The sequence below is a fragment of the Leucopleurus acutus genome (genome assembly GCF_964270905.1).
Source record: "Leucopleurus acutus genome assembly, chromosome: 8".
NCBI classification, from domain to species: domain Eukaryota; kingdom Metazoa; phylum Chordata; class Mammalia; order Artiodactyla; family Delphinidae; genus Leucopleurus; species Leucopleurus acutus.
This window is the reverse complement of record NC_139151.1, coordinates 72,072,863-72,312,873: the sequence shown is the minus strand read 5'-3', so window position 1 is coordinate 72,312,873 and position 240,011 is coordinate 72,072,863. Positions and strand designations below refer to the sequence as shown.

At 40.1% G+C, this 240,011-nt stretch overlaps 4 protein-coding genes and 2 pseudogenes across 12 annotated transcripts; 4 read left to right on the top strand and 2 right to left on the bottom strand.

Annotated features, from left to right (window-relative positions):
• The first annotated feature begins 20,823 nt into the window (after positions 1 to 20,823).
• SPTY2D1 (SPT2 chromatin protein domain containing 1) lies at positions 20,824 to 42,074 on the top strand. Its single transcript, XM_082845341.1, has 6 exons — positions 20,824 to 20,977; positions 31,159 to 31,273; positions 32,509 to 34,266; positions 36,077 to 36,248; positions 37,714 to 37,791; positions 38,753 to 42,074. Exons 1-6 carry the CDS (start codon positions 20,918 to 20,920, stop codon positions 38,844 to 38,846), a joined length of 2,277 nt encoding a protein of 758 aa, XP_082701467.1. The 5' UTR covers positions 20,824 to 20,917; the 3' UTR covers positions 38,847 to 42,074.
• Positions 42,075 to 58,275: 16,201 nt separating this feature from the next.
• On the top strand, positions 58,276 to 104,993 carry UEVLD (UEV and lactate/malate dehyrogenase domains). 5 transcript variants are annotated; one of them, XM_082844604.1, is made up of 12 exons: positions 58,276 to 58,382; positions 65,344 to 65,428; positions 68,767 to 68,832; positions 74,391 to 74,554; positions 78,216 to 78,351; positions 79,089 to 79,207; positions 82,863 to 82,965; positions 89,385 to 89,555; positions 90,829 to 91,002; positions 99,222 to 99,285; positions 101,430 to 101,553; positions 102,371 to 104,993. In XM_082844604.1, the coding sequence occupies exons 1-12, from the start codon at positions 58,341 to 58,343 to the stop codon at positions 102,536 to 102,538; spliced, it is 1,416 nt and encodes a 471-aa protein (XP_082700730.1). In that variant the 5' UTR covers positions 58,276 to 58,340; the 3' UTR covers positions 102,539 to 104,993. The 5 variants fall into 5 exon arrangements, with proteins under 5 accessions (XP_082700730.1, XP_082700731.1, XP_082700732.1 ...); XM_082844605.1 differs by lacking the exon at positions 82,863 to 82,965 and having other exon boundaries at positions 89,411 to 89,555; XM_082844606.1 differs by lacking the exons at positions 101,430 to 101,553; positions 102,371 to 104,993 and adding an exon at positions 100,462 to 100,562.
• Positions 104,994 to 106,571: 1,578 nt separating this feature from the next.
• Positions 106,572 to 175,061, top strand: TSG101 (tumor susceptibility 101). Of its 2 annotated transcripts, none has more exons than XM_082845351.1 (10): positions 106,572 to 106,711; positions 112,726 to 112,810; positions 115,085 to 115,150; positions 118,848 to 119,011; positions 129,262 to 129,388; positions 133,144 to 133,210; positions 138,759 to 138,850; positions 161,313 to 161,515; positions 162,802 to 163,041; positions 175,016 to 175,061. In XM_082845351.1, the coding sequence occupies exons 1-10, from the start codon at positions 106,670 to 106,672 to the stop codon at positions 175,046 to 175,048; spliced, it is 1,119 nt and encodes a 372-aa protein (XP_082701477.1). In that variant the 5' UTR covers positions 106,572 to 106,669; the 3' UTR covers positions 175,049 to 175,061. The 2 variants fall into 2 exon arrangements, with proteins under 2 accessions (XP_082701477.1, XP_082701476.1); XM_082845350.1 differs by lacking the exon at positions 175,016 to 175,061 and adding an exon at positions 164,330 to 164,640.
• Positions 167,915 to 209,342, bottom strand: LOC309965691 (L-lactate dehydrogenase C chain-like; annotated as a pseudogene). Its single transcript has 5 exons — positions 209,217 to 209,342; positions 204,393 to 204,510; positions 198,360 to 198,533; positions 169,097 to 169,269; positions 167,915 to 168,310 (listed from the first exon to the last, which is right to left on the bottom strand). The product of its transcript is annotated as an L-lactate dehydrogenase C chain-like (transcript).
• Positions 185,022 to 186,709, top strand: LOC309964876 (WW domain-binding protein 2-like; annotated as a pseudogene). Its single transcript has 3 exons — positions 185,022 to 185,379; positions 185,504 to 185,742; positions 186,650 to 186,709. The product of its transcript is annotated as a WW domain-binding protein 2-like (transcript).
• A 2,879-nt stretch (positions 209,343 to 212,221) lies between the features above and the next one.
• LDHA (lactate dehydrogenase A) lies at positions 212,222 to 223,594 on the bottom strand. 2 transcript variants are annotated; one of them, XM_082845131.1, is made up of 8 exons: positions 221,587 to 221,664; positions 221,206 to 221,355; positions 219,046 to 219,163; positions 217,903 to 218,076; positions 216,910 to 217,083; positions 216,127 to 216,244; positions 214,008 to 214,131; positions 212,222 to 213,308 (listed from the first exon to the last, which is right to left on the bottom strand). In XM_082845131.1, the coding sequence occupies exons 1-8, from the start codon at positions 221,647 to 221,649 to the stop codon at positions 213,144 to 213,146; spliced, it is 1,086 nt and encodes a 361-aa protein (XP_082701257.1). In that variant the 5' UTR covers positions 221,650 to 221,664; the 3' UTR covers positions 212,222 to 213,143. The 2 variants fall into 2 exon arrangements, with proteins under 2 accessions (XP_082701257.1, XP_082701256.1); XM_082845130.1 differs by lacking the exon at positions 221,587 to 221,664 and adding an exon at positions 223,504 to 223,594 and having other exon boundaries at positions 212,227 to 213,308.
• Positions 223,595 to 240,011: the final 16,417 nt, after the last annotated feature.

Genomic DNA, 240,011 nt, shown 5'->3' with positions numbered 1-240,011 from the left:
TCCCTACTATAAATAATGCTATAATGAACATGCTCCACATAAATCTTTGCCCACATCTTTGATTATTTTCTTAGGAAAGAATTTTAGAAGTAGGATGATTAAACCAAAGGAAATTATTATATTTATGATTCACAAACATCATTCCAGATTAATTGCCAAATTACTCTCCAAAACAGCTTTTGCTTTTGTGATAGCTATGAACCACATTAGTTCATCTGGGAAATAAACTTGTAAATTCTTTACTTAAGCATGATATAAAGATCTGTTTCTATTAACTTCCTAGAAGCTCTACTTCCTGTATTAATAATAACAACTGTTTTCTTGTGTTTGCTATATACCAGACGCTGTACTGGGTGCTGTGTGTATATATAAATATATATATATATTTTTTAAGTAATTCAGATTATTTATTTATTTGTTGTTGGTTTTTTTTTTTCGGCTGCCCCGCGTGGCTTGTGGGGTCTTAGTTCCCCAACGAGAGATGGAACCCATGCCCGTTGCAGTGGAAGCGTGGAGTCCTAACCACTGGACCGCCAGGGAATTTCCTCCCTATATATTTTTTAATTCTTACAATATCTTTATGATACAGGCACTATTATTGTCTCCATGAGGAACTTGAGGCTCAGAGAGGCTAAGGGACTTGACCTAGGTCACATATGAGGAAACAGAAATGATAAACCCCCCCAAATTCTTTAATCAGCATTGGCCAGGAATTATATCTGAAGCCAGAAGCCACAAGCCTTAGTTCCCCATTTAATGAGGAATCTTGAAAAGCATAACTTGACTGTTGACACAGGTGCTTGGAGACAAAGTTTTTAGCTGGCCTTACATCTTGGATAGATAATAAAAAGAATAGAGAATATTTACATATCAGTTATAAAATTTACGTTAAATCTATATTTACTTATAGCCTGTCATTATAAAGTTGAGCTTCTAAGTTTGTTTACTAAGAGGCAAAGAACTTCCTTGTGATATGACACATTGGTTTTCACGGTTTCCAGGGATTGCTGGCTAACAACCTTGAGACCATAAATATTTTTTATAGGAAATTACTTCTGTTTAAATGGTTTTTGTATGAAATTGGATTGTTTACTCAAGATTGTATACCGGGCTTATCATAAGACACTGTCCTCGTTTGTCAACTTGTGATAATTAACTCCCTATGACTTCCTTGACTTAAGTAAATTTACTAGCAAAGGTGACTGAACTTTGTTGGACAACACCGTGACCACCGCCTTTGATATTTGTTCTTTTAGAGATGTCACCTCGATTTACAATTATGAGCACAATTAATGAGACTATTTGATTTTTTTTTTCCCCTACCAGATTAGAAGTTCCATAAGAGATGAGACCATGCCTGTTTCTGGCCATTATTGTATCACCAGTGTTTAACACAGAGCCTGACACATAGTAGATGCTCAATACATATTTGGCAAATGAATGAATGTCTGATTAAACATGCCATATAGCCTGTAGGGAGGAGAGCTAGAAATGATGAAGAGGGAGAACAAGAAGGACCGGATATTGTGGCCACAGGAAAAAAAAGTCCACTGGTAATGAGGCAGTTAAAGGGCTAACAAGAATGGAGATGATTATACAGTAAAGCAATGGCTCTCAAACCGTATTCCTGCAGAACTTCAGTGGTTCCTTAATGTTCTGGGAGCTGGCCTGAACATGGCTTTGTACCACTTAAAAAAAATAATCCTAGGCTTGTTCTCAATTTTAATTTTCTCAACCTTCAGTTTTAATTTCATGTATTTTTCTTAATTTTTTGATACCTGCTGTCCCTTATCTATATGAAGACCTAGTGTATTGTGGCATGTTATATAACATATAGTCAGCAAAAATTTAATATAAAATGCTTCATAAAGTCCACAAATAAGATGACAGCCTATTTGAAAATACCTGGGGAAAAGGGTTGCAGATGGCAGGATTTGTTTTGAGGTAGCAGGGTCTGGGAGACCCCACACTAAAACTTCAAGGCACCTTAGAACTGTGTTGGGGAGGTTGCCCAGATATAATGTTGTCCCGGTAATGTCTGCACCTGACCAGAGGAGAAAAGCCAGCTCTTTTGGTGACCATCTTGTCCCACCAGCCTGGGCTAAGCTTCTAGTTAATTAAATCCAAAATATTTTCTTCCATCCTTTGACTTTGTAATTTTTTGCATCTAAGTTTAGGACTTGGTATTTTTCCTATTATGTTTTATCTCTGTTGATTCTTGTCCGTGGCAGCTTTGTGGATCCAGATTCTGGCAGTAAGCTCCATAGGTCCTGTCCATCCTCTCTGCTGTGGACTGAATTGTGCCCCTTCTCAAATATAAAAGCCCTAACCCCCAATATGATGGTATTTGGAGATAGGGCTTTGGGGAGGTAATTAGGGTTAGAGGAGGTCACTGTGGGTGAGGCTCTCTTGATGGGATTAGTGCCCCTATAAGAAGAGACACCAGAGAGTGTGCCTTCGGCCTCGCCTTCTCCCTGTCTCTCTCTTTCTCCCCACCATTGATATCACAGCTAGAAGACAGCAGTCTGCAATCCAGGAAGAGACTTCTCACCAGAACCTGACCATGCTGGCACCCTGATCTCAGACTTTTAGCCTCTAGAGCTATGAGAAAATAAGTGTCTACTGTTTAAGCCCCACAGTCTATGGCATTTTGTTACAGTAGCCTAAGCTGATTAAGACACCCTGTTTACCGCATTATCTCATGACTCCATTATCCTCAACTCTCTCCTTCTTTGCCATCTAGTTGTATCACCAAGTTACATGATTACTCACCTTCCAGATGCCCTTGCATTTGCTCCACAAGCTACCCTAGGTCCCACCTGTCCTCTGTCCCTGCCAACTCCAACAAAATTGAATATGCCCTCTTCTGGGTTCTCCCTCCTCTATTAATCAAAATATGGAAGGCAGAGAGAGCCACTAACATTTAGCAAATCAATTAAAAACATAGGCTCTGAGGCCAGAATGTTAGGGTTCAAGTCCAAATTCTGCCATGTTAACTTCCTGACCTTAGGCAGGTAATCCAACCTACCTGTGCCTCAGTTAGCTCATCTATAAAACGAGGTGATTACATGAGTTAATAAATCTTTAGTACTTGGAATGTTATCTAGCACATAGGAAAGACTCAGTAATTGTTACCATTATTACTACTCTGTCCCAGGCACAGTGCTAAGTGCTTCACATGTTGTATCTTACGTAATCTTTATATCAATCCTGTGAAGTAGGGATTACCATCTCCTTCTTCATGTAAGCAGCACCCCTGCCCACTCTATCCCTCTACCCTATTTTATTGTTTTTATAGCATCTACTACCATTCCCACACGACATTATCTATTAGTTTTCTTGCCTGTTGTCTGTCTCCCCGGCACCCCTTCACACCTGCTAAAATGAAAGCTCTTGGAGATAAGGGACTTTATCTTGTTCACCATGAAATTCTAGTACCTAGTAAGTTCTCAATAAATATTTTTGAATAAATGTATGATTGAGTGAATGAATGAATGAAAGTAAGGAGCTCAGGCACAGAGAGGCAAAGTTGCTAGGCCACAGTCACATAGCAAGTAAGTGGCAGAGCCAGGATTTGACATCAGGTCTAGATGGTTCTAAAAATCCATACTGTCTCTGTTGCTCCCCAGAGCAGCAGAGATGAGCGCAGCTGGAGGAAGAAGTCAGGGGGAGAGAGTTAGATAACATTCAGCTCCCTAAGTCAGAGCTTCCCCTGTCTCCTCCCACTGGTCAAGTCACACTTCACAGCTGGTAAAGTCCATGTTGACATCCAGGGTGCCTTCAGGACTTATGACCCAGCTCCACCTTGCATCTATGAGAGGAATGTCTGGGATTTCACAGAGAGAAAGCCTCAAGTATAGGAATGGCCCCAGTTCAGGAGTCCAGAGGCCAAGGCTACAATCCCAGTTTAGCAAGTCAACTACCCATTGAAGTAACATGCCAATTTTTTTTGGCCTGCGCCGTGAGGCTTGCGGAATCTTTAAAAGCTACACATGCCTCTCTCGGCTAAGATGAGTGACTGTTACTTGTCTTGTTTATCAATGACAGATTTATTATCCCTGTAGTCAGCTATCCCTGAAAATGAGATTTATTGAGATATTCTACCATAGAATTTCTATCACTTTCTCTTTTTATTTAATTAATTAATAATTATTATTATAATTTTTTTGGCCATACCATGCAACTTGAGGGGTCTTAGTTCCCCAACCAGGAATCAAACCCAAGCCCTCTGCAGTGAAAGCGCAGAGCCCTAACCACTGGACCACCAGGGAATTCCTGAGAACACTCCGCTTAAACTCTCTTAACCTTTCCTCTTCCTTTTTTTCATTTGTGCTGATGACATGATTTTATTGACACAAATTAATAAACAAATTCACCAGAAAGGGAACGTACTTTAGTACCAATTAATTGTCAGAAAGGCTGCCTTAGCATTAATTATGCCTAAATTTTAAAATGCTGTATTTGGCAGGAATTCTCCAAAATTTAAGTGAAAAATATATGCTGAATGGCCAACTAATTTGCTACTCTGGGTACCTTTGAGAGTACATTTTTGGGAAGAGATATAAAATGATTTTTTCTGATAATTACACCAAGGCTCAGTTTTAGTAAAAATTTTTATTCTTTGTTAAAGTAACTGGCTTTGTAATATTTTCACTTAACATTTTAGATCTTCTCTTATAACCTTTATATGCAAAATGGTGGTATTTCAGCACTTTCCTTGAATTTTAGTCTCTTCCCTTGTAAAAAGGGGACAATAATCCCTACCTCACAAATATGTTAAGAAATTCACATGGAATAATGTGTGTTGAACACTTGGAAGAGAGTGTGATACATAGTAAGCTTTCAACAAATGGTCCTTCTGTTAGTTTTCTTTTTCAACACATTAACCCTAAACTTCACACAGCAGGCATTTCTTATCTCATGGTTTCCAACGGCCAGGAATGCAGAAGTAGCTTAGCAGAGATGGTCTGACTCAGCCTCTCAAGAGGTTGCATTCAAGTTGTCAGCTGCTGGCCTAGGGCTGCAATTATCTCGGGGCTCAAATGGGGCTGAAGAATCCTCTTCCAACCTCACTCACAAGGTTGTTGACAAGCTTCAGTTCTCAGCTGCACAGAGGCTTCTATTCCTTGCCTCACAGGTCTCTCCAAAGAGCTGTTCACAACGTAGAAGCTTGCTTCTCCAGGGTGACAGATTGAAGAAAGACAGGGAAAGCGGGCCCCCAAGGTGGATGCCGAAAACATTTGTAACCTAATCTCGGAAGTGAAATCGCTTCACTTCTGCCAGATGCTAACCCAAGTACCATGTGGGAAGAAACTACCACGGGTGTGACTATCACAAGGCGGGAAGCAATGGGGCCATCTTGGAGGCTGGCTACTATAGTATTTATTATTATTTCTTCATCTGGTTAAAATTCAATTTCCTGACCCCACCTCTAGAGCTTCCCATGTAGTAGCACTGAAGTAGCCATCAAAAAGCCAGGCAAGTGGGGGCTTCCCTGGTGGCGCAGTGCTTGAGAGTCCGCCTGCCGATGCAGGGGACATGGGTTTGTGCCCCGGTCCAGGAAGATCCCACATGCTGCGGAGCGGCTAGGCCCGTGAGCCATGGCCGCTGAGCCTGCGCGTCCGGAGCCTGTGCTCCGCAACAGGAAAGGCCACAGCAGTGAGAGGCCCGCGTACCGCAAAAAAAAAAAAACCCAAAAAACAAAAAACTCCAGCTATCTAAATCACAAGTTCCATGTATTAGCAAATAAGGGAAGCAGAAAGATGAGGAAAGGATTTTATGTTTGGTATTTAAAAGATCAAAACAGTCACAGTGGGAAAATTCAGAGCTTAGAGACATCCATACCTTTTTTCTTTTTTAATTACATATGTGTTAGGAGGTGGAGTCAGTGTTTTTCAATGTTTAGGGCCTTGTCTGGAGTACACACTTTGAGAGCCACTGTTCTCATTCTAAATTCTCTCTCCCGGACTAAACTTCTTGTTTTTCCCGTTTAGCATCTGCCCCTACTTCTGGCCTCTTTGCCTTTCTCTTCTTGCTACTGTTAATATTCTAGGCCTCTCCTATCAGTAGCATCAAAAACCGCAATGACTAACATGACCACAGGCTCTTTCAAACCAAAAAAGTGATGTCTCAGACTGTCTTACTTGAAGTAAAGTACCCAGGTGAGGAGAGGCTTCAGGCCCTGCCCTCTGCTGGTCTTTCTCATCCACAGTTTGTATGAATGTCATCTTATGCTCCGGCTGCCTGAGAAGCGGCCAGTGGTCAGGGTCCCTCCACAGCAGCTCCTTGAGTACAGAGGTTGTGGGCACTTTTCTAGCTCACACCAAGGGAGGCCAGGCATTCTAGGAACCATAGGTTTTTCCATGTGTTCTGGACAGAACTGCCCAGCTTGCTGCTGCCTCATGACGCTCTCAGTTGCCCAAGGACTGGACCCATTTCCCTTTTCCCATCTCATTTTTGGACACATTACCTTCTACCTCTTAGTCTGACTTCGACATTCTTTGTTTCTTCTAACTTCTACTTTATTTTAAATTGGTAAAGGTAATATCGACACGTGGTTTAAAAAAATTAACAGGTGGGCTTCCCTGGTAGCGCAGTGGTTAAGAATCCGCCTGCCGATGCAGGGGACACGGGTTCGAGCCCTGGTCCGGGAAGATCCCACATGCCGCGGAGCAACTAAGCCCATACACCACAGCTACTGAGCCTGTGCTCTAGAGCCCGCGAGCCACAACTACTGAGCCCGTGTGCCACAACTACTGAAGCCCGCATGCCTAGAGCCCATGCTCTGCAACAAGAGAAGCCACTGCAATGAGAAGCCCACGCACCACAACAAAGAGTGGCCTCCGCTCGACGCAACTAGAGAAAGCCCAGGCGCAGCAACGAAGACCCAACGCAGCCAAAAATAAATAATAAATAAATAAATTTATTAAAAAAAAAATTAACAGGTAAAACCCATGCAATGGGTAGTAAACTTCCTTCCCATCCCGGACCCCTGCCTCCCTCCATCATGGAACTAGTGTGGACGGTTTCTTGGGTACCCCTTAGAACTGGTTTATGGATTCATAAATACATCTCATTCCCTCTCTGTTACACACAAATTAACAAATTCGTGTGTAACAGAGAGGGAAGGTCTGCACATTGCGAGACTTGTCTGCACATTGATTTGTTCACTTGGCAAAATACCCTGGAATTTTTTACTGATCAACATATAGATCTACAGCATTCTTTAAATGGCTGCATAGTATTCCATTATCTGGATATGTTACCATTTATTAATTACGTCCCTTTGCGTGGACGTTTAGGCTGTTTGTTTTATTTTTATTTTTTTTAACATCTTTATTGGAGTATAATTGCTTTACAATGGTGTGTTAGTTTCTGCTTTATAACAAAGTGAATCAGTTATACATATACATATGTTCCCATATCTCTTCCCTCTTGCATCTCCCTCCCTCCCACCCTCCCTATCCCACCCCTCCAGGCGGTCACATAGCACCGAGCCGATATCCCTGTGCCATGCGGCTGCTTCCCACTAGCTATCTATCTACCTTACGTTTGTTAGTGTGTATATGGCTAGTACAACAATGAACATCTTCATGTTTCCACATATATGTGAAAGCAAATTTGTTTGATAGATCCCTAAAAGTTATATCACTGGTTAAAGGCTACATGCAATTTAAATTTTTATATTAATCCAAAGGTGATCTGCTAGTCTCCACCCACACAGTATTTCCTCACACTTTCAGAACATTGAGTATTATTAATCCTTTTGATATTTTTATTTTTGCCAATTTGAGAGTTGGAAAATATCTCATTTTAATTCAGGTTTATTCATTTAATTATGAATGGAACTGAGCTTCTTTTCATGTTTATTAGTCATGAATAAGCTGTTCTTTTTCTGTGAGCTGCCTGTTCCTTCCTTTGTGATTTGATTTGAAATTCTAGCCATGATGGACAGCAGTCCCAAAGCCCATTCCTCGGCCTGCTCTGCAGCCACCATCAGCCCCTCCCCCTGTCCTGCTCAGTCCTCTACTGCCGCCTAGTGGCAGGGGTTGGATTTATCACTGGCCCTCACGGACGCTCTAAGTGCGGGCTCCTGGCTGGGGCTAACTCCCTGCGCTGAAATGGTGCCCTTGCTTCCTAGGTACCTCTTTAAGCAAATTAAAATGCAAGGCCTCCAGTTAATATGAATATCAGATAAACAACAAATAACTTTTTAGCTGGTACATACTTGTACTAAAAAATTACTCAGGGTTTATCTGAAATCCAAATTTAGGTGTTGTGTAATTTATCCGGCAACCCTATTCCAGGGCTTCACTAAATCCAGGTCCGCAGCCCCACCATGCCTTACCCTCTTTATTCTCAGCAAGTTCTGTTGTATCACGTTCCACCCCAGCGGTTTTCAAGATGGTGGTTTCAGGTGATATGTAAATTACTGTGGCTCTGGATTTAGAATCCTAGTTCCAGCCCCTTACAAGGTGTGAAAGCTCATGAGAGTAACATCCTCTCTGGTGCCTCTGTTTCTTCATCAGAAGGGTAAAAATAATATTTTCCTCATTGCGTTACTTTGATGATTTATAAAATTAAAGCTACCATTTGTTGAGCACTAAACACTTTACATGTGTCCATTCCTGTTATCATTATTAGAGTAAAAAAGAAATTATAAAGATATTGTTTACGGGACTTCCCTGGTGGTCCAGCGGTTAAGACTTTGCACTCCCAATGCAGGGGGCCCAGATTCGATCCCTGGTCAGGGGACTAGGTCCCACATGCCGCAACTAAGAGCCCCCATGCTGCAACTAAAAAGATCCCATGTGCCGCAACTAAGAGCCGGTGCAGCCAAATACATAAAAAATAAAATAAAAAGAAACTTTTTAGACATACAAAAGTTAAATACTAGGGAGGCATCCAGAAGAATTGAGGGTGGTGGCCATTGCGGGGGAGCATCCTGGGGAGTATGGAGAGGAATGGTATAAAATACTATTCTTATTAAAAATAATTTTACTGGGACTTCCCTGGTGGCACAGTGGTTAAGAATCCACCTGCCAATGCAGAGGACATGGGTTTGAGCCCTGGTATGGGAAGATCCCACATGCCGCAGAGCAACTAAGCCCATGCGCCACAACTACTGAGCCCACGTGCCACAACGACTGAACCCTGCGCACCTAGAGCCCATGCTCCACAACAAGAGAAGCCATTGCAATGAGAAGCCCACGCACCACGACGAAGAGCAGCCCCCACTCACCACAATTAGAGAAAGCCCGTGCAAAGCAACAAAGACCCAATGCAGCCAAAATTAATTAATTAATTTTTTAAAAATAATAATTTTACTATTTAACTTTTAAAACCAAATGCATGGGGCTTCCCTGGTGGCACAGTGGTTAGGAATCTGCCTGCCAATGCAGGGGGCACAGGTTCGAGCCCTGGTCTGGGAAGATCCCACATGCTGTGGAGCAACTAAGCCTGTGTGCCACAACTACTGAGCCTGCGCACCTAGAGCCTGTGTTCTGCAACAAGAGAAGCCACCACAATGAGAAGACCATGCAAGGCAACAAAGAGTGGCCTCCAGCTCGCCACAACTAGAGAAAGCCCACCCCACGTGCAACAACGAAGACCCAACGCAGCCAAAAATAAATGAATAAATTCATTAAAAAAAAAAAAAGGAAGAAAACCCAGGGCTTCCCTGGTGGCGCAGTGGTTGAGAGTCCGCCTGCCGATGCAGGGGACACGGGTTCATGCCCCGGTCCAGGAAGATCCCACATGCCGTGGAGCGGCTAGGCCTGTGAGCCATGGCCGCTGGGCCTGCGCGTCTGGAGCCTGTGCTCCGCAACGGGAGAGGCCACAACAGTGAGAGGCCCGCATACCGCAAAAAAACAAAACAAAACAAAACAAATGCATGCATGCATTACTTGGTTAAAAAAATTATTTTTGTTGTTTTTTTAAGCAGAGAGGCATAAGGGCTCAGAGCTCTGATTGCATATTTCTGTAATTTTTTAGTCTGTTTTTCTCTGTTTTCTTTAGGGTATTAGCTTCCCTTGTAATAGAAAAGTAGCTGCAGCCGTTCCAGGCCTCATATCAGCACACCTAACCATCCAAAGCAGTCTTCTTTCCTTACCATTACTCTAAAGGCTTGCACCAAGAGAATGTTAGGGCCTGATTGCAGGGCCACATTATGGCTTTTATGGGCCTCAGACACTTTTGACTTCATGGTTCCCTTCCCCCATTAAAACAGGTTTTTTAAATTACATTTTATGACTGCACTGATAGTAAAGATGGATACACAAATATTACGTATTATATTCTTCTGTTCAGGGGCCATGACAAAATACATGGCCTTTCTTCTATGTAGACATGGAGTGAGAGAACTGTTTGGTGTCTCAACCTCTCCTTATAAGGGCACCAGTCCTATGGGATTAGGGCCCCACTCTTACAACTTCACTTAACCTTAATTACAATTACCTCCTTAAAGGCTCTATCACCAAATACAATCACATTAGAGATTGGGGATGAATTTTGGGGGGACACAATTCAGTCCATAACATTTATAAAGTCATCTTCTTTAACCTAAAAGTTCATTTCTTTTCTTTTGATTTTAGAAGAAATTAAGATGTTTTCATGTGCTCATGAAAAGACTGTGGGCCCTAGGCACTGTACCTACTATACCTGAGGAATACACATTCCTGCCTGATTGATTTAGGCCTTTTAATTTAATCACTTGGAAAACAAGGGTGAGATTATGCTGATTGTGGCACTCAGTAGAGCTGAGAGTAGGGTCACACCCAGATGGAATTTCTCTTATACTCTGGGAGAGGGAGTGGACTGGATGCCAGCAAAATAATCAAAATATCCACTGCAAATGTGAACAATTTACAGAAGAAGAAAAACAAATGATCAATTAGCATATGAAAGATGCCGGCTAGTAATTGAGCATAGGAAAAATCAGACAACAATGAAATATTTTTAAACCACTAAATTGGCAAAATTTAGGTTTGACAATATCCAGAGCTGATGTATAGAGAAAAGTGTGCTTCAGTATATTATTGATGGGAATCTAAATTGGTACGTACAATTAAATAGTAGGGAAAACAATTAAATAGTAGCTATCAAAATTTTAATTGTGCATACACTTCACCCCAGCAATCCAGTTTCTAGGTACCTAAATATCTAACACAGGGGGCTTCCCTGGTGGCACAGTGGTTAAGGATCCACCTGCCAATGCAGAGGACATGGGTTCGAGCCGTGGTCCAGGAAGATCCCACATGCTGAGGAGCAACTAAGCCCGGGAGCCACAACTACTGAGCCCGCGTGCCGCGACTACCAAAGCCCACGCACCTAGAGCCCGTGCTCCGCAACAAAAGAAACCACTGCATCGAGAAGCCCACGCACTGCAACTAGAGAAAGCCTGTGGGTAGCAACGAAGACCCAATGCAGCCAAAAATAAATAAATAAAATTTAACAACAACAAAAAATCGAACACAGGAAAACATGAGGAATATTTGCACATTAAAATATGTACAAGGAGGAAATTCCCTGGCAGTCCAGGGGTTAGGACTCCGAATTTCCACTGCAGGGGGCACAGGTTCGATCCCTGGTCGGGGAACTATGATCCCGCAAGCCGTGAGGCAGGGCCAAAAAAAAAAAGTAAAGCACGTAAAAGGATATTCATTGCAGCATTGTTCGTGATAGTAAAAATTTATAAAAAGCCTTACAGTTCATCAATAGTAGTGTGGTTAAATAAACTCTGCTAAATACATACTATGGAATATGATGTAGCATCCATAAAAAATAAAGTAGATCAATATGTCCTGTTAAGGAGAAAAACCCAAAATGGCGCCATTCGTTCCTGTGATACTAAATCTAGATTTAATACCTAACCTAATTGTAGTTTCAACCTTCACCAGAAATGAAATCTTAACCGTCTCTGGAATTTTCTGGTCAGCACACAGAGGTGATCTGTCATCTGTGCCCTCTTCCTTCCCATCCTCCTCCCCGAAGTAGAGATAGTTTGCATGATAAAGACCTTGCCCGTTTCCCACCCCAAAAGAAGACATCCTGGCCTTAAAAAACCTTTTATTTTCATTTGCTAATAGCTCCCTTGCCCCACATTTCTTCCTATAAAAATCTTCCAGTTTATACAACGCCCCCTTAGAGCTCCCGTCTATTTACAAGACGGGGTGCTGCCTGATGCGTGAATCATTGATTAAAGCTAATTAGATCTTCAAACTTATTCGGATGAATATTGGTTTTTAACAGTACTGACATGAAAAGAGCTCCACAATGTATTTTAAACTGAAAAATAAAATTTACATATACATATATTCACACATAGAATGATCTCATTTCTGTAAACAAACCAAATTATGTTTCCAAATATACCTATTCTCTATTTGTATTAATATAAAATATTATATATTCTATGTATCAATAGAAATCTATATTGTATCCTGTATATGTATATAACCTATATATTGTACCTTACACATAATGGTGCGTATCAAAACACCTCAGAAAAACCCCAGTAGCATGATATGGTACTTTCCTCTGGTAAGGGGGGTGAAATTAAGTGGGGCAGATGGGGGCTTTTATGTTATTTATATGGTTCGAAATGTTTTTACATCAAGCACTGTGTTCAAATACTGTGCAACACATATATACAATGGAATATTACTCAGCCATAAAAAGGAATGAAATTGAGTTATTTGTAATGAGGTGGATGGACCTAGAGTCTGTCATACAGAGTGAAGTAAGTCAGAAAGAGAAAAACAAATACCGTGTGCTAACGCATATATATGGAATCTAAAAAAAACGGTACTGATGAACCTAGTGGCAGGACAGGAATAAAGATGAAGACGTAGAGAATGGACTTGAGGACATGGAGAGGGGGAAGGGTAAGCTGGGACGAAGTGAGAGAGTGGCGTGGACATACATACACTACCAAATGTAAAACAGATAGCTAGTGGGAAGCAGCCGCATAGCACAGGGAGATCAGCTGGGTGCTTTGTGACCACCTAGAGGGGTGGGATAGGGAGGGTGGGAGGGAGACGCAAGAGGGAGGAGATATGGGGATATGTGTATATGTATAGCTGATTCACTTTGTTGTACAGCAGAAACTAACACAATATTGTAAAGCAATTATACTCCAATAAAGATGTTAAAAAAAATACTGTGCAATACACACATTTAAAAAATACAAAAAATAACTGTCCTAAGGACACATAGCCCTTCCAAGGCAGAGCTAAGATGACAGCCTAGACCTGCGATTGGCAAAGACAGCTCGTTCCATTATTCCCTGCTCACACAACCTTTCTGAGTTTCTTTCTCCCAGGAGCCCCCACCCTCCCCGCCTCATTCCTGCATGTATCTCACCTTTTCTTCATCACCAAATGTCTTCACCTCCCAAAATCACCCATTCTTCCTCCCACTCATTAAGCCCTGGTCACTCTGTTCCCCTCAGGTCATATGGATGAAACTGCTTATCAAAGCCCTGCTGTCAGGTTGGATTTGTATAATTACTGTAGGAACTCTGTGTGCTGAGACAGCTGAACACACAGGCCTGCACTGCTCAGGCCTCTGCCTCTCACGAATGACAATAAAAGCACCACTGCTGTAGCTCAGCACTCTAGAGAATCCATTCCAAATGGCGGTCTCTGGTCTCTGAAAGAGTATCTCATGTCTATAACATGACTCTCCAGAAAGGGGTCAATAAGGCTTTCCTCTAAGATCACTTGAGCATCAAAGAAACTCATGCGTATGAGTGCACATTATAAAATGGAGAGCGCTACAAAACCATTGGCTATTATAATCTCTTTTTTAAAGCCTGCAAAAAAATGGTGTATTTTGAAAAAGCAGTACATGCACAAGGAGAAACATTCAAACAGCACCAAAGAGAATGAGATGGAGAGTAAACCTTCCTCCCTCCCACCTGTGACTGAGTTCTCTCCTCCACAGAAGCAATCATTTTCTAGCTCATTTTCTTGGCAACCATCCCTTCAGAGATAATCTTTGTATATACAAGTGTATGTGTGTATCACATCTATATTCGCTTTTTTTTTTTTTTTACCCCAGTAGGGGCACAATTCTATGTCTTGCTCTTTTCACCCAACACTATGGCTCAGAGATCATTCCATATGCATACTTATAGATCTGCCTCATTCTTTCTAAGGGCTGCATAGTTTTCCACTCTAAGCCTGTACCAAAATGTGTTTAATTAGTCTCCTGCTAATGGACATTGAGATTGTTTTTCAAACCATGCTGCAATAAATAATGTCGTTCAATTGTCTTTGCACACATGTGTGAATATTCTGGTAGACCATTTTCCTAGAAGGGATATTTCTGTGTCAGAGTAGTTGCCTTTTAGATTTTTGACTGATAGGGCCAGGATATTGTAGTAGAGCACAGACTGGAGCCACGTGCTGTCTCGTCCTCTTACCAGTTGGATGAACTTGGACAAGTCCCTTAACCTCCTCATCTCTAATGCCACAGTTTCCCCATCTCTAATAGGACCTCCCCCACAGGCTTGCTGTGAAAATTCAATGAGTTAATATACAAAGGAAACTGCTTAGAAGAGCACCTGGTATGCAATAAACACATAGCATTAGCCTTTATTATATGATATTATTTTCTTACTTTGTCACATTGCCTTCAAGAGGTTAAAGTAACATATTCCCACCATAGTGTCTTATTTCCCTGACCCTCACCAACATTGCTCATTTTCAAACTTTTGAACTTGGTCAATCTGATGGGTGAAAAGCATATCTCATTATTATTTTAATTTCCTTTTTTTTTTTTTTTTTTGCGGTACGTGGGCCTCTCACTGTTGTGGCCTCTCCCGTTGCAGAGCACAGGCTCAGGACGCACAGGCTCAGCGGCCATGGCTCACGGGCCCAGCCGCTCCGCGGCATGTGGGATCCTCCAGGACTGGGGCATGAACCCGTGTCCCCTGCATCGGCAGGTGGACTCTCAACCACTGCGCCACCAGGGAACCCCCTCCTTTTCTATTTTTAAATTTATTTTTTGGGTATTTAAAAAAATTGAAGTATAGTTAATTTACAATGTTGTGTTAGTTTCAAATGTACAGCAAAATAATTCATATATATATATTACAGATTTTTTTCCATTATAAATTATTACAAGACATTGAATATACTTCCTTGTGCTATACAGTAGGTCCTTGATGTTTATCTATTTTATACATAGTAGTGTGTATATGTTAATCCCAAACTCTTAATTTATCTCCCCCACCCCTGCTGACCCCTTTGTTTTCTATGTCTGTGAGTCTATTTCTGTTTTGTAAATAAGTTCATTAACATCTTTTTTTAGATTCCCCGTATAACTGATACCATATGGTTTTAATTTTCATATAAAAACTCAATTGCTAAATTCAGTGACCTTCTGAGTCTTATTCCTACTGAACCTCTTGGTAGCATATGACATTTGAAGCCTAGACCTATTAGATTGTCCTCTCCTGAACAAGTCTTCTCCAGGGCCTGCTGGAACACTGCACTCTACTCCTGGGGTTCTTCTCCTGCCTCTCTGACTGGTCTTATTTATTTATTTATATAAATTTATTTATTTATTTTTGGCTGCATTGGGTCTTCGTTGCTGCGTGCGGGCTTTCTCTAGTTGCAGTGAGTGGGGGCTACTCTTCGTTGAGGTGTGAGGGTTTCTTATTGCGGTGGCTTCTCTTGTTGCGGAGCATGGGCTTTAGGCATGCGGGCTTCAGTAGTTGTGGCGCACGGGCTTCGTTGCTCCGCGGCATGTGGGATCTTCCCGGACCAGGGCTCAAACCCGTGTCCCCTGCATAGGCAGGCGGATTCTTAACCACTGCGCCATCAGGGAAGCCCCTGACTATTCTTTGTTACTTCTTCCTCTTCCTCCTTTTCTCCTGCCGTGGCTCTCAAGACCTTCTCAACGTGGGTTCACCTACTTCTCTGACCTTATTTTCTTCTAAACACATCTACTTGTTCTCTGAACACATATATGCTTTCGTGCTTCTCTGTCTTTGCTCATGTTCTAAGTGGAACTCCATCACTGTTAGGGTTGCCAGATAAAATACAGGACACTCAGTTAAATTTGAATTTCAGATAAACAACAAATTGTTTTTAGTGTTTATCTGAAATTCAGATAAATATCTTATTTGCTAAATCTGGCCACCCAACCCCCAGTACTTTGTACCCCTAATGCAGTTAACACTTTGTCTGACATCATTGTTACTAGTGTTCATACAAGAACTAAAGCCCTGGCCAGGCAAGAGCTGGGTCTTTGTATTGTACATAGCGCTGGGCACACAGCAGTTTCTCAGGAAATATTTGCTGAATTCAGTGATACAAATTTTCTTTGGGTGCAGGAAAATTGCTCCTTTCCTCTTATTCCTTATCTCACTCCCACATTCAGCAATTGTTCTTGGTGATTTTGAGTAACCATATATTAGTTATGTAATCCAAGCTCTCTTAGATTATCTATAATTTCACGTGTATATGTTTATACCTGTTCATGGATTAATTGAAATATAAAGAGGCAGTCTAGCATGGTGGCCAGTCTCTCCCAGATTTAAGTCTTGGTTCTCTTATTAACCTGTTGTACAATATTAGCCCAGTTATTTCATCTCTTCAAACCTCAGTTTTTCCATCTATAAAATAGGAACAAGTGCCTTACTACAGGCACTTATGATTAAATCAGCTATTATGATATTGAATATTGAGGGCTTTCATTTGGCCAAATATGTGGGGTTTTTTTGGCCATGCCATGCAGCTTGCGGAATCTTAGTTCCCCAACCAGGGATTGAACCCAGGGCCCAGCTCCTAACCACTGGGCCGCCAGGGAATTCCCCAAAAAATGCTTTCTTGTTTTTTTTAAATGGTAGACCTTTTCCTTTTTCAAATTGAGGTAAATTGACATAAAATATTATATAAGTTTCAGGTGTACAACATAATGATTCAATATTTGTATGTATTGTGAAGTGATCACTACTGTAAGTCTAATTGACATCCATCACCATACTTAGTTACAAAAATTTTTTTCTTGTGGTGAGGACTTTTAAAATCTACTCTTTTAGCAACTTTCAACTATGTATCCCAAAGTGTTTATTGCAGCTTTTATGTGCATGAGCTGGGAACTGAGCTGGTGACAGGAATAGTAATGGATAAAATAGGTTTGGTCCCTGTTCTCAGGGACCTTACAATCTAACACTAGAGAGAGCCAGTAATTAGAAAGAAAAAAGCACAAATACATAATTACAAATTGTGATAGGTTCTATGAAGCAAAATGCTGGGGGCTGTAAGAATTTATGAAACAGGTCCTGAGCTAGTTCAGAGAGACCTTCCTTGAGAAATAATACCTGACATTTATTGAATAGTCACCATATGCCAGTGTATTAGCTTGCTAGGGCTGCCATAACAAAGTACCACAACTGGGTGGCATGAACAACAGAAATTTATTTTCTCACAATTTTTTTTTCTTTTTCTTTTTCTTTTTTTTTTTTTTTTGCGGTATGCGGGCCTCTCACTGTTGTGGCCTCTCCGGTTGCGGAGCACAGGCTCCAGATGCGCAGGCTCAGCGGCCATGGCTCACGGACCCAGCCACTCCGCGGCATGTGGGATCTTCCCGGTCCAGGGCACGAACCCGCGTCCCCTGCATCTGCAGGCGGACTCTTAACCACTGCGCCACCAGGGAAGACCCCAATTTTCTCACAATTTTTGAAGCTAGAAGTCTGAGATCATGGTGTCAGCAGGGCTGATTTGTTCTGAGACCTTCCTCCTTGGCTTATAGATGGCCATCTTCTCCCTGTGTATTCTCTCTGTACCTCTGTCCATATTTACTCTTCTTATAAAGACAACCATCATATTGGACTAGGGCCCACTCTAATGACCTCATTTTAACTTAGTTATCTCTTTAAAGACCCTATCTACAGGGAATTCCCTGGTGGTCCAGTGGTTAGGACTCTCGCTTCCATTGCAGGGGTCACAGGTTCCATCCCTGGTTATGGAACTAAGATCCCGCAAGCCGTGTGGTGCGGCTAAAGAAAAAAAGATTAAAAAAAAAAAAAAGACCCTATCTACAAATATGGTCATACTCTGGGATCCTGGGTGTTTGGATGGAAGAAATTTTCTCATATTGAGGTGTGGGGAAGTCATCCTGGTTTATACATGATTTAACTTTAAACTTTATGCTAACTAGAATAGCCTGTTTTGTGGCGTATTAAGCATACACTGTACATCTGCTCTAACCATTAAAGAAAAGGGTGCATTGTCCAGAAGTAAAGAATGTCTCTTTTGAAGATAGAGATAAATACCTCCCTTCCTGGAACATCAACGCTACACTCCTTTGATGATAAGACTCTCTTTGCAGGCGCCAAGACCAGGCTGATTTGCTGTGTACGTGCTCATCTATCTTCTTTGAAATTTTGAAGGAATGTACCCTGTAATGTTTGATGTTCTTTGCTCTGACAAGATACAAAGCTGTGCTAAAAACCATGTTTCTTTGGAACAGTGCCTCAGAGCTATCTGAGAGACTGTCTCCTTGGCTATAGTCCTCAGTTTGGCTCAAATAAAACTCTTTTCTAGTCCCATTACAGATTTTTTATTGCTTATTTCTGTCAACAATATGAATTTGAGGGCACAACTCATCCCATAACAGCCAGATAGTAATCTATAGCACTTACATGCATTATTTTACAGCAATCCTATCATTGCTACTTTACTATTATAGATTAAACTGAGGTGCAGAGAGAGGTTACGCACTTGCCTAAGGTCATACAATACCTAGGAGTCATGAAACCTGGGGCTTGAACCCTCATAACAATCACCACAAGCTTATGGAGTGCTGAACGAGTTGGAGCTGGTCCTGCAAAGGCTAGGGGGCACATACCAGACAGACGGGATTATATGTAAAGGGCCTGGAGTAGAAGAGAGCTTGGCAATTCTGACAGAATGAAAGGGTCAAGTTGATGACGTTAAAGAAGAGGGCCAGAACCTAGGGGCAGGACGGCAATAAAGATGCAGACCTACTAGAGAATGGACCTGAGGACACGGGGAGGGGGAAGGGTAAGCTGGGACGAAGTGAGAGAGTGGCATGGACATATATACACTACCAAAAGTAAAATAGATAGCTAGTGGGAAGCAGCCACATAGCACAGGGAGATCAGCTCGGTGCTTTGTGACCACCTAGAGGGGTGGGATAGGGAGGGCGGGAGGGAGACGCAAGAGGGAGGGGATATGGGAACATACGTATAACTGATTCACTTTGTTATAAAGCAGAAACTAACACAATATTGTAAAGCAATTATACTCCAATAAAAATGTTAAAAAAAAAAAAGAAGCCGGGGTAACTCATAGCAGTCCTTTCAGGCCACGATAGGACTAAGATTTTGGTCTTCATCCTAGGAACAATGGGAAACCATTGACTCTACCCGCTGAATAGAGAGAGAACCACTTGAAGGAACTTTTAAAATCTTAGTTTTAATTTTTAATAGATGAGGAACCTGACATCTGTTAGTTTTTTCAATATATTACACCCAAGATTCCATATAACTTACAATCCTGTGAGGGGGAAATATTTGTAGAGTTGGCCTCCCGCAAGTGTGAACTACTTAAAATAGATGGGTATGTATTTGAAAGGAACTATGGCATAAGTTACAGTATGCTATGCTGGGCTCCACAGAGGGCGTAAAATCATTGAGAACTACAGTTCTGCCATTGGACAAAGGCTTAATTTTGGTCTGTTGTTTGGGCAGCCTTAAATGGAGAAAGGTAGTTAGGGCCACACATCAGCGTTAAACTTCGGTTGAAAAAGGAAGACAGAGAGGCTTTGCCTAATATTTTTAAACAGCTTTATTGAGATAAGTTACATACTGCAAAATTCACCTGTTTTAAGCGCACGATGATGTGCCATCAGCACATCCAGTTTTGGAGCATTAAAATCACACCAGAAAGATCCCTACTGTTTGTAGTCGACCCGGGCCTATTCTTACCCACAGCCCCAGGCCTGCCTAATTAGTGTATTTTACTGAGTAAAAATTACCCCAGATAACCTTAAGAGGAAATCTCGACTGGACTCCCAACGAATATGAATATGTACATATAAATATATGTACATTTTGATCAGTGGGCCTAGTATATCCAGGCCGGGGGTGTATGTGAGAAATTCTTCCATTTACCCACTGAGCAAAATACACAGTTCGCTGCCCTACATGGGGCTTATTATCTGAATGAGGCACAAGCTGTAAGCGGGCGCCTCTATACACGGCACGCGTGCATGTGTGTAGGAAGTGAGCACACACGCCCTGTGCCAAGACGCTTTGAGTAATGTGTACCCAAGACAGACGACCAGTCGGGGCGGTTTGCGCCTGCGCAGCTTGGCGAGTGCCTACAAACGGGTAACTGAAACCCCCTGCTCGAGACCTGTCGGTTCTGCTGTTGGGACGCCGCCGTCTCAAACCTGAGCGTCCACCCGTGACACCCAGCGAACCCAGGCCTGGTAGGTAACCCCTCACCTCGCCCACCCTACCGAGGGCTCACAATGAGCATCATAATTGTCACGCCTCAAGCCAAGGCCCTCAGGGTAGCGATTCTCCCTTGGCCACACCCCACAGTTTACTAGGCCGAGTCTCATTGGTCGGTGAAGGGCTTAGTCCCGCCCCTTCGAGCAGACGCCAACAGCCACGTACTACGTTTCTACGTGTCTCAAGCCTGAAAGCGGAAGTTACGCCAAAGAATCGCGAGGGAAGCGGCGGACCTGGAAGGGTACTGGCCGCTGGAGGAAAGGGGGTGGGCAGACAGCTTTGGAAGGCTCCGGAAGTGGTTGTGCAGAGGAGGGGTGGGAGAGGGGCTGGTCAGGCAGTTCGTTCGGATGTTGCTGGTCGCCTCGCTAAGGCGCAGATTCACTCTTCTCCGAGAGGCTGGCCCAGCCCTCCGCCTCGGCCAGAATGGACTTCAGGGAAATTCTCCTGATAGCTTCCAAAGCACAAGGTGTCAACAACGTGCCGGTAAGTACCAGCCGGGGCGCGACTGTAGGAGATCCTGGACTTTCAGTTCCGAATGTGTGGCCCATGGAACTTCCAGGAATCCGTCTGTCGGCTCCGGGAAAGGAAAGACCTGGACGCCGTTTTTGTTTGTTGGTTGGTTGGTGGTTTTGTTTTTTTCTCTTGGACATGTACTTCTGAGTACTGGGGGTGAAGACGGGCTTGAGATGCGAGGCGGGAGCCTTCTGACGAGCGGCTTGTTTAGGCTGTTAACACCCTGCAACTTTGCGCTGGTGAGTAGAGCCATGCCTGGCACATAGTGGAATCTAGCGCTAGTAGTTTCTAGCTTCGGCGTAAACTTCAACCCAGAGGTTGGGGAGTTCAGGAATTTTAGGGACTTGGCCTGATAGCTTTTGAGGCGATTTCCCGCTGATCTTTGGGTCAAACGTTTTGTGATTTCCCAAAAAAGTTCTTTGACTTGTGGTCCCACCCACTCCCAACCAACCAGGTGATTGAATTATCACCTCCCAAGGCGGGAGTTGAGTGGATTCCACGAAATCCTTGGCCAACAGAATGAGTGAAATAGTTTCAGCTTCCATTTATTTGTGGTCTTCCAGATTTGTCTTTGTTTCAAATCTAGGTCCCATTTACTCACTAAGGTTTGCTAATTCGCTAATATTCGCAGAGCGGTGTAAGACTTTAAATGAGGTAGTGAGTGAGAGTGCCTGCTTTGCGGGGGTGTAGCTGTTTTGCATAAACTAATCATTTCTCTATCATCAGAGGATACCACAGCCCAGCTGTAAACCGATAGATTGCATTGTGTTACCTGCAGTTTGAGCGATGAGGTGTAGAGCTCAAATGGCTCTCTTTTAAAGTCAATTCAACTGGACCTTATTGAGCTCTCACTATTCATTTCTTAGATTTTTGTATATTTGCAATATTTTTTTCCCTCCCCTGCGCTTTTCTTGTCTTTTGAGGCTGGCTCATTCTTTTTACTCTTTTGAAGATATTGATCTAAAAATAGTAAAATAACTGGTAAATAAAACTGATATTCATCAGCTTATTATATATATTCACATCCCATCCCAAATACTCCGAATGATCTTGAAGTTATGAAATCTTGAATGACAGAATTACTTTCTGCATCTGTAAATTTCCTAGACAAGTCGATATTGGATCTAGTAACATTCATATTTGCATAAATTAGGTCCATATCTCATTCTACATCTTACTCAATTTCAGTGGAGGTCAGAGATAGGTAATACTAGCCCTGATGCCGAAGACTATTCTGTGGAAGAATCAGAACCAAGTTACTTGTTTCTTATTCTAAAAACCAATGGTTGCTGAGAGAAAAGTACATATTTCTAGAGCAGAAGTTTTCAAACTATGTATTTCAGAATATATATATTATCGATTTATCTATGATTGGAATAACAAAGATTGAAAGCAAAAAGGGAAATGGGTAAATTGGCGGTCATTTAAAATTTAATAGATGAACATAGGCATGTACTTCATGAAAGCATGCTTTTCCCTCCCACCCACCCCAAAAGCTAGTAAGCCTGGAAGTTTGATTTAGTTATCAGCATTATAACTCTTATCTTTTTACTTCAGATGAAAGTAAGTAACAGAAGAAACTATTGAGGAATAGAGCAAGATTGTATTTAATTTAATCCATTATCTTGTTTTTACTCGATTCATCTAATTATTTTAAGTTATTGAATATTTGCTTTATCAGCTCAAAGTAAAGCCTTTTAGAGCACATTATCACTTGTGAAATCTAACACGTATTGTACAGTGTAAGACTGTTACAAAGCAAGTATCCTTATCACGGACACACACACACACACACACACACACACACACACACACACACCCTGCTTGACAAAAACTTTATTGATTGAATTATGGTCTGAGAACCACAGAGGCTTTGCAGTAATTGCAGATAACTCCATCCCTCTCTAGTGCTTGGTTCATGTTTCTCTTTTAGCCATCTCTTCCCCCACCTTCCATTTGGATCCTATCGGAGCTGACTTTTGATTTCAGTCATCAAGTTCCTGTGTCACACCTTTGCTACAGAAAAGAAGTACACTAGCATTGATTGGACTAAAATCCAAGGGAGGCTAAAAGCTGAAACACCTGTACAGCCATTTGGAACTGTTTGCAGGGCTTTTATTTTTAAGATGTGTCTACTGTATCTGACTTGAAAAGCAATGAACAGTTCCCATTGAGACAGCTTTCTTTTACATTGTTTCTTTTTAAGAGAAATAGTTACCTTTATAATGTTTTAGTTAAAATAAAAGAAGGATTGCATCATGCCTAGAAATATTAGGCATGCTATCATTTCTCAGTGGAAAACTGAATACAAAAAAACAGCTGATCAAGGTGATGTAACCAGTCACTGTTATTAGCTCTGTTTATTTTAAAGGAGGAAAGATATTTTTGGTAACCTTGCCCTTAATATTTTTCTCCCTGGGTTGCTCTAACAAAAACAAAGTGGTTGTCTTGTTTAGTATAATAGAAGAGCTTAGAATCTGGATTCTTACAGGTTACAAGTAACTATAATTGATGGCTTGTAGTGCATGAGGCAAGTTAAATGGTCTTTCTCACAATCAGTCTGAAAATCATCCCAGACAAGATACTGTAGCTCTGGTGTGACCCTCAGATCAAAAAGTAAGGGGAAGCCTTCATATAAGGATATAAGGATTTGGGGAGCTATAGACCCTTGAGGGTAAGAATATAGGTACTTTATAGTAGTAACATTTCCTTTTTTTAAAATTGAAGTATAGTTGACTTACAATATTGCATTAGTTTCAGGTGACAATATAGTCATTTGATATTTTTATAGATTATACTCCATATAAAATTATTATAAAATACAAGCTATATTCCTTGTACTGGTTATATTTCCTTTTTTATTTTTAAAAAGCTTAAAATTTTTTTAAAATTATTATTGGAGTATAGTTGATTTACAATGTTGTGTTAGTTTCTGGTGAACAGTAAAGTTAAGCAGTTATACATATACATATATCCACTCTTTTTTAGATTCTTTTCCCATATAGGCCATTACAGAGTATTGAACAGTTCCCTGTGCTATACACAGTCGTTATTATCTATTTTATTAGATAATAAAAGGTCCTTATTATCTGTTTTATATATAGTAGTGTGTATATGTCAACCCCAATCTTCTGATTTATCCCTCCCCGCCCTTTCCTCTGGTAACCATAAGTTTGTTTTCTACATCTGTGACTCTATTTCTGTTTTGTAAATAAGTTCATTTGTACCATTTTTTTTTAGAGTCCACGTATAAGCGATATCATATGATATTTGTCTTTCTCTGTCTGACTTCACTCAGTATGACAGTCTCTAGGTCCATCCATGTCACTGCAAATAGCATTATTTTGTTCTTTTTTATGGCTGAGTCATATGCCACTGTATATATGTATCACATTTTTATCCACTCCTATGTCAGTGGACATTTAGGTTGCTTCCATGTCTTGGCTATTGTAAATAGTGCTGCAGTGAACATAGGGGTGCATGTATCTTTTCGAATTATGGTTTTCTCCAGATATATGCCCAGGAGTGGGATTACTGGATCATATGGTCATTCTATATTTAGTTTTTTAAGGCACCTTCATGCTGTCCTCCATAATGGTTGTACCAATTTACATTGCCATCAACAGTGAAGGAGGGTTCCATTTTCTCCACACCCTCTCTAGCATTTATTGTTTGTAGATTTTTTGATGATGACCATTCTGTAGTTTTGATTTGCATTTCTCTAATAATTAGTGATGTTGAGCCTCTTTTCATGTGCTTTTTGTCCATCTATACTTCCTTTTAAAGAATAGTATAGGCCAACAAAAAAGTTTCTGCAGGCAGTCACTTTGTAGCCCTTGATGATAGTTGATTATAACTGGATTATTTCCCACTCTTAGATCTGAAGATGACTTTTGTAGTGCCTGGGGCAGCTTTAGATTTCTAGCCTGGAGCAGTACTTCTGAACTGGTGTTTTAGGGAAGGGGTCTTTTAGAAACTACTGCCCCACAGAGATTCTTTCTCTTCCCCATCACTACCTAGACAATCTCTTTATGAATAATAAGGATAAGAGTAACAACAATTAACATTTATAGTGCTTCCTTTGTGCCAGGCACTGTTCTAGGCACTTTTTGTATATTAATTAATTTAATCATCATAATAACTATATATGGAAGCTTGTTTTACAGATCAGGAAACTGAAGTCCAGGGAGATGAAGAAACGTTCCCAGAGTCACACAGCTAATAAGTGACAGGGTTAGTCATGGCAGAGCAGAGAATGTAGTCCAGGCAAACTGGCTTCAGAGATCTTGCTCTTAATCACCACCCTGTGTTGAATGAGGAGAGTCTTTTGGAAATGGAGTGGTGAGGAAGGTTGTCTTCTATAAAGCCTGAATCCATCTAGCTCCCTACCCCCAACTCCAGCCTAATATAGCCTTGGGCAGTAACCCTATTGTTTTTTTGATGACACTTCTCAGTGTACAGTAAAGTCTGATGGGAGAGAAATTTAAAGACCAAACTAACAGCATATGGAAACTGGAAGATAGAGATATACAGCCTGTTTGGGAGAGTGCCAGCATAGTTAACAGAAATAGAGTCTGAGGTTGAGGGAAAGTTCAGTGGTGGACCTGTTTGGGGTAATGGCACGATCTAAGAGGCAGGTAGAAATTAGGGAATGGCATTTAAGAATGAGGTTCGAGCTAGAGATGAAAATGTTGGGGTTAGGTTAGAAGTGAAGCATGTTGTAGTGGGAACACTTTTGCCCCTGAGTCAGGAGACCTAGATTCTAATTCAGACACTGCTACAAATTGTGTGAGTGATAGACAGTAAATACACAGCTGTCTTTTGGGGGCCATTTCTAACATGAGGTTGGACTAGAGGCTCTGAGGTATCTATTTGATACTATTAATACATCTTATATAATCTGGTATATTTTTTAAACACAATAATAGTAAAATTTACATTTGACCCCATAGCAGTCTCGAATAGCATGCTTTTTGGTGGTTTTATTTTCACCCTCTTAGCTACCCAGCTAAGCAAGCCTAATGCAAATCAGTGGTTTTCTAGGCCTGCATTCATTCCCTGAGTATGATGTTTTGAGAGGATTGTAGAAGTTGTGTAGTCATTATTAAAGTTAAGGATAAATTCTTTTTTTTTTTTTTGGCTGCGTTGGGTCTTCGCTGCTGCGCGCAGGCTTTGTCTAGTTGCAGCGGGTGGGGGCTACTCTTCATTGCGGTGCGCGGGGCTTCTCATTGTGGTGGCTTCTCTTGTTGTGAAGCACAGGCTGTAGACGCACGGGCTTCATTAGTTGTGGCTCGCGGGCTCAGTAGTTGTGACTCGTGGGCTCTAGGGCGCAGGCTCAGTAGTTGTCACGCATGGACTTAGTTGCTCCATGGCATGTGGGATGTTCCTGGACCAGGGCTTGAACCCATGTCCCCTGCATTGGCAGGCGGATTCTTTTCTTTTTTTTGCGGTACGCAGGCCTCTCACTGCTGTGGCCTCTCCCGTTGTGGAGCACAGGCTCCGGACGCGCAGGCTCAGCGGCCATGGCTCACAGGCCTAGCCACTCCAGGGCATGTGGGATCTTCCCGGACCGGGGCACAAACCCGCGTCCCCTGCATCGGCAGGCGGACTCTCAACCACTGCGCCAACAGGGAAGTCCTGGATATATTCTTTGAATATTTCTAACTCCTATTTGTAACCAATGATAAACCTCTAATTTATATAAAACCATCAGGAAATTTATATTTTCTACAATTACAACAATATATTATCTCCTGAGTAAAGAACAGCTTTCAAGAAGGAATTGACTATTGATTCTAATACAACATATTTGGTGAACATATATTTCCAGACTGAAAGCTCCTTATTTTCTTAATCTGACCATGACAGTATAGTTTCAATGCAAGGAACACATGTGTTTAAAAGTGACTTAATATTTTCTAGGTCACTTGGCTTCAGAATTACAAATATTGGCAAAATCTCTGATACTGTATTTCGATGGCATGAGCTTCACTGTTGTGGATCGTTCACTGGGACCCAGCAGAATGACTGAGTCGGCTTGCAGTATAATAAAATGGATACACTTAGGATAAAAGAAACTCTTGTCCAGCTGCTTTTCATGAAGCTCAAACAATGAAGCAGCCTGGTGCCTTGAGTCAGATACAGAATTGGTGGATGCATCTTGATGTGTTGCTGCTAGAACTAAATGTGACCATCTGATGTGGGAGAAAGTGCAGACAGTTGTCCTGCCTTATTAAATGGAATATAATGTAATCCCAGCCTGAAGCTTTCTTTTCAACACATGGTTCTCTGCTGGGCACCTCTGTGGGGGAAGGAGACTGTCTAATAAAATATTCTGTTACAGCAAGTCTTCTAATACCAGGGTCTGACTGCAACCCCTTTTTCAAAAGTCTAGCCAGCTCAATGTTAGGAATGTCTATAGTGATAGACCCAAGAGAAAGGAAAATACACGTTCACAGAAAAACTTGTACACAGATGTTCACAGCAGCATTATTCATAATAGCCAAAAAGTGGAAACAATCTAAATATCCATTAACTGATGATTAGATAAATGTGGTATATCCATACAATGAAAAATTATTCATCCATAAAAGCAATGAAGTACTGACTACGTTACAACATGAACCTTGAAAACATTATGCTAAGTGAAAGTAGTAAGATAGGAAAGACCAATATAGCAGTCAGGCTTCTCCAGAAAAACAGAACCAGTAGGATATGTCTTAGGGAATTGGCTCATGTGGTTGTGGGGGCTGGCAAGTCTGGAATGTGTTGGGCAGGCTGGCGCTCAGGCTGGAGCTACTGCTGTCCGAAGTGGGGTGGTGAGGAAGGTTGCCGTCTGTAAAGCTCAAATCCATCTAGCTCCCTACTCCGGCTCTCCAACTCCAGCCTAATAAAGCCTTGGGTAGTAACCCTGTTGGTGTTTTGATGACACTTGTAAGTGTTCAGTAAAATCTGATGAGAGAGAGTTTCACGTAGAAATTCTGGAGCAGATGAAGAAAAAAAAGTTTTTTTAATTGAAAAATCTTACCTACTTTGTATAATCAATTATCTACATAATCATTTACCTACGGCTTCTAAATTTTACCTTATTTTATGATGCATCTCAGTCACTATGTAATGGTACACTAGGTGCATGATTTCATTTATATGAAATGTCCAGAACTGGCAAATCCATAGAAACAGAAAGTAGATTAGTGGCTGCCAGGGGCATAGGTGAAGGGGGAATGGGGAATGATTGCTGAAGGGTAAGGGATTTCTTTTTCGGAAGGTGAAAATGTTCTGGAATCAGATAGTGGTGATGGTTGTACAACTCTATGAATATAGTCATACATATTAAATGGGTGGATTTTATCGTATGTGAATTAAATCTCATTAAAAATGTTAAAAAAGAAGATCATTATTATCTCTGGAGACCCAACCCTTTTTTTTTCCTCCCCAGATTTCTAGGTTTTGATCTCAACTTTGCCTAAGAGAATATTTTAATACTCTCCTGGTATCTGCTTTTGAGTGCATCAAGCTACAGAGGATGTAAGAAACTATTAATTATGACTCAGCTCGTGTCAGTAAATAAGATTAAGCCTCATCAAGTAGGACCTTGTCCTACTTAAATTGTTTCCCAGCAGGCCCGCAAAGTAAGACGTCGTATAGATTTATTGAATTCCTTCTCCATTATACGGACAGGACAAGGACAGCAAAATTGTTGGGTTAAATGTGAGGCCAGCTTAATAAGTATCCTTAAGGGATACTTAGCAGTGTTTAAAAACAAAAGCTGAATTTGAAATTGGCATGTGAATTGATGAAAATAGGTGTATACTTTGAAAAAAGCTCAAAGTAGTCTTTGGGATTCTTTCCTGAGTGAATCCGAGTTCCTGAACCCCCTCCCTTGTTTCTTTATTGTGTTCTGCCTTTCTTGTGCTTATGTTTCCCAGTCGGTGTTTCCCAAAGTGCAGTACACGTAGCTTTGGCTGTACCATGATTTTAGGTGATACATAAATACGTTTTATTCTCATAGTTGCATTTTTTTAAGTTATATATTTTGATAGGATTTGGAAAAATATAACTAAAATTCAAGCCTGTCATTTTATGGGTATTATTGCTTGAGGTAAAGCTGTAGTAATAAGTCATGGTGTTTGATCTACATGTTTTCTTAAAATTAGTAAATAATAATACAAGTGGTATACTATAAAAGGGCAAAAATCATGAAGGTGATATGCGAATGATTGAAGCTTAGTAAACAAGGCATTAAACTGCCCCATTGACACTGTGGTTTTCTCGTTCAGTGCTTGTATTCAGTCAAGAGTAGCTTTTCTGCTAGTCATATCCCATTACCTACCTCTTTAAGTCCCAGGTTAGGAAGAAAGATGTCTACCCTGAAATCAAATTAGGAAGTGCTCACTTGCTGCTGTCATACCTAGGTAACAAACCAATCCTATTTTAAATAATTAACACTAATGTGTATATCGGCATTTTGGGGTAGGGGGAGCCCTATGTAAGCTCTGATTTGGCAGGTGAATCTCTGGGCTATGTAGTTGGCAGGGACAGAAAAATCTTGAGCCTTGGCAACACAAATCCACCCTTCCTCTTCTCACATATCTACTTGATGGGATGGGGTAGAGTGAGTGTGTGCCTCTGCTTATGAGTCTATGTGTCTTATGCAACTTGAATCATCTTCATGGTAGCACTTCTGTTAAGAAAATGTGAGTTTCCTGTGGATAAGGCCTATGTTTGAGGTTCTTGTAAACCATGATAAATTTTATATATCTAGTTAGGTAAGCAATATTCTTTTTCTCCTGTCTTCCTTTCCCTTTCCTTTCTCCTTTACATATTGGGTCGCAATCCACTATGGAAAGGATTGCAACTAAATTTGCAAAGATATGGACTTCTTAAAGGATTTTATTATGACAGCCAAGGGGACTGGGAAAGGAATCTGGATGTTCTCTTTTGGAATTTCTCTCTATGTGGGATGTGTCAGGTCTCAAGCATTGCTATCACGTAGGATTTTCAGGTTGGATTAGGGCCTGCTTCCTTGGCCAGCTGCTTTGTTGGTAGACTAACTTAGCTGGAACTTCCAGCCTGCTTCAGGATGCCTTCTATTTGGCAGCTGTGTAGTAAGCATGAGTCCTTTGGCTTTCCTCCAGGAATTTCATACACATTTTGGGAGTCACTTTTTTGGTTCCTAAGTAGCTCAATTTGTTCTCATAGGTTAGTGTTTCTTAACTAGCACAGCAACAGGTTGAGTGGATAAGAATGTCATCTGCCTAAGACGAAAGAAGGAGGGCATTAAAAAATTCTTATTTCCTAGCCCATAAATTTAATTTGGAATGGTCCTAGAGATTAATCATCCTGGTCTGAGTTATTAGCTCTGTTTATCATACTTCTCTAACGATAAAATAAAAGGAAATATTTTTCCTTTTATAGTTTAAATGAACATTATTCTAGTTTTAGTCATTTCCCAATGCAGTTAGATAAAAATCAAAGCCCTGAGAAATACCATCTGTTCCAGGATAATATTAGTACTTTTTGGGTGACATGGAAACCTGTCTAAAAGGGTTTGTGTGGCAAATTAATATTTTTTAACGAACACAGAGCTGCACTTAAAGGTTACGGAGACTTGGGCCCTTCTTGTTGCTTAAATTTCTTTGAAATGCTTTTTGGCTATGGCTGGCCACCAGCTTTGCCCATGGTCCAAGTAGAATCTCATTATTTCATGTTGAAAGCAAAGTAACCTATGAAGCAGCTATGAAAATCATCTGGAGTAGGGTACTCAGGAGGAAAACAGTTGTGATAGTAGTTTTCTCTGTTTGGAAAGTTCTGAAGAAGGCTAAGCTTTTAAATCAGAATTCTAAAGCACTCAATCTGTTTTAGTGGTGATTTTTTTCAGTTCCCCCAGTCCAGGTATCTTTTTGGGAAAATAGCCTGAAAATAGTGTTTCTCTCAATTGTTCATTTATGTATTATTGAGGATGTTGAAAGAAACTCTGCACCTAAAAATAGTCATGTATAATCATATTTAGCCTGAAATTTTATAGCTAAGTTTTCATGTGGGTTATGTGATCTCTTAATTATTCAGAATAGATTTTTCAGTCAACATTTAAACCTCTCTATTGCTTCAAAGTTAATTGTGTATAACTTTTCCTCTGTTTTTATTTTTAGAAAAGATACAGTTTGGCAGTGGGGCCTCCCAAAAAAGACCCGAAAGTTAAGGGTGTCCAGTCGGCAGCTGTCCAGGCTTTTCTCAGAAGAAAAGAAGAAGAGCTCAGGAAAAAAGGTATGAATCTATAGCCTTATTCTCAATTTTAAAGTCTTCTGTCTTCACAACTAGCTTGTACCTAACCAGTGGATGTTTGTAATATCATAACAGGCTGATGGATTTGTTGTGTATGTGTCTGAGTCAGCTGTATTTATAGCATTACGTATATTCTTATGTTGATCATTTGTATGGATGTTATCTTTTATTTCCTCTTAAATTAAAAGCTTTTTGGGTATAGTGACCATATCTTCTAATTGGCCATATTGGCTCTCCAGTAAGAACTCCATTCTTTGACCTTGGTTCTTTTCCTGTTTGTTTGTTTGTTTGATTTTTGGCTGTACCATATGACTTGCGGGATCTTAGCTTCCTGACCAGGGATTGAACCCGGGACCACGGCAGTGAAAGCACCGAGTCCTAACCATTGGACAACCAGGGAACTCCCCCTTGACCTTGGTTCTGAATCTGCTTCTACCTACTTTGTATTTTAATTTTTAAAAATATGTTATTAAGAGTGCTATCTAGCGACTTCCCTGGTGGCGCGGTGGTTGGGAGTCCGCCTGCCAATGCAGGGGACACGGGTTCCAGCCCTGCTCCAGGAGGGTCCCACATGTCATGGAGTGGCTAAGCCCGTGTGCCACAAGTGCTGAGGCCCGCACGCCTGGAGCCCGTGCTCTGCAACAAGAGAAGCCACTGCAATGAGAAGCCTGTGCACAGCAGTGAAGAATGCCCCCCACTCGCCGCAACTGGAGAGGGCCCGCGCACAGCAACGAAGACCCAACGCAGCCGAAAAGATTAAAAATATAAATAAGAGTGCTACCTAAAAGGTTAAAATAGGGACGCTTTTGTAAAACGAGTAAACTCAAGCAGTAGGTTTACTTTATGCAAATGACAAGGAAACTAATTCAATAAGTTTAAGTATCCACTGATTCATAATTAATAACAGCTGTTAAGTGGGTACGAATATTCTCTTAACTTGGTATATTTATTTGGTATGAACTATTTTCTATATTTAAAGCTAAAAGCCAAGACTCTCCCTTGCTTAGTCATATAGAAAAACCCATATGTGACCCACTCATTATGTAAAGATGACTCAAATTGATACTTGTTTAATGACTTCCTCATTTGATTCTTAGATGTCTTCAAACTTCTTCAAACTGTAACTTGAATGTTGCTTGGTTTTGGCCACCTACTGATTTCAGATAAACATACTGTTATCGAGACCCTGAAATAATATGTTGTTTTGCCTCTTTTAGCTTTGGAAGAGAAAAGGAGAAAAGAAGAACTAGTGAAAAAGCGAATTGAGCTAAAACATGACAAGAAAGCAAGAGCTATGGCCAAGAGGACAAAGGATAATTTCCATGGTTACAATGGGATTCCTGTTGAGGAGAAGTCAAAGAAGAGGCAGGCAATGCAAACCCACACTAGCCAGGGAACAGACCAAGAGTTTGAGATGGAGGAAGAGGATGAATTCTTAGAATACAATCAAGCAGAGTCAGAGCAAGAGTATGAGGAAGAGCAAGAACCTCCCAAAGTGGAGAGCAAGCCAAAGGCCCCCCTTAAAAGTGCCCCACCACTCATGAACTTCAATGATCTACTCAGGCTGGCCGAGAAAAAGCAGTACGAACCGGTGCAGATGAAGGGAGTGAAGAAGACAGAAGAGCGGCCTATGACTGCAGAAGAACTTAGGGAGCGAGAATTCCTTGAACAAAAGCGGAGGAAAAGGAAAGCTGAGATAGATGCAGGATTACCACCAACCAGAAAAGTACCCTCTCAGAAAGAAAGTGTGGGCACAAAACTTAGCAAAGCTTCCAGAGACACGCATCCTTCTTCCAAGGGTACTCCCCTTCCTTATGCTGAGAAGAAATCCAGACCCAGCACATCTAATGAGAAACACTTGCGTTTACCTTCATCCAAATCCATGCCAGGAGAAAGGACCAAAGTAGTATCTGGCAATTGCGCCCAACCCTTGCCTTGTGAGGGCCGTGACAGACCTGTTTTCAATGGGGCTGGAAAGCCCCACTCCAGCACCTGTTCACCAAGTATCCCAAAGACTTCTGCTAAAGGGACTCCAAAATCTGCTACTGAGCACAACGCCAAAAAATCTCCTCATCCTAGCCGTTCCAGGCCTGGAGCCATGGCCACCCCACACAATAGGGCCAAGAGCCCAGGTGTCAGGCAGCCAGGCAGCAGCCCCAGCTCGGCCCCTGGGAGGCCTAGCACAGGAACTGCTCAGCCCACAGTTAGTTCTGGCCCCATGCCCAGGCGCCAGAATGGCAGCTCCAACTCAGGACCCGAGCGATCAGTCAGTGGGACCAGGAAGCCAACCAGTGACTTAAATCCCCCAGGACGGACAGTCAGTGGTACAAGTGGCCTTGGTCGACCTGCAGGCAGTTCAGGTTGCCCTGGGCGACCTACCAGTGGCTCCGGTGGCCCTGGACGGCCTGCGGGCAGCTCTGGTGGCCCTGGGCGGCCTGTGGGCAGCTCTGGTGGCCCTGGGCGGCCTGCGGGCAGCTCTGGTGGCCCTGGGCGGCCTGTGGGCAGCTCTGGTGGCCCTGGGCGGCCTATGGGCAGCTCTGGTGGCCCTGGGCGGCCTGCGGGCAGCTCTGGTGGCCCTGGGCGGCCTGCGGGCAGCTCTGGTGGCCCTGGGCGGCCTGCGGGCAGCTCTGGTGGCCCTGGGCGGCCTGTGGGCAGCTCTGGTGGCCCTGGGCGGCCTGTGGGCGGTCCACATGACATTCGACGACCAGTGAGTGGCTCAGGGGCCCCTAGGGGGTCAGTCAATGGCCCTGGCCAATCAGTAGTTCCAGCTGGACGAATTGTCAGCAGTTCAGGCCCTGGTAGACCAGTGAGCAGCTTTGGACCTGGGCGAACAGTTAGTACCTCAGGTCCCTCTCTGAAGCCCAAATGCACTGTTGTCTCAGAAACGATTTCTTCCAAGAATATAATCAGCCGATCCAGCAATGGACAGATGAATGGAATGAAGCCTGCCTTATCTGGCTACAGATCTGCCCAAGGTAAAATTTCCCCTCCCCCTAAAATTGGAAAGAATATTTTGTTTTATATAACCAAAGACCCTCTGAACTCTTCTATGTGCTTTCAAATGTATTCTTGTGTTGATAGAATCCTGATGTTTTGTCTGTCCTATGCCAGAGAGTTCCTTTAGTAACCATGGCTTGGAAAAGTCTCTAGAAAGAGACTTATCTAGGGCCTTCTGTGTTTACTCCTGTAATGTCTCCAAGTGCAGTAAACTTAGCTATGGGGTTTGTAAGACAGGGTGAGTGTATATGCCTTTTGTGGTTCAATGAATGAGTTCATCTTTACCTCTTTATGAAGACTATGGACACCTGTCTTCAAGGACTGGCGTGTATTTGTAAGCTTGAAGCCCTTTGTTGCATTATTTGTCCATTAAATATTTGTTAAGCACCCACTATGTGCCAGGAACTATTTTAGGTGGCCTTGTGTTTCTGCTCCTTACAGTGGCCCTAGCTACCAGTCCTGTAGGATTCTGCCGTCCCAAGGTATGGGATCATTGGTGGTACCTACTAACTGCTAGGTCAGAGTTTCTACACAGTATTAAGGATTTGTTGAAGCACTTGTTAGGCACCATGGAGAATATAAAAATAAACAAAAGATGAGATTCCATAGTTTAAACTACCTAATTCAGTCAAAACATTGGTTCTTAACCAAAGACAACTTTGGTCCCCAGTGAACATTTGGCAATGTCTGGAGACATCTTTGATTGACACAACTGGGTATGGGATGCTACTGGCATCTAGTAGATGGAGGCCAGGCTGATATCCTACACTGCACAGGACAGCTTCCTGACAACCAAGAAATATCTGGCCCAAAATGTCAGAGTGCTAAAGTTAAAGAAACTCTGAGCTAAGGAGACAAGCCACGCATATTAAAAACAACTGTAGAACAACAAAGGGAGTGTCTGTAATCAAGGACTAGAAAGCAGTTGTTCCCAGATACTGGTCTATTGATCAGTGCCTGTCTTTTGCAGAATTTTTAATCAGTCTTTTGACAAAATGACAAAAATTAGGATGATGCAGTGAGTTTTTCCTTAAAGTCAGACTTGCTCAGTTTGAACAATTATCCATATCTGAGAATCTGTCATACTTCATTGGACTTTTTAAAACTTTAATGGAATTATGGTGATAATAGATGGTAGATTGTTACCTTTGGCGTCTTTTCTTGGCATGAGTAAAATTAGTGATCCTTTAGTGATTTGTAATTTTTTTTAAAGAAATTGTACTAGTCTTTTAAATCCAAAAGAGTAGGAACTACTAAGCTAGAAAATTTAACAGTTCTAATAAGCCCTGGGATAGACAGGAATTCTATTACTTGTGGGTACCATGAAGCAACAGGGATGATGTAGTAATGAGTTCATGCTGGGGGCCAGTTGGTGGCTCTGGTTGGTTGGTTGGTTGGTTGGTTTATGGCTGCGTTGGGTCTTCGTTGCTGTGCGTGGGCTTTCTCTAGTTGTGCTGAGCAGGGACTACTCTTAGTTGCAGCGTGCGGGCTTCTCATTGTGGTGGCTTCTCTTGTTGCTGAGCACAGGCTCTAGATGCGCGGGCTTCAGTAGTTGTGGCGCACTGCTCAGTTGCTCCGTGGCATGTGGGATCTTCCCAGACCAGGGCTTGAACCCGTGTCCCCTGCATTGGCAGGCGGATTCTTAACCACTGTGCCACCAGGGAAGACCCTGGCTCTGGTTTTCGAGGCTACCATCTTAATGAGTTCTTAAAATCTCAGCTTACATAGGACTTTGTTGGGACTACTAAGTTTTAATGATCTTATAAATAATGGCTTTTCTATTCTTAGGTCCTCAAAGGCTTCCCTTCCCTGGTAGTTACAAAAGGCAGCGAGAATATGAAGAGGAGGAAGATGATGATGAATATGACTCTGAAATGGAAGATTTTATTGAAGATGAAGGAGAACCTCAGGAAGAAATATCCAAGCACATTCGAGAAATCTTTGGCTATGACCGAAAAAAGTAAGGCTAAAGAAGATTTAGATATATATACTTTTTATTTTGAATAATCCCATGCTATGGGGAAAAAAAATAAACATTAATAGTAGAGGCATTGAATACAATTCTTAATTAGGAATCCTTGCATGATTGTTTAGATTTACTTTTTTGGCACTTAATATTTAAGAATTAATGCAGAATTGTGTAGTTACTTGTATGAGGGCCAAAAAATATCGCTTTTTAACTGTTCTCCTTATAAGATATATATTTAATGAGAGTGAAGCAGCATGGTGTAGTAGAAATGGATTGGCTTTGAAATCAGAAAGCCATCCACAGAGCTATGTTGAAAGCCAGTTTGATCTGACACCTGCTTTTCTTTGATGTAAAAAACTTTGCTACTCAAAAGTGTGGTCCCTGAACAGCAAGCAGTGTGGGACCAACAACATTGACGTCACCCAGGAACTTGTTAGAAATGCAGGCTTTCAGGCCCCAGCTTAGATCTGAATCCAGATCAGCTTTATAAGGTTCCCAAGTGATTCACATGCACATTAAAGTTAGAGAAGCACTGATATAGAGCAAAGCTCAGGGTTTGAATGGAAGTTCCACAGCTTACTAGCTGGGTAAACTTGAGTAAGTTATTTTTTAAATGACATTTGGGAGGATTAAATGAGGTAGTATACAATTGACCTGTGAACAATATAGGGGTTAGGTAAAATCCATAAGTAACTTATAGTCAGCCCTCCGTATATATGGTTCCTCTGTGTACCAGTTCCTCCCTATCTGTGGTAAACCACATGTGTAGATTCAACCAGTCATGGATTGTGTAGCACTGTAGTATGAAAAAAAATTCTCATGTAAGAGGACCCATGCAGTTCAAACCCATGTTGTTCAAGGGCCAACTGTATAAGTAAATCTGTCAGCACTTGCCCTCTCCTTTGAAGTCATGGATATTAGAAATTAGAAGGCAATAGTAAGAAAAGGTCTTTAAAAAAAATTTAGCAGAAGAAAGAACTGGATTAAAAATCAGATCTAAAAACCTAATCTTAGTACTGTCATAAGTTAGCTATATGCTTTTGGTCAAGCTGTTATCTGCCTCAATCTCTGTTCTGAATCCATGAAACTCAAATGAGATTAATATATATATAATAATTTTCATATATATTGTGCTTTCATGATTTTAATATAAACTGTCATGTAAATAGAGGTGAGTGAGTTGAGCAAACGTTGTTGGATTGGTACTTTGATCAAAATTAGATTCAGGAATAGTTGCCTTCTGGAAATATTAAGGGGCCATTTAATTTATCTTTACTTTAGAATCTCCCCTTTACCCAACCTCTGCCCACCTCACTGTCTGCCAAACAAGGAGAAATAATCCTAAATGTATGTTTGATTTAGCTATAACGATGTTGATTTTAAAAACAGGAGGATGTAGCTCCTTTAGAAAATTGGGTTTTTCTTTTTTTTAACAACTTTGATTTTCTCTTATCAGATACAAAGATGAAAGCGATTATGCCTTACGTTACATGGAGAGTAGTTGGAAAGAGCAGCAGAAGGAAGAAGCAAAGAGGTAAGCGCAGATGTCACACGTTTGTGCAGAAATGTCCTAAAAATTCTCTTCTGTTCCCTCCTTCAGTTGCATCATCGGGAGCAGGGGCTTTGGGCCATGCTGTTTGAATTCCAATCCTACTTACTTGCTGTGGGGCTTTAGACAAATTCCTTAGCCTTTTAAATCTGTTTTCCCATTTGTAAACTGAGAATATACTGTTTTCATTCATTGAGGTTTTGTGAGGATTAAGATAATGTGTACAAGTTGCCCAGTGCGGTGACTCACCCATGTAGGCACACAATAAATGCTAGAGGCCTCCCCTGATCCCATTGTAGCATGTTATTTTTCTTTCCCCATCCTTAATTCCCTTTCCACATCAGATACATCTCAGTCTTGCTAACCTGTACCACCGCTGGCCTCAAGGACCTGTTGAGGAATATGAAATTCCCTATGTCTGATTCCTGTTTCTCGCCACCTGATATCAAATAAATGATCATTTCTTGCGTAGGGGTTACAAATGATTACTTTGTTTATAATGTTAACTTGGTGAAATAATTCACCTCATTCTCAGCTCAGAATATTAAACCTCTTTCTCCCTCTTGCCGTCCCTCCTCTAACTAGATAAAATAGCAAACTAAAGTGTTGGGGAGGGAAAAGAAAAGAATGTTATTTATTGAATAAATGTTTCTTGTTCTTTATTTTTTAAAGCTGATGAGATGGTTTATATTTATTACTGTAATGGGAATATTAAGGTGTTGAGGTTACATGTAAGGTCTTTTTTCCACTATAACTTGAGGCAGTGGCAGTGGCTCCTGGTAAAAAGTATTCCTGCTTAGTCTGTTTTCAGTGGTAAAGGCTTGAGGCATTTTGAGTGCATCAGCACATTCCATGTAAGCTCCCAGTTGAAATTTCATTTTTGCTTTTTTAAAGAGAGCGGTAATTTCATGTATATTGATAAATACCCCCTTTTTTTCCCTGACAGTTTAAGACTAGGTATGCAAGAAGATTTAGACGAAATGAGACGTGAAGAAGAAGAAATGAGACGTCGAAAGGCCAAGAAGCTGAAGAAGCATTAGCTGCTGCTTTTATTTATTTTTGTGAAATTCTGAAAACAGTCTGCTGCAAGGAAGTCCTGCCTTCAGACTGAAGAAGCCCCTTATTTTAGAATTCTACTTGGGTACTCAAGGAGAAGGAATGCATACTGTCATCTATCTGCAGGCTGTCGTTAGAGCATAAAGTATTTTCAGATACTTTCCAGGGTGAAATCTGTAATGCAGATGACATAACACCCAGTGAGTGCTCTTACGAAGCTAACTGTTCACAGGTGCCACCCTTGATCCTGATGAGCTATGCACTCTCATGTGGGGCCGCTCACAAGTCAGCCAATCTTACGTTATTCCTTTGCTACTCTAAAAGGAAAAAACAAAAGGATTGCTCCTTTACTTCCGTAATTCTGCTGATGTGTGAGTACGGCACTGCCTGGCTGCCAATCAAATCTATTTTGTCTTGATGAGGAAACTGGCCCTTGCATTAATGCTGCCAGCAATAAAGTGACCTGTCCTAACCTATATGTTTGGATTGAGAACTTGAAAATGTAGAGTAGCTGTTACAATTATATGGATGTCATTTCTGTGACTTTGAAGTAAAAAGTAGAATAAATTGTATTCTGCATTATTCATGGATTGGATGCTGAGCATTCTTATTCACTAATTTAGGTGATCAGGCAATTAACAAAAATTTTTCCAAGTTAAAATACAAGTTATGCCATTTTATATAAGAATATTCTTTTCCAGGGTTTACTTTCAGATTTATTGTTACGTTGGCTTTAGTGTAAAATAGACAAGGTCACTGTGCTGTTTGATTTTTATCTAAAAATTTCATTTTTATATTGAAGAAAAATACTTATTTTATTCAAACATTAGATTTGGAAGAGTAATAATAGTTTAAAAAATAAGGAAGTGACATGTGAGGCTCCCCTCCTCCCCATTCCGCTCCCCCATTATAGAGATATTTTGGAATCCAAGGTGCCCTGGACCTTTGCATGTTAATGACTTTGTATTTTTATCTTAAATTCTTTAGTGATTAACGGTAAAAAACCAAAAACTAAATTCATGTGTATCAAGACCACCACCTTCTCTCTTTGCCCATATTGCACTTTTATTTCAAACTATGCACTGTGAAGAGATTTTTTTCCCATGTGGAAAGGATGTTCCCTGTTACTGGTATTTACTAGGCTGTGGAACTTCTTCATTCTCACCTTTCTTCAAGTCATATCTATAGACTTGTTATATCTCTTAAGCCTCAAGTCCAAGCACTTCCAATCGGGCTGACCTAGGTTCTGGCTGGAGAGAAGCCAAGTCTCAAGTAAAGTCAGCAACAGAAAATGAGGTATGATGATGCCAGAGAGCATTTGTCCTTGACTCTGAGGGTTAGGGACAGTGGGACATAAGCTTGTAGAACAATTCTATAATAAACATTGTGGCTATCTTAAGCCATTGACTGGTGGGGATTAGGAAGTAGGTGAGGTTATCCTACAAGAATCCTTACTCTTCAACAGGTCTAAAAGTTGTTTTTGTATATTCTTTTTATCCGTAAAGCTTTCTTTATTCTCAACTTTGGGTGTTATAGATTATCACTATTAGCCTTCCTTAATGGGATGACCCATCCTTAATGGGAATACCAGTCCTTTTAAGACTTTTGACTCATCTTGAATTGAGTTTCAAACTTTAAAAATGCAAGAACTTAATTTTGAGGTTGAATCCTATGAAAGGTGTCTTCATCACTAGGAATAACACCCTTCTAATGATCACATAGAACTGTTAAACATTGGTGGCAGAAAAGCCTATTGACTACCAATCTCAAATACCTTCAGTGAAACTGATTCAAGGGTAGTGTGATATTCCATGTAATAAAACAGGTTTGGAACATTATTTCTTTTGCTGTCACTTATGTGATTTTTTTTTTCCCCTTCAAAAGTTTGCTTGAATATATTTTTTTCACTATTCAGACTCGTTGAAATCTGTAGTTGCGATCAAGTGCTTGTCACAGCTGAAAGATTTCTGGTGGCTTAAAGCTTACTAGCACTTTACTCAATGATATTGTGCAGTTATTTGTACAGAAAGGCACCATTGTGCTAGCTAAAAGTTCCAGAACTTGGTAGAAAAAGTCAGGTTGTGTCCTTATGTGTCATCACCTCTGGGTGCATTTCTCCTTCTATAATACAGCTGTTGATTTCAGTTTTCTTCAGCATCAGCATTATAAAAGGGCACTCCTGCAGCTCATTAGAAAAAAAAAGGTTCTGAATCTTTTAATCTTAGCCTTGTTTCCAAATCCTGTCTTCCATTTTGTTCTGCATCTCCTGACCACTCTTACAAAAAGCTCACAAACCTTTGAAGAAACTGGAATAGGCTGTTATTTTATCAAGTTTACAAATTAAGTGCTTGATTTTTAATGTGTCCTCTACTGTTTTGATTTTCAGATTTTATTAATATTTGAAGATGTGCCTTTTATTGGATAATGTTAAGTCACGAATGTAGTAATGTTATTTCAGTATTGTAATAATGTTACATGATCATGGATGCGGCATCCTCAAATACGACGTGAAGGGAAAGTAGTTTTCATAAAACTCATATAGCTCTGATTGCACAGTCCCACTTGCTTTAGGTATTGCTATGTCAAAGCAGGGGGGACTTTCTTTAAAGGCTACTTTCAGAACTTGTCTTTGTATTTTCTCTAAACTGTAAATGCAATTATGTCCATTTGGAGGCCAGGGTTACCACATGTCACAGGCAGCCTTACATGTGTGCCGTGAGAAGGTTCAAAGACTGTTAACAAGAAAGTCTATGGGAACTCGAAATTTCATTTTTTAATGTAATCCCCAAGATCTTTTCCAAGAAATACTGTTTTGTATTTTATAACTTAAAAGCAGCTGTTAGTACATTTCTGAGATATAGCAGGAGACCAAAACATGTTTGGAAAGAGAATAAATATATGAAGAGAGACTGGTTGTATTATTTTCAATGTGCTGAATATATTAGACTACTATTTATTTTGTGAATGGATGTGATGAAATAAATATTCAGGTGTTTAGTGTATGATTAAGAGTGGAATATAGATGTCTTTGGAGTTATTAAATCCATGTCTTTTACATAATGGACAAATCAAGTTTAAAGAAACATTTACATAGCATAGCTTGTTTTCTGGTGCTGTTGACCTGCAAGAGAATCTACTTTTGCATATACAGATAAAAGTTTTGCAATTTATGTATAAAAGATATTGTAGGCATTAAAAATATTTTATTGATATTTTCACTGGTTTGCATTTATTTACTAAAACTCATATTCCTTATTTCATCACCCTGAACATTATTCCAGCTAGAAACCCCAGTAGACTCATCAGACTTCAGAGATGGGGTTTACCTCCTTACACACACCTCTGTTCCTTCTCCCTTACACATTCCCGTCTGCTCAGCCCCTGCCACTGCCACCTCTCCCCTCTTGCACCACCAGCTTAGAGAACTATTCTAGTATCAGACACCCAAGTTAGGAGAACTGTTTGGAGGTATAGTCGGGGAACAAGGGAAGAAGAAGAACTGGGTATATAGTTCCTCTTTTCAAGAAATTGAGTGGTTCTAATCCCCTATAATACAAAGAGCCTGAGATAGCTGGGAAGATGAGTCCTTAGGAATATATGAGGCAAGTGGGCACAGCCATGCAGCCAGAGAATGTAGGCACTTAACTCAATGGAATGTGTCGAGTCTAGGTCATACAAGTATCATAAAAGATGCCAGTATCCTAGATTTATAAATTATAAATTTTTGCTTATGAATTTTGAATTCACTTTTTCTATTAAGAAAAGTAATCCATACAGTGCATAGAGGCACTTAAAAATACTTTAGCAAACAAATGCCAAATAGTCATCAACAATATGCTGTCTGTAACCGAAGATCTACTTTGTTGGTAAGTGTGTACTTTTGAACAATGAAACCATTGGTCATCCCAAAGCAACCACAGAATGGGAGCAGTTCCATATAATTTATTTTAAAAGTATTTGCTCCTGTTAGGGTTTCTTTCTTTCTTTTATGGTCAGAAAGCTCAAACCACTTTTAGAGGGCTCATTAGGAATATCCTAGGGCTCAGACACCCACATTAATTGCATGGGTCTTATACCTAGGTTCTCATTCTTGGTCTCATGAACTCAAACTGCATCATACTGAGGACTGGGCGGTTAGCTTTTGTTTCTACACATGCTGCCTGGATCAGCAGCAGTCACTGCTAAAAGAAAAGGCAACTTCTTGTTTATTCAGGTGAGGAAGACTTTTGAACCAAGAGGTAGTCAAGATCTTGGATAACCCAGCCTCTCTTGCGTGGCTCCTTCCCTTGGCATGTAAAAGCATACCAAAGAGAAGACCTGGACCTTAATTTTGACTCTGCTACCGAGAACTGTGTGGGTTGGTAAGGTACTTAAGCCTCTCAACTTCATTTTTGCCATTTTGTAAAATGAGGCTGAGGTTACTATAAGGATTAAAATACTGTATAGTTTAGTATCTAGCACCCAATATGAAAATGCCCTTTCCCCACATGGTGTAAGCTTTGGGCTTAATGATAGCTGTGAAAAGGCCACAGAGAAATACCCCCAGAGAATAGGCTTAAAGTTGCTGCAATCTCTAACCCTTTCTGTAACATTTACATTTTTCACCCCTGCCTGGACCCTGGACCTTGGACCCAGGAGAAAGGTATTATGTGGGAAACAGGTCTAAAGAGCTCTAGAGGATTTCTATGTTCAAGGGTACAGAATAGGGGACAAATTGAAGTAGGTATCTTAGTCTTAATGCCACTCTTACAGACTATGAAGCAGAGGGGACCCAATCACTCCCATCCACCCAACTACCTCCCGACCCTCCATCTCCCTGTTTTGAGCTAACAGAATACCAAGTCTTCATCTTTAAAAGTGTGGTAACTTGAAAAAAAAAAAATAGTGTGGTAACTTGTTACATAAAATGTGACAAAATGGTATGCAATTACTTTATGTGAAACCAACAGGAACAGTACAGCTGGTCAGGAAAGCTTCAGAGCTGCATTACTTCACCAGGATCATCTTTGCTTATTTCCACCGGAATCTGGGAAGAAAAAAGTATGTCAGGTAGGTCTTGCCTAGTGCTTGCTAGGGTGTGGGGCTGAGACAGCTGCCCTCAAGGGCAGGCAGGGGTAGCTGTGTCCAATTCTGTCTCACCTAATGCCTCCAATCCCAGTTGCCACAGGGGCTTAGCAGTGTGGGAGCTGACAAGAGGCAAAGAAAAGATGAACATCCAAGGTCTTAACAGGAGGAGAGAGGAAAGAGACCTCTGCCACCAGAACCGTTTTACAGACCAGTGTTTACCTGATGAGGGACAGTTAAGCGTGGGTTGCTGGTGTGGGCTAAGTGGTATAGAAGGCTGAACATATAAAGTGTCCCACGAGCATGAGACTAGGTCAGCACTGTCAGACAGCTTTGAGTCTGGGCCTGAAATATCTTTATACCTCCAGTTTTTTTGAAAGACACTGAAGAACTTAAAAAAAGTAAAGACTCTTAGGAAAAGATGTATAAAAGATCACATGAAAGAGGGAACTCTCTCAACTCTAAGTAGATAGTGAATAAGAATAGAAGTAGGTATGCTACAATAACTTAATAAAGAAGAGAGTATTTGTTTCTAAAGTTGGATTTTGATATTAGTTCATTTATCTCGGGGAATACATTTCAAAGTGGGAAGAGAGAACACAGTTGAAGGCACATTTACCCCTCCTGGGGGATACTTATATCCCTTCCACATCGTTCCTGCAATGAGAAGCATCCAGAAGACAACGATCATTGTGGGGCTCCTTGCTTAGCTGGTGGTGTGTGCAGGGGGAAACAGGCGGTTCTGAAAGGTGTGGTGTTCTATTCCCTGAGTCCTGGAAACTGGGCTGTCTTCATTCAAGACCAGATGGTGGATGGTCCAGCATGATAGCCCCTGGCTGAGGAGCTTCGTGGTCTAGTCTGACCTGAAGTGGCTCGCCATGGCTATTTGGTGGTCAGAGCTCAGACACCAATTGTGACATCAGCTCCTGTGACCTTGGGGATCAGAGTGAGTAGCTATGGGACAGTTGGCCAGGATGCCAGATGTGTGGAGGCTGAAGAGCCCTTAGCAGGAGGGCCCCATTCTTTAGTGACTCTGTGTGGTTAGGATCTAGCTGATATCTTTATTAACTCATCATCTGCCAAAATTTTGACTACTTGCTTTATGCAATCAGATGCAAAAAAAAAAAAACACTGCTGTGAACAAAGCCAAATAAAACACACCCTGGATTAACTGGGAGGAGTGACTGGGTATGTACGCTATAAGCAATTACTTAAATACTATTGTTAGGCTATTCAAAGAAGAAAAATCTTGCACTTTGCAAAATGGCACAGTTAAACCCTCATCGTGCAGGGGAAGCCTCCTATCAACTTCCCTGAGAAGGGAAGAAAAGGAAGATGGGCTATTATGCCCATTTCATAGCTGGAGAAACCGAGGCACAGAATAGTTTCAGTGGTTTGGTCAGGATCACACTGTGGCAGTGGCTCAAGCTGAACAAGTGCCCAGTGCCTCCATCTGCATCCCCACCCCACACAGGTCTGACTGTTGGGCCAACACTCTCACAGAAATTCTGGGGCAGATTGAGAAAACAAACAAACAAAAGAACCACCATCATGCCTCGCTCCTAGTATGGGCCTGGGACTTGATAGATAGCCATGCCTTCCGGAGGAGCTTCCCAGAAAACCTGCTCCTGTAACTGGCATATTACTAAGACTCTTAGAGTTAAGTTTAACAATGGGAACATCTTTGAAAAAACTGGTCTGAATGACACGGGGTGGGATTTGAGAAACCCAGGAAATGGTTTGCTAAACGGACACGGCTACTAATGTTTCCTATCGGCAGGCTGGTCTAGTGGAATGAGTGAGAGAGGTATTAAGTCCTGAGATCTATGATTGCACCCCAGCTTCACAAATGGGTTGGTTTGTGTGGCCCTAGGTAAGTATAGTCACCAGTAACTCTTTGTTGACTGGTTCATTATTTTGCCTAGTTGTTAAGTTAGCATTTACTAAATGCTAATTGTCAAGCTTTGCAATAAATGCTTTACATGAATTCCCAAATGTAATCCTCACAAAAACAGAAAGGTACTGGAACATCTCCATTATACAGAGGAAGAAACTTGAGGTTCAGAGAGATTGAACGTTCTCAAGGTCACATGGCTAGGAAGTTGCAAGGTTAGGACTTGAACTCAAATTTACACTAACTCCAGTTTCAGCGTCTGCCAAAGAGGGCATTAAAAATGCTGGTCTAATTTATTACAGAGTTTGCATGGAGAAAATAAGTTAATAGATGGAACAGTCTTTGAAAAGAATACCCATGAGGTATGGTTATTGACAAATCTTCGAACCAGGGCTTGCTGTCCTCAGCAGTACTCCCCCAATTCTTTTCCCTTCCGCAGTCTATTTTATTTTCCAGAGGAATGTAAGCTTTCCATTGAGATTTCAGGGTGCCACTGAGTTCTCTTGAAAGGGAAGAATCCAGCCCAACAGACCTTCACGCCCACTCACAGCCGCAGATCTTCATCCAAAATCCGGCTCCTCAGGTGTGTCTTGCTCTCCTGAACAGCCTACCTCTCCTTCCATTTCAGAGTTGGAGGCTGAGGAAGAAAGAAACTCAAAGGCAGAGCTGGCCCAACTCGTTGGCTCTGTATGTGACTGGAAGGGCTGCTGAAAAGGTCCCACCAATGTCCACATTCCCTTTCCTCCCAGCAACCACTGATCCACTTGGCCTGAAATCCAGAAGTCAGGCACTGTCTCCACCAGACCCCTTATAAATTCCATAGTGCTTTGAAATAAGTGATGTTAAGTACCGAAGTGGAGGGGGAAAGGCTTAAAGATGTCCCAATGGGATGGGAAGTAGCCTGGGAAACTTTGTTCCCACCACATCCTGACCTCTTATTAGTGGTGAGACCCCAACTATCTTTCCTGTTTGGTCAGAAACGCCAGCTGGGAGGGTTAGCCAGAGCCAGGACTGACTACGAGGGATTAACAGGCAAGGTCACTCCTTACCACAAACTCTGGAAATGTGCCCATGTAACATGCAAATCCAACAGAAAGCATCCAGCCAAGCACGATCATGATAATAAGTAAAACAATTTCTAAGACACGATTGCACAGCAAAAGACTATTCACCAAGATCTTGACAAAGGAGTATGCTCATGAAACCCTCAGTTGGGAGAGGTCTCGCATGTCAGTTCCAGTCCTTAGCTCCAAAGGATCTGCAACTCCCTAATAGAGAAGCTGGAGTCTAGTAGGGCATTGTGACGTCACTGATTATATGGCCCAGGCCACAACAGGTCAGAGAGACTGCCCCCAGACCAGCAGTTGAGCAGCAAACTAAGCTCTTTGAATGCGTTATCTCACAACAACAATATGAGGTAGGTACTATTATTTATCCCATTTTACTAATGAGAAAACTGAGGTTTACAGAGCCTGAGTGACCTGCACTAGGTCACACAGGTGATGCTCCAGATCAGGGCCCAGTTGCCTGTTAGGAAGTTGGGCTCTTTAGACTAGAGACAGGGATTGGGAAAGGTGTGTTCCTAGGTCTGTGACAGCCGTGAATGAATGAATTCTAGGGAAATGAGAACTCTTTATTTCTGTCCTTGCAATCCCTCCCCTCCCATCTCAAGGGCTGTCTCACCACCATTTTATACCATTCTTCAGTTCCTTTGGTCAGCTCCTGTCCACTGGTTCTCTTTTCTTTTCTTTTTATTATTTTTAAATAAATTTATTTATTTATTATTATTATATTTTTGGCTCCATTGGGTCTTCATTGCTGCGCTCGGGCTTTCTCTAGTTGCGGCGAGCAGGGGCTACTCTTTGTTGCGGTGTGCAAGCTTCTCATTGCAGTGGCTTCGTTTGTTGCGGAGCACGGGTTCTAGGCACGCGGACTTCAGTAGTTGTGGCTCGCGGGCTCTAGAGTGCAGGCTCAGTAGCTGTGGCACATGGGCTTAGTTGCTCTGCGGCATGTGGGATCTTCCCGGACCAGGACTCGAACCTGTGTCCCCTGCACTGGCAGGCGGATTCTTAACCACTGAGCCACCAGGGAAGTCCTGGTTCTCTTTTCTTGGCCTTCAAGAAGCCATAAGTATCCTTGTCCTCTACTCACAAAAACCTCCAACTGTTGCTGTGGCTCCCTTCTTAACTGTCTGTTTCTTAACTGCCTTTTACGACCAAACTTCCTAAACAAGTGGTCCATACCCAAAGCCTTTCTTTCCAGTCCATGCTTTTCTTCCATGCACCACATCCTGACTTCTGCCCCCACCTCACTACTTAAGATGCTCTCTCGGAGGTTACCAAAGATCTCCTTTTTGTCACGTTTAATGACCTTATCTTGATCCCTGTGATCTCCCTGCACTGGTACAGTGGACCTCTCCCTCCACCAAAGTTCCTCCTACATACACATCTCCCTATTATTTTCATATTCCCTTTATTTTCATGATAAATCATTGTAAAACATGAAACTATCCAAAGATGTATAAAGAAAAACGTAATACTCTCCCCCTCTTTCTTAGCCACATGATGTTACCAGTGTTACCAGCTTAGTGTGTGTTCTTCTGCCCAAGACTTCTCTACAAGCTTGCAAATATCACTACACATATAGAGGGATACAGAGGGGTTTTTTCAGTGTTGTTTTATTTAAGGTGATCACACTACATGTGCTACTATGTAACTTGCTTTTCTCCTATAACAATACATCACGGACATCCTCCTGGGTCAATTGATAAAAAATCTAAACACATTCCTTTTTTGTTTCTAATAATAAGCTTTATTGAGGTATAAATCCCATGTGATAAAAGCACACTCATTTTTAGTGTACAGTTGATATGTATTTTAAAATGTGTCATTCTTGTAACTACCACCACAATCAGGAGAGAAAAAATTGTGATCATCTCAAAAAGCTCCCCGTGCGCCTTTGCAGTCAATCCCTTCCCCCTAAATCCCTTGGCCCCTGGCAACCACTGATCTGCTTTTGCGTTTTCTAAAACTTCATATAAATGGAATCATAACCTTCTTCCACTGGCTTCTTTCACTGAGCATTAATGCTTTTGAGATTCATTCATGTTGTACAAGAGTTAGTTCTTTTTTATGGAATATTATTCCATTGTATGGATGTATCGGTTTATCAATTTACCTGTCAAAGAACAATAGGGTTTTTTCTAGTTTGGGGCTATTTTGAAGAGAGATTTTGTTTTTTGAATAGAGATGTTATAAATATTTGTGTACAGCTTTTTAAGGGAATATAAGTTTTAATTTTTTAGGGTGAATCCCAGGAGGAGGATTGCTGGATCATATGAAAGGTGTCTGTTTACAAAAGACCCTGAATAGCCAAAGCAATCTTGAGAAAGAAAAACGGAGCTGGAGGAATCAGGCTCCCTGACTTCAGATTATACTACAAAGCTACAGTAATCAAGACAGTATGGTACTGGAACAAAAACAGAAATATAGATCAGTGGAACAGGATAGAAAGCCCAGAGATAAACCCACACATATATGGTCACCTTATGTTTGATAAAGGAGGCAAGAATATACAATGGAGAAAAGACAGCCTCTTCAATAAGTGGTGCTGGGAAAACTGGACAGCTACATGTAAAAGAATGCAATTAGAACACTACCTACACTACACACAAAAATAAACTCAAAATGGATTAAAGACCTAAATGTAAGGCCAGACACTATCAAACTCTTAGAGGAAAACATAGGCAGAACACTCTATGACATAAATCACAGCAAGATCCTTTTTGACCCACCTCCTAGAGAAATGGAAATAAAAACACAAATAAACAAATGGGACCTAATGAAACTTCAAAGCTTTTGCACAGCAAAGGAAACCATAAACAAGACCAAAAGATAGCCCTCAGAATGGGAGAAAATATTTGCAAATGAAGCAACTGACAAAGGATTAATCTCCAAAATTTACAAGCAGCTCATGCAGCTCAATATCAAAAAAACAAACAACCCAATCCAAAAATGGGCAGAAGACCTAAACAGACATTTCTCCAAAGAAGATATAACGGCTGCCAAGAAACACATGAAAGGATGCTCAACATCACTGATCATTAGAGAAATGCAAATCAAAACTGCAATGAGGTATCACCTCACACCGGTCAGAATGGCCATCATCAAAAATCTACAAAGAATAAATGCTGGAGAGGGTGTGGAGAAAAGGGAACCCTCTTGCACTGTTGGTGGGAATGTAACTTGATATAGCCACTATGGAGAACAGTATGGCGGTTCCTTAAAAAACTACAAATAGAACTACCATATGACCCAGCAATCCCACTACTGGGCATATACCCTGAGAAAACCATAATTCAAAAAGAGTCATGTACCACAATGTTCACTGCAGCACTATTTACAATAGCCAGGACATGGAAGCAACCTAAGTGTCCATCGACAGATGAATGGATAAAGAAGATGTGGCACATATACACAATCGAATATTACTCAGCCATAAAAAGAAACGAAATTGAGTTATTTGTAATGAGGTGGATGGACCTAGAGTCTGTCATACAGAGTGAAGTAAGTCAGAAAGAGAAAAACAAGTACTGTATGCTAATGCATATATATGGAATCTAAAAGAAAAAAAACCGGTTCTCATGAACCCAGGGTAAGGACAGGAATAAAGACACAGACATAGAGAATGGACTTGAGGACACGGGGAGGGGGAAGCATAAGCTGGGACGAAGTGAGAGAGTAGCACTGACATGTATACACTACAAAATGTAAAACAGATAGCTAGTGGGAAGCAGCTGCATTGCACGGGGAGATCAGCTTGGTGCTTTGTGACCACCTATGGGTTGGGATAGAGAGGGTGGGAGGGAGACCCAAGAGGGAGGGGATATGGGGATGTATGTATAAAGAAGTGAATCAGCAGAAACTAACACAACATCGTAAAATAATTATACTCCAATAAAGATGTTAAAAAAATAAGAAAGAAAAGTGCCTCTTTAAAAATTTCTCTCTCACTAATTTTCAGCAATTTTATTTTCAGGTTGCTTTGTGTAACTTTCTGGATATTTCTTCTACCAGGGGTTTGGTGAACTTCTTGAATCTGTGGGCTTATGGTTTTCATCAAATTAGAAAAATATGTGGCTACTGTTCCTTCAAACACTTTTTCTGTCCCCGCTTTTCCCCTTCTGTGACCTCCACTACTTGTGTATTAGACCAATAACCAGTGTGATTCTGTCCCACAGCTTGCTGGTACTCTGTTCATTTTTCTTCTCTTTGTGTTTCATTTTGGATAGTTTCCATTGCTGTCTTTTTCAAGTTCACTCATCTTGCCCCCTACTCTTCGAAACTTCTGTTAATCCCATACAGTGTATTTTTAATTTGATTTTGTATTTTTCATCTCTAGAAGTTCAACTTCTTTTTTTTTTTTAATTCTACCTTCCATTTTTCTCCACATGGTGTTCATGTTTTCCTTTACATCCTTGAGTATATTTATGAGATCGATAATAAGCATTTTAAGGAAGCTGTCTGCAAATCTATCATCTCTATCATTTCTGGGGCTGTTTCAATGGTTGATTTTTCTCTTTGTTGTGGGTGATATTTTCCTGTTTCTTTGAGTGCCTGGTAACTTTTGGTTGGATGTTTAACATGGTGAATTTTACAGTGTTGAGGGCTGGATTTTGTTGTATTCTTTTTTTTTTTAATTAATTAATTTATGGCAGCGTTGGGTCTTCGTTGCTGCACACAGGCTTTCTCTAGTTGTGGCAAGTGGGGACAACTCTTTGTAGCAGTGCATGGGATTCTCATTGTGGTGGCTCCTCTTGTTGCAGAGCACGGGCTCTAGGCACACGGGCTTCAGTAGTTGTGGCACGTGGGCTCAGTCGCTGTGGCTCGCGGGCTCCAGAGTGCAGGCTCAGTAGTTGTGGCACACAGGCTTAGCTGCTCCACGGCATGTGGGATCTTCCAGGACCAGGGCTCAAACCCATGTCCCCTGCATTGGCAGGTGGATTCTTAACCACTGCACCACCAGGGAAGCCCTGTTGTATTCTTTTTGATAGTGTTGGGTTTTCTTCTGGGATGCAATTAAGTTACCTGCAATCAGTTTGAGTGTTCTGAGGCAAGTTTTAAGCTTTGTTATGGTGGGCCAGGAGCAGCCTTTACTCTAGAGATAATCATCCCCACTACTGAGTTATGACCCTTTTAAGCGCTCTCTCTGATGCCAATGGTATTAGGTCTTTCTGATCGGTGGAATTTCCCACAACTCCCAGCCCTTCTGGAAGCTCCAAGAAATGTTTGGCCTACTGTTTCTGGGTGGTTCTTTTCCGGGCCTCATGGAATTTTACCCCATGTGTGCACAGACAGAACTCAGCTAAAGACTCACAAGGGTCCCTGTGGAGATGTCCAGAGTTTTTTCTCTGTGGAATTGCCTCTTTTCAGTACTACATCCTGCAAATTCCTGGCACTTTGGCCTCCTTGGTACGCCACTATCTTTCTTTTCAATTCAGCTTCGTTTGGGTAACCCCTCTCTGTGCTGCAGTCTGAAAACTGCCTCTGGGCAGTAGGCAGGGGCTTTTAAAGCTCATCTCTTTTGTTTCCTTTCTTTCAAAGTTCACAGTCTGGTGCTGGCCCTTGTGCCAGATCTGAAAATAATTAATCATATATTTTATGCAATTTTCTATTTGTTTATGGAGAGAAGACAACTCCTGTAGCAGTTGATTCTTTATAGACAGAAGCAGAAGTCTAACTTATTTTTTTTTAATTCCTGTATAATATTCCACGTGTATTTCTTCTTTCTCTCTCTCTCTTTTTTTTGGTCGAGCCGCATGGCTTGTGGGATCTTAGTTCCCCGACCAGGGATTGGACCCAGGCCCCAGCAGTGAAGGCGCCGAGTCCTAACCACTGGACCGTCAGGGAATTCCCTCATCTTTCTCCTAATAATGGGTATATCAGTCAAGATCTAGTCAGGAGATAGAAACTACACAGTAATTTGAACAGAGAATGTTCGATAAAAAGAATTATTAACTAGGAACAGGAGATTAAAGGAAGAGGTAGAAAGCTCTACATGTCACAGGAATAGCATATATAGGGAGCAGCCACCACCACTAGAACTGAGGCAAAGCATCCAAGGAAGGAATAAACTTGAAAGAGTCTCTGCCCTTCCAGGGTTGAGATCCAAAACTTGGACAAGTGGTGGTCATGGTAGGGATATCCAATGAGCTGCTGTAGGCCGAGCCTGGTACGTAGGGCACCACCCTCTGAGATGCTGGTGGAATTTGCTGGGAAGTCTCCATGGGGGGTGTCTGTCAAGCTTACTGATCATTGCTGAGAATCCCCTCTGGGGATACGCCAGTAGAATGTACTGGGAAGCCACCTTGTTGGGGGTGGTAGAACTCATTGAGTAGCAGGAGCATCACTGAAACTCAATGGAAAGCACCCTACACAGGGGCCACTGAAATTCGACAGAGGTGAGCACTACTGGATATCCCGACTCACGCCACTGGCAGCCACACAGTAGGACCAAGAACAAAAGCACACTGGAAGGAGGAAGTCTCTTCCTCCTTGCAGTATCACCCCCAGGCCCTCTATTGACAAAACTTAATATTGTGCCCACTAGCAAGAGAGAAATGCTTAAAAGGTCCAGCTCCACAATAGCAGAGCAAGCAATAAATGGTGTATTTGGAACTGAAAGGTAATAAATTAGTAACAGGCACAATGTGCATTTAGATTTTTTTCCCAACTTTTTATCACCATAAACAATGCTGTGATTGTCATAAACAAAATTTCTTGGACACATTTCTCTTGCACGTTGCCAATTTTTTACTTAACCAGAGAAGCAGCAAAATGACCAAAAAAATGCACGCCAGTTCAGACAGAGCATGAAAATTGAGAGGCGATATAAAATCCTTAGAAAAAAGAACTAGTTTAAGAAAAGAAAGATTGCAGTTTCATTTCACAAGGTCAAAGGACATTTGTGGAAGGATGGCCTGAGATGCAGCATATGCTGTCAGTCAATGAATAACAATATAAGCTCCACACATCTAAAGAGTAAATGATACTGTCTTGTGTTTTTGGTTTTTTTTTTTTTTTGGCCGCGCTGCACATAGCCTGTGGGACCTTAGTTTTCCGATCAGGGATTGAACCTGGGCCATGGCGGTGAAAGCACTGAGTCCCAACCACTGGACCGCCAGGGAATTACCAATACTGTCTTCTGATGAACAAAATTTCAAAATTTTCGTGAGGTCCAATCTGTCTATTTTTTTCTTTTGTTGCCTATGTCTTTGGTGTCATATCCAAGAAATCACTGCCAAATCCAATATCATAACGCTTTTGTCCTACATTTTTTTCTAAGAGTTTTATTGTTTTAGGGCTTACATTTAGGTCTTTGATCCATTTTGAGTTAGTATTTGTATATGGTATTAGATAAGGATCTAACTTCATTTTTGCATATGGATATTCAGTTTTCCCAACACCATTTGCCGAGAAGACTGTCCCTTTCCCACTGAATGGTCTTGGCACTTTTGTCAAAAATAATTGACCATATATGTGAGGGTCTGTTTCTGGACTCTCTACTCCACTGGTGACATACTTAGAGTAGTCAAAATCACAAAGGCAGAAAGCAGAATGGTGCTTGCCAGGGGCTGGAGGGAGGGAAGAATGGGAAGTTATTGTTTAAAGGGTACAGAGTTTGTTTTACAAGATGAAAAGAATTATGGGGACAGATGGTAGTGATGGCTGTAAAACATTACGAATGTAATTAACACCACTGAACTGTATACTTAAAAATGCTTAAGATGGTAAATTGTACATTATGTGTATTTTACAATTAAAACTTTTTTTAAAGAAGTAAATGATAAGGATACATTTGTCTGATATTCAGAATACCGAGGTTTTATCCCTAAACAATGTGTCTGATAGGACACATAACTATGAAAGCAAAGAGTGTAAACAGAGATCAGAGGCAGAGGACCAAGAAAAACCATTCTTGTGTTTTTTCTCAAACTATAAACAAAGGAGCAGAATATACACTTTTCCCATTTCTTAGCCTGAGGACTTTTTTTCTCTTTTAATATAATTAACATCTTTGTATAATGCATACATCCTGGGTACTTTTATTTCTTTAAGACAAATTCCCAAAAGTGGGGTTAAAACTGGTATGTATATTTAATTTTGTAAACTTTTCTCCCCAGAACATTGTCAGTAATACATCTCTTATTCAACAGGATATCAGAAACAAGGAAATAGGAAATACTTCACTAAACCTCAGTTTGCTCAACAGTAAAAGTGAGATAATAATTGATAATAATTCCATCAAGGGTTTTGTGAAGATTAACTGCAATGAAGCGCATAAAACTCTTAGCAATGTACCTTCCACATGGGAACTGATAGCTACACACATGCATGTGTGTGCATGTGCGCACGCACACACACACACACACACACACACACCAGGCGTAGAGTGTTCCTAGTGCCTATAATTCATCCATAGTTATTAAACCAGAAGAGAATTGGTAGTTTGGATGGAAGGCCTCTTCCATAAAAGGTTCTTTCATAAAAGATGGAAGAACCTTGTTCAGGCCTTACTTCTAACTTGATAGCTTTTCCTTGATTAATGGATTTCTGATAGGATCTGTTAAATCTTAGAATCTCTGGAAGTTTCAAAGTTTCTGAGGTGTGTTAGATCTGGCTGAGGTGCTCTTAACAAGCCTCTTATCCTTCAACCGTCTCACCTCCTACCTTGTCTCCCGGCTTCCACTCTCCACTCCCCACCCCCCACCCCAAGTCTCTTCACAACTCATCTGTCAGACTTATTCTTTTTCAACTCAGTCAGATTGTGTCACTCCTCTGTTCAAAACCCTCCAGTGGCTTCCTCTCTCTCAGAGCAAAAGCCTAAGAAAGAAAAAAGCAGCCCCTTGCATCTGGGAACCGGACTGACCTAGCTAGGTCTCAGTGTTGCTACAAGCTGACCTGGCCCTCACAGCCAGGCTCCTGTTGTCTCCTGTTGGATATAAACCATCTCAGAACACTGACATCAGACAGGGTCACTCAGACCATGATAAAATGAGACCAAACAAGGCCTCGTCATAATTTCTTCTAAGCAGAGACAAAAACAAGGTCACTGTGCAACCCAGGAAATACCCAAACATCCTCTTCTCTCTGCTAATGCGACTACTGGTTCTCTACCAATTACAGCCTTAAACTTGCTCTAGTTTACCCATCTGAGAGATAATATATATTGAGATACCCAATCATAGAATTGTCCCTGCCTTCTGACAGCACCCAATCCAAAGTAAAGCTTTGATTCCTTAAGCCCTCTCCCAAATCACGCAGAGCCCAAATCCTATAATAGGTTCTTTCCACACTCTTACTCAGCTGTCCCAGTGGTTCTCCACAGTATCTGCTCCCTCACGGGAAGGGGTAATCAACCCAACTTGTTTAAGTATGGGTGTGTTCCTGATGGTCTCTGGTGGGAGGGCATTGACAAGCCAGAGTCACAGTTGTCCGCAAAGTTCTTATAGTGGTTAGAATCACCCAGGCTTGTTAAAACAGATTGCTTGACCTGATCCCCAGAGTTTCTGATTCTGTTAAGTCTGGGGTGAGGCCTTAGAATCTGTATTTCTAACAAGTTCCAGGTGATGCTGAGGCTGCAGGTCTGGGGACCACACAGTAAGAATCACTGTCCTGAACCATCTGTGGCTCCCCCTTATTTCTCTGACGTAGCCTACTTCTGGTTCCTCTCCTCTTCTTTGGACTCCAGCCACACTGGCCTCCCCGCGGTTTTGACTCTCCCCAAGCACACGTCTGTCTTAGGGCTCTGGTTGCCCTCTAATACGGAATGCTTACTTTCTCACCTCTCAAGGAGACCTACCCTCACTTCCTTAACCTGCCTTTTAAAAATTATACCCCACAACACTTAATCAGTTCTTACATACGGTCTAATTTACTTACTATTTTTATTGTTTTGCTCTCCTCCTACTAATAAAAGAATGACAGCCTTAGGACTGCTGATACTTTTGTCTATTTTGTTTACTGCAGTATCCTCAGACCTAGAAAAATATTGCAGGGGAGCAAAATTTGTCACCCTAAAATGTGTCTCTTTGGCAGGAGGGTTAACTTAGGATGTCCATTTTTAAGGCCCCAAAGACTTCCCCCTAACTGCCTAAAAGGATTTAGAGAGAAGGCCCGTTCCCCTAATTAAGGTGTCACCAGAGATATCTGCAAAGAATATGGGATAGGTGTGGTGGCGGGAACTCGGCAGAGCCTAGAAATCAGAGTCACCTAGTCTCTGCAAGGGCCAGCAAACATTTGTTTACCAAGTATTTACTTTCTCCATGTGAACTGCCTTTCTCCCCTTTGAAGTCTCAAACCACAACCCCCAACATCCTCTTTTGCCATAGCTGAAGATGGTATTTAAGGTGAGGGCTTCGGCCATTAAGGCGAGTCACTCAGTTCTCCTGGGTCTCTCCCAGGTATACATGCTATTAACTTTTGTTTGATTTTCTCCTATTATTCTGTCTGGTGTCAGTTTACTTCTTAGACAGCCAGAGGAAGCTAGAAGAATAGAGGAAAATTTCTTCCTCCCCGACAATATCTAGCAAGTAGCCAATGCTCAACAAAAGTTTGTTGAATAAATAAGTGCTCCTTCCAGTCTTTCGCTTTCTTCTCCCAATAGAATCACGGCATTCCTACCTTTGGCTCTTCCTATAAATACAATCACCTTCTTGCCCACCCAACCTCTTGACAGTTACAATAGCCAGCTCCCAGGACTTTTTACGCCCACGGACTCAAACCAGGGATGCAAAGCAGGTAAGTAACTCATTCAAGGAAACCAAACAAGGCCTGCAAATTGCATCTCTTCGTCTTACTTCTCCAGATGACCTTAACCACCAATCTACCTTTTTTGTCTTCAAACTCTGTTGCCTGACTTTTTCCTCTCTCGGCCACCAACGCTGTTATGCTCTGCCCCGCCCCGCCAAAGGCACACCACCCTCACTCGGCTGTCTTATTTCCCAGTTCTGACAATTCTCCTCCTGCGTCCGTTTTCCTATCCAGCCCCCCCGAAATTTCTCTTTTGAAGCTCCATTACCTCTTCCTTCCTAAATCCAACCACAATTTGGGGTCTTTCTTGATCTTTCTCGATACTCTACTGAATTTATCATATCCTTCTCGAAACTCTCTCCCAGAACAGCGCCAATATCTTCTACCTCCTTTACTGCTTCTCCTCGGGTCCTTCCTATTCCTGTCTTCACCGATGTCCCCAAGTTTCCCTCCAGCAAGCTGGGTCGTGGTTTCCTTGGCGCTCACGCGTTTCTGAACGCGCTCAGGGTTCGCGGAGGAGCGGTGGTGCGACTCGGGGCGGAGCCTCGCTGAGCCTAGGGCGTTGGACACCGGTGGACTTTCGAGTCTGGGAAGGGGCGGGGCCTTGAACCTCTCGGGAAGTTTGATCCTCGGCAGCCCCCGTCCAGGACAGTGCGGAAGGAGATTCCCGGGCTGGGGTCTCAGAACCCGACTCACGGTCCTGGCTGGAGATGGAGTTCAGCAGTGAGGGTGTGAGGCGACTGCTTGGCAAGGTGCGGCTAGCCCGCCGGGCAGGGTCTGGGGCGCCGGGGCTTGGGGGCGTTTCCACCCCTGGCCGGGCCACCTCCTTGGGGCGTTTCCCCGGCTTGTCGAGGGGCTTGGAGCGGGGGGTGGGCTGGCCTGAAGCCGGCTGCGGGGAGTGGCCGCAGGGAGGGCGCGGACCTCTCCTTCCCGAGGCCGGGGCTCTGGCTTCGCCTGCAAATCCGACATCCCCCAACCTCCACCTGCTGTGAGACCTTCTCACGCCACCAGCTTCTCTTGGTCTCAGCTTCCAGCCCTCGCCAGTCCCTTTAACCATGCCTTTCTCTCTGCAGAAATGGCCTGCCCTCACCCCACCCCCTTTTTTTAATGATTCGCGTGGCTAATCCTTTGTAGGACTCAACTCAGATGTCACTCCCTAGAAACAGAATCACTACCTCCTTTACTTGCTTTCAGAAATATCGATTATCACATCGTGGAGTAATTATTTACATACAAACCTTACTCGGGCGGTGAACTCTGATGGCAGAGAGTGCTGTAGAATTCCCATCACCTAACCTGACACGACGGAGTGCTGAGTAACTGTGCAGTGAATGAAAGACCTGTGTAGACTTAAGAATGAAGACAGGGTTGGAAGGCCCGGAAGAGATCCTCGTAATGTTGAAAGGTTGAGGTGGAGGGCTGACCCGGAAGTCTGACCTGCGTTTCTCGGGCATGCCTAACGCCAGTTTCTGTGTTACACCAGGCTCTTAGTTCAGGCTTTCTGATTCCCCACCAGTGTACAGTCTGAGGCAACCACCTTTTCCACCAGTTTCTTAGTTATATGATTCATAATGCTTCTTAAAACTTCCCTATGCGGAAACGGTACGTTTATGCCGTTTTTTTGTTTTGTTTAAAATTTTATTGAAGCATGATACATTCAGAATAAAACAGTAGCAAAATGTAATGGCAGCAGTTAAATATGAATCATATACATGCACATACTTTTCTGGTTCTTTTGATTACATTTTCCTTTCAAGATAAACTGCTCTCTCTTTAGTTGGGTTTGCCTGTGTCTTTCTTTGTTGGGGCAGTTTGTACACCCCTTCGAGGTTTTGAAGCCTTATGATTGAAATTGTTTATATACTTGATTTGAATGATTTTATCTACTGTGACAGGTGTGTAGGTCTTGTAGGAAGAGAAGTATCATCGTCCTTAGGATTACACCCTTCCTGTCTCCTCTTCAGAGAACATGAAATTAAAAGAACCACTCTATCAAGTTTTTCAGTGACGGAAGCATGGTGTATTGTCCAGGGGGAAGAATTGCTAAAGCTGAGAATAGAAAAAGAACTTCATAATTTTGGTGGAACTGGAATGCAGGAAAAAGACAAAAGAGAGACAATAATTTTCTCAAGGGTGGGACCAGTATAGTTGAGGAAGGTTTTTGTTTTTGTTTTTTATCATCAGTGCATAACATGGAATCTGGCACTTAGGTGCTTAATAAATGTCTGTTGGATGTGTAAATTAAGGAGACCATTTAGAAACACGTTAGTCCAGCAGATATTTCCAAAGTTCCTTAACCCTCAAGGTAGGCAAATAATATAACTTAATACTTAGAAATAATTTTACTGCTGAAAAATTTGTGAAGTGAACAATACATTAAAATCAAGCAACTGTAAGGAGAACATGAAAAATCTTATTGAAAACAAATGAAACCTAATAAGTATTCCAACCTAGATAAATATTCCAGCTTCATGGATGTGAAGATGTCAGCTCTCTCCAGATTGATCTATAGAGCCAATGCAGTTCCAATCAAAATTCTAACAGGGTATTTGGGGAACTTTTCAGACTGATTCTAAAATCATTTGGAAGGGCAGAAGGCCAGGAATAATCTTGACATTTTTACAGAAGAAGAATAGGTGTGGGACTTGCTCTACCAGATGTCAAGACTAGTAATGGAGGCTTAGTGTGATGTTGGTGTAGGACAGACAAATTAACCAGTGGAACAGACTAGAGGGCTTAGAACCATGTTCACACGTGTTTGGAAATGTGATATAAAACAGAAGAGGCATTGCAGATAACTACAGAAAGGAGAATGCAGAGACAAATGATTATCTATACAGGCGAAAATGAAATTGGACCCTTACCTCTGACCAAACATAAAAATTCCCCGTGGACTGAAGATTCAAGTGTAAAAGACGAGCTTTAAAACGTATAGAGATAAATGTAGGAAAGAATCTTCATGGACTCAGAGTATGCAAACATTTTTTAAACAAGACGTAAAATACTCAAAGAAGAGTGATAAATTTGATTGCATTCAAATTAAGAACTTTCATGTATAAAAAGACACCATGAAGAGAGTGAAGAGGCAAAACACAAACTTGGAGAATAACATTGTGATGCATAATTGACAAAGTATTGGTATCCAGAATATATAAATTAGCCTACAAATCAATATTGAAACCAATAGAAAATTGGACAAAAGACACGAATAATCATTTTTTAAAAAACAAAAGAAGAATCAGGGGAATGAATGTTTGCTCAACCCATTAGTAACCATGGAAAAGCAAATTGAGAGCATGGTAAAACACCATTTTCTCTCACTAGATTGTCATAAATTAAGGTCATTTCAAAGGGTTTGGAGGATGTGGATGAATGGGAATTTTAAACTCTGTGGTAGTTACCATAGAGAATTCATAATATATGAAGCAAGAGACATTCACAGAATTACTCATCATTAAAAAGTAGAAACAACCCAAATGTTCATTGACAGAAGGAAGGATAATTTGTTCTGTACTCATTCACACAATGGAAAACACTATGCAGCAGTGAAAATGAGTGAACTACAACATGCAACAATACAAGTGAATCTTAGAAACATTATATTCAGTGAAAAAAATTGGAGGTTATATGCAAGATTATATTTTGATTAAAACAAGAAACAACGAAACAACAGTGTGGTGTTTAGAGATGCACACAAATGCGATAAAAACTACGGAGGGCAAAAGCAAAGGAGTGTGACCACACAATTTAAGGTAGGCAGTTGAATGGTTAAGAGGAGGAGCACCCGGACAGGTGTAATGGAATTGGAAAGGTCTGTGCTGTCCAGTATGGTAGCCACTAGCTACATGTGGCTCTTTAAATTCATCAAAATTAGATAAAATTAAAAATGAGTTTCTTGGTCACACCAGCCACATATTAAGTGTCAGTAGCCACTTGTGGCTACTGTATTGGACAGAACACATAATGATCTTTTCCGTCATGGCAGAAAGTTTTGTTGGACAGCACTGTTCTAGATCAAACATGGGTGAGTTGGTGCCTGAGTGTTTATTCTTCAAAATGTATATATATGTACATATATGTTTATATGTATATATATTCTTTTTTTTTTTTTTTTGCGGTACACGGGCCTCCCACTGCTGTGGCCTCTCCCGTTGCGGAGCATAGGCTCCGGACGCACAGGCTTAGTAGCCATGGCTCACGGGCCTAGCCGCTCCGCAGCATGTGGGATCTTCCCGGACCAGGGCACGAACCCATGTCCCCTGCATCGGCAGGTGGACTCTCAACCACTGCACCACCAGGGAAGCCCTGTATATATATTCTTTAGTTGTATTAAATATTAAGTTTAGAAAACTTCTCTGGTTCCCTAATTCCTATTTCCCACTCCCCTGGCCAAGTTACCTTGGACAGGTAACTTAACCTCGATTTGCTCAGTTATGAAATAATAGGATTGGATTTGATCTGTAAGATTCCTTAATGTTTAATTTTTTTTTAATAAAATGATGCCACAAAGTATTCCTCAGGGTGTCCAACATTTGAGCAATGTCATACAGGAGTACTCTTGATGTTCGTAAGTATCAGTCTACTAAATAAACATACTGTAGTATAGTGGATAAAGTTAAAATTTTAGTAACTTCTCAATTTTTCAACTGATTTTTATGATAGTATAATTGCTTTAGTTTTAGGATCTCATGGGCCAGTTTTCCTCTTTAGTTCCCTGCCTGCACCCTTTAAGCAAATGGCATTGTCTGAGGCATATTCCTTGGAGAATGTTATACAAGCTTCTCTTAGGTGGTATAGGAACAGTAATGGAATATATGTCTTAATATTACACTAAGAAGATATTTTGTTTCATACATAGTGAAAATGATGTGCTTTTTATTTTTCTAGGACAGATAAAATAGGTCTTTTTCGTCAGAAAGGCAAATCACATATTCGACCAGTAGTGATGTTTGGATTTTCAAGCCCTAACAAAGAGTGCTTTTGACAAACTTTTATGTCAGTTTTGCAGTTAGATCAGTTCTGGTATATAGCCCTATGCAGCCATTAATCATTACATTCTCAGAGGATGTTAAGGATGTAAAAACAGCTTATAACATGAAATAGAAAACAAAACAAAAATTATTTGGTTCATAATAAATATATATTCCAGGTGACAACAATGCAGCCTTTTGTACATTTGTGTAGTGTCTGGAGTTGGGATGGTTTCATTCACTTTTGTTTTCACTGAATCTGGGACTCATTTTTACCCTGCTGTAGTTAATACTGATCGATTCTTAGTTTTAGTGATCTTAGTGATCGATGCTCAGTCCTTTGGATCATAATTGCTTTCTATATCCACTCTACTCATATAAATCTGCCTCTTTGCTAACTCCCATCCAATTAGCCTGCATTTATTGAAGCCATACCCTGTGCTAAATGCTATGGGGAAATAAAAATGAGTAAGAGATGTTTCTAGTCCTCAAGTTGTTAATTATACACTTTTTCTTCTGCCAAATTCTTTCCCATCTTAAAATGACCTTCCTCCTTCCCTCTAATTTTCTGTACCATTCTAGGCTCTAATGTGAATTGTAGACAGCTCTTTTCAGAGGCCTTTCTGTAACCTAGGTATGCTTTGTCGATTCATCGTTTCCTGTCGGTACTTACTATTGTATACATATTTTGTTTAATATCTCACTTTTACATATGTTAATCATGAGATCTTCATACATACCTGCTGAAGTTGGCAGGCAGTAGAGCTATATCTCTTTTGCCCATGAAAAACTTAAGACTCAGAGAGAGGAAATAGGATCTCTTAGCAGTTATTTTATTTTCTCCCAGTCTCCTCCAACCCTAGGCACCCACTAAGCTACTTTCTGTTTCTATGGATTTGCCTATTTTGGGTACTTTATACACAAGTCATACAATATGTGGCTTTTTGTGTCTGTTTTCTTTAACTTAGTGTAATGTTTTTAAGGTTTATCCAAGTATGTATCAGTTCTTCATTTTTATGGCTGAATATTCCATTTTATGGATATGTCACACTTTATTCATCAGTTGATGGACATTTGGATTGTTTTCACTTCTTGATTGTTATGAATAATGCTGCTATGAACAATTGTGCACAAGTTTTTGTGTGGACATGTTTTCATTTTTCTTGGGTATATACCTCAGAGTGGAATTGTTGGGTCATATGGTAACTCTGTGTTTAATCTTTTGAAGAACTGCCAAACTCTTCCAAAGCAGCTGCACCATTTTACTACCAGCAGTGGTGTATGTATATGAGGGTTCTGATTTCTCCACATCCTTTCCCACATTTGTTACCGTCTTTTTGATTATAGTATGAATCCTCCGACTTCTTTTTTTTTTTTTAATTTGTTTTTGGCTGCATTGTGTCTTCGTTGCTGCACTCGGGCTTCCTCTAGTTGCGGCAAGCGGGGGCTACTCTTTGTTGCGGTGCGCGGGCTTCTCATTGCGGTGGCTTCTCTTGTTTCGGAGCACTGACTCTAGGCGCACTGGCTTCAGTAGTTGTAGCACATGGGCTCAGTAGTTGTGGCTCGTGGGCTCTAGAGTGCAGGCTCAGTAGTTGTGGTGCACGGGCTTAGTTGCTCCGTGGCATGTGGGATCTTCCCCTGCTAGGGCTCAAACCCGTGTCCCCTGCATTGGCAGGCGGATTCTTAACCACCACGCCACCAGGGAAGCTCTTTTTAATTCTTTTTTAAGATTGTTTTGGCTGCATTCCTTGAATTTCCATATGAATTTTAAGGTCCGTTCGTAAATTTTTGCAAATGAGCAAAAAAAGTCAGCTGGGATTTTGATATGGATTGGTGATTGTTGAATCTGTTGGGGAACATTGCCATCTTAACAATATCAAGTCTTCTGATCTATCGACAAGGGATACCTTTCTATTCATTTAGATCTATTTTAATTTCTTTCAACAATGTTTTGTAGTTTTTAGAGTGTAAGTTTTGCATCTTGTTAAATTTATTCCTAAGTATTTTATTCTTTTTGATGCTATTGTAAATGTAATTGTTTTCTTAATTTCATTTTCAGAATGGTAATAGACTCTTAACATACTTTTTTTTTTTTTCATTTAATGCCTAGCACAAGTCCAGGAGGTGGGTATAATTTCTCTTTGCAAATGAGAAAATAAGTTCAAAGAAGTTAAATGATTTTGCCCACAGGGCAACCAAGGTAGTATTTCTGAGACTACATCTGGATGAATGAGGAGGCAGGTCACTCAACCTGACTGCAAACCTTTGCATGCTTTCTGTTTTCCCTTTGAAACCTAGCTGCGGTACCAGGTAGGGAAATTCAGGGTGTCTCAAGTGAATGAGATATTCAGGCACGAGAGGTGGATCTTACAGTGATGACAGGGGTGCTACATCCTGCCCTACTTCTTAAGCCTTCAGGAAGTATTTGGAGGCATTTGATATAGTGATTAAAGGCCCAGGCACTGGGTTTGAGCTCTGGCTTCACTACTTAACTTGCTATCTACCACAGCAAGTTATTTTGATTCTCTAGCTTTCATTTTCATCTTCTATAAAGTCAAGCAGTTATAAGCCCTGCCTACTTCATAGGGTCATTATTAAAAGGATGACGTCAAATACTATTCATGTTTGTAAAACTCAGAGCCCAGGGCCTAGCACATAGTAAGTGTTCAGTTAAATGTTAATTTGTAATTGTTCTGTTGCTTATAATTTTATTCTTATTCCGTGTTCATTTTTCTCTCTTCAGTACAAGTTCAGGGATCTAACTATGGAAGAACTGAAGAATGTAAATACGTTTTTCCCACATTTCAGATATTCCATGGATACCTATGGTAAGAATTGTATCCTCTAGTTTTTGCTACATTAATTATTTGTTCCTAGAGATCTACAAACTTATTATAATTTCTCATTTCTCTCTTTTATCCCCTGATTTTGAGCTACGCTTTATGACCTGTGGTTTTTGAGGAAATTTAAGTTAATAAAATTTATATGGTATTAGTTTTCTATTGCTGCTGTAACAAATGAACACAAATTTAGTGGCTTAAAACAACACAGGGACTTCCCTGGTGGTCCAGTGGTTAAGACTTCGCCTTCCAATGCAGGGGGTGCAGGTTCAATCCCTGGTCAGGGAGTTAAGATCCCACATGCCTCGAGGCCAAAAAACCAAAACATAAAGCAGAAGCAATATTGTAACAAATTCAGTAAAGACTTTAAAAATGGTCTACATCAAAAAAAAAAAATCTTAAAAAAAAAAAGCAACACAAATTTACTATCTTACAGTTATTTGTCTAGAAGCCCAACACAGGTCTCTGTAGGTTAAGTGTTGGCAGGTCTTAGTTCCTTTTTGGAGGCTCTGGGAGATCATATATTCTCTTGCTTTTTTAAGTTTCTAAATGTCACCCATATTCTTTGGCTCAAGGTCACCTTCCTTCATCTTTAAAGCTAGCAATGTTACATCTCTCTGACCATCCTTCTGTAGTCACATCTCCAGAGAAAAGGTTCTCTGCTTTTAAGAACCAAATGTGATTAGCTTAGGCCCACTCTAATCATACAGGATAATTTCCCCATGTCAGGGCCCTTAACTTAATTGTATCTGAAAAGTTTCTTTGCCAAGTAAGGTAACATATGCACAGGTTCCAAGGATTAGGATATTGGACATCCATGGAGGCTATTATTCTGCCTACCACATATATGGTTGATAATAAATTAATAACAAAGTTTTAGTTATCTTCTTCACTTAATATAGAGGGTCTGGTTACCTGAGACAGATTTTACTTTACTGTCTTTCAAAATTTCTGACCACAACCCACACTTGGAAATGTGTTTTATATCATGACCCCATATACACACAACTAAAGTATTATGTACACCTTGGTGTTTTCTCTTCTATTCCATTCCATACCGTTTAAAAAAAAAATGCTGATTGAGACTCACTAAATTGATTTCAGGACCCACGAATTAGTCAAAACACACAGTTTTGAAAAACTTCTTTATTCTACATGGGTATGTTTTGTATTTGAATTCGCTTGGGTTACAAAAATATGTCTAATTCAGAATTATATATTAGAAAATTTGAGGCATTATTGGAGTATTTCTTAGGAATAGCTAATTTTATGTGTGGAAGAAATGATTAGATTCTGGCTTACCTGTGTCTGGCCTCTCTTGATTAGCACCCAGGTATTTGGTGCTGCATAAATGCCTGGGATGGGGGATTTAACAGCTGCTATTTATTGAACACCAGATATACTTCCAAATGTTTTATCTATATTATTTTACATATTCTTGTACAACCAAAGCTGTGAGGTGCGTATTATCAGCTTCATTTTTCAGAGAAAGAAACTGAGGCTCAGAGAGTTTAAATAACTTGCTTAAGATTACACAGCTAGTTAGGCATGGAGTTGGGGCTTGTACTCATGTCCATCTTGCCCTCTGCTTGAATAATACTTGTTCTTTTACAATCTATAAGTAATCTTATAGATTTAAGCCTTTGTTATACCAGTTAATTCTCATTTCCCCCATCTAGAGGAAGTAGGCTGTGGTGCCATTAAACCCTCAAGCTATAGGATTAATATTGTCAAGGTGCATTTTATTATTGAAGACAATGTTAGTCAGGTATTATAATCATTTTTCTTTTGGCTTTTTGAATAATTTGGACAATGACTATGTACACCTGTAGTTTCTCTACCACATTTTCAGGTTCTTCTGTGTCCCTGAGAAACAATCCCTGTTCCACTCCTCTGTCCATTTTAGTTTTGCCTTAGAGTGATCCCTTCACCCATTGTTACCTTTCACTCATATAGTTCAAGGTAAATATTTGTACTTATGTACACTCTTGGCCTTGAGTTTTCTGTCAGCCTGGCTTTTCCTCTTCTCCCTTTCTGATAGGTCATCAAATCTATTTAGACTTTTTTCTTCCCCTGCATAAATAGTATAGTAAGCTACTGAAGTCCTTAAAGGACCACATTCCAAGGCAGTTTGACAGTTTGAAACCAGATGTCGTGTTTTCGGTATTCAGTTCAGAAATTAGGGCATTGATTCTCCATCAGTGTGTCCCAGATGGATAAGTTGAAATGTCAGGGATGTGAAGATTGAGAAAAGGTTGAGAATAATGGAGTTAGAGAAAGCAAAGATAATTATTAATCCTTCTAAAAGGTCACTTTCAAAAGTAAAACTAACTTCTTTTTTCTGATTATAAAAGTTATAATCTGATATCTGAAAGTGCTTATAACTGATGTTACATGTGGCAGTTATTTGATAATGTCCCCACATTTTATAATCCTTTACTTCTTATCAAGGGTTTTCACATCATCTCATTTAATCATTGTGACAACTTTATGATGCAGTCTTTATAGATTTTATATCTTTATTTTATAGATGATGAAACTGAAGTTCAAAGAGGTTAAAGTAACCAAAAGTCACATGCCTCTGTCGACGGAAATAATAAACAGTCTATAATAGGAATAGAAAAGAGTTTTATTTGAGCCAGTCTGAGCACTATAGCCTCAGATAGTTCTGAAGAGCTTTCCGAAGAAGCATGGTTTTCAGCACAGTTTTATATCTGTCAGAACAAAGAACATCAAACATCACAGGGGTGCATTCCTTCAAGGTTTCAAAAAAAGACAAATGAGCATGCACACAATGAGTCAGCATGGCCTTGGCGCCTGTGAAGGGAGCTTTATCATTGAAGGAGTGCTAGCGTTGATGTTTTAGGGAAGGGAGGCATTTATCTCTGTCTTCAAAACAGACATTCTTTACTTCTGGACAATGCACCCTTTTCTTTAATGATTAAAGCAGATGTACAATGTATGTTTAATGGGCCACAAAACTGGCTATTCTAGTTAGCATAAAGCTTAAGTTAAATAATGTATAAGCTAGGATGACTTCTCCGTATCTCAATGTGTGAAAATTTCTTCCATCACCTCTAAGTAGGAAAAGTCGGCCAAAAACTTGGGATTTCAGTATCTTAAGTCCTGTGTTCTTTCAACTACCTGCTCTGCTTTCTAAGAGAACATCATTTAGTTCTTTGCCCTTGTCAACATATTTACTGATTCCTAGATGATGGTTTTTAGAAATTATGTGTGTTTCTGTATGTGTGTATGTACATGCACACACTTTAATACAGTTCTTCCTACTTCTGATTGTGCATTCTGGGGCTTTTTTTTTCTTCCAGTTTTCAAAGATAGTTCCCAGAAAAACCTGCTGAACTTCACCGGCACTATTCCTGTGATGTATCAGGGTAAGTGTGGAAGTTGAGAAAATGTGGGAATTTTCTAAAAGAGCAGTTTAATTAAAACTTATATTTGTTTAGTTCCATAACATTCTCAAAGTGGTTTTGTTTTTTTTTTTAGAGAACATTTTTACGAGCTGGTCAATTTTTTATTTATTTATTTTTAAAATATTTATTTATTTATTTATTTATTTTGCGGTACCTGGGCCTCCCACCGCCACGGCCCCTCCCACCGCGGAGCACAGGCTCTGGACGCGTACGCCTAGTGGCCACGACTCACAGACCCAGCCGCCCCGCAGCATGCGGGACCCTCCTGGACCGGGGCACAAACCAGCGTCCCCTGCATCGGCAGGCAGACCCCCAACCACTGCGCCACCAGGGAAGTCCTTAAATATTTATTTTTTTGGCCACGCTATGTGGCTTGCGGGATCTTAGTTCCCCCAACCGGGGATCAAACCCGGGCCCCCAGCAGTGGAAGCTCAGAGTCCTAACCACTGGGTTGCCAGGGAATTCCCCTCAAAGTGTTTTAACATGTATATGATCTATACTGAACCTTACTGGATGTGGCAGAATGCTGTCCCAGTGAAGGAAGGCTTAGGTTAATACCAACAAATTCAGTTCAGTTCAACGAATATTTATTTATTGAATGTCAACTATCTGCCCACTACTCTGCTAGGTTTTGAGGTACAGAGGCGAGCAAGACAGACATAGGCCTGCGCTTGTGGAGAGTTAACTCTGCTTTCCATAGCAAACTGCAGGGATCCCACCTTTTTATCCCATTACCTGAATGTTTTGTTCCCCTCCCTTTCCCTCTATATGATGTAGCATTATCCCCATTCTGTTGGTGAAACTGAGTCCTGGTCACGTGGTTTACCTGAGTCCACACAGCTGGTATCAGACGGGAACTTAAAACCCAATAGGAAATTTTTAAAACACAGGTGCCATTAAAGCTCAAAAAAAGCAACATATTTTCAGATCACCTGACAGGTTAAAATAGCTAAGTGTTTGCCCAAAAATAAAAAAAAAATCACTAACTTCCCTATAATTAATTCTGTTTGTCTAGACCTACTTCCTTCAACGTTTAACAGGACTAACCTGTCAGATGGGTGTCATAGGAGCTTGCTTATCTAGTATGATTTGAAGAACACCAGAGGAGCATTGGTTCCAATTATTTCTCTGAAGTGGTGCTTGGAATTCCACCATTAAAAATCCATTCCCCTTTTAAAATGCAAATAATCTCAGGAGGAATAACATCCAAAATCACTAATATACAGTGCTGTGCTTATAGAAAATGCTCGGTAAATATTTGTTGAATGATTGAGTTAGTTTCTTTGATTACTGACTGAAAGGCTTAGGAATAGATGAACTTACTGGGTATTTGAAAGAGGAGGTGCACTGAAAAAGGGCTGAGGAAGATCTGGAAACCAAATGGGGAGAGAGCAGTGCAGTTTGCTGTCTCTTACAAAGGATTCATCGCTGTATTATAGGAGCACATTGCCCAACAGACACCAAGAAGATGTATTTTGGGGGACTTTTTTCAAAGTAAGTGCTTCATTATGGTAGTGGCTAGACTGTTACAAACCCTCCTTTATTGCTTCCCCCTGCCCCCATGATGACTTACTGCCAGAGGTTCACTCATGTTTTATTCTTCCTCTGTGTATGTCCAATCATAACATCTCCTTTGCCACAGAGAATGCTTAGAAATCCAGTTTGGTTTTTATGAATAGGAATGTGGTTGGAGATGAAAGTAGGTAGCAGTGGGCTCTGAAAAAATTGCAGTGAGGTAAGCAGAGCAGGTATAGAGTCGATTTTTATTTTCTTTCCTTGCTTCTCCCTTCCCAAGCTCTCAGACTGTTTTCTGGCTGCCTAGAGAATTTTACTGAGACCTGTTTCCCATTACTTGTATTCTGTGTTTATTATGGTTAGATGTTAGAGAGAGAGAGAAAGAATTCTTACCACCCCAATGATTGATTGATTGATTGATTGACTGATTCCATAGTTCTTACCAACCCCAGTGATTTCAAGGGTAGTTGCATATTGACAGAGGAACTTACAAATTTAAATGAATCATTGCTTAGTAGCCCTCAGTTTCTAGGACAATGTGGGGAGGTTACAGGAGGGCATAAAAGTTATCTTAAGATGCCACTCATTGGCACTCTGCATCTTCCTAGAGCGGTGGAGTCAGGTCATTGATTCTTATGCTGGTAGTAATTCCAAGGTAGTAATGGTACCTGCAATATCTTTTGTTTTTTTTTTTTGGTAGTACACTCTTTTTCCCCTTTGCTTTTGACTGGAATTATAGCAACTCCTTGTGATGCATACTAGTTATTTCCTGCTGATCAGAAGGTCAGAATGTATTATCTTTCTCATCTGTAAAATGGGCCAATGATAGAGCCTAACTCTACAATTTTGAGGATTAAATGCATTAGTCTAAGTAAAGCTCTTAGCATAGTTCCTGGCACATAGTAAGTGCCTAATAAACGTTGGCCATTATTATTTGCATGCTTTTGTTACTTTTATCTGGTTACTAGTTTTGTTAGTATAATAATAGTACATGCTCATGTTAAAAAATTTTTAATAATTGAAAAGAGATGAGGTTAAGCTTATATCTAACCTCCCACCCAGTCCTGTTCCCCAGGTGAATCTTCTGTTGATATTTCCTTATATATACCTGCAGAAATTTTCTGGATTATTTCTTATCCCTCCAAGATTGTGTCAAGGTTGTGATGACACTTTTCCTTCACCCACCCATTGTTTAGAGATGTGTATCATCTTAGTAAGATGATACCCATCTGAACTTTATTTACAACTAACTTAAATTATGTCCTTATGATATAATTACTTTAAATTTGAGGACTCTACCAGGAGTCCTGACTCTTTGCTAATGAATTACTGAAATTAAGTGGGCAGGGTAGGAGGCAGGGCATTTGCTGACAGAAAAGAATGAGAAAGAAGGAAGAAGGGCACAGAGAATACCAGTAGTGAAATCTTACAAGTTATAGACATGGGAATCAGGCTCACCATGCGCTTTGCCAGGAGTGTGATATTAAAATGCATGAATGCTGCTGGGGAGAGGCATTGATTGAGGCAGCAGATCCTTGATCAACCAGGAAGATACCTTCAATAGACATTCCTTTCCTTTTCTTTAATGTGTAGTGATTAACATTAGAAAATGGCTCCATCGAGATTGGGACTACCACTCCAAAACAAAAAAAATTGCATGGCCTAGGACTTCCCTGGAGGTCCAGTGGTTAGGACTCTGCACTGTCAATGCAGGGGGCATGTGTTCAGTCCCTGGTCAGGGAACTAAGATCCCACATGCTGCACAGCGTGGGAAAAAAAAAAATTGCATGGTCCAAACAGTGGCTTATAAATGTTTGATTGTGACCCACAATAAGAAATACTTTCGTATACATAGTTATATATGTATATAACTAAAATTAAATATTATTGTTTGCAGCCTACTAAATTAATTTCATGACCTATTTATTGTGACCAACATTTGAAAAACACTGGTCTAGAGTATATAACATTAGACAGGGTGACTTCTGGAGGAATGTGATGATGTGTCTCAATACCTGTTGGTCACTCTGTGGTGCTGTGATCACATGACTTTATAATCATAGAGTACCAACAGCTATGCCTGTATCCATACTGTAAGTACTTAGATACTATGTATGGTGATGGATGTTAACTACACTTATTGTGGTGATTATTTTGCAATATATACAAATATTGAATCATTACGTTGTATACATGAAACTAATACAGTGTTATATATCAATTATACCCAAATAAAAAGTTTTTTTAATACTTAGATAAAATTAGAAGAGGAATATGGTTCTGAAAACTGCTGATATAAAATAGTAGAAATAGTACTAGGACATTTCTATTATGTAGTGACTTTCAGTTCTCTAGAATTACATGGGAAGCTTTTAAAAAATGTTGTCCAGACCCTGTCCCACTGAATCAGAAACTTTTGGGGAGAGGCCTGGATATTGGTATGTTTCAGAGTTCCTTAAGCATTTCTAATATGCAGACAGAGCTGAGTATCATTGTGCTTAGGGCAGGAGGAAGCAGGATGAAAAAAGTAGAGTATTTCCATAGTAAGAAAAAGATTGCAGTGGAGAAGAAAACTTTTTATTTATACCTTGCTTATTTCCAAAGTGGGTTTGAGGTAAATTGTAAAAATTGCCAACCCGTCATGGTACTTACCATGTCATGTACTGTTCTAAGCATTTTATGTACCTTAACTAATTTTATCCTCACAAGAATCCTATGAGGTAGGAGCTTTTATTATTCTCATTTTGTAGAGGAAGGAGTTGAGGCACAGAGAAGTTAAGTAACTTGCCTAAAATCATATAGCTAGTAATGTGTGCAACTAGGATTTGAACCTAGGCATTTGTGCTCCTGAGCAGCCATGATTTTAAATATATTGAAAGACATATGCATTAAGACTGTGAAAGCAGGAATAAATATCAGGAGATAAAATAGAACAGTTAAGATAATTGATCAAATTTCTAGTTTAAGGTTAGTTTTTGCATTTATATTAGGTTTAGCTTTGGGCTTCCTGTAAACCAAAACAGTCAGAGATTTTGGCTCTCAGTAGGCATGACATACATGGTTACATAGTATGTGGTACAGGGTTACACAGTACATGGTACATGGTTACATGGTACATGTACATGGAAGAGCTTTCATTTGGGTTCCTATCTCAGTACACTAAAATTTAAGAGCCACTGGACAAGGTGACTGTTAAGGTTATTTTCAGCTCTAAGTTGTATGTATCTAACCCAGCTTGTATGTTACACTATCTGCAATTAATGAGCAACTTGAGGGCCAGTATCAAATGCATCTTTCATTTGTTCATTCATTCACTCATTAAAAAATATGTATTTATTTATTTATTCGGCTGCACTGGGTCTTAGTTGCAGCACGTAGGATCTTTAGTTGTGGCATGCGGGATCTTTGGTTGCAGCATGTGAACTCTTAGTTGAGGCATGTGGGCTCTAGTTCCCTGACCAGGGATCGAACCTGGGCCTCCTGCATTGGGAGTGCAGAGTTTTAGCCACTGGACCAACAGGGAAGTCCCCATTCATTCATTCTTATTTATATAAGAAATTTTTATTGAGTATCCAGTATGTTAGGCACTATACTTGTTGTAGGGGACATGGAAATAATAATACATAATCATCTCTAGACGTTTATAGTGTAAAAAGAGAAACAGACTTGTAGGCAAATAAATTGGGTGGAGCAAAGAAGGTTACCTAAAGAAGATGTATCCCATACTCCTAGCACAGTAGGTCCTATAAATATTTATTGAATTGAATTGAATAAGCTGGCCATTGTCTTGATTATATTTCCTTAAACGTTATACTGGTGCTTTAATGGGAGCATATTTCCAATGTGAATGTGGATGAAAATAGGAAAATAGGCCTCAGTTTACATAAATCCTTTATCTATAAACTTGACTAGACTTGTGTTTTAAAATGCCACCTAGCTATACCATAAATATAATGTGTGTGGTTCATTATTGTTTGAAGATGTGTTTATTTTGTCTCAAATAGGTAATACATATAACATACCAATTCGTTTGTGGATTTTGGATTCTCACCCTTTTGCTCCCCCCATTTGCTTCTTAAAGCCAACTGCAAATATGGGAATCTTAGTTGGAAAACATGTGGATGCTCAAGGCAGAATATACTTGCCGTATCTCCAAAACTGGAGCCATGTAAGATCAATTTGGATTTTCTTTTAAAAGTTTTTATTTTTCTGAATATTTATCTTTGATCCTAATGGTAGAAAAAAGTTAGTGAATTTTCTTTCAATGATAATTCTTCTTATGATCTTTAAAAATAATTTGAAATTGAGCTCCCCAGAGTCACCCAAGACCCAGAACCCTGCATGAAGCTGCTCTCTCCAGGTCTGGGAGGCAACCATTGTTTGCTCCCTGTCTTTTTATAGTTGTTTGCCGTTTGATAAAGCAAATGAAGAGCTACTAGCAAAATATTGGGCATTACTTCCTAGTTCCTCCCCAGTAAAGATTCTTATGTAATATGTGTATTTATTTGTAGTTTTGCCTGTTTTTAACCTTTATGTAAATTGAATCATATTGTATATAATCTTCTATTACATGCTGTGTTTTAACTGAGCATTAAGTTTTAAAAATTCACCCACAGCGATGCATGAAACTGTAACTTATGTGTTTTACAAGCCCTCACAGGGACTTCCCTGGTGGTCCAGTGATTAAGACTCTGCGCTTCCACTGCAGGGGGCACAGGTTCGGGGAACTAATCCCACTAATTTGGCATGGCCAAATAAATAAACATAAAAGTAAAAAAATAAATAAATAAAAATAAATGGCCCAGACTTAAAAAACAGAAACAAAACAAAACAGAACAAAAATACAAGCCCTCACATTATGCAATTTTGTATTCTGCATATTTCATCTATCATTATATTGAGCATTTTTCCATATTAAACAATATTTTCAAAACACATGGTTTTTAATGGTTGCCTGATGTAGATTGCTCTGTTAGAAATTTAATAATGAGCATCCTTAAATATATATGTAAATATAAATGTATATATCTTATAAATCTTTAATAATTTCCTAATGATAAATCTCTAGGAATGGAATTATTGGATCAAAGTTTTAAAATGTTTTGAAGGCTATTCTTATATATTCCCAAATTGGCCTCCAAGAGGTAGACAAAATGTTGTAATTCTACCATCAATAGAAATCAGTATGGGGGGTACCTGTTTTACAGCACCTTTGCTCTAAAGGGTGCTATAAAAGAAGGTACTATCATTAAAACAAAACAAACCTTTGCTTATCTCTATGGTTCATTTACTTAGAAGGATGTAGAATCTGCTCTCATTTTTGTAAGTAACTACAACTTTTATGAAAGGATAATTTATAATATATTTGTATATACCCAGAAAGTTGTAGGACAGGAGGACAGGGATCTGTCAGAGAGGAGTGAGGTTGACGTAAAGGATGGCATTAGGATTATCACTTCTTATTTCATATACATATTGTAAAAGGATATGCAATTGTGGATGCATTTCATATTGTTTTATGGTTTTCTATTTTTTTCATATAAATAAAACTTTTATAAAGAAGAAAAACAGAAATAGAAAAAGAAAAGCTGCATACCAAATTGTCAGTAGTGGAGTTTAGGTGGGGAAACATTAATCTTTTACTTTATGAACCTGTGCATTATTTGCATTACTTGGTGATTTAAATAAGATTACCAGTTAAATGTGACGAATAGGGCATGATAAAAATTCGTTAGTTGGAAGGACAAAAATTATGTCTTAACCTTAATGTTTAGTTCTTTGGTTATTTGAGAAATTGAAATCTTATCATACATTTATTTATCATGTACGTTTCTTCTTTTTTGAATTGTCTGTTTATCTCTTTCATCCATTTTTACAACTTTAAAAAAAAATACTATCCTTTAACAGTATTTTGACATCTGTGCCCTATTGTGGGAATTTATCTTTCCTGTTTCCTCTTTCTGGTTTTCTTTGGCATCTCTTTTCATACTTTTGTTTGTTTAATAAATACTCAGAGATAGTCCTATAATCTAGTCAAGGTTGTGCTTGATTTCAGATCAGACAGTATTGATTTCATTTTACTATTCTGAACCTCTTTATTATAAGCTAAAACTAGTCTTAAGAAGATATTATATTATTTAAATGGCCCTATTTAGAAGAACTACATTTGGGGGAGGGGGAGGGATTAATTAGGAGTTTGGGATTAACAGATACACACTACTATATATAAAATAGATAATATGGCACAGGGAACTATATTCAGTATATTGTAATAACCTATAATGGAAAAAAATCTGAAAAAGAATATATATATATATATATATATATATATATATATAAAACTGAATCACTTTGCTGTACACCTGAAGCTATAACACAACATTGTAAATCAACTATACTTCAATTTAAAAAAAGTATGATGTTATGATTTTTAAAAGTACTACGTAAACTTTAAGTTCCACGTGCAGTTGGAATAGTATAACTCTACAGAGTTTGGAGCTAGAAGGAATCTAGAGGTCATCTAGGCCAAGGATTGCAGACATTTTCCCCAAGAGAGTCAGTGTGCTGCATTAGGCCTACAGAATTTTGTTTGAACAGCACAGTGGTTTTATTTTGCTTTGTTTTGTTCTTAATATGAATTTGAATGACTATACATGTACTCTTTGCAATTTACCACAGTGACCATCTCCCCAAATTTTCTTACACTTGACAACTTCACACATTATGTTATCTGCTTAGTCTTTAAAGGTATATGAGTTTTTTTATTCTAATAAAAATTTTATTAGAGTGGGCTTCCCTGGTGGCGCAGTGGTTGAGAGTCCGCCTGCCGATGCAGGGGACACGGGTTTGTGCCCCGGTCCGGGAAGATCCCACATGCTGCGGAGCGGCTGGGCCCGTGGGCCATGGCCGCTGAGCCTGCGCGTCCGGAGCCTGTGCTCCGCAACGGGAGAGGCCACAACAGTGAGAGGCCCATGTACCGCAAAAAAAAAAAAAACAAAAAAAATTATTAGAGTGAAACCTAGACTCTGAGAAATTAAGCAATTTTTAGAATGAGCAAGCCACTGAATATTCCTAATAATAATAAAAAACGTATTTTACACTTACAACATACAATTTGCATACATTAGCTCATTTGTTTATCATATTATTGGGATTTATTATTCACATTGTATTGCTAATAATACTGAAGCTCAGAGAGGTTAAGTGCATTTCACTAAGGTTGCTTAACCAGTTAAATTAAAATGAACGGTACTGGATTAGATAAATATCAGTATTAATTTTATGATTTGATAGTGGTTATATAGGAGAATGTTTTGTTCTTTCTTTTAGGAAATATATGCTAAAGTATTTAGGGGTGAAGGGGTATCATATCTTCAGTTTACTCTCGGTTCAGAAAATAGAGGAAAAGAGACTAAGAAAGCAAACCTGATAAAATGTTAACATTCGAGTAATCTGGGTGAAGAGTATATGGAAATTCTTTGTACTATTTTTTTGCTACTTTTCTGTAAGTCTGCAATTATTTCAAAATAAAAAGTGAAAAAAAGGCAGACGACCATTCCCAGATATAGGTACTCTGCTAGTAAGCACATTTATGCTGTTTTCCCACTTTTTGGAGATGTGGGTTAGCATTTCTCCCTTTTTTTTTCAGCTAAAAAATTAATTTTTTTCAATTAAATGTATTAAAACAGTTAAAAGTATCATATAATTTGTATGGTAGTTTTCGAAAAATGAGAGCATGACGTAATACTTTCTTTTGGCTAACTCTGTAACAAGGTAGTATTCCTTAGCAAAATTTTTGCATAACTTTTCCCTTTGTGTGTGTTCTGTAGCCTAAATCTGTCATTGTTGGATTAATTAAAGAAATGATTGCCAAGTTTCAAGAAGAACTTCCCCTGTATTCTCTGCCATCATCTGATGAGGCACAGCAGGTAGACTTGCTAGCCTATATTGCAAAAATCACTGAAGGTTTGTATTTTTGTTTAATCATAAGAGTTATGAGTTTACAGTTTCTCATTAATATCCTTTACTCTCTGCTACTTGATTTCTCTAAATAAATACATGCTTGTATATGTACATATCTGTGTTGAATCAAAAATTCCTATATGTTTATTGTAAGGTAAGTATTACCATACAGTTCCAATGAATATGGTTTCTTAAAATGTAAAAGATTACTTTTATCCTGACAGCTAAAATAATTTGTTATTTTCAAAACCACTTGATATATATTAATGATCCCAAGCTTTTTTCATTATATGTTTATGTGGCTTTTTGCCTCATTCAGTATACTGGACCAGAGAATCTATGATTCTCATTGTTTCTCATTGAGGATAAAGCAAAATACCCATGCTTGCAAAATTTCATGTTAAACATTTTTTTGCATTGTAGACTAGAGCAGTAAGAATCACAATGTTTTTCAGAATTATGGAAATCCTATTTTTTTAAGAGTCTTATATAGTATTTTTTAAATGTTTGGAAAGATATTTTCTTTTTAAAATGATAGCCTCTATTTAGTAGAATATTTATTATGAGATTCCTGTCTTTCTTGCATTTCATTTGTTCAACAATATTTTTGAATGTCTGTTATGGAGTGCCTAGTACCATGTTTTCTGTCCAAGTTATTGAACTTTGGTGTATTTTTTTTAAGATGCTAAAAAGATTTTTGATATTTTTAAATTCTTATGATAGTTCACTTTACTTTTTAGGTGTCTCAGATATAAATTCAAAGAACTGGGCAAATCATGAGAATAAAACAGTCAATAAAATTACTGTGGTTGGCGGTGGAGAACTGGGAATTGCCTGCACATTAGCAATTTCAGCAAAGGTATGTAAGCATAGTGGTTATAAATACATCTGTCATATTGCTACACTTTTAGGCAGTTTCTATTTAACACACAAGAAGTAATGGCTTCATTTTGTCATGTGGGAAAACTTCATTTTGCCTTAAAATATATTTAGTAAGCTGACAAAAAAATATGTGAAAGCTGTCATCAGTAATGTTGCTTCTTAATTAGTAGTTAGTCGTGGAATAGGCTTTGAAAACATGATTTGAACAATGGGCTCATCATCCTAATCCAAGGGAAACCTCAAGTTGACATTCATCTGACTTAGTCACAAATTCTTTTGTGTTTTCTGAGTCCTGCTGCTTTAATTAAACTCTTATTTAATATAATACTTAATTTAGCTATTTCTAAAATTAACATTTTTTAAAAACAATTGCCTTTTCTTGTGTAATTACTCCACTTTCTTTTAGGATCATAGTTCCTAATTTGATATTTTACAATAGTTTGAGATTTGCCTATTTTTCCATCAGTCCTTTTTACTAGATCTTTTCTATATAAATTATTTTCAGAAAGGCTTAAGTCCCCCTTCTTAGAGGTTGAAAGACCCTCCAGGGCCCAGTATCATGGTAACAGCATGTCTGTGTCATTTGAGCCATGTAGACCAGAATAGACTAGCTCAGGGGTCCCCAGCCCCCGGGCCGACGACCACTACTGGTCTGTGGCCTGTTAGGAACCAGGCAAGAAGTGAGCGGTGGGCGAGCGAGTAAAACTTCATCTGCCGCTCCCCATCGCCTGAACCATAACCGCCTGAGCCATCCATCCCACCGCCCCACCGCCCCCGGTCTGAAGAGAAATTGTCTTCCACGAAACCTGTCCCTGGTGCCAAAAAGGTTGGGGACTGCTGGACTAGCTCTTCCTCCATGTATTTATTTGATAGCCGGTATTTGGTTTTCTTTTCTATTAACGTTTGATTGATTGCCATCTAAATTCTTCCCTTTCCATTTAAGATTCACGTATATCTTGGAGGTAGGTTCTACTAGAGCAAATAGTTAAATTGTATCCAGGGAGCTAGAAGATTTTAAAAGCTAACTGTTCAGAACCGTATATGCTAACTTTTGCCATATTATATTTTCATTTCCTCCACACTCCATCTGAATGCACTCTTCCTTCTTAAGTGGAATTTGAAATGTTTGTAGACCTTTTGTTAGTAAATAGAATGCTTCTATAAACATTGCCTTACAAGTTGTTTATTTTCTTGTCTGAATTTTCTGTTGGGGTACATAATCTCAGAAATAGTACTAGTGAGTCAGAGGGCATGAATGGTTTTTATGGTACTTATTACATATTGCTAGATTGCTCTTCAGAAGGGCAGAACTTTACACTGCGAATAACAGTGTAATTTACACTGCTAATAACAATGCACACATCAACCTGATTTTTGTCGTTGCTAACAGTACTAAGTTTTATCAATTTTATTTGTTTTTGGTAAGTGTAGGAAGACCCCTTAAAGTCATATTTCTTAAACTGTTAGAAGTCGCACTATCAGTATTTCTTTGTTTGTGAACTGTCTAGTTGGAAAATTTTTTTCCGTTTTTCCCTTTAAATGTTAATATTTTGACACAAGGTACAATATTCGAATAGTGCAACAATATTCAACTAGTGCAGTAGTAGTCGTAATAATGGCAGTAGTTGAAGTGATGGTAGCAGCAGTAACTAACCCTTACTGAATGCTTACTAGATCCAGGCACTTGTCTAAACACCTGTTTCAATTTTTTTTTTAATTGATTGATATTTTTGGCTGCGTTGGGTGTTCGTTGGGTCTTTGTTGCTGCGAGCGGACTCTTCTCTAGTTGCAGTGAGCAGGGGCTACTCTTCCTTGCAGTGCATGGGCTTCTTATTGCAGTGGCTTCTCTTGTTGCAGAGCATGGGCTCTAGGTGCATGGGCTTCAGTAGTTGTGGCACATGGGCGCAGTAGTTGTGGCTCGCAGGCTCTAGAGCTCAGGCTCAGTAGTGTGGCTCACAGGCTTAGTTGCTCTGCAGCATGTGGGATCTTCCTAGACCAGGGCTCGAGTTCCCTGCACTGGCAGGCGGATTCTTAACCACTGCGCCACCAGGGAAGTCCCACTTGATTAATTTTTACAACAACCTTGTGGCTTAGGTACTATCGTTACTGTCATTTTACAAATGAAGAAACCAGGGCATAGGGAGGTTACCCAACTTGCCCAAAGTCACAGTATTAATAAAAGGAGCCAGGGTTTGAGGTTGGGCAATCTCTTTACAGAGCCTGTATTCTAGATCCTTTGTTTCTAGTCTTTTGAATATCCTTATACATATTGTATCATTTTACACATGTACTAATAAACTTGTAGGATGATTTCTACAAATGAGTTTCATGGATTAAGGGAGTTGTGTTTTTATTTTTTTTTTATAAGGATTTTTTTTTTGATGCAGACCTTTTTTTTCCTTTTTGTCTGTATTGAAATTTGTTACAACATTGCTTCTGTTTTTATGTTTTGGTTTTTTGGCCATGAGGCATGTGGGATCTTAGCTCCCCAACCAGGGGTCGAACCTGCACCCCCTGCACTGGAAGGCAAAGTCTTAACCACTGGACCACCAGGGAAGTCCCTGTGTTTTTAAACTTTGACAGAAATTGTCAAATTATCCCTCATATCAATTGTGCTAGTTCATTCTCATTCCCACAGTGTTTGAGAATACCTGTTTTCTCACACTACTGTTAAACTTTGGGATCTTTGCATGTCTGATAAATGAAAAATGGTAACTCATAGTTTTCTTTGCATTTCTCTTATGAGTGTGGTTAATGTTAATAAAATTAATAGGTATCATTTAGAGAGGACTGCTCTTTGCCAGCCCTGTGTCACATAATTAATCTTCATAACTCCAAGAAATAAGACCAAGTTCAGTGACTTGCTCAGTCTTGCAAAGTTAATAAGTAGCAAGGCTGGATTGCTTCGTGTACACTTTCTGCCTCATAGTCTGGTAGATCCCTGGGTAGTCTTGCTCCTGCACCTTAAGATAGGAGAGACGCTCATATCCCTGGTTGCTTTGGAAAAAGGACTTCCACAAAGATAAATCGACTCTTAGGAGTTTCCATCCTGTTGTTTATGGTCAGCCCACCATGGCACCTAGAAAGCTGTCTACAGGCATGTGAAGTATTTTCCATGAGATCTCTGGGGAGAGAACTGCATGATAATTGGGTTTTATTTTAGCTTTATGACTATTATCTTTTTTTCTTTTTAAGAGAAACTTGGCATTAGTGTTGACATTAATGCTAAAATAGACCAAAAAATAGACCAAAAAAAATCACTCTAAGTTCTTTCAGAATGGAAATTATGACAAAACGAAAACATAAGCGGAAGAACAATAACAAACATATTGAGTGCACCATGTCATCTTTATTACTCATTATCCCATCAAAAGAAACCTGCACTCTGTGACTTCTGAGTTAAGCCCTGTTAGAGCCCAGTTTTTAGTTAAGCCTAAAGGATCACATTATTCAAGTGCATAGTATTTTCTTGCTTTCATGTCCCTTTTATTGCTATTATGCTACTTCCTTCATAAGAGAGCACATAGGCCTATGTATTCGTTCTCCCTTAGCTCTCACTTCTGAATGAATTTAAACTGAGTAACTGGCCATGTGCAGTGTAATGCTATTCTTTTTCTTATTGTACTGTACAGGGCATTGCAGACAGACTGGTCCTCTTAGACCTCTCAGAAGGGACTAAAGGAGTGATAATGGACCTTGACATATTCAACCTGCCTAATGTGGAGATCAGCAAAGGTCTGGTTATTCTGCTTAAAAGATTTGTGCCTTGTTTGCCCTTATATTTGAGTCCTAGAATTTTTTTGTAGACTTTATTTTTTAGAGCAGTTTTAGGTTCAGAGTATTATTGAGCAGAAGGTACAGAGATTTCCTGTATACCCCCTGCCCCCACACATGCACAGCCTCTGCATTGTCAGTATCCCCTACCTAAGTGGTATAATTGATAAACCTCCCTGGACACATCATTATCATCCAAAGTCCATAGTTTACATTAGGGTTCACTCTTGTCCTTGTATATTCTATAGGTGTGGACAAATCAAACATGTATCCACCATTATGGTATCAAACAGAGTTGTTTCACTGCCCTAAAAATTCTCTGTGCTCTGCCTAGAGTCCTAGAATTTTATTGCTGAAAGCATCTTAAAGATCACCTAGTCCAAGTCCCTCATTTTACATATTGGGAAACTGAGGTTCATATAAATTAAGGGACTTACCTAAAGTCATACAGATTGCAACTAATTAGGTTAATAAGAGTCAGATAAGCAAATAACATTCAAATTGGTTGGAAGGATTTATTTTCAGTCTCTGAATTATACCTTAGTATAAATTGTTTTCTCTGATTGCTTCCTTTTTCATAATAGATTGGTTAAGAACACTGATTTTAGAGTTAGACATGGGGGTTTGCATACTAGCTCTGCCTTTTGTCAGATTATATAATCTCTCAAAGTTCAGTTTTATCATCTGTAAAGTGGGAATTAATACATACCTCTTGGTATATAGCAAAGTGCTAAGCCAAGATTAAAAAAAATTCATTCACATTGCTTTCACTAAAAATATATTGTTAAAATGAATTTTAATAAGAACAAAAGAGGGGTTTGTATCATTAATAAATAAAATTTAGAATGTTAAAAAAGTAATTTTTAAAATCTTTTTAATTCAAAAGATTTGCATATATTTAACAATGTACATAATATATTAGTACAGACGTATATATGTCGGTAAATACCAGATTTGGGGATGTGGGAATAAAGTTATTTTATTATCAGGGATGCGTGATCAAAAAAAATTGGAAAGCCATTGAACTAGAGAATGTTTAGTCTCCAAAAACCAGTTTATAGCTAGAGTCAGGTTGTAATATGCTATAGTTGCTTAGCTTCCTTTGCCTTTCCTTACTCAGGTCTCGTGTGTTCTTTTTTTTTTAAATAAATTTATTTATTTTATTTATTGGCTGTGTTGGTTCTTCATTGCTCTGCACGGGCTTTCTCTAGTTGCAGGGAGTGGGGGCTACTCTTCGTTGTGGTGCATTGTGGGCTTCTCATTGCAGTGGCTTCTCTTGTTGCAGAGCATGGGCTCTAGGCATGCTGGCTTCAGTAGTTGTGGCACGTGGGCTCAGTAGTTGTGGCTCACGGGCTCTAGAGCACAGGCTCAGTAGTTGTGGCGCACGGGCTTAGTTGCTCCACGGCATGTGAGATATTCCTGGACCAGGGCTCAAACCTGTGTCCCCTGCATTGGCAGGTGGATTCTTAACCATTGCGCCACCGGGGAATGTTAACCATATTTTTAAACCATATTCTTAACCATATTTTCCAAATAAAATATGGTTATTTTCTTAACCATATTTTCCAAATAAAATATCGAGACATGGTTTCACAAGGCTGAATGTACTAAGAACCGCGGTGGATCAAAAAGTTGAAATTATACCTATAGGTTATAAAAATTGGGTGTAATAGTTCTAGCAAGCCTCTGGATCCCTGTAGGATACAATGGATTTATTTTCCTTCTCTGGAAAGAGTACAATAGTTCCTTTAATGGTCCTTTTGTAGGCCTTGTACAGAGGATCCTTTGGGGAGCTGGATAGTCTCTTGTGCCTCTCGTTTCCAGGTACTGAAGTTCTTAAGGGACCTCTTCACTCTTCCAAATCACTCCAGGAGACTGTTTAGTACATGGACCCTAGAGGTTGTGAGGCCATTTAGGACCTGAGGAAATTGTTTCTTCCTATGTGTCTCATTAACCATCAATAACTATTGTTTCAGATAATTGAAAGAATAGAATCCTTGGAGTAGATATATAGGATGTGGTACTTGCCACCAAGTAAGGAGTTTTGAATCAATGAGCACTATATTGGGGCAACTTTCGTGTTCCCCTTGTTAATTTTGATTGCATATTCCTGATAATTACTATTACATGAGGTAATTTAAAATATAATATTAGCTAACATCTCAAATATGTTCTATGATATGGAGAAGTGTGTTAATAATTTTGGGAAAGTAAGCTCATTTGGAAATTTTAGTAATGCCCCATCATGACAGGCATTGATGATCATCCTAGAGTTGTACTTTTCTCCATTTGGATTTTTTAAATAGCTACTAAAATACTTTGGGGAGGGCTGTGCATAGGTATATATGAGCCTGCAAACATGCATACTATACATACATAAACAAACAGTGTGTGCATAGACTAAATCTGGAGAAATACTGAGGAACTGTTAAGAGTAGTTGCTTCAGGAGTCAGATTGGGGAAACTGGTTCTGCACTTGTTTTTTGCACTTAATATTTTTATCCCTTTTTTTATTGTGTTAAAATACATATAGCATAAATTTACCATTAGTGACATTCAGTATATTCACAGTGTTGTGCAACTGTCACGAATATCTAGTTCCAGAACATTTTCCTCACCCCAAAAGGAAACCCTCTACACATTAAGCAATCACTCCCCATTTTCCCTTTTCCCCAGGCCCTGGCAACCACTGATCTACTCTGGATTTGCTTCTTCTGGATGTTTCATATACGTGGAATTACACAATATGTGGCCTTTTGTCTCTGGCTTCTTTCACTTAGTATAATGTTTGCAAGGTTCATCTATATTGTAGCATTTATCACTCCTTTTTATGGTTGAATAATATTCTATGGTCTGGATATGCCACATTTTATTTATCCACTTATCAGTTGATGTACATTTGGGTTGCATCTTTTTGTTATTGTCAGTAGTGCTGCTGTGAACATTTTTGTACAAGTTTTTGTTTGAACACCTCTTTTCAGTTCTTTTTGGTATGTACCCAGAAATGGAATTGCTAGGTCATATCGCAATTCTGTGTTTAAGTTATTGATTAATTTATAGTATCATTTTGAAGATCATTATTAATAGCACATAGAGGTCTAAATAGCTCTATATCTTTGAACAGCTTTATAATAATATTCCATCATATGGATGTCTGTCTCCTATTGGTAGACATTTAGTTTTTTTGTGTTTTTCTGTGATTGCAAATAATGCTGCAGAGAACATTGTAATGTAATAAAAATCTTTGTGTATTTCTCTACCTAGTAGGATAAAGTAGAATTACTGGGTCAAAGGTGTTTTTAAAATGTATATTATTAAGCTGTACTAATTTATACTCTCACCAGCAGTATATGAGGATTCCTGTTTCCTTTCTGCTGATTACTTTTATTTTATATTAAACATAGCTAATAGAATAATTATCCTATGATATTATTTTGATCATGTCATTTCCTGGCTGAAGACACTATTATGTTGGTCCCTTATCCTTAATAATAATAATAGATGCCATTTTTTTTCAGGGAATCCAGTAATATAAGCTAGATAGTTTACATATATTCTATTACTTCTCTTACTTTATTTTATAGATGGCTGAGAGAGATTGTGGCTTTGGTCACACAGTTAGTAAGCAGGAGTTTCAAACATGTTTGTTACCAATTTCTTATGATTCACTCCAGAAATAGTCTCTGCATATACAAGCATAGATATTTGGGTGTATGAGTATGTGTATGTGTGTGCCTCAAGAAAAAAGTGTTCAATAGTTGCAAATTAAAAAATAAGTTGTTGTTGGGAGTTCCCTGGCGGTCCAGTAGTTAGGGCTCCAGGCTTCCACTGCAGGGAGCATGGGTTGGATCCCTGGTCAGGGAACTAGGATCTCACATGCTGCGTGGCATGGCCAAAAACAAACAAAAAAAGCTGTTTTTGACATATGGAGCAAAGTAAAATTTTCTCAATAGCCAGTGGTTCTTAAAACATGGGTTATGGATTGATCCCTTGTGTGAGAATCACCTGAGGTGCTTTTTAAACTTACAGAAGCCTGTGTCCACCCCAGGCCTATGGAGAGATTAAAAGGCTTTAGAGTAGGAAGGCTTTCTTGCACTTCTGAAATCATATTAGACAGCTACTACTTTGTTTACTTATAAGTCAACCTTGAGGGTGAGGGCATTTCATCATTCAAAGTAGAGGAAGCTAAAGAAGGAAAAGAAAGGAAATATGATCCTGGCAAGATAGGTTGGGGCCAAACTGTAGGGTCATAAATTCAACTGTTCACTGGTATTTAATACAGTAGTATGGACAAGCTACCTAATCCTTCCAGATATCAATTTCCTCAACTTTATGAGGGTATAGGACTGAGTTTCTAAATATAGCATAGTGTTGAACAGCACTCTGAAGCCAGTCTGCCTGGGCTTGAATTCTGGCTCTGCTACTTACTAGCTCTATGACTTTGCCAGGTTACTTAACTTCTCTGTGCCTCAGATTCCTCATCTGTAAAATGGGAATGATATTGCCCCACAGTGTGTTGTGGATTACATTAAATGAGTAAATACAGGTCAAGGTCTTAGAACAGTACCTGGCACATAGAAGTGGCATGGAAGTATTAACTGTATCCCTTTCAGTTCTAATGTCTTCCAATGCTGAGATTTTGACTCATTACCAGGTATCTATTCTGAACACTAGAACATAGGCCTTATTTACTTAAGAGGACTCATGAAGAATCATAATTAAGATGCAGGACTTCAGTTTTTGGCTCTACCCCCACAGCTGTGTCAGATTATGAATTAAAATGGGATAATACATTTCCCAGTGGACACCTTACACAAGGGTTTCATTCTGCAACTTGTTTAGGAAAATGGCCTTATAGGCTTAATTAAGACTATAAACCCTGGGGCTTCCCTGGTGGCACAGTGGTTGAGAGCCCGCCTGCCAATGCAGGGGATGTGGGTTCGTGCCCTGGTTGGGGAGGATCCCACATGCCGCGGAGAGGCTGGGCCTGTGAGCCATGGCCGCTGGGCCTGCGCGTCTGGAGCCTGTGCTCCGCAACGGGAGAGGCCATGGCAGCGAGAAGCCCGCGTACCGCAAAAAAAAAAAAAAAAAAAAAAAAAAAAGACTATAAACCCTGGAATCTACTCATTGTCTTGCTGAGATGCTAATAATCATTTACACATGTTGACTGAACTGATATCACCCTAGTTACTTTATTATTTTTCTGTTGTTTCTGATACTTATAATTCTGGCCACTGTTTTGGCATGTACTTCTGTAAAACACACTGTGTAATAGAGAGTAATGTAGTTGTAAAATAGCATAAGTATGCTTGAGGATCAGAGACGTGAATTCTGGAGAACAGCTTTTCCTAAGTCATAACAGTTGCTTACATGTAAGCCCCATTAGAAGAACCTAAAACCAAGACACTGGGCTTCAATGTAAGGAAAAGTCAGTAAAAAAAATGAGCCAAGATGTTTTATCTTGATTTAAAGATTTTCAAATAATTTTTTTCCTCTTTGGAGTAGAATCCTTAATAAATAAAACAGATACAAACAACACTATGCTGTGCCTGCCAGCTTTCTTTCTGCTTATTCCCATTCCTACATGGCCTCTTAGTCACTTTCAAGGAGGTCTAGGACTCCTAAACTCGCAGTTTAAAAATCAGTGATGAGAACAAACATATGGATACCAAGGGGGAAGGGGGGGTGGGATGAGTTGGGAGATTGGGATTGACATATATACACTATTGATACTATGTATGAAATAGATAACTAATAAGAACCTACTGTATAGCACAGGGAACTCTGCTCAATGCTTTATGGTGACCTAAATAGGAAGGAAATCCAAAAAAGAGGGGATATAAGTATATGTATAGCTGATTCACTTTGTTGTACCATAGAAACTAACACAACATGTAAAGCAACTATACTCCAATAAAAATTAAAAAGAAAAAGATGCGGTATATATAAAAAATGGAATATTACTCAGCCATAAAAAGAATGAAATAATGCCATTTGCAGCAACATGGATGGACCTAGAGCTTAAAAAAAAATCAGTGATGTAATTGATTATAGGTGCATTCTGCCTATAGCATATTATTTATTTTTTCTAAGAAAATTGTGAATTACGTAGAAACCTAATTCCCTGTTTGTGGAGTCTGGATTCTATAATTTATTTTATCTTTTTTGCTCTTTCCTCCCCTGGGATACACTCTTGCTTTTAATCCTCTTTCTGGAGGCAAACCTCAGCACTTTGTATTCTTCCTATGGACACAGGATTGATCTAGAGGCAATTGTGCTAAAAGCTGTCTAATTGTAGAAAAGAAGAACCTGATTATCATGAACAAGAACTTGGTTAAAACCTTTATCTTGAACTCAGACTGTTTCTTTTTATTCATTAGATTTGTCTGCCTCTACTCATTCCAAGGTGGTGATCTTCACAGTCAACTCTCTGGGTAGTTCTCAGTCCTACCTCGACGTGGTACAGAGAAATGTGGATATGTTCAGAGCCTTTGTTGCAGCTCTGGGACATTATAGTCCACATGGCATCCTGCTCGTTGCATCTCAGCCAGGTACAAGACTTTATTTTAAATAAATTTGGTGGTCCAGTGTATCAGTAGAATTGCCATATCTGATAAAAGTCATAAAACAAGGTTATAAAGGGACAGCCAGAGCATTCAGTTAAATTGCTCTTATGATGAACAATGCAGTATTTTCCATATCCTGTCAACCAGTTACTTCTTCTGACTGTCATTAACTAGAAGGTTACAACTTACAATTTTTTATATAATATTACTATTAATATGTTCCAGGTTGTTAGCCATGCCTTTCTCAGTGAGAAAATGGTTAAACGCCCAAGAGAAAGATGCAGTAGATTATAGGAAGGCTCCTTTGTTAACTCTGAAGTGTCATAAAATGTTAGTGAGCACACCAGAGTGCATTTTTAACATTTTGTATTTTAAATTGTTTCTCAAATTATTTGAGAAATTTTTTTCAAAGAATTAGGTGGTACTGGACTCAAATTGGTGAACAGATTTTTTTTTAATGTTCCCAGTATAGGAGTATGATATGAATTTCACTTGTTCTCCTATAGCAATTGATTGAGGGATGTTGGTTTAATTCCTGACATCTGGGCTTCCCTGGTGGCGCAGTGGTTGGGAGTCCGCCTGCCAACGCAGGGGATGCGGGTTCGTGCCCCAGTCTGGGAAGATCCCACATGCCGCGGAGCGGCTGGGCCCATAAGCCATGGGCACTGAACCTGCGCGTCCGGAGCCTGTGCTCCGCAACGGGAGAGGCCACAGCAGTGAGAGGCCCGCGTACCGCAAAAAAAGAAAAAAAAAAAATTCCTGACATCATTTTGTCACATAAGAAAAAAATAGTTGTAGTTTTGTTGATAATGCTGTATAGCATGGTGGTGGTATATGAATCAGTATTTTAATTTAAAGATAGAAATTCAGCTTAAGCTAGATATAAAAGAGAACTTGATCAATGAAAAAAATTATTTTCTGATTTTCTGTACCCAGTTTTCATCTTTCTCGCTTAACTGCTCTAGGAAATTATCTGTTTTCCTCTCTTAAAAATTTATATTTAACAGCAAAGTTATGTAAGATCATGCTGAAACCTGGTTAGTTGTTTTTAATTATTAATTAAAATTAAAATATATTAAATTTACATAATATATAATAAATTTTAAAATATGTTATGCTTCATAGTGCATTTAGGACCTAAGAAGAGTATATGCAAGTTTTAATATACTTATTAAAATAATAAATATTTTGTTTAGGAACTAGGCTAGAAGTACATTTTTTAAAATATTTATATTTTCACCTTGTATGTAATATTTAGTGGAAATCATGACCTATGTGACGTGGAAACTGAGTGCATTTCCTGCAAATCGAGTGATTGGAATTGGTTGCAATCTGGATTCACAGAGATTACAATATATTATTACAAATGTTTTGAAGGCACAGACTTCAGGAAGAGAAGTATGGGTTATTGGTGAGCAGGGAGAAGACAAAGGTAAGAAATACATGTTTATTAGTTATGTATATTGATAACCTACATCACCAGAGGCCATGATATGCATGATATGCACAGTTCTGGGGACTCCAAAATTGCGGCGCTTAATTGGCTTTCTTTCCACATTGCCTTTTGTGTGACAGGCCCTGTATTGTGAATATACTTTGCAAACATGTCATTCTGATTGTATTTACTTTTCTGTAAGTAAAAGGCAAGACCCCCTTAGGTTATATATTTTTATTTATCTTTTTATATTTTGTATTTGAATTTCAGCATCCAGGATCAATTTAAAAGTTTAATTTTCTGGAGAGCAACATTTACATAAACCCTAAAGCATATACAGAACTCTTGCCTTTACTCTCCCATCCTACAATCTTGCTTACCTTTCCCTAAGTTCAGACTTTCTCCCTAGGTACATACCTCCTGTCTGTTTCTCACCTTTTTAAACAGAATTTTCATTCTTTATTTACCCTTATGGCCTTTTTTTTTTACCAGCTACTTGCTCTCTGCTCTGTCCCTACCACAGAAAGCATTCATAAAATACAGTCCCCTCGGGCTTCCCTGGTGGCACAGTGGTTGAGAGTCCGCCTGCCGATGCAGGGGACAAGGGTTCGTGCCCCGATCCGCGAAGATCCCACATGCCGCGGAGCGGCTAGGCCCGTGAGCCATGGCCGCTGAGCCTGCGCGTCCAGAGCCTGTGCACCACAACGGGAGAGGCCACAGCAGTGAGAGGCCCGCGTACCGCAAAAAAAAAAAAAAAAAAATACAGTCCCCTGGATTTGAAAGCCCCTTTTCCTATCCCAAATGAATGCTTTCCCTATTTGATTCAAGAATCTCTTTTTTCTTTATTTTTCCCTCATGCTATAAAGTCAGGTTGGTTAGGTGATAAAAGTGCTTTATCCTAAGTTTGTTCATTTTTATTCATTTAAACAAGTATATGAGTATCTACTCTTCTCACTACTATATAAGATGTTAGTATGATACAAAAGAGGCACAGAGCATAGTCTCTTCCTTCATCATACTTAAAAATTATTTTAGAGCAACAAGAAAAATATTTAGAAGATGTTTTGGCTAACAATGAAAGTATCGGATACTATTTGATTAAGTGCCAAAATGAATATATTTTAGACTTACAGTGCTTAGACACTTATGAGTGAGCATTTAACATGGGTTGAACTGACTGGAGAAAATTCTGTGTAGGCCATCATTGAACTGTACTTTGGAAGAATGAATAGGATTTGAATAAATAGCAAAGAATGGGACAGACATTCCAGGAATGGGAAAACAGGCAAAGGCACACACTTAAGTATGGCATGGTCATGGGATAAAAATATCTAGACTGGTTGTTGCAGAGTTTCAACCAGATAAACTTGGTTGCTTTCACATTTTGGAGATCCTTGAATACCTGATAAAGAGCTGGAAAGTGATTCTTAGGCAGAGGGGAAATATTAAAGGTATTTGAGCATGCGGGTAATGTGCTAAAAAGGTAATTTGGGGAAAATTAATCATTGCTTCCTCATTTAAAGTATATTACTATTACTCTATTCAGCCTGTAGGTGCTGTAGGGTAGAGAACAATGTAGAAAAGAACTTCTCTGCCTGTGAGGAAGTGATCATTTAACTGGAGAACTGGAGGAAGATTTTAAATCTGTATAAATCTGCACTGGCCACCTAGAAAGTTCAGTGCTAGAAAGAGTCAGGCTATAGAATAAACCTTGACAAAACCTGACAGTGTGATTCAAGCAGAGATAGCTTTTCAGGCTCAGAATGCTTCCTGACACTAAAAACTAATCAATAGAACTAGAAGAGGGGAGCAAATAAGAACTTGGAGCAGATGTATTAGAGTAACAAATGTCTAGGGATTCAAACAAACTCAAGACCCCAGAGTTTACTCACTACTACCATTTGAATTCTGGTCCATGTTGATCTCCTGCTTGCCTGATTATTGCAGATCTCCCAGTTAATGTGCTCTTTTCCCTCTAGTCTACCCTGTAAATGATGCCAAATTAATAATGGTATTAGCTAAAACTTACAGTATTTGCAGTATGTTGCACATATTAATTCAATGTTCCTAAGTCACGTTCCTCTTTTCAAAAACTTTCACAGGCTTCCTCTGACCAAATTATTAAACTCTTTTGCTTGCCATTCAAGGAGTCCCAAAATGCAGTCTTAATCTTCCTCCCCAATTACAGTTATGGAGAGAGTCATGTTATTAGAGAGCTGGAAGCGACCCAAGGGATCATCAATTACAGTTTGTTGTAGGGAGCCAGCAATGGAGGCAGGGATGGTAAGAGTGACCTCCCCAGGAGGCTGTAGCTTTTCAGGTCAAAGCGGGGCTAAAACCCAGGTCTTGTGCATCTCGGCCCCACCCCACAGCTTTGCTTCAGCCACAGGGACCTTTGCCCGTTGCATTACCTTTCCCATAATCCCTTCTCTTTCTCTCTCAGCATATTCAAATCTCATTCTTCAAGACCTAGGTCAAGTCTCTCTTACCTTACCCTTTGAAGCTTTTCCTGATCACATCATTGCACAGTGATTCCTTCATTCCTTTGAGCTAAAAGCTCTTGCTAGCTATGTGGTAATTAACCATATGTTGTCTCAAGATATTTATTCTTTTGTTAAACTGCTGTTTATTCTGATCCAATTTGAATTTTGTGTGTGTACCTTCTCCTTATTGAAAGAGTAAATTATTAAGCTGTTCTTTTAGTTAAAGTCATACTTTCACATTGTAAAAGGATTAAATAGTACAAAAAAATGTGAAGTGAAAAATAAGTCTCCCTTCTATGCCAGACACCCAGTCCGTCTCTCTAGAAGCCATGCAACCTTGCAGAAATGTTCTGTGTATGGACAAGCACATGTATGAAATATACATAATACATCATTCTCCATCTTGCCCTTTTACTTATTGATATGACTTGGAGATGATTGCATAATAACATATATAGATCTTGCTCATCCTTTTAAACTACTGGATATACCAAAATTTATTTAACCAGTCCCCCTAATAAGTTATAATTTTTGAATGAATAAGAACATTTCACAATATGGTTATATTAATATCTCAAATTGTAAAGAGAAAATAAAGGATGGTGTGACTTGATAAATAAACCTAAGGTACTGTGCTGACTGCTGTTGGAGCTACATAAATGAATAAGAACCTGACCCTGTCTTTAGGCAGCTTGGAGTCTAATATAGGAAAGGCAGTGTTGACTTGCAATAAGAGAGGTCCAAGGGAAGTAAGACAAAAGCACAAGGAAGGGAGCTCTCAAGTAGGAACTAGAAATGGAGAGATGTAGGTGCATGTGAATTGAGATCACTTAAATATAACATTATGTAATATTTGACACATATAAAAGAATATGTATAGCATATATGTATGTTTTAAAGCATCATAGTAGAACAAACATTCATGAATCCATACTCAATTAAGAACAATACAAATACCATTGAAGGTACCTATGTACTCCCCAGCCCATCTCCCTATCTCCCTTCTAGGTACTGCTATCAGATCACTTTTTATTCTGTCTTCTACTTTGTTTCAGAGGCAGTTCTATCCACCGATAATTACCTTGGTCTTGAAGCCAGAAATGGATTAGAGGCTCCCTCTGCTGGTTTCATGTATGGACACCAGTTGGTTATATCTTTGCATAGGTGACACCACAGTAATAGCAAAATTAGAATTATTTTTTATTGAGTATTAAATGCTTTGCATATCTCATTTAAAATTTAAAAACACTCCATGAAGGAAGTGGTAGTTTTCCAAATCAATATGTGAGGAAGCTTAAGATTCAATGAGGTTAACAATTTGTCCAAGGTTTACACATTTTGTAAGGGCAGAACTGCAATTTGAACCCTGGTCTGACTCCAAAGCTGTACTTTTTCTTGCTGTGACTTAATTAGATAATTTATCTTAAGCATTTAGTACAGTGCCTGGCACAGAGTAAACACTCACTAAATGGTAGCTGTTACTACAATGATCAAGACGGCGAGATGGTCATGAATAGAAAATTGGCAAAGGGACATGGAAAACTACACTTTGAAATAATGCAGTATTAGGGTTTAGAAACAGAGTTATAAGAATGGCAGATATGTAAGTGAAATTATTTAAGTATTTCAGAGACAAATGACAGTTACAGCCTGGAGGAGGAATTACATGACATATAAGACCCTTTAGGATTTGTTTCATGCTTCCTTCCTCAGCTTCATCTTCTGCCATTCTGACAAGCATTTTATGCTAGTCAGATGATCAACTTGCAGCTTCCCAAAGGGTTCATGCACTCTCATGCCGCCTTGCCTTTGCACCTGATGCTTCCTTTACCTGAACATTCATTAATTTGGCTAAGTCCTGCTTACCCTTCAAGACTGGGCTTGAGGGCTTCCCTGGTGGCACAGTGGTTAAGAATCTGCCTGCCAGTGCAGGGGACACGGGTTCGAGCCCTGGTCCGGGAAGATCCCACATTGTCGCGGAGCAGCTAAGTCTGTGCGCCACAACTACTGAGCCTGCACTCTAGAGCCCGTGAGCCACAGCTACTGAGCCCGCGTGCCCCAACTACTGAAGCCTGCGTGCCTAGAGCCCGTGCTCTGCAACAAGAAAAGACACCGCAATGAGAAGCCGGTGCACTGCAACAAAGAGTAGCCCCTGCTTGTCGCAACTAGAGAAAGCCCGCGCATAACAACGGAGACCCAGTGCAGCCAAAAATAAATATAAATAAATAAATAAATTTATTTAAAAAAAAAAAAGACTGGGCTTGAGTGCCACCTCTCCCAGGAAGCCTTCCCTAATTCTCCAGGTTAAGTAAGTTTATGCCTCTATTATAACCACTATCACACTGTGTTATAATTGCATATTTACCTGTCTCTTCACCCTGACAGACTGTAAACCCGTTGAGCTTGGAACGGCCTCAGTAAATATGTTTTGAAATTAATGAATGATCCTGATACCATCTTGTTGTATCCAAGGGTCATTCATACAGTGCCCCACCAAATTAGTCAGTAGAACATGTGCTTTGGAGCTGCTATTTTTAGCTGTGATATTGAAATCATATGTAAACTGCAGATAACTCCTTCAAATGGTGTTTTAGAAACCCAAGGGCTGGACCTCAAAACAGAGTGTTAGATCATCTGCTTTGGGCATCAATCTTAACCTAAAGGATAGGTGTTATATGTAATGGAAAAGAGAGATCACATGGTCATTTTTAATTAAAATTTTTGGGGTCAGGGGATTACTGTTTTTAAGGAGTAGAACCAGAAAGATTAGGATTGATTAGATGCATTATTTGAAAGGGCTTCTTAAACTAGGATAAATATATATTTAGGAAGTGTGAAGGGTTGGGCAGTAAATGAACAAAAAAAATGAAATAATTCAGTCCATCTAAACTTAACTGAAAATCCTAATGACTGTGTCAGAAGCAAATTTGAACATAGTGAAGCTTTCTCCCTCTCCCCAAACATTGTTTTCTCATGGCTCTTATAAGTCCAAACTCAGAGGAAAGATAAAACGTGATTATGTGTGTAATATATAATGGCAGTAATACTCATAATTAAATTCCAGACTTCTTTGTATTTGTCTTTTCTTATACCTACCTGCCCTTTTTATTTATCTTTCCAAGGTCTGTGAATGCTGTGTTTCATTTAGCAGATATTTCCCTGCAATTTTCTCTATATTGTGAATATACTAATAATGTGCCAAAATTTTGTTTTAGAAAATAATTCATGTATAGCCCTTCCATTCAAGTGAAACATTTTTTAAAACCCCTTAATTTGTCCACATGTATTTATATTTTTCATGTAACAATGTTTGGTTTAGCTTCTTTTTTAACTTAACATAAAAACTTTTAAAACTTTTCGATGTTTTTCAACTTAACTGTTGCAACTATGTTTTCCTCTTTGTTTAATATAATTATGGATTGTGGACTTCCCTGGTGGCACAGTGGTTAAGAATCTGGGGCTTCCCTGGTGGCGCAGTGGTTGAGAATCTGCCTGCCAATGCAGGGGACACGGGTTCGAGCCCTGGTTTGGGAAGATCCCACATGCCGCGGAGCAACTAGGCCCATGAGCCACAACTACTGAGCCTGCGCGTCTGGAGCCTGTGCTCCGCAACAGGAGAGGCCACGATAGTGAGAGGCCCGCGCACCGCGATGAAGAGTGGCACCCACTCGCCACAACTAGAGAAAGCCCTCGCACAGAATCAAAGACCCAACGCAGCCAAAAATAAATAAAGGAAGGAAGGAAGGGAGGGAGGGAGGGAGGGAGGAAGGAAGGGAGGAAGGAAGGAAGGAAGGAAGGAAGGAAGGAAGGAAGGAAGGAAGGAAGGAAGGATCTGCCTGCGAATCCCTGGTCTGGGAAGATCCCACATGCCGCGGAGCAGCTAAGCCCATGCGCCACAACTACTGAGCCTGCGCTCTAGAACCCGTGAGCCACAACTACTGAGCCCATGTGCCACAACTACTAAAGCCCGTGTGCTCTAAGGCCTGTGCTCCGCAACGAGAGAAGCCACTGCTAGAGGATGCCCGAGCACTGCAACAAAGAGTAGCCCCCACTCACTGCAACTAGAAAAAGCCCGTGCGCAGCAACCAAGACCCAACACAGCAAAAAAAAAAGAAAACAATTAAAAATATATAAATAAATAAAAATACTTTAAAAATTATGGATTGTGTGCAAGGTCAGCTCATATTATCTCCTGTGCATTCTTTTTTAAAATAAATTTATTTTTTTATTATTTACTAATAAAATTATTTTATTTACTATTTTTATTTTTATTTTTTTTTATTTTTATTTTTTTTGTGGTATGCGGGCCTCTCACTGTCGTGGCCTCTCCCGTTGCAGAGCACAGGCTCCGGACGCGCAGGCTCAGCGGCCATGGCTCACGGGCCCAGCCGCTCCGCGGCATGTGGGATCCTCCCGGACCGGGGCACGAACCCATGTCCCCTGCATCGGCAGGCGGACTCTCAACCACTGCGCCACCAGGGAAGCCCCTATTTTTATTTTTTATAAATAAATAATTATTTATTATTTTTCGTTGCAGTCTTCATTGCTGCGTGCAGGCTCTCTCTAGTTGCAGCGAGCGGGGGCTACTCTTCGTTGCAGTGCGCGGGCTTCTCATTGCAGTGGCTTCTCTTGTTGCGGAGCACAGGCTCTAGGCATGCAGGCTTCAGTAGTTGTGGCTCGCGAGCTTCAGTAGTTGTGACTTGCGGGCTCTAGAGCGCAGGCTCAGTAGTTGTGGCGCACGGGCTTAGCTGCTCTGTGGCATGTGGGATATTCCTGGACCAGGACACGAACCTGTGTACCCTACATTGGCAGGCAGGTTCTTAACCACTGTGACACCAGGGAAGCCCATCCCGTGCATTCTTTACTGTGGTAAAGAATCTGTGTTGGAGGACACAAAAGAAAAACACATGATCCCTGCCCCCTGGAAGCTTATAATCAGTTTGAGGAGGGGAAGCTGTCCTTTGTTGCTGACACATCACTAACTGGCCTAATCTTGAATGCAGTTTAGAAGACTTGTGGGAATTCCCTGGCGGTCCAGTGGTTAGGACTTGGCGCTTTCACTGTTGTGCCTGGGTTCAATCCCTGGCCAGAGCTAAGATCTTGCAAGCCGCGTGGCATGTATGTATGTATGTATGGTTCCCAGTGGAGCAAATGCCAAGTGCTTGCAGCACATGGGAGCCTATTATGCATTGCCTGCTGAGAAAAGAAAGCTTTCTACTTGGACAGTAAAATGGCCCAGTGTTGTTGAGAGAGAACAGGTAAGGGGCTGCAAGTAGACTTTGGGGATCATGTTTTGGGGGAACTGCAGCTCAAAGTCTTTCTCACCCCAGGCAATCAGTACAGCACATTTAGTGCCACCAGTGGAAAAATATAACTCTAGCTAGAAGGGGGGAAAATGTTTCTTTAAAGTTTAGGGCTTCCCTGGTGGCGCAGTGGTTGAGAGTCCACCTGCCGATGCAGGGGACACGGGTTCATGCCGCAGAGCAGCTGGGCCCGTGAGCCATGGCCGCTGAGCCTGCGCGTCCGGAGCCTGTGCTCCACAACGGGAGAGGCCACAACAGTGAGAGGCCCGCGTACCGCAAAAAGAAAAAAAAAAAGTTTAATACAGTTAATAAAAAAAGTTTAATACAGTTTAATACAGTTAATACCCTTAACTGCAGATGATCATTTATCACATCTTAATCCTAAGAGAGTTATTGATGAAATATAATCAGTTTTTCATTTAATTTTTAGTGCCCACATGGGGTGGCCAAGAGGACGTAACAAGGCATAACTCTCAGGTGCAGCTGTCCAACAGGTAATACTTAGTGTAGTTTTGCATTTATCCAACTAAAAACCATATACTTCATAGCTAATGTAGCAGCTGTTTGCACAGCATGTACTTACCGGGCTTCTGCAAACAAAACTTACGAGTATGGACAAAACCAAAGTACATGAGAACAATGTTTTCTATTCTTTGATTTCTTATCTCAAAGTAGATCTAAGAGTGCTTTGCAAGCTTAATATTTCAATATACAGTTGACTCGTTAGAGGGTAGAATAGTTTCCTTATTTGTAGGCAGTGATTTACTGCTCCTATATTTAGGATATAGGATCCTATATCTGAGGGTATTGGATATTTTCTTAAATGTAGAAGAGAATTTGTCTATACCACTTAAAAATCAATATGTATTTATTAATTACACATAAATACATTTGGAAATTAGTCTAATATGAATGGATAACCCACATTATGAATTCAGGCAAAAACAAAGTATAATGCACAGATCCTCGTATCTTTTGTGTTTATTCAGAGGCCTTCCTGGGGTCTGGACCCGATAGGGTGGACTCTACATACTGTATATTTTCATGCCATTTGTTGTTTTACTGTCACATAATAACATCCTTTCCTGAATTCTGAGTGGTGATTTTTAGCTTTTTAAACCTGCAGTTTATGGTTTTTAGAATATAACAACTAGAAAGAATATTCTCTTATTGAGAAGAGTAGTATGTTGTATAATCCATTCTAATCTGCTTCTCTATATAATGCTGCATTTATAGCTTTTAAAAGGAAGGAATTCAAACATGTTTGTTTAATTTGTATCACTTTTAATTAGTTATAAAACGAATGTATGCTCTCATAAAACTTCATTTTTATTTATTTTTTTATTGAAATATAGTTGATTTACAATGTTGTGTTAGTTTCTGGTATACAGCAAAGATAAAACTTTAAATACTGCAGATATCTATATAGGAGAAAGTGAAAAGCAGGGGTAATTCCATTCTCCAGAAACAACCACTGTTAACAGTTTAGTGTCCACGTATCCAAACATTTTTTCCCATGCTTCTGCAAACATTATCATTATTATTTATTATTATTTTTATAATAATGTATGCTATTTATATTATCTTGCAACTTGCTTTGTTTCCTTAATAATAAATCTTGGATATTTTCCCATTATTGTACATATAAATCTACTTATATTCTTCTCAAGAGTTATATGGCACTAGGGGACTTCCCTGATGGCGCAGTGGTTAAGAATCCGCCTGCCAATGCAGGGGGCACGGGTTCGATCCCTGGTCCGAGAAGATCCCACATGCTGCAGAGCAACTAAGCCCGTGTGCCACAACTACTGAGCCTGCGCTCTAGAGCCTGTGAGTCACAACTACTGAGCCCACGTGCCACAACTACTGAAGCCCACGTGCCTAGAGCCTGTGCTCCGCAACAAGAGAAGCCACTGCAATGAGAAGCCGGTGCACCTCAACAAAGAGTAGCCCCCGCTTGACACAACTAGAGAAAGCCCGCGTGCGGCAACGAAGACCCAACACAGCCAAAAATAAATAAATTAATTAATTAAAAAAATAAAAGCTATATGGCACTACATTTGGTAGTGATTTATTTAACAAGTCCTCTTTTCATGAATTATTTCCAAAATTTTTTGTGTCTCAAATAAGACAAACATACTTACATGTATATCTTTGCACACTTGAGCATATTGCTATAGGATAAATTCCTAGAAGAGGAATTTCTAGATCAAGTGTTGCCAGATCTTCCTCTTAAAAGTTGAATAATTTTGCACTCTCAACAGCAGTTATGGGAATGCCTGTTTCTCTGTAGCTTGGGGAAAAGTAGTTATCAGTCTTTTTAATCTTTGCCAATTTTGATGGGCAAAACTGATGTATTTATTGTTTTAACTCATATTTAGTTAAATATTAGTGGTGCTGAGCATCTTTTTATATTATTAGGCCATTTGTATTGACTCTCTGTGAACTGCCTGACATTTTAAGAAAAGCTTCATTACTGGACTGTAGGTTTTCCTAACAATTGCTGTATAACTCTCACTTCTGTGTCATAAAAATATCTAATTAATATCTTAAACAGAAGCTAAAACTAAGTGTACATATTTTGTGCATTTTCTAAAATCGTGATTTGTGTGTTTTGTTTTTGTTTTTTATAACCTAGAGCCATGGAACTGTTAAGGGTAAAAGGTCAAAGATCCTGGTCTGTTGGACTGTCAGTAGCCGACCTGGTTGACAGTATTGTGAATGATAAAAAGAAAGTGCATTCTGTATCAGTTTTAGCAAAGGTAATTGCTATTCTCATTCTCTCATCATATTTTAAAATATTTATATTATTAATGTAAAGCCAGAAAAAGTGCTGTTCACACTGTAACCCAGGTATTTTCAGTATCACCAGCTTTTAGAGTAACACATGGGAGAAGACAGTTTGGTCTAAGCTCTGTCCTGCTTGGCTATAGGAAGTCTGGGCTTCTACCAGGTTGCCCTTCACCCCCATTAATTTTTGGAATCCCCAAGAAGCATTTATAAATTCCACAAACTTCTTCTTGTCATTTATCTCCTCAGCCAGCCAGGTCACCCCAGACCAACGTGCCAACTGGTCTTAGCCAATCATCAGTCTGCTTCTCCAGTTCAGTTTGTCCGTTACTGCTTTATTCCAAGTATAGAGTCCCTAAAGCACAGCTAAGATGAGGCACAAATGCTTAACCAAATGTTCATGAAAACTTAGGAATACCAGAAGGGAAATAAAACATGGAAGGAAAGACTGAAAACAGATTACCAAATTTGACTGCACTCAGAGTCCATGCTAAACCCCTCCCCTGGGAATTCACTCTGACATTTTTCTTAACCCCCAGCCTGTTACTCATATTGCAGGGGGCTAGCTTACCTCCCCATAAAGTGGGTGTCTTTGACCAAGTTCCGTTTCACAAAAATTTTGTGAAACAGTGACTCGAATTTAGAAAATAAATGAACAATTTTTTTTAAGTTCAACTTGTATCACTTTGTACTTCTAGGACCAGAAAAGCTAGGAAATATCCATATTTATGGTATTATCTTTTTTGCAGTGATTCGGCTCTAATATAATCCCAATTTTTTTCATTTCAGGGATATTATGATATAAATAGTGAAGTGTTTTTAAGTTTGCCTTGCATCCTTGGAACCAGTGGAGTGTCTGAAGTCATCGGGACCACAGTGAAAGAAGATACAGTGACTGAGAAACTCCAAAGCAGTGCATCATCAATACATAGTCTCCAGCAACAGTTAAAACTTTGATTCTAAAGTTCAGAGTTACTTGAAAGGAAAGGTCGTTTAATTTTACCAACATATATATAGGGCTGAGAACTTCTGTGTCTTATTATTTATCCTTACAAACTGCTTGGTTAAGGTAGATGGTTTCTTGGTTGGCTTTGTAATATGAATCCTTAGGTAGTTAGATAAGAAGGAAAAAAATCTAATTTTCTTTGTTGTTCTTGAGATATCTATACTGTTCTTTAAACCTACAGCAGAGATAAACGTTCATCTGCAATATGCATCATTTTAAAATTATGTATCCTCAATTAGCACCTTTAGCACTTTGGGAATACTTTGAAAATGATACATTTTTAAAGGAAAATTACTCTTTGACTGTTATAATAACCATGATAAGCCGAAAGCCCAGTATGGATTTACAAAATCTGTGCCAGCTATACACTCAAAGGATCCACAATTTAAGCTATTAATGTTTCTTCTTTAAAAACAGTGGGTAGTAATGATAATAAAGCATTTTGTTTTCCCTCTTCAAATTGATTAGCTACCACAAAAATGGAAAAGAATTTTACACGTACTTTAAAATAGTAAAAAGGAAAATGAAATTTTTTAATATATGAAGAAAAAGTGTACTTTAATTTCCAGTGGGACTGTCCTTTCTGTAATTTTCTATAACCTCTTCCTAGGCTATATAAGATCTCTGACATCTCAAGAACGCACTGTGACATTAGTAGAACCATAGAGAATGTGTATTTTTAGTGGAAGTAGGTTATGAATGAAAGCCAAGCAGTTTAAAGCTAAAATATGAGGCTTTCGTAAAAGCCATTGGTCTTAATGGGGAGAGGTTGGGTGGGCTGATTGTCTGAGCAAATCCTTTAACTACTCCTGAAGAAATGATTTACTTTGGTGATGGGTCAATAATGACAATATCTTCATATGTGAAAGATAGCATATTATTACGAATGTGATGCACAGCTAAGAGCAAGAACTAACATCAACACTTCTAGTATTTCTGGCAATGTGATGAGCACTTTATTGTTTTATTCCTCAGGATTATTTATTAATCCTCACAGTAACCCACTGAGGAAGGGACTATTATCATCATTTTATAGAGGAGGAAATTGAGGTTTAGTGCCCAAGATCTCATGACTAAGGGACACTTACATACAACCTCTACTTTTTCTAAGTACGAGAAGAGGGAAAAAGCATAAAAGCGGAAATAGTTACCACAAGACCCTAAAGCTGGGGTTCTATACTCTTATATTCTCATGTAGGGGCTTTTTTTTTCAATATGGTTTTTAGAAAGACTGATTCTCTGACTTCCCAGACTTGCCCTCAGCAAATAGCTGGGGGGAATGGGGGAGGTACGCACTGAAGTAGGCGTTTAGTTATTTAGTCATTCAGTTAAATAAGTGGGAGCCTGCTATACACCAGGTGCCATACTGGGCACTGCAGATACAGTGGTGAGCAAACCTGGACTAGGTCCAAGCCCTCATGGTGCTTATAATCTAGTATGGAAACATAGTAATCAAGTCTCACAAGTAAATGTCCAATGCAAGTGTAATAAGTGCTGTGAAGAAGTCCCAGGTGCTTTGAAAGCATATTATAGGTAACCCAAACCTGGTCAATGAGATAGGAGCCAGATGGATTATATGGGCAGACATACCTTAGGTAGAGAGGAAACAGTCAAACTAATGCTGATTTAGAATAATAATGGATGCTTATAATGATGAGCTTAAATCATAAAGAAAAGGTGAAATTATATTCAGTGTTCCATGTTTAAGTAGAAAAGTATTTAATATGCTTGGAAAGATTCACACTATAATGAACCGGTGTAAAAACATTGGCCATTTGAAGAGAAGAGCATTAGTTCTGTGTAATTTCACTGCATGGGTAGGTTATTTTGGTGTTAACTCTAATAGTATATCCTCACTGTCCTTTTGTATGAAATAAGAAATTAAAACTAAAAGGACCATTTCTTGTGTTTTTAAAGTCGCCTTTTCTAATATCAGATACCTAATTGTGCTCTTGAACAATAACCTAATTACAAGATACTGTATAAATAGATGAATTGCTAAGAATTCACTACATTAATTGTAAAAGGAACATGTCACTACAACAATATTTATTGCGTCTACTGTTATTCCAGGTACTGTGTTAGAATCTGAGAAGTGAAAAGATGAGTAATAATAGCCCTTGCCCTACAGAAGCCCACAATATAGAAGTAATTCTATCAGATATTTCCTTGAGTGTCGAGTATTATAAATCATATAGTAAGTTCCATATATAAGTCAAGAAGCAGTACCACCACCACCTCACTGTGATTTGGTGATAATTTGACATTCGTGATGCTTCTATTAACTTTCACTTTTTTTCATCTTTCCAAAATCATGCAGTGTCTCTTATGGTTTTTAATGGGGCTTGGATTAAAATGCTTCTTTGATATTGTAACAGATAAATATTTTATTTTCCAATTTACATTGTAGTTATTCTTAAATATCAAGAATATTGAATAAAATAAACTTTGACTTTAAAATTACCGGGAGATTCCTAATTTATTGGGTGGAAGGAAATATATTCAGATTGAGGAGAAAGATTCTTTCCTATAATTCATACAGTCCCCAGGATATTTAGTTACTTCATTTTAAGTGGCTTAAGTGCAAAATGAAGAGAATGGATTTTGTTGTTTTCAAACTTTAAAAAATTATTTTTAACAAGAACACCTTTTGAACAATATATTACCTACACTCTTCCAATTGATAAAAGTAGAATTGCTGTAACTGAAGGTGCTCCTGGGTAAGCTGTGGCTTTAAGAATAGTTTGAAAAGCACATTACTTTTAAGTGACAAAGAGATGTAGGGAAGGATAGACTGCCCTATAGTTTGGTTTGACTGGAGCTGTGTGCTTAACTAATATATAGTGTCCAAAGAAAGATACCTATTAAAATAGACTTTATTTTGTGTGTGTTGGCAACAATGTATAATGATGCTTCCACATGTTGTCAATTAGGCCCTCTTTGCGTATGTGACCTTCACTTAGATGCCAATTTAGAAGAGAATTAATACCACAGCCTGTTCCCCAGTAGCACTATGCTAATATCATCCAAATAATCATACTTCACACCGTCAAACCCAAGCTTTACAGTACCTCGAACGGCACTGTACTTACAAAACTGGTGGTGATGTGCAATAATAATGACTAATATAAATGACCATGAGGAACTTCTATGGGTATAGAAATTCAATTAAGATAAGAGTACCTACTCTTGCACTGTATAATAAGACAATGAGGATCTGAAGATGAGTCTGCCCTCAAAGACTTGGACTTTGTTAGTGGACAGGCTAGTACACACACGGAATCCAAGGTAGAAGGTAGGATGTCTGGGCACCAAGGAGAAATGGGGGCTTGGATTAAAATGCTTAATCCAAGCATTTGGATTAGGGGAATGGTTTCCTGTAGAAGAAATTACTGCCTGGCTTCCTGTGAAACGAGGGCTCTGCACTTTGCCCTCAGGAATGTAGTATGATGAACTTTTCACCTTAAAAATGAAAAACCACCTGATAATCAGAGACGCTGGGCATCGCCTTTTGCAAGCCTTTCATCCTAGACTTGGAAAAAACTGAAGCCCGAACTAGGAGTGCATTTGCCTGCTATTATCAGAGGGCAAGTCAGTGGCAGAACTGTTTTCTGACTCCAGGCCAGTGCCTTCCCACTTGATGTTTGTCGTTTAAGCTCACTGGCAAGATCTTCGTACTTCTTCCCCTCCCAGCACCTGCGCTCTTAGTCTAAGGGCAACTGTCAAAGACCTGCCAATCTTACCCCGGCTCAGAGTTTCCACCCTCGGAACAAAAGTGCACTCTTGGAAAGATTCACACCATAATGAACTAGTGTTAAAACACTGGCCATTTGAAGAGAAGAGCACAAAATTGCATAAGATTGCTCGGCCTGCCAAGTTCTAGCCACGCCCACCCTTGGTCACCGACCTCGGAAGTGACGTAAGGGAACCGGAAGCGCTGGCGTGGTGGCCTACTTCCTGTTGGTAGAGGTGGGGGGGGTGGGGGGTTGGCTCCGTGGTGTGCGACTGTGTGGGGCAGCCTGGGGCAGCCCCGGAGCGGCTGACCCTCTGCCTGTGGGGACGGGAGTCGCGAGGCGGCCGCCATGGCGGGGTCGGAGAGCCAGCTCAAGAAAATGGTGTCCAAGGTGAGGCCGCGGCGTGCTCGCCTTTCGGCGCGCACCCACCGCTCCCTTCCGCGCCGCCCGGGCCTTTCCGACCAGCCTAGCGAGCCCCCCCGGGCGAGCCCGAAGCCCCGGGCAGTGCCCGGCCGCCTCCGCCGCCCCAGCCCCGGGATGCCTGTCGCCCGGTGCCGGAATCCTGGGCCGGGGCCGGCGCGGGGCGGCGACGGTCAACAAAGGCGCGGAGCCGAGGCTGCCTGCCACCTGCCGCCCGTCCTCCTCTCTTCAGGGAGAGAGTTTGGAGCAGTCTTTGGGGCAGTATAGTTTTCGTCTTAGTTTTTATCAACACAAAGGGAGGGTTGTACTTAAAACTCGGTCGTGGGCACTCCTCCACTTGTGTCCCAGTGTAGGATTCGTGCGTCTTCGCCCTTCCCTCCCGGCCCCCGGAGATTGTGTCCTTTTCAGTTTGTATTCTTCACGCAGCTCAATAGCCGACCCGCGGGAGATCATAACTTTTGGTTGAATTGGCTCAGTTATAAGTAAAAACGTCCTTGAGAAGCCAGAATACCGGTACCTCACTACATCGGGTGAAATAAATAGAATTCCATTACCATTTCAGGGACTTTGATTTGCTAAGAGTGACTACCTTTAATTGTATGCTACTTATAACGCGGAATTATTTGGTTTGAAATTTTTGATCTTCACCGTTCAAGACCGGTGTATTTTTTTCTTTTTTATAAAAGGAGGTAGGCATTTTGTATTTAAAGCCGTGAATTATTTTGACAACTACTTAAAATGTGGCATCTGATACCAGAGTGAACTGGGTGGTTTTTTTGTTTTTTGTTTTTTTTTCAGTTTATCAAAGCTAATTGGAATAAGATGTATGTGAAATGGTTGAGTGCAGAATCTTCTCCAGTTAAACGATTAGCTTTAGATACTTTTGTCAAAACAAGAATGGTCGGAAGCAAAGAAGTGTAAACAGTTTTCAATAGTATTAAAATACACTATTATGTATGAACTTATTCCTTTGAAAAATATACTTTTCCCCCAGTAAAATCATCCCCATAGTCTTTGATTGAAGAGCAAATAATCTCTAAAGAGGGAGTGATGGTTTTTTAAATAAAGCTTCTCTTGATTGTTCTAATCATATCTTCTAGGCTTCTGATTTTCTTTCTTTTTTTAAAAAAATTGAGGTATAGTTGATTTGATTTTCTTTCGATAAAGTAATTATCCTTAGTTGTAGAGGAAGTTTTAGGGAGCCCTAGAAGATTGTGGCAGAGGTCTGTGTTGTAACATTTATATATTGCTTTTTTTTTAAAAGTACATTGTTTTATATACTATGTAACTGAAGAGTATCTGTTCCGTACCATTTTTTTTAATCTTTAAAGTTGATAACATTGCCCTTAAGGTTTATTCCTTAATTTATATGTATGAAGGTATTTACATACAAGGACAGGAATATTCAGATATTGGTTTTGAATTTTTAAAACCATAATTAGTTTTCCTAAACTTTCTGTAGAGGAACCTGCCTTCAAAGACAGGCAGGACATCTTTAGAAGATATTTTATACTTCCACCTGTCTTTTCCCTCCACCCTCTTCATATCCTAAGAACGAAAAAGGACATAGGGAAGAGGTGGGAGAGGGCATTCTGTCTTTTGGTTCTTGGCTCGGTTTCTGAAAAACTGAGTCTCTTACAAGTGGTGATGTCAGTTCTGAGTATCGGCATGTTTTCTCTCCAGCCTGTGAAGAGATAGATAGGTAGGAATAGTAAGTAGGATAATAGAAGCAATTTGTGGAATTTCTTCCTCCTGGTGGAGGGCTGGCTTCAGGTGTTATCCTTTCAGTTGGGTGTGGTCCAGTGTAGGCATTGGTAGCCAGGACCTTGGACACATTGCTAGGGTGATGGTCCTTTACTCTTTATCTGATTCTGGGATTTCCATCACCCAACATGTTACTTTGGGCCACCTGCTTTTACTTATATCTTTTTTGAGGTATAACTGACATAGAACAGTATATTATCTTTTGATATATTACTACAGGTATTTTTTTCCTTTGAGCATTTATTTTAGCTCCCAACTTAAATACAGCTTTTAGTTTAACAACCTCTCTGTCATTGTTTTTGCAGTTAAGAGAGGTATATTTATACTATTGGTCCATCTTGCTTTACACAAATAACTTTTATATTTTTCATACAGACAACTACCTGTATTCTTACATGCTACATCTACAGCATTCCTAGAGGTGGAGTCACTACTAACTAGGTAGGAGAGAGCTGGCACATTAAAGGTTGTAATGCACTTCACACTGTTTTAGATTCTAGGGATACAACAGTGAACAGACAGTGTGGAATTTAAATTCTATTAGAAAGCAACAAACAACTCAGTAAGTACATTAAGTAGCATGTTAGAAGGTGTTAAGTACTTTGGAGAAAAGTAAAGCAGGAAAGGGTAATAGAGTGCTCAAACGTGAGAATAGGATAGGTTGCAATTTTATAGAGTAGTAAAGGAAGACCTTCCTGAGGTCTATTTGAGCAAGACCTGAAAGAGGTGAGGAAGCAAACTGGAACAATCTGGAGTAAGAACATTCCAGGAAGAAGGAAAAACAAGCACAAGGGCCCTGAGACAGAAGCTTGTCCTGCATGATAGAGGAACAGCAAAGGGAGCTAAGGGGGCTGGACTGGAGTGAGCAAGGGGAAACAGTGCTGAATAAAGGGGTGGTAGATTTTGGAGGGTCTTGCAGGCCACTGTAAGCACTTTGGCTTTTACTTGGAGTATGGTGGGAAGCCCCTGATCTGTTACTTGTACTTGGAGTATGGTGGGAAGCCCCTGATCTGTTACTTGTACTTGGAGTATGGTGGGAAGCCCCTGATCTGTTACTTGTACTTAGAGTATGGTGGGAAGCCCCTGATCTGTTAACAGTATAGCTCTAGCTGCTGTGCTGAGACTAGACTGTAGGAGGTTCAGTCGAGTGGAAGCAGAGACAACTCTAAGGAGGCAGTTGTAGTAACCTAAGTGTAGCTATGAAGGTAGTGAGGAGTGATCAGGTTCTGGATATTTTTGAAGGGAGAGCTAACAGGGTTTTCCGACAGACTCACTGTGGATGTGTAGGAAAGAGAAGCATCCAGGATAATGTCAGAGCTTTTGTCCTGAGCAACTAGAAGGATACAGACATGGAAGACTGTAAGAGGCATAGATTTTGGGGGGAAGATAAGGAGTTCAATTTTGATCATGTTAAATTTGACATTCATTAGATATCCAAGTGGAGATATCAAATTGGTAATTGGATATACGTGTCTGGAGTTCAGGAAAGAGGTTCAGACTCGAATTTTTAAATTTGGGAGTTATCAGTGTATGAATGTTATTTTAAGCCATGCATGGAGATCACCAAAGGAGTGAGTTGAGATAAAGAAGAGGACCAAGGACTGAGCCCTGGGGCTCAATATTATTAAGATAAGAGGTTAGGAGAAGAGAAAGAACCAGCAAAGACACTGAGAAGGGGTAGACACAGAGAGGAGAAAAAGAAGCAGTGGTGTCCTGCAAATCAAGTGAAGAACATGTGTTAAGAGGAAGGAATTGACTTGGTCAAATACTGCTGTGATAGGTTAAGTAAGATGAAGACTGAGGATTGGCCATTGCATATGGCCATGTGTGGCAGTTACTGGAGACGTTAATGAGCAATTTCAGTGAAAGTGGAAAACCCTGATTGGAGTGGGTTTGAAGAGGATGGGTCTAGTCTTTGAGCATCAGTGGTTAACATCATGGAGAGATACCTACATGTCATATGCTACTTGATGGAAAAACACCATCATCTGTGAAATGATCTTGCCAGAGAGAGGGGAAGACAGTGGAGGAAAAAAAAAGTAAAATTTAGAAAAAAATCATGAAAAAGATCATAACTTCCAGATCCAACTACTAATTCACAAGAAATACAAAGGAAATAGGAACATATATATTAAACTACACCAAGGGGACGCAGTTTGCAAAATCCAAACTGTGGGAGCTTCTATAGGACAAATGAACCGATTTCTCAACAAGTAAGTTTGAAGGGGTTAAAATAGAAATGGGCCCACTGATGAGTAGTTAAAATGTGTTATATCCATATAATGGAATATTATTCAGCAACATGAAAGTACCTTGAAAACCTGCTAAGTGAAAGAAGGTAGTCATAAATGACCACAGACTATATAATTCCATTTATATTAAATGTCCAGAATAGGCAAATTGATAGAAACAAAGTAGATTAGCAGTTGTCTAGGGTGAAAGGGGATGTCGCTGGTGGAGTGAGTGGGTGATTGCTACAGGGTGTGCATTTCTTTTGGGGGTGATGAAGATGTTCTAAAATTGATAGTGGTGGCGGTTGTACAACTCTGAATGTACTAACAGCCACTGAGCCTTACGTAAGTCACTTTAAATGTGTGAATTATATGGTATGTGAATTATATCTCAGTAAAGCTATTATCAAAAAAGAGGGATGGGAGAGAATCTGTAGATTAAAAGAGGCCTAAAGGACATTTTCACATTGAAATATGTGGTCTTTATTTGGATCTCCATTCAAACAACAACAACAAAAATGAGATGAGACTGCATATTTTATGAAATAAGGAAATAGTGATTATTTTAGTGTGATAATAGTATTGTGGGCTTTTTTTAAAGTTCTTATCTTTTAAAGATACGTACTAAAATATTTATGGGTAATAGGATATGATGTTACCATTTGCTTCAGAATAATACAGGAGGAGGGAAAAGTGAATGAGATTATAGATTAAATAAGATTGGCTATGAGTTGATTGTTGACGCTGGGTGTAGTGCTGAAGCAGGGGATGTACTATACTGTTCTACTTTTGGATACCTTTGAAATGTTCCATAATAAAAAGCTTTAAGAGGAGAGAGTAGGAAGAGCAATTACAGACAGCAAAAGTAGGAAGCTCCTTGCAGGAGTTTTTGCTGTAAAGGGGAACTGAGAGAAGTTTGGTTGTAGGTGGAGGGGGAAGGGAGGTAAGGAATATTTTTGTGTGAATAAGACAGGAGAAAGAAAAATATTTGTGTGGTAATAGTACTGATCCCATAGCATGGAAAAGTTGGTGCTTCAGGACAAAAGAGGTCAAGAACTGAAGAGACGCCTTTGAGTAGACCTGGATTTATTTCCTAATTTTTCTTGTATTTTCTCCCTTATTGTCTATCACTGTCTTTTGTGCTGGTCTCTGAGATTTCTTTGACTTTATTTTCTAATCCTTCTATTAGATGTTTTATTTCTACTCTCACTTTTTTTTATGTCCAAGAGTCCTTTTCTGAGTGTTCTTGTTTTATGGATACAATATCATTTCTTCTTTCTTTGAAATTTTTAATGCTAATTCTTTTTGAAGTTTTCTTCTGCTCCTTGCATTATTTTTATTCTTAGTTCCTTCTTACCGTTTCCGTCTGTGACATGTTTCTTGGAGTCTTTCTTTTTGGAATAGCTGTTCCTTTTTAAGAGAGAAGCACTAAAAGCTGATTGAAAGCTTTGTGCATGAATGGAGCTTGTCAGCTGGTGAGCTTCAGTGTGTTGTGAACAGATGGGGATCCCCATCTCCTGATTTCCTAATCCGCTAAGAGTGTGTAAGCAAGGTTCCTAGTTTTCCTGGACTGGAGTGGTACAAGGCAGGGGTATGAGAATGCAATACAGCACATGGTAAATTGCAAAATAGTATTGACGATGAATGCTGGAGAGGGAGAGATCGTTTTGGGCTAAAGGGAAGTCTGGAAAAGGATTCACTGAGAAGGAAAGTGATGTAAACTGGGTCTTTGAGAATGATTAAGATTTGATTTGGTGGAGGGCCTTTTAAGTTGGAAAAAGAGCTAAAATGGAGGTAAAAGTTTGAATAGGTGGCAGGAGAAAAAGCTACTGAGGTCCTTTCAGTCTTTATTTAATTAATGTTAATGATCACTCAGAACCATTATACTTTTAAGAAGAGTGCTATTAATAAGATTTTAAGAAAATTAACCTAGCAGTAAAATATGTGCATTGGTTTTAAACTAAATTCATTTGTAATTTTCCTTTTCAGTACAAATACAGAGACCTAACTGTACGTGAAACTGTCAGTGTTATTACTTTATACAAAGATCTCAAACCTGTATTGGATTCATATGGTGAGTTTATATAATAAAAATATCAAGTACTATACTTTGAGTTTACTCTTTTTGTTAATAATTGTAGGTTTCCCATTTTCCCTTTAAGTTTGCTGGTTTTTTCATTGTAGGACTAACCTTCACCTAAAAAAAGTTGTGAGAGATAGGAAATTACAAGATCTAATAATAACATCTTACATTTGTTTAGTTATTTTAAGTTTTAATATACTACTCTAACATAGAACTAATGCAAATTTAGAACTAGAGGTGATGTTAAAAATAGTTTAGTCCATCATTTCCCAAAATAGTATACATAGTTGTGAAGAATGTTGCTTTGGGGGCATGGGCAGAGGGGATTCTGAGGTTAAGTTTGAGCACTTATAGATTAAACAAAATTAAATGGGTTTCTTTGCAACAAGATTTCTCAGAGCCTTTAATATGCTAATGTGTCATTATGCCTCACCAAGGGGGGAGAGAAGATAATACATTGTTCAGTATATTCTAAAGTTAATTAACTAGTGAACCTTTTTTTTCTCTAGAGCATCTCTTTATATTCTTAGGAACACATTTTGTAAAACTATATTCTGGACTATCCTTTTCATTTTATAGATGAAGAAAACACTTAAAAACTATTGTCCTTAATTCTGTAGAGTAGGTAGATGACAATTTGTGTCCACCTTCTATTGAGGTGAAATAAAGTTGTGATTTAAGTAAGAAATGACAATATTCAGAGGGGTTTTTTTGGTTTGTTTTTTTTTAAACAGTCTTTTTGACCCCACCAATCCTAATCTAATCTCTCCAACCCCGTCTCCTGGTAAACACCAAATGAGCCAGGGCCAAGGGACACCCATGCTGCCTCCTGCCCATTGTGAGGCCCTTGGCAATGAGGGCAAAGAGCTGAATTTTGTAGCTGAGACTCTCACTCTAAACCCCACTCATCTCCAGGGCTTTGTAAACAGGAGCCTGGTGAGAGGCAGCAGAGGGGGAATCAATCCTGAATATCTTGAACAACAAAGTTATGAACCGGAAGTCCTCTCCCAAACTAGGGCATAATTCTCCTTCCTGTCCACATACTGTACTATGGTATTTAGATCTGCAAAAAAACTCATATTACCAAAATAAGAGTTAATTTAAAAATGGCTTCAATGGGGGAGTAAAGTGACAAAGGCTAGAATTTTATGGTAAGTGTATAGTTTTTACTGAATACTGAAAGAATAAATGTTGATCAAAACTGACAAAGAGGGGGCTTCCCTGGTGGCGCAGTGGTTGAGAGTCTGACTGCCGATGCAGGGGACACGGGCTCGTGCCCCGGTCCGGGAGGATCCCACATGCCACGGAGCGGCTGGGCCCGTGAGCCATGGCCGCTGAGCCTGCGCGTCCGGAGCCTGTGCTCCACAACGGGAGAGACCACAGCAGTGAGAGGCCCGCATACCGCAAAAAAAACCCAAAACAACAACAACAACAACAAAATAAACTGACAAAGATTCCAACATCATTGAACAAATATTATATATACAGCCACACAGGCTGGACCAAGTCTAAACCATTGTCATCAACATGCTTTTAGAGTAAATATAACCCTAAAATTAAATACGGTGGTCTTTTAAAAATACAAAATCAGAATAAATTACAGCACAGTTTATAATTGTCAATAGTAGGTAAAAGAACTGAGGTCAACAGTACAGTTCTGTGTTCTTGTACTGCACATTACAGCCTTTCCTCTATGTAATAGTGTTAATTCCAAATCATTATTACAGATAATAGCAGTCCATGTAACACAAAGTATGTGCCCTAGTTATTCAGTCAATTACAGGTAGGAAAACTTGTGCGATGTGAGAAATATTTGTATTAAAAGAAGATGTCCGTATTTGACTGTGAAAACTTTTTTCCTTTTTCATACTGTGGGATACTACATTGGGATTGAGAATGACAGTGAGTGGGAATAAACATCTGAAAACATTAGGTTAATATTTAATATGGTGTCAGTTAATAGTGATTTTTAAGTAATTTTATAATCATGTTGGTTGGGGATCCAGAGCTCATATTTACTGGGACTGTAGCATTAACATTTATTTTTCCAAGTAATTCATAGCATCTTTACTCATTCAAAGCTGATCCCATTAAGTGAATCAACAAAGGATACTTTATTATTGGACAAAATGTATGAACATTAACAAGTTAGTCCTTTCAAGGGTAATAATGCGTTTTAACTGTTGTTTCTGAAACATAAGAATAACTTACGTGGGAGCATCTGTGAGAATGCTTGTTGATTAACTCATTATTCTTACCTTTCAGTTTTTAATGATGGCAGTTCCAGGGAACTAATGAACCTCACTGGAACGATTCCTGTGCCTTATAGAGGTAAATGTCTTATGTGATTCATGTTTCCAGCATAGATGCATTTTAATTCACATTTAGTTGCCCAAGAATTGTAGGTAATTAAGCTTGCTTTTTTGTGACTTTCATGATAATATAGAAACTTCACCTCCTATTCTAATTGAACTTCATTTGGCAGCAGCACCTCATATTTTCATCTTTTTTCCCCTACTTCCTTACCAAGATATATCAACAAATAAGTGCCTCAGTGCACTGGAAGAGTTTGTTTGATAGAATCAGAGAATCTTAGAACTAGAAAGGGATCTTAGCTGCCTCCTAGTTCAGCTCCCACCCTACTCAAACTTATCTGACAATGGGAAGCTGTATAGTATAGTGACTAAGATAGAGGCTTTACAGTCAGGGCAGAGTAGGGTTTTAGTTCTCCCTCTGTAATCTATTAGTTTTGTGACAATGGGCATCTGTAACATGTGGATAATAGTACCTAACTCAAAGAAGAATTCATTTGTAATAATGTATGTAAAGGACTTAGCACAGAGGCTGGTATATCAAAAGTAGCTATTATTTATGGTTGTAATGCTGATGATGGATAATTACATCTCTGTCAGTCAGCCACCCTCTGCTGGAAGACTTACAATGATAATGGAGCATTCAGCTTCGTGAGCAACTGTGGACAGCTCTGTTAGTTATTCCTTGTGACTAGCTAAGACCTGTGTCTCAGTAACCTACCCATTGATTTTATATAGTACCTGCTATGCGTGGGGGAAAAGGGCTAGGGATACAAAGGTGAATAAAGGATGTACCTTCCCTGGAAGAACATACACAAATAGGGGAAACAGGGAATAAATAGATATTTACACTATTCTATACCCGTTATAGAATAATGAAATATAAAGGTGCTGTGAGATTATAGAGAACAAGAACACGTGGGAAGGTCATCAAAGAAATGACGTTCAATTTGGTGTTAAAGGATGAGTGAACCATTCATAACAGAATGGACATCCCAGGCAGAGGGAAAAAACACTTGAGCATCAGCATTTTATAGAGCAAATACGAGTAAACTTCAGGATTATTGACTTTGCCTTTACCCCAGGAAGTAAGCTCTGGTGAGGGAAAAAGGTATGTGGGGGAGAGAAGGAGGCAGAAGACTATCGTAGACATAATTAAAGACATTTATTATTTTTTTTCTTCTGGTTTTATTGAGATGTAATTGACATATAGCACTATATAAGTTTTATATACAGCGTAATCATTGACTTCATACATCAAGAAATGATTACCTCAGTAAGCTTAGTGAACATCTGTCATATAGATACAAAATTAGAGAAACAAAAAAATATTTTTCCCTTGTGATGAAATTCTTAAGTTTTCATCAAGTTGCGATGTTTACTCTCAACAACTTTCATATATAACATACAGCAGTGTTCATAACATTTATCATGTTGTACATTACATTCCCAGTACTTAACTTTTTTTTTTTTATTTTTTTTTGGCTGCATTGGGTCTTCGTTGCTGCTCGCGGGCTTTCTCTAGTTGCGGCGAGCAGGGGCTACTCTTCGTTGTGGTGCGTGGGCTTCTCATTGCAGTGGTTTCTCTTGTAGCAGAGCACGGGCTCTAGGCGCACAGGCTTCAGTAGTTGTGGCACCTGGGCTCAGTAGTTGTGGCACATGGGCTTAGTTGCTCCATGGCATGTGGGATCTTCCCGGACCAGGGTACAAACCTGTGTCCCCTGCATTGGCAGGCAGATTCTTAATCACTGCACCACCAGGGAAGTGCCCTTGCTTTTTTATAACTGGAAGTTTGTACCTCATGTCTACTGTCCTACAGTTCTCCCTTCCCCCCAGCCCTCACCTCTGATAACCACAAATTTGATCTCTTTTTCTGTTTGTTTGTTTATCTGTGTGTGTTTGAAGTATAATTGACCTATAACACTGTGTTAGTTTCTGTTATAGAACATAGTGATTTGATATTTCTGTACCTTTCAAAATGATCAACATGGTAAGTCTAGTTACCATCTGTCACCATACAAAACATTACATAATTATTGACAGTATTCCCCACACTGTACGTATCATACTGTGATTCATTTATTTTACAGATGGAAGTTTGTACCTCTTAATCTTCCTCACCTGTTTATCTTCTCCCACCTTCTTCCCCTCTGGCAACCACCTCTTCTTTGTATCTATGAGCCTGTTTCTGTTTAGTTTTGTTTGTTCATTTGTTTTGTTTTTTAGATTCCACATATAAGTGAAATCATACAGTATTTGTCTTTCTCTGTCTGACTTATTTCACTTAGCATAATACCCTCTAGGTCTATCCATGTTGTCACAAACGGCAAGATTTCATTCTTTTTTATGGCTCAGTAATATTCCATTATGTATATGTATACCACATCTCCTTTATCCATTCATCTGTCAGTGGGTACTTAGGTTGCTTCCATATCTTGGCTATTGTAAATAATGCTGCAGTGAACATAGGAGTGCATATATCTTTTCAAATTAGTGTTTTCATTTTCTTCAGATAAATAACCAGAAGTAGAATTGCTGGATCATATGGTAGTTCTATTTTTAATTTTTAAGTAATCTCCATACTGTTTTCCATAGTGGCTGCACCAATTTATATTCCCACCAGCAGTGCACAAGGGTTCTCTTTTTCATACACACACACACACACACACACACACACACACACACACACACACACACATGCATACATACATGTAAATTTTATTTAAACTAAATCTTTGTTCCTTCACCATTTTTTTGTACGGCACAGTTCCTAAGCCTAAGTAATTCTAGAGAATCCATCATTTTCACAAAGCAAAGAATTCTAGATGGTGGAAATAAAGTTATGTTTTATGTATTAAGATATATTTTATTGGAGTCTTTTTTTTTTCATTCTAGAAGTACTTTAGGGTAAAAAAATAAATCCGAAGTCCCATAACTGTCTGATTTCTTTAAGTGAATTTTATGTATATATACTTTTATGAAGTAAAACTGTTTCTCAGTGGGGGAAATGTATCTGAATTATGTTAGGTGATTCAAATGGTTGCTTGGGACACTGGGCTTTAACCTTAGGAAGAAAAGTCTTTGATTTATGTTCAATATGTTAACTATCAGATCCTTTGAAACACTGTTCATTTTGACTATATATAGTCAAATTTCTCAACTGAGAGAGATTCTATTACATAAAGCAAAAAAAGGGGGATGACATCATTGATTGTGAAACTACCACTGAAAATGCCATATTCATTGGTCAGGCTGTGACCACCAGTCAGCATCTGTTTGACACTTGAATTAGGTCTTACAGTGTGACTTTTGGCAAGGGAATTTCAAGTCTAGCATATCACTTTCCGAAAGGACACCGTTATCTGTGGTCTTCCTTCTATATCCTTTACCAGTGAACTTTATTAACTGAAGTGACAAGAGTCAAATAACAAAGAATGGCTTGAACCAAAAGATAATTTGTGAATAACATTTTTATGGCAGTAAGTACACTTACTACCCTGGCAGAGTAGTGATTAATTAGCTCCTTAATCCTGCTCATGTATTTTACAAACTGAAAATTTGAGAAACTGATGTTAAACAGAACTTTGAAACATAAAATATCTGTTGTGTTTTTTTAAAAAAGTGTTGCTTAGTTGTAGCTCTTTGTTGCTTACCTACTAAGCCATTATTGAAAAATAATAAAAGTAGAGTAACTGAAGTTTCTCTTTCTCTCTCAGGTACTACATATAATATTCCAATATGCCTGTGGCTGCTGGACACATACCCATATAATCCCCCTATCTGTTTTGTTAAGCCTACTAGTTCAATGACTATTAAAACAGGAAAGCATGTGGATGCTAACGGGAAGATATATCTTCCTTATCTACATGAATGGAAACACGTAAGTATTAACAGAGTGTTCTGAGAATTCGTTGTATTTTATATATTTTGTTCACTAGCATTTACTTTCTGTTAACTCTCAAGGAGGATTAAAGGAGAATAAATTCACATAAGATCACTAATCACTGAGCTGGGTAATTCAAAAAAGCTCTTTAAAAGAAATATATCTGGACTTCCCTGGTAGTGCAGTGGTTAAGAATCCTCCTGCCAATGCAGGGCACACGGGTTCAAGCCCTGGTCCGGGAAGATCCCACATGCCGTGGAGCCACAACTACTGAGCCTGCACTCTAGAGCCTGCACTCTAGAGCCCGTGAGCCACAACTACTGAGCCCACATGCCACAACTACCGAAGCCCGTGTTCCTAGAGCCCCTGCTCCGCAACAAGAGAAGCCATTGCAATGAGAAGCCCATGCACCGCAACGAAGAGTAGCTCCTGCTTGCCACAACTAGAGAAAGCCCCCGTGCCACAGCGAAGACCCAACGCAGCCAAAAGTAAATAATAAGTAAATAAATTTACAAGAATAAATAAATGAAACATATCTTATATTTCTATAGAGCTTGGTAGTTTATAGAATACACATAGTCACTATTTTATTTGCTTGAGTTGAACCTTTAAGAACAGATAGAATTCCCATATGGGAAATGCATTTAAAAAATATTGGGGGGCTTTCCCTGGTGGCGTAGTGGTTAAGAATCCACCTGCCAATGCAGGGGACATGGGTTCGAGTCCTGGTCCGGGAAGGTCCCATATGCTGTGGAGCAGCTAAGCCTGTGCGCCACAACTACTGAGCCTGCACTCTAGAGCCCGTGAGCCACAACTGCTGAGCCCGTGAGCCACAACTACTGAAGCCTGTGTGCCTAAAGCCCCTGCTCCACAGCAAGAGAAGCCAGTGCAATGAGAAGTCCACGCACTGCAACAAAGAGTAGCCCCCACTTGCTGCAACTAGAAGAAGCCCGCGCGCAGCAAAAAAGACCCAACGCAGCCATAAATAGATAGATAGATAGATAAATTTATTTATTTATTTAAAAAAATATGTATATTGGGTTGGCCAAAAGGTTCAGTTGTTTTTTTCCATAAGATGACTTTAGTAGCACTTAGTTGTCTTTAACTTCATTTGAAACAATATTGTTAGATTGTATGTGATAGCTGTCCTATCAACGTGCATTTAAAAAAAGACATCGGGCTTCCCTGGTGGCGCAGTGGTTGAGAGTCTGCCTGCCGATGCAGGGGACACAGGTTCGTGCCCCGGTCCGGGAAGATCCCACATGCCGCGGAGCGGCTAGGCCTGTGAGCCATGGCCGCTGAGCCTGTGCATCCAGAGCCTGTGCGTCCGGAGCCTGTGCTCCGCAACGGGAGAGGCCACAACAGTAAGAGGCCCGCGTACTGCAAAAAAAAAAAAAAGAAAAAAGACATCAAAATTGGTGAATTTTTGTGTAGCCATTCATTTTAATATTGAAGATGGAAGAAAAACAACATTTTTGGCATATTATGCTTTATTATTTCATGAAAGGTAAAAATGCAACTGAAACGCACAAAAAGATTTGTGCAGTGTATGGAGAAGGTGCTGTGATGATCAGACGTGTCAAAAGTGGTTTGCGAAGTTTCATGCTGTAGATTTCTCGCTGGATGATGCTGCATGTCGGGTAGACCAGTTGAAGTTGATAGCAATCAAATCAAGACATTAATTGAGAACAGTCAACATTATACAACGCGGGAGATAGCTAACATACTCAAAATATCCAAATCAAGCACTGAAAATCATTTGCACCAGCTTGGTTATGTGAATCGCTTTGATGTTTGGGTTCCACGTAAGTTAAGCAAAAAAACCCTTCCTGACCATATTTCCGCATACGATTCTCTACTTAACGTAATGAAGACGTTCCGTTTTTAAAATAAATTGTGATTAGAGGTGAAAAGTGGATACTGTACAATAATGTGGAACAGAAGAGATCGTAGGCAAGCAAAATGAACCACCACCAACCAACCAAAGGCCGGTCTTCATCCAAAGAAGGTGATGTTGTGTATATGGTGGGATTGGAAGGGAATCCTCTATTATGAGTTCCTTCTGGAAAACCAAACGATTCATTCCAACAAGTACTGCTCCCAGTTAGACCAACTGAAAGCAGCACTCAACAAAAAGCGTCCAGAATTAGTCAACAGGAAACGCATAATCTTCCATCAGGATAACGCAAGATGGTGTGTTTTTTGAAGACCAGGCAAAAACTGTTACAGCTTGGCTGGGAAGTTCTGATTCATCCTCCATATTTACCAGACATTGCACCTTCAGATTTCCATTGATTTCAGTCTTTACAAAATTCTCTTAATGGAAAAAATTTCAATTCCCTGGAAGACTGTAAAAGGCATTTGGAACAGTTCTTTGCTCAAAAAGATAAAACGTTTTGGGAATATGGAATTATGAAGTTGCCTGAAAAATGGCAGAAGGTAGTGGAACAAAAGGATGACAACGTTGTTCAATAAAATTCTTGGTGACAATGAAAAATGTGCCTTTTATTTTTACTTAAAAACAGAAGACACTTTTTGGCTAACCCAATAGTATACTGGTGGCATATATTTGTGAAACTGTTCAAATCTCATTACTCAAAGTGTTCCTATCAAGAAGTAATACTAGTAAGAAACTTCTGTTTCTGCCTCTGATAGTATAGCTCTGGCAGTTTCTATCCAAAAAAATGCTAGAAAAGCCAAAGTACAAACAACATCTGAGGAAGGCTTTGGAGAACTGTTGAGGCAATTAGGACTTGAAGGGCCAAGATCCTTGCTGCAAAGAGATGAGTCAACATTCTGCCAGTTTTCCCTAAGAGTATTTACTGATTCTTGGTACAGAGTGAGAGGCTGAGAATCTGGGCAGAGGGCATTAGCTAGAGGCAAAGAAGACTGCACAGTTTCTAACAGTCTCACAGGGCTGAAAAGACAACAGTTGCTGTTCTGTCTGCCAGGCAGCCAGCATCTTAGGAGCCAAGATTTGGGAGAAAAGGAAGCTACAAAGAAGTGAGCCAGATAATTTGAGTTTCCCCCTCAAGGGATATGCTGAATTCCTACATGTCAAAGACAAGATGCTAAAAAGCTAAGCGGAAAGCCTCTGAAATTCATAGCCAAGTTCTCAGCAGTCTTAGGTTGAGGAGGCAGTATGAGTTTGGAACCACTCACAAGGCTGAGGGGTATGAGTAAACATCCTAGGCTCTCAGTTGGCACCACTACAGGAATACACCCCATGAGTGGGAACTCAGGCAGAATGAGCCCTGTAAAACTCCACCCTTGAATCAGTTCAGTGCCTGATTATATTAAGGTGATTCTCACGGTATCTGCCGGCCATAGGATAGAGTGAACTGTTGCTGGAAGGAGATAATATATAGAGCCTGTCTAATTTTTCACGAAGTGTCAGGTGTACAATTTAAAATTATCAAGTACATCAAGAGATAGGACAAAGAGGGAAAAAAGAGTAGAAACAGGATACCACCCCCCAGGTAACCCAGTTATCAGACACAGACTTGAAAATGATTGTGATTAGTATGTTCAGTATGGAGAACTAATTATAATTATATTTAAAATGAACCAAATAGAAACCTTACAACTGAAAAATAGAATAATAGAAATTAAAAACCCAATAGAGGGACTTCCCTGGTGGCACAGTGGTTAAGAATCTGCCTGCCAATGCAGGGGACACAGGTTCGTGCCCTGGTCTGGGAAGATCCAACATGCCATGAAGCAGCTAAGCCCGTGTGCCACAACTACTGAGCCTGCGCTCTAGAGCCTGCAAGCCACAACTACTGAGCCCACCTGCTGCAACTACTGAAGCCCACGCACCTAGAACCCGTGCTCCGCAACAAGAGAAGCCACTGCAATGAAAAGCCCACGTACCGCAACGAAGAGTAGCCCCCACTCTCCGCGACTAGAGAAACCCACGCGCAGCAACGAAGACCCAATGCAGCCAAAATAAATAAATTAAAAAACCCACAAAAACTCAATAGATGGGTTTAATAGCAGATTAGACTTAGCAGAATAGAGAATTAATGAACTGGTTTACGAATAGTTTATATTTTTAATGCTGTTGACATAGGAATAAACCTTACAAAAGATGTACAAATCCATTATGGAGAAAATTCCAAATTTTATTGAAAGATACCAGAGAAGACTTAAGTCAAAAAAAGAGAACCTTTTTCATGGATTGGAAGACTCAGTATTATAAATATGTTGGTTCTCTACAAATTGATCTATTTCTTTTTTTTTTTTAAAGAAGACGTTGGGGGTAGGAGTTTATTAATTAATTAATTTATTTTTGCTGTGTTGGGTCTTCATTTCTGTGCGAGGGCTTTCTCTAGTTGTAGCAAGCGGGGGCCACTCTTCATCGCGGTGTGCGGGCCTCTCACTATCGCGGCCTCTCTTGTCGCGGAGCACAGGCTCCAGACGCGCAGGCTCAGTAGTTGTGGCTCACGGGCCTAGTTGCTCTGCGGCATGTGGGGTCCTCCCAGACCAGGGCTCGAATCCGTGTCCCCTGCATTAGCAGGCTGATTCTCAACCACTGCACCACCAGGGAAGCCCTGATCTATTTCTTAACAGAAGTGTTTGTTTCTTTGCATATTTGTTAATTTTGTGAACTTGATAAGCTGAATCCAAAGTTTATATGGAAATGCAAATATTAATAATAGCCAAGAAGAGTAAGCTGGAAGGGACTTGCCTTAGAGGTATCAAAATGCATTTTAAAAAACTAGTAATTAAGATGGTATGGAACTGTCAGAGAAATATTCCAATGGGTAGATGGTACATAATAAATAACCCAGAAAAAAAGATCCACTATACAGACATACCTTGGAGATATTGTGGACTCAATTCCAGACTACTGCAGTAAAGCAAAATGTTGCGATAAAATGAGTCACACAAATTGCATGGTTTCCCAATGCATGTAAAAGTTATGTTTACACTATACTGTAGTCTATTAAATGTGTAATAGTGTTGTGTCTAAAAAAACAGTATTCATACCTTAATTAAAAATACTTTATTGTATCCTATAATAAAGCATAATAGAATATGAAAAAGAATATATATATGTATAACTGAATCACTTTGCTGTACAGCAGAAATTAACATTGTAAATCAACTATACTTCAAGAAAATAAATTTAAAAAAATACTTTATTGTTAAAAAATGTTAACCATGGGGCTTCCCTGGTGGCGCAATGGTTGGGAGTCCGCCTGCCAATCAGGGGACGTGGGTTTGTGCCCCGGTCCGGGAGGATCTCACGTGCCGCGGAGCGGCTGGGCCCATGAGCCATGGCTGCTGAGCCTGCGCGTCCGGAGCCTGTGCTCCGCAACGGGAAGGGCCACAACAGTGAGAGGCCCACGTACCGCAAAAAAAAAAAAAAAAAAATGTTAACCATCCGTGACAACGCAGGGTTGCCACAGACCTTCAATTTGTAAAAACTGCAGTATCTGCAAAGGACAATAAAGCAAAGCACAGTAAGAAAAGGTATGCCTATACATAAACACTTGATGTATAACAGTGGTGTTATAGTAGGTAAGTGGGGATAAGATTAACTTCAGTTATGGAGTTGGGACAGTGAGATTCCTATTTGTATAATATACAAAAATCAATTTCAGGTAAACTGTGAAAGGCAAAAAAATAAGACTTTTAAAACATAATATAGGAGACTGCCTTTCATGATCTTGTAATAGGTGAGGGTTTTTTTAACAAGATGGAAAACTTTTACTATAAAGGAAAAGACTACTAAATTTTACCTTGAACTTATGCAGATTAAGAACTTCTGTTCATGAAAGACACATTAAAAACTGAAAAGACTAACCACAGACGACTGAAAGAATATACTTGTAGTACTTAACACCCACAGGGTAACGTCCAGAACATAAAAATAATTTTTGGGAATCATTAAAAGAAAGAAGCCCAATAGAAAAATAGATGAAACTCTTGAACAAGTACTTCACAAAAGAGAAATCCTAATGGCCAGTAAACATATGGAAAGATGTTTAATCCTGCTAGTAGTGAGAGAAATATAAATTAAGACCATAACAAGATACCATTACATGTGCATTAAATTTGCACTACCAGTTGACAACGCTAAGGCTTAGAGAGGATGTGGAGCAAAGGGAACTCTTAGACACTGCTGATGGGAGCAAAATTGACACACTACTCTGGAAATTAGTTTGGTATTACCTAGTAAAGTTGTAAGGGCCCATGCCCTATGTCCTAGCAATTCCACTCCTTGGTATGTACACTAGAGCAGGGTTTCTCAACCTCAGTGCTACTGGCATTGTGGGTCAGATAATTCTTTATTGTGGGAGAGCTGTTCTGTTCATTATAGGATGTAGGATCCCTGGCCTTTATCCACAAGATGCCAGTAGCATGACAGTTGTGACAACTGAAAATGTCTCTAGACATTTCTAAATATCCACTGGGAGACAAAAATAGCACCCCCAGTTGATAACTACTGCACAAGAGTAACCCTTTTGGGCTTCCCTGGTGGCGCAGTGGTTGGGAATCCACCTGCCAATGCAGGGGACACGGGTTTGAGCCCTGGTCCAGGAAGATCCTACATGCCATGGAGCAACTAAGCCCATGTGCCACAGCTGCTGAGTCTGTGTTCGAGAGCCGGTGAGCCACAACTACTGAAGCCCGCATGCCTAGAGCCCGTGCTCCACAACAAGAGAAGCCACCACAGTGAGAAGCCTGCGCACTGCAACGAAGAGTAGCCCCCGCTCGCTGCAACTAGAGAAAGGCTGCAACTAGAGAAAGGCCGCAGTGAAAACCCAATGCAGCCCAAAAAAACGAGTAACGCTTGCACATACATACTAGGAAACAGAGCAAGAATGTTCATGGCAGCATAAATAACCAAAGACTGGATACAACCCATATGACTGTTAACAACAGGAGAGTGAATAAAGAAGTTGTGTATTCATTCAGTGGAACACCATACAGCAATTAAAATGAATTTATAACTATACTCTTTAACAGGAATGTATCTTACATTGTTGAAATAAGTCTCAATAGAATCCACAGTTTGATTTAATTCATATGAAGTTCAGAAACAAAAAATTAAACATACTGCTTAGAAAATTGTTTATAAGGTAGTAGTTTAAAGAAAAGAATGATTATCTGCTAAGTCAGAGAAGTGGGTAACTCTATAGAATAGATAGAGGGGGATGCAGTCAGGAACTTGTAAGTTGCTGGCAGTCTTCTATTAAGTTGGATGATAGCTACACAAATATTTTCTTTATTGTTACTCTTTAAAGTTACATACATTTCTGTATGTATGTTATATTCCACAAATCTAACAAAAAAGACATAAGGGTAGCTAACTTTGCTATGGTGTTCAAGGTTATATCGTGGAAGATCCTGATTTTTAGCTAAGGACTTCATCCTTGAATAGGCAGCTGGGAGTCATTTTAGATTTCTGAACAAAAGTAAGGCATTAAATGCAATGATTGTTAGGTATAATGTCTGAAGTGTACTAGATAAATACATTAATTAGCTTTCTGACTGAAAATCACTAGCTGCTCTAAAACATAAAACCCCAAATACTAGAGACTTAACACTGGAAATTACTTGCTCACGTAATAGTCCACTGGGAGTCTGCCTCACTGGCAGGCAGCTTTCCCTCACTTGAGCTTCAGGGACCAGGCGCTTTCCAGTTTGTTGTGCCACCATCTCCCGGGGCTTCAGAGTCCTCCGCATCAAGGAAGACAAGCAAAGAGATTGGTGGCCCTCCTTCTTGTGCACCTTGGCTTAAAAGTTAAATCTCTTCTGCTTATGGTCCATTGGTAAAAACTAGTTGCAAAAAGGACTGGAAAATGTAGTTTCCGCCTAAGCAACTGATTCTCAGCAACAACTCTGTATAATGGGAGGGGAGCATGAACTTTTATAGAAAATTCTCTCAATCATAATCAGTAAGTAAAACTAGAACCCGCACAGAAGGCTATTGTAGTAATCTAGCATGGCACAGAACATGAACTAGGGCTGCTCTCATTTATCTTGATCTTACTAATTCAATTGCTTATTAATCCTAATCCTGAACATGTATCATATACTGCTTAGAATGTAAAATCTGACCTTTTTATTGCTTGCTGGAAAAGCAAACAAAAAGGGATAGAGAAGAAAGCAATTTTGCTCTTCAAGTTTTCAGGGTTTTCAATAGGAAAAAAGTTTTATAAAGATACTATATGTTTCAGTTGACCCTTAGGTGTTTGAGCTAAAATAAACTAACATTCTTGCTATGTTTTTTGTATCCTGTATCATTCTGAATTAGTCATTTGTCATTCTGAAATATTCATGACCTGTTGCTTTATAATAGGCCTGGAAGTAGGTATTAACGATTAATTTTCCTTCCTTCAAAGACTTTAACGTGAAAGAAATGGTATGGTAAAGAATTAAAATAAAATTTGTCTTGACAAAACTATGGTTATAAGACTGTATAAATGGAGTACTGATTCATACTACAAACATGGGTTAACCTTTGAAAATATTATGCTAGGTGAAAAAAGCCAGACATGAATTGTATGATTCCATTTACATGAAATGTCCAGAACAGGCAAATCCAATGACAAAATAGATTTGTGGTTGCCAGGAGCTGAGGGGAGGGGGAAATTGGAAGTGATCACTAATAGGGATAGATTTCTTTTGAGGATGATAACAATATTCTGGAATTAGACAGTGGTGATAGAGAAAAACCACTGAACTATCCACTTTTTTTTTTTTTTAAATTCTTGGCTGTATTGGGTCTTTGTTGCTGCACGCGGTGTTTCTCTAGCTGTGGCGAGTGGGGGCTACTCTTTGTGGTGCACGGGATTCTCATCATGGTGGCTTCTCTTGTTGCAGCACATGGGCTCTAGGGTGCGTGGGCTTCTACAGTTGTGGCGCTTGGGCTCAGCAGTTGTGGCTCTCAGGCTCTAGAGTGCAGGCTCAGTAGTTGTGGCGCACAGGCTTAGTTGCTCTGTCGCATGTGGGATCTTCCCAGACCAGGGGTCGAACCCATGTCCCCTGCATTGGCAGGCAGATTCTTAACCACTGTACCACCAGGGAAGTCCTGAACTATACACCTTTAGATGGTAAATTTTATGGTATGTGAATTATCTCAATTTTTAAAGTGCATGATTTTAAAATCATTTTATGATTTAGTTAGGGAGTTTTGTTGGACTAAATAATTAACAAGAGATTTAAATTGTGTGATTCTCAATAGCAACCCCACACACACACCAGCCGTAATCTCCAGCCTACACTCCTTGGTGCTACACAGATACTGTACATGTTTACTCCCTGTCTCAGCGTGTAAGTTTACAGACAAACATAAGAAGGGTATTGGAATAGTGAGAATCAGTAAGTTTTCATAAGAAGCTTTCTGAAATGTTATCTATTGTCACTGTCCATATGTTGGGACAGAATGGAACAAAATTGGTGCTTTGGAAAGTTGAAAGCTGCTAGTAAACTCTTCTGTCAGGAGAAGGGAAGTTATGAAGATGATTAACTGATCAAGATAATTGAGTAATCCTTCAGAACCTGATGAACTAATGAATGAAGTGTGTGAGGTGAGATATACACAGAATATAATGGGTGAAAACAACCATCAGATAAGTCAGTTTGAACAACTTTGCCTAGCATAGTTTGTCTTAAATTAGTGATCAATAGGTACTTGAGAAAAAAGTTTAGCAGCCTTTATGGGATACAGGCACTCTCTTTGTAACTATGGTATTGGAAGGAAAGATCCTTTAATAATTTATATCTTTTGTACAACAATCTAGTGATTTCTAAAATGGAGTCTACTTATAATTTCAGAGTTCATAATACTATCTTTAATAAAAATTAATCTAGGAACATGTGTTTCCAAGGTAACATTGTTATCTTTTAAAGGCCTTAAATAATATTTGTGACTACTGCTTACATCCATCCCTGAGTTTATACCATACCAGCATCCTTAATTTGTCCACTGGAAATATAATAAATTTTGGTTAGCTGTATGGAGTCAAATGAAGAACAATACCATCTGAATTTTGCAGTATACTGCTTTGGCTAGTACTGTTTTTATATACATGAAGTAGCAGCCTTGCTACACATAAATAATAAGTAGAAATCACCTAGCTGTATTAAATTAATTAAATGGAATTTTCACGTTTGGGGTCCTACAAAGGAAATTGTCGCGCTAAGTTGAAAACAGATAAGAAATGGCCAGACTTTTCCTTATTGCCAAAAAGTAAATCTGTAAATGACTTAAGTTTGTTTTCCGTTTTTAGCCACAGTCAGACTTGTTGGGGCTTATTCAAGTTATGATTGTGGTGTTTGGAGAAGAACCTCCAGTCTTTTCTCGTGCTACTATTTCAGCATCCTATCCACCATACCAGGCAACAGGGCCACCAAACAGTAAGTAGAACTGAGATTTGATTTTTAAACTCATATAAACAAAAGAAAACAAAATCTTGTAAAAATATTTTTTTTGATGACTTCAATTTGCTTTTTAGCTTATCAAGTTAGTCGATTTTTTGGAGGTATTCTGAGGCCCCACATCTGCATGTACAGATTCTCAACAAAGACTGGCATTTGGGCTTTCGTTTGTGGGTAGAAATCTAACTATGGGTGTGCTGGATTCCAAAATGGAGGAGAAAGAATGCTGGAATAGAGCTGGAATTTTTTTTTAAATTATGCATGCCATGGAATAGCTTTATTTGATCCGTTTGGAAGTAGATACAACTTGAAAGGCAATCTGACCTCCTTTTGTTTGCAACTCCAGGATCAGTGCTATAGATAAGAATCAATTATAAAGTAAACTATATCATTCACATTCAGCTATTCTGGGTGTACACAATGGACATCTAGCTCTCAGCTTTCTTCTCTTGAGTACAACCAATTCATGATTTTACTTTGAGTGGAGAGGGTGGGGGCATGGAGTCAATATCAGTTCTCCCCTAACTGGTGTACATTATCTCTGTTATTTCTGGGTTTTTCAAAAATAATTCTTACTGGTACTTTAAAATCACCCTGGATAATTGAGAGTTGGTTGTACTTACTTGTTTTGACTTTACTAAACCTGTTCATTGTGTTTTGAGCTGTGATTTTTTTAAAACAAATTTTGTTTAAGATAATTAACCAGACTTAATTTATCTTATAAGTTAGATTATGTGAGCTTTCATTTTCCTCCCACTGAAAATTATCATCTTCCTTTTTAATCCATTCCTTTCCTCCCACTGAAAATTATCATCTTCCTTTTTAATCCATTCTGTCTTGAGGAGCATCTTGACTAACAAGCTGAATGGGAATCTAACAGAACTTTGTGAATCCATTTCCTTTTCCTTCTCTGCTTTCCCAGAATAAGCTTGGCTGTAGCATTTTGTTGCTCTTTTAATAAAGATTCTAGGGATTCTTTTGGATCAGAAATTTGTTTTCATCTTAATAAATTCTGTTGACTTTAATATCCAAGGTTAGATTATCTTGCCCATCTAATGTTGAAATGCAAAATATTTCCTAGATCATCGTTCATATTTATTTGCTCAAATAACATAGCCAGTGGCCACTTAAGATAAAGGTAACCTTTTCAGAATGTTAGTCCCCTAAGCAACATCTTTTTCCTAAATTTCTTCTAGTTTTATGTTAACATTGGAAGTGCAGCATTCAAGAAAGAGACCTCACTAAAGAGATCACTATTACACTTCCATTTTGCATTCACTCACTATAAATCACATTAAACAATATAGAGCTAATATAAGTAAATTACTAAAAGAGACCAACTTATTGTCTGTCCATTACAGTTTTAATACTTTTTATACATTTAAATGATATTCATTATTGTTATGTATGACTGCAAAGAAATGAAAGTCTGAATTCCGTCCTAAACCCACACATCAAGGAACAGCCCAGAAATTTGGATCCATACTTAAATACGATCTTCTAGTTAAGAAATTATATACTTCTATTATTATTATTATTATCATTATCATCATCATTACTGTAAACTTTTTTTTTTTAAAGAAGATGTTGGGGGTAGGAGTTTATTAATTTATTTATTTTGCTGTGTTCGGTCTTCGTTTCTGTGCGAGGGCTTTCTCTAGTTGTGGCAAGCGGGGGCCACTCTTCATCGCAGTGCATGGGCCTGTCACTATAGCGGCGTCTCTTGTGGTGGAGCACAGGCTCCAGACGCGCAGGCTCAGTAGTTGTGGCTCACGGGCCTAGTTGCTCCGTGGCATGTGGGATCCTCCCAGACCAGGCTCGAACCTGTGTCCCCTGCATTAGCAGGCAGTTCTCAACCACTGCGCCACCAGGGAAGCCCTACTGTAAACATTTTTGATCTCTGGTTTTAGGAAGACTTTTGAGCTAGCTATAAGTCACACTAAAAAAGTGTTGTGCCCAAACCTCATTTTTTGACAACTAACAGTAATAGTCAACATTTATTCAGTGGTGACTATGAGACTAAGAGCTAAGCACTTCATATTAGTTCTTATTTAATCCTTATAATAACCCCATGTATTATGCTTATTTGTATTCCATTTTATTCTGGCTCTGAAATTACTTCACTTCATTATCTGCTTCCTTACCAGTCTTGGACTCAACTTTTGTTGTTTCCCAAAATCAAAATTTGGAGATTTTGGTCAAATTACTAGCTTTTCAGAACCTTAGAAAGGAAAATTGCCTATAATTATGAGGAAATTGCTTATAACTGTGAAGTCGTAGTTTATATGTGTTTAAGAGAAACTAGAATGGGGAGAGAAACTAGTAATTGACTATATATGTTGCTGACACCTAATAGTGGCCTCATCTTTTGATGTTCATAAAGATCAACTGTGTTTTGGCCCAGGAAGAAGAAAAGTTTTATGAGATCTAGCAATTATGACATTTTGGGAGGTATTTTTCCCTTTATGAAATAGCACTGAACATCATCCTTAGCTTAATTATACTTAAGAAAAAATTTACTTATGACATCTATAGGTTCATCCTAACAAGAAGACTATGAACACTGATACTTGGGGATGTAAGCTCAGCAACTCTGATAAAGATGTTTAAGGCCCTTAGTCAGAGCCCAGCATACTTCTCCCATCCACTTGCATTATGTGCTCTAAAAGTTTATTTCTTGAGTGTTCCACTTCTCTCTTCAAGCCTTTGTGTACCATTCATCTACTAGATCACTCTTGTTTACCCTCACCTCCTACATTTAATTAGCTACCTCCTGTATGATCCCATATATATCACTCTGTACTTCCCCTGTCATGACACTTATCACTCTGTATTTTTATTCTTTTCGTGTTTATCTCCTTCACTAGACTATAAGCAACTTGAGGCCAGGAATTCTTTCTTTCTTTCTTTTTTAATCCAGTGCCTTTCACAGAAAGGCACTAAAATATTTATTGATTGGATTAAGGGCTAATTATATTCAGTGAGAAAAATTTCACTGAGGTTAATTTGATTCTCAGACAAGTTGTTTCCAGTTAAGGCCAAGATTAACTTCTTCTCTTTTTCTTCCTCGATGTTGGTTAGCCTCTTGGCATCACTGACTAGTTCTTTGTCATTAGTGTTCTCTTTATAATATATATAAAGCATTCTTTATGCTTGCTAGATTTGAACCTTTTTCCACCTAGTATTTCCAAGCTTTTGTTTGTTTTAACCAGTCTGGCTGAATATAAGTTTTGTTTAGGACTTCTTGTAGTAATTTGAAGTCGTTTAAAGTCCTCAGTCAAGCCAACAAAACCAGCTGTGCTAATCGGTCAACATAATCTTGCAAGAAATTTCAAAAGGTATCTTAGATATAATAAAGAGGTCACTTTCTAAGAAGCTGACCTTGGACCAGAGGAGGGCACATTTACCTTCCTCTAAATTCCAAACTGAATAGGCTCCTGTCTCAGGTTATAGACTCGTTGAGAGCTTGAAGAGCTGACCAGGTTGACCTGTTCGCCAGTTAATCCTTGTTGGAATTGTCACGTTTAATGCTTTTAGAGTTATGTGGTTTGAAGTTATTTATTAGTTGCAGTGAAGAACTAATATGGCTGGAGTGTTTTGTTTTTGGTGCTGAGATTTGAATTCTTTAACTGTATGAAATTTTGCTGTGGTTTGATGGTGATGTGTGTCTTATTTGATACCCTATATATCCAGGACTATGCATACTATTTTAAAATATTAAAAATTATTTTTAGCTTCCTACATGCCAGGCATGCCAAGTGGAATTTCTGCATACCCATCCGGATACCCTCCCAATCCCAGGTAATGAAAAATTATCTTTTGAATAATTGTATTAGAAATTCTATTAGATCTAGAATAAAAATAATGGGTGCTAACTAGGGCATTAAAATGAAAATGGTTGCAATTTAATGGAAGGTAAAACTCAGTTTATTGCTGAAATTTTATGGTATATACATAGTTCAAGAGGAGTTTTTTCCATTTAGAGAAATGCAGCTCCATTCTATTCAGAGAGAGGAAAGGGGTGGGGAAATGACAATAATCTTGATTAGTTTTGTACCTTGAAATCCTTGTTTCTTTCCTTTTAAGAACTCTGTATATTCAGTGTAAATGGCTGAAAGATTAATGGAATACTAATTATGATGACCTCAGCCACTGAGAAAAATAGTTTAATATCCTTTTTAAAAAACTGACCTTTTCTGTAAACTACAGGGAATGAATTAATGGTGCATATGATGGGGTCAGTCTCATCCCCATATTTATTCAGTTCATAGACTACACGTACTACCAACCTTTAGTATCCATATGTTAATAACATAACAGGTAAATGAAATTAATAGTGAAATCAGTCTATGAATAATACATACTAGAAAAATCGATAAGAAATAATTATTAATCCATGTTTTAAATGTGCACCTGTTCCAGGGGTAATCTAGGAGTACTTTCCAAAGGTGGTCTTGGGGCTAACTTAGAATGCAAGACTGGCATATACTTGGTGCCTAGATGAAATTTTCCAGCTACTCGAAATTAACAAAAAAATTTTAACCCTGCTAACTCTTCTTAGCTCCATAGAACCTCACAGATAAATGCAGCTAGAATTCCGGAACACCTGCCATAAATAAATATATGTATATACATATATAATATGCAGGATCTTATAAGTTAAATTTAGCAAACACTTATTTGGGGGCCTTTCTTAATTTCAAGAACTAGCTTTATAAGGTAGTAAGTATTCTGTCACATTTATCTGGGTAAGCAGACTAGATGAACATCTGTCAGAGACAAGAAAGAAAGATTCCTATGATTGTTATATATAAACAAGTTGTAAGTTTTAGATTTCTTGAGGCCTTTAATTTTCTGATTAAGTTCTAGAAATGGAATTCTATCTGAAGCCTTGAAATTACAAGCCGTTATAATGAACAGTTGCTAGTAAGAAGGAACTTTGGGCATATAGGGAATGGTTATTAGAAGCATAATAACGAAATGGACTTCTGAACAATGAAGCCACTTCAGAGAAACTTGTAGATAAAAATGAAGGCTGAAAATATTGACAGAAATGTACATCTTACTCATCTTACATAACCTTAAAAGTGTCTTTTGTGGGCTTCCCTGGTGGTGCAGTGGTTGAGAGTCTGCCTGCTGATGCAGGGGACACGGGTTTGTGCCCCGGTCGGGGAAGCTCCCACATGCTGCTAAGCGGCTAGGCCCGTGAGCCATGGCCGCTGACCCTGCGCATCTGGAGCCTGTGCTCCGCAACGGGAGAGGCCACAACAGAGAGAGGCCTGTGTACCGCAAAAAAAAAAAAAAAAGTGTCTTTTGTGAGGTTATTTGTAAGAAGTTCCTTTTTTAAAAAAACTTTATTCTTTTTTTTTTTTTTTTTTTTTTTTTGCTGCGTTGGGTCTTTGTTGCTGCGTGCGGGCTTTCTCCAGTTGAGGCGAGCAGGGGCTACTCTTCATTTTGGTGCACGGGCTTCTCACTGCGGTGGCTTCTCTTGTGGAGCTCAGTCTCTAGGCGCGTGGGCTTCAGTAGTTGTGGCACGTGGGCTCAGTAGTTGTGGCACGCAGGCTGTAGAGCGCAGGCTCAGTAGTTGTGGCGCACAGGCTTAGTTGCTCCGCGGCATGTGGGATCTTCCCGGACCAGGGCTCGAACCCATGTCCCCTGCATTGGCAGGTGGATTCTTAACCACTGTGCCACCAGGGAAGCCTAGAAGTTCCTTTTTGAGGTAGCTATTTTTCAAAGATTTGATGCGTTTTGTTTTTTGGGTTTTTTTTGAACTGTAACTTTTAATCTCATGACAGGCTAATGAGTTGTTAAGGGTAACTGTACTCACATTACTGTCTGTATCCTTCTGCATATGCAAGGTCTTGGCAGAAGAGCCTCAGAACCTCTTTGTCTTCTCGCTTTATCCTAAAGGAGAATTAGTAAATCAGTGATTCAAGAATCTTTATTTTACAACAGTGAATATGAGAATATTTATTCTTGCTGTGGAAAGTTGGACTAGATGATCTCTAAGGTCTCTTTAAAATTTTAAGATCTTTTGAAAGTTTTATTCAGCACCTTGCAGCATGTATGCAAGGAAACTAAAAAGTATGTTAAGGATAGTTGTTCCAGTTTTGGTATATGTACTAGCAAGCATGTATTATTAGAAAACAGTTTCTGATATCAGAAAAGACAGAAAATGTTAAGTGCTGTGATACACAGCTTTAAAGGAGAGGTCACATCTGTTTGGAGGTGGGAGCTTAGAGATAGCTTCATAAATGAAGGAACTGGTTTAAAAGAAAAGTAAGTATTTAGAGGTGGAGGGAGCAGCAAACAGCAATAACATTTTATATCAGAGGAAACTTACCGGTTATTAAGTTCAGCCCACTCAATTTTATGTAATCATAGGTGTGAAAGCCAAAAAAAATCCCAGGAAAGAATAAGGAAACACTCTAATATGGCTGGAGAATATAGGGTTATGAGTAGGAGGACTGAAGAGTTTTTTTTTTTAAATTATTTTTGGCTGTGTTGGGTTTTCATTTCTGCACGTGGGCTTTCTCTAGTTGCAGAGAGCGGGGTCTCCTCTTCTTTGTGGTGCGCAGGCTTCTCATTGTGGCGGCCTCTCTTGTTGCGGAGCACGGGCTCTAGGTGCACGGGCTTCAGTGGTTGTGGCTCACGGGCTCCAGAGCGCAGGCCCAGCAGCTGTGGCACAAGGGCTTAGCTGCTCCACGGCATGTGGGATCCTCCCGGAGCAGGGCTCGAACCCGTGTCCCTTGCATTGGCAGGTGGATTCCTAACCACTGCACCACCAGGGAAGCCCCTGAAGAGTTTTAATAAAGGTGCAACTTTCATAGGTATTACAGATCTCCCCAAACCTTCTCTGATTTCCTCTAGCTGGTATTGATTTTCCACTACAGTTGACTCTTGAACATCAGGGGGAGGTCGGGGGGCTAGGGGTGTCGACCCTCCTTGCAATTGAAAATCCAAGTATAACTTTATAGTCGGGCCTCTCTGTCATATCTGCGGTTTCGCATCCTCAGATTCAACCCACTGTGGCTTGTATAGTAGTCTAGTATGTATTTAGTGAAAAAAATCTGCATATAAGTGAACCAGCACAGTTCAAAACCATATTGTTCAAGGATCAACTGTATATATTTCCTGAACTTTTATTTAGCATTTATTGTTTTCTTTATCCTATCAGGATTGTTTACAGGGATCTTGCCCTATTTTGATTATTAGTATCTTGAGGAAGAGATGGATTCATACTTTAGCTCCTGCCTCAAGCACTTGAAAACAGTGCTTTAAATAGAATAAATAGTAAATTTTGAAGGGGCACATAAAGAAAAAGGAATATAAGAGTGTTGGAAAATTCTTTTTAAATACACTTAGTCCAAAAGGGCTCTTAAAAATCTGAAAAAGATTTCCTACATAGGGCAAATTGTTTAATAATGTACAAAGACAGAAAATAGTACTACTAAATTATTTTTTTACTCAAGAAAAGTTGTTAACCCTGAACATAGAGAATAACTACGAAGGAGAAATTAAGCAAACTAAATAAAGAGACAGGGAGTTCTCTGAATTTAATATCTGTAGGCCTAGAAGAGTTTTATATCACTTACTGAAAAATTCAGCAATAAAATCACAGATTGTCCTTGAAAAAGTATGCAAAATGGGAGGAACTCCAGAAAAAGCAAATTTATTCCAGTGTTCAAAAAGGTAGATTCAGAAATTTGAATAAGATTGACATTGTTTCCTTGCAGCATGGATTACTAGAGAGACTAGAACAAAAGTACTGTGCAGTAGCATTCAGCATGTGTCCACTGGGAACAGAAATGCTTAACCTTTTTCTTTTTTCATTTTACTTTTATACTAATCGATAAGAGTATCATGATTACATTGAATCCTCAACAAGTTACACACAAAACTTTTTTGTTGGTGACAGGTTATAAAGTGTGAACTAGTAGTACACATAGGAGAGAATCTTTGAGCCACTGCCCTATAAAAGGATTACTGACTATGAACTTAGAGCTCTTGCTCCGGGACTCTGGGCTGGGTCTTTTTAGTCAGTAATTTTAATGGACTCATAGAAGGCATGTTAATCAGAATTGCAAATGTCATAGATCTGACAATTGTAGATAAAATAGGATTCATCAAAATTGATTGTTCAACTAACAGGTAGCTATAGTAATCATCCTGTTCATTTTCTTCTCCATTATAAGGGAAACACTGCCAAATTAGTGATCATTCAGAGGAAAGTGATTAGATCTGAAAATCAGAGCTGTGAAGAATGGTTGAAGGAATTAAAAATATTTCACCTGAAAAAGAGAAGACTGAGGGGAAAATGTTAGAAGTTTTCTAATATGCAAGTGATCTTACAGAGTGCAAATTTAGGACCATTAATTAGAGGTTACTGTGTCAAAATGCAGTTAGTGTTCAGTAGAGAAAGATGACCATTTGTCAGGGATATTGTAAATGATATTTATGAAACAATGTTGGATAGGAGATTGGAGGACAATACTTCTAAGGAAAGTTTCTTCCAACTCTGATGTGAATACAGGAATGACACAAACCTTCCTTAGAGTGAAGAGGAAGCTTTTAAAACTTTATCTCAAGAGGAGTATTTTCAGATCAGACATTCAAAAAGGTTATCAATGAACCACAGGTAAAAATTAAATAATATTATTTACCTGTATGCTAGGAAATCAGAATGGAAAAGTTCTCACAAAATATTTGTTGCTCTCAGTTCTGATACTGTTGGACTGCCCTTAGAAAAACTCGAGTTGCTTTCTGCTACTATGAAGGTGACCCTCAGATAACCAGGGCCAAGGGACTTCCCTGGTGGTCCAGTGTTTAAGACTCTGTGCTTCCACTGTAGAGGGCATGGGTTCGATCCCTGGTCAGGGAACTAAGATCCCGCATGCCGCAGCCAAAAAAAAAAAAACCAGGGCCAAGCAAGAGTATTTTAATCATTTACTTTAAGAGTAAATCCAGTGTCATTAATGGAATTTTTGTGGAGCTTTGCTTGAATAGACACCTGTAGCTCTAAAACTGTAAAGTCATTAACTGGTAAGACAATGAAATATCAAGCTTAGCCTCCTGAATGGGGTGGATTTGTTTGTTTGTTTATTTGTTTTAAGTCTTTATTGAATTTGTTACAGTATTGCTTCTGGGTTATTTTAAATGTTTTTTGGTTTTTTGGCCACGAGGCATGTGGAATCTTAGCTCTCCGACCAGGGATTGAACCCACACCCCCTGCATTGGAAGGTGAAGTCTTAACCACTGGACTGCCAGGGATGTCCCCTGAATGGGGTTCTTAAAGATACTGTAGAGTTGGGTCATCTTAACATTTAATATTTTATGTTCTTTTCTTTAGTGGTTACCCAGGCTGTCCTTACCCACCTGGCAGTCAGTATCCTGCCACCACAAGTTCCCAGTACCCTTCCCAGCCTCCTGTGACCACTGTTGGTAAGTACCGTTCAAAACTGTATTTCTCCACATAAGGAAAGTCAGAGTCTCCTGTTGTGAAAAGTGCATTTCACTTTTGTTTTTTATTGAATAAGTTTGATATGTAACATTGTGTAAGTTTAAGGAGTACAGTCTGTTACTTTGATAGATTTATATATTGTAATATGATTGCATTATAGCAGTATTTATTACATTACATAATTATCATACAGTATTATTGTCTATATCCATCAAACTGCGCATTAGATCTCTATGGCTTGCTTACTACTCGTTATAAATTTGTACCCTTAAATATCATCAATTTTATCACGCCTCCCCCCATTTCACTTTTACATGTGAAATGTTAGAATACTCTTTCTTTTTAAAGCAAAAACTCTTAATGATCAGTGTCCTGTACTCTAAAACTTGAAATGATTTATCATCATATAAATGAGCCTTCTACCAGGGCATAAAAGTAAATTTGATTGACTCTTATCACTCTTTCCTGTGTTTCACATATTTATTGGTGAACGTTAATGTGTGTTGAACTATTAACAGATACTTAGGTTTTCCTAGCCTGGTTATATGTAAAAACAGATGAGCATCTTTAGAAGAAAGCACCATTGGGAAATAAATATGGGTGGATCAAGTAAGACAAATTATTGCAGACCAATAGTTCTTGGTTTTTTATGTTGCTTATTAGTAGAGTTACCTGAAATATAATTTTCTTCAGTTGCGAAAATGAAAGCAATACAAGAACTTCTGCAGACCCCCACCCCTCTACATGACTATCTGCCCCTACCATATCTGCCTTCTCCCTGTTACCACAGATCATTATTTCTACCCACTAGGTTTTATCCTCTGTAATTTACTCAGGGACATCATTTCAGCAGTTTCCCCTCTCATCATCAGCTTTTGTTCTCTACTGGGTTGCTCTCATCAGCACCCAAAAATATACCCTAAAAACCTTTAAAAATCCTCCTCTTAATTTCCCTTTCCCTGCCACCAGTATTCCATTTCTTCATTCCCCTTTACAGCAAAACTCCTTGAAACAATTATCCGTACTCATTAGCTTCAATTCCTCTTCTTCCTTTCACTCTTGAACCACTCCATGTGGGATTTCCCTCATGTCCTTCCACTAAGCTGCTTCTCTCAAGGTCACCATTGACCTTTATGATGTTAAATCCAATGGCCAATTAAATAGTCTCCACTTACTTGGCTTGTCAGCAGTATTTGACAGTTGTATCTCCTTGATACACTTTCCTCTCTTGCTTTCCAAGACCCCAGACTCACTTGTTTTTCCTCCCATCTCACTGGTACTCATGCTCAGTCTCCTTTATAAGTCCCTCCTTTTCTTAATATTGGAATGCCCCCTGGCTCAGTCCTTGGCATTCTCTATACTCACTCTCCTGGTGATCTCTACCAGTCTCATAGCTTTAAATACCATTTCTGTGTCCACACTTCCCAAATTTCTTTCCAACTTACACCACTCTCCAGAATTCCAGATTCTTATATCCAGCTCCCTTCTCAATATCTCCATTTGGATATTTAATAGACATTTCAAACTCAATGTGACCAAAATTAAACTCTCAATCTTTCTATGATGCTTTCCCACCTCCAGTGATACCTACTCAATACTCTAACTTTGGTGTCATCCTTGATTCTTCATCAAGAACCAATTATCTTCAAAATACATATAGAATCTGATCACATCCAGTGCTGATCCAAGTCACCGTTATCTTTCATCTAATTTACTTCAAAAGCCTCCTAAAAAGCCTTCTTCTTTCCTTAATCCCTACATCTGTTTTTAACACAACAGCCAGAATGATCCTATTAAAAGATAAATAAATTATATCACTCCTCTACTCAGAACCTTCCAATGTCTTCCCATTTCACACAGCGTTCAATCCAAATTTCTGAAGCTTAGAAGGCCCTTTGTGATCCTGCTTTCCTCCCCCTGTTACCTCTCTGAACTCATCTCCTACTACTCTTCTGTTTTAGGATTCGTCCACTACCTGTTTCCTTTGTGTGGAGCAGTCAGGCCTACCCTGACCAATCTACTCCCATCACCAACCCCGCACACATATACACACATGCCCAACATCTAGAACAGTGCTTGATATATAGAAGTTCACCTAAATATTTTACTGAGTGTCTGAATGTAGAATCTTGTGAAGTTTACTTTTCTGTTACATTTTCTGATCAATTGTAAGCATCCTGAGATCTGCTGTAAATATCTCCCCTTCCCCCAAAAAGAGCATTTTCTTCAGCTGTTTTTGTCATTGATACGTTCTATTTATTGAGATTCTAGTGGCAATGGTTTTGTTTTTTAAAAATGTTCTCATCCTTCTGTAATATAGCTCTTTTTTTAACAATGTAATTTAAATGCTTGAGTTAGAAACCTGATGATGGGAGATCATTAATCCACAAGCAAAACACACTAAATGTTGTTAATCTCTCCATTATGGCTCAGGCATCATCAGTAAAATAGGAATAGTGCTATTTGTTACCCTGTTTCTCACTGAGACGATAGCATTTGATTTGTAGAGAACCTCAGTTCCTAAAGATCTTTTTTATGTCTCATTTCACTACAATAGATATGAAGCATTTTATAACTTAGAATAGATGATATCCATACATAAAAAAATAGGAATATGGGGGAAATGGTACATTTTATTTTATTTTTATTTATTTATTTTTTAACATCTTTATTGGAGTATAATTGCTTTACAACGGCGTGTTAGTTTCTGCTTTACAAGAAAATGAATCAGTTATATATATACATATGTTCCCATATCTCTTCCCTCTTGCGTCTCCCTCTCTCCCACCCTCCCTATCCCACCCCTCCAGGCGATCAAAAGCACTGAGCTGATCTCCCTGTGCTATACGGCTGCTTCGCACTAGCTATCTACCTTACGTTTGGTAGTGAATATATGTTCATGCCTCTCTCTCGCTTTGTCACAGCTTACTCTTCCCCCTCCCCATATCCTCAAGCCCATTCTCTAGTAGGTCTGTGTCTTTATTCCTGTCTTACCCCTAGGTTCTCCATGACATTTTTTTTTCTTAAATTCCATATATATGTGTTAGCATTCGGTATTTGTCTCTCTCTGACTTACTTCACTCTGTATGACAGACTCTAAGTCTATCCACCTCATTACAAATAGCTCAATTTCGTTTCTTTTTATGGCTGAGTAATATTCCATTGTATATATGTGCCACATCTTCTTTATCCATTCACCGATGATGGACACTTAGGTTGTTTCCATCTCCGGGCTGTTGTAAATAGAGCTGCAATGAACATTTTGGTACATGGCTCTTTTTGAATTATGGTTTTCTCAGGGTATATGCCCAGTAGTGGGATTGCTGGGTCATATGGTAGTTCTATTTGTAGTTTTTTAAGGAACCTCCATACTGTTCTCCACAGTGGCTGTATCAATTTACATTCCCACCAACAGTGCAAGAGGGTTCCCTTTTCTCCACACCCTCTCCAGCATTTATTGTTTCTAGATTTTTTGATGATGGCCATTCTGACCAGTGTGAGATGATATCTCATTGTAGTTTTGATTTGCATTTCTCTAATGATTAATGATGTTGAGCATTCTTTCATGTGTTTGTTGGCAGTCTGTATATCTTCTTTGGAGAAATGTCTATTTAGGTCTTCTGCCCATTTTTGGATTGGGTTATTTGTCTTTTTGTTATTGAGCTGCATGAGCTGCTTATAAATTTTGGAGATTAATCCTTTGTCAGTTGCTTCATTTGCAAATATTTTCTCCCATTCTGAGGGTTGTCTTTTGGTCTTGCTTATGGTTTCCTTTGCTGTGCAAAAGCTTTGAAGTTTCATTAGGTCCCATTTGTTTATTTTTGTTTTTATTTCCATTTCTCTAGGAGGTGGGTCAAAAAGGATCTTGCTGTGATTTATGTCATAGAGTGTTCTGCCTATGTTTTCCTCTAAGAGTTTGATGGTGTCTGGCCTTACATTTAGGTCTTTAATCCATTTTGAGCTTATTTTTGTGTATGGTGTTAGGGAGTGATCTAATCTCATACTTTTACATGTACCTGTCCAGTTTTCCCAGCACCACTTATTGAAGAGGCTGTCCTTTCTCCACTGTACATTCCTGCCTCCTTTATCAAAGATAAGGTGACCATATGTGCGTGGGTTTATCTCTGGGTTTCTGTCCTGTTCCATTGATCTATCTGTTTTTGTGCCAGTACCATACTGTCTTGATTACTGTAGCTTTGTAGTATAGTCTGAAGTCAGGGAGCCTGATTCCTCCAGCTCCGTTTTTCGTTCTCAAGATTGCTTTGGCTGTTCGGGGTCTTTTGTGTTTCCATACAAACTGTGAAAGTTTTTGTTCTAGTTCTGTGAAAAATGCCAGTGGTAGTTTGATAGGGATTGCACTGAATCTGTAGATTGCTATGCGTAGTAGAGTCATTTGCACAATGTTGATTCTTCCAATCCAAGAACATGGTATATCTCTCCATCTATTTGTATCATCTTTAATTTCTTTCATCAGTGTCTTATAATTTTCTGCATACAGGTCTTTTGTCTCCTTAGGTAGGTTTATTCCTAGATATTTTATTCTTTTTGTTGCAGTGGTAAATAGGAGTGTTTTCTTGATTTCACTTTCAGATTTTTCATCCTTAGTGTATAGGAATGCCAGAGATTTCTGTGCATTAATTTTGTATCCTGCTACTTTACCAAATTCATTGATTAGCTCTAGTAGTTTTCTGGTAGCATCTTTAGGATTCTCTATGTATGGTATCATGTCATCTGCAAACAGTGACAGCTTTACTTCTTCTCTTCTGATTTGGATTCCTTTTATTTCCTTTTCTTCTCTGATTGCTGTGGCTAAAACTTCCAAAACTATGTTGAATAAGAGTGGTGAGAGTGGGCAACCTTGTCTTGTTCCTGATCTTAGTGGAAATGCTTTCAGTTTTTCACCATTGAGGACGATGTTGGCTGTGGGTTTGTCATATATGGCCTTTGTTATGTTGAGGAAAGTTCCCTCCATGCCTACTTTCTGCAGGGTTTTTATCATAAATGGGTGTTGAATTTTGTCAAAAGCTTTCTCTGCATCTATTGAGATGATCGTATGGTTTTTCTCCTTCAATTTGTTAATATGGTGTATCACGTTGATTGATTTGCGTATATTGAAGAATCCTTGCATTCCTGGAATAAACCCCACTTGATCATGGTGTATGATCCTTTTAATGCGCTGTTGGATTCTGTTTGCTACTATTTTTCTGTGGATTTTTGCATCTATGTTCATCAGTGATATTGGCCTGTAGTTTTCTTTGTGACATCCTTGTCTGGTTTTGGTATCAGGGTTATGGTGGCCTCGTAGAATGAGTTTGGGAGTGTTCCTCCCTCTGCTATATTTTGGAAGAGTTTGAGAAGGATAGGTGTTAGCTCTTCTCTAAATGTTTGATAGATTTGCCTGTGAAGCCATCTGGTCCTGGGCTTTTGTTTGTTGGAAGATTTTTAATCACAGTTTCAATTTCAGTGCTTGTGATTGGTCTGTTCATATTTTCTATTTCTTCCTGATTCAGTCTTGGCAGGTTGTGCATTTCTAAGAATTTGTCCATTTCTTCCAGGTTGTCCATTTAATTGGCATAGAGTTGCTTGTAGTGGTCTCTCATGATATTTTGTATTTCTGCAGTGTCAGTTGTTACTTCTTTTTCATTTCTAATTCTATTGATTTGAGTCTTCTCCCTTTTTTTCTTGATGAGTCTGGCTAATGGTTTATCAATTTTGTTTATCTTCTCAAAGAACCAGCTTTTAGTTTTATTGATCTTAGCTATCGTTTCCTCCATTTCTTTTTCATTTATTTCTGATCTAATCTTTATGATTTCTTTCCTTCTGCTAACTTTGGCGGTTTTTTGTTCTTCTTCCTCTAATTGCTTTAGGTGCAAGGTTATGTTGTTTATTTGATATGTTTCCTGTTTCTTAAGGTAGGATTGTATTGCTATAAACTTCCCTCTTAGAACTGATTTTGCTGCATCCCATAGATTTTGAGTCGTCGTGTCTCCATTGTCATTTGTTTCTAGGTATTTTTTAATTTCCTCTTTGATTTCTTCAGTGATCACTTCGTTATTAAGTAGTGTATTGTTTAGCCTCCATGTGTTTCTATTTTTTATAGATCTTTTCCTGTAATTTATCTCTAGTCTCATAGCGTTGTGGTCAGAAAAGATACCTGATACAATTTCAGCTTTCTTAAATTTACCAAGGCTTGATTTGTGACCCAAGGTATGATCTATCCTGGAGAATGTTCCATGAGCACTAGAGAAAAATGTGTATTCTGTTGTTTTTGGATGGAATGTCCTATAAATATCAATTAAGTCCATCTTGTTTAATGTATCATTTAAAGCTTGTGTTTCCTTATTTATTTTCATTTTGGATGATCTGTCCATTGGTGAAAGTGGGGTGTTATAAAGTCCCCTACTATGAATGTGTTACTGTCGATTTCCCCTTTTATGGCCGTTAGTATTTGCCTTATGTATTGAGGTGCTTCTATGTTGGGTGCATAAATATTTACAATTTGTTATATCTTCTTCTTGGATCGATCCCTTGATCATTATGTAGTGTCCTTCTTTATCACTTGTAATAGTCTTTATTTTAAAGTCTGTTTTGTCTGATATGAGAATTGCTACTCCAGCTTTCTTTTGGTTTCCATTTGCATGGAATATCTTTTTCCATCCCCTCACTTTCAGTCTGTATGTGTCTCTAGGTCTGAAGTGGGTCTCTTGTAGACAGCATATATATGGGTCTTGTTTTTGTATCCATTCAGCCAGTGTGTGTCTTTTGGTGGGAGCATTTAATCCATTTACCTTTAAGGTAATTATTGATATGTATGTTCCTATTCCCATTTTCTTAATTGTTTTGGGATTGTTATTGTAGGTCTTTTCCTTCTCTTGTGTTTCTTCCTAGAGAAGATCCTTTAGCATTTGTTGTAAAGCTGGTTTGGTGGCGCTGAACTCTCTCAGCTTTTGCTTGTCTGTAAAGGTTTTAATTTCTCCGTCAAATCTGAATGAGATCCTTGCTGGGTAGACTAATCTTGGTTGTAGGTTTTTCTCCTCCATCACTTAAATATGTCCTGCCAGTCCCTTCTGGCTTGCAGAGTTTCTGCTGAGACATCAGCTCTTAACCTTATGGGGATTCCCTTGTGTGTTATTTGTTGTTTTTCCCTTGCTGCTTTTAATATGTTTTCTTTGTATTTAATTTTTGACAGTTTGATTAATATGTGTCTTGGCGTGTTTCTCCTTGGATTTATCCTGTATGGGAGACTCTGTGCTTCCTGGAGTTGATTAACTATTTCCTTTCCCATATTAGGGAAGTTTTCAACTATAATCTCTTCAAATATTTTCTCAGTCCCTTTCTTTTTCTCTTCTTCTTCTGGAACCCCTATAATTCGAATGTTGGTGTGTTTAATGTTGTCCCAGAGGTCTCTGAGACTGTCCTCAGTTCTTTTCATTCTTTTTTCTTTATTCTGCTCTGCAGTAGTTATTTCCACTATTTTATCTTCCAGGTCACTTATCCGTTCTTCTGCCTCAGTTATTCTGCTATTGATTCCTTCTAGAGTATTTTTAATTTCATTTATTGTGCTTTTCATCATTGCTTGTTTCATCTTTAGTTCTTCTAGGTCCTTGTTAAATGTTTCTTGCATTTTCTCTATTCTAGTTCCAAGATTTTGGATCATCTTTACTATCATTATTCTGAATTCTTTTTCAGGTAGACTGCCTATTTCCTCTTCATTTGTTAGGTCTTGTGGGTTTTGATCTTGCTCTTTCATCTGCTGTGTGTGTTTCTATCTTCTCATTTTGCTTATCTTACTGTGTTTGGGGTCTCCTTTTTGCACGCTGCACGTTCGTAGTTCCTGTTGTTTTTGGTATCTGTCCCCAGTGGCTAAAGTTGTTTCAGTGGGTTGTGTAGGCTTCCTGGTGGAGGGGACTAGTGCCTGTGTTCTGGTGGATGAGGCTGGATCTTGTCTTTCTGATGGGCCGGTCCACGTCTGGTGGTGTATTTTGGGGTGTCTGTGGACTTATTATGATTTTAGGCAGCCTCTCTGCTAATGGGTGGGGTTGTGTCTTGCTAGTTGTTTGGCATAGGGTGTCCAGCACTGTAGTTTGCTAGCTGTTGAGTGAAGCTGGATGTTGGTGTTGAGATGGAGATCTCTGGGAGATTTTCGCCATTTGATATTACGTGGAGCTGGGAGGTCTCTTGTGGACCAGTGTCCTGAAGTTGGCTCTCCCTCCTCAGAGGCACAGCACTGACTCCTGGCTGCAGCACCAAGAGCCCTTCATCCACATGGCTCAGAATAAAAGGGAAACAAAGTAGAAAGGAAGAATTAGTAGAAGTAGAAAGAAAGAAAGAAAACAAGAAAGAAAGAGAGAGAGAAAGAAAGAAAGAAAGAAAGAAAGAAAGAAAGGTGGGAGGAATAAAAGAAAGAAGATAAAATAAAATAAATAAGATAAAATATAATAAAGTTATTAAAATAAAAAATTATTAAGAGAAAAAATAAAAAGGGACAGATAGAGCCCTAGGACAAATGGTGGAAGCAAAGGTATACAGACAAAATCTCACACAGAAGCATACACATACACAGTCACAAAAAGAGGAAAAGGGGGAAAAAATCATAAATTTTGCTCTCAAAGTCAATCTCCTCAATTTGTGATGACTCGTTGTCTAAAGGTGGGAAGGAAGGAAAGAACGATGATAAAGTAAAATAAAATAAAGTTATTAAAATAAAAAGTAATTATTAAGAAAAAAATTTTTAAAAAAACGGATAGAACCCTCGGACAAATGGTGGAAGCAAAGCTATACAGACAAAATCTCACAGAAAAGCATACACATACACACTCACAGAAAAAGGAAAAGGGGAAAAAAATCATAAATGTTGCTCTCAAAGTCCACCTCCTTAATTTGGGATGATTCGTTGTCTATTCATGTATTTCACAGATGCAGGTACATCAAATTGATTGTAGAGCTTTAATCCGCTGCTTCTGAGGCTGCTGGGAGTGATTTCCCTTTCCATTCTTTGTTCTCACAGCTCCCAGGGGCTCAGCTTCGCATTTGGCCCCGCCTCTGCGTGTAGGTCGCCGGAGGGCATCTGTTCTTCGCTCACACAGGATGGCGTTAAAGGAGCAGCTGACTTGGGGGCTCTGGCTCACTCAGGCTGGGGGGAAGGAGGGGTACAGAGTGCGAGGCGAGCCTGCGGCAGCAGAGGCCGGCGTGACATTGCTGCAGCCTGAGGCGCCCTGTGCGTTCTCCCAGGGGAGTTGCCCCTGGATCGCGGGACCCTTGGCAGTGGCGGGCTGCACAGGCTCCGCGGAAGGGGGGTGTGGATAGTGACCTGTGCTCGCACACAGGCGTCCTGGTGGCGGCAGCAGCAGCCTTAGCGTCTCATGCCTGTCTCTGGGGTCCGTGCTTTTAGCTGCGGCTCGCGCCCGTCTCTGGAGCTCCTTTAAGCAGCGCTCTTAATCCCTTCTCCTCGCGCACCAGGAGACAAAGAAGGAAGAAAAGTCTCTTGCCTTTTCGGCAGGTCCAGACTTTTCCCTGGACTCTGTCCTGGCCAGCCGTGGCGCACTAACCCCCTGCAGGCTGTGTTCACGCGGCCAACCCCAGTCCTCTCCCTGCGCTCTGACCGAAGCCTGAGCCTCAGCTCCCAGCCCCGCCCTCCCCGGTGGGGGAGCAGACAAGCCTCTCGGGCTGGTGAGTGCTGGCCGGCACCGATCCTCTGTGCGTGCGGGAATGTCTATGCTTTGCCCCCTGCACCCCTGAGTCTGCGCTCTCCTCCGCGGCTCCGAAGCTTTCACCTTCCGTCACCCGCAGTCTCCGCCCACGAAGGGGCTTCCTAGTGTGTGGAAACTTTTCCTCCTTCACAGCTCCCTCCCACTGGTGCAGCTCCTGTCCCTATCCTTTTGTCTCTGTTTATTCTTTTTTCTTTTGCCCTACCCAGGTACTTGGGGGGTTTCTTGCCTTTTGGGAGGTCTGAGGTCTTCTAACAGCGTTCAGTAGGTGTTCTGTAGGAGTTGTTCCACGTGTAGATGTATTTCTGGTGTATCTGTGGGGAGGAAGGTGATCTCCGCGTCCTACTCTTCCGCCATCTTCCCGGATGCCTCTCGGAAAATGGTACATTTTAAATCAAATCTAATGTTTGTTTTTAGAACAAGAATCAAAGCAATTAATATTGTACTTTTTTTTTTTTTGGTACGCGGGCCTCTCACTGTTGTGGCCTCTCCCGTTGCGGAGCACAGGGTCCGGACGCACAGGCCCAGCGGCCATGGCTCACGGGCCCAGCCGCTACACGGCATGTGGGATCCTCCCGGACCGGGGCACGAACCTGCGTCCCCCGCATCGGCAGGCGGACTCTCAACCACTGCGCCACCAGGGAAGCTCTTTAGAGTACTTTCTTAGAAAGGCTAAAAACAAATGATCATTTTATGATAATCTAGGATATCCTTTTAATGTATGTTGTTTTTCTACCCTTTGTTGCTTACCTACGTGATTTTTTTCATATTTTAGTAGTACATTGTGCAAAACTGTTGAACTTCAAAATTGTCATAAAGAAAAGCAGAAACATAAAAGTATCATCTGAATATTAGAGTTCACAGATAGTCAACATTTTCTCAGTCTGTCAGTGGCCATCAGGATTTGTGCTATTATTCTCTGTGCTACTAAGGCCATGAGAAAGAATGAAAGTGGTTATTTATCCTTTGTGGAACTTGATAGTTTCACTTTAAAGATTTTGATTTTATGATGTAAAACAAACACCTGTTTCATGGCATCATTAATTAACTCATGTCTTATTATTGATGTGGATGCCTGTGCAAGCGTTGATTTTTAACCATCTCCAACAATATTGAAGTAAAAGAACCACTTAAAGTGAAGTAATAGAGGCAACTTCCCTGGCGGTCCAGTGGTTAAGACTCCGCACTTCCACTGCAGGGGGCGAGGGTTCAATCTCTGGTCGGGGCACTAAGATCCCAAGATTTCACATGCTATGCAGTGAGGTTGGGGGAAAAAAAAAGAAGTAATAGAGATTACATTCTTAATAGCAGTCTCTTCTGAAACATTGCAGAAGACTGAGGATTGATGCAGATCTTGGGACTTTAAAACAGCTCTGACTCCATTACATGTAGATTTTGAACAACAACCTTTATAAGAAAATCAGAGAATTTGTTTTGTCATCTCTTTTTATAGCTTTTTTGTTACCTGGCAGACTAGCTTCCTGCCTAACCTGACTTTTAAAACCACCTTCATGAGATTGGTGCTCACTGAGGGCATTGACTAAGCAGTGAAGGCAGCTGTTGAATAGTGAAAAACCTGTTGGTGGTGCTTTTCCATCAGGTCTGGGCAATTGCAGTGATATTTTAATTCAGTTGTATTATTTAATGAGGGAAAAGTTGTGATCTATAACTTAAATTCTTCGTTGAAGTTACTGTAAGACCAGGTGTTCTTTTTGTTTTGTTTTTTGGCTGCGTTGGGTCTTTGTTGCTTCACATGGGCTTTATCTAGTTGCAGCGAGCGGAGGCTACTCTTCGTTGCAGTGCTCGGGCTTCTCATTGTGGTGGCTTCTCTCGTTGCGGAGCATGGGCTCTGAGCGCACAGGCTTCAGTAGTTGCGGCACGCAGGCCCTAGAGCGCGTGGGCTTCAGTAGTTGTGGTATGTGGGCTCAAGTAGTTGTGGCACTCAGGCTCTAGAGCGCAGGGTCAGTAGTTGTGGTGCACGGGCTTAGTTGTTCTGTGGCATGTGGGATCTTCCCGGACCAGGGATGGAACCCATGTCCCCTGTATTGGCAGGCGGATTCTTAACCACTGTGCCACCAGGGAAGTCCCAGGTGTATTTTTTGTATATCATCTTTGCAAGTTACTAGCAAAAACATTTTCTACTGGAAGATCAGTGGGAAAAGCTGTGGAATTTGGACAGTTTTCCTTAGATTTTCTGCCCATTGCAGGCATTGTATATCAACAAAAGCATCAGAAGGAAGGTAAACTTTTCTTGATATCTAAAAAACTTAAAACTTTAAGTTTCTGTTTCTTCAGATTCAATTATGCTTCTTAAGAGTAAAACATTTTTGTTAGGACTGGCATATAACTTTTACCAAGTTGGCACTGCCAAAACTATAAGAGAACTTGAACTCTGATTTTAAAGGTTTAAAACTACTTGACCAGCACCAAGTTACAAGGAATAAATTTAGGAGGCAACATTAATACTTGTTTGTTCTCTTAATAGCACATGCCAGAATACAGCAGAAGCAGGTATGGATATTGGTCATCTGTATGTTTTCAGGGCTGAAAAACGGGCATTCAAGAAAAGCTTTGGTCCCCAGCTGGGCATTCCTATGGAGAATTCCAAACTCTATTGGATAGGGAAGAGTGGCATGAGGGACCAGCCACTCCACCTTGATTCATGCATAGCACTCTCTGTCAGACCCTGATGTGCTGGTGGTACACCCAGGTGGCAGTGATCTGGGAGTGATGAAGTTGTTTGATATTTTAATCCAAATTAAGAAAGATTTAAGATTTATCGGGACTTCCCTGGTGGTTCAGTGATAAAGAATCTGCCTTGCAATGCAGGGGATGCGGGATCAATCCCTGGTCAGGGAACTAAGATCCCACATGCTGCGGGGCAACTAAGCCCGCATGCCGCAACTACTGAGCTTGTGCGCCTCAACTAGAGCCCACGTGCTGCAACTACAGAGTCCACACTCTCTGGAACCTGCGCACCACAACTACAGAGCTCACGTGCCCTAGAGCCTGCGCACCACAACTAAAGAAGAGAAAAACTGCACGCCACAACTAGAGAGAAGCCCAGGCGCTGCAGCAAAGATCCTGCATGCCACAACTAACACCCGGCACAGCCAAAAATAAATAAAATAAATAAATAATAAATAAATCTTAAAAAAAATAGATTTATCAAGTAAATGTTCAAGAATGTTACTAGAGTGTGGTCCAGTATGGTACCCAGAAAAGTGTGGTCCCACTCAACGAAACCTCTACATGTTATGAATATACGTGTGAAGAAAGTCAGTGGACAAATTGGCTTTTTTATGAAGTTCATCGGAGGATGTACCATCAGTACATCACACACACGTATACACACAAATACATACCATATTTTCTTTTTCTTTTTTTAATTAATTAATTAATTTTTGGCTGCATTGGGTCTTTGTTGCTGTGAACGGGCTTTCTCTAGCTGTGGCAAGCAGGGGCTACTCTTCATTGCAGTGCGCGGGCTTCTCATTACGGTGGCTTCTCTTGTTGCGGAGCACGGGCTCTAGGCACGTGGGCTTCAGTACTTGTGGCACATGGGCTCAGTAGTTGTGGCTCATGGGCTTTAGAGTGCAGGCTCAGTAGTTGTGGTGCACGGGCTTAGTTGTTCCACCACATGTGGGATCTTCCTGGGCCAGGGCTCAAACCCGTGTACCCTGCATTGGCAGGCAGATTCTTAACCACTGTGCCACCAGGGAAGCCCATACCGCACTTTCTTTATCCATTCATCTATTTTTTTCTTCAGTTATTTGTTTATTCATTTAGTCATTCAACATATATTTACTAAGTGCTTGCTACATGCCAGGAGTAAGAACAACACAAAGTAACTTCCTGCCTTCATGGAGTTTACATTTCAATGGGGGAAGACAGAAAACAAACTTACAGCATAGTATACAATGCACCAGATGGAGATAAATGCTACCTAGGAACAATCAGACGAAAGAGGGGCACAGGAAGACCTGGAGGGTGAGGACTGCATTCTGATCTCACCTCCTCTATATCCACCTTGCTCACACCACTGGCCTCCTGTCACTCCTTGAGCCCCAAACACACTGGTTTGCTGTTTCAGCCCCATCCGCGCTCTGCTCGCTTGGATGGTGACCTGGAGATCTCCAAGACTGGAAAAAGGCTTCTGTGCCTTATACTTTGAGGTGGGAGTATGTTTATGGTTCAAGGAACTGCAAAGAGGCTAGTGGTGTGAGCGAGGCGTGCACAGAGAGATGGGGTCGGCGGGGAAACAGGGCTGGCTCAAGTAAGCCCTTGTGGGTCAGGGGGAGGAGGCCTGTGGCTTTTCCTCTACGTGAGCTGCGGAGCCACGGGCAGGCTTTGAGCAGAGGAGTGATCTGATCTGATTGCTATTATAACAGATGCCTCTGTGCCAGACCCCGGGAGGGAAGGGTGGCAGCAGAGCTCCCCACCCCGAGGAGGCTACTGCAAGAATCGGGGTCTGAGATGGTGGCTCGGACCAGTGTGGGGACAGAGGATGTGGTCACATACGCTGAGGAGGGGTATCCATTCATCTATGGATGGACACTTAGGTTGCTTCCTTCCATATCTTGGCTATTGTAAATAATGCTGCAATACACAGGGGTGCATACATCTTTTTGAATGACTGTGTTTGTTTTCTTCAGAAAAATACCCAGAAGTGGAATTGCTGGGTCATATGGTAGTTTTATTTTTAATTTTTTGAGGAACCCCTCCATACTGTTTTCCATAGTGGCTGCACCAATTTGTATTACTACTAGCACGGGTTTCCTTTTCTCCACATCCTCACCAGCACTTACTATTTGTTTTCTTTTTGATAATAGCCATTCTGACAGGTGTGAGGTGATACCTCATTGTGGTCTTGATTGCATTTCCCTGATGATTAGTGATGTTGAGCATCTTTTTCACGTGCCTGTTGGCCATCTGTATGCCTTCTTTGGAAAACTATTCAGGTTCTCTGCCCATTTTTTAATCAGGCCGTTTGTTTTTTGATATTGACTTGTATGAGTTCTTTGTATATTTTGGATATTAACCCCTTATCGGATATTTTTTGCAGCCATCTTCTCCCATTCAGTAGGCTGCGTTTTCTTTTTGTTGATAGTTTCCTTTGCTGGTCAAAAGCTTTTTTAGTTTGATGTAGTCTCCCATTTGGATTTTTTGTTTGTTTGTTTTTTGGGGTTTTTTTTTGCTTTTGTTTCCCTTGCCTGAAGAGACATATCCAAAAAAATATTAAGACCAATGTCAGAGTACTCCCCATGTTTTCTTTTTTTTTTTTTAACTTTTTTTTCTTACAGTTGTATTGAGATATAATTGACTTACAGCACTGTATAAGTTTAAGGTGTACAGCATAATGATTTGACTTACATACATCATGAAATGATTACCACAGTAAGTTTAGTGAACATCTGTCATCTCCTATAGATACAAGAAAATATATTTTTTTTCTTTGTGATGAGAACTCTTTAGGATTTACTCTTAACAACTTTCCTATATAACATATAGCAGGACTTCCCTGGTGGTGCAGTGGTTAAGAATCCACCTGCCAGTGCAGGGGACATGGGTTCGATCCCTGGTCCAGGAAGATCCCACATGCCGCGGAACAGCTAAACCCGTGCGCTCTACTGAGCGCAGGCTACTGAGCCTGCGCTCTAGAGCCTGAGCTCTAGAGCCCGCGAAGCACAACTACTGAAGCTGCGTGCCACAACTACTGAAGTCTGTGCTCCTAGAGGCCTTGCTCCTCAACAAGAGAAGCCATTGCAATGAAAAGCCTGCACACTGCAACGAAGAGTAGCCCCTGCTCACTGCAACTAAGCCCGTGCGCAGCAGTGAAAACCCAAGGCAGCCATAAATAAATAAACAAAAATAAATAAAATATAGCAGTGTTAATTGTATTAATCATGTTGTACATTACATCCCTAGTACTGCTTATGTTTTCTTCTAGGAGTCTTAACGGTTTCAGGTCTTACATTTAATTTTAACCCGTTCTGAGTTTATTTTTGTATATAGTGTGAGAAAGTCCAGTTTTCCCAAAACCATTTATTGAAGAGGCTGTCTTTTCCCCGTTCTGTATTCTTGCCTCCTTTATCATAGATTAATTGACCATATAAGTGTGGGTTTATTTCTGGACTCTCTGTTCTGTCCAGTTGATCTATGTGTCTGTTTTTATGCCAGTACCATACTGTTTTGATTACTGAAAAGCTTTGTAGTGTAGTTTGAAATCAGGGAGCATGGTACCTCCAGTTTTGTTCTTTAACATGGTAGATTCTTAAATTGTTCTTGTTCACAAAATAATTTTAGGGTATGACTTTGATTCTGACCCATTTTGTTTTAAAGGATGGAATCTGTCCTTCAGATTAATTGCCCTTTGTGCTTAAGCCTGCTTGTAGCATCTTTCATGATTATGATAGTTGAATGATTTTGTAGCGCCATTTATTTTTTGAAGTAGTTACTACTTTGGCATCTATTTTAATAAGGTCTAGGGCTTCCCTGGTGGCGCAGTGGTTGAGAGTCCGCCTGCCAATGCAGGGGACACGGGTTCGTGCCCCGGTCGGGGAAGATCCCACATGCCGCAGAGCGGCTGGGCCCGTGAGCCATGGCCACTGAGCCTGCATGTCCGGAGCCTAAGCGGGAGACGGGAGAGGCCGCAACAGTGAGAGGCCCGCATACCGCAAAAAACAAAAAAGGTCTATACTTAACCTCCACTTTTGAAACTTGAATTGTTATGTAAATTAATCTAAATCTTTCTTTGTGCTGTGTTTATTTTCAAGAAGTGTAAACCTGCTGTTTTTCTTTTTCTCATTGATTGTGGTAATAGAAACTTTATAGAGTTTAAATAAAGAGTACTGCTCTAATAGTGTTTAAAAGATAAGTTGAGGTCCCCTGATTTCTTTGGAAGAAAGTTCCATAGCCCACCCAGAGCCTGGCCAGTAGTATTAGAAGCTTATATATTCATAGACTATAAATAAAAGCCTTTTGTAAGCAGCTTAATGAATTTGCCTGATTTGTGTTTAATAGCACGAATCAGAATGACTCTGCTCATATAGTTGTTTGAAATGTTTCTCCTATTTCAGAGATTGACCTGTTTTTCTGTTTTTATTCTAAAAGGAAATAATACGCGCTTGATCCAGTGATCCACATGGGCTTGACCCAGTTTCTCAGTAGATGGGTCAATAGTCTTCTGTTTCAGATTGCTTAGGCTCCATAGTTTGCACAAATGCCCGACCAAAGATCATTATGTGGGTCTTGAGCAAGTAACTTCAGGAAGGAAAAATGCTGGGGGCGGGGGCAAGTGATTCACTTTGCTGGTTAGAGGTAAGATCAGAAAAGTTACTGTTTATAGTTATTTTGTATTTTTCTTTGAGGTTACCATGGATTCTTTCTCTAATATAAATGAGCTCCTTTTTGAGTTGTAGGAAGTAATGATCATCAGTAAGTACTGTTAGGAGATAAATAAAACTGATTATCTTTAAGTGTTTAAAGATGGTTTAAAATCAGGTAGTGTATATACCAGTGTACTTTGAAGATACTGGCCTAAATTATTCATTGAATTATCAGATCCAGATCCACTGAGTAGAGTATTAGTTTCCTAATAGTAGAAAAATCGTCTTATTTCCTAAGGATCAAGTTTAGTGATTGGATCCTATCTGACATTTAAATGAAGTTTTTGTTCAGGATTGTTTCTCAAAATCTATGTTACCTTTTCAATTGCTGCTAATCTAGAATTGTAGAAGGGCACTTCTGAAATCCGACTCTGCGTGAGTAAAAGTCAACAATGTGTGGGGACTTGAGGTATGGCAGTTTGCCACAAACTCATTAATCCAAGGCTTGTTATAGCAGGTATAAAGAATATTAAAATTTCTCTTAAGACGTTTGAGAAAAAAAAAGATTTTTTTGTTTGAAGAGCAATCAAGAATAAGAACCTTCTACCAAACGTTTTTCTTACTTGTTTATATAAACAATCTCTTAAAGTGTCATGGTGCATTCAATTTTGAACTTTAATCTGGGTTTTTCTCTTGGCATTCACATTGCAGATCTTAATTCGTTTTTTTCTTCTTTTTAGAAAGTAGATGGATTTAAAGTGTTCAAATATACTGTATAAAAAGGTCTGTGTGTGATAGAGGAGAGGACTAAGTCTAACCGTGGCATTTCTAGCCTCCTCGGGTGAACTGTGACCTTTATAGAAAGCCAGGTGATTGCTGCCTCAGCTTGATTCCCATTTTGAATGTTAATGGCTTTAGCTGGAGACTTATTTGGAAGGACTTATTTGGCCCTGTATTGTATCATTTGCCTTAACGTATTTTATAAGAGAAACAATGTAAATTCCAGGATTTAAGTGTGTTTTTTAAAATTAGTTTTTGGAAATTCAACATCATTATAACTTGATTCATTTTATTTATAATATTTATTTTATTTATTTATTTGGTTTGCTGGGTCTTAGTTGTGGCACATGTGCTTCTCACTTGTGGCCAGTAGGCTCCTTAGTTGTGGCTCACCGGCTCCTTAGTTGTGGCATGCGAACACTTAGTTGCAGCATGCATGTGGGATCTAGTTCCCTGACCAGGGATTGAACCCGGGCCCCCTGCATTGGGAGCTTGGAATCTTAACCGCTGCACCACCAGGGAAGTCCCTTGATTCATTTTAATGTAGTAATTTTAACAAAGTTTGTTGATATGGTTGTATGTGAAAAATACAGACTAGTTATAAAAAGACCCTTAAGCTTGTATTAGTTCAGATAACTTCTACACAGATAAATGGGACACTAACTGCTGCATATGACTGACCAGACATTTGAATACCTAACCATATTCATATAATTTGGGTTCCCCAATCTCTGGGAGAAGGTTTGTTGTATCTCACAGGAACCATTTCATATAGGATATAATAAGAAAGTTCTTTTAGAAACAAGTTTTTAAATTCCTATTGTTAATGCATCTTTATCATAAAATGGGGACTTAATGAGATACCATCTCCACTAGTCATTATTTTGTAAATCATCCTTTGGGCACAAAATTCTAAACTTGTAGAAATTACCCCTTTTTGCTCTCACTTAGGACTTAATAGTGCGATATAAGAAACTAGAGATTTTGGTTTGGCGTAAATTCTCTACAAATAAACAGCTAAGTCATTTTTTTTGTCTTTTTTTTTTAATTGAAGTATAGTTGATGATGTTAATTAGGAAAGTGACTCAGTTATATATACATTCTTTTTCATATTCTTTTCCATTACGGTTTATTACAGGACATTGAATATAATTCCCTGTGCTATACAGTAGGACCTTGTTTATCCATTCTATATATATACCAGTTTGCATCTGCTAATTCCAAACTCCCACTCCTGTCCTCTCCCACTCCCCTCCCCCTTGGCAACCACCAGTCTATTCTGTATGTCCCTGACTCTGTTTCTGTTTCATAGATAGGTTCATTTGTGTCATATTTTAGATTCCACATATAAGTGATATCATATGGTATTTGTCTTTCTCTGACTTAGTTCACTTAGTATAATAATCTCTAGTTGCATCCATCTTGCTGTAAATGGCATTATTTCGTGTTTTTTTTATGGTTGAGTAGTACTCCATTGTATATATTGTACCACATCTTCTTTATCCATTCATCTGTTGATGGACATTTAGGTTGTTTCCATGTCTTGGCTATTGTAAATAGTGCTGCTATGAACATAGGGGTGCATGTTATGTTTTTCAATTATAGTTTTGTCTGGATATATGCCCAGGAGTAGGATTGCTGGATCATATGGTAGTTCTATTTTTAGTTTTCTGAGGAACCTCCATAGTTTTCCACAGTGGCTGCACCAACTTACATTCCCACCAACAGTGTGGGAGGGTTCCCTTTCCTCCACACCCTCTAGCATTTGTTATTTGTAGACTTTTTAATGATGGTTATTCTTACTGGTGTGAGGTGATACCTCATTGTAGTTTTGATTTGCGTTTCTCTAATAATTAGCGATGTTGAGCATCTTTTCATGTGCCTATTGGCCACCTGTATGTCTTCTTTGGAGACATGTCTATTTAGGTCTTCTGCCCAATTTTTGATTGGGTTGTTTGTTTTTTTGTTGTTGAGTTATATGAGTTGTTTGTATATTTTAGAAATTTTAAGTCCTTGTTGGTCACATCTTTTGCAAATATTTTCTCCCATTCTGTAGGTTGTCTTTTCAGTTTGCTTATGGTTTCCTTTGCTCTGCAAAAGCTTGTAAGTTTGATTAGGTCCCATTTGTTTATTTTCATTTTTATTTCTATTGCCTTGGGAGACTGACCTAAGGAAACATTGGTGCGATTTATATCAGAAAATAAAACAGCTGTTTTGCCTAAAACAGCGAAGTCTTTAAATCATACTGAGAGGAAAAGCAAGTTGTCTTGCTGAGAAAGGGAGGCGAGTACTTTTGAATGGTGAGGAGTGAAGCACATAATTAAAGGGTTAGGATTCTTGTTCCAAAGCAGAATGGGAGAAGAGAGTGGAAGACTCCCATCTGGTCCTTCAATCCTTGAAGATGTTCTGAGGATTTTTTTTGCCTTTGTGGGAAAATGGTAAAAGGAGGGCTTAAGGCTTTCTGAAAGAATCCAAAGGATTGAGGATTTGGGTTAGGTTATGGCAGGTGAGGCCTTTGGAATTAGAAGTCCTGGTGATCTGACAGAATGAGAGAGAGGCTGCCATGGCAGGCAGCCTGTATACAGGACTAAGAGAGATGGGCAAGGAGTTGGGACTGAGGGGAGATACTGGGACCAGGAGTGGAAGAAAGGGAGGTCGAAGGTACGAAAAGGAATGAGTGGAGATAAGAATTGATGAATTTGGGGAGGTTGCTAGAGTCATCCCGGTGTCTATACAGGAGGTTGTGAATAAAGAGGTGGCCAGAGAGGAAGATGACAGGAAAATGTGAGTGGAATGAGCCCAGAGGTGATGCAGTAGCTGGTAAATTGATGAGAACACTTCGGAAAAGTCAGGTGTTGAGAGGCCAGGGATGTGAAAAACAAGACCTCAGGTTGCCCTCTGGCTTTACAACTCTGAATTCCAGAGCACACATTGTCTGAAAGTTAATAGTTTTGCTTCTCAGAAATACGAAATAATACGCTGACATATTTTTGTAAAATCAGAAGTGAACTCTGAAAAGCATATAATATATGGATTTGTATTTTAACAATCAATCAGAAGTATTAATTGCCTCCTTGTAAACACTGGAGGATGGATACTGTTTGGGCTCCTCAGCAGGAGGTTTCTAACAGGAAAGAGGGAGACTCTAAGCGGGAGAGTCTGATATTGGGCTTTTCCCTTCACCATGTACAAGCAGTGTCCTTAGGGCAGATGGACGAATGACACTCCTCAGGAAAACCTGGCCATGGGAGACACTGTCTTTACTCATTTTAGTAGAACCCAAGTCAAAAAAAACATAGTTATTCTGTGGTGGAAACAAGAAAAAGGGGGGAAAAAAACAACTCTAGATTTAGACTCTTTTTTTGAAACCTGTAACACCTGAGAACTCCAAGGTCTCCCAGTGTCATTCACAAAAGCCCAGAAAAGCACTCAGGGTATCCTGGGTATGGACCAGCTTCTGGGAGAAAACAACTTTATGAATCAAAAACCACAAAAAGTAGAGTGACCAGACCAGTGTATGGAATAGCGAGAGTTGTGATCAGATGGGACGCTGAAGAGCACAGGTGGCGCTGGTTGCGGTGTGGTTTGGACAGTGCAGTTTCCTTGAAGAAACAGCTTTGCTTGGTACCAGGAAGGAGCCTATAATGGATGGGAACATGAGTGGTGAGACTCTGGGTACATTTTTACAAACTGACTTGAAGGGTTTTTTTCCCCTAGTAAGCAGAACTCAGCGTCAAGGTGATAACAGTTTTCAGCTCAAAGTGGAAGCGATACTTTGTTAATCTGTAATCATTCTTTATTCATTGTAAGCAATAAAGGTAAGTATAATTCCCCACGTGTATTCCATCATCAAACATAATTGAAAATACCATTTATCATTTGCTGATTTAGGACCCTAACTAAAGAACATTGACAGTCATAAAGAGTATCCATACTTAAGTTAAAAGGGAGGACCTTTTGAAGAAAATATCTGAGGAGTAAGTTTTATATAAGACACTGACTAGGAAGGTACATTTGGGAGAGAAGAGTAAAGAATCTGAGAATAAGCAGAATTTTATCAGTTGTTGAATTTTGGATGGCATTCTCCTTTGCACATCTGCTCTTTCCTGTTCTTTTCGTAAAGGGTAAAGGAGTAAAAGTCTTACAGAAGGGAAGCCATGTTAACCTGTATATTAGTTTAAGGAAACTCTGCCCATTTTCAGTCTTACTGGCCTCTAGAGTGGGTTCCTTCCTCCTTCAGCTTAGCAGTAAAGCCTGAGAATAGACTGGACCTGAATCAAATGTTTTACCTTGGTATAAATTTGTTGTCCCATTTGTTGGAGACTTAGGAATAACTGTAATCTGTAGGGATAGAGCCTCTGCCTCATTGAGAAAATAGCGAATTGTTTGGGCCGTTAAGGCAAGAAAGTGGGTAAATATGGATTAATAGTAATCTCTTGCAGGGAAAGTATTTCTGAATCAACTCAGATTTTAAATGTTATGTTTTATGAAGTTGTGACATAAAATTTTTCTTTCCTCACACTTTGAAAGTGTTGCCTCATATTTTGTCCTGTTTTGTGATGGCTCTTGTGAAAGGAATAGAAAGAGATGGGGAAATAAGCAAGTGTTTCTGCCTTTTTCTCCTGCAGGTCCCAGTAGGGATGGCACAATCAGCGAGGACACTATCCGAGCCTCTCTCATCTCAGCAGTCAGTGACAAACTGAGATGGCGGATGAAGGAGGAAATGGATCGTGCCCAGGCAGAGCTCAATGCCTTGAAACGAACAGAGGAAGACCTGAAAAAAGGTCACCAGAAACTGGAAGAGATGGTTACCCGTTTAGATCAAGAAGTAGTAAGTAACTCATTGAATAGTTGTACTAGTTAGATTGAATCATAGCCATGGCAAAGTGTTCTGTATATACTGTGGTTACCCTGAACATTGTGGGTATAGTTAAAGAGTTCCGAAAATTATACACACCTTTAAGCATTTTCACATAGCTCCTCTACAGCTTTGTTAAAAAAAAAAAATGCAGCCTGTGGTTGGAATGTAGTCTTTGATTGGGGAGTGGATGTATTCAGAGGAGTTTTGCTTGCACCTTCACCCCGGGGGATAATGTTTTGACCCAAAGGAGGACTGTTTGAGCGCTTGATGTTACCAGACAGTTACTAGGAAATAAGAATTTGAGAGAGCTCTAAGTCGTGATAAAGATCTGCAGACCCTGGGTACAAACTTAAGGGTCAGTTCTTTTTTGTTTCCAAATGTTGTTTGAACTATATTTAAAGTATCTTTGGTGACCCCTTCTAGGTGAGCCCTTCTAACTTAATAACCCATAGTGTATGCAACCTTTAGCTCTTAAGCTTTCTCACATTTTTATCAGACTGCTGTGCCCTTATGAGTCAAGTCAGCCCTGTGACTTCTTTTGTTTAGTGATTAGAAGCACTAGCATAATTTGAGTGCCAGCTTCACTCTTCACTTTCATTCCTGTGATGGAGAATTTGTTCCAGCAAGTGTGCATTTTTGATGAAAGGGTAAAGAGTTATTAAGTGTTTGAGGGCTTTGGAGAAAGTGATTTGTATGTACACATTACTCTAATAAAATGGTTCTAGTGTGTAAAGTGAGCTGCTCAATAGCCAGCTATTTTCAAAAGTTCAGCAAAGTGACACCAGTACAGTTCAGAGCCTGCAACTACCACCTGCTGTATCTTGTGAATAAAGTTCAACTGTTTGGAGTTCTATGTGTTGAATCATCTGTACAGACTGGGGAAAGTTATTCCTCTGAGGCAGATGGCCACTTGTTTTGAAAGAAGGACCTCCTTTATGATTTTCACGTAAGGAACCTCCTGCTGGAAAGTGTCTTGTCTGATGGCTTAGTTTGCAGTATCATTTGTCACTGGTAAGTGACAAGCTTATCACTGCCACCAAAAGTGCTCAGCTCAGCATCTCCTGTTTTCACTCAGCATGTTAGAGCACACCTTTTCCTCTAACTTTGACTAATGTGATACATGAATCTCATCCATGAGTTGTTTAAGCATTGTTTTATTAGCAAGTCTGTTTCTGTGAAGTTGAATTGTAGATGTCTGACAAGCAGATAATTACAATTAGTATAAAATCATCATGCTTGGACTATTCTGTTTTCAGGCTGAGGTTGATAAAAACATAGAACTTTTGAGAAAGAAGGATGAAGAACTCAGTTCTGCTCTGGAGAAAATGGAAAATCAATCTGAAAACAATGATATTGATGAAGTTATCATTCCCACAGCCCCACTATACAAACAGATCCTAAATCTGTATGCAGAGGAAAATGCTATTGAAGACACTATCTTTTACCTGGGAGAAGCCTTGAGGCGGGGAGTAATAGACCTGGACGTCTTCCTGAAGGTATGTCTTCCTCGCTCTGCTTTCCAGGGTTTCGGAACATGTGTTTTAGAGACACTGACCTTGAAAACCACAGATCAAGAGGGTTTCTCTGTAGGAGGTGGGTTAAAATTCTTTGTCTTTCCAAGAGAGCAAGTGAGATAAATGGCTGTGAGCAGTGTCTTCCCACCTACAGAGGGGGCTGCGGATCATCTGAGTAGGGGAAGAAAAGTGGGCTAGTGGCTGCAGTTCCCCACCCCACGAGATAGCATCAAGCTAAATGTAATCCTTCTCTCTTACTACTGTGCCTGGGTGGATCATGAGGTACAGTCAGATTTCCATTGATTCTTTCAGGTCACATCATCTAAACTGAGATCATTGACTGCCCCACCCTTATTGTTTTTGTTTTTTTCCTCTGTTAATTTTTTTAGACTTGCATAGTTTTATACCTGTTTTCCCAAATCAAACAGCCTTGGGAAGTATTGGGTTTGCCCTGCTGGTAATAGAGCCCTTCTGAATAAAGGTTATATTCCAGGCTTGATGCTATTGTACAGACATGAAGATCTGTAAGCCAAGTTTGGCTACTTCTCTCTGTTGGGTCATGAAGAGCATGGCTTTAGGAATAATAGCAGCCATCCTCTGGATATTCAGTACAGCTGCTGCTGATGCTTCAGTGCACATGCGAGGCTGGTCAGGTTGCTTGCTGATCTTGCCTGTCTTACTATGAGCGTGTGGCCAAACCACTCTTGGACCTGGTGCAAGCACATGAATAGCTGGGACCCTAGAGAGGACTTCCTTTCTGTACACTGTCCCCTGCTTGGGTGGCATAGCCTAGGGAAAGATACACATGGAGAGGCAAGAGAGGTACACTGTTTGCTAGGCACTGGACAAAAGCTGGCCTTGTGCTATACTCATCCTTGCCCTTCCCCTTTTTTAGCCAAGTGGGAACAAACAGTCACAGTTTGTACAAAAGTTTTTTGTAACTTTTGTTAGGATCACAGTACATGTTTCCCTGCCGTCTTGGTTGTCTCAAGTGCAGCTTGAACTCCTGAGCCAGATCCTGCAATGTGGTGCTTTCCCTGTGAAGAAGGCCTTTGTATAGGGTCTCAGAAGACTACTTTCCTTAACACAACCTGCCAGCATCAATCCAGTGAGTTTAAAAAGCCACATGTAATAAAGTATTGGCTCCAAAGGAAAGTTGATATGAGTTTAGGTTCTTAGCTCCCACCTAGGTTACAAACTGTCTGATAGTTCATGCCTGGGCCTGGATCAGAGCCAGTCTAAACTGTTGAAACTTTTTCCCCCTTCACAGCATGTACGTCTTCTGTCCCGTAAACAGTTCCAGCTGAGGGCACTAATGCAGAAAGCAAGAAAGACTGCCGGTCTCAGTGACCTCTACTGACTCCTCTGATACCAGCTGGAGATTGAGCTCTTCTAAAGCATTCTTTTCTTCTCTTCCTTTCTCTTATATCAGTAGGTGCCCAGAATAAGTTATTGCAGTTTATCATTCAAGTGTAAAATATTTTGAATCAATAATATATTTTCTGTTTTCTTTTGGTAAAGACTGGCTTTTATTAATGCACTTTCTATCCTCTGTAAACTCTTTTTGTGCTGAATGTTGGGACTGACTATGCTAAATAAAATTTGTTGCATAATTTTTCTCTTTTACTGAACATCTTTAGGAAAAATAGATGAAACCTAAATAAGAAGCTCGGCTTCTAATTTAGCAAAGTATATCATCCATCGTGAGTTGAAATTTAGCATTATTTATCCTCTAGCATATAAAGTGAATTCTATTCAATATGGGATATAATACCACACAGAAATCTAAATTTTCAAATATTTGAAATTGAGGGATTTGAGTGACTTTTTTTTGTGAAAGGTCCTGGCTGGTACCCTCCTACCAGTTCCTGCCTAGTCCTGCCTAGATTTGTTTCCTTTCCAGGCCTGACAGAACCGTAACTAACTGTTTTCATCAAGAAAGGAGCAGAGTGGCCAGTACCAAGCTACACACCTGAGAATTTATGTTAACTAGGCAAGATGGTCTGGCCACAATTAAGGAGGAAGGTACAGTGTACACTGCCTCTCTGCATTTGTTGTCATCTAAAGTCAGTCTTTCTGGTGAGTGGTTCTGTAGTCAAGATTGTGGCCACCCATCCAATGAGCTACATGTCCTAAAAAGCTTATCTAGCAGAACAGAATTTTCTCTGTCAAAATGAGAGAGCTAGAAGGTTCATGAGGTTATAAAGAAATGAACATTCTAATTTAAGATGTTTTAAGGTATTCAGGCAGCCAGACAGCTACTCTATACTTCTCCCAAGAGAAGAAAGACATTTGGTCTCACTCATCACTGAAGAGTTTATATAGTTTAGATCTTTTCTTAAAAAATGAAAATCTACTTGTAAAAATTATTAGAATAGAAACTAGCAAGGTTTAATCTAGTGTTAGGTTTGAAACTAACATTTTTTTTTTTTTTTTTTGGTGGTACGCGGGCCTCTAGCTGTTGTGGCCTCTCCCGTTGCGGAGCACAGGCTCCAGACGCGCAGGCTTAGCAGCCATGGCCCACAAGCCCAGCCGCTCTGCGGCATGTGGGATCCTCCCGGACCGGGGCACGAACCCGTGTCCCCTGCATCGGCAGGCGGACTCTCAACCACTGCGCCACCAGGGAAGCCCTGAAGCTAACGTTTAAATGAGTTATTTTTGTGTATACATTTATTTTTACATGGTAAAGGAAGTTACAGCTTTTTTATAGCATACAAAATGAACTTAGTTGTATTAGCCAGCCAGAACGAAATAATTAGCATACGCTTGATGAAAAGAATCACGGTTTCTAAACACAATAAACACACATCATACATTCTTTTGGACCAAATGGCAACTACATATATAATATACAAGGCAAGTACTGGTACATCAGAGGTACCAACATACCTTATTTGATGCAGTGACTTAGGAATTACAAAAAATAAGTATCATCCAACATTTGGATGCTAAATAGAAGAGCTGAGGGGCTAAACAGTGGAGTCACTCTTCCCTCCTTCTTTTTTCCGACTTTTAGGAATTTGAGTGTATTCAAAAGTTTGACGTATTTAATCCTGTAACTAACCACTCTCTCTCTTTCGATAACTTCAGAATGGTAGTTTTAAGCAACTTTAAAACTTGCGCTCCTTCTGAATTTCCCAGAGTTTCTGCACCCTTTTCAGACGGGCCTCTTCTGCAGAGGTCAGCTTTACCTTTATGAGGTCTGTAATAACATTCTCGCCCAGGATACATGGAACACTAAGGTATATTCATTTGTTCAATAGTGGCCCTGAAAGTAAAGACTTAAAAATTATTCCTTTCTCCTTTTTTCTAACAAAGGTCTGCAATATGAGAAACAATAGTTGCTGGGTGAACTATTTAACAGATTTGTAGTATGAACTGTGGCAGAAAAAGATACAAGGAAAGGGGACTTCTCTGGTAGTGCAGTGGTTGGGAGTCTGCCTGCCAATGCAGGGGACATGGGTTCGAGCTCTGGTCCGGGAGGATCCCACATGCGGCGGAGCGGCTAGGCCCGTGCGCCACAACTACTGAGCCTGCGCTCTAGAGCCCACGAGCCACAAAGAAAAAAAAAAGATACAAGTAAAGAACAATTTAAAACAGATGACTAGACATATTTATTGTTCAAATTCATCTGCCATCTTCCCACATAGGCCCCAACCTCTTGCCATGTTTGCTGGGACCAACCCTCCTTTTCCTATCTCCTTGCCCCCAAACCACTTCCTATCAGGGAACCCACTTCAAAATTCCTATTACTTTATTCCCAGTGATTTAATTCCATTTTACTTTACCTTCTCCCGTTCAAACTAGCAGAGGGATCTTACCCAGGCCCCAACTTCCCCCTCCCCAGGAGACCAACTGCTAATACTTTTGAGATCAGTGCTTCTTTCTTAGGTCTCTTCACTGGACCTCACTGAAACTGCTAGAGAACAACTCAAAATGTGGCAAGACCTACCACAGTGGTTCCCAATGTTACTAGATATTTGTAGAGCTAGTTCACTCAGTTAAATAATAAAGATGCAATAAGACTTTTATCTAATAGAATGTATAAGAAATACCACACTAGGCCAGGACAAAGGTCTACAAAGGTAGGCCTCTTCCTCCTCTACCACCATCCCTTTGTCTCTGTCTCTTCAGCAGCAGCAGCAAAGAACAGATTTTAGGAAGAGAGGTGCTTCCATAAGATCAACTTCAAACATTTTCTTCAATGCTCTTTTACCTCTATCTTATGTTGATATTAAATATTTTTTCAAACATAAATATCCTACCTTACTCATGGTGGAAACTGGATGCACTCCTAAGATTCTTCAGAATACTTTCTGTTAAATCAACACAGGTAGGGCAACACCCCATTTCTTTTTAATCACCTCACAGCCACTGTGGAGTTGGAAGAAATCATGAACATAAGTTAATTTTAGAAGAAATACTTGTCTTTGAACATCCATATTGCGGCAGCCTGACAATGCCACAAATCTGAAATGTTTCCATCAATAATTTCTCCTAGGAATTTCTTATAGGAGTTGGTTATGTAAGGTAGGAAAACAGTTATGACGGTAAGTACGGAGATCCAAAAATTAATGTGAAATCAATTTTACTATCAACTGTAAAGAATATATAGCAACAATTAGAAAAAATACATTGTCAGTTAACAAGTGAGTGCCTACTATATGGTAGATACTGGGTTAGGCTCAGCAGTGAGTGAGACAGACTTAGTCTAGTCCCTAACTGCTTAAGAGTTGATAATGTGAATATGATCACACCAAAATAAAAGTAGAAGTGCTAAGGAAAGAAAAGTCCGGCAGATACAACAACATATACTTAAAGGACCCAAGTCTCATCCCTCTGGCACAATTCAGGCTTACAGCTAACTTCCAAGGTACTGAAAATACAAAACATACTACCTGGGGGGCTTCCCTGGTGGCGCAGTGGTTGAGAGTCCGCCTGCCGATGCAGGGGACACGGGTTCGTGCCCCGGTCTGGGAAGATCCCACATGCCGCGGAGCGGCTGGGCCCGTGAGCCATGGCCCCTGAGCCTGTGTGTCCGGAGCCTGTGCTCCGCAGCGGGAGAGGCTACAACAGTGAGAGGCCCGCGTACAGAAAAAAAAACTAAAAAAATAAACAAAAAAAAACATACTACCTGGCAACCACTACTTTGCGGACATTTTCCTTCTGCTCAGGTCTTTATCAGTTCCTTTATCTGAGTTCAGAACCTTTGGAGAGACCACAGCAATGTTCACTCCACTCCACACAGGAACTAAGAAAAAGATACCCCCAAATCCATTCATTACATAGTATTATATAACAGGTGGTGGTTGTTTTTTTTTTAACCTTAGCAAAACTGTTACAATTGCCCTGAGTGGTTTACAACTAGGAACACTCAACAAAACTATCAAAAATTCAGATGTCTAAGCCCTACCCCAAATCAGCTAAATCAAAATCTTAAGGGATGGAGCCCACAATTCTATCGTCTTGGCAGAGATTCTCCAAACAAGAAAGTGACAGTTTTGAAATTTTCAACTATAAATTATTAAGTTTTAACTTTTATCACTTCAAGTCCTTTTCCATAGCCAGGGGTTTGTATTAGATCGATTTCAAGGGTTCTTAGCCAGAAGAAAGTAAGATAAAAAGGACTGCTATCATATTAGCACCCCTCCTCCTCTTCCCTTTAATTTTCTCCAGTTAATAGGAAGAATTCATGTTACTTGAATTACAATACTGACCTTTCTGAACTAGAGTATCCCAAGTTAAATGTAAACTACATCTTGTTACTTAGTGCTGTGTTAAGAAAGCCTTATAATCTTAATTGTACATATATGTAGGATTGTAGTAACATTCTCATTTTTTTCAAACTTGTATTTCTGGTAAGTTATTTTATTATAAAAATAATGTGCTAAAAATTACAACACTACTAAAAGGACCTAAAGTAGAATAAAAGTCCTTTCACCCAGGAGGTATTTTACTTTATGATTAAATATATGATCAATACAGTCTAAATATATTTCAGAGAGTGTGCACAGCTCAGTGGTACTTTTAGGCTTACCACTTGAGTCTCTGTGCTCTAAAAGGAAAAACCATGACAGCTTTCAGAGTGGAAACCAAGCCTCTGCCCAGTCAAGAAATGGAAAGGGGCAGTGGCCAGATTACAGCCACTCCCAATAACCACAGTTTTGGGGAAATGCTCTTAACTTCCATGCTACAAAGTTAAGATACCCACTGAGAAGAAAAAATTCAAGACAGAAAAAGTTCTCACTTTAAATGATAAACTTTTTTACATTTATCTAAATTAAAACTAAGTCTGATGTTTCGCTGGGGGGGAACAAAAACAGTTCTCTATCCAACTCCAGTTATACCATTGTTTCAACAATATCTACTCAATAGAAATAAATTATGAAAACCTTTTGTTGCTACTTTGTATAGACGTTTGTGCAGAAACACACACATTCATTCATGCCATTTAAAAAAATTTAAGAAACACAAATCAATATCCCTTATCAAGTCTTTGAAATAATTTTTCTCAGAGAATAATCCATTTAGAGCAAAAAGCTTAGTTAAGAGGGAAACAGAGAAACAAGTATACATGGAATATAACTGTCAGACAAAACATAATCAGGCCTTAGTCCCACTAGGCAAGGGAAAAAAATTTGGCATAGTCTGATGTTTTGGGTATGTGAACTATTTTAAACATTATTTTATCAGAATTTTTTTTTTGAATTTAAAAAGTGGTAACTATTAGCCAGAAAGTTAGTGCAGATACAATAATGGCAAACAAAAGAGAATTTCAAAAATAAAAAAGCATTACTAAGGATACACAGAGATACTACATAATATATGAAACAATCCAACAATACATAATAATCATGAACTTAGATGCAACTCATTGAAGTGGCCTCAAAATATATTGGAAAAAAATCGGTAAACGCTAGGTGGATTTGAGTAACTACCTTTATCAGAAACTGACAGATCAGTAATAATTAAAAATTTGTAATTTAGTAAAACTAAACCAAATCAATAAGTGTGAATGGATATAGAAAGATCATCCAATTAAGTCCATTTCCCACCCCCCAAATACATAAAGGAACATTTACAAAAACTGTATTAACTAGGTCACAAAGGAAGCCTTAACAGATTTCAAAGAGTGGATGTTAACCTGCATTTCTCTGATCTCAATTCAGCTATGTTAGAATCAACCACCATATAACAAATTTTAAAATGTTTCAAAGCTAAAAGCATACTCTTGCTGAGTTAAAGAGAAAATAAAACTAGGAATTACAAAATATTTATACCTGAATGACAATAAAAGTGCCACAAAAGAAAAAGTGGTACTTACTGTTAAGTTTATATTCTTAAATGCATTTTTTAAAAAAACAAGAAAGATCAAGGATAAAAGTTACTAACCATAAAGTAAAAGGAAGTTTTAAAAAATAAGCAGAAAGTAGTAAGATTAAAAACATCAGTATCAATAAATTAGAAAATAATTCTTGGGGAGAGGAGGACTAATAAGAAGAACATCTAGCAAAACGAGGGCACAATGTCCCCAACAAATAATATTAGGAAACAGGAGAGGTAAGCACAAATACAGTAAAGGTTTAAAAAGTCATAAAATATGAAACACATGCCAGTATAAAACTTGGATGAAATGGACAGCTAGAAAAATTCCTAAAATGACTTAAGAAGAAATGGAAAATCTGAATAAACAAATTACATTAATGAACTTTTAACAAAAATCTAGCCCCTCACCCTTTCAACTGTTTTACAAACAAGTTATATCAAAATTTCAAGGAACAGTTTGTTCTTATGCAACCTATTTTATTAGAGAACAGAAAAAATTTTTTGGTGGGGATATAGTAAAACCTTGATACCGAAACTGAGCAAAGACCAGATAAAAAATAGTAAACTCATATTATTTATTTACACAGATACACAAGTACTAAATAAAATATTAGCAAATATACTTAAGTGGGGTTTTTGAAAAATACTTCCTGACCAAGGAAGTTTTACCCCAGAAATGCAAAGATGGTTCAATATCAGAACATATATTAATATATTACATCATGTGAGATTTAAAGAAAAAGATCATTTGAATTGTACAAAAACCTGATGAAGTTCCAAATCCATTAGGGTTTAATAAAAGTAAAACTCAACAATCTAAGAAGAAAAGGAAACTTAACCTAAAAAGATATCTATCAAAAATCCAAAACAAACCACAAATAATGAAGAAAAATTAGAAGTATTTTCATTACAGTCAGGAACAAGACAAGGATATACCCACTATCACTGTTTCTATTTAACATCTTACTGGAGATCCTCCTAGCCAATGCAATAGGACAGGAAAAGGTAAAGGTCTTAAGTATAGAAAAAAGGCCTTATTTGGAGATGGTAGGTCTAATGGAAAATGTCTGGTAATTTGTAAACTATAGAAACTAAAGATCAGAAAGAAAACAAGAAATAACAGAGACTTGTGGGAGACCATTAAACATACCAACATGCGTTATAGTAGTACCAGAAGGAGAGGAGAGAAAGGAGCAAACACATGCAAAGAAATAATGGGTGAAACTTCCCAAATATGAAAAACATTAATCTGCACATTCAAGAAGTTTAAGGAACTCCAGGTAGGATATACTGAAAGGGATTCTTACTTAGACACACCATAGTTGAACTGTCAAAAGCCACAGAGAAAATATTGGAAATATGAGAAAACAGACTCACTGCATACCAGAGAAAGAAAATAAGTTAACAGCTAACTTCTAATCTGAAGCAATGGAGGCCAGAAGACAGTTGAATGACATTCAAAGTGCTGGAAGAGAAACTCAACCAAGAATACTATATGTAGCAAATCTATATTTCAAAAATGAAGGCAGAATAAAGACATTCCCAAATAAATAAAGATTGAGAGAATTCACTGCTAGCAGCCGACCTGCCTTACAACAGATATTGAAGAAGTTTCTTCAGGCTGAAAGGAAGTGATACCAGGCAGCAATTCATACCAACATGAAGAAAGGAGCACTGGTAATTTATTTATAAAAATGTTTGTGTGTGTGTGTGTGTATACATACATACACACACATACACCTACCTCTTATTTAAAACACAACTGCATAAAACTATATAAAATTTATTGTTGGGCCTACAAGATATACAGATAGAAGGTATTTGACAATAACAACCAGAAGAGGAAGGGAAAGATACTAGAGTAGAGCAAGGAAGTGACAGCAGACAGTAACTGAAATCTCGACAAAGAAATGAATACCAAAAATGAAAAATAAAGTTAATATTAAAAAGTTCATATATTTTTGTCTTAGCTTCTACAAAAGACTTAAGATTATATAAAGCAACAATTATAACACTGTATTGTTGAATTTTTAATACATATAGACATATACAACAATAATAGCACAAAAGTGGGTGAGGGATTGATGCTACAATGGAGCAAAGTTTCTATATTTTATTGGAATTAAGTGTGCAAAAATGTGAAGTACATCCAGGTACCTTAAGCTGATATTGTAACCCCAAGAGCAACCACTAAAAAAAAAAAAAACCCTCAAAAAACATAATTTAAAATTAATTAAATAATTAAAATGGTACTTTAGAAAATGCAAAAAAAGTCAGTAAAGGAGAAACCAAGGAACAAAAGAAGACACAGACAAACAGCAAAATGACAGGCATAAATCCAAACATATCACAGTAACAGTTAATGTGAATAAACAGTCCATTCAAAAGGCAGAGATTTTCACACTGCATAAAATGAGGTCTAACTATATTGCTCTCTAGAAGAGACACACTTTTTTTTTTTATAGTACTATCTGTATTTTGGGGTCATTATCCTATTTTAGTTTTTTTTTAAATTGAAGTATAGTTGATTTACAATATTGTGTTAGTTTCAGGTGTACAGAAAGTAATTCAGTTGTATATATGTATTTTTTCAAATTGTGTTCCATCATAGGTTATTATAAGATATTGAATATAGTTCCCTGCACTATACTGTAAATCCTTGTTGCTTATCTACTTTATGTATAGTAGTTTGTATCTGTTAATCCCATATCCTTATTTATCCCTCCCTACCTCCCTCTCCCCTTTGGTAACCATAAGTTTGTTTTCTATGTCTGTGAGTCTATTTCTGTTTTGTAAATAAGTTCATTTATGTCATTTCTTTTAGATTCCATATAGGAGTGATATCATATAATATTTGTCTTTCTCTGTCTGACTTACTTCATGTAGTATGATATTCTTCTAGGTCCATCCATGTTGCTGCAAATGGCAATATTTCATTTTTAGGGCTGAGTAATATTCCATTGTATATATGTGCCATATCTTCTTAAACCATTCACTCAGTATGATAATCTCTGGGTCCATCCATGTTGGCATTATTTCACTCTTTATTTCATACACACACACACACACAACCACATCATCTTTATCCATTCATCTTCAGTGGACATTAGGTTGTTTCCATGTCTTGGCTATTGTAAATAGTGCTGCTATGAACATAGGGGTGCATGCATCTTTTCAAATTATAGTTTTCTCTGGATATATGCCCAGGAGTGGGATTGCTGGATCATATGGCAATTCTATTTTTAGTTTTTTGAGGAACCTCCATTCTGTTTTCCATAATGGCTGCACCAACTGACATCCCCATCAACAATGTAGGAGGGTTCCCTTCCCTCCACACCCTTTCAACATTTATAGACTTTTTAATAACAGCCATTCTGGCCTGTGTGAGGTGATATCTCATTGTCATTTTGATTTGCATTTCTCTGATGATTAGTGATGTTGAGCATCTTTTCATGTGCCTATTGGCCATCTGTATGTCTTCTTTGGAGAAATGTCTATTTAGGCCTTCTGCCCAATTTTTGATTGGGTTGTTTGTTTTTTTGTTATTGAGTTGTATAAGCTGTTTCTATAGTTTGGAAATTAAGCCCTTGTCAGTCATATCATTTGCAAATATTTCCATCCAGTCCATAGGTTGTCTTTTTGTTGATGGTTTCCTTTGCTGTACAAAAGATTGTAAGTTTGATTAGGTCCCATTTATTTATTTTCACTTTTATCTCTATTGCCTTGGTAGACTGACCTAAGAAAACATTGGTACGATTTATGTCAGAGAATGCTTTGCCTATGTTCTCTTCTAGGAGTTTTATGGTGTCATGTCTTATAGTCTTTAAGCCACTTGAGCTTATTTTTGTGTGTGGTGTAAGGCTGTGTTCTAACTTCACTGATTTCCATGCAGCTGTCAACCTTTCCCAACACCACTTGCTAAAGAGACTGTCTTTTCCTCACTGTATAATCTTCCCTCTTTTGTCATAGATTAATTGACCATGGGTGTGTGCGTTTATTTCTGGGCTCTATTCTGCTCCATTGATTCATATGTCTGGTTTTGGGCCAATACCACACTGTTTTGATTACTGTAGCTTTGCAGTACTGTCTGAAGTCTGGGAAGGTTATGCCTCCTGCTTTGTTCTTTTTCCTCAGGATTGCTTTGGCAATTCTGGGTCTTTTATGGTTCCATATAAATTTTAGGATTATTTGTTCTAGTTCTATGAAAAATGTCATGGATAATCTGACAGGGATCACATTATATCTGTAGCTTGCTTTGGGTAGTATGGCTATTTAAACAATATTAATTCTTCCAATCCAAAAGCATGGGATAGCTTTCCATTTCTTTGAATCATTTTTGATTTCCTCTATCAAATGTTTTATGGTTTTCAGCATATAAGTCTTTCACTTCCTTGGTTTATTCCTAGGTTGTTTTTTTTTTAATGTAATTTTAAACAGGATTTTTTAAACTTCCTCTGATATTTGATTGTTAGTGTAGAGAATGTAACTGATTTCTGCATATTAACTTGTATCCTGCTACCTTGCTGAATTCATTTGTTAGTTCTAATAGTTTTTGTGTGGTCTTTATTATTCTCTACATAGAGTATCATGTCATCTGCAAATAGTGACAGTTTTACCTGTTCCCTTCCAGCCTGCATACCTTTTACTTCTTTTTCTTGTCTAATTGCTGTGGCTGGGACTTCAATACTACGTTGAATAGAAGAGCTGAGAGTGGGTTTCCCTGGTGGCTCAGTGGTGAAGAATCCGCCTGCCAATGCAGGGGACACGGGTTCGAGCCCTGGCCTGGGAAGATCCCACATGCTGCAGAGCAACTAAGCCCGTGAGCCACAGCTACTGAGCCCACGAGCCACAGCTACTGAGCCCATGTGCCACAACTACTGAAGCCTGTGCGCCTAGAGCCCATGCTCTGCAACAAGAGAAGCCACCGCAATGAGAAGCCCACGCACCGCAACGAAGAGTAGTCCCCACTCGCCGCAACTAGAGAAAGCCCGCACGCAGCAACAAAGACCCAACGTAGCCATAAATAAATAAATAAATAAATTTTTAAAAATACAGTAATTTGGCTGAATATCACAACCTAGATTTCTGAGTTCCAGATTCATAATCAGCTACCAGCTACCTGTTTGATATCTCCTGAGTATCTTTTCAGATATCTCAAATTTAACATGTCCCAATTGGAAATCTTGGTTTTTCTCCCCCTAAACTCAACACTCCCTCCTACTTCCTTCACTGACTCCCACCTCCTTGAGAGCATCACAATCCAGGTAAATGGAACTACCATCCAATCAATCGCTCAAGGTAAAAATCCAGAAGTCATTTTTTACTCTTCCCTGTCCCTCACTATACAAAATCTGTCAGTGGTCCTGCATGTTTTATTTCCAAAGTATATCTTAAATTTGTCCACTTTGTGCATGCACCAGTGAGGAGTCTAGTACAATCTTGGAGGGTTAGTCAATAAAGTACTGTGCTTTCACTTCAGCACCCTCAGCAATCCGGAAAACAGCTCAGATATAGAAGTCTTTAGTTTGTAAAACTTGGACTTACACACTACGATTCAGCAAATTATCTTTTCATATACGCTAGTATTTAAAGAAATCTTCATTATGGTACACACACTGATTATGCAAAATACATGTTAAATTAACAAAACAGGAAACTATTCTGGCTATATCGGTAGTTTAGAGTTTAATGCCCATTATTTTTCTCTACCAAGTTACTAAACCCACCCCCCCACTCAAAAAAAATTATTATTCACTGAACAGCCAAAATAAAGGTGACCTGGATTGGAAACAATAATCACTTTGCAGTGGAGACTGTGTTAGATAATACTGGAAATCATTAATTTAAACACGAACACATTTCTCTGGATTAAATCAAGGTATGTTTCTCTTTATGTGGCCTGCACCTGCTGTGATAATCACTATGTTGAGTTTGCAGTGACAAAGTAATCTGGGGAAAGATTTGAATAGAAAACATTATGGGAGAAAACATCTAAAATTTAAGTACACATTTCCTGTCCAGCTCAATCACCACACTTCTTACTAAAGAGTCAGCTCCCTCAGATCTTCTACAATGCCCAGGGCACTCTTAATTTTAGGAAATTAGTACTAAATTTTCCTTGTATATTTGTTTTAACAACCTCCTAACATACATACCTCTTGCACTTTATAGAATAAAAGGTCAAAATGTACATTGTTCTGTGAATGAGAATGTTTACTTAGAGATAGATGTGGTATGAAAAGACCCTTGAACAGGGAGATATTGGTTCATTCATTTGTTCATACAATTACCTCCTGGGTGCCAAGTAAATAAAGTACAGTAGTTAAGAGCTTAGGCTTTTGAGTCAAAACAAAGGGATCAAATCTTTACTCCATCACTTTTATTTAACCTTGATGTGCAGATGCATCATCTATGAAACATCATAGAATTGTGCTGAGGTTATTAAATAAAATAAAGTGCTTTAGCTCAGTGGCTGGCACAAAATGGGCAATCAATTAATGATTACTGTCATGATAATTACTATTACTGCTGCTCACAGGAACTCAGTCTGGTGCTGTAGGAAGCCCTGTAAACAAATTAAGTACAACCTAATGAAATCTGAACATGTTATGAGACTGCAGGGTAGGGAGCAACCAACTTTATAACAATTGGGGAAGTTATGATATAAAGATATGATTTTCTTAGATATTTATTAATGTACTATTAGAATATTTATGGTATTTAGCTATGACAGTAACCTTTGCTGGAAAAAAATATTTAGGATTTTCATGAAAGGGCTGCCATGTTGCAGATCCACTGTCTCACCCATCAATTTGCCTTCATCAGCATCCACAAAGGCAAGTTCATCACTCAAGCCCTAAAAAGACATTAGTCAAGTGGGAGAGGGGGCTTCTGGATTAACTGGAGAATGAAAGAAAATTCTTACACTGGCAATCTATATCTACCTTATGAATTATCAGGCTCAGGGAAGACATACTGAATCTGTTCAACATGTCATCATGATATAAAAGTCCAAACTAGAAGAGATACAAGCTAGAAGGAGGAAAGCTTCAGCTCACAATTAGGAAAACAAACAGAGAAGCCATTTAATAAACAGAACAGTCTCTGAAGGTAGTGAACATCTCTTCAATTTAAGTTGAGGCTGCACAATGATAAAGGGATTCTGTAGAAGGAATTTCTCACCGGACTACGAGCTCCTAGAGAAGAGGAAGTCATTCATTTTCACTCATCTGGTGCTTAGCATTAACCTGGCACATAGAAGCTCAATAAAAGTTTTTTCAATAAATAGGTTAAAATATAGGGCCCTTTCCAACTCTAAAATTTTACAGTTCTTTTATCAAGCAATGTTACATGCAAAAAGGAATCAGTACTATATATTTCTAGCATGCTACTTCATATGTAATAAAGGAGGAAAATTATATATTGTATTTGCAAAAGAAACTCTAGAAGATACATAAGAAACTGACAAATGGTTTCCTAAAGTGGAATTTAGGGGAAAGGTTGGATGGAAACAGGATGAAAGTGTGACTTCTCTATGTGTATCTTTTTTTTTTTAAACATCTTTATTGGAGTATAACTGCTTTTCAATGGTGTGTTAGTTTCTGCTTTATAATAACGTGAATCAGCTATACATACTATGTATATCTTTTTATATTACTTTTATTTTTTAACCTTGTGAATGTATCACCTTTTGAAAAATAATGTAAATAACTACATATTATATTTATTATATATTATTAAATATATAATATTATTAAAATCTTCACTGAAAAAAACCAATGGCTTTGAGCTAGTACTTAGAAATAAATGATCAAGTATCCATAATTTAAGTACATGTCCAACTTATATTGTTGGATCTTTTTACTTTATTCTAATTAATGGAAATTTAAAGTACTTGGCTGATTTGATTATAATTTATTAGCCTAGAAGTCTAAACTGTATCACAAGGAAAACGTTGTTGCCTAATGAGATGCCAATGCTTTCTGGATACTCTAAATTATTTACAGAGATTATAGTAGCATGGAGCAGAATTCCACTATTGATAAAATTACCTTTGAAAGATAGTTTTTAAAATGTTCTGTGTAGAATGAGCACACCTAGCATTCAGATCTTGGGTTATAATATCATACTCCAATAAAAGGAATCAGGGCTCCTTGGGAAAAAAAAAAAGGTTGATTTACAACTGAAGCAGAAAATATATGACATGAAGAAGCTGCAAGATCTTATATGCCAGCAGCTACAGAAGTGCTCAAACTAAACAAAAACCCTATGTTGATGGGGGTATGTCAAAGGGACACAGTAGTCGACTGAATGAGCTCCCAACGGCCAAAGCTGGAACGACTTGAGAAACAAAATAAAGATGCGCTTAATTATAACCCAAAATACAAAATAAAGTTCATGAGCCCATACTGATATTAGTAAATGACTGAATGACTGAATAAAAAGGAGAGAAAAGACAAATCTCCCATGCAGAAGAAACCCAAATAACTTAGGAGGACACTCTACTCCCAAGGAGAGGGAACATAACTCCCCACTCCCTAAGTGTGGGCTGTACAGAGACTTCCTTGCAAGGAGCACAGCATGGAAAGACGGAAAAAAGAGTAACTTTACAGTAGAGAAACCTAACAGTACCTCAGCAAGTGACTGAGGTCAACATCAACTGTAATAAATCATGTTGATAGTATGTACTCTGGAAATGATGTGATGAAAATGCTACCTAACCTCTGTGTCTTCCTCCCCAAAATCCATTATTTCAGTCTCACTATGAGAAAAACACCAGACAAATTCCAACAGAGGAGCATTCTACAGAATATCTGACCAGTACTCCTCAAAACTGCCAAAGTCATCAAAAACAAGGAAAGCCTCAGGAATTCCCTGGCGGCCCAGTGGTTAGCATTCAGTGCTTTCACTGCCAGGGCCTGGGTTCAACCCCTGGTCTTGGAACTATGACCCTGCAAGCCGCGTGGCTGGGGAAACAAAAATACACAAGGAAAGCCTAAAAAAGAAATTGTCATGGTCTAGAGGAGTCTAAGGAGACATGAATGGCTAAATGTAATGTGGTATCCTGGAAGGGATACTAAAACAGAAAAAGAACATTAGGTAAAAACTAAAGTATGGACTTTAGTTAATGACAATGTATTATGTATATATTATCTATATACACCTATCTATTCAGGTAACTTGAGACAGTCTGTGGCTTTTTTCTCCTCTATAAAATAGATCTAATAATTACTTTTCAGGGCTGTTAGATAATGTATACAAAGCATACTGTTATTATCATTATAATCAATGTTGTAAACAAATGTGTTGGTTTTCATGTATGTGTATTCTTCTTAGCAATGAGGACACTGCTGACAAAGGCATTATATAGCTGGTAGGACAAAATGAGTCATGAGGAACTCATGATTGCTTGAAGCAGCAGGTGACAGTACCTGATGCTCTCGGTGCCTTATGTCATTTAGACGTGAAATCCAGGCCTCATCCTTTAAATCCAATAAATCATGCCAGGATTAAAGGCTACAGAAAGGTAGCTTGAAGAAATCTTATAGATATTCCATTAATAAAAGCAAATCATAGCTAAAAGAGTTTATTATGATTTACCAAAACGTTGTGTGTTCAGATCAGGGTAATATTCTTAGAAAAGGGTCAGATCTTTTTAGTCCTGTGTCTCTCCATTAAAAGTGGAAGCTAACTTTATTAGCTACATCAATACTAAGAAAACTAAACACTAAAACTAACCTAACATGAATAAAGAAGGAAGGGAAATAAAAATAGAGACCAGGAAATGGGAGAGAGATTTTTAAAGGAAAAGGATTATTGTATTTGTTACTAGTAGGACACCTACCACAACTGACAAGTTGCACACTCGTTTTCTGCCACCTATTTCTCCAGTTGTTTTACTTGTGAGCAGAGTTTCCTAGTCAAGCAAAGGGGGACCTCATAGTATCACCACATGAGTGAAAGTGAAATGTCAAGATGCTTTCACATAGAGACGCTTCTAACACATAGGATACCATCATAAGAACTAGAAAAAGCAGCCCCCTCTGGGTGGAACAATTAGAAAAGAGCACCTGTTCCTCTGGGTTAAGCCAGCAGGAGCTGGATAGGCCCCCACTCACCTCTTGAACTAGACACAACCTGCACAATGGTATGTGGTGGCCTTGCCTGCAACTAAGGAAAACTTGGTTAACCCAATGGCACAGAGCACATAACTTACTTTTTCTGGGGGGTGGGGGAAAAGGTAGATTTTTAATAACTGCTTTTATCACCAGGATAAGTCATGCAGTTACAAAGTAGTGAGAAATTTCTGAAAGGATATTATTGTTAAAAAGACTCATTCTTACATAAATAATATCTAGTACTTCATTGGGACAGTACTGTTCAAAAGGTCCTGACCAAACAACTCCCAAACAAAACACAACCTTAGGTTGTTTCCAGCCCACTGGGAATGAAGCCGTGCGCGGAAGATGAGGCCTGTAAAAGACGACACAAAGTCAGGGCGAGTCAGAGCCTTTGGTAATGCTCAGAGCCGCCAGCCAGACGCCAAAGACAGAGCTCAAGTGGTTTCTCCTGAGACGCTCTACTTGAATTACTGTTCAATTAGTCAACACAACACATCTTCAAAAGAGAACAATTAACATGATAAGGAGATGACTGCATTCTTTGGGCTGTATGTCGTAATTGTGGTTAGTAAATTCTGACAGTCTTAACAAAAACAGTCTCCATCATTTGCAGGTATGAAATTCTCTACCAGGCTTTTTATTTTTGCTGGATGACAAAATGCGATTGACAAGCTATAAATGATACTGTTTTATGTTATAAAAATACTAACTTTTTTCATTTATTATATTTACAGGCATTCACTGCTTGAGTCAAGGTTAGGCTTAAGTGATTAAAGGCAATTTTATTACAGCAGCATGTATTTATTTTACCCTAAAAGAATAAAATGCATAAAAAAGTTTGTGTGTAACCTATCAAAAATTGAGCTATTTTGCTGATGTAGGATACCAGTAACTCACTTGAGGACCATGCTACCTTCTGAAAATGCCATATACCTGCTTCTTACATGTGTCAAAGCACTTGATACTTGTCCAGAGCTGAAGCGGCAAGCTACCGACTGCTCTTGGACAACAGGTGCTTCCCTGGGGCTACAGCTGACCGTGCTGGGAAGCAGCCATGGAGCAAAGCAGCACACGCAGATGAAAAAACCTTTTTATTTGAAGGCAAAATGCCCAAATGGCTGTCTGGCATGGCTAATTTCTACCATCACGAATTCGCTTATATATGATCCCCTAACCTTAATTTTTTTCTTAAGGGGCTGATTTGGATTAACTTGTTGAGAATGGCGTATAACTTACTTTTAATAAGATGCACAGGCCATAGCAACTGATGCACTTCCTTACTGGGATGAATGGCCTCTTCTGAAGCGAAAATCTTAGAAGTCACGCTTGACGGTCGCCATCTTGAGGAAAAACGGCAAAGCCGCAAAGCCACTTCCGATTGATCTGGAATTGGTCTGTAGTGAGAGGGGGCATATAGAGAACTGCTGGGCCCCGGCGGGTAAGGAAGCGCTGCAGACACACAGGGAACGACAATGACCAGCAAAGCAGCTGGATAATTTCTGGCCAGCAGCCCAGCATCCAGGAGGCAAACCAAGGGGAGGAGGAGGAAGGTGGGTACAGTGAAGAGGGGTTGAGAGGGAGTGAAGGAAGGAGAAGGGTCTCCCTCCACCAAAAATGAGACCTACCACCGGTAAAGTGATTTCAGCCTTTGCCCTGAAGCCTCTGCTCTTCCTTCCCTCCGCCCCCCGCGCCCCTATTCTTCTCCTCCCCCAGCTCTTAGCTCCAGGACCGAGCCCAGGGTCCACGAGCCCACAGTCCCCAGGCTCTGGGCCTAGGACGTCCAGGCGCGCGGTACTCCTGGCCACCCTCACACGGGTGAAGGACCAGCCGCCCCGCAGGGGGATGCATGCCGCCTGCAGGGGACCCAGAGTCAACGCCAAGCAAAAAGCATACACTCCGGCGGCTCCCACTCTCCCGCTAGCCCGCAGCACTCCCGCGGCCCAGCTCATGGCCGCCCGAGGAAGAGGAAGAAAATGGAGGAAAGCGCAGGGAAAGCTGGTTGAAGCTCAGAGGAGGAAAACCTTTGGCTACTGAGGCTGCGTAAGGCGGCGCCCAGCCCGTGCGGACCTCGCGGGGGCCAAGCGCGCCAGGTGCAGGCGCGAGGCCAGGAGGCGAGCCCTGAGGCACTGCGCCTGCACCTGTTGCAGGTTGAGGTTGCTGTGGCTGGCGGGTTTCTGCCTGGCTGGCAGGCACACTGAACTAGAGGGACTCTGCTCTCAAACGGAGTGTTCCTTGCCCAGAGAGGCAAGGAACACCAGGGAGCCCAGGTAAATTTATTTCTAACGAAATCTTGTCTAGATGTATCGGATAAGGGCTTTTTGACTCTTGATTGGGAATTTTTCACCAGGGCCGTGGGAGAAAGGGATCTCAGGGCTACTGTTTACCACCCCAATACGAGCTGAAGTAGAAAAAGCATTTAATCTAAACCCTCTATGCAAAGGAGATTTTTAAATAAGATACAAAACCCTAAGAATTTGATCAGGGCAGTGCTAATTGGTAACCATATATACAATTGATAACCATTTCTACAACTCATTATTTATGAAGTCGTTAAATGTAGAATCTAATAAAATCCCCCTCTCATCCGTTAATTGGGGATGAACCAAGGTTTCCACTTCTCTTCTCCCACCACATTCTACCCAAACTGTTTTCTTACTCATTTGTGGATCATAAAACATAATACACATCTGACAAATTCTTTTACAAAATGTACAGCACTGTTTCTCAGCCTTTTTTCATTATCTTTCCCTCAAGAGCTTCTTCAGACATTAACCTTAATCGTTCAGCTCCCTCACCTGCCCCCACAGCATGAGATTAAATATTATGAAGTGAGACTTTTGTCTGGTAGGGTTGAGCTTTGGAGAGCCAAACCCTTGTAATATCAAAGGTTTTTTTCACCACCACCCCCCCCCCCCCCCGCCAAGAACCAGTTTTCACCCCCTTGGGGCAATATTGCTCCAGCTGAGAACACATGATGTACAGCAGTTTTATTTCCTAGAATATTCCCTGTAGAAAGTATATTTTGAAGCTTTTTGATCTCTGCAAGGATCTCCTAAAATGAAGCTTAATTTGGTGTAAGAGAGGAGCTTAAAACGAGGCAAAAATCCACAGAAGACCCCCCTCCCCCCATCCTAACTAAACTCTCATGACCATATTTTGTACATTCAAGGGAAAAGTTGAAAAAAAAGTAAAGACAACAAAATAATGGGAAACTAATTATGTTCAGTAATAGATGACTGAAATGAAAGCTATTAAATAGCAAGAATAACAGAGAGTGAACCGTAACTCTCTGACCAAATGGGTTTGCCTCCACTACAGCCATGTAGGCCCTCAGGGTCTGCATATATGCCTTCTAATTTTTCCCACTGGTCCTGTCCTAGTCTAATTTGTAAATTACCTTGGTCCTGATTTTTTAGTTTTTGTTTCACTGTGTATTTCCTATAGCTGCCTTAAATTCTTTGTGGAAGCAAGGAAATATATATTTTTGTATGAAGCACATGCACTCCTACCTTGGACACCAAGAGGGAGCTACCAATTGACTGTTACCAAGCATCCATCAATAACCAGCTAGATGAGGTACCCTAAGTACTCACTGTGAAATACTTGAGGGCAGAAATCATGTCATACTGAACTCATAACCATAACACAGCAAGCATAGTAGTAGTTTGCTAAAAGAATAACCTAGAGGATGGTCTAAACTCCCTGTGTGGTATTTCAACAGAGGGACCAAATCAACTATTTGAGTTTATATTAATTGGTATAATACTTGCAGGGTTGAAGATATTTAAGTTTTTTATACCATGAAGTTATATTTCTATTTTCCTTCTGATGTACATTGTCTTAAAAATAAGTACTTAGTAAAAATTATATATAAACACATAAACAATATAAAGTGAATATGCTGGTGCCCTAATGGAAGAAAGCACAAAACGAAATTTCAGTACTAGAAATTCTGTTGTTTTATGAGAAGAATCGTAAGTTCTATATTAAATGGGTTAGTATACATATTCTACTAAACCTGAAGACAACTTTTACATATATGACATACTTCGGAAGTATAACTTACATCTGTACAGGTTGAGTATCATTAGAATAGAGAAATTCCTTTACCATTTCCTTTTTCTAGCCTTGAGAGGCTGGAGTCATGTCATAGGTCCAGTGTTCTTTTATTTTTGAAAGATCAGGTGAAGATACTTTCAAAATGTAAAATATACAGTCTACTATCTTCTGTTCTATAAAACATGGAACATTAAAAGGTTTTAAAATATCAGGTCTTTTTGGACATCCCGAAGTGTGTTTGCACTCTTCTTTAAAAGGGCCTCCTCCTCAGAATTCAAGTTAACTTTCACAACATCTGAGACACCATTTTGGTCCAAGACACAAGGGATACTGAGAAAGATTTCTTCTTTTATTCCATATAAGCCCTAAAAGGCAAAATTAGGTTATTATTCAGTAACCTGATATGGAAAAGCAGCTATGCAAGACGGCTTCAGAATAAGAATATACAGAGAGACTATGGAGCTCAAGAATCATTCGGAGGGCAGCAGAGTGATCGTCAACAGTACAAAGAGCATCCTAATGTCCTATGACCATGTGAGAACTTGTGTTTCATGACATGAAGAATGTGCCAGATGCCTTCAAAGGGGCCAAAAAGGGCACTGTCTATTTTACCCCTTACCCTTGTCATATTTCTTTCTAAGCGGAAGAATGCTATGCAGTCTGATGAAGGACTGTGAGATCAAGCAGGCTGTGTTTGGTGTAAAATAATCAAGAGAACAGTGAAGGCAGAAGCAGGAAGTGGCTGGGCAGGCTCTGCTTTGTATAATCTTTACACGAGGGGATGCCACTGAGTTTGGACAACAGATGCTAACAGGTGGCTTCTCAAGCTTCCAGAGGTGAAGCCTCCGGTGGAGCCTAAGCTTCCAGGTACTCACATGCTCAGCAGGGTTTACGTAATTCCCCCGCTAGTCACCAGTGGAATGTACTCCTGCCCTCCTGGCTACCACCTGGCTTCTATCCAGGACCTTCCATGATGGACAGGGCCATGGAATAGGTGCAGCCATGGCCACCACCCTATCCTAGGGCCATGGAGCCTCCCATCAGCAGCCCTGATGTTCCCTCCACTCCTGCAGCTGAAGCCAAGGCTGTAGAGGCAGCTGCTAGAGCCTATTACAACCTGGGTAACCCACACAATGTCTACATGCCCACAAACCAGCCTCCACCTCCTCGCTGGAAGGTAGGAAGACCCAGTAGACCTCTCACACCTCTCTGCCGCCTACCACCCATTGCCTTTTCTTACCCCAGAATGTAGGGCTGGAGGAGGCAATGGGAAGGTCTTGTTGTTCCTCCAGGTGTGCCTGTAAAGTTACCAGGAACCAGCGTTGAGAAAGGGAGAAGCTCCTTGACCCTGGAGTGGAGCCTCCCAGCTTCCCATAGTAGTTCAGAGGCCACAGGCACTACTCAGCCAGGCTTCCCTCTCACCGTCTCTGGGGCTCTCCTCAGGAGCTCAGCGTTCCTGCTTTACTCTAGTGGCCCACAGAGGGACTCCCTATCCACCTTTTCCACTGCAGTCCAACTTCTTCATTTCGGTAGCCACTTTATACTCAACCTCCTGATCTCCATCAGAACAGCCACAAGTCTTCTCCTCAGGGTCCCCTGCCAGGCTCTACTCACCACATTCACTCCACTCTGGTCCGTGCCTTGCCATGGAAGGCCACTGTCCCACCAGACTGTCAGCCCACATTCCCTTCCCAGCCACATTCCAGCTGCAGTCACACTTGCCTGCCCCCGCTTCCCTTTCCTGTCCTTGGTCATTCTGTTGCTCCCTCTGTGTAGCACAATACCTTTTAGAGCTTTAACGTGAGCTGCCAGGGGTTGGGCGGCATCAGGAACAAGGCAGCGTGGCTGGGGCAAAAGCCCTCCTGCCTTCCGTGCTAGTGTTTCAGGAATTTGCTCTCTCTCCTTTCACTGTATCTCTTCCTGCTAGAAAGGGCTTCTTGGATTAGAACTGGAAATGTATGTCCATGCCATTATGCCATTTGAGGGCTGCTGGGTAGACTGGAAACAAGGGCCCTGACCTCCAAGGCTGCCCTGGCCTAGCCCTGTGTACTGCCATGACCTGCTGCCCTGCCCCCCCCCCTTAGCCTATCCTCTTCCCTTTAAGCGTCATGCCTGGTTGGCAGTATGACCCCTGGATGCACTGAAATTTGCTTCCTTTCCTCATAGACTGGCCGTGAAGTGAGGAAATGGTTATTTAAAGAGAATTCCCTATTTATCTGACAAAAAATCAAGTTAATATATTAATGTTAAATAAACTCTATTGGCAACTTTATTTGCTGAAAATGTGAAGTAATAAAAATGAAGTAACTGGGAAAAAAGATTAAGAGCATACAAATGATTTTGCTCTTAATGTCAAATGTTTAAGTATTTCCTATAAACTATAACTCATCCACTGATTTGTTCAGTAAAAAAAGATTAAGAGCATACAAATGATTTTGCTCTTAATGTCAAATGTTTAAGTATTTCCTATAAACTATAACTCATCCACTGATTTGTTCAGTAAAGACTATGAAATTCCCGTATTACTCAACCTCTTTCCAGGAGCATTCATTTGACACCTCCCTGACTCTTCTTCGGGAGCCCTCTGGGGGTAATTGCTTATTCTCCCACAGCCCTTTGTATCCTCAAAAGAGGAAGAGTGTAGAATCCACTGTATACCCCTCACTGTCTCTTCCAGATTATTAATCCCTTGCTCTCTTAAAAACAAAAACAATTCCCCCTATTTTTTGAGGCCCATCTTATTCAGCTCTTCTTTCCTTTCTAATGACCGTCTACAAACCTCTTGAGTATTCCATCTCATTCATAAAAGACTTTGACCCTAGCAATCTTCTCTCTCTATCCCAGTTTGTGCCATTATCCTTGGTGGCTTCATTGTCCATGTGGATAAACGAACCAATTCCCTTTCTTTCCAGTTTCTTGTCTTCTTTAGCTCATGGGACCTTCTCCCACCCCAAGTATCTTACGCTGAACCTTGTTATGAGGTTCCTCCATATCCAACTTATATTCCTTTCTTGTAACTCTTTTGCTACACCCTAAGACCCTTTGCCTATTTTAATTTTTATAAATATTTCTTAAATTCTTTATTACTCATTTTCTTTTTGTAATTTATTCATGTGTATGTAGATAACATTTAAGGGCAACGGTCTTGAATTTGACTGTGACCCTTTAGCAGAAGGTCAAACTCATTTTTAACAAGTATAGACACCAAAACTACCTACACCTCTATCTCTCTCTCTGTCTTCCTCTCTTCTCTCTCCCCCTTTAACCCTCCACAAGTAAAACCCAACCCAGATGAATTCAGTTATCTACTTCCTCCACTCCTGCACTCAGGTCCCTAGAGAAAACCACACAACAAAGCTGATCTTTAACTTTTGTCAAAATTAATACTTATCTACCTCAAGCATCCACCTGGCAGTAATTCTGCCTTTATTTTTTTGTCAAATTCTATTTCTCACTATCTACAAAAGTGATTTCAAATCTTCGCAAACACCTGACTTTTCCATACCTCCCTTGACTTTCAGTAGATGATTTTGTCTCCTTGCACTAAAAAGAAGTCATCAGATGCTTCCAATGCCAAACTTACCAACCTATATGATTCACTACCTATCTTCTCTTTGTTATGCCCTATTAAAAAAGATAGTTGGCCCTCCTCCTTTCTGGGACTAATACCTTCACCAATGCTCTGGATCCCACCCTCTCTGCTTATTACTTCTATCTTCAATACCTTCTTTACATCTTGTCTTTTAAACAACAACAAAAAAACCTGCCTTGCCCTGATTTTCCTCTCCAGTTACTGCTCTCTCTCCTTAATTTCACAGCCACTTACCTCAAAAGAGCTGTTTGTACTGGCTTTACTTTCTCCAGTCGACTTAAAAGGTTCTCAGCTGGAGGTGATTTTGCCTTACCAAACATTCCCAAGGGACATTTGGTAATGTCTGGAGACATTTTTTTTAACATCTTTATTGGAGTATAATTGTGAAAATAATTCTTATTTTCTACGATAAATATGTATTTTATTTTTGCATTGCCACCAACAGCGATCTCGGGTTTGGACTGACCGTAAAACTCAAAGGACAAAGAAGTTTTAACCTAGCTCTTATATAATTTTGAGAAAAGGATCCAGGACAAGAAACACACAATGTACAGTATCATTATTTGTATCAGATGGTCTTGCAACTACCTAGGCACGGTTTTAAGGCCCCAGGACTGCACACAACACACTCGGTAGCAAATTACACTGATGTGTAAATGGACAAGCTCAACACAGGAAAGTTGGGCCTGCACTACACTTATTGTGGTGTCCTGTGATTTGACTATCAATCCAAAACCAGGGGCACTACTAGAGGGTAAGAGGATTGATGTCAAAATTAAAATTAACTTTCAGATCCTCAATATAACCAAGACTCTGTGGGGTAAGTAAAAAGAAAGGAAGGAAAGTTTTGCCTAGAGATTGATTGACTAGTGGTGTATGAGTTGAAGAAAGCTTTGCAGTAGATAAGTGGGGACAAATCTTACCAGTAGAATCTGGATGACAGGTTTACCCTCTCAGGAATTAACAAAATGTCTTGAGAAAGAGAAGAGGGTTGAGAAGAAAATGGCTAAAAACATAATCCTTTAGTTGCTATTAACCATCCTAATGAAATTAAAACCGCTGGTGTAAAAGGGAGGATAGAGAACAAGCAGTTTCAAGGCTGGTATTTTAAGACAAAGACTGACCCATGCTGTAAACTAAATGCTCTATTCAGAACCTGGAAAGACAGCCTATTAAATCATAATGTCACTCCCCTGCAATTGTTAGTTAGGCACTGGAAAATCAGAGGCTATAACATAAAAGAGTTGAGTCATTTTTAGATAAGTACTAGCAGTATCCTGAGGATTCTTTGTAACTATAGATCCTCTGCTAAATGAACAAGGGGCAAATAATTTAATGCTGGACATTGCATTGTTGAGAGGACTAACTGGAATGAGTACTGATCTGTAATGTGTTGCAGTGTTTGGTATTCAAATCATACAGGACTACAGTGGAAAATGTGATCTTAATCACTATTCCCTTATAGCAATAGTGTTTCAAATGAAAAAGAAACTAGCAGTCCCTGTAGTACAATTATCTGGGATTGGGCAGACAAAAGCCTAACACTGGGACCTCCCTAGAAAGATGGGCTACTCCATGACATCTGGAAACCAGTATTGGCTAAAACATGTTCCTTTGTGGCTGGGTTATAACTGAGCCACCAGATCAGTTAGATTCCTGCATTTACTGGGAAATGGTCTCTAGTGGTCCCTGTAACTGGAAATATATGGTACAATATGTGGGTAAGGGACATTTTTGTTAAGATATGAAATGATACTGTAGTATTAACATATGTTTCATTTGCTAGGCATTAATTTAATCTCTTATCCAAAGCTATGTGGCATAACAAAGGTTTGTAGGTCCCCTTAAGGAAATCTAAGAAAATGAAACATACCAATAAAAATTATCACAGTGAAAAGATATTTTGGGATATTGACCTGAAACTTCCAATTGATATGGAAATAGTTTGACTAGAAGAAGAAATAAATTTGCTTTAGAGAAACTGAACACACAAATGCATCTATCAATAACTTTAATAAGGTACAAGTGATAGTAAATAAAAGGGCAAAATAAGATAGTCCAATTAGTTAAGAATTACCAAAACATCTGGTGAGGGATTTTGGTTACCTATTGGATCTTATAGATCCTGGTAATTATAGGTGTATACAAGCTTGTTTTTTTTCTATGTGTAAAATATTAGGACATGCTTGAGACAAAGATAATCACCCAGGTCATGGGTGAATGGTTAACAGCAGGTATGGACCCTTTCCAAAAAGGCAGGAGTATCTGGGAAGATGACTTTGAGTTTGCTTTTTCACAAAACAGTTTCCTAGGTTTAAAAATCTAGTTAAATACTGGAGGATTCTAGGAAGATGGAGAAGTAGGAAGCACCAGGAATCTATCTTCCCAACTAGACAATAACTGCACTGCCAGAATCTGTCTGATATAACTTTTGGTGGAACTCTGGAGTCTTCTGAAAGCTTGAAATTTCCAGGGGAAGGTTTGTATGTTAAACTGTGGTTAGTTTCAGCCAATTTCAGCCCTTGGCAGAGTAGCAGGGCTGTTTACATGTACGGAAAGCAGTCTGTGCACAGCCTGTGAAAAGCACCCTTTCCTCCAAATATCAGAGATCTGTTCTCTAATGACTGATTACTGCTTCTGATGACAGAGGGGTAGACAAAGAGGGCAAAGCCACTGTTGTTGCACCTCCCCACTACTGTTGCAAGCCTCTCCCCCTCTGGCTAAAGTAACCTCCAAGGAATGTAAAGGGCAGGCACCCTTTCCCCCTTCCCTTAGTATTTCTTTTTCCCCTCATGGGAGCCAGACATTAAAGACCAGAACATACAAAAGCAGTGGCATATTTGGGGGAAATTAGAAAGTAACCACGTATGCCCAGGGAAAAGCACAGGCCTAGAAAAAAACCTCAAAGGGGCTTCCCTGGTGGCGCAGTGGTTGAGAGTCTGCCTGCCGATGCAGGGGACACGGGTTCGTGCCCCAGTCTGGGAAGATCCCACATGCCACGAAGCGGCTGGGCCCGTGAGGTACCACAAAAAAAAAAAAAAACCTCAAAGACCTTAAGAGTACACCTCAGGTTGGTCCTTGGCACAGAAACAGCCTTCAACCATCAAAGAACAAAAGCGATAACAATAACAACAAAAACCCAGCAAACCCTGGGGAAGGGACAGAATCTGATAACGTTGTCATATATTACTAGATTCAAACATCCAGTTTTCAACAACAGCAACAACAACAACAAAACACAAGGCATACAAAGAAATATAAAAGCATGGCCCATTCAAAGGAAAAAATGAATCAACAGAAACTGTCCCTGGGGGAAAAAAAAACGATGGCAGATATACTAGACAAAGACTTTAAAACAACTGTCTTAAAGATACTCAAAGAACTAAAGGAAGAGGTAGAGAAAGTCAAGAAAATGATGAGTGAACAAAACGGAACTATCAATAAAGAAATATAAAACCTAAAAAGAACCCCCACCCCCAAAATTCTAGAGCTGAAAAACACAATAACTGAAATGAAAAAAATCACTAGATGGACTAAGAAGCAGATTTGAGCAGGCAGAAGACAGAATCAGCAAACTTGAAGATAGGACAGTGGAAATTACTGACTCAGGAACAGAAAGAAAAAAGACTGAAGAAAAGTGAAAAACAAGATCATCGGCAGATGTCTCACCAGAAACTTTGGAGGCCAGAAGGTACTGGGCAGATATATTTAAAGTGATAAAAAGAAAACAACTGTCAACCAAGAATCATGTCTTATACCGGCAAAACTGTTCTTCAAAAGTGAGGGAAAAATTAAGACTTTGCCAAAGAAACTAAAGCTTAGGGAGTTCATCACCACTAGACCAGTCCTGCAAGAAATACTCAAGGCAGTCCTGCAGGATGAAATACACAATAACTTGAAGCCATGTGAAAAAATAAAGATCTCAATAAAGGTAAATGCATGGGCAGTTATAAAAGCTAGTAATATTGTAACAATGGTTTATACTTACACTTTTTATTTTCTGCATAATTTAGGAGACTAATACATTAAAAAAAATTAGCCTAAAAGCTAGTATTACTGTGACTTTGGTATGTAACTCCCATTTTCAAATTTAAGAAACAATTGCAGGGCTTCCCTGGTGGCGCAGTGGTTGAGAGTCTGCCTGCCGATGCAGGGGACATGGGTTCGTGCCCCGGTCTGGGAAGATCCCACATGCCGCAGAACGGCTGGGCCCGTGAGCCATGGCCGCTGAGCCTGCGAGTCTGGAGCCTGTGCTCCGCAACGGGAGAGGCCACAACAGTGAGAGGCCCGCGTACGGCAAAAAAAAAAAAAAAAAAGAAACAATTGCATTTAAAAGAATTATTAGTTTATATTTTGGGGCAAACAGTGTGCAAAGATGCAATATTGTGACATCAACAATCAAAAGGGGTGAGGATGGAACTATGAAGAAGCAGAGGTTTTGTATGTTATTGAAGTTAAGCTGGTAGAAATTCAAATAAGAGTATTTTAACTTTAGGGTGCTAAAGGTAATCCCCCATGGCAACCAAAATGAAAATAGCTATAATAGCTATAGGATATATACAAAAGAAAATGAGACAGGAATTTAAATATTTCACTATAAAAAATAAACACAGAAGAAGACAGTAATGCAGGAAATGAGAAACAAGAAGCTCTAAAGCATATAGAAAACAAATAGCACAATGACAGAAGCCCCCATTATCAGTAATTACTTTAAATGTAAACAAATTACACTCTACAATCAAAAGAGATTGACATAATGGATCAAAACACAGAAGCCAAGTACATGCTGTCAACATGAAACTTACTTTAAAGCCAAAGACACAAATAGATTAAAAGTCACAGAATGGAAAAAGATATTTTATGCAAATAGTAACCAAAAGGGAGCAGGGGTGGCTATACTAATGTCAGATAAAACAGACTTCAAATCAAAAAAGTTTACAGTAGGCAAAGACGGACATTACATACTAATTAGAGGTTCAATAAAGAAAATGAAAGAAAATAAAACAATAATTATAAACATGTATGCATCTAATAGCAGACCATCAAAATACATGAAGCAAAAACTGACAAAACTGAAGGGAGAAATAGACAGTTCTACAATAATAATTGAAGACTTAAATACCCAACTTTCAATAATGGATAGATCAATCAAACAGAAGGTAAGTAAGGAAATAGAGAATTCAACACCACAGACCAATTAGATCTAACAGACAAATGGAACACTTTACCCAACAATAACAGCATCTACATTCTCCTCAAGTGCACATGGGATATTTTCGAGAATAGACCATACGTTTACGTTATGCCACAAATTAAGTCTCAATAGATTTAAAAAGACAGGCATCATACAAAGTATATTCTCTGACACAATGAGGTGAATTTAGAAATCAATAACAGAAGTAACACTGGAAAATTCACAAATCTGTGGAAATTAAAAAGCACACTCTATAACAACCTAATGGATCAAAGAAGAAAGCACAATGGAAATTAGGAAATACTTAGAGATGAATGAAAATGAAAACATAACATTAAACTTATTGGTCAGAGAGAAAGCAGTGCTAAAGGGTAAACTTATAGCCACATATGCTTACATTAAAAAACATGAAGGATGTCAATCTAACATTACAACTTAAGGAACTAGAAAAAAAAAGAACAAATTAAACCCAAATCTAGCAAATGGAAGTAAATAATGAAGATCAGAAATAACAAAATAGAGAATGGAAAAACAATAGAAAAAAATCAATGGTTCTTTGAAAAGATCAACAAATGGACAACTTTTAGCTAGATGAATTAAGAAAAAAGAGAGAAGACTCAAATTACTAAAATCAGAAATGAAAGTGGAGCCATTATTACTGATTCTAAGCATTACCCATTTACCAAGGCCAGACAAAGTCACTATAAGAAAAAAACTAGAGGCGGAGGCACCACACGGGCCCGGGCAAGCTTCTGGGTTGCAGCCGTACACCACAGCCTAGCATGTCGGAAGCGGATGAGGAGCAGCCCATGGAGACAATGGGCACCACCGACAACGGACACGAGGCCACCACTGAAGGCAAGTCGACAGCCGGCACTGGGGTCACGGTGGGTGCTGAAGGCGGAAGCACAGCGCCCCAGGCTGGCAACCAGAACGGCACGGAGGGCTACTAGATAAATGTCAGCAAGAACAAGGAGGATGCAGGAAAACTGTTCACTGGTGGCCTGAGCTGGGATACCAGCAAAAAGGACCTAAAGGACTATTTTACCAAATCTGGAGAGGTCGTTGACTGTACAATAAAAGTGGATCCAAAAAAAAAAAAAAAAGGATCCCAGGGCTTCCCTGGTGGCACAGTGGTTGAGAGTCCGCCTGCCGATGCAGGGGACAGGGGTTCATGCCCCGGTCTGGGAAGATCCCACGTGCCGCGGAGCAGCTGGGCCTGTGAGCCATGGCTGCTGAGCCTGCGCGTCCAGAGCCTGTGCTCCACAACGGGAGAGGCCACAACAGAGAGAGGCCCGTGTACCGCAAAAAAAACAAAAACAAAAACAAAAACATACCAAGTATCTTTTCCAAACACAATGTTACAAAACTAGAACTTAACAGGAGGGAAACTGGAAAGTTCAAAAATATATGGAAATTAAACAACACACACCTGAACAACCAAAGAGTCAAAGAAGAAATCAAAAGGGAAATTTAAAAATATCTTGAAACAAATGAAAATGGAAACACAACATACGAAAACTTATGGGATGAAGCAAGAGCAGTTCGTAGAGAGGGAAGTCTATACAGCATTAAATGCCTACATTAAGAAAAAAGAAAGACCTCAAATAAACAACCTCAAGGAGCCAGTAATAGAAGAACAAACCAAGTCCAAAGTTAGCAGAAGGAAGGAAATAACAAAGATCAGAGTGGAGATAAATTAAACAGAGACTAAAAGGACAATAGAAAAGGTCAATGAAACTAACACCTGGTTTTTTGAAAAGTTAAAATTGACAAACTAGACTAAGGAAAAAAGAGCGAAGACTCAAATAAAATCAGAAATGAAAACAGAGACCTTACCACTGATACCACACAAATACAAAGGATCACGACACTACTATGAACAATTATATGCCAACAAATTGGACACCCTAGAGGAAATGGATAAATTCCTAGAAACATAAACCTACCAACACTACATAATGAAGAAATAGAATAAATGAACAGACCAATAATGAGTAAAGAGATTGAATCAGTAATCAAAAATCTCCCAACAAAGAGAAGTCCAGGACCAGATGGCTTCCCTGGTGAATCTACCAAACATTTAAAGAATTAATGCCAATCCTTCTCAAACTCTTCCCCAAAATTGAAGAGTAGGGAAAACTCCCACACTCATTTTATGAGACCAACATTACTCTAATACCAAAACCAGATAAGGCTGCTACAGGAAAACTACAGGCCAATTTCCCTGATGAATACAGATGCAAAAATTCTCAACAAAATATTAGCAAACCAAATTCAACAATATATTGAAAGGATCATAAATCATGATCAAGTGGGATTTATCCCTGGGATGTAAGGATTTTTAACATATGCAAATCAATAAATGTGATATACCACATTAACAATAAAAATAAAAATTTTATTATCATCGCAATAGATGCAGAAAAAGCAATTACCAAAATTCAATATCTGTTCATGTCAATATCACATCAAAAAAGTGGGCAGAGAAGGAATGTACCTAAACATAATAAAAGCCATATATAACAAGCCCACAACTAACATACTCAAAGGTGAAAACCTGAAAGCTGTTCCTCTAAGATCAGCAACAAGACAAGTGTTCCCATTCTCACCACTCCTATTCAACACAGTACTGAAAAGTTCTAGCCAGAGCAATAAGGCAGGAGCCAAAATGAAAAGGTATCCAAATTAGAATAAAAGAAGTAAAACTGTCTCTGATAACAGATGATATGACCTTATTTATAGAAAATCCTAAAGACCCCACCAAAAACTAATAGAACTAATCAGTACATTTAGTGAAGTTTCAGGATACAAAATACAGAAATCAGTTGTGTTTCTATACACTAACAACAAATTACCTGAAAAATAAATAAAGAAAACAATCCCATTCACAATAATATCAAAAACAATAGATACTTAGGAATAAATTTAATCAAAGAGATTAAATATCTGCACACTCAAAACTATACGACTTTGATGCAAAAAAATGAAGCAGACACAAATAAATGGAAAAACATCCCATGTTCATGGATTGGAAGTAGTAATATTGTTAAAATGTTCATACTATCCAAAGCATTCCATAGATTCAATGCAAACTAAAATACCAACGGCATTTTCACAGAAATATAAAAAACAATCCTAAAATTCATATGGGGCCACAAAAGACCCCAAATAGCCAAAGCAATCCTGAGAAAGAAGAAAAAAGTTAGAGGCATCACACTGCCTGATTTCAAACTATATTACAAAGCTATAGTAATCAAAGCAGTATAGTACTGGAATAAAAACAGACATATAGACCAATGAAACAGAATCGAGAGCCTAGAAATAAGCCCTTGCAGATACTGTCAACGGATATTTGACAAGGGAGCCAAGAATACTCAGTGGAAAAATACAGTCTTTACAATGAATGGTGTTGGGAAACTGAATAATCACATGCAGAGGAATGAAACTGGACCCATATCTTATGCTGCTCACAAAAATCAACTCAAAATGGATTAAAGCTTTAAACAGAAGCCTGAAAGTGTAAAACTCCTAGAAGAAAATGTAGGGGAAAAATTCCTTGACATTGGTCTTGGCAATGATTTTTTTGGCTATGACACCAAAAGCACAAGCAACAAAAGCAAAATAAATGACTGGGACTACATCAAACAAAAAAAAATATTTGCAAACCATGTATCTTATAAGGGGTTAATATTCAAAACATCTAAGGAACTCATACAACTCAATGCCAAAAATTCCGATTTAAAAATGGGCAGAGGGGGCTTCCCTGGTGGTGCAGTGGTTGAGAGTCCGCCTGCCGATGCAGGGGACACGGGTTCGTGCCCCGGTCCGGGAAGATCCCACATGCCGCGGAGCGGCTGGGCCCATGAGCCATAGACGCTGAGCCTGCGCGTCCGGAGCCTGTGCTCCGCAACGGGAGAGGCCACAACAGTGAGAGGCCCGTGTACCGAAAGAAAAAAAAAAAGGGCAGAGGAACCAGACATTTTTCCAAAGAAAACATACAAATGGTTAACAGGTGCATGAAAAGATGCTCAACTTCACTAATCATCTGGGAAATACAAATGAAAACCACAGTGAGATATCACCTGACACCTGTTAGAATGGCTATCACCAAGAGGACACATGTTGGCGAGGATGTGAAGAAAAGGGAACACTCGTGCACTGCCTGCGGGAATGTAAATTGCTACAGCCACTATGGAAAACAGTATGGAGGTTCCTCAAAAAAATTAAAAATAGAACTACCATATGACCTAGCAATCCCACTTTGGGGCATATATCCACAGGAAATGAAATCAGTATCTCAAAGAGATACCAACACTCCCATATTCACTTCAGCGTTAATCACAATAGCCAAGATATGAAAACAACCTTGATGTCCATCTACAGATAAATGTCTAAAGAAGATGTGGTATATAGATATACAATGGAATATTCAGCTACAAAAAAGAAGGAAATTTTGCCATTTGTGACATAGATAGACCTTGAAGGCCTTATGCTAAATGAAATAAGTCTGACAGAGAAAAAATATACTGTATGATATCACATATGTGGAAACTAAAAAAGCCAGACTCATAGAAAGAGAGAATAGAATGGTGGTTGCCAGAGGCTAGGGGAAAGGAGAAATGGGGAGATGTTGGTCAAAGGATATAAACTTCCAGATGTAAGATGAATAAGTTCTGAGGATCTAATGTTGGCTATAGTTAACACTACTATATTTTATATATATACTTGAAAGTTGCTAAGAGAGTAAATCTTCTCTTAGTGAATCTTCTCTCTCCTTTCTTTTGTGGTGTTCCCACCACAAATAACCATGTTATATGCATTAAACTTACATGTTATATGTCAATTATATATCAGTAAAGCTGGAAAAAAACAAAGTATTGTGTATTTGGATGGGCACGGTTTATTGTCATAAATTTACCTAAATGACATTGTTTTAAAAAGAAAAAAAAAGGAATGGTATGGAAATATCATCCTTATGCAGTTAAACGGAGTAGAAGGGACTCACCTGGATTTGAAACAATAAGCATCTTACAGTCAGGACTATTTTGGACTATGGCAGGAATGATTGATTTCATGATATTCACATTACATTGGACCAGGTCAAGGCGACTTTCTCCTTCCTGCTGCCGTGCACCTGCTGTGACAATAACTAATTTGGAATGTGCAGATATACTGTAATCTAAAGAAGGAAACAAAAGAAACTATTTGGTCAAGACTGCCATAATCACTGTGCTTTAATTCTTTAAGTCTATTGTATGATGATGGTATTAAAGTACTACCTTCATGTCTGGCATTTGCAGATGAACAGATTTTCCATAGTAATGGAAATGTATGTTATGTTAGTATGCTATCCATAGTATAGTTAGTTTTCCATAGTATGTTATCTTGTATAATCTGAAGGAAATTTTGTTACTATGATTTACCAATGTTCACATGACTTTTTTTAAAAAAAATAATAACAGAACCTACCATGGCTTTTAGCCCACATTCTCATTTGTTATTAAGGCCTGAGGCACTGCAAGTCAGCTCTCTGGATTTTTAGAAATACCATATGAATCAGAAGCTTAGAACTCTGAGAATTTATGTGTGTTTCATGATTCGAAGAGTGAGAATGTATTTACTTACATTATTTACTTGATTCACACAAGAAAATTTTCTTGATTCACACAAGAAAATTAATTACCTTAGAAGTTATTTTCTATTTGGATGTCAAAAACTAAATTAGCTAAAATCTCTATATGCCATCTCCATTTTAAAAAAACTTATTTTTATGCTCTTTTGAAAAGGAAATTTGCTTGATTTTAAACATACTATTACATCTCTATGATCATTCTTATATCTTTCTAATCCAATTTATAAACCGTAAACATTTGAATGGTTTTCCTGCCCTAGTAAAGATTTTAATTAGAAAGACAAACTTAAGAGAATTTCATTTCTTAGGCTGGCAAGTTTCACATTAATCTAAGAGAGTATCTTTCCCTTGTATCAAATAAAAGATCTACACAGGGCTTCCCTGGTGGCACAGTGGCTGAGAGGCCACAACAGTGAGAGGCCCGCTTACTGCAAAAAAAAAAAAAAAAAAAGATCTACAGGAGGAAGTTCTCTTCTCTCTCTGCATACATAGTCTACTCACTCTTGCTCAAAGACCTTGCCTGACATCATCTTCCATAAAGTCTTATCTAACCACAGAAATCCAAAGTAATCTCTCAACCTCTGTCTCTCTCTGTAACTCTCTATCCCAGCCCCTCGTTTTCTCCCTCCTCCCCCCTCAACTTTTAGAGAATAAACTGGCAAAAAGCCTCGCAACTTCTCCAGAATCATCTCGCCATAGCTCAGATCAACTATTTGAAATATTATGTCCGACAACTTCAATTAAAGTGTATACCAGAGTAAAATATCAAGTCTTTTCACAATCTGCCAACAAGTTAACTTACTAGCTTTGTGTCTTATTTTTATTTCAGATTTTCCAGGTACCCTGATTCTGTTAATGCCATCATCTCCTTACCTGTTATTTATTTTCCTTTCTAAATATAACTCAGTCCTCCCAGAGACAGCAAACCATAGTGGTCTGGAGCAAAGGCTTCTTCAAATACCAATTCCTCTGCCAGGCATCCCCTAATTATATCATTCATAAATACTACTCTGACTTCACTGAATTTTTATAGCACTTACTGCCTATAATTCTCACATAGTCCTTATTTATAGTGGCTTATGTTATCTTCCTGTGGTTATGTTGTATTTATACCCCTAACTTGATCATTAGATCCACAATAACAGATTCTGGTCTCATACTACCTTAAAACCTTAAAAAGGTTTACTACCTATTCATATTCAAATAACATATTAAGTTTTATCTGTTTTGAATCATAAGGTATGTATTACTTTAGATAACTATTATCTGACATTTATCCATGTTAATGTGTGTCCCTCTAGTTCATTCACTTTCATTGCTGTGTAATATTACAGTGCATAATTGATCAACTTAGTATTGTTATACAATGAATTATTTCCAGTTTGGGGCTATTACAAATGACAACACTATACATTCTTGTACATGTATCTTAGTGCACATGTACACAAATTTCTCTTGGGAATATACCTAGGAGTGCAATTTCTAGGTTTGGGATATGTTCATGTTCAACTCACCAGGTAATGACAAACTTAAAAAAAATAGTTTTACTATAATACATTTCTATATGTCATGCATGAGAAAACCTATTGTTCCACATCCTGACAAACACTTAGTATTATCACACTTTTGCCAATCTAATAGGTGTGTAATGGTATATTGATATACTTTTTATTTTCTTGGTTACTAATGAGATTGTCTTTTCCTATATTTATAGGCAATTCGAGTTTCTTCTTTTGTGAAATGTTCAAGTCTTTTCCTATTTTTCTGTTGGGCTACCTATATTTATCTTATTTATTACACAAGTACTTTTAGTCTGAACACAATTCCTTTGCCAGTTGTTTACGTTGCAAATGTTTTCTCTCAGTTTACACTTTGTCTCTTCACTCTTTTAGTGCCTTTTTAAGAACATAAACACTAAACTTTATACTCCTTCCTTTACTGTTTATGCTTTTTGTGTCCTTGTGTTTAATAAATTCTTCCCTATCCTGAGGTCATAAAGATATTCTATGTTATCTTCTAAACAGAAGCTTTGAAGTTTTGCCTTTCATAGTTTTGGTCTTTAACCAATTTGGAATTGTGTGTGTTATCAAGAAACGGTTCAGGGGACTTCCCTGGTGGTCCAGTGGCTAAGACTCTGTGCTCCCAATGCAGGGGACCCAGGTTCGAGCTCTGGTCAGGGCACTAGATCCCACATGCCACAACTAAAGATCCTGCATGCTGCAACGAAGATCCGTTGCAGCCAAATAAATAAAAAAATATTTTTTTTTTAAAAAAGGAAAGGGTTCAATTTTATTTCTTTCCATAAAAACAACTATTGCCATAAGAAAAAGAATTTATAAGTCTGCAAATTTCCCATTGATCTACAATATGATCAGTGTTATATAACAATCTTTTGTTTGTCTCTGCACTTAATTAGTGTAGCTTTGTAATAAGTCTTGATATCTGGTAAAGCAAGTTCTCACCACCTTGTTCTTTTTCAAGAGTATTCTTGACTGCGCAGCCCAGGCTGTTGCCATGGTGAAGCTGAGCAAAGGCTGCAGCAGCTCTTCAAGGGTGGGCACTTTGCCATCCACTGGAGCTCTGTTCCTTTTAAGATTTACCTGAGATTTGAGAAGAATGCCTGAATCTACTGTTTTGAACCTGCTTTGGGGATAGAGGACTATTTGGTCATCTGGATTTGGAAGCGATCAATGGACAGGAAGAGCATGGAAGGTGTGCACTCTGCCTGGGAGGTGAAATGGAACATCTTTCAGACATTTACCAGTTGGATGACACAGGGTTCTCACTGCACAGCTGCATCTGTGGCAGAGTGGAACCTCTACTGACTTATTTATGATAGACTGTATCAAAATAAGTGTTTTTAACAATGTTTTAAAAAAGTATCTTGTCTATTCTTGGACCTTTCAATTTCTGAATGAATTTTAGAATTAGTTTATTATGTACAACAACAACAACAATAAAACTTGTTGGGTTTTGACTGTGATTGCATATAATCTATATGAACAAGGCATATCTCTTCATTTATTTAGATATTTAACATCTTTCAATGAGGCTGTATTATTTTCTGCATAAAAGCTCTTATACATGTCTTGTTAGATTTATTCCTAGGTACTTCCTATATTTGATAACAAATAATACCTTTAAAAATTTTTGCTTGTTTTTGAATAGATTTTTAATAATAATAGTTAATGTTATTAATAGTTATATTAATAGTTAATAATTATTAATAGTTAATAATTTTGTGTCTGGCATCCTTGCTAAACTCTTATTTAGTTCTATATGTTGTCCCTCTTCTTATATTTATCTTCTTTTTGATTTTTTTATAAAATCAAAAAGTATGTTTTTATAATTTTACTTCTTCCCCTTTACTAAAAGGATTGATTCAGGTACTTATCCTGCCATATGACTAGAAATTAAAGGCTGAATGATTTTTTAAAGTATTTTAATATAGGAGTAGCTCTTTTAACTTGACTCCACTCAATAAACAGATTAACTGATGTAAAACATACTGATACCCAAGGCACACTGAACACTCTCAACTAGCAGACTTCTGTCTAGTACATCTGTATCCTTCTGCTCATGAGTTGCTGCATATCAAGAGTCTGTCATGCTTATACCCAAATATATTTATGCCAGATATATCTATTAATTATATATGATGTAAATCACTAAAATATGAGGGTGAAAGAAATACACGGTAAAGGTAAACACCACACTCAGGATTGAGATATGAATAGATGTAACACACAGAATGTATCAAGTGAATTGGTAATGTTTTATTTCTTTTGCTGGGTGTTGGATACACTGATGTTTGTTATACTTAAAACTTTTTATATCTGAAGTATTTCATAATTAATTTTTTTAATGATTGTTACTATGAAAATTAAGTTGAATGCCTTAGAAAGACATATTAAAAGAAGGTTGTTTAAAAATCTTCCTCTTAGGTATAAGAGAAATAAAAATGGAGAAAAACCATAAAAATTTAATAGAATTTTGTGATTAGACTGCTTCATGAGTATCTTTAAATTAATTACAGTATTTTAAAGAAATAGAAATGATTACTACTGGTGTGCTATAAAAAACACGCTGCAAAACTCCAATGAGCTGAGCCATACTCAAAGTCCTTGCCCTACAATCAGAAAATCAGCAAATGAAGTTCTAAGTACATTAACATGTTTAGGTCAATATAAAATTTTATGATGGTTCTTTCTAACAGGCATTTTTAAATTAAGTAACCACTTTCAGTTCCAATCATGTTAGATAAGAGGGATTCTAGTAGAAAGTACATCTGTTGAATCACATTACCAAAAAGCACACTACATACATCAGTGTATGATAAAAGTTATTTTTCCTAATGCTCTAAGGCTTCTTAGTTGGCCAACACATGATGCTAATGCTAATGGGGCTAAGCTCTCCATTTCCTCTTCTATAGCCTCAAACTATACCCTGAAACATGATCCTCTAAAAACACACATCAAAAAAACAGGTTAGGGACTTCCTTGGTGGCGTAGTGGTTAAGAATCAGCCTGCCAGTGCAGGGGACACGGGTTCGAGCCCTGGTCCGGGAAGGTCCCATATGCCACGGAGCAACTAAGCCCACGCTCCACAACTACTGAGCCTGCACTCTAGAGACTGCGTGCCACAACTACTGAAGCCCACGAGCCTAGAGCCCGTGCTCCGCAACAAAAGAAGCCACTGCAATGAGAAGCCCGTGTACTGCAACGAAGAGTAGCCCCCGCTCGTTGCAACTAGAGAAAGCCTGTGCACAGCAACGAACCCCACGCAGCCAAAAATAAATAAATAAATAAAACAGGTTAAAGAATATAGATAAATGTTATCAGTAATATTACAAAACTATTCAAGACTGCATATCCTTGAGAAAATATATAAGACTGAATGGCAAGTTTAAAAAGCATTTATATGTCAGTTGTGTAAAAAACAAATGAAAAAAGGAAAGAAACAAAACCATTAACAGACGAGATTTAAAATTTTCTTCATACTGTTTTTGTATTTACCAAATTTTCTCCAATTAGAATGGAATGTTTTGTTTTGTTTTGTTTTGTTTGCGGTACGCGGGCCTCTCACTGTTGTGGCCTCTCCCGTTGCGGAGCACAGGCTCCGGATGTGCAGGCTCAGCGGCCATGGCTCACGGGCCCAGCCGCTCCGCGGCATGTGGGATCTTCCCGGACCGGGGCACGAACCTGTGTCCCCTGCATCGGCAGGCGGACTCTCAACCACTGCACCACCAGGGAAGCCCCTGGAATGTTTTTTTTCAAAAAACTAACTTTCTAAACTATATGTCCTAATTACAATAGTGCTATTTTTTAATTTTATATTTATTGACAACAGTTTGATAAACTTCATTACTTGTTTTTAAAGCTCTGAAAATAACTTTATAAAACTAACCTTTTCCAGAAACAAACTTTGAAGTATTAAAGAAAAGACTGCCGTGCTGAAGATCCATTGTTTCTTCCTTCAGTCTGTCCACTGCAACATCCACAAGGGCAAGCTCATCAGCCAAATCCTAAAGTACATGAAAGTCCTGAGTAAAATGTTCCCATTTCCGTTTTAGGAGAAAGAGAAAAAATTTTGTGTGGTTATTTTATAATCAAAGGAGTGTTACATTTTTAATAGAAAAAGTGGTATAAAAATAATGGTCTTTATGGGAGTTCCCTGGTGCCCTAGTGGTTAGGATTCTGAGCTTTCACTGCTGTGGCTCCGGTTCAATCCCTCAGTCGCTGGTAGGGGAACTGCAAGCTGAAAGGCATGGCCAAGAAAAGTCTTTTAATGTGCCTAGAGAGACCAGAAGTTAAGGTAAACAACAGAATGTAGCAAAAATTATTAATTGCTTTGCCTTCGTGGAATTAAGTTTTTTAGAATTGGTTTTCTTCCACTTCAGGTAACAGTATAAAACGAATGAAAAGTTATGAAATCCTTTCAAAGGTTTTTATTATATTTAACCCTTATGCCTAATTTCTGAATTGGCTGAAGTTGTTTTTAGTATGAATGCTTATGGCCAAAATATAAAGGTAGCCACCTGTGGGAAACCATTTCATGTGGCTCAGTATATTACAATTAACGTCCGCCCTCCAACCTAGGGGTAGATAAGCATATACCAGACCCAACCAATTGTTCCATCCTTCCTTCTGGCTGCATCAATTAGTTCGCAAATGGGTATATGGCCCAGGCATAACAAATGAGCACAATGTCTATGAGGTTAGAAAATGGAAGATGAGAAATGAAGTCTCATTTTTCTTTGCAATCATAAGCTCTAATGATATAAGACTCTAAAAACAAACTGTACAGCCATCTTTACCACCATATACAAAGACCCTGCCCAAGGATTAAGCCAACAGAGGAAGTATGGACTAAGATATACAGAGACTGTGTCTTGATATGTCTGAATTCCAGAATTTAGTAATATCTGAAGCTAGCTCTACTGAGATTTTTTCCAGTTACATGAACAATACACAGTCTCTATAAACGGTACTATAATTTATTATAGAACTATAACAGAAGGAATGCAGGGGACTTCCCTGGCGGTCCAGTGACTAAGACTCTGTGCTTTAACTGCAGGGGGCACGGGTTTAACTAAGATCCCACATGCCATGTGGCAAAAAAGAAGAAGAAGAAGAGGAAGGAATGTATTCCCTCAGATTCCAGTGGCCAGATTCCAAAGGTGAACAGTAAGGGAAAGGAATCAAAGTCCCTATTTACTACTGTTCCCCACCCCACCCTCCACATCAGGCACCATCTGGCCTTTCTGGAAAACTGTAAATTCTAAAATTTACTGAATTATGTGTCATACATCAGGAATAGGATAAGGATAAGGAGTTTCATCCAAAAGAATCATATATCACTTTTCAGCTAACTGATAAGAAAACCAGATCATGCTTACAGATCCATTTTTACATCTGTGTATCTGTCTGGTCTGGACAGAAAAACAGAAACCACTCTAAGCATTTCAACAGAAGGAATTTAATATAGGGAATTGGTTAGACATATGTTGAACGGCTGAAAGAACAGAAGGGGAACATTTATGGTAACCCAGAGATAGTAACTGCAGCTTGAAGCTACCACCCCCAAGGCTGAGGAAGCAGAGAGTCTAAAGGAGGTGCTTCATGGAACTAGGCTCAGACTCTGGAAAAGGCAAAATCTGCCTACTGCTCATACCACTAAACGGACAAGATGAGGTCAATGCTGGTGGCTCCAAAAGAAAGTGGAGGTTAGAACCAACTGCTACCTTTGGGACAAAGGGATACAGCTGGGATGACAGTGAACAGAACAATAAGCAAACAGGAAGCAGCAGGTCATGGTTCTCCTCCTGCCTCCCAACTTTCCTCTAGTGTTCCCCATTGGCAGAACCTAACAAGATGCCAACTGGCAAAGGAGAAAACGATTATGTGGAGATCCAGCGCCAGCATCACAAAGCAGAGTATACAAAGCTGAATTTGGAGCTGAGTGCCAGTAAGTTAATAACCAACACAGCCTGCTTTTCAATTATATTTCCAACTTGATTTATCTCCCTTCTCAACAGGTTACCAGAAAATTCTCTCAAGGGAATCTTTCCATCCCCATTTGTCTTGACTGTCAAAGACGGAGCTCAAATAATCCCTAAAAGTTTTTATTTGTTTTTTAAGAATTAACTACATCTATATGAGCCATTTCTCAAATACAATTCCAAATAGAGAGCCTGGGATTGTTAAGCCTACCAGAATCTAAAGGAATAGTTAAGAGTATCCCAGGATCTTTTCTCTAGGGAGGTCCTGAGTAACCATAGTAAGGTAGAGAGATAGAAAAAAAAAATTAATCTAAGGAAAACTGCTATGGGCACTTTGCTCTGTACAGGACAAGGAAGTAGGTTGTACTGCTATCCACTCCTAAAAACTTTACATGTCCTGATAAAACCTTTAAAGTCCACCTTTCATGAAATATGCAGGTGTCATGGTATTCATTACAGCCCTTATGACCCTTCACATCAGTGGACTATATGAATATGAATATTTTAATATCTTTCATCACTTTCCATTTATCCTACAATTTACATCAATGTGACTTGAAGACAAGGTCCTGAACTACTCTCCTTCATTTGGACATTTGCCAGGGTACAATGGATTCTAGTAGAAAATAAATGGGCTCTAACAACTGACCTTCTCGTACAATTTGAGTTCTGAGATTTCATGATAATATTCCTTGGAGTAGGCTTTTATTGATTCATTGTGTTGAACCCTCAGTGAATTCTTCATATCTGCAAACTCATGTCCTTTTATCTCTTGAATAATTTTCCTCCCTTTCTTATTTCTTACTGAAATGTCAATCAACTACTGGACCTCCTGACTGACCCTCTAATTTCATCTCTTTTCTATATTCCATCTTTGTCTGACAGTCTGCTATCTAGCAGCCCAGAGGGAGTAAGAAGATTCTTGCCTCACTGTCGAACATGTAGACGTTCAATGAGTTCGTTCAATGAAGTCCGCCTGCCGATGCAGGGGACGCAGGTTCATGCCCCAGTCCGGGAAGATCCCACATGCCATGGAGCGGCTGGGCGCGTGAGCCATGGCCACTAAGCCTGTGCGTCCGGAGCCTGTGCTCCGCAACGGGAGAGGCCACAACAGTGAGAGGCCCGTGTACCGCAAAAAAAAAAAAAAAAAAAAAAGAAATAGAAAAATCCATTCTAAAATTCAAATGGAATCTCAAGAGACTCTGCGTAGCTAAAACAATCTTGAAAAGGAACGAAGCTGGAGGTCTCAAGCTTGCTGATTTCAATACTTATTACAAAGCTACAGTAATCAAAACAGTGTGGTACTAATATAAAGAGACATGCAGACCAATGGAACAGAACAGAGAGCCCGGGGGAAAAAAACCTCTCACATATATGGTCAGATATTTTTTGACAAGAGTGCCAAGATCATTCAATAGGGAAAGGACAACATTTTCAACAAATGGGATAACTGGATATTTACGTGCAAAAGAATAAGGTTGGACTATTTACATTATACCATAGACAAAATTAACTAAAAATGGATCAAAGACCTAAATGTAAGACCCAAAACTATAAAACTCTTACAAGAAAAGATAGAGGGAAAGCTTCATGACATTGGATTTGGCAATGATTTTTGGATATGACACCAAAACCACAGGCAACAAAAGTAAAAACAGATAAATTGAACTACATTAAAATTTAAAACTTCTGTGCACCAAAGGACACAACCAACAGAGCAAAAAGGAAACCCAAGGAATGGGTGAAAATATTTGAAAACCATTTACCTGATAAGCAGTTAATATTCAGAATATAAAAAGTACTCCTACAACTCAAAAACAAATAAAACCCCAATTTAAAAATGGGCAAAAGAACTTCCCTGGTGGTGCAGTGGTTCAGAATCTGCCTGCCAATGCAGGGGACACAGGTTCAATCCCTGGTCCGAGAAGATCCCACATGCTGCGGAGCAACCAAGCCTGTGTGCCAAAACTACTAAGCCAGCGCTCTAGAGCCTGCAAGCCACAACTACTGAGCCCGTGTGCTGCAATTACTGAAGCCCACACGCCTAGGGCCCATGCTCTGCAACAAGAGAAGCCACCGCAATGGGAAGCCCATGCACCGCAATAAGAAGCCCACACACAACAATGAAGAGCAGCCCCCGCTCGCCACAACTAGAGAAAGCCCGCACGCAGCAATGAAGACCCAGTGCAAGCAATAAATAAATAAATAAATAATAATAAAAAAGAAAAATAAAAATGGGCAAAAGATTTGATATAGACATTTCTCCAAAGCTATACAAATGCCCAACAAGTACATGAAAAGATATTCTGGAAATAGAAAGGAAAATTAAAGGACTTCCATTGTTATTTTATCAAATTTGGTACTTTTTATTTTATAATGAGAATGTAATGCTTATATAATTAAAAAAAATTTTTTTAAGTATAAGCCATTGGGAAATATGATTTTCACCCATTACTCTTCAAGGAAGACAAAGTGCTGAATCACTTTAACAGAAAATGTTATACTATTAACAAAATAATATAATCAGTGTGTCTCCTAGGAATAAATTTAAATAGTCTGGCAATGCCTAACAAATGGTAAACTCCAAATAAATGTTTCTTAAATTGTGTAAAAATCAGATGATACGTATTTGCTCCAAGGGATTAACCCTGCAACCCTGCACTCATGATCATCTACAAGACCTATGAGTGCTTACTCATTTTCAGCCACAGTATAGGCTTATCACTTACCTTCAATAAGATACAAACAGCACAAGCCATGCCTACAGCACCAGTTCCAACAATGGTGATCTTACTCTGGGAGACTTTATCTTCTTCAATTAGATTCTCAATAAGCTGCTCCTTGACAGCTGACATTTTGAGAACCTGATAGGGATAATGCAATTTCAGTGAAATCAAAGTCCCTGAATTATTCACTCTCATACCTACTGATGTACTAACCACACTGAACATCTAAGGAACTACCTCTTGAGTTTGCAGAATTTTGGAGCCAGGAGCAGGGGGAAGCCAAAGAAAAAAATTTCTGGTCGAGGGGTGGAACACGGACCAGTCTATCCGTATTAGGGAATTGGGGAACCAACAGGTTTTTAAAGGTTCTCCCTGCCCCCAGCCACCATTTTCGCTCCAGTCCCAGTCACTCACAAACGCTTAGCGTGGCGCAACAGTATAGGCAGTCTGAATGTGCAACGTACGGCCGTTAGGCTGCTTTTTAAAGTTACACCAGTTAAAAAAAGACAGCAAAGTCCGTTGAGGTGTGAAGCACAGCAACAGTTACTCCCTGAACCGTTCCGCAAGCACGCTCCCACGCACGGCTCTCCTCAGTCAGCACGCAAGCTCCGCCCCCGGCCAGCCCGGGCGCAGGCGCATTGGCTCAGGCTTGTCCTCTGGCCCGAAGGCGTTCCGCACCACCTGTGGTTATGTTCTCTTAACACCGGTAGGTGGTATTCTAGACGGTCTTGAAGAGTGTGCAAGAGAGGGATGTTGGTGTGTTGTTTCATTTCCTTCAGCCGGCCTAGGCTTCGGACTGATTTTAGGGCGAAGCTTTTTGGAGGCCAGACTACCACGTGGAGGGCAAGGGGCCAGGCTCGAAGTCGTCGTGGGAAAGAACTCTCCTGGGAGCGCCCCATAATCTCCGGTGGACCAGCTAAAACCAGCATCCTGAGGACAGTGCTTCCAAATCTGAATTGATAGTAGCTAGTGGAGGCGAGACTGAAGATGGGCAGCTATCTTGGGACATATGTGGCAGAGCTCAAGGCCTGAACCGACCTAACTTACCTCTCTATGAGAGGGCATGCTGAAGGGACCTGGGCCCCGAGGACGAAAAGGAATTTAAGGAAAGAGCAGACTTGGGAATGATCAGCCTGAGTTTCAGAAACAAACTTCAATGCACTTACATGCCCTTGTCTGAGCATTTATTTGCAGGAATTTAAAAAATTATGATTAAGTTCTATAACTTCAGGACTGAGTGGTGAAATAAAGTTTGAATTTCCCTTGAGAGAACAGAGGGTAATAATGAAAAGGAAAGGCCATGTCTAGTTTTCTAAGGGTGATTTTAATTTATGCCAAGGATTTATTTATAACTCACAGAAGGGGACACAACCTCCTCTGTCATCTTTTGTCATCACTTGCATTTGAATCCTTTTCAGAATCGAAAGGATAATCTATTTTCTGTATCAAAGCCTGTAGTTTGTTTTTAATGTGAGTTAGATCATGCAGTGAGGCTGCTTAAAACCCTTCAATGGCTTTCCATTACACTTAACCAGTTTTTACCACAACCTAAGAGACATTCAAGACTTGGCCGCCTTCTGTCCCTCCAACTTCATCTCAAGACACTCACCACACTTCCCTCCAGCTTTTGGACAGCTTTTTCCTGTTCCATATATCTGGAAAGTTCTTCCCCAGCCCCTCTCAAAGTTGATTCCTCATTTTCAGTTTTGAACATAAATAGCACTTCCTCTAGCTTTCCTTGACTGTCTCAACTACTATCAGCTCCCTACATCTCTCCTGTTTCTCTTATGGCGCTTTTCACAACCTACTACCAGCCCCAAGCAAGGGGTTCACAGGAGTGGCAGTGACTGTTGGTCCTGTACTACCACTTGCTTGTGTGCTTCCTTCCACAGCAGCTCCTGGCCCTTGTACCTCATTTACCACAGGACTGTGAGCGAGACACAGCTGACCTGGATGACCTCCAGATTCAAGCTCTACACCTGCCTCAGGCCAAAAGAGGGGTCATTTTAGTAGTGACCAAACTCCTGCTCTAGGTGAAGAAAGGCTCTTCATTCATACCTGCCCAAGGCACATGTTCTGAACGTCCCCTTTGCTTCCTCCATTAACTGGCAACTTGTGTGAGATGAGTCTAAGTCCTGCTTAATCCACTTTCCAAGGTTATTAAGACTAAAATGAGATACAACAGTAAAAATAATCAGGGCTCCTAGCAGAGTTGGCCTACCCTTGCCTGGCGCAGGAAGGTGCAAGGTGAACGTGGAACACATAATGTACCAGAAAGTAAGGAAGCTTTGTAAGATTAAATCTGAAAATTCATGAAAGATTAGTTTAATAAATCTGTTAAGCATTTTTTGTCACGTTGATACTGGCTAATTTATTGTATGAAATAATACGAAGTAAGGGTAAATCTTTTTTTTTAAAGACTGAAGATGCATCAAAGTCTACAAAAGGCTATAGGAATAATTGCACATTTCTTTGGGGGGTAATTAAAAAGTTCTTAGATAGTGGTAATAGCTGCACAACTATGTGAATCCACAGAATTGTACGCTTTAAAAGGGTGAATTTTGTGCTATGTAAATTATATCTTAAGGCTGTTATTCTTTTCAAAGCCTATATGAAAGCAAATCCTATTATAACAGCTAATTGTCAAGCCTATGTAGGTTAGTCTTGTCCTTCTACATTTGAGACACATTAAAAAACAAAACAAAACATAATTCTTTCCCTTATCTAGCTCTCAAGAAGGAAACTTCGGAAAAAAAAATCCTGGAGGAGTGATGACCATAAAGTTGTTCTAGTTAACCTCTGTAAGTATGGTTTTTAGGACTGGAGAAGGTCACAGTTATAGAAATATTTTAAGGGAAATCTAAAGAAAATTTTTGGTTTTTTTTTTAAAGAAAATTTTTGAGTAGACAACCACCAGGACTATTTGGTTTAAAATTGTTAAGTACCATTATGTTACTGCCTCCAGAGAGTAAAGGTTCTTAAAAATTTCTGTCCCCCTGTAGTGGCAAAGTACCACTGCTTATGTTCAGTTGGCAAATAATGTTTTTTACGTTCATGTATAGAATGTTACCTGTGTGAACTGTAGGGTACAAGTTATGATCAGCACTATAATCAAGTTAACTCAGTACTTTGGGCCTTAGTATATTAAAACAATTGATTACAATGGAAATGGTAACAAAACAGCTAGTCAATCTAGTCACACCCTTAATATATTAATTCTTATTAAAGTCTGGTCATTAGAAACAGCACCCCTTAAAAAATCATCATAGTGTTGCCCAAGAATAACCTAATGGCTTCCATTAATGTAATTAACAAATAACAGCTTTATCACTTTGTATCTTAATAAATTAGCAGAGTAGTCACTGTTCAAGGTTTATTTATTGTTTTAGTTGGTATAACAAATACTTGGCTGCATTATTTATGTTGATTTTTCTTTTTTACATTACATGGCAATGTATACTATTCTGATACATATAGTACATAAAATAAGATTCTTTAGAACAGTTATGCACAAGACATGCAATACTGGATTTATCATCAATCCCAGAATGTGATTAATTGGAGAAAAAAAAGTTGGACTAGGCATCTTGGCTAAAGGAACCAGAAGTTATGTAACACAGAGTTAAATACACATCTGGTTTGAAGGGCAACTGCAGCATCTGCAACACTGTCAGTGGTACCTCTTGAGGAAGTAGAACTATTTTACACAAACCAATTTAGGACAACACAAGATAAGTGCCATGCAGCATCAGGATACAGCTGCAGGGTTTTATGAACCATTCCTATTGCTAATGTTAGGAAATTGATGTTTTTCCTAGGCTGTCTTAACATTACTGCTTTAGTCACAGATCAGATATAAAGGACAATATGCACAACCTCCAACTAAAATCCTATTGTAGCCTAGACAGTGAAGTGGTATGATATTAGACTTTAAAACTGCAGCTCTTTCTGGATCCCCCAAAGTGTATCTGCACTCTTCTTCAAACAGGCCTGTTCCTCAGGAGTCAGAGTCACTTTCACAACATCTGAGATTCCATTCTGTCCCAAGATGCAAGGAACACTAAGGAAGACATCCTCTTTTATTCCATACAAACCCTGAGGACGAAATGAAAAATATTTTACGTTTTTTCTATGCATTCTGGGATCTCCCAAGAATTTCATTCTTTACAGTTATGAAGCTTACTTAATAAAACTTGATAAGTAGAAATTCCTTTCCAGAATTTCAGTTAGGATGTAATGAACAGTGTAAAAGAAAGTCATTAACATAGCAGCAAGATTTCCATTCTAAAAGAAAATCTAAATTATTGCCATTATCCATCGTACTTTGCAATTTATTTTTGGCTGCCCCGCGAGACTTGGGGGATGTTAGTTCCCCAACCAGGGATCAAACCTGGGCCCTCAGCAGTGAGAGCACGGAGTCCCAGCCACTGGGCTGCCAGGGAATTTCCCATTTTTATTGTATAACACTTTGGTAACTCTAACATGAGTGTGATTTCTGTTTTTCCCAAAGGAAAAAATTTGTTTTATAGTCTTCCACCCATCTCAACAAAATTGAGTAGAGTCTTTCAGTCAACAAGTTATCAAGTATCTATGTGCTCAACACAGTATTGGTGGACATTAATCCTAAAGCTCAACCATGTCTTTTCAGAAAAGAAAGTCGCAGGTGCATTAATTTATTTCACTTAAATCAATGATTGAGCACTTAACATTAATTGCTTTCTCAGAAGTTTTTTTTTCTTTTAAAGAACAGGAAATGATGGCATTCAAGTAAAACCTATTACTACATAGACCTACCTTAATCATGGTGGAAATCGGATGCACCCGCCTAAGATTCTTCATTATACTTTCTGCCAAATCTGCCACAGATAGTCCAATGGCCCAGGATGTGTAGCCTTTCAGTTTGATCACCTCATAAGCACTGTAGGGTAGGGAAGTGTAGGGAAGGACAGGGAAGGGTAGGGAAAAGTAGGGTGGGAGGAACAAAGAAAAAGCTTTCACTGAACATATGCTTTATAATAAATCACTTTTATAGTAAATAATACTATATAAATATAGTAAAGTTGCATTATATACCTAAGTGTAACCTTTGCACATGTATGCCAGGATATTATGTATGGGGATGTTCACAACAGTATTGCTGGTAATAGCAAAAACCTGGCAACATGCCCAACGCTCTCCAAAAGGAGAATGTTTAAACTGTGGTATACTCATACAATGGACTATCACATAGCTGTGAAAACAAATAACTATAGCCACATGCAACAAAATGGATGATTCTTATAAATGCAATACTGATTTTAAAAATGCAAATCCAAGATTACATATAGCATGCCTGACTTGGGATTATCTCAAGAGTGTGTATGTTGGGGGAGGAGTACACAGGGAGCAGTGGGAGGAGCACAGAATTCACTGTTTCCAAGCACCAGCAGACTAACTCCAACTCAACAAACGCCACAGTTAGTTGACAGCGACTGTCAACACTTCTTGGGTTGGATGATAGGTTAACAGGTTTTAACTAAACAAATACAAATAAGAGGGCCTTGCCTACACCCATCATGATTCATTCTCCAATTCCATAAACTTGAGATCCACACATGGCTACCTTATTTAAAGTAGATAATGCCACTATGTTGAAAGTTTCCCTATTTGAATAATTTCTGACAGTTAATAATTATTTTCATTTTTTGTACCATTATGAATATATACCTTGCTTAAAACTTTATAATCATCTGAATAAATAAGAAGCTAGCTGTGTTTCTACTCAGAGACTATTATAAGTTTTAATTAATTAATTTATTTATTTATTGCTGCGTTGGGTCTTTGTTGCTGCACACGGGCTTTCTCTAGTTGAGGCAAGCGGGGGCTACTCTTCATTGCAGTGCTCGGGCTTCTCATTGCAGTGGCTTCTCTTGTTACAGAGCACGGGCTCTAGGCCCGCGGGCTTCAGTAGTGGTGGCATGCAGGCTCAGTAGTTGTGGCTCACGGGCTCTAGAGCGTAGGCTCAGTAGTTGTGGTGCACAGGCTTAGTTGCTCTGCAGAATGTGGGATCTTCCCAGACCAGGGCTCGAACCCTGTGCCCCCTGCGTTGGCAGGTGGATTCTTAACCACTGTACCACCAGGGAAGTCCCTATATAAGATTTAAAAATTCTTATTCCTAACTAAATGAATCATATGCTTTTGAAGACTGAATCTCAAATAGGGTAGACTTAATCTAACTTGATTTATCTTAGTTTACATTACAAATACAGAAAAGATTTATCATACTGTAAATTGATAATTACGGCAAATAGACTGTAGCATTAATGTCTGCGATTTTTGTTACTTTTCTGTTTATTTTTACAAACGTTCATTAACAACTAGAAATGAATAACTGTAAAGATGAGGGAAAGGTTCATAGATGTATAAAGCCAGAGATTCAGCATCTGTCTTCACAGCCCTTCAATAGTTGCGTCAATCTGCATTTACACCAAGGCTTCCTTGATTGTCCCAGCTGTACGTGGTCTTTCTCTCCTCTAACTGTTGATTGGCAAGTCAGAATGCACTACTGCCTAGAATATCTCTTCGTGGCCTAAACTGCCATTTTAATATTTGACCACGTTATAATGTCTGCGATTTTTAATCCCTTTGCCTGTTTTATATTATAAGCTTTAACAAAGCTTTAGAGAACAAGTTTTCTGACAGAGTAACCAAATGCAAATGCTATTATTTAATCTTTTTTTTTTTTTTTTTTTTTGGCCACGCCATACGGCTTGCAGGATCTTAGTTCCCTGACCAGGGATTGAACCCACGTCTGCAGCAGTGAAAGTGCAGGGTCCTAACCACTGGACCTCCAGGGAATTCCCCAAACTTTTAATCTTCTAAATAAAAATAATAAGTTTCAACCTTCTGTGTTACAAATTATGAGATCTATTACCTGTCAACCACCTGTTTGTGAATTGCTTTCCAATGTTCCTTATCTGCATCAGTGCCTAATTCGGGGTGCAGATTCTTCAGGGAGACACCAGCAACATTCACTCCACTCCATACAGGCACTAAAAGCAATACAACAGAATTTATTTATTCCCATGCACCAGCCAGCAGACTAGTAATTCTGACCCATTCTTCTAAAATTGTCTTTTCTTATCTAAGGAGGATTATCTCCTTTTGGTAGGTGGTCAAGACTACCAATACTCTAACTTTTAGATTTTCATTGATTAGATTATGTAAAGCTAAGAATTTTCACTATATTCGAATCTGTTTTCCTAACTTATTGAGATATTATGAGATCGTAAGAGGAATTTTCTTGGCATAAGGAACTGAGAACTCTGCACAAATTATAACATCTCTCACCTGTGATAATAATAGATTTCTTTCTCATACACGCCACTTGGATTGGCTTACCTTTTCAGGATCAAGCAGTTTGAGTCCAAATAGCTGTGATATTAAATGAAGTATCCTAAGCACTATCATCTTATTTAATATGTCCATTATAATAAATAAATTTCATTCCCCATCCCTTATACCAAAAAATGTCATACAAAATGGCTTAAATCTTAGCAATTCTTAGCATACAATGATACCAAAAGATAAGATTTCTGGAAACCATCTGCCCTAACGAATGGATATCTGATTTAGGCTCCGATTTAGTAACAATACTCCTGTCAATTTTTTTTACACAATTTCTTGAAAACAATAAGAGAAAATAAGTTATGCTTACCACTAGAGTCTCCATGCTCCCCAAGGATCCATCCATGACAGCTTAATGGGTGAACTCCCAGCCTTTCCCCCATGAGGTAACGGAACCGGGCTGAATCCAAATTGCAACCGCTTCCAATAACACGGTTTTTGGGAAAGCCGCTTATCTTCCAAGCCACATAGGTCAAGATATCCACTGTGAAGAAAATATTTAGGCACAGATACTACGTGAATCATTAGATAAGGACTGACTACTCAGGATACATGGCTCTGTATAGATCTTGATATTGATCATGACCAATCAATATTTTTGTTAATATTTTTAAGCCTCTATACTGTGTACAATATAGCAAATACATTAAGTATTCAAGAAGTGTAGTTTAATGAAAATAAGTTGTGCATCAATAACACATTATTGGGACTTCGTGGGTGGTGCAGTGGTTGAGAATCGGCCTGCCAGTACAGGGGACACGGGTTCAAGCCCTGGTCCTGGAAGATCCCACATGCCGCAGAACAACGAAGCCCGTGTGCCACAACTACTAAGCCGGCGCTCTAGAGCCCATGAGTCACAACTACTGAGCCTGCAAGCCACAACTACTGAAGCCTGTGCACCTAGAGCCATGCTCCACAACAAGAAGCCACCGCAATGAGAAGGCTGTGCACCGCAATGAAGAGTAGCCCTGGCTCGCCTCAACTAGAGAAAGCCCGTACACAGCAACGAAGACCCAACGCAGCCAAAAATAAATAATTTTAAAAAATAAATAACACATTATTCATAAACTTATTCCTTATCCAAGATCTTCTTAGGCAAGTAACAAATTTTAAAGTGCAGACTACATTAATGGCATTGTATCTCTTTTAACGTTTTAAACTTAACTATTTTACAAAAACACAAACTCACTCCCAGGAGGAAAATGAAAAATATGAGAAATAAATATATATACAGATTATGATCTATATTGATACTATCAGTTTTACTCTAGCTCATCTATTTTTATGCCATTCAAAGTCTCACCTGGATTGGAAACAACAAGCAACTTGCAGTGTGGGCTGTATTTTACAATATTAGGGACGATGAATTTAAAGATGTTCACATTACGTTGGACCAAATTAAGACGGCTTTCTCCCTCTTGCTGACGTGCCCCAGCTGTGATAATAACCAGCTTGGAGTTTGCTGTCACACTATAGTCTAGACAAAAGAGAAACAATAACCAGATTAAGGGCTTTAAGAAAACTCCAGCAAGTTTGTTCCATTAACTTTTTTAATGGACAGTTTTATCAGTGTTTTGCCTGTGTGGCATATAAATGCCCAGACTCCTCCTTTTTGGAGTTTTATCACTGTGGCCACTTACATGGAGGAAGAATACATCAACACCTTCCTTGTATTCTGGTTTTAGTTATGTGGTTGGCTTTATATAACAATGATTGGGGGGAGCTGAAAGAAATAAAATTTATTTCATACTCATATCAAGTGAGACGCATCCCCCAATTTTTTGCCACCTGAGGTCAATGCTCACACGCTTCCATACTCCTATTTCTACTTAACTACTTAATGGTGGTCATACCAGCTCAGGGATAGGCTCTTTTTTTTTTTTTTTAAGCAGGGGCAACTGTACTCTTATCAAGCATGTCTTGCTTCTAGATACCCTATGGCACAGGGTGGTTAACCCTGGGTTGAAGATAATGAAGGGAGTCACCTGTCAGATAAATGGTCAATGATTTTCATGTGTCAAAACAGACTCTATTAGGGCCTATGTCCGTTTCCTGGCTGGTAATTGTAAGGTGTGATAGGGTTACGCCAAGAATATCTGCTGAACAGACTCATTTGCCCTAGTCTCAACCTTGTGTTAGTGTATGAAAGGAAGCAGTGGAAGTAAGTATATATTTAAATAGTTGAGCAATGTGGCAAAATATGGACCTACGAAGCTTTGCTAATTACATTCTAATTCAGATGCTTTCCACATCATGGACAAACTGGATTTCCATTTAAAACCATTTGCTGGAAATTCAAACATTGATATCCATAGGTACCAATGCAAAATTGTTCAAAGGCTCTCTTATCCTGTATAAAAAAGAAATCTTTGAAGAGCTAGGATTCTCAAGCCTGATAAAGAATTAAGTCTAGCATAGAGTGTAATACAAACATGTTGAAATCAACCTTTGCCAGAGACGATTTTTGGTGTTCTAAGGAAAAGGCTGCCATGTTGGAGATCCATCATCTCTCCCTTCAGTTTGTCTTCTATGACATCAACAAGAGCAAGTTCATCTGCCAAGTCCTAAAAGACAAAAAATTTTCAGTTTAATGGAAAATTGCTATTTCCAAACTTTTAAAAGGGCATGCAAAATTTCTATATTTCTGGAGTAGGAGAGTCAGCTACTTTATTATCAGGACAGACCTCAAAGTAGAGGCAGGCCTCCGTTTAAGAGCTGACTCCCAGATGACCTATACATAGGAAAAAGCACCGACCCTCTCTCCAATCGTCTCTCCTCATTGGAGCAACCTCTGCAGGAGGTCCACCACTACTGTACAGAAGCAGAACACTGGATTGGCAGTGACTAACAACCAATTATACAAAACTGCTCTATTTAGTCTCTCAAATTCAGTTTTACACATTGATTTTAGGTTGTTAGCCATTAAATAGATATTGATTAGTATTAAGACTTTAAAAAGTGATATTCTGGATCATTCCCTGGTTACATGTTTTCCACATACTAACCAACACTAACAGTTTTATTACATAAAGACAGATTTGTGCATTACAAAATGTTGGTGAAAAATATCCTTTCAGGGGCTTCCCTGGTGGCGCAGTGGTTGAGAATCTGCCTGCTAATGCAGGGGACACGGGTTCGAGCCCTGGTCTGGGAGGATCCCACATGCCGCGGAGCAACTGGGCCCGTGAGCCACAACTACTGAGCCTGCGCGTCTGGAGCCTGTGCTTCGCAACAAGAGAGGCCGCGACAGTGAGAGGCCCGCGCACCACGATGAAGAGTGGCCCCCACTCGCCACAACGAGAGAAAGCCCTCGCACAGAAACAAAGACCCAACACAGCCAAAAATAAATTAATTCATTAATAAACTCCTACCCCCAACATCTTCTTATAAAAAAAAAAAAATCCTTTCAGATGAACCTTTAAAAGTTCATAGGTGCATCTCAGACAAGGAGCACCAGCAACAGCTTTAATACAAATGGAATGAGGACTAAAACCAAAGAGGTATACTAGCCGATCCACCCCTAATCATCTACAGTATAATGAGTGGTCTGCCAGTTACTGCCAGTTACTCTTAGCCACACCTGAGTTAGGGGGCATCACAGGTGTTTCATAGGCGTGGGAAAAATAAATGACATCAATTTCTGAACCAATGGGGAAAGAATAAGAGTTGGTATACTATGTGGTCTAAGAACATATAGAGCAAGCTGTGTAGTTACAAGACCTTTGCATAGCTCATTTCTGCCTTCAGTCCCTTCTCATTTCAATCCTTTTCTGTTCAGAATCCAGAATTCATCATTTCACTCTCTTATTAGGAACTCCAAACCTGAACTTAAAAGGAATTAATTTATGTGTTTTTGGCTGTGTTGGGTTTTCGTTGCTGCGTGCGCACTTCCTTTAGTTGCGGTGAAGGGGGGCTACTCTTCATTGTGGTGTGCGTGCTTCTCACTGTGGTGTCTTCCCTTGTTGTGGAGCACGGGCTCTAGAGCGCAGGCTCAACACTTGTGGCGCACGGGCTTAGTTGCTCCGCGGCATGTGGGATCCTCCCAGACCAGGGCTCGAACCCGTGTCCCCTGCATTGGCAGGCGGATTCTTAACCACTGTGCCACGAGGGAAGTCCCCAAAAGTACTTTTTATTCATTCACAAGTTCTCTTTTTCTAATTAAATTTTAGCTCCATAATTGGTACCAAAACTGCTATCCAAGGAGGGGGGCAGAGGGGATTAACATGGGTGGAAGACTTCCCACATTCAGTTTAATTTTTACCACGTATATATATCAATTTCAATTCCAAAATTACTTTTAAATAATTTTAGCTTGTTTAAAGGCATGGACTCTACTTTTTCATTTGTAGGCAACTAACGCAGGTTAATAAAGCACAGTGAATTTAAGAAACTGGGTCTCCAGCCTAAAAACCTTTAATTTTTGTAGTTTAGATACTCTTGGTATAGCATCATGTTTTACAAGTTTGTTTCACATAAAGTTCTTTGAATGAGTGCATGAACCTAAATATCTGTATATACAATGTGATAATGCAATTCTTGGAGAGTGAGTGGAGGATGGATGGAGTCAAGGTATCCTTGGCTTCCAGAGTGATAGTCTCTCACTTACCTTCATTAAGATACTGATGGCACAGGCCATGCCAACAGCACCAACACCAACCACTGTAATCTTATTCTGGGGGACATGTTCTTCCTTAAGAAGATTCTGAATCAGCTGATCCTTGACAGTTGCCATATTGGACTTAGAACCGAAAGGAATCTATAAGGGGAAAAACGTGCACTGTCACTGCATCCTCTTTAAATTAATGCTTATTAACCAAACGTGTTCTGAAAAAAGCTTCTTTTGCTTCCTTTTGGGGTAGCTGCCACTAAAAATCACAAGAGATGACTAAAAAGGGAGAGGGAAAAAACTTAAAGATAGACAAAGGAGAACTGAAAGGCCTAATGCCAGGATCTGGTCTGACTAGGATCTTGGTGTAAACGTCCTCACCTTGGCGTGGAAAAAAAATATTGACGTTTGGGTGTAAGTATAGCCTCCTGAGGGCTCACTCATCTTGACTTGTTAACTCCAAGTGGAGCCGGCCTTTCCTCAAACAAGATCACTGTGAGCCGCCCGCCCAACTCTACTCCCGTCACCAGGACTCCTGCCAAGCCCCTTCAGGACCACAGGTACGTGAGTAAAGGGCCTTTGACGGCCTCACTGCGTTGCCCACCGCCAAGGTGAGCTCTGCTCATGCTCAATCCCTCGTTTTCTTCTTCCTCACCCCAACCCCCGCCCCCGAAGAAGCAGCGGAGCCCGCGGATTTTACGCCCCGCCCAGACCCGGAAGATTAGCAGTTACCCCTCCCCCACCCACCTATCCATTCAGTAACCCTAAGCGCAAGCGCATTTCAGAGTGCTAGTGGCCGCCGGCTACGGAGACGTGGGCCCTAGACCAGACAGCACAGCGGATGCTTGCGAGACCCCGCCCGTGAGCGGACGTGACCAGAAACTATGCTGCTCTCTGGGTCAGAGTGAGCTCAGAATCAGACTTTAGACTAAACTAGCGCTCCTACGCACACACGAACAACGTGAAGCCCGGCTGGCAGCCTCCCCGGCCTGGCGCGCTGCCAGAGCCAGATTTTAAATCGTGATATTAGGAACCCGGGACTGTTAACCAACCCACAGGGAGGCACCTCGTGTGGCTTCCGCCGTGATCCTCGTTGCAAAGGCGTGAGGCCCGGTATGAGGAAATTTTGTTACTACAGGAAGCTGAAGAGGCCTGAAGCCTGGAGCCCTAAAATTAACAGGTACTTGGTGGAACCCTCGATTTCCACAGCCGGGGACGGGGGCTTCGGCTCTGCTAATCCAAACCTGCACTGCATTCACTGGAGAGATTGTCGTAGATTGCATCCCGAAAGCACCACGTCTAATCTTGACGCTGCCCCAAAGGGCAAAAATATCCGAGAGGAATTCCAGGCAGGCAGCCCAGAGTCACCAAGCTAGAATCGAGTCTCTCCTTACAAATCACTGCTATTTCTAGACAGCCTTGTAAGGTTTCTCGCAGCCTGACAGGGGGAAGGGAGTTCTTTCAGCGGACATCTGGTTTCACCAAAACCTAAGCTCTGGGCTGCAGTGCTCCGTTCAATGTGGGGATACCCGCGGGTGAAGCCCTGAAGAAAGAGAGTCTACGCCCCAACTCTGCCACCCACTCACTGTGACCTTAGAGATGCCCCAACCAGTCCCCCATTTGTCAAAAGGAGGGGAAGGTACCGGATGATCCTCCTCTCATTACATTGTCTGAGAGGCGGGAGAGCTGGTACCCTTTCGGCTTCAAATTTGCATGCACCATGTCTAGCATAGCGCCCTATAACATCGTTAGCTGCTTAACACGTGTAACTTGCGCAAAGAGCGACCTTTAATCTGCAGGCAGCGGCTGCCCCCAAGGAGCCCACCTCTCGAGAGTCCGAGGGTTAAAATACAACCCGAGCGGCACCCAGCGCCTTTCCGGCTTCCAGGAAGCCGCCCAAGACTGCTGAGGCTTTTTCAGTTCCATGGACTCCCGGAACCCGACTTCGAGTTCTGTGCTGTTTGCTCGTTTCGAGCCCGGAGGTATGCCCTCACCCCCACCCTTCAGACCTGTAGTCTCCGGGTCCTTCTGCATCCACCCAGGCCTTCGACCTCAGATTAGGTGCGGCCACCTCCTTGGTTCCCCAGCCCGGCCAGAGGCCACTGTGCCCACTTAGAGCCAAAGCAGGGTGCGGCCGGGCCCAGAGCCCATTTGTGGCATGAGCCACCGCCCAGGTCTCAGGACTTTGCCTCTGGGAAGCAGAGCCCACCCCTCCCGTGAGCAGGCAGCGCGGGGCCAGCTTAGCCCGAAGCAGTCGCTCTCCCCCTCGGGCGCAGTGCGCGCCGGGCCCGATCATACCGGGAGTACACGTCGGGCGGGCGGGCGTCGGCGGCAAGCGGCGATGGACCCGGAGTTGGCGGCAGCTGCTCGGGTACTCCGACTCGAGAGCGGGAGGGGCCTTAAATAGAACCGCGAGGCTGACGTCAGGGGGGAGCCGGGCGGACGTGCGGGAACCCACGTGTGGGTTGGGCTGGAGGCGGGCTCCGGGCGGGGCGGTAGAGAAGCCGCGGCTGCGCGCGCGCATCCTGAGGACCTGCAGGCTAACCGACCCATGTGCGCCGAGACATCTAAAGGGCTGTCCAGAGCCACGCTACCTCCGCACTAAAGTCCGGGCCAGAGTCATCAGCCGGGGTCAAGCCGACCTTCAGTTTCCTCTTCCATAAAATGTGAAAGTTACTCTCAAGGAAGGCTCGATCTGAATTTTTGCCGCTGCTGCCCAGTGCCCAGAACAGCTCCTACCACGTCATAGACACTCGACAAATATTTGTTGAAAGAAAGAAAATGCCTAGCACACCGTCAGTCTGCTTACCTAAGTCGAGCGATTTCCAAAACTTGACACTGCTTGTCCCCCACTGCTAAACCTTCCAAGTCCCACAGTTCAAAAGTAAAGCTTCAGCCTCTCTGGTCGGCACACCCTACCGCCCCACCGGCCCAGCACCTTGTGTCCCAGCCACGCCTAAGAACAGTCTGGGGTTTTTTTTGTTTTTTTGTTTTTAGCATATCACATTAATTTTACCTCCAGGCCTTTGCTCACGCTGGTTCCCGGCCGGCCTTCCTCCTCCACCTCTTCCAGCTGTACCCATCTTCTGCTACTCCCCCCACTCCCCCCCCACATACACTTACAGAGTCGGTATCTCCCTCCTCTCTGCTTCCACCACCCAAGTCTATACATCCTTCAAACCTGTTTGCCTTCGAGGTGTGTGTGGCTCTGCTCTCCCACCTGCGGGTGAGTCTCTTAAGGGCATGGGTAAGTCTATGTCCTCCCTGCACCTGGGGCACCAATTTAGCCGTCAGCTCTGAGAAAGATCCCTAATCATGGCTTCCTTGGTTTTGAAGGGAAAACTCTAACCTCATCTTCAGAAAAACAGGGCATCTCTCTAGCACATCCTAATCGTTTTCCCGTCCCTCCAGGAGGCCTGGAGGAGCCCAGGAGGCCAGGAGGTTTAGGGAGGACCTAGGCTGTCTCCCCAAACACAGAGCTGGAGGGGCTGAGGGCCAGCCACAGGTTCTCCAGGGTTCCTCAGGGCAGGGAGGACTGCAACAGTGTCTGTGGTTCCTCAGTCTTTGCAACAATGTCCTCATTCAGTCAGGGCTGGGCCCCTGGCTTCCCATCAGTGCAACCGCAGCTGTCCGGAGGAGGACGGCAGAGCATGGAGAGCAGACGTTAGGCTGGGGAGACGGGTAGGAACCTTCACCAGGAGGGCTCTGGGACAACCTCTGAAGATAATCTAGGCAGAAAGTTTGCAGTCCCCTAAATTAAGGCACCACTCCAAGCGCAGCTTCCTTCTTCTCATGTAGAACAGGAGCTTCTATTTAACTCTACAAATACGAATCAAACAAGTACCATTTACTCAGCACCTCCTGTGTGTTAGGCAGCAAGCTAGGCAATCCCCATACTCATCGTCATTTTAATTCTTTGGAGCAGGCATAATTATCCCCATTTTTCAGATAAGAAAACTGCAGCTCAAAGAGATTACTGACTGTGCCAAGGTCCTGCAGCTAATAATTGATTTCAGCTGGTACTTTCACCCAGGCTGATGACTCCAAAGCCTGTGATTCTTCTTCTGTATAGGATGTTGTCCCTCCCCCACCCCTTACCCCCCAATTCCACAAAGGTCAAGAAATTATATAGGGGGCCCAAGCCAGTCCCAGGCTCAGTTTTCAGTGAGAGGCAGTGGGTGGCAGTGGGTGTCTCTGCCTGTCTGCTCGAGCTGAGACATGGGTCTCCGCATCCTCAGGCTGGGACTTACACCATTGGCACTCTTGCTTCTCAGGCCTTTGGCTCGGGCTGGAATATATACCACCTGCTTTCCTGGGTCTCCAGCTGGCAGACAGCAGATCGTGGGACTTCCCAGCCTCCATAATCTCATGAGCCAATTCTTTACGACAAGTCTCATTTTATATATATTGCTTCTTTCTCTGGAGAACCCTAAGTAATACAGTATCCTGACTAATGCAGTCCAAACAGAAGAATTTCTATATAAAAGTCAAAGCCGGGGGTGGGGCAGGAAATTGCTTCAGAAGGCAGAACAGACTTCTCACCCTGACCAAGTGTTTTTTTTTTGGGGGGGAGGGGTGGCCTCTTTAAAAGGGAAAATCTCACAGAACGGTGGTTTGACCAGGGGACAGGCTAGCCTCAGAGAATGGGTGCTACTTAACATCCAACATAAGATTTTCCTAAAGTGACCCTGGCCAGAGAATGGTGTCTACCCAAAACACAGAGTCATTCCTTTATCCAGTAAGTGTTTATTATCTTCCTCCTCAAGAATATTCAATGGCTCCTCAGTCAGTGGCCTCCAGGATAAACTTCAAATTCCTTGGAAAGTCACACTAGGCTTTCTATAATCCAGTGCCCACATCCCTCTCTGGCATTATCTCCTATTTTCCTTCATGCCAGTCCCAAGGGTACTTACCACGTTCCCCAAATATGCCACCCACTTCCACCTGGGCGGTTCCTTCAACCCACATGATGCCCTTCGCACCATCCCTGCCCACCCACACCCCACACCTCCATAGATCAAATGCTGTTCCTTGTATTAAATTAGTTCTTATTGCTGTGCATCTCTTTCTCTCGGTACACTGTAAGCTCCTAATGGACAGAAACTTTCTCATTCATCTCCACATCACCAGCATTTATCTGTTTAATAAATGTATTCTGAATTATGTGCCTGCTGTGCAAAGGGCACCATTCTAGGTCTAGGGATACAAAAATGAATAAGACAAATTGATAAGCCTTCAAAGCTTTCTCCACCATTTAGTGGAGAAAACCAACATCCCCCTCTATAGTTAAAGTGCAAGATAGAATGTAAACTAACACAAAAGATGTAGAAAATATTGCTCTAGTATTCAGAGGAGAGAGAGGTCCTTTGGCCAGGGATACCGGTGAAGCATTCTTGGAAGAGGTGGGATCTGAGCTCAGCCCAGAAAAAAAGTTCAATTAATGAAGATCAGGTGTTGAGAAAGCAGAGCCCAAATACCTGGAGACAGGAAATTCAAGGTACGTCTGGTGAATCTTTAGCTTTAAATGCCAGGCTGAGAAATTTGGGGGTTTGGGTTTTTGGTTTTTGGTGGACAGTGAAAGTCACTGAAGTTTTGGGGAAATGGGAGAGATAGGGTGAAAGCAAGGTGGTTGAAAGGTGATGGGGGAGGGTCCTGAGTAAGGACATTGTTACACAACAGAAAGCTTCAGAACACACACAGCTCCAACCACCTCTGCACAAAACATACTCTTCTCTGACATACCCTACATGTCCCCATGGCACCTCTGAACACTCGCTGACAGCCTGACATTTTTTCACCTTTTCCACAGTTGCAAAGCTGATGACTTTCCTAAGGTGCAGGGTCCAAGATGCAGAGAGCCTCTTCCATCTCCATCCCTGATAGGCCAGGGCCTGCTGCGTATGTGCCAAAGCAGAGGCTTCTCTCTCTGGGAAGAGAGCAGGTGCCTGCCCCTGGGAGACTGCTTCATGTCATCGCCCCAATCGCATCTTCTTCTCGCATGATGGGAGGGGAAGCTGAAGGCTCCAACCCGACCCCAAGTTCTCCTGGGTGCCATCTCTTCTGCTATCCTGATGTCTCCCTGCCCCCAACTCCTTCTTCTCCCCTCCTCCAAGCTGGCTCATCCTCAGGCACTAGATGCTCCCTCTGTTTCCCTTTTTGGCTTAGACTGTCATTCCCTCCAGAGTTCATTCCTGACATGATCCCCTAACAATCCCCTCAGAAACCCTAAACTCCCTTTGCTGTATACTGAATGTTTATGTCCCGCCAAAATTTATATGTTGAAACCTAATTCCCAATAGAATAGTATAATATTTAGAGGTGGGGCTCTTAGGAGGTGATTAGGTCATGAAGGTGGAGACTTCATGAATGGGGTTGGTGCCCTTATAAAAGAGACCCTAGAGAGAGCCCTTGTCCCTTCTGCCATGTGAAGACACAGCAAAAAGATTGCCATCTATGAACTTGGAAACTGCCAGCATCCTGGTCTCGGACTCCCAGGCCTCGAGAACCATGAGAAATAAATTTCTGTTGTTTATAAGCCACCCAGTCTATGGTATTTTGTTATCGCAGCCTGAACAGACTAAGGCATTACCCTTCCAGCCACTTTCTACCCCAGGAAAGAGATAAGACCTGTGCCCTTTTCGCTCCATCCTTCCCTGGCAGGGAGTTAGGCCTCAATCTTCCACCCCATTGATGGGTTCCAAGGCAAAGACTGACACCAGAATATAAGGGGCTCCCAAACTGAGGCCTTCCAATAGCAGGGCTGCAGAGGGAGTCCCAGGGCCTCTCCAAGCCAGACAATTCCCAGTGTAACAGAAGATGTCCCTTATCTAATCACAGCAGGGGAGGACTGTGGGAAGCTGCGACAGCCTTTCCCTCTGACAGGTTGGGTGGCAAGGACAGTGACAGTGGTGGCTTGGCAAAGATGAGTGAGCAACCCGGTGAAGAGGCAGCCCTGACCTGGGGTTCTTGCCCCAGCTTTGTCATGGGCCTCTGGGTGACACTACGGCAGTCACATTCCCTCTGTAGTCTCAGCATCCCTGCCTCTAAACATAAGAGGGTCTCTCTCTTCCAGTTCAAACATCCCAGGAGGCTCTGAGCCAGGGAGTTGAGCCTCCACACACACCTTCATTTTTCCAGTTTTGCTCACGACCCAGTGGCAAAGGCTGCCCCCTACTTTGGAAAGTGACTGGGGCTACTGTGGGGGTGGAGACAGACATCCAAGGCTCCTGGCTCCACCCATGGCAACAGGAAATCCATGCCTGGCACTCTCTTGTCCCCATATTAGCTCCAAAACGGGGTCCAAAATTCCCAAGGCACTGGTGGGTATTGGATTGTTAATAAAAAACAGTCTCACAGGGCTTTGAAAGTGAATTACTGATAATAGGAACCCATCTCTTTGATTCCTGTGTAGATGTTTCAAACCTTCACCAGATGGAGAATTACATTCCAAAGCCTAGCTCAAAAAAGAAGGGCAATTTCCTCTAAAAGTCCAAGAGGATCAAGCCAATTGTAAATATGAATACCACCAGGGAAGTGTATTGGTAATTTCCTGGGGCTAGGTGTGGGAAATGAATGGAAGTCTTCTTAGCTGTGCAGCTGCTGACTGCAGGGCCCCCTCACTGAAATTTGGGTCCTAGGTTTTTGTTTAAACTGGGGTACACAGGCACTCATCTAGCTGCACCTCACAACGCAGGCTCTACTGGAGAAGGAGGCCCTCTGCCCTGTTATTTGAGCCTGCTCAGAGCACCCTGACCCGAAAAGGTACCCCACCTCATTTTTCCAGGGTACCAGAAGGGAGCCTGGGATTCTGTTAAGAGGAACAAAAGAGAGCTCCTTTGACCCCCAGGAGGGACCACAGGCTGTGATGGGTACAGACATGGAGAAGGCTTCCCTGCAGCTGGGTAAAGCTCATCGGGCCTTCTTTTATGTGTAGCTTGGTTGGGGGGGAGGTTCATATCCATTCTCTCAAGGCATTTTTACCTCAACCGAGAGAGGAAAGCAGAACAAGAATTTTGACCTCTGTTTTACTGGTGAGACTACCAAACCTCAAAAAATGTAATTGCAGGGGCTTCCCTGGTGGCGCAGTGGTTGAGAGTCCGCCTGCCGGTGCAGGGGACGTGGGTTCATGCCCCGGTCCGGGGGGATCCCACATGCCGCGGAGCGGCTGGGCCCGTGGGCCATGGCAGCTGGGCCTGCGTGTCCGGAGCCTGTGCTCTGCAACAGGAGAGCCTACAGCGGTGAGAGGCCCGCGTACCACACACACACACAAAAAAAGTAATTGCTTCACGCCCCTCATAGCTGGAAAGCAGCCAGGTGGATTTCAAACTCCTGGTCTAGTTTTTCTTCTCCTATGCTACTCTGCCCCTCTGTCTTTCCTGGGGTGCCTCACAGCCTGGAAAGCAGTTAGCCCTTTGCTTTCCGAATATCAAAGGACAAATGTGATAAACACTCCCCAAGGTCCAGACAGCTCATCTGCCCACAGGGCTGCTTCAGGGCCCTATCTAATAATCTAACCAGCCTCCCTGTTCCTGGTGCTCCATTAGCCTGGCAAAGCCCACATGTGTGCAGGGCCAAGCTCTGCCCTCTGTGCAAACATACTTGCAGCGTCAGGCTGTCTTAAAGGACATTTTAACTGAGCTGATCTTCCAGTTTTAGCCACAGAAGGGATGAAAGCCTAGGAGAGGCCCTCACAGCCTTGGCCCTCCTTTACCCACTGAATCAGTGAGGGAGATCAGCCCCTCACACCTGCCCCTGCTTTGCTTACACTGCAGGGCCTCTCAGCAATCCGATTGGCCTGCAGGGCAGACATCATAGCGCAGTGGGGAAGTAGGGCTGGGAGAAGGGAAGGGAAGGGAAGGGAAGTGCTCCTGACTCTACCGTAGTGTTTCAGGGGTGGTGATTAAGACACAGGAACCTCCCAACTAGTTTAGCGTTTTCTTCCCTGCACCAGACACCACGGCCTTCTCCACCAGCCTGGGCTGCTTCCTTGGCACTGTGGGTGTGGCTCTACTCCCGGCTTGGCTTCTGGGGTTTTCCACTGTACCAGAGCCACTTCGAACAAGCCCTGGCTTGGGACTGGCAGCTTGGCGGAGAGGCCTCGCTCAGCAGGAGGCCACACCCCAGCCACTGAAGCCACAGGATTGCAGGAGGCCGCTTCAGCAGAGAGCTGTTCTCACAGAGCTCCCGGCCTCAGCCTCCTCTGCAGCCCCCTCGGCTGCAGGCTCATGGTGTCACAGAGTCTCCTCCCAGGCTGAGTTAGTTCTCCAGCAACCAAATTTCTCTTCCTCATTTCCTAAGGGAGGCTGCCTGGCAGCCATAGATGGGCACAGCCTGTGCCAAGATCTCCATGGTAACCAGGGGCCACAGCTTCCTGCCTTGGGCGACGATCCAGAGCGAGCACCCTTGGCAGGGCTCCCTTGCAGACTCCAGTGGGGCTGAGTGTCATTCGGGCCCATCACACCCCACTGTCGTGCCTGGAACTTAGGAACAGCCTAGGGAGGAAGCCCAGCTGGGTTTCCCTGGAAGACTTCGGACCCAGCAGGAGTTCTCTGAGAAAAGTCTTGAAACGGGGCAGGCTAGGAAGGCTCTTCTTTGGAGTCCACCAACTCCCTCCCACATGGAATTGATTTCTCAGGGCAGGCTGTGAGGCTCTGGTGGTAAACCTTCTTTAGGGTAATGGGTGAAAGTTGAAAATTGCACAGTGTGTTAGTTGCCTTTAGACTTTGCTCTCCCTGGCAGAGGAGGTGCTGGTGATGCAGGAGATAGTTTGCCATGGATTAGGCAAGAATCCCAGGGCCTTGTTACCCCTACCCCATAAAGTGGCCCCTGAGGCGTTTGAGGGGCTGGCAGGCTCTTAACCAGGGTGGGTGTTTATCAGTGTGGAGTCAAAGTGACAGGGAAGGTAGGGTGGGTGCCCCGGGAGCAGAGACGGAGCTAAAACTCACTGCCTCAGTGTCAAGAACTGGGGCGGCCTCTTCAGAGAGATTCTGTTTCCAGGAGAAAACCAAATCAGAATGCCAAGTGGAACCGCTCCTGGTATGACCCGCTCCTCCTCTCAGCCCTCTGTGCGCATCTCCAGGGGGGAGCCTGAAATTCAGTTGTGTGGATAGTGGACCGGGCAAGGTTCATAGCCTTCCCTGCGCCCTGGGGCAGTCCCTCTCCTGTTCAACTTCTTTTCCCGGTCTCTGAGGGGAGTTCGGTTTTTGCTCAACTTGTGCCTTGGGCTTTTGTGATGCAGAATCAATCCCTGGTTGGGGAAGACTGTGTATTTGGACTGGTAGTGGAAGGGAGGATTTGGGTCTACAGGATGTTAATCTGTATAATAAAGAGGAAGAGAAAATATCTCAAGGGAATTTTGGAGGCAGTGGAGGTGGAAGACTGGAAAAGGGTTGCCTTAACTTCTGCCGACTGAGGAAGGGAGATTTGAGAGTAAGGAGAATTCTTGGTCAATGCTGCTATGGACATCACTGTCGTCTCCACTCTCACTTTGCCAAAGGGCGAGCCTGGGATTTGAGCTATTTTGAAATTACTTGTGATGCTGAAGGGTACTTCCTAGTCAGTGCTAGGACACCAAACCTCGCGGGTGCAGACTTTCTGAGCATTGCAATAATAATCACTCCCATGTTTACTGAACATTTAATATGTACGTCCCCAGCACTCCTACTAAACCCTTTAAAAGCACTGTTTAATCTTCACAACTGCCCTGTGGAGTAGGGCACATCATTACTCCCGTTTTCCAGAAACAGGAACTGAGTTTTGGGGAGGTGAAGGCACTTGCCCAAAGTCACACAGCCAGATGTGCTATAGCCAGGCTTCAAAGACATGAAAGCCAGGTGGCATCTGGGCAAGTTCTCTGCAGGGAGACCAGGTGCAGCTACTGCCCGTGACAGCAGGGACAACGGGGAGTTCCTCTCAGGAAATTGCTAGGCCACGCTGAAGAGGGCTCTCTGTGGAAGCTGCAGCCTCTCACTGACCTAATGAAGTAGAAAATCAATGAAGTTGACACCAGGCACCGCTCCATGGAGGCTGCTCCCTCACTGCTCTGAGCAGCAGGGGTGCGCCGGGGGCTGGCGTGATCATCTCGGACAGCTCCTGTCAGCCTGTTTTCCTGCCATTTTGTTAGTCCTGGGACAGAGACGTTGGGGAAAACAAAGCCCAGATTGACCCTTTCCGAGGAGGGCCCTGTCTATCTTTCTGTCCAGGCCTTTCAGAAAACAGACATCCCTGCAAACTCCTCCACTTGGAGAGATACTCTGCACATCTCCTAAGGGACAAGGAGGGGCAGATGGCAGAGCCTCCATCTGTACTGCATTCCTCTGCTGCACCAAACTTACTGTCCTTCAGGAAGAGGGTCTCCATGGGAACCTCAGCTTTGGGAGCCAGTCAGGTTCAAACCCTGACATGACTCCTACTGCCTGTATGTTTCTGGGCAAGTCACTTTCTAAGCCTTATGCATCTTTGAAATAGGAAAAACAAGGAAATAGCTCAATAAACCATATTCCTATCTCAGGAAATGAACTGAGGAGAGAGGCAAGTTTGTTGGCCGTTTATCTATTTCAGACTCTAATAGGTTCAGAGCATTCTTCCTGGCCCTGCGCCCAGGCCGAGCCTGACCCCTTCCTCAGGTGAGGATCTTCTAGAACCTGCACATAATGACTGCTTTATCCAACCTTTTTTTTTTTTTTAAGATGCTTTATTACCTAGTACTAAAATTGGTTGTATATACAAGGCTGGGCTGGTCAGGGAGGGGCTGCAAGTTTCCTAGTTTTTTTATGGCATACTTAGCTTATGATGTAAAGTACATGGTTGTTTCTGGCCACCCTACGCTGGCTGGTCTCTGCCCCTTGCATGGATTCAGAAAGGCAACCCCTGCCCGCGGGACCCTGGCCTCCTTCGGTTTTGTTTCTCTCACAGTTTGGAAAGAGAGGCAGCCATGCAATGTCCGGACAGCAGCAGGGTGAGGCCCATGTTTCCAGGGGGCAGGCCTGCTGTCGTCTCTCCCTCAGTATGGCTCTTTCCTTTGGCCTCACACTGCTCTGGGTTTGACTCCCGATTCCACCACTCACTATGAGAACTTGAGCAAATTACTTCCTCTCATGGGGCCTCTGTAGAATGGGGATAATACCATTTTCATAGGTTGCTGTGAGGTTTAAATGTAAAGCACCCAGCACCCAGTAGGTGCCCAATAAATGTTAGCTTCCTTTTCGATCGCTGGGGGGCAATCTGGAATGTTGAAATGAAGATACTTCTGGGAAGCTCTCAAGAGCCCTGATCTAAGAAGAGGGATGGCCTCCAGGAGCTGGGAGAGACCTTTGATACCACCTGTTTCCCCACCTGTGCTCCCTCATCTGGGCTGGAGCTGTGCCAGGGGCAGTTCTGAGACAAGCGAGCGGCCTCCCTGAGGCTGAGAACTGAATGCTCTGTCAGTGACCAGCCCCTCCCATGTGCTCACCCTGCATCTCAGAGCTGCAGGAGCAAAGGTGCAAAGAAGGGGGCTCTCTGGGGGCAGAAATGCAGCTCTAAAGAGGGAGGCAGTTTCTAAAGGCCAGCTTTGCTCTTCTAGTGCCCACACTCTGCAACTCACAACTGGCTAACTCCAACCAGGCCCGAAGGATTTCTATGTCCATTCCACAAAAACAAACAGTGAGATGCCCACACTGGACAATCCTTAGTTTCCATTCCAGCTGGGGGAAGAGCACAGGCCCTAGGGTTTTTTTTTTTTTTGCAGTACACAGGCCTCTCACTGTTACGGCCTCTCCTGTTGCGGAGCACAGGCTCCAGACGCGCAGGCTCAGCGACCATGGCTCATGGGCCCAGCTGCTCCGCGGCATGTGGGATCTTCCCGGACCGGGGCACGAACCCGCGTCCCCTGCATTGGCAGGCGGACTCTCAACCACTGCGCCACCAGGGAAGCCCCGCTAGGGCTTTTTTAGAAAGAAATGTGCTTAAGTCTCCTTTCTGGATCATGTAGCACTAGCTAGCTGCAACTCAGCAGCATTGGTGTTCAGCAAGTATCAGTCATTGTCACAATGTTTGCCATTCCTGAATAGCACCGATACTACTCTATTCAACGTGCTTCTTTAAATTGACTCCCTATTTTACTTAGCTTCATCCCTAGCAAAAATGTGCCTGATATGCCAGTTACATTAAATATATATATATATATATATACACACACACATTAAAATATATAACTATACAATTAGAAATTTGAAATTCTCAGTCATCTGATATTTACTCAACCCCCTGCGGGTGTGCTAACCACACTTTAGAAAACACTGGGCTAGTGAACAGCTTAGCAGTGGGATCATGTGATATGGTCACACACACACCAGGGGAAAAAGCACGAGCTCAGTAACTTTGGCGTGCTCTATGACAAGGAACGGAGGATAGCTACTAGGGGTTTGGGTTGTGGACAAAGAATGCTGCTTGACAAATCAGTAAACAAAGGATGTTTTGGCCATCAAGTCATCGGCCACTGCAGTCACCCCCAACGGTGCACCCTGAGTGGACTCAGGATGGAAAAGAACAGTATGCTGGCCCTAGATAGTTGAGGTGCATATCAAAGGAATGATTTCAGTGAGCCCAGACTCTTGCACCTTCCCATACAGAGAAAAGCGCTAAATTCATTAACTTGAGATGTTTGTTTTTTCTTTAATTAGCAGAAACGTTTTGGTGTTCAACTACCTGGTTTGTTTTTGCAAAACTCTTATATATGCTGGCTCCTCTCTTACCTCTTCTGAAGGATCCTTCAGAGCTATATGAGAGGCTGTCTCTCGGGCTTAAGTCCTCAGTATGTCTGCCGAATAAAACATAAGTTTCAACTTTTAGGTTGTGCATTTTTTTTCAGTTGGTTTAGAGCAGTCATCTTATGGGGCCTTTAGTCATGAACTGGTGAGCATTCACCTCGACACTAAAATAACCACGATTCAACACTAGTGGATCTCTGGTTAAACGTGGCAGATTGAACTCATATGTTTATCTTAGTTCCTTCCCCAAATCCTACTAAAATAATGGGAAAAGAACATACAAACATATAATCACACAACGACCAAGAGACTGGAAGAGGAGACAACCGCAGCTGAGGTCTGTCAACCACATTTTAGAAAGCTGAAATCAGTGTGACTAACACGACAGTGAAATCTAAGTGGCCACAGAGGGAGGTGGTGAAGAGATGGAAGCTGATTTGCACTAGATGGGCTCAGGAGCTGGAGGGAGCAGGTTCTATGGAAGATAGGAGTACAGTGTGGGCCTGAAACAAGGGATCTAAGAGACTGGAGACTCCCGGATTCCTTCCCCACCTGTGCAACAAAATGACTGCCTCTTGCCTCCACCCTCACTGAAAATAAGGGGTTTACTCTTTGGGGAAATGCAATCAGGACGCAAGCAAAGTGGTGAGAGGCACTGGCGCATATGAGAATGTCTATAGACAGAGAACCCCCTTCCTGAGGCAATTCCCAGAAAGCTAGTCTCCAGGCTTATACTCCCAGGTAGAGACACAGCGGCTCCTTCTCTGGAGAGACTGAATGGTCTCAGAGAAAAGTTCCCCAAATACTGACATGTGAGAGACCTGGCTGGCAAAGCGGCTTCCCCCCAGTTACCCCGGTGGACGGCCTCTATTCGACAGACCTGCCTGTGCACATGGAGCTTCTAATCCACGTTAAATAACTTGCTCAAATATAAGGGCCAGCTGAGGGGTTTTACAGTCTGTTCAGAGTTTGGAGTGAAGTGGCCATAGGAGTGTTAGAAGATCAAGCCAACTGGAAACTGTGGTGAAAGAAAAGTTGGTCAAGAAAGTTAAGGGAACCTTAGGACCCTGCTCGGCTGTGATGCTCGATATCTTCTATTTGCCCTGCAGGTCCACTCTCTTCTTCTCCACCCTGCTCTGGGTCCTGAGGGGCTGACCTGAAGCAACCACACGGCAACGGTGCCCCCATGCCCTCTGCCTTCCCTGCAGAGACTGGGGGAGAGGGAAAGTGAGATGGAGCCCTCCCTGTGGGACTGTGGGTGGGTTGTGTCCCTTAACTCCTGTCAGGGTCTCTTCTCTCCTGGTAACCACTTCTTTCCATCGCCTCATCAGGCCTAGGCCTGGTAACTAGGATACTGCACTATAACTTATGGTTTCTCTCTACTCTGCCTACACTTTGGAAAACTGCCCCTTTATTAATCTCCTTAAATCACCCAATTTGAGGGTGCCATTTATTTCCTGCCAGGACCCTGACTGAAGCACCAAACAATCTTCACATTATCAAAATGTGAACACTGTTGATCATCAAAAAACTGTGAACTATATTGGGAGGCTGGAGAGAGGGAAATGGGAATAATGATAAGAACACTAAATCCTTAATGACCATAATAGTGGAGAATAACAAAATTGATAAAGTGAGAATGGTAAAATATAAGCTAAAAGAGTTGAAAGTGATTAATTCTGTGATGAGGGAAGTTGGTGGATTTGATGTTTTGGTATGCATCTTTCAGTGTTTTTGATTTTTTAAATTATGAGCATGAATAACTTTGCTAAAAAACAAAATTAATTTTTAAAAAGTAAAATGTCAGGAGAAAACAGGACAGCGAAGGTCCGTTGAATTCTTCTGAGGACCCAGCACATAATAGAGGCTTAGGCATCAACAGCAGAGCTGGAGCCCAGGTGGCCCTCCCTTAGGGCTTCAAATCCAAGAATCTGTGTCCGTCACTGCACTTCAGGAGAATGAAGCAGTCTCCCAGCCTCAGAGCCACATGTGCTTGTCAGTGTGTGGCCTGATAGCACAGATCTCCCTTTCTCCATTATTTAGAGCAGGGAGAAAAGAAAGTTCCAGCCTGCCTGAGCAGGGTGGGGAGACAGTAAGGCGATTAGGGAGAGAAAGGTCAATAGTTCGCAGCTGCACAGATTTGCTTTGAAGAGCTGAGCCTGAATCTTAGCTCTCCACTCTCAAATTGGAGTCAGGGTATTTAGGCAAGTCATTTCACCTTTCCAAGACTCAGTTTTATTAAGTTCCATGAAGGCACAGTCTATTCTACGCATCATCTAGGACAGTGCCTTTTCCTGACCCGGAGATTTTATACGGTGGGGTCTGTAGACTGATGTATAGTAGGAGCTTGATAAATAATCGTTGAGTGAATCCTAAGGATTAAGAATGTACATATAACATGGCAAATATCTAGCAAATAGATCTAATAAATATTAGTTTTTTTCCCTTACTCTCTGGTCTCTATCAATGTTGATATTTTATGCCAGCCTGAGTCAATAAGCTTTGAGCTGAAGCCAGGTAAAGGTAAATAATAATAAATGGTACGAAGAACAATTATTGAGTGCTTAATTTGTGCCATGCAGTAGTCTAAGCACTTACATTTATTAGTTTATTTAACCTTCACAATAAATCTGTAAGTACGCTTATTACGCCCATTTTAAAAGTGAGGAAACTGAGGCATGAAGTGATGAAGTAATTGCACAACTATTAAGTGGCAGGGTTGGGATTTGAACCCAGGTAGCTCAGCTGTAGAGCTTGAGCGCTTTCTCGTTTACTAGATTTTTACTAACCTATTCATGTAACACAGAAAATTGATCACTATTATGTTTTTAAAGAAATTCCTTCTTGCCTAACTAAGCTATACTTGTGATATGCAACTGTCCAGATGACAAATCACCATGTTTAGGTCTGGGGATGTGCTCCCTGAAGCCTGTTAGTGACCTTGTTTTGAAGAGAAACCCCTTCACCTGTTTTATCAAGTTTCAAGGTTGCTCTCCTGCTAACTCAGCATATTTTCAACCTGTTTTTCTTTGATCCCAACCTCTATTTTTTCTCTTAATTTTTATTGGAGTATAGTTGATTTACAATGTTGTGTTAGTTTCAGGTATACAGCAAAGTGAATCAGTTATACATATATCCACTTTTTTATATTCTTTCCCCATATAGGCCATTAAGAGTATTGAGTAGAGTTCCCTGTGCTATACAGTAGGTCCTTAATAGTTATCTATTTTATATATAGTAATGTGTATGTCAGCCCCATCTCCCAATTTATCCCTTCCCCCGCTTACCCCCAGTAACCATGTTTGTTTTCTACATAGATCCCAACCTCTATTTTTATGAAAAAATTTTAGCAAGTACTTAAAAGATAACAGGATGTGCTTCCCTTCCCCTTCTCACCAAAAAAAGGGAGTTTCCCTAAATATCAAACATAAGATATGAAACATTAATTTCAAATGTATTTTGGATTCTAATTTACAGTATCTTTTAACGTACAGTTGTCTCTTGACCTATATTTTACATCCCAGGGAAGAACACAGAAATGTTCTCCTCACATTCTCAAAAGAATGGAATTTATTTCATAAATACTGCAACTGAAGTGTGAAATCAGTTATAAGCAATTTTATATGTATATTTTAAAGTAATTGGGAGAATGCAGGGCACCACAAAAACGTGACTATTAATACATCTGTTAAAGATAAGCCATGAAAATTAGATTTGGGCAGTTTTTTGGGGGTAGAAGTACAAAAGTAAGCACTTTACTGTTCTTTGAGGAAATTTTCTTCCATTTAGATTTCTAAACAGTGAAATCGAGAAGATGCTGCCTTTCACCGTGTGGCTCAGTGAAAACCTGTATCAGCATTAAGGACAGCACTCACCCAGCACATGTCATGTGTTGGACTCTGCTCCAAGTGCCCTATATATACTCTATTTGTTATCCTCACAGTAATCCTATCAGTTAAGTACTATAACACTCACTTTACAGATGAAGAAGAAACCAAGGCACAGATTAAGTAGTCACACATCTAGTGAGCTACGCAGCTGGGATTTGAACCCAGTGTAGGTCCAATGACTGTGCTCTAATGGCTCTGCTACACCATGTCTCTACTGCTGCTGAGGCTGCAGTCAATTCTGGGAGGGCCTGTTATAACACTACTTTTTCTCTACTTTTTATATCTGTGGGTCTAAATGTTCTTGGGTGATAAGAATCCGATTGTACAAGTAAAATTCCAAGGAATTTTTGCATTCAGGCCAGACATAGCCTGTTCTTATGGATAACCAGGTGCCAGAAGTAGCACACTAATGGATAAGATCAAAATTCATAAAAACTTAGCTTACAGAAATGGGACCATGAATGGGTTCTCTATGGAGAAGAGCCCCATTGTCAGGGCTTATCTTAAAGGGTATAAATGTGTGCACAGGTGTTTCTTTGCTAGAAAAATCTTAGATTGTAGGTTAGAAAAATAATTTTAAGCACATAGAAAAATGTCCAGGAGAAAATACACTAAGTACTACCTCAAGAGAATGAGATTTGGGGGTAAGGATACAGAAACATCTTCTATTATTTTATATATGTCGGTACTATTCAAACCTTAAAAATATTATACTTTTGTAATAATTTAAAAAATGGACATTAATGGTCAGTGATTTTGTATTTGTCATTCCTTTTTCACTGCTCTGTTCCCCACTTAGGTCCTCGAACCAGAAAGATATAAATCTGAGTAATAAAGGTCTTTGAATTCTAATACCTAGTGAACCTGAATTTGACATGAGGGGAGGGGAAATCCAGTTAGGTATGGACATTTCTGTGATTATAACTAGCATGTAGTTGAGTCTTGTTTTTCAATCCAATCTGACAATCTTTGTCTTTTAGAGTGTTCAGTCTGTTTCAATTGCTAGTAAGTTGGGTTTAAGTCTACCATCTTGCTATTTATTTCTATGATTACAGATGAGTAAAATTTTAAATTTAAGCCAGTTTAGGGACTTCCCTGGCAGTCCAGTGGTTAAGACCCTGCAGTGGGGATGCAGGTTCAATCCCTGGTCGGGGAACTAAGATCCGGC

Bases quoted from the DNA above. Each gene is read 5' to 3' on its own strand.
- LDHA (XM_082845131.1), bottom strand. From the start codon at position 221,649: ATGAGTGAGCCCTCAGGAGGCTATACTTACACCCAAACGTCAATATTT. The intron at 216,245-216,909 runs GTAAGCATAACT...TATTGCTTTTAG, and splicing joins GGAGCATGGAGACTCTAGTG to TGCCTGTATGGAGTGGAGTG. The intron at 213,309-214,007 runs GTAGGTCTATGT...TTTCGTCCTCAG, and splicing joins CGATTTCCACCATGATTAAG to GGTTTGTATGGAATAAAAGA.
- UEVLD (XM_082844604.1), top strand. From the start codon at position 58,341: ATGGAGTTCAGCAGTGAGGGTGTGAGGCGACTGCTTGGCAAG. The intron at 78,352-79,088 runs GTTTGTATTTTT...TTTACTTTTTAG, and splicing joins TATTGCAAAAATCACTGAAG to GTGTCTCAGATATAAATTCA. The intron at 79,208-82,862 runs GTATGTAAGCAT...TGTACTGTACAG, and splicing joins CATTAGCAATTTCAGCAAAG to GGCATTGCAGACAGACTGGT.
- TSG101 (XM_082845350.1), top strand. From the start codon at position 106,670: ATGGCGGGGTCGGAGAGCCAGCTCAAGAAAATGGTGTCCAAG. The intron at 112,811-115,084 runs GTGAGTTTATAT...CTTACCTTTCAG, and splicing joins ACCTGTATTGGATTCATATG to TTTTTAATGATGGCAGTTCC. The intron at 163,042-164,329 runs GTATGTCTTCCT...CCCCCTTCACAG, and splicing joins ACCTGGACGTCTTCCTGAAG to CATGTACGTCTTCTGTCCCG.
- SPTY2D1 (XM_082845341.1), top strand. From the start codon at position 20,918: ATGGACTTCAGGGAAATTCTCCTGATAGCTTCCAAAGCACAAGGTGTC. The intron at 31,274-32,508 runs GTATGAATCTAT...TGCCTCTTTTAG, and splicing joins AGAAGAGCTCAGGAAAAAAG to CTTTGGAAGAGAAAAGGAGA. The intron at 37,792-38,752 runs GTAAGCGCAGAT...TTTCCCTGACAG, and splicing joins CAGAAGGAAGAAGCAAAGAG to TTTAAGACTAGGTATGCAAG.